Source organism: Myotis daubentonii, chromosome Y, assembly GCF_963259705.1.
Source record: "Myotis daubentonii chromosome Y, mMyoDau2.1, whole genome shotgun sequence".
Taxonomy (NCBI): Eukaryota; Metazoa; Chordata; class Mammalia; order Chiroptera; family Vespertilionidae; genus Myotis; species Myotis daubentonii.
The window spans coordinates 2,341,268-2,629,625 of NC_081862.1; the positions used below are offsets into that span (position 1 = coordinate 2,341,268).

The 288,358-nt window shown below is 48.4% G+C and overlaps 1 protein-coding gene and 9 pseudogenes across 1 annotated transcript; all 10 read right to left on the bottom strand.

Moving 5' to 3' along the window:
• Positions 1-18,157: 18,157 nt before the first annotated feature.
• Positions 18,158-34,320, bottom strand: LOC132225617 (histone-lysine N-methyltransferase PRDM7-like; annotated as a pseudogene).
• Positions 34,321-34,792: 472 nt separating this feature from the next.
• Positions 34,793-64,371, bottom strand: LOC132225618 (histone-lysine N-methyltransferase PRDM7-like; annotated as a pseudogene).
• Positions 64,372-65,993: 1,622 nt separating this feature from the next.
• On the bottom strand, positions 65,994-82,164 carry LOC132225522 (histone-lysine N-methyltransferase PRDM9-like; the record flags this gene model as incomplete). Its single annotated transcript, XM_059680618.1, has 10 exons — positions 82,077-82,164; positions 81,827-81,934; positions 75,693-75,742; positions 73,023-73,179; positions 72,327-72,428; positions 71,857-72,128; positions 71,353-71,420; positions 70,068-70,261; positions 66,811-67,588; positions 65,994-66,561 (listed from the first exon to the last, which is right to left on the bottom strand). Coding segments are annotated over exons 2-10 (2,271 nt in total), but the record flags the coding sequence as incomplete, so codon positions are not given.
• LOC132225620 (histone-lysine N-methyltransferase PRDM7-like) lies at positions 82,096-112,970 on the bottom strand (annotated as a pseudogene).
• Positions 112,971-118,656: 5,686 nt separating this feature from the next.
• LOC132225621 (histone-lysine N-methyltransferase PRDM7-like) lies at positions 118,657-137,293 on the bottom strand (annotated as a pseudogene).
• Positions 137,294-142,966: 5,673 nt separating this feature from the next.
• Positions 142,967-155,418, bottom strand: LOC132225622 (histone-lysine N-methyltransferase PRDM7-like; annotated as a pseudogene).
• Positions 155,419-162,905: 7,487 nt separating this feature from the next.
• Positions 162,906-171,340, bottom strand: LOC132225623 (histone-lysine N-methyltransferase PRDM7-like; annotated as a pseudogene).
• A 16,430-nt stretch (positions 171,341-187,770) lies between these two features.
• Positions 187,771-203,020, bottom strand: LOC132225624 (histone-lysine N-methyltransferase PRDM7-like; annotated as a pseudogene).
• Positions 203,021-210,479: 7,459 nt separating this feature from the next.
• Positions 210,480-233,336, bottom strand: LOC132225625 (histone-lysine N-methyltransferase PRDM9-like; annotated as a pseudogene).
• A 2,049-nt stretch (positions 233,337-235,385) lies between these two features.
• LOC132225626 (histone-lysine N-methyltransferase PRDM7-like) overlaps positions 235,386-288,358 on the bottom strand; it is a 208,242-nt pseudogene continuing 155,269 nt past the window's right edge.

A 288,358-nucleotide genomic window follows, 5' to 3' on the forward strand; every position in this document is an offset into this window, starting at 1 on the left:
CATTTCTCATGTAGGAACCACAACTCTTTTTGGGGTGTGTCCCTTTTGTTTTGGGAACCCTGGTAGCTGTGGGGGAATTGCACATTCCTGTGTACAGATCTCTCTTCCTGTGAGGTTGTCGCACCTGCCTGTGTGGGAAATGCACTTTCCTGTTTGTGGACCTATCTTCCTGTGAGGGCATCGCAACACCCTGTGGGGGAATCTTAACTTCCTGTTGGGCAATGCCTCTTCCTGTTGGGTAACAAACTTGCTGTGAGGGAACCCTCTAACTGTACAGGAAATGTACTATCCTGTATGCTGGCCTATTATGCTGTGAATGAATAGTTCCTTCATGTGGGGAAACAACACTTCCTCGTGGGGAAAAATTCTTCCTCTGGAGGAAATGTCCCTTTATGTATGGACACTTCATTCTTTGTCGGACACTCACGTTCCTGTGTTAAGAACTATCTTCCATTGAAGGAAACGCAAGTTTCTGTGGGGGGAAAAAACTTTCCAATGGTTAACCCACCTTCCTGTGGGGGAAATGTCCGTCCCGTGTAGGAAACCATTTTATATTGGGGAGTGTCACTTTGGTTTAAGGAACCCCTCTTCCTTTTGGGGAAATGCACTTTCCTGTGTGCAGACCTATTAGGCTGTGAATGAATAGTTCCTTCATGTGGGGAAACAACAATTCCTCTGGGGGAAAAATTCTTCATCTGGGGGAAATGTCCCTTCCTGTGTGGACACTACATTCTTTGTCGGACACTCACGATCCTGTGTGAAGAACTATCTTCCATTGATGGAAACGAAACTTTCTGTGTGGAAACAAAATTTGCCAATGATGTAACCTCCTTCCTGTGGGGAAATGTCCATTCCGATGTAGGAACCCCTTTTATATTGGGGAGTGTCACTTTTGTTTTAGGAACCCCTCTACCTTTGTGGAAATGCACTTTCCTGTGTGCTGATCTATTTCCTGTGAGTGTCTCACACCAACTCTGTGGGAAATGCACTTTCCACTGTGTGTATCTATAAACCTGTGAGGGCATTGAACCTTCCTGTGGGGGAATCATAACTTCCTGTTGGGCAAGGACTCTTCCTGTGGGGGCAACAAACTTCCTGTGAGGAAACCTTTTACCTGTGGGGAAACGCACTGTCCTGTATGCGGACCTATTATGCTGTGAATGAATAGTTCCTTCATGTGGGGAAACAATACTTCCCCTGGGGGATAAATTCTACCTCTGGAGGAAATGTCCCTTCCTATGTGGACACTTCATTCTCTGTGAGACATGCACGTTCCTGTGTCAGAACTATCTTCCATTGATGGAAAGGCAACTTCATTCTTGAAAAAAAAAAACTACAGGAAGAGGAACTCTCCAACCTCTGGGGAAAATGTCCCTTCCAGTTTAGGAACCTATTTTCCTACTTGGGAGTGTCCCTTTTGTTTTAGGAACCCTTCTTTCTGTGGGGGAAATGCACTTTCCTGTGTGCTGATATCTCTTCCTGTGAGGGAATCTCAACTTCCTGTGGTGGAATCGAAACTTCCCATTCGAGAATGCCTCTTCCTGTGGGGGAAACACACTTCGTGTGAGGAAACCTTCTAACAGTGGGCAAATGCACGATCCTGTATGCGAATCTACTATGTGTGAATTAATCGCTCCTCCATGTGGGGAAACAATACTTCTTGTGGGGGAACAATTCTTCTTCTGGAGGAAATATCCCTTCCTGTGTGGACACTTCCTTCTTTGGGTGACATGCACGTTCCTCGGTGCAGAACGACCTTCCCTTTCTGAAAAAGCAACTTCCTGTGTAGAAACAAAACTTCTTTACTGTGGACCCTCCTTCCTGTGATGGAAATGTCTTTTCTCGTGTAGGAACCAAAATTCTTTTGGGGTGTGTCCCTTTTGTTTTGGAACCCTGCTTCCTGTGAGGGAATTGCACATCCTGTGTACAGATCTCTCTTCCTGTGAGGTTGTCGCGCCTGCCTGTGTGGGAAATGCACTTTCCTGTTTGTGGACCTATCTTCCTGTGAGGGCATCGCAACTTCCAGTGGGGGAATCGTAAGTTCCTGCTCGGCCACGCCTCTTCCTGTGGAGGAAAAAAACTTGCTGTGAGGAAACCCTCTAACTGTACGGGAAATGTACTATCCTGTATGCTGACCTATTATGATGTGATTGAATAGTTCCTTCATGTGGGGAAACAACACTTCCTCGTGGGGAATAATTCTTCCTCTGGAGGAAATGTCCCTTCCTGTATGGACACTTCATTCTTTGTCAGACACTCACGATCCTGTGTTAAGAACTATCTTCCATTGATGGAAATGCAAGTTTCTGTGTGGGAAAAAACTTGCCAAGGGTTAACCCTCCTTCCTGTGGGGGAAATGTCCGTCCTGTGTAGGAACCCATTTTATATTGGGGAGTGTCACTTTTGTTTTAGGAACCCCTCTTCCTTTGTGGAAATGCACTTTCCTGTGTGCTGATCTATTTTCTGTGTGGGTCTCACACCAACTGTGTGGGAAATGCACTTTCCAGTGTGTGGATCTATTATCCTGTGAGGGCATTGAACCTTCCTGTGGGGGAATCATAACTTCCTGTTGGGCTAGGCCTCTGCCTGTGGGGGCAACAAACTTCCTGTGAGGAAACCTTCTATCTGTGGGGGAAATGCACTAGCCTGTATGCGGACCTATTATGCTGTGAATGAATAGTTCCTTCATGTGGGTAAACAGTACTTCCTCTGGGGCATAATTTCTTCCTCTGGAGGAAATATCCCTTCCTATGTGGACACTTCATTCTTTGTGGGACATGCACGTTCCTGTGTGCAGAACTATCTTCCATTGATGGAAACGCTACTTCCCTCTTGAAAAAAAACTACAGGAAGGTGAACTCTCCTACCTGTGGATAAATGTCCCTTCCGGTTTAGGAACCTACTTTCCTACTTGGGAGTGTCCCTTTTGTTTTAGGAACCCTTCTTCCTGTGGGGGAAATGCACTTTCCTGTGTGCTGATATCTGTACCTGTGAGGGTGTCACGCCTTCCTGTGTGGGAAATGGAATTTCCTGTTTGTGGACCCATCTTCCTGTGAGGGAATCTCAACTTCCTGCGGTGGAATCGAAATTTCCTGTTTGAGAACGCCTCTTCCTGTGGGGGAAACAAACTTCCTGGGATGAAACCTTCTAACAGTGGCCAAATGCAGTATCTTGTATGCGGATCTATTATGTGTGAATTAATCGCTCCTCCATGTGGGGAAACAATAATCCTTCTGGGGGAACAATATTTCCTCTGGAGAAAATATCCCTTCCTGTGTGGACACTTCATTCTTTGGGTGACATGCACGTTCCTCTGTGCAGAACTGCCTTCCCTTTGATGAAAAGGCAACTTCCTGTGTGGAAACAAAACTTCTTTACTGTGGATCCTCCTTCCTGTGATGGAAATGTCATTTCTCTTGTAGGAACAAAAATTCTTTTGGGGTGTGTCCCTTTTGTTTCGGGAACCCTGCTTCCTGTGGGGGAATTGCACTTTCCTGTGTATAGATCTCTCTTCCTGTGAGGTTGTCGCACCTGCCTGTGTGGGAAATGCACTTTCCTGTTGGAGGACCTATCTTCCTGTGAGGGCATCGCAACTTCCTGTGGGTGAATCGTAACTTCCTGTTGGTCAACGCCTCTTCCTGTGGAGGAAACAAACTTGCTGTGAGAGAACTCTCTAACTGTATGGGAAATGTACTATCCTGTATGCTGACCTATTATGCTGTGAATGAATAGTTCCTTCATGTGGGGAAACAACACTTCCTCGTGGGGAAAAATTCTTCCTTTGGAGGAAATGTCCCTTCTGTATGGACACTTCATTCTTTGTCAGACACTCACGTTCCTGTGTTAAGAACTATCTTTCACTGATGGAAACGCAAGTTTCTGTGGGGGAAAAAACTTGCCAAGGGTTAACCCTCCTTCCTGTGGGGGAAATATCCATCCAGTGTAGGAACCCATTTTATATTGGGAGTGTCACTTTTGTTTTAGGAACCCCTCTTCCTGTTGGGGAAATGCATTTTCCTGTGTGCAGACCTATTAGGCTGTGAATGAATAGTTCCTTCATGTGGGGAAACAACAATTCCTTTGGGGGGAAAATTCTTCATCTGGGGGAAATGTCCCTTCCTGTGTGGACACTTCATTCTTTTTGGACACTCACGATCCTGTGTGAAGAACTATCTTCCATTGATGGAAACGCAACTTTCTGTGTGGAAACAAAATTTGCCAATGATGTAACCTCCTTCCTGTGGGGAAATGTCCATTCCGATGTAGGAACCCATTTTATATTGGGGAGTGTCACTTTTGTTTTAGGAACCCTTCTTCCTTTGTGGAAATGCACTTTCCTGTGTGCTGATCTATTTCCTGTGAGGGTCTCGCACCAACTCTGTGGGAAATGCACTTTCCACTGTGTGTATCTATAAACCTGTGAGGGCATTGAACCTTCCTGTGGGGGAATCATAATTTCCTGTTGGGCAAGGACTCTTCCTGTGGGGGCAACAAATTTCCTGTGAGGAACCTTGTACCTGTGGGAGAAATGCACTATCCTGTATGCGGACCTATTATGCTGTGAATGAATAGTTCCTTCATGTGGGGAAACAATACTTCCTCTGGGGGATAAATTCTTCCTCTGGAGGAAATGTCCCTTCCTATGTGGACACTTCATTCTCTGTGAGACATGCACGTTCCTGTGTCAGAACTATCTTCCATTGATGGAAAGGCAACTTCATTCTTGAAAAAAAATCTACAGGAAGAGGAACACTCCTACCTCTGGCGAAAATGTCCCTTCCAGTTTAGGAACCTATTTTCCTACTTGGGAGTGTCCCTTTTGTTTTAGGAACCCTTCTTCCTGTGGGGGAAATGCACGTTCCTGTGTGCTGATATCTCTTCCTGTGAGGGCGTCACGTCTTCCTGTGGGGGAAATGGACATTCCTGTTTGTGGACCCATCTTCCTGTGAGGGAATCTCAACTTCCTGTGGTGGAATCGAAACTTCCCGTTCGTGAATGCCTCTTCCTGTGGGGGAAACACACTTCGTGTGAGGAAACCTTCTAACAGTGGGCAAATGCACGATCCTGTATGCGGACCTATTATGTGTGAATTAATTGCTCCTCCATGTGAGGAAACAATACTTCTTCTGGGGGAACAATTCTTCCTCTGGGGGAAATATCCCTTCCTGTGTGGACACTTCATTCTTTGGGTGACATGCACGTTCCTCGGTGCAGAACAACCTTCCCTTTCTGAAAAAGCAACTTCCTGTGTAGAAACAAAACTTCTTTAATGTGGACCCTCCTTCCTGTGATGGAAATGTCTTTTCTCGTGTAGGAACCAAAATTCTTTTGGGGTGCGTCCCTTTTGTTTTGGAACCCTGCTTCCTGTGAGGGAATTGCACATCCTGTGTACAGATCTCTCTTCCTGTGAGGTTGTCCCACCTGCCTGTGTGGGAAATGCACTTTCCTGTTTGTGGACCTATCTTCCTGTGAGGGCATCGCAACTTCCAGTGGGGGAATCGTAAGTTCCTGCTCGGCCACGCCTCTTCCTGTGGAGGAAAAAAACTTGCTGTGAGGAAACCCTCTAACTGTACGGGAAATGTACTATCCTGTATGCTGACCTATTATGATGTGATTGAATAGTTCCTTCATGTGGGGAAACAACACTTCCTCGTGGGGAATAATTCTTCCTCTGGAGGAAATGTCCCTTCCTGTATGGACACTTCATTCTTTGTCAGACACTCACGATCCTGTGTTAAGAACTATCTTCCATTGATGGAAACGCAAGTTTCTGTGTGGGAAAAAACTTGCCAAGGGTTAACCCTCCTTCCTGTGGGGGAAATGTCCGTCCTGTGTAGGAACCCATTTTATATTGGGGAGTGTCACTTTTGTTTTAGGAACCCCTCTTCCTTTGTGGAAATGCACTTTCCTGTGTGCTGATCTATTTTCTGTGTGGGTCTCACACCAACTGTGTGGGAAATGCACTTTCCAGTGTGTGGATCTATTATCCTGTGAGGGCATTGAACCTTCCTGTGGGGGAATCATAACTTCCTGTTGGGCTAGGCTTCTGCCTGTGTGGGCAACAAACTTCCTGTGAGGAAACCTTCTATCTGTGGGGGAAATGCACTAGCCTGTATGCGGACCTATTATGCTGTGAATGAATAGTTCCTTCATGTGGGTAAACAGTACTTCCTCTGGGGCATAATTTCTTCCTCTGGAGGAAATATCCCTTCCTATGTGGACACTTCATTCTTTGTGGGACATGCACGTTCCTGTGTGCAGAACTATCTTCCATTGATGGAAACGCTACTTCCCTCTTGAAAAAAAACTACAGGAAGGTGAACTCTCCTACCTGTGGATAAATGTCCCTTCTGGTTTAGGAACCTACTTTCCTACTTGGGAGTGTCCCTTTTGTTTTAGGAACCCTTCTTCCTGTGGGGGAAATGCACTTTCCTGTGTGCTGATATCTGTACCTGTGAGGGTGTCACGCCTTCCTGTGTGGGAATTGGAATTTCCTGTTTGTGGACCCATCTTCCTGTGAGGGAATCTCAACTTCCTGCGGTGGAGTCGAAATTTCCTGTTTGAGAACGCCTCTTCCTGTGGGGGAAACAAACTTCCTGGGATGAAACCTTCTAACAGTGGCCAAATGCAGTATCTTGTATGCGGATCTATTATGTGTGAATTAATCGCTCCTCCATGTGGGGAAACAATAATCCTTCTGGGGGAACAATATTTCCTCTGGAGAAAATATCCCTTCCTGTGTGGACACTTCATTCTTTGGGTGACATGCACGTTCCTCTGTGCAGAACTGCCTTCCCTTTGATGAAAAGGCAACTTCCTGTGTGGAAACAAAACTTCTTTACTGTGGATCCTCCTTCCTGTGATGGAAATGTCATTTCTCTTGTAGGAACAAAAATTCTTTTGGGGTGTGTCCCTTTTGTTTCGGGAACCCTGCTTCCTGTGGGGGAATTGCACTTTCCTGTGTATAGATCTCTCTTCCTGTGAGGTTGTCGCACCTGCCTGTGTGGGAAATGCACTTTCCTGTTGGAGGACCTATCTTCCTGTGAGGGCATCGCAACTTCCTGTGGGTGAATCGTAACTTCCTGTTGGTCAACGCCTCTTCCTGTGGAGGAAACAAACTTGCTGTGAGGGAACTCTCTAACTGTATGGGAAATGTACTATCCTGTATGCTGACCTATTATGCTGTGAATGAATAGTTCCTTCATGTGGGGAAACAACACTTCCTCGTGGGGAAAAATTCTTCCTTTGGAGGAAATGTCCCTTCTGTATGGACACTTCATTCTTTGTCAGACACTCACGTTCCTGTGTTAAGAACTATCTTCCATTGATGGAAACGCAAGTTTCTGTGGGGGAAAAAACTTGCCAAGGGTTAACCCTCCTTCCTGTGGGGGAAATATCCATCCAGTGTAGGAACCCATTTTATATTGGGAGTGTCACTTTTGTTTTAGGAACCCCTCTTCCTGTTGGGGAAATGCATTTTCCTGTGTGCAGACCTATTAGGCTGTGAATGAATAGTTCCTTCATGTGGGGAAACAACAATTCCTTTGGGGGGAAAATTCTTCATCTGGGGGAAATGTCCCTTCCTGTGTGGACACTTCATTCTTTTTGGACACTCACGATCCTGTGTGAAGAACTATCTTCCATTGATGGAAACGCAACTTTCTGTGTGGAAACAAAATTTGCCAATGATGTAACCTCCTTCCTGTGGGGAAATGTCCATTCCGATGTAGGAACCCATTTTATATTGGGGAGTGTCACTTTTGTTTTAGGAACCCTTCTTCCTTTGTGGAAATGCACTTTCCTGTGTGCTGATCTATTTCCTGTGAGGGTCTCGCACCAACTCTGTGGGAAATGCACTTTCCACTGTGTGTATCTATAAACCTGTGAGGGCATTGAACCTTCCTGTGGGGGAATCATAATTTCCTGTTGGGCAAGGACTCTTCCTGTGGGGGCAACAAATTTCCTGTGAGGAACCTTGTACCTGTGGGAGAAATGCACTATCCTGTATGCGGACCTATTATGCTGTGAATGAATAGTTCCTTCATGTGGGGAAACAATACTTCCTCTGGGGGATAAATTCTTCCTCTGGAGGAAATGTCCCTTCCTATGTGGACACTTCATTCTCTGTGAGACATGCACGTTCCTGTGTCAGAACTATCTTCCATTGATGGAAAGGCAACTTCATTCTTGAAAAAAAATCTACAGGAAGAGGAACACTCCTACCTCTGGCGAAAATGTCCCTTCCAGTTTAGGAACCTATTTTCCTACTTGGGAGTGTCCCTTTTGTTTTAGGAACCCTTCTTCCTGTGGGGGAAATGCACGTTCCTGTGTGCTGATATCTCTTCCTGTGAGGGCGTCACGTCTTCCTGTGGGGGAAATGGACATTCCTGTTTGTGGACCCATCTTCCTGTGAGGGAATCTCAACTTCCTGTGGTGGAATCGAAACTTCCCGTTCGTGAATGCCTCTTCCTGTGGGGGAAACACACTTCGTGTGAGGAAACCTTCTAACAGTGGGCAAATGCACGATCCTGTATGCGGACCTATTATGTGTGAATTAATTGCTCCTCCATGTGAGGAAACAATACTTCTTCTGGGGGAACAATTCTTCCTCTGGGGGAAATATCCCTTCCTGTGTGGACACTTCATTCTTTGGGTGACATGCACGTTCCTCGGTGCAGAACAACCTTCCCTTTCTGAAAAAGCAACTTCCTGTGTAGAAACAAAACTTCTTTAATGTGGACCCTCCTTCCTGTGATGGAAATGTCTTTTCTCGTGTAGGAACCAAAATTCTTTTGGGGTGCGTCCCTTTTGTTTTGGAACCCTGCTTCCTGTGAGGGAATTGCACATCCTGTGTACAGATCTCTCTTCCTGTGAGGTTGTCCCACCTGCCTGTGTGGGAAATGCACTTTCCTGTTTGTGGACCTATCTTCCTGTGAGGGCATCGCAACTTCCAGTGGGGGAATCGTAAGTTCCTGCTCGGCCACGCCTCTTCCTGTGGAGGAAAAAAACTTGCTGTGAGGAAACCCTCTAACTGTACGGGAAATGTACTATCCTGTATGCTGACCTATTATGATGTGATTGAATAGTTCCTTCATGTGGGGAAACAACACTTCCTCGTGGGGAATAATTCTTCCTCTGGAGGAAATGTCCCTTCCTGTATGGACACTTCATTCTTTGTCAGACACTCACGATCCTGTGTTAAGAACTATCTTCCATTGATGGAAACGCAAGTTTCTGTGTGGGAAAAAACTTGCCAAGGGTTAACCCTCCTTCCTGTGGGGGAAATGTCCGTCCTGTGTAGGAACCCATTTTATATTGGGGAGTGTCACTTTTGTTTTAGGAACCCCTCTTCCTTTGTGGAAATGCACTTTCCTGTGTGCTGATCTATTTTCTGTGTGGGTCTCACACCAACTGTGTGGGAAATGCACTTTCCAGTGTGTGGATCTATTATCCTGTGAGGGCATTGAACCTTCCTGTGGGGGAATCATAACTTCCTGTTGGGCTAGGCCTCTGCCTGTGGGGGCAACAAACTTCCTGTGAGGAAACCTTCTATCTGTGGGGGAAATGCACTAGCCTGTATGCGGACCTATTATGCTGTGAATGAATAGTTCCTTCATGTGGGTAAACAGTACTTCCTCTGGGGCATAATTTCTTCCTCTGGAGGAAATATCCCTTCCTATGTGGACACTTCATTCTTTGTGGGACATGCACGTTCCTGTGTGCAGAACTATCTTCCATTGATGGAAACGCTACTTCCCTCTTGAAAAAAAACTACAGGAAGGTGAACTCTCCTACCTGTGGATAAATGTCCCTTCCGGTTTAGGAACCTACTTTCCTACTTGGGAGTGTCCCTTTTGTTTTAGGAACCCTTCTTCCTGTGGGGGAAATGCACTTTCCTGTGTGCTGATATCTGTACCTGTGAGGGTGTCACGCCTTCCTGTGTGGGAATTGGAATTTCCTGTTTGTGGACCCATCTTCCTGTGAGGGAATCTCAACTTCCTGCGGTGGAGTCGAAATTTCCTGTTTGAGAACGCCTCTTCCTGTGGGGGAAACAAACTTCCTGGGATGAAACCTTCTAACAGTGGCCAAATGCAGTATCTTGTATGCGGATCTATTATGTGTGAATTAATCGCTCCTCCATGTGGGGAAACAATAATCCTTCTGGGGGAACAATATTTCCTCTGGAGAAAATATCCCTTCCTGTGTGGACACTTCATTCTTTGGGTGACATGCACGTTCCTCTGTGCAGAACTGCCTTCCCTTTGATGAAAAGGCAACTTCCTGTGTGGAAACAAAACTTCTTTACTGTGGATCCTCCTTCCTGTGATGGAAATGTCATTTCTCTTGTAGGAACAAAAATTCTTTTGGGGTGTGTCCCTTTTGTTTCGGGAACCCTGCTTCCTGTGGGGGAATTGCACTTTCCTGTGTATAGATCTCTCTTCCTGTGAGGTTGTCGCACCTGCCTGTGTGGGAAATGCACTTTCCTGTTGGAGGACCTATCTTCCTGTGAGGGCATCGCAACTTCCTGTGGGTGAATCGTAACTTCCTGTTGGTCAACGCCTCTTCCTGTGGAGGAAACAAACTTGCTGTGAGGGAACTCTCTAACTGTATGGGAAATGTACTATCCTGTATGCTGACCTATTATGCTGTGAATGAATAGTTCCTTCATGTGGGGAAACAACACTTCCTCGTGGGGAAAAATTCTTCCTTTGGAGGAAATGTCCCTTCTGTATGGACACTTCATTCTTTGTCAGACACTCACGTTCCTGTGTTAAGAACTATCTTCCATTGATGGAAACGCAAGTTTCTGTGGGGGAAAAAACTTGCCAAGGGTTAACCCTCCTTCCTGTGGGGGAAATATCCATCCAGTGTAGGAACCCATTTTATATTGGGAGTGTCACTTTTGTTTTAGGAACCCCTCTTCCTGTTGGGGAAATGCATTTTCCTGTGTGCAGACCTATTAGGCTGTGAATGAATAGTTCCTTCATGTGGGGAAACAACAATTCCTCTGGGGGAAAAATTCTTCATCTGGGGGAAATGTCCCTTCCTGTGTGGACACTTCTTTCTTTTCGGACACTCACGATCCTGTGTGAAGAACTATCTTCCATTGATGGAAACGCAACTTTCTGTGTGGAAACAAAATTTGCCAATGATGTAACCTCCTTCCTGTGGGGAAATGTCCATTCCGATGTAGGAACCCATTTTATATTGGGGAGTGTCACTTTTGTTTTAGGAACCCTTCTTCCTTTGTGGAAATGCACTTTCCTGTGTGCTGATCTATTTCCTGTGAGGGTCTCGCACCAACTCTGTGGGAAATGCACTTTCCACTGTGTGTATCTATAAACCTGTGAGGGCATTGAACCTTCCTGTGGGGGAATCATAATTTCCTGTTGGGCAAGGACTCTTCCTGTGGGGGCAACAAATTTCCTGTGAGGAACCTTGTACCTGTGGGAGAAATGCACTATCCTGTATGCGGACCTATTATGCTGTGAATGAATAGTTCCTTCATGTGGGGAAACAATACTTCCTCTGGGGGATAAATTCTTCCTCTGGAGGAAATGTCCCTTCCTATGTGGACACTTCATTCTCTGTGAGACATGCACGTTCCTGTGTCAGAACTATCTTCCATTGATGGAAAGGCAACTTCATTCTTGAAAAAAAATCTACAGGAAGAGGAACACTCCTACCTCTGGCGAAAATGTCCCTTCCAGTTTAGGAACCTATTTTCCTACTTGGGAGTGTCCCTTTTGTTTTAGGAACCCTTCTTCCTGTGGGGGAAATGCACGTTCCTGTGTGCTGATATCTCTTCCTGTGAGGGCGTCACGTCTTCCTGTGGGGGAAATGGACATTCCTGTTTGTGGACCCATCTTCCTGTGAGGGAATCTCAACTTCCTGTGGTGGAATCGAAACTTCCCGTTCGTGAATGCCTCTTCCTGTGGGGGAAACACACTTCGTGTGAGGAAACCTTCTAACAGTGGGCAAATGCACGATCCTGTATGCGGACCTATTATGTGTGAATTAATTGCTCCTCCATGTGAGGAAACAATACTTCTTCTGGGGGAACAATTCTTCCTCTGGGGGAAATATCCCTTCCTGTGTGGACACTTCATTCTTTGGGTGACATGCACGTTCCTCGGTGCAGAACTACCTTCCCTTGATGAAAAAACAACTTCCTGTGTAGAAACAAAACTTCTTTACTGTGGACCCTCCTTCCTGTGATGGAAATGTCATTTCTCGTGTAGGAACCAAAATTCTTTTGGGGTGTGTCCCATTTGTTTTGGGAACCCTGCTTTCTGTGGGGGAATTGCACATCCTGTGTACAGATCTCTCTTCCTGTGAGGTTGTCCCACCTGCCTGTGTGGGAAATGCACTTTCCTGTTTGTGGACCTATCTTCCTGTGAGGGCATCGCAACTTCCAGTGGGGGAATCGTAAGTTCCTGCTCGGCCACGCCTCTTCCTGTGGAGGAAAAAAACTTGCTGTGAGGAAACCCTCTAACTGTACGGGAAATGTACTATCCTGTATGCTGACCTATTATGATGTGATTGAATAGTTCCTTCATGTGGGGAAACAACACTTCCTCGTGGGGAATAATTCTTCCTCTGGAGGAAATGTCCCTTCCTGTATGGACACTTCATTCTTTGTCAGACACTCACGATCCTGTGTTAAGAACTATCTTCCATTGATGGAAACGCAAGTTTCTGTGTGGGAAAAAACTTGCCAAGGGTTAACCCTCCTTCCTGTGGGGGAAATGTCCGTCCTCTGTAGGAACCCATTTTATATTGGGGAGTGTCACTTTTGTTTTAGGAACCCCTCTTCCTTTGTGGAAATGCACTTTCCTGTGTGCTGATCTATTTTCTGTGTGGGTCTCACACCAACTGTGTGGGAAATGCACTTTCCAGTGTGTGGATCTATTATCCTGTGAGGGCATTGAACCTTCCTGTGGGGGAATCATAACTTCCTGTTGGGCTAGGCCTCTGCCTGTGGGGGCAACAAACTTCCTGTGAGGAAACCTTCTATCTGTGGGGGAAATGCACTAGCCTGTATGCGGACCTATTATGCTGTGAATGAATAGTTCCTTCATGTGGGTAAACAGTACTTCCTCTGGGGCATAATTTCTTCCTCTGGAGGAAATGTCCCTTCCTATGTGGACACTTCATTCTTTGTGGGACATGCACGTTCCTGTGTGCAGAACTATCTTCCATTGATGGAAACGCTACTTCCCTCTTGAAAAAAAACTACAGGAAGGTGAACTCTCCTACCTGTGGATAAATGTCCCTTCCGGTTTAGGAACCTACTTTCCTACTTGGGAGTGTCCCTTTTGTTTTAGGAACCCTTCTTCCTGTGGGGGAAATGCACTTTCCTGTGTGCTGATATCTGTACCTGTGAGGGTGTCATGCCTTCCTGTGTGGGAAATGGAATTTCCTGTTTATGGACCCATCTTCCTGTGAGGGAATCTCAACTTCCTGCGGTGGAATCGAAATTTCCTGTTTGAGAACGCCTCTTCCTGTGGGGGAAACAAACTTCCTGGGATGAAACCTTCTAACAGTGGCCAAATGCAGTATCTTGTATGCGGATCTATTATGTGTGAATTAATCGCTCCTCCATGTGGGGAAACAATACTCCTTCTGGGGGAACAATTTTTCCTCTGGAGAAAATATCCCTTCCTGTGTGGACACTTCATTCTTTGGGTGACATGCACGTTCCTCTGTGCAGAACTGCCTTCCCTTTGATGAAAAGGCAACTTCCTGTGTGGAAACAAAACTTCTTTACTGTGGATCCTCCTTCCTGTGATGGAAATGTCATTTCTCTTGTAGGAACAAAAATTCTTTTGGGGTGTGTCCCTTTTGTTTCGGGAACCCTTCTTCCTGTGGGGGAATTGCACTTTCCTGTGTATAGATCTCTCTTCCTGTGAGGTTGTCGCACCTGCCTGTGTGGGAAATGCACTTTCCTGTTGGAGGACCTATCTTCCTGTGAGGGCATCGCAACTTCCTGTGGGTGAATCGTAACTTCCTGTTGGTCAACGCCTCTCCCTGTGGAGGAAACAAACTTGCTGTGAGAGAACTCTCTAACTGTATGGGAAATGTACTATCCTGTATGCTGACCTATTATGCTGTGAATGAATAGTTCCTTCATGTGGGGAAACAACACTTCCTCGTGGGGAAAAATTCTTCCTTTGGAGGAAATGTCCCTTCTGTATGGACACTTCATTCTTTGTCAGACACTCACGTTCCTGTGTTAAGAACTATCTTCCATTGATGGAAACGCAAGTTTCTGTGGGGGAAAAAACTTGCCAAGGGTTAACCCTCCTTCCTGTGGGGGAAATATCCATCCAGTGTAGGAACCCATTTTATATTGGGAGTGTCACTTTTGTTTTAGGAACCCCTCTTCCTGTTGGGGAAATGCATTTTCCTGTGTGCAGACCTATTAGGCTGTGAATGAATAGTTCCTTCATGTGGGGAAACAACAATTCCTCTGGGGGGAAAATTCTTCATCTGGGGGAAATGTCCCTTCCTGTGTGGACACTTCTTTCTTTTCGGACACTCACGATCCTGTGTGAAGAACTATCTTCCATTGATGGAAACGCAACTTTCTGTGTGGAAACAAAATTTGCCAATGATGTAACCTCCTTCCTGTGGGGAAATGTCCATTCCGATGTAGGAACCCATTTTATATTGGGGAGTGTCACTTTGTTTTAGGAACCCCTCTTCCTTTGTGGAAATGCACTTTCCTGTCTGCTGATCTATTTTCTGTGAGGGTCTCACACCACCTGGTGGGAAATGCACTTTCCAGTTTGTGGATCTATTATCCTGTGAGTGCATTGAACCTTCCTGTGGGGGAATCATAACTTCCTGTTGGGCAAGGACTCTTCCTGTTTGGTCAAAAAACTTCCTGTGAGGAAACCTTCTACCTGTGGGGGAAATGCACTATCCTGTATGCGGACCTATTATGCTGTGAATGAATAGTTCCTTCATGTGAGTAAACAATACTTCCTCTGGGGGATAAATTCTTCCTCTGGAGGAAATGTCCCTTCCTATGTGGACACTTCCTTCTTTGTGGGACATGCACGTTCCTGTGTGCAGAACTATCTTCCATTGATGGAAACGGAACTTCCTTCTTGACAAAAAACTACAGGAAGGTGCACAGTCCTACCTATGGGGAAAATGTCCCTTCCGGTTTAGGAACCTACTTTCCTACTTGGGAGTGTCCCTTTTGTTTTAGGAACCCTTCTTCCTGTGGGGGAAATGCACTTTCCTGTGTGCTGATATCTCTTTTTGTGAGGGCGTGACGCCTTCCTGTGGGGGAAATGGACTTTCCTGTTTGTGGACCCATCTTCCTGTGAGGGATTCTGAACTTCCTGTGGTGGTTCTAAACTTCCTATTCTTGAATGCCTCTTCCCGTGGGGGAAACAAACTTCCTGTGAGGAAACCTTCTAACTGTGGGCAAATGCACTATCCTGTATGCAGATCTATTATGTGCGAATTCATCGCTCCTCCATGTGGGGAAACAATACTTCTTCTATGGGAACAATTCTTCCTCTGGAGGAAATATCCCTTCCTGTGTGGACACTTCATTCTTTGGGTGACATGCATATTCCTCTGTGCAGAACTGCCTTCCCTTTCATAAAAAGTCAACTTCCTGTGTGGAAACAAAACTTCTTTACTGTGGATTCTACTTCCTGTGATGGAAATGTCATTTCTCGTGTAGGAACCAAAATTCTTTTGGGGTGTGTCCCTTTTGTTTTTGGAACCCTGCTTCCTGAGGGGGAATTGCACTTTCCTGTGTACATATCTCTTTTCCTGTGAGGTTGTCGCACCTGCCTGTGTGGGAAATGCACTTTCCTGTTTGTGGACCTATCTTCCTGTGAGGGCATCGCAACTTCCAGTGGGGGAATAGTAACTTCCTGCTGGGCAATGCCTCTTTCCTGTGGAGGAAAAAAACTTGCTGTGAGGAAACCCTCTAACTGTACGGGAAATGTACTATTCTGTATGCTGACCTATTATGATGTGAATGAATAATTCCTTCATGTGGGGAAACAACACTTCCTCGTTGGAAATAATTCTTCCTCTGGAGGAAATGTCCCTTCCTGTATGGACACTTCATTCTTTGTCAGACACTCACGATCCTGTGTTAAGAACTATCTTCCATTGATGGAAACGCAGTTTCTGTGTGGGAAAAAACTTGCCAAGGGTTAACCCTCCTTACTGTGGGGGAAATGTCCGTCCCGTGTAGGAACCCATTTTATATTGGGGAGTGTACTTTTGTTTTAGGAACCCCTCTTCCTTTGTGGAAATGCACTTTCCTGTGTGCTGATCTATTTTCTGTGAGGGTCTCACACCAACTGTGTGGGAAATGCACTTTCCAGTGTGTGGATCTATTATCCTGTGAGGGCATTGAACTTTCCTGTGGGGGAATCACAATTTCCTCTTGGACAAGGCCTCTTCCTGTGGGGGCAACAAACTTCCTGTGAGGAAACCTTCTACCTGTGGGAGGGGGTGGACGGGGGGAGGAGCATGCCTGACCCCACGCCTCCTGCTCCGGCAGCCGAGTCCACGCAGAACAGTGGAGCTGCTTGAGCTCTAAACTGGCTCCTGGGACCCACTCCCTCTGCCTCCCTTGTCCACCTCAAGGCCTGGCAGACGCTGTTCATGGAGAGATGCGTGTTTTAACCACCCTGAGCCAGAGGCACCGGTGCTGACCCCACTCTGAATGACACTCCAAAGCCTGGGTCACCCTCCCGCTTTATAGCTTGGAAAGAGGCACAGAGACTTTGGGGGTCTTGCCTTAGGACACACAGTTGTGAGGGCAGAGCTGAGACTCAAACCCTTGTGCACAGACCTGGCGCCCACATGCTATGCCCCAGGCGAGATGCCAATGCTACAGAGGCAGCAAGAAGAGGGCGACCAGTGCCCAGACTGAGGCAGCACAGGTGTGTGCACAGGCACACGGGCACACACACACACACACACATGCACTCACACACACATGTACACACATGCACACACACACCTGCACACACCCGCTCTGGCTTTCACCTCTGAGGCTACAGAGGTCTAAGGAATCAGGGGAGGAGCCAGGAGAAGCCAAGGGGTTGGTGGGGTCCTATTCATGTTCCTGGTGAGTGTGTCTCAATCCCTCTCCCTGGCGGGAACCTCACTGGACTGACGCCAGATTCCACCTTCCCGGGTTTAGGTCTGTGGCTGAGGGTTCTTTGAGGCCCTCCTGGAACTCTGCTTTCAGTGATGAGGGGGATGAGGCACGTAGGCTTCAGGTTTGACTGGACACAAACTTTATTAAAACGAGGCCAAAAACACCATGAGGGACATTCGTGTTGACATCCCCATAGCACTTACGGAACCGTTTGTCTATTGCCTCTCCTTTTGAAAGCGGAGGATTTGTTGACCAGTTACTTCTGTACTAATTACACTCTTGGGGAGGGAAAAGGGCCAGCAGGCTTCCTCTAAAGCCCCCTCAGAGCTGGGGTATGAGGTATGCGGTGCCTACACTTGCCCTGTGGCTGCTGAGGTGCAATTTAGGACTCATGATGCATCCTCCCTGCAAACACCGGGCTTCTTCCCTGAGTGTGTCGTCTGGTGTCTGATGAGATTGGACTTCTGTGTAAAGCCTCTCCCACACTCCCTGCACACATAGGGTTTCTCCCCTGAGTGTGTCCTCTGGTGTTTGATGAGAACTGACTTATCTCTGAAGCCTCTCCCACACTCCCTGCACACATAGGGTTTCTCCCCTGAGTGTGTCCTCTGGTGTCTGATGAGAACTGACTTCTGTGTAAACCTCTCCCACACTCCCTGCACATATAGGGCTTCTCCCCTGAGTGAGTCCTCTGGTGTCTGATGAGAGATGACTTCTGTGTAAAGCCTCGCCCACACTCCCTGCAAACATATGGCTTCTCCCCTGAGTGTGTCCTCTGGTGTCTGATGAGATGTGACTTATGTGTAAAGCCTTTCCCACACTCCCTGCAAATATATGGCTTCTCCCCTGAGTGTGTCCTCTGGTGTGTGTCGATATGTGACTTATCATTGAAGCCTTGCCCACACCCTCCATGCTTGATTGTTACAATTTTTGACATTCTTACTCCCACTGATAATTTGCCTGTGTTCTTTGGATTCACGTCCTGGCCTGTGCTGGGCTCTTCCTCCATTATTCTCTCACGCTCACTGGAGCTCCCTGTTTGTCTGTTGGGAGGCTTGAAAGAGTCCCTTGAAGGTCTCCTGTGCCTGATCCTTTTAAGCAAAGGTTTGGAAGTTCCTTTGACCTCTTGACCTTCAGCTTTGTCATTCCAGCCATGTGGACCAGGATGTTGCTGCTGCTGTTGATTTTGACGCTCTGGGCTGGGTTCCTCTGACTGGAGGTGTTTTCCTGCAGGTGCTGCTGGCAGAATCTCAGAGGGGTGATTGCGTTTCACATGTTGGCTGAGGAATGTCTGACTGGAGAAGGCCACAGAGCAGGAGGGACTTGGGTGGATCTCTGTCTTTGGTTCTGCTGAAGGAGAAAGTTTTGGTCAGTGCATGTGTGGGCAAGGCTGCCTGTGCCTTACGATCTGTCTCCTGGTAAGACCTGTCTCCAGAATCATTCTAACTGTGTTGACAGTGCAAGCTCTGCCTCCCACAGAGTGTTCCTTCACAGTCTACTTTTCTTTTTCTTTGTCTGCACTGCTCTTCTGCAGAAATCCAGAGACCCCATATCAAAAGTCTTTTATACAGCCCTGGTCAGTGTGGATCAGTGGATAGAGCCTCAGCCTGTGGACAGAAAGGTCCTGGGTTTGATTCCCATCAAGGGCATGTGCCTTGGTTGCAGGCTTCTCCCCGGCACGGGATCTGGTCAGGGATTGTGCAGGAGGCAACAAATCGATGTGTTCCTCTCACATTGATATTTCTCTCTGTCTTTCCCTCTCTCTTTCACTCTCTATAAAAATCAATGGAAAAATATCCTTGGGTAAGGATTGAAAAGAAAAAAGGTCTTACAGATCAAGGACCATCAGAAGCCATTTGACTCCTTATATGGGTTTGACTATCGTGACATTTCCATGTACATGTATCTTCTAAGTCATGTTAAAGAGAAAAACCACAGGCCTGGCCAGGTATCTCAGTGGTTGTGCATCAACTCATGAACCAGGTCGTCACCAGTTTGATTCCTGGTCAGGGCACATGCCCAGGTTTTGTGCTCTATCCCAGCAGGAGGCAGCTGATCCATGTTGATATTTCTATCTCCCTCTTCATTTCCCTTCCTCTCTCTCTCTCTCAAATCACTAAAAATATTTAAAAATAGAGGAACAATAGGCCCCAACTAGCAATTGCTTCTCTCTCAGTTTTCCACAAATCATAAAATGGAAATATGTCTTTCCTCACACAGTATTCCTACTTGATTTCTTTCAGTGTTAGCCTATTTCAAATACACTACAAAGTCCTGTTTCAAAATATCTCCCCAACCATGCCCTAGCCAGTTTGGCTCAGTAGATAGAGCGTCACCTTGGGGACTCCAGGCTCCTGGATTCGATTCTAGTCTAGGGCACGTCCCTTGGTTGCAAGCTCAATCCTCAGTCCTGGTTGGGGTGCCCGTGGGAGACAAGCTATTGATGTTTCTCTCTCTGTCTCTCCCCCTTCTACTCTCTCTCAAAAATAATCAGTGGAAAAATATCCTTGGGTGAGGATTAACAACAACAACAAAAATATTTCCCCAACCTGCTTCTTACACTCCTGACTCCCGTCCCTCTCCAGCCAGTCCGCCTTCCTCTCTCACTTGGAGTTGAAATAATCTCGGAGGGGATTCCCCACTGAAGTTTATTTTCCAAAAAATTTAACAAAGCATAGTTTTAGAACATGCCACTCTGCAGCTGAAAACTGCTCAATTGTCCCGTCTCACTCAAGAAAGTCCCCAGTATCTCAGCTTGGATCATAGGCACTGTATTTCCAGGCTGCTAGGCATCTGTCCAACCTCTGTTCTTACCCTCTGTACTGAGACTGAGACGGGAGTAGCCCTCAGCCAGCTCAACACCCCACCTCTTTCCTTCCCTGCACCAGCCACTCCCTCTGCCTGGGACCTTGTGACACAACTGTTGTAACTGTTGTCTCCTGAGAAAGCCTTCGCTTGATCTTTGCAATCCGACACACCCACCTTCCCCTCACACTGATCCCTAGTCACTTGTCCAGGTCCCGTTTTCTCTAAAGCGCTAACCACTGTGTAAAATTAAGCACATGCACATATGTCTTCCATTGCTTCCCTCCTTCACCAGCCAGCTGCTCAGGAGCAGTGATTCTGATCTTCATGTCATCTGTATTTCCAGCTCCCAGAACCCTGCGTGGCACCGCATAGGAATTCACATGGCAAGTCACAAAATAATGAATGAATGCATGTTAACACACACATTCCATTTAGAAATATGCAGTAAATGAAGAAGAAACAGTTAAAGTGTTAGAAAACAAAAACAACAACCCACAAACAACCACCTTGATGAGAGAGCTGGTTAAGTGCCTGAAAACTTTTATTTTATTTGTTTTGCCTCTAACCCTTTCAGCACTATAGGACGCTGTGTATTTTGTGCATGAAGTATTTTTTAAAATGGAACAATAATAGGCCCTGGCCAGTGTGGCTCAGTTCGTTGAGCATTGTCCCGTTCACCCAGAGGTAGCCAGTTTGATTCCTGGTCAGGGCACATGTCTGGGTGGTGGACTTGATCCCCTTAGGGATAATGCAGGAGGCAGCAGATTGATATTTCTCTCCCTCTCCCTTCATCTCTGTCTCTAAAACCAATAAAAGCATATTTTTAAAAATTAGGACAAAAATAAAAATATTAAAATTATTCCTAAGAATCAAAAACCTATGTGATGAGCCATCAATTTCTGAAGCATCTGATTTGAAGCTTTGCTGACTCTAGAGTGGAGTTTACTCTACTTGAGAGTTGGAGCATGAAAACTTCTAAGAATTCTTTCTTTCCATGTTGAAGAAGAGTGGTGCCCACCTCTCCCGGCCACAAGCTCTGTCTTCCACTTGCTGCCCCACTTGATGCCCAGCTTTTGGCCATACTCTTCTCCATACCGGACCAGCAGCTCACAGCCCGTCCTCACGACCCGGCAGGTTCGGTAGAAAATCTGCCTGTGATATTGAAAGGCCACCAGGTTCTGTTCTTGGTCATCCCGGGCGCAGTTCACATACCTGGCGTTGAGGCAGATGAAAGGAAAGAAAACCACAGGCGATGAGTTGCCACTACCTGTCATATTCGGGTCCAGCTCCTCACTGACGCTTAAGGCCCTCAGCACTGATGGCACCCACACCCATGCTCCTGGGGAAACTTCTGTTCAATGTCCAAGCCTCTGTCACAATGTCATGTGAATTCCTGTCTCTAAGTCCTGCTCACAGTGCTCATCCTGCCTAATGCCATTTCCAAAGCCTCATTCCAGACTTCCCCATCAAACCTGGTGACCTCTAGCTTCTCTAAGCTGTAAGTCAGGTTCTGTGTTACACCACAGAACTCGGGGCTTGATCTAGGACTCACATTATTCAACACTCAGTCCAAGTCTACCTTCTGTTCAGAGGCCTTTGTCGAGTCTCCCCACTCTTTATTGAAGGCATCATTCAGTTGCCTCCCCCAGGTTCCCACAGAAACATGGAGGTCTCTCTGTCTTAGGAAAATAACACAGAACAATAGTAGTTTATTCATAATCTGTCTCCCCTGACACAAGAGAGCCCCTCAGGAAAGGGCCATGAGCACTATTACTCTGCAGGCTCCAACACCCAGTTGTAGTTAGAACTGAGTCTGGGATGATGTGCTGCCCTCACAGGTTTAGACTATCCTTGGTTCAAGGCTATCTGGGCACTGGGCACTTCTTGAAAAATAGGAAAATTAGAGTTAAATGTTTATGAAATAAAATGTTTCATGTCCGTCTGCAGTAAGTCCTCCCTAGGGTCATGGATTGTGTAATCTGTGTAAGTAATGAATTCCTTCCTCTAAACTGGAACATAGTAGGTGTTTAACTAATGTCCATTAGATAAATCACAGAGTAATACAGGGTCCTCAAGGTTTTCCCAGTCAGTGCCCAAACTAGAGACTTCAATTTTGAGGACATATGCTATACTTTTACCTCCTTTTTTCCTAAAAGTCTATAGATGTTAAAGATCACCGTATGGAGAAAAAAGGGGAACAGAGAACTGAGGGAGACCATTAGGGAGGCATGATGGGAAGGACAGACATGTGGGTTGTGAGGCATGAGTATCCTCTCTGGCACCCAGAAGCCTAGTGACCTTACCTCATCCAGTTGGCCTGAGATGTATCCTTTCCATCCACATACTCATAGCAGTTTCTCCCTTTGGTGATCTGCATTTCAGGAAAAGAAGTTAAAGGCCGTGTGTGTGTGTGTGTGTGTGTGTGTGTGTGTGTGTGTGTGTGTGTGTGTTTGTGGTTGTGTGTATATAATAGAATAATTACTTTATTCTACTGTCATCAAATCTCTTTAAGCCTGCATGGTGATTCAACTGCCAATGGTGATCACAGGATATTTTTCTTACTCATCATCTACACGTCGGAGTCGATTTGTCCACTAAGCAGGAGCCCCCAAGGGAGGAGTCTGTACCACTTTGCTCCCATTTACCCTCTGATCCTTAGAGAGGAGCTCCATGTTCATGCAAAGTCCGCCCAGTACACAGAGCTAACTAACCATATGGTCCCCATCCATGTCCTAGCATGTAGAAGGTGGGGGCCCCCCAAGCCACAGGAGGGACGGGGAAGCCAGAGGACAGGGAAGAGGTAAAGTTCTCACCAGCCAGGAGTAGCCGTTGTTGGCTGTGGCTTCATCTTCTGTGATCTGACCCTCATAAGGGCCAAAGTGCAGGCCCTCGGGCAGATCACATTCCTCATTCCACACTCCAAGCCCAGCCTCAGGGATGCCTGATGGTCCGATTCTCAACCCAGGGTGCAGAGTGAGGGCTGAGCGGTTGGCATGCCCCTTGTCCGCGGCACTGTCTTTTACAAACGTAGGAGGCCCATGCACAGCACAGCTGTCAATGAAGAAGTTCTGACACTTCTCACAATCTGGAGGCAAGAGCAACAGGGAAGAGGGAGGGTGCAGTGCATGTTCCTGGACATGAAGAGCTTCGGAAAGAGCTCACATCAGTGAGCCTCAATCCTGTACTCCCGGTCACGAGAGGAAGGGAATGATTTGGGCACCCAAAGACCAAGTGAAATTCTTGCATCAAGACATAACATGCTCCTTGGTGAGGGTGAGCTTACATAGGTAGTCATCGTCCTGGGGCTCGCTGACCTCTTGGTAGACACAACACTTCCTCTCTCGTAGGCTATACATCTTCACTTCGATCTCCTTTCTCCTGAGGTCTACATGGGAGAAGGGCAGGTGACTGAGGGGATGAGGTCTGGAACATTAGTCCCTATCTTATCAGAAAACACACAATGTCCTACCATCAAATGATCGCCTGTTCTATTATATTATGTGGTATTTTCCTCCATTAACTAAAAGACTAGAACTCCACACTGACTATTGGTGGCTGATTCAATTTTAGTTTCTAGATGATCCCATTATGAGGTTCAACCTCCCAAGCTTTGGTAATTCATAAAGTATGTATTGAGGGAACATTATGCGTTAGGCACTGAGTAAAGACCTGGGCACACAACACCAAGAGAATATGGTTGCTATTATCACAGACGGATGTATTGGACAACTTGCATGTGTCAATTGTTTAAGATTTAATTTAATGCTATCAAACTATATGTGACCCATGTTTCCTTATGTTCACTTTACACATTAGCATTCAGGAGCTCAGAGAGTTGGTAAGATTAGCTCAAAGCTTCAGTGCTAACTCCAGTTTCAAATCCAGGCCTATGCAAAGTCCACCCCACATACCTAGGCTACACTGATTACCCTTTCTAGAAGAATTAGTGAAACTTAAATCTCCAAATTATGTAACTTACCCAATTTCGATCTAGGGTGCTGTCCAGAGGGACTTGCTTCTCCAGGAGGGGGCACTGGTTTCTGAGTCTGCTCTGAGCCACTGGTGGTCAACAAATTTGCTGTTCCTGACAATTCCTTCAAAGTAGACTCATTACTTAATGACGTCCTGGACTTTGTCTTCAATGTGGAAGTCCCATATTAAAAGGTAACATGCATTTATTTAATTATGTAGGGTTTATGATATATTTTCACATACATGACTTCAATGAACACTTCAACAACTCTGAAATACCTTGGAAGTATGAATATTAGAGGAAAAAGAAATGGCCAATGTGGGTTGTGAATTGAAGACTAGAACCCATGCCTTAAGGATCTTTTTTTTTATAGAACAGTGAGAGTGAAAGATACTGGGAAGAAAATAAGTCATAGTTGGGCCCTAACCAGTATAGCTCAGTTGATAGTGTGTCAGCCCGCGGATTGAAGGGTCCTTAGTTCGATTCCGATCAAGGGCCAGTGACTTGGTTGCAGGATCCTCCTCCCTGGCCCATGCCCTGGTCTGGACTTATGCAGGAGGCAACCAATCAATGTGTCTCTCACATTGATATTTCTCTCTGTCTCTCCCTCTCTCTTCTATTCTCCCTAAAAATCAATGCGAAAATATCCTTGGGTGAGAATTAAGAATAAAAAAGAAAGAAAGAAAAATAGTTGGCAGAGCCCTGGCTGGTGTAGCTCAGTTGGTTGAACTGAAGGGTTGCCGGTTCCATTCCCGGTCATGGTACATGTCCTGGTTACGGGTTAGATCCCAGGTGAGGGTCTGTGTAGAAGGCAAACGATCCATGTTTTTCTCTCTCACTGATGCTTCTCTCCCTCTCCCTTCCTCTTTCTCTCTAAAATCAATAAAAACATATATTTTTCAAAAGAAATGGCTGGCAGAAACCTATCGTGAAAATAAGGAAAATGATGCTAAAACTAGAGACCCAGTGCACGAATTCATGCACCAGCGGGGTCCCTCATCCTGGCCTGTGGGATCAGGCCAAAACTGGCTCTCCGACATTCCCCGAGAGGTCCTGGATTGCGAGAGGGCACAGGCTAGGCTGAGGGACCCCACTGGGGCACGATCAGGGCTGGAGAGGGACGCGTGAGGTTGGCCAGCTGGGGAGGAACCGCAGGAGGACTCCAGGGTGTGTCCGGCCATCTCGCTCAGTCCTGATCAGCTGGACCCCAGCAGCAAGCTAACCTATAGGTCAGAGCGTCTTCCTCCTGGTGATCAGTGCACGTCATAGCAACTGGTCTACCGGTTGACTGTCTGCCCCTTGGTGGTCAGTGCACATCATAGCGAGCAGTTAGTGGCATTAGCATGTCATCATCATATTATGCTTTGATTGGTTGAACGGGCGACTGGACACTTAGCATATTATATAGGATGTGCAAATTACTATATCACGGAAAGAATATTTGTAATTAGAGTAGTTGGTTCCCACCAATTCTGTTTGAATAAGGTTGTGCTACTAGCTAGTTCTCTTCATTTTTCCTGACCTATAACATGCTAATTCTTAATGTTATAATGAACATGACATATAACGGTGTTCACCAAAGTGTTCTGTGAGCTCTTTGATACAGTGTGAATGTCAAATTACAGTCCTGCTATCAATGTACCTCTCAGTCGTCTCTGTATTTGAAATCACATGTAAATTATCTTCATTATTTTTTGACCCTATTCTAGTTTAATTTGTAAATTTTAAAGCACTCTTTCAGCCAACATTCAGGGGCCCTCAGGGACCCTGAGCTGGGCCTGGGACTTCTGGAAGAGAAAAATCTGGTGTGAACCAAAGAGCTCACAATGCAGACGTAGGCAGGCGGAGCAAATGACTCAAACAAGATGACACTGGCCTAAATAGAGCTCAGAGAAAGAAGCCATGCTTCTTACTGGAATGAGCATTCAAAACCAGTTCCAGATGGATGAGCTTCTATTGAATAGTGTGTCATCTCTATGAAGTTCTTAAGTCACTTTATTTATTGTTTCTCAATTGTCAAACCTGAAGCTCCCCAGAGTTGAGAGATGCTTTCTTTTGTTTGATCAGGAGGCTCTGATGCTGGGGTTCCTATGTCCTTCTTCATGGGGGACCATGCACCGTGCAAACTGCCTATATGTCAGTAAGCTTCCGCGAGTCGGAAGTCTTAGTGCATCTCTCACGGCAGCATAGTGTTTGGAATCATCAGTCAGTGAAAGATGTAATCCTGTATGGATAAGACAGTGGAAACTGCATGAAACTATGGAAATTTTAATGAGCTTGTAAGTGGTTTAGAGCTGAAGCTATGGATTATAGTGCATGCCCACCAATACTGTGATCTCAGACCTATAATCAAACACTTGTATATGTCTGAAACCTCAGTTTCCTCATCAGAAACGGTGATAGTTATAGTACCTACCTCATAGGGTTGTGGTAAGGTTTAAGTGAGTTTATTCACGTAGAATTCTTAGAGTCTGAAGCATTGTGAAGATAAAACCCGTGGCAGCTACTATTGTAGCTGATGTTATTAACGACTGAGATGATATTGGGCATTTTGTTGAAGAGGTCAGGAAAGAAAGGTGGCAGTTTCTAGGCTGCACTCTGATTTTTTCTCCTCTTCCCTGCATTTGCATCCAGGAGGAAGATTTTCTTTTCAACAGGATTTGGGAAATACTCACCTTCTGATGTTTATTCTGTTCCACTCTGAAGGCCACCCAAGAAGGTTTAGCTAAAAGATGGTGAGAAATCAATAATACATATAATTTCAGAGAGGAATGGAGACGGCAAGGGAGAGAGAGAGAAACATCAATGATGATAGAGAATCATGGATTAGCTGTCTCCTGAACACCCCACAGCAGGGATCGAGAGCACAACCTGGGCATGTCCCCTGACTGGGAATCGAACTGCGACTTCGTGGTTCATAGGTCGATGCTCAATCTCTGAGCCACGCCTGCCGGGTGAGAAATCATTTTTGGTTGGTAATTATTTCAAAATCTTGGGATTCTTATTTATTCAGAATTCTGAATCAGAGAGTGATCTAAGGACAGACCAAGGATGATTGGAAAATGTTTTTTGATGTTTCATTTGGCTTATGCTTTTTTTAGGAGCATCAGCTAATTTTCTTAAAATGTTTAAAAGTAGACAAAACCCCATCTGTACTTCATCCTCTGTTCAATATATATATATATATATATATATATATATATATATATATATATTTAAATTGGCCTAGCCCTGGCTGGGCGGCTCAGTTGGTTGGAGTATTGTCTTGTACACCACAAGATTTCAGGTTTGATCTGTATTGGGGTGTACACGGAAGGCAACGGATAAATGTTCCTCTCTCACATTGATGTTTCTGTCTCCCTTTCTGTCTCTCTCCTTTACTCCCTCTAAATTCAATGAATATCCTTGGGTGAGGATTTAAAAAATAAAATTGCCCTAAACAGCAAAAAAATAAAAAAAATTGGCCTTTCATGACACAAATATAATGACAGTCACGTAACTGCAAAGAATCTCTACTCTGCAACCTGGCCCTTTCTCCTCTCTGCCTTCTGTCTTCACACTGGCCTTGTCCAGTCCAATGGCACCAGGACCACCTTGCCTCCTTTCTTTCTTATCCTTCCTCCTTTGCACATGTGGACTGTGCCACCTTTCCTAATCTCTAGATTCTGATCAGCATCACACAGTCTTAGGAACAAAAACTCAGGTCTAGTCACCACAGAAACAGAGTTTTGGGCAAGTTAGAGAAAATGTCGTGACTTCAGCTATGTTCCAACCTCAGACCCATGGAACTACAGAACCTACCAACCCGACTTTCATGAAACCTGGCAGATGATGCCATGGCTGACATGGAACCTGATACAACAGTGAACTACTTCCTACCCTGGCCCACAACCCAACCCTCTAACTACCATGAGTAATAATTTTCCCATATGTCCCCATGCAGGTCTTAGAGCAGTGCTCACCCGTCAGACCTTCCTCCTTCTATGTGATGACAACTCTTCTGAATTAGTTATTTTTTACTCACTTTTATATTTTTGTATACTTGTTTGTTAATGTTCTATATCTATATAATTATTTTGTTATTCTTAATTTTATTTTATTTTATTTTATTTTTTGTTGATCTGTTTCTTATAAGTTTGTAAGTACTCGGTGAATTAGGTTATTATATTTGTTCCTCTTTTTTCCCCCCATAACTCCACTCTTCCCAGTTCCCACCCCACCCTCCGCCCTCACTCCCCACCCACTGTCCTCATCCATAGGTACACATTTTTTGTCCAGTCTCTTCCCGCATCTCCCACACCCCTTTCCCCCCAAGAATAGTCAGTCCATTCCCTTTCTATGTCCCTGATTCTATTGTGATCACCAGATTATTTGTTCACTTGATTCTTAGATTCACTTGTTGATAGATGCATGTTTGTTGTTCATAATTTGTATCGTTACCTTTTTCTTCTTTTTCCTCTTCTTAAAGGATACCTTTCAGCATTTCATATAATACTGGTTTGGTAGTGATGAACTCCTTTAGCTTTTCCTTATCTGTGAATCTCTTTATCTGACCTTCGGTTCTGAATGATAGCTTTGCTGGATAAAGTAATCTTGGTTGTAGGTTCTTGGTATTCATCACTTTGAATATTTCTTGCCATTCCCTTCTGGCCTGCAAAGTTTCTGTTGAGAAATGAGCTGACAGCCATATGGGTATTCCCTTGTAGGTAACTGAGTTTCTTTCTCTTGCTGCTTTTAGGATTTTCTGTTTGTCTTTTGCTCTTGGCATTTTAATTATGATGTGTCTTGGTGTGGCTCTCTTTGGATTCCTTTTGTTTGGGTTCTCTGTGCTTCCTGGACCTGTAAGTCTATTTCTTTCACCAGGTGGGGGAAGTTTTCTGTCATTATTTCTTCAAATAGGTTTTCAATATCTTGCTCTCTCTCATCTTCTGGCACCCCTATAATTCTGATGTTGGTACGCTTGAAGCTGTCCCAGAGGCTCCTTACACTATCTTCATATTTTCAGATTCTTTTTTCATTTTGCTTTTCCAGTTGTGTGTTTTTTGCTTCTTCGCATTTCGAATCTTTGACTTGATTCTTGCGCTCCTCTGGTCTGCTGTGGGGTGTCTGTACAATATTCTTTATTTCAGTCAGTGTATGCTTAATTTCTAGTTGGTTCTTTATCACAATATCGACGATCTCATTCGATTTCTTGAGAATCTCACTACATTTATCGGCGGTCTCACCAGTCTTTTCGAGTGCCTTACTCAGTTTATCGGCAGCTTCTAGACAGTTCTTGAGAGACCTTAAAAGTGTGGTTTTGAGCTCTATATCTTCCATTTCTGACATTTGCATCCTGTTTCTTTGTCTCCGCATTTTTTTATCTTTTCTTGGTGCACCCCCTAGTCGTCTTTGTGCGCAGTCTTGTTGTAGTTAAGCCTTGATTGTTGTCGGTTGGCAATACCCGGGGTGATTTGACCTCCAGGCTAACTGGCTATGAGAGTCAGCTGTGTCTGCAGTGGGAGAGCTTCTGTGCTGGATCTCTAGGGCGGTGCTAATCTAGCTTTTGCCTGAGGCTATGCGGCAAATGGCTCTGTGCAGGGCTTGTGCGGGGCGGGTCCCCGGGGATCTACAGGGCGGGCCGGAGCGAACAGTTATGGCTGCTCTCAGTTCTGTCCCTAGGGGCTCTGCCTCACAGAGTCCCAGCAACTGCTGCAAACCTCGGAGAGAAAGCTGCCTACGAGTTCCGACCGAAGCCAGACAGTCCCGCTTCTCCTGTTTGAATCTGGGTCCCTAGAGACTCGCCGGGATCTGGAGCTCAGAGTCTGAAACTCCCTCCCAATTGAAAACAACAACCGCGCCCTCCGCCGTCAGCCCACTTCGCACGCACTCCGAACCTGAGTATTTCACTTCAGCACTGCGCCTCCTCTGAGTCTGGGTATGATATTCTCTTTCCTCCTAGTTGTAGAATTTCCACTCAGCCAGGCTTCCTGTGGTTCTGGATGATGTCCGATCTTTCTTCTAGGTATACCCTTGAATTGGTTATTCGAGGCAGCAATCTCCTGCGTTAACCTATGCCGCCATCTTGGTTTCCAGCCTTTATTTTATTTTTTTCCATCACCATTTATCGCCCTCTACTATTATTTTTTAATCCTCACGTGAGAATATATGTTTATTGATTTTAGAGAAAGAGGAAGAGAAAGAAAGAGAGGGAAACATAGATGTGAGAGAGAAACATCGATCACTTGTAGCCCATACACACCCTGACGGGGGGTGGGACCCAAAAATTTTCGGTGTATGGGAGGATGCTCCAACCAACTGAGGCACCGTGCCATGGCTATTTATTTATTTTTATTTTGAAAGAATGTTTATTAAAGCTGGGGACAGTGAAACAAGGAAGGACTTAGGATAGAAGCAGCTGCAGGAGAGAGCCTAGGCTGGGCTGCTGTGTTGCTCTAGAAAGGTTAAAGGAAAGAATTCAGCCTAGGCGGGCTGCTTTGGCTCATTGGAAAGTCATAGCAAAGGGGTCTTGGAGCCAGGTTCAGGGGGTTAGCCTGAATGAACTGCCCCTGCCCATACTCCCTGGTGCAAGTCTCCTGGGTCTCTTAGTTTAGGAGATGCACACCTAGTGGGGGGGGGAGTAGAGGGGAAAGGGTGAGGGGTGTGTGTCCTCCCAGAGAGAGAACAGCTTAAAAAATTATATATATATATATATATATATATATATATATATATATATATATATATATATATATCCTATCTAATAAAAGAGAAACATGGTAATTGGCATACGACCACTACCCTTCCCATTGGCTAATCAGGGCAATTTGCAAATTAACTGCCAGCCAAGATGGCGGCTGGCAGCCAGGCAGCTTGAAACTAACATGAGGCTTGCTTGCTTCAGTGACAGAGGACTCCAACGTTCCCCGCCTGCCGCTGCAGGCCTCTGACCTGCAACTCTAAGCAACTAAGTAACAAATATAGAAGCTATACAAAACCCCAGAAACCTGCTTTAGTCCTGGGCTTCAGCCAGCAGGATCACAGCATTGTAAGCAAAGGCCAGAAACCTACTTTCACCAGTGCAGGCCTAAGAGCTGGAGCCAAACCTCAGAGCTAAAGCTGGCCCAGAATAGAAAAAAAAAAAAAAGGAGTGGTTGGGAGCTTCAGTCACCCCCAGCCTGAAAACAGCCCTCAGCCCCTCACCCAGACTGGCCAGGCACCCCAGTGGGGACCCCCACCCTGATCCAGGACACCCTTCAGGGCAAACCAGCCAGCCCCACCCATGCACCAGGCCTCTATCCTATATAGTAAAAGGGTAATATGCCTCCCAGCACCTGGATCAGCGGAGCCGAGAGGCCTCCCGGCACCGGGATCAGTGTGACGGGGGCAGCGCCCAAACCCCCTGATCGCCCTGCTGCTCTGTGTGTGACAGGGGCCGGGGCCACAACCCCCCAGCCGCCACACGGGCCCTGCTCTGTCTGTGACGGGGTAGAGCCATAACCTCCCCATCGGCCCTGCCCTGAGTGTGAGAGTGGCGGCGCCCCAACACCCTGATCAGCCCTGCTCTGTGGGTGATAGAGGGCAGCACCCCAAACCCCTGATGGGCCCTGCTCTTGGAGTGACAGGGGGCAGCGCCCCAACCCCCTGATTGGCCCTGCTCTGTGAGTGACAGGGGGCAGTGCCCCAACCCCTGATTGGCCCTGCTCTGTGCATGACACGGGGCGGCACCCCAACTCCCCAATCAGCCCTGCTCTGAGCCCAACTAGGGGCTGCACCTAGGGATTGGGCCTGCCCTCTGCCACCCGGGAGCAGGCCTAGGCCAGCAGGTCGTTATCTCCCATGGGGTCCCAGACTGTGAGAGGGCACATGCCGGGCTGAGGGACCTCCCCCCGCTCCCCGAGTGCACAAATTTTTGTGCACCGGGCCTCTAGTCCTATATAATAAAAGAGAAAAATGGTAATTGGCGTACGACGATAGCCTTTTCATTGGCTAATCAGGGCTATATGCAAATTAACTGCCAACTAACATTAGCAGTTAACTGCCAACAAGATGGCGGTTAATTTGCATATGTAGGCACAATGCAGGGAGGCGAAAGGGAAAGCAGGAAGAAGCCCCCTGCCACTGACAGTGATCAGAAACCCAGGGGGGAGCTAAGAGCTGGGGGGCAGGGCAAAGGCGGTCCTGGGGCCGCCTTTGCCCTGCCCCCCAGCCATGATCAGAGAATCAGGCACCTTTTCCACCCTGGCCAGTGATAGCAGGAAGTAGGGGTGGAGCCAGCGATGGGAGCCGGGCACTGTTGAAGCTGGCAGTCCCGGGATCTAGGGGTCCCTTGCCTGGGCCTAAAGCAGAGCCCAGGATCACGGGGCCGCTGCCGCTGCGGGTCCCTGCTTCCCCAGGCCGGACGCCTAGGCCAGAGGCGTTAGGCCTGGGCAGGGGTGGAGCCTGCAAGGCAGGGAGCTGGGGGTCCCCTACCCAGGCCTGACACCTCTGCCGGAGGCCTCAGGCCTGGTCAAGGGGCCGATCCGGTGATTGGTGATCGGAGGGTGATGAGGGTCAACTCCTCAGGCCGAGGCATCAGGCCTGGGTGGGGGGCATAGCCGGGGATTGGGGGGATATGATGGTCCCCTTGCCCAGGCCTGAAGCCTGGGTCAGAGGTGTCAGGCTTGGGCGGGGAGTGGAGCAAACGATCAGAGGGAGATGGGGGTCCCCTGCCCAGGCATGATTCCTGGGCCAGAGGCCTCAGGCCTGGGCGGGGGTCAGGGCCAGTGATGGGGGGAGATGGGGGTCCCCTGTCCAAGCCTGACACCTCTGGTGGAGGCGTCAGGCCTGGGCAAGGTGCCAATCAGGCGATCGGAGGGTGATGGGGGTCTACGCCTCTGTCAGAGGCGTCAGGCCTGGGCAAGGGGCCGATCCTGCGATTGGAGGGTGACGGGGATCAACACCTGAGGGCTCCCAGTATGTGAGAGGGGGCAGGCTGGGCTGAGGGACACTCCCCCCCACACACAAACACACACACACAGTGCACCAATTTCGTGCACCGGGCCCCTAGTATATATATACTAGAGCACCATTGCACGGAATTTATAAATTTATGTACCGGGAATGGCATCGGGGGTGGGGGATTCTTCAGCCCGGCCTGTGCCCTCTGTGCCTCTGACAGTCTGGGAGCCCTGCGATCCATCGCCTGCAGAGGGAGGTCCGGTTCAGCAGCCCCAGCTGTGCATTGGTGGCCTGGGCCTCCCTCTTTGGGATGACAGGGAGCCCCCATTAATCACCCAGTGGCTAGTGGCCTGGGCCTTTCTCTGCAGGGCATCATGGGGGATGGTGGGGCCAGACCAATTGTGTTTCACAGGCCTTGGCTGGCCTGACACCAGTGGGTGTCATAGCCTGGTCATCTGGCCGGTCCTTCAGCTGGTCCTCCCTGGATTTGCATATTATGGTTTTATTATGGTAGAATTGGGGGGGGGGGGTCTGTGTGAAGGTGAGAAAAGGGGGAGAAATGGGGGAACCTCTGTGATAGTGTCAACACTAAATCTGTATATAATTATTGTTACACATTGAAAGAGGTTCTATGACCCTGGCCAGTGTGGCTGAGTGGTTGAGCCTCGACCTATGAACCGTGAGGTGGGGGGCCGGCAGGAGGCAGCGATGGAGGTTCTCTCTCTCTCTCTCTCTCTCTCTCTCTCTCTCTCTCTCTCTCTCTCTCTCTCTGTAAAATAAATGATTCATAAAAAGGGTTTATGTGAACAGCCCCTGGTGTGTAACTGCTCTGCCTCTTGCTCCTCCCGGGTAACTCCCGAGAGGCCGCCCGACCGACACCTGGTCGGGGTCAGGCACCTGCGCGCCCTCCGCCCACACCTCGCAGCCTCGGGGTCCAGTCGTCATCCGAGTCCTCGGAGTTCTCCGCCCCGGGCCTGGCCGTCCTCCCGCGGCGACTCATGAAGGCGGGTCGAGGGGCCCTGAGACCTGGAAGGAGAGAAACAAAGAGTCTGTCCTGCGGGCGAAGAGCTGAGGGACGAACAGCAGAGCCAGTGCCGGGCGGGGCGGAGCCGGGGCCCTGGACGGAGCCCCCAAACCCCCCGCGGCCCCGCCACCCCCTCCCGGTCACCGATGCTGAGCAGCGCCTGGTAGTTGCTCTTCACGTTCCGGTGCCGGGCTCGCTCCCAGGCGCCCATCTGCGCCCACTCCTCCCGGGAGAAGTAGAAGGACACGTCCCTGCAGGCGGCCCTGGGCTGGAGGAGAGACCGTCCGTCAGTCCGTCCGCCCGGGCCCGAGGGGGGGCGCCCCGCCTCCACCCCGTCCCCACCTCCGTCCCCACCTCCACCCCCGTGGACCCCCTCACCTTGGGCCTGTGCCCCGCTCTCCCCGCCTCCTCCTCCGGGCGCTCCTGCGGGTCCCTGTCGGGGTTCATGGTGCCGCCAGCCCAGTCCCAGCCGCAGGCCACAGTGCCTGTGTGAGGAGGAGGCGCTGAAGAACCTGCTCCCGCTGCAGGACAGACCAGGACCTGGACCAGGTGGCCAGGGCCGCGGCCATTGAGACACACCAGGGGGCGCCTCCTTCCCTGGGCGGCTGGGGCGGTCTCAGGGGGCGACTGAGGGGCGCGGTCGGGGGACTGGGGGCACGGTGGGGAGTCTGAGGGGCGCGTTGGGGTGGTCTGAGGGGCGCGGTCACGAGTCTGAGGGGCGCGGTCCGGGGGGGACTGAGGGGCGCGGTGGGGGGTGTGAGGGGCGCGGTGGGGGGGGGGGGGGTTGAGGGCCCTGGGGGTGGAGGTGGAGGCGCCCTGACGTTAGGGGGGGCTGTGCCGGGAGGAACCGGGTTCGGGAATGGCACCCGCGATCCCGGAGCAATGCACGCGGGAGGAGGCGCCTCAAGGGGCAGAGACCTCACTGGCTGAAGAGACGGGCCCGCGGGACAGGATCCAGGTCTTTCTGGCCAGGAACCTTGGAGAGCTCCGGTGAGAGGATTTGGGCTCCTGCACAGAGATTTGGGGTCTCAAGGACAGGCTTCAGGGTTTTGGGTCTCGTTGGTGGGGATTTGGTCTTTCTGGGGTGCCGTGGTTAGGGAGCCCGGGCTCGGGGTGTGCTGGGTCTGAGCTTTGGGGGATTGAGCGTTCCTCTGGGCGCGGAGCCCGGGGGTCCTCCGGGTTAGCGGACTTGGGGTGCCTGGAGGCTGACAGAGTGGGAGCCTCTCGGGAGGACACCCCGGGTCTTCGGCTGGGGGTTGAAGGCCGGCGGCAAAGGGGTTACCACGCGAGGCACCCGTTTTCCTGTCCCTCTCCCTGCCGCGCTGCGCACCTGGCTGAGTTCCCCTCAAACCCACGCGCTCCCCGCTGCGCGCTCCTGCCCTCAGGTGGTGTGAGGCGGGGGGAGGGGGAGCTTCCCGCACCCAGAGCATCAGAGGCAGCCGCCAATCAGTGATGCGGTCATAGGGCCCTGCCTGCCAATGGGCGGTCAGAAACGCGGAAAGGGCGGGGCGCAGGGTGCAGCCTTCCTGCCAGTCAAGGGCAGAATCTTGTGGAAAGAACCCTTCTTCCGCCCTCAACCCCTGGTGGTGATTGGCTACCCAGGGTCCTGTGAGTGTCCGTCAAGAAGCTTTCACCTGGGCGCGGCTGGGCGGTGTCCAGGGCTCGGATTCCTGTGGTTTCGTGGAGGGACCCCAGGAGCCCGGAACCCCCCGCCCGGGCACGTGTTGGGGTGACACATCCTTCCTACCGCCTGACCCAGTCTGTGTTCCACCCGACGGTATTTAGGTCCCGGACTGTCTTCCAGGCGCGTGTGTTCGCTTCCTTAGCAAGAGGACCAGGCGGTAGGCGGGGAGTTGCCTTCTGGGAAACAGGGATTCCCACTAGACCAGCGGTTCTCAACCTGTGGGTTGCGACCCCTTTGGGGGTCGAACGACCCTTTCACAGGGGTAGCTTAAGACCATCGAAAAAACACATATATAATTACATATTGTTTTTGTGATGAATCACTATGCTTTAATTATGTTCAGTTTGTCACAATGAAAATACATCCTGCATATCACACATTTACATGACGATTCATAACAGTAGCGACATTACAGTGATGAAGTAGCAACGAAAATAATTTTATGGTTGGGGGCCAGCACAACATGAGGAACTATACTAAAGGGTCGCGGCATTAGGAAGGGTGAGAACCACTGCCTTAAAGGAAGCTGTCAGCCAATTCCTTTGCGAAAACGATCCTCTGGGTCCCTCTTGTGGCCATTCAAAGAATAACACCTTATGCTTCTGTCCGTGGTTCTGAAATGTTAGCTAATGTCCCGTGAATTTGATGGAAAAGTCTACCCCAAAAACCACAAACAAACAAAACCTACAGAAAACCCTACAAAATCATCGAGGCTGTCCAGGGTGCAATTATTCCTTCCCCGGATGGACTGAAGTCACGGGTCTGGCTTTTGCACCCCTTCCTGTCCCAGCCCTGCAGAGGGAGGCCTTGGCTGCTCCACTGACATGGGGAAGCTGTGCATTCAGTAATTCAGTCCGTAACCTAGAGGCTGCCATGATTGGAGCAGTCAGTCCTGGGGCGGCCGCCGTTACCAAGGCAGCCAGTACCGGACAGGTCTCCTTTCCTGAGGCAGCCAGTAACCCGGCGGCCGCTATGATTGCGGCAGCCAGTCCGTACAGCGAGGCGCAAGGGTATCACAAGAACGTGTTATTACCACTAGACTCAGCGGCTTCTGTAGGGCATTACTGAGGCAGCTAGTACTCTGGAGGCTGCAATGATCAATGTAGCCTAGAGGCGGGCATTACTGAGGCAGTCCTTCCCCTGTAGGCTGCCATTATTGATGCAATCAGTACCAGGGAGGCCTGTCATTGTTGATGGCACCTCCAGATGCAGGGTATCATGGGAACATGTTAGTAGCGCGAAAAAATTTCAATTTAAACTTTTGTGTTGAAACCCAGTGTGTTCTTTTTAAAATATAGTTTTATTGATTTCAGAGATGAAGGGAAAGGGATAGAGATGGAAACATCAATGATGAGAGAGAATCCTGGATCAGCTGCCTCCTGTATCACCCCCTCCCTACTGGGGATCCAGCCCGCAACCCGGGCATGTGCCCTGACCGGGAATCGAACCAGGGGCCCTTCAATACATAGGTTGACACTCTCCCCACTGAGGCACACTGGCCAGGGCCACAGTGGTTTTTTTTAGAAATATACATTTCTACTAGTTCAGAAAGGAAGAGAGAAAGATCAATGATGAGTGATCTTCATAGATTGGCCGCCTTCTGCCAGAAGAAAGAGTGACATTTGCTCTCATCTGCTAAGCAGAAGGAATAGGCCTGGCCAGTGTTGTTCACTGGTTAGACCTTCGGGTGCCCAGGGAAGGGTCGCTGGTGGGATTCCTGGTCCAGAGCACATACCTGGGATGCAGGCTTCATTGCCTGCCCCAGTCTGGGCTCTTGTGGGAGCAAAAGAAGCATGTGTCTCTTGAATATTCATGTTTGCTTCTTTGTTTCTTCTCTATCCCCTCCCTCCCTCCCTCCCTCCTTCCCTCTGTCTTTAAAAACATATCCTCTGGTAAGAATTAACCAAAACATAAACAAGAAAAACGTACAAAGAAGGAAAAGCTTTGGAGGGTGTGAAAAAGCAGCATACCCCTAAAGAAAGGCACCATGATGAGCAGAGCATTCAGCCCCGCTGATGTTTTTCCACGGAATGTGTCTATAAGATAAAAATAAAATGTATGAGTGTCTCTCAGCTGGCAAGATCCTGACACAACACGACGAGGCCATTCTAGCGCGGTCCTTGCAGGGTCTCCCAAGCCACCACGTTTGGGCGAGGCCTGGACAAGCAGGGGAAAGAGAGGCGTGAAGGAGGCGGGGAATGGACAGAGGAGGGTCCTGCACGTGCTCCCCTCTACTGCGTTGTGTCGCTGCTCCCAGAGTCCCCCACACTGAGAAGATGGGAGCAGACTCACCCGGTGTCAGTGACCGAGGGACATACAGGCTGAGGGACACACAGACTGAGGGACACATAGACCGAGGGACACAGAGACCGAGGGACACACAGATAATCGAGGATGCAGTGGCCTGGAGAGGTGACATCCGGGAACCTGTGACCACTGTGCTGGTTCCTTTTATCCTCCCAGATGTACCTTCTCAGAGGTTTTTGACTCCAGAACCCTGGATTCCATTTCCACAGACAGCACCTACTTCATGGTGACTCTGCCCAAGACCCAAGACCTCTCTGGACATCCATTCACACATCAGTTGTTTGAAAAGTGATCTCAAACTTATTCTATATAGTTACTGTATGTATGAAAAATAAATCTGAGCCAAGCAGTCATCTGTGTGATGTATTCTACATTTGTATTATACATACATTTTATTTTAGAAAACTACATTTCCCGTACAAAGTTGCCTTCCTAAGTGTAATTAAGTGAGCATGTTAAAAACTTTGTAAGAGTGGCCCTAACCGGTTTGGCTCAGTGGATAGAGCGTCGGCCTGCGGACTGAAGGGTCCCAGGTTCGATTCCGGTCAAGGGCATGTACCTTGGTTGCGGGCACATCCCCAGTAGGGAGTGTGCAGGAGGCAGCTGATTGATGTTTCTCTCTCACCGATGTTTCTAACTCTCTATCCCTCTCCCTTCCTCTCTGTAAAAAACCAATAAAATATTTAAAAAAAAAACTTTGTAAGAGTGAATGTTTTACTTGGCAAATGTTTAGAAACTTGGTAAGTATTACTGTGTATCTCTGCCCAAGGAACTGTTGGCGGTCATGTGTTGTCACCAAAGCAGAATGTTTGCTAAATGACTGGTCCCCTTGTTGAGACAACCTTCATGTTTTTCCCTTCATTCTGTTATGCACCTATAGGCAGAAGGTAGAAGTAGGCTTGTACTGATGCCACAGCTCCCACCTGCTGTGATGATGGAAACAGGCCTGATGCTCCAAGCAGCATGAGAACACCAGCGAGGTAAAGGCTTTCATCCCCCTGGCATGTAATCTACCCAGCCAGGGCCGCATTGTCTTTGTAGAAAGAGGTCATCCAAATAGCAACACACAGCCCAGCAAGCGAGGCTCAATGAGTGAGTGCTGACCTATGAACCAAGAAGTGCCCTTGATTCCTGGTAAGGCCACCCCCATCACCTGATTGTTTCTCTTTGTCTCCCTGTCCCTCTGTGTGTCAGATCAAGAACAACAGATTTAAAATAAAACTGGAAACTGTCAAATCTGCTCCTATCCTCCTCCCAATAGGTATCAGATTTTACCAAAAACACCCACCACTTGTCTTTCCTAGTCATCGTGAGAATTCCAGTTCATGAATGTTCACAGTATCTCAGTTTAAAACGTGTGTGCACATCTACACCCAAACAGCGGAGCATCGCATCCTGGAGAATTTTCCATTTCCTTCCAAAGGAAGTGAGATGTGTCACACTGGACATGGAAACAAATGGTAGAAAAAGCTGGGCATGAAGTTAAAGGCTAATCATTGCAACCTGGGAAAGATGTATTCAACAAATCAAGGCGTGACTAGTCAAACCAGAACCTTCCTGTATGTGGAGGTTTGGGCACGGGGACACCAACATTTTTAATGTGAATGAGGACTTGATTGTGCAAAGCTTTCCTTCACCCCCTGAGAGTTACTCACCAGAGGTGCTGAGCCACTTGGAAATGTGTGGTGTTTCAATGCGATGCTTGGGTGGGGGTTTGCCCCTCCTGACCTGAGCGAGAGAGCCCACCTTCCAATGTGCACAGGGCCCCTGCTTGGGTGTCAACAGCTCCATGACTGTGGGCTGGCTCCTCCCGAGTCCGCTGAGACCCACAGAAAACAATATCCCAACTTGCAGATTTCTCCTGGTCCTGAGGTGTTTCAGGATTGGGTTAATGTGGGAAAACACGAGTATGAAGGTGAGGCTCAATGGTTGCTTCTGAGAGTTTCATGTCAACAACCCAAGCCCTCAGTCATTGTAGGGAATGAGGTTTCCATTCTTCACATAGAAATGCCATCATTTTTTTAAATATATTTTTTATTGATTTCAGATAGAAAGGGAGAAGAAGGGGGGTGGAGAGAGAGAGAGAGAGAGAGAGAGAGAGAGAGAGAGAGAGAGAGAGAGAGAGAGAAACATCCATGATGGCACAGAATCATGGATCTGCTGCCTATTGCAGGCCCCACACTGGGGATCAAGCCCAAAAACCGAGCATGTGCCCTGACCAGGAATTGAACCCTGACCTCCTGGTTCAGAGGTCGATGCTCAAGTGCTGAGCCAAGCCAGCCGGGCGGGAGAGGGAAGGTCATGGTCCCTGGTCCTGGGTTTCGGTACCCCCTTCAGGAGCTCTCCTCCAGAAACGGGTTCTGTGCTAGGTCCCTCGGGCTGAGGGGTGACGGGCCCTCACCGGGTGTGCCTGCTCCCTGCATGGACGTCCGCTCTGTTGTAAGAAAAGCGGGGCCTCTGGTTGCTGGGGCCCCATCGCCTCCACAGGCAGATGCTTACCTGTTCCCTGGAGCCTCGCTGGACTCCCACCCATGGGCCCATGAGGGTCAGTGCTCCTGGCCTCAGTGGACATTACCTGTGAACCGGTGGCCAGGAATGACAGACACGGCCTGCCTGCTCTGCTCACGCGGGTCCATGGCCCATCAGACTCCCCATAAGAAACGTGCAGTTAAGGATTTCAGACAGGTAGGGGAGGGTGAGAACCGCAGACCGAGGTACAAGGCCAGGCACCAGGAGCTGCTGCGAGGTGGGCGTCGCACACACTGTGAGGTGAGGTGCACCCAGCAGCTCTCAGCAGGGTGGTGAGGGCCTTTGTCCTGGTCACTCTCAGTGCCACCTGCCCAGGCTTAGTGGGAGGGGGTGGCCAGGGGGAGGAGCATGCCTGACCCCACGCCTCCTGCTCAGGCAGCCGAGTCCATGCAGAACAGTGGGGCTGCTTGAGCTCTATACTGGCTCCTCGGCCCCACTCCCTCTGCCTCCCTTGTCCACCTCAAGGCCTGTCAGACGCTGTTCACCGAGAGATGCGTGTTTTAACCACCCTGAGCCAGAGGCACCGGTGCTGACCCCACTCTGAATGACACTCCAAAGCCTGGGTCACCCTCCCGCTTTATAGCTTGGAAAGAGGCACCTAGAATTTGGGGGTCTTGCCTTAGGACACACAGTTGTGAGGGCAGAGCTGAGACTCAAACCCTTGTGGACAGACCTGGTGCCCACATGCTATGCCTCAGGCGAGACTGAGGCAGCACAGGGCCCCTGTTTGGGTGTCCAGACTGAGGCAGCACAGGTGTGTGCACAGGCACACGGGCATACACACACACACACACACACACACGCACAAACACATGTACACACTCATGCGCACACACACATGCAAACACCCTCTCTGGCTTTCACCTTTGAGGCTACAGAGGTCTAAGGAATCAAGGGGGGGGCCAGGAGAAGCCAAGGGGTTGGTGGGGTCCTATTCATGTTCCTGGTGTGTGTGTCTCAATCCCTCTCCCTGGCGGGAACCTCACTGGACTGACGCCAGATTCCACCTTCCCGGGTTCTGGTCTGTGGCTGAGGGTTCCTTGAGGCCCTCCTGGAACTCTGCTTTCAGTGATGAGGGGGATGAGGCACGTAGGCTTCAGGTTTGTCTGGACACAAACTTTATTAAAACGAGGCCAAAAACACCATGAGGGACATTCGTGTTGACATCCCCATAGCACTTACGGAACCGTTTGTCTATTGCCTCTCCTTTTGAAAGCGGAGGATTTGTTTGACCAGTTACTTCTGTACTAATTACACTCTTGGGGAGGGAAAGGGGCCAGCAGGCTTCCTCTAAAGCCCCCTCAGAGCTGGGGTATGAGGTATGTGGTGCCTACACTTGCCCTGTAGCTGCTGAGGTGCAATTTAGGGCTCATGATGCATCCTCCCTGCAAACACCGGGCTTCTCCCCTGAGTGTGTTGTCTGGTGTCTCATGAGATTGGACTTCTGTGTAAAGCCTCGCCCACACACCCTGCAAACATAGGGCTTCTCCCCTGAGTGTGTTCTCTGGTGTTTGATGAGAACTGACTTATCTCTAAAGCCTCTGCCACACTCCCTACACACATAGTGTTTCTCCCCTGAGTGTGTTCTCTGGTGTTTGATGAGACCTGACTTATCTCTAAAGCCTCTCCCACACTTCCTGCACACATAGGGCTTCTCCCCTGAGTGTGTCCTCTGGTGTTTGATGAGACCTTACTTATCTCTAAAGCCTCTCCCACACTCCCTGCACACATAGGGCTTCTCCCCCGAGTGTGTCCTCTGGTGTTTGATGAGAGATGACTTCTGTGTAAAGCCTCGCCCACACTCCCTACACACATAGGGCTTCTCCCCTGAGTGTGTTCTCTGGTGTTTGATGAGAACTGACTTACCTCTAAAGCCTCTCCCACACTCCCTGCACAAATAGGGCTTCTCCCCTGAGTGTGTCCTCTGGTGTTTGATGAGAGATGACTTCTGTGTAAAGCCTCGCCCACACTCCCTACACACATAGGGCTTCTCCCCTGAGTGTGTTCTCTGGTGTTTGATGATACCTGACTTATCTCTAAAGCCTCTCCCACACTCCCTGCACACATAGGGCTTATCTCCTGATTATGTGATCTGGTGTTTGATGAGACTTGAATTATCTGTAAAGCCTCGCCCACACTCCCTGCAAACATTGGGCTTCTCCCCTGAGTGTGTTCTCTGGTGTTTGATGAGACCTGACTTATCTCTAAAGCCTCTCCCACACTCCCTGCAAAAATAGGGCTTCTCCCCTGAGTGTGTCCTCTGGTGTCTGATGAGATGTGACTTCCGTGTAAAGCCATTGCCACACTCGCTGCACACATATGGCTTCTCACCTGAGTGTGTCCTCTGGTGTATGATGAGATGTGACTTCCGTGTAAAGCCTTTCCCACACTCCCTGCACACATATGGCTTCTCCCCTGAGTGTGTCCTCTGGTGTGTGTCGATATGTGACTTATCATTGAAGCCTTGCCCACACCCTCCATGATTGATTGTTACAATTTTTGACATTCTTACTCCCACAGATAATTTGCCTCTGTTCTTTGGATTCACGTCCTGGCCTGTGCTGGGCTCTTCCTCCATTATTCTCTCACGCTCACTGGAGCTCCCTGTTTGTCTGTTGGGAGGCTTGAAAGAGTCCCTTGAAGTTCCTCTGTGCCTGATCCTTTTAAGCAAAGGTTTGGAAGTTCCTTTGACCTCTTGACCTTCAGCTTTGTCATTCCACCCATGTGGACCAGGATGTTGCTGCTGCTGTTGATTCTGACGCTCTGGGCCGGGTTCCTCTGACTGGAGGTGTTTTCCTTCAGGTGCTCCTGGCAGAATCTCAGAGGGGTGATTGCGTTTCACATGTTGGCTGAGGAATGTCTGACTGGAGAAGGCCACGGAGCAGGAGGGACATGTGTGGATCTCTGGCTTTGGTTCTGCTGAAGGAGAAAGTTTTGGTCAGGGCATGTGTGGGCAAGGCTGCCTGTGCCTTACGCTCTGTCTCCTGGTAAGACCTGTCTCCAGAATCATTCTGTGTTGACAGTGCAAGCTCTGCCTCCCACAAAGTGTTTCTTCACAGTCTACTTTTCTTTTTCTTTGTCTGCACTACTCTTCTTCAGAAATCCAGAGACCCCATATCAAAGTCTTTTCTACAGCCCTGGTCAGTGTGGATCAGTGGATAGAGCCTCAGCCTGTGGACAGAAAGGTCGTGGGTTTGATTCCCATCAAGGGCATGTGCCTTGGTTGCAGGCTTCTACCGGGCCCGGGACCTGGTCAGGCATTGTGCAGGAGGCAACAAATCGATGTGTTCCTCTCACATTGATATTTCTCTCTGTCTTTCCCTCTATCTTTCACTCTCTATAAAAATCAATGGAAAAATATCCTGGGGTGAGGATTGAAAAGAAAAAAGGTCTTACAGATCAAGGACCATCAGAAGCCATTTGACTCCTTATATGGGTTTGACTATCGTGACATTTCCATATACATGTATCTTCTAAGTCAAGTTAAAGAGAAAAATCACAGGCCTGGCCAGGTATCTCACTGGTTGAGCATCAACCCATGAACCAGGTCGTCACAAGTTTGATTCCTGGTCAGGGCACATGCCCAGGTTTTGTGCTCTATCCCAGCAGGAGGCAGCTGATCCATGTTGATATTTCTATCTCTCTCTTCATTTCCCTTCCTCTCTCTCTCAAATCACTAAAAATATTTAAAAATAGAGGAACAATAGGCCCCAACTAGCAATAGCTTCTCTCTCAGTTTTCCACAAATCATAAAATGGAAATATGTCTTTCCTCACACAGTATTCCTACTTGATTTCTTTCAGTGTTAGCCTATTTCAAATACACTACAAAGTCCTGTTTCAAAATATCTCCCCAACCATGCCCTAGCCAGTTTGGCTCAGTAGATAGAGCGTCACCTTGGGGACTCCAGGCTCCTGGGTTCGATTCTAGTCAAGGGCACGTCCCTTGGTTGCAAGCTCAATCCCCAGCCCTGGTTGGGGTGCCCGTGGGAGACAAGCTATTGATGTTTCTCTCTCTGTCTCTCCCCCTTCTACTCTCTCTCAAAAAATAATCAGTGGAAAAATATCCTTGGGTGAGGATTAACAACAACAACAAAAATATTTCCCCAACCTGCTTCTTACACTCCTGACTCCCGTCCCTCTCCAGCCAGTCTGCCTTCCTCTCTCACTTGGAGTTGAAATAATCTCGGAGGGGATTCCCCACTGAAGTTTATTTTCCAAAAAATTTAACAAAGCATAGTTTTAGAACATGCCACTCTGCAGCTGAAAACTGCTCAATTGTCCCGTCTCACTCAAGAAAGTCCCCAGTATCTCAGCTTGGATCATAGGCACTGTATTTCCAGGCTGCTAGGCATCTGTCCAACCTCTGTTCTTACCCTCTGTACTGAGACTGAGATGGGAGTAGCCCTCAGCTAGCTCTACACCCCACCTCTTTCCTTCCCTTCACCAGCCACTCCTTCTGCCTGGGACATGGTGACACAACTGTTGTAACTGTTGTCTCCTGAGAAAGCCTTCACTTGACCTTTGCAATCCGACACACCCAACTTCCCCTCACAGTGATCCCTAGGCACTTGTCCTGGGCCTGTTTTCTCCAAAGTGCTAACCACTGTGTAATATTAAGCACATGCACATATGTCTGCCAGGGCTTCCCTCCTTCACCAGCCACCTGCTCAGGAGCAGTGATTCTGATCATCCTGTTGATCTGTATTTCCAGCTTCCAGAACTCTGGGTGGCACCGCGTAGGAATTCACATGGCAAGTCACAAAATAATGAATGAATGCATGTTAACACACACATTACATTTAGAAATATGCAGTAAATGAAGAAGAAACAGCTAAAGTGTTAAAAAAAAACAAACAAAACAACAACCCACAAACAACCACCTTGATAAGAGAGCTGGCTAAGTGCCTGAAACCTTTTTTTTTTTTTTGCCTCTAACCCTTTCAGCACTATATGATGCTGTGTATTTTGTGCATGAAGTATTTTTTAAAATGGAACAAATATAGCCCCTGGCCAGTGTGGCTCAGTTCGTTGAGCATTGTCCCATTCACCCAGAGGTAGCCAGTTTGATTCCTGGTCAGGGCACATGTCTGGGTGGTGGATTTGATCCCCAGTAGGGATAATGCAGGAGGCAGCAGATTGATATTTCTCTCCCTCTCCCTTCATCTCTGTCTCTAAAACCAATAAAAGCATATTTTTAAAAATTAGAACAAAAATAAAAATATTAAAATTGTTCCTAAGAATCAAAAACCTATTTGATGAGCCATCAATTTCTGAAGCATCTGATTTGAAGCTTTGCTGACTCTAGAGTGGAGTTTACTCTACTTGAGAGTTGGAGCATGAAAACTTCTAAGAATTCTTTCTTTCCATGTTGAAGAAGAGTGGTGCCCACCTCTCCCGGCCACAAGCTCTGTCTTCCACTTGCTGCCCCTCTTGATGCCCAGCTTTTGGCCATACTCTTCTCCATACCAGACCAGCAGCTCACAGCCCTTCCTCACGACCCGGCAGGTTCGGTAGAAAATCTGCCTGTGATATTGAAAGGCCACCAAGTTCTGTTCTTGGTCATCCCGGGCGCAGTTCACATACCTGGCGTTGAGGCAGATGAAAGGAAAGAAAAGCACAGGCGATAAGTTTCCACTACCTGTCATATTCGTGCCCAGCTCCTCACTGAAGCTTAAGGCCCTCAGCACTGATGGCACCCACACCCATGCTCCTGGGGAAACTTCTGTTCAATGTCCAAGCCTCTGTCACAATGTCATGTGAATTCCTGTCTCTAAGTCCTGCTCACAGTGCTCATCCTGCCTAATGCCATTTCCAAAGCCTCATTGCAGACTTCCCCATCAAACCTGGTGACCTCTAGCTTCTCTAAGCTGTAAGTCAGGTTCTGTGTTACACCACAGAACTCGGGGCTTGATCTAGGACTCACATCATTCAACACTCAGTCCAAGTCTACCTTCTCTTCAGAGGCCTTTGTCGAGTCTCCCCACACTTTATTGAAGGCATCATTCAGTTGCCTCCCCCAGGTTCCCACAGAAACGTGGAGGTCTCTCTGTCTTAGAAAAATAACACAGAACAATAGTAGTTTATTCATAATCTGTCTCCCCTGACACAAGAGAGCCCCTCAGGAAAGAGCCATGAGCACTATTACTCTGCAGGCTCCAACACCCAGTTGTAGTTAGAACTGAGTCTGGGATGATGTGCTGCCCTCACAGGTTTAGACTATCCTTAGTTCAAGGCTATCTGGGCACTGGGCACTTCTTGAAAAATAGGAAAATTAGAGTTAAATGTTTATGAAATAAAATGTTTCATGTCCGTCTGCAGTAAGTCCTCCCTAGGGTCATGGATTGTGTAATCTGTGTAAGTAATGGATTCCTTCCTCTAAACTGGAACATAGTAGGTGTTTAACTAATGTCCATTAGATAAATCACAGAGTAATACAGGGTCCTCAAGGTTTTCCCAGTCAGTGCCCAAACCAGAGACTTCTATTTTGAGGACATATGCTATACTTTTACCTCCTTTTTTCCTAAATGTCTCTAGATGTTAAAGATCACTGTATGGAGAAAAAAGGGGAACAGAGAACTGAGGGAGACCATTAGGGAGGCATGATGGGAAGGACAGACATGTGGGTTGTGAGGCATGAGTATCCTCTCTGGCACCCAGAAGCCTAGTGACCTTACCTCATCCAGTTGGCCTGAGATGTATCCTTTCCATCCACATACTCATAGCAGTTTCTCCCTTTGGTGATCTGCATTTCAGGAAAAGAAGTTAAAGGCCGTGTGTGTGTGTGTGTGTGTGTGTGTGTGTGTGTGTGTGTGTGTGTGTGTGTGGTTGTGTGTATATAATAGAAGAATTACTTTATTCTACTGTCATCAAATCTCTTTCAGCCTGCATGGTGATTCAACTGCCAATGGTGATCACAGGATATTTTTCTTACTCATCATCTACACGTCGGAATTGATTTGTCCACTAAGCAGGAGCCCCCAAGGGAGGAGTCTGTACCACTTTGCTCCCATTTACCCTCTGATCCTTAGAGAGGAGCTCCAGGTTCATGCAAAGTCCGCCCAGTACACAGAGCTAACTAACCATATGGTCCCCACCCATGTCCTAGCATGTAGAAGGTGGGGGCCCCCCAAGCCACAGGAGGGACGGGGAAGCCAGAGGACAGGGAAGAGGTAAAGTTCTCACCAGCCAGGAGTAGCCGTTGTTGGCTGTGGCTTCATCTTCTGTGATCTGACCCTCATAAGGGCCAAAGTGCAGGCCCTCGGGCAGATCACATTCCTCATTCCACACTCCAAGCCCAGCCTCAGGGATGCCTGATGGTCCGATTCTCAACCCAGGGGGCAGAGTGAGGGCTGAGCGGTTGGCATGCCCCTTGTCCGCGGCACTGTCTTTTACAAACGTAGGAGGCCCATGCACAGCACAGCTGTCAATGAAGAAGTTCTGACACTTCTCACAATCTGGAGGCAAGAGCAACAGGGAAGAGGGAGGGTGCAGTGCATGTTCCTGGACATGAAGAGCTTCGGAAAGAGCTCACATCAGTGAGCCTCAATCCTGTACTCCCGGTCACGAGAGGAAGGGAATGATTTGGGCACCCAAAGACCAAGTGAAATTCTTGCATCAAGACATAACATGCTCCTTGGTGAGGGTGAGCTTACATAGGTAGTCATCGTCCTGGGGCTCGCTGACCTCTTGGTAGACACAACACTTCCTCTCTCGTAGGCTATACATCTTCACTTCGATCTCCTTTCTCCTGAGGTCTACATGGGAGAAGGGCAGGTGACTGAGGGGTTGAGGCCTGGAACATTAGTCCCTATCTTATCAGAAAACACACAATGTCCTACCATCAAATGATCGCCTGTTCTATTATAGTATGTGGTATTTTCCTCCATTAACTAAAAGACTAGCACTCCACACTGACTATTGGTGGCTGATTCAATTTTAGTTTCTAGATGATCCCATTCTGAGGTTCAACCTCCCAAGCTTTGGTCATTCATAAAGTATGTATTGAGGGAACATTATGCGTTAGGCACTGAGTAAAGACCTGGGCACACAACACCAAGAGAATATGGTTGCTATTATCACAGATGGATTTATTGGACAACTTGCATGTGTCAATTGTTTAAGGTTTAATTTAATGCTATCAAACTTTATGTGGCCCATGTTTCCTTATGTTCACTTTACACATTAGCATTCAGGAGCTCAGAGAGTTGGTAAGATTAGCTCAAAGCTTCAGCGCTCACTCCAGTTTCAAATCCAGGCCTATGCAAAGTCCACCCCACATACCTAGGCTATACTGATTAGCCTTTCTAGAAGAATTAGTGAAACTGAAATCTCCAAATTATGTAACTTACCCAATTTCGATCTAGGGTGCTGTCCAGAGGGACTTGCTTCTCCAGGAGGGGGCACTGGTTTCTGAGTCTGCTCTGAGCCACTGGTGGTCAACAAATTTGCTGTTCCTGACAATTCCTTCAAAGTAGACTCATTACTTAATGACGTCCTGGACTTTGCCTTCAATGTGGAAGTCCCATATTAAAAGGTAACATGCATTTATTTAATTATGTAGGGTTTATGATATATTTTCACATACATGACTTCAATAAACACTTCAACAACTCTGAAATACCTGGGAAGTATGAATATTAGAGGAAAAAGAAATGGCCAATGTGGGTTGTGAATTGAAGACTAGAACCCGTGCCTTAAGGATCTTTTTTTTTTATAGAACAGTGAGAGTGAAAGATACTGGTAAGAAAATAAGTCATAGTTGGGCCCTAACCAGTGTAGCTCAGTTGATAGAGTGTCAGCCTGCGGATTGAAGGGTCCTTAGTTCTATTCCGATCAAGGGCCAGTGACTTGGTTGCAGGATCCTCCTCCCTGGCCCATGCCCTGGTCTGGACTTATGCAGGAGGCAACCAATCAATGTGTCTCTCACATTGATATTTCTCTCTGTCTCTCCCTCTCTCTTCTATTCTCCCTAAAAATCAATGAGAAAATATCCTTGGGTGAGGATTAAGAATAAAAAAGAAAGAAAGAAAAATAGTTGGCAGAGCCCTGGCTGGTGTAGCTCAGTTGGTTGAACTGAAGGGTTGCCGGTTCCATTCCCGGTCATGGTACATGTCCTGGTTATGGGTTAGATCCCAGGTGGGGGTCTGTGTAGGAGGCAACCGATCCATGTTTTTCTCTCTCACTGATGCTTCTCTCCCTCTCCCTTCCTCTTTCTCTCTAAAATCAATAAAAACATATATTTTTAAAAAGAAATGGCTGGCAGAAACCTATCATGAAAATAAGGAAAATTATGCTAAAACTAGAGACCCAGTGCACGAATTCATGCACCAGCGGGGTCCCTCATCCTGGCCTGTGGGATCAGGCCAAAACTGGCGCTCCGACATTCCCCGAGAGGTCCTGGATTGCGAGAGGGCACAGGCTAGGCTGAGGGACCCCACTGGGGCACGATCGGGGCTGGGGAGGGACGCGGGAGGTTGGCCAGCTGGGGAGGAACCGCAGGAGGACTCCAGGGTGTGTCCGGCCATCTCGCTCAGTCCTGATCAGCTGGACCCCAGCAGCAAGCTAACCTATAGGTCAGAGCGTCTTCCTCCTGGTGATCAGTGCACGTCATAGCAACTGGTCTACCGGTTGACTGTCTGCCCCTTGGTGGTCAGTGCACATCATAGCGAGCAGTTAGTGGCATTAGCATGTCATCATCATATTATGCTTTGATTGGTTGAACGGGCGACTGGACACTTAGCATATTATATAGGATGTGCAAATTAGTATATCACGGAAAGAATATTTGTAATTAGAGTAGTTGGATCCCACCAATTCTGTTTGAATAAGGTTGTGCTACTAGCTAGTTCTCTTCATTTTTCCTGACCTATAACATGCTAATTCTTAATGTTATAATGAACATGACATATAACGGTGTTCACCAAAGTGTTCTGTGAGCTCTTTGATACAGTGTGAATGTCAAATTACAGTCCTGCTATCAATGTACCTCTCAGTCGTCTCTGTATTTGAAATCACATGTAAATTATCTTCATTATTTTTTGACCCTATTCTAGTTTAATTTGTAAATTTTAAAGCACTCTTTCAGCCAACATTCAGGGGCCCTCAGGGACCCTGAGCTGGGCCTGGGACTTCTGGAAGAGAAAAATCTGCTGTGAACCAAAGAGCTCACAATGCAGACGTAGGCAGGCGGAGCAAATGATTCAAACAAGATGACACTGGCCTAATTAGAGCTCAGAGAAAGAAGCCATGCTTCTTACTGGAATGAGCATTCAAAACCAGTTCCAGATGGATGAGCTTCTATTGAATAGTGTGTCATCTCTATGAAGTTCTTAAGTCACTTTATTTATTGTTTCTCAATTGTCAAACCTGAAGCTCCCCAGAGTTGAGAGATGCTTTCTTTTATTTGACCAGGAGGCTCTGATGCTGGGGTTCCTATGTCCTTCTTCATGGGGGACCATTCACTGTGCAAACTGCCTATATGTCAGTAAGCTTCCGCGAGTCAGAAGTCTTAGTGCATCTCTCACGGCAGCATAGTGTTTGGAATCATCAGTCAGTGAAAGATGTAATCATGTATGGATAAGACAGTGGAAACTGCATAAAAGTATGGAAATTTTAATGAGCTTGTAAGTGGTTTAGAGATGAAGCTATGGATTAGAGTGCATGCCCACCAATACTGTGATCTCAGACATATAATCAAACACTTGTATATGTCTGAAACCTCAGTTTCCTCATCAGAAACGGTGATAGTTATAGTACCTACCTCATAGGGTTGTGGTAAGGTTTAAGTGAGTTTATTCACGTAGAATTCTTAGAGTCTGAAGCATTGTGAAGATAAAACCCGTGGCAGCTACTATTGTAGCTGATGTTATTAACGACTGAGATGATATTGGGCATTTTGTTGAAGAGGTCAGGAAAGAAAGGTGGCAGTTTCTAGGCTGCACTCTGATTTTTTCTCCTCTTCCCTGCATTTGCATCCAGGAGGAAGAATTTCTTTTCAACAGGATTTGGGGAATACTCACCTTCTGATGTTTATTCTGTTCCACTCTGAAGGCCACCCAAGAAGGTTTAGCTAAAAGATGGTGAGAAATCAATAATACATATAAGTTCAGAGAGGAAGGGAGAGGGCGAGGGAGAGAGAGAGAAACATCAATGATGATAGAGAATCATGGATTAGCTGTCTCCTGAACACCCCACAGCAGGGATCGAGCGCACAACCTGGGCATGTCCCCTGACTGGGAATCGAACTGAGACTTCGTGGTTCATAGGTCGATGCTCAATCTCTGAGCCACGCCTGCCGGGTCAGAAATCATTTTTGGTTGGTAATTATTTCAAAATCTGGGGATTCTTATTTTTTCAGAATTCTGAATCAGAGAGTGATCTAAGGACAGACCAAGGATGATTGGAAATGTTTTTTGATGTTTCATTAGGCTTATGCTTTTATTAGGAGCATCAGCTAATTTTCTTAAAATGTTTAAAAATAGACAAAACCCCATCTGTACTTCATCCTCTGTTCAAGATATATATATATATATATATATATATATATATATATATATATATATATATATATATATATATATATATATATATATTTAAATTTGCCTAGCCGTGGCTGGGCGGCTCAGTTGGTTGGAGTATTGTCTTGTACACCACAAGGTTTCAGGTTTGATCTGTATTGGGGTGTACACGGGAGGCAACGGATAAATGTTCCTCTCTCACATTGATGTTTCTGTCTCCCTTTCTGTCTCTCTCCTTTCCTCCCTCTAAATTCAATGAATATCCTTGGGTGAGGATTTAAAAAATAAAATTGCCCTAAACAGCAAAAAAAAAAAAAAATTGGCCTTTCATGACACACATATAATGACAGTCACGTAACTGCAAAGAATCTCTACTCTGCAACCTGGCCCTTTCTCCTCTCTGCCTTCTGTCTTCACACTGGCCTTGTCCAGTCCAATGGCACCAGGACCACCTTGCCTCCTTTCTTTCTTATCCTTCCTCCTTTGCACATGTGGACTGTGCCACCTTTCCTAATCACTAGATTCTGATCAGCATCACACAGTCTTAGGAACAAAGACTCAGGTCTAGTCACCACAGAAACAGAGTTTCGGGCAAGTTAGAGATAACGTCGTGACTTCAGCTATGTTCCAACCTCAGACCCATGGAACTACAGACCCTACCAACCCGACTTTCATGAAACCTGGCAGATGATGCCATGGCTGACATGGAACCTGATACAACAGTGAACTACTTCCTACCCTGGCCCACAACCCAACCCCCTAACTACCATGAGTAATAATTTTCCCATATGTCCCCATGCAGGTCTTAGAGCACTGCTCACCCGTCAGACCTTCCTCCTTCTATGTGATGACAACTCTTCTGAATTAGTTATTTTTTACTCACTTTTATATTTTTGTATACTTGTTTGTTAATGTTCTATATCTATATAATTATATTATTATTCTTTATTTTATTTTATCTTATTTTTTGTTGATCTGTTTCTTATCAGTTTGTAAGTACTAGGTGAATTAGGTTAGTACATTTATTCCTCTTTTTTTCCCCCATAACTCCCCTCTTCCCAGTTCCCACCCCACCCTCCGCCCTCACTCCCCACCCACTGTTCTCATCCATAGGTGCACGTTTTTTGTCCAGTTTTTTCCCGCATCTCCTACGCCCCTTTCCCCCCAAGAATAGTCAGTCCCTTCTCTTTCTATGTCCCTGATTCTATTGTGATCACCAGATTATTTGTTCACTTGATTCTTAGATTCACTTGTTGATAGATGCATGTTTGTTGTTCATAATTTGTATCTTTACCTTTTTTCTTCTTCTTCCTCTTCTTAAAGGATACCTTTCAGCATTTCATATAATACTGGTTTGGTGGTGATGAACTCCTTTAGCTTTTCCTTATCTGTGAAGCTCTTTATCTGACCTTCAGTTCTGAATGATAGCTTTGCTGGATAAAGTAATCTTGGTTGTAGGTACTTGGTATACATCACTTTGAATATTTCTTGCCATTCCCTTCTGGCCTGCAAAGTTTCTGTTGAGAAATGAGCTGACAGCCGTATGGGTATTCCCTTGTAGGTAACTGAGTTTCTTTCTCTTGCTGCTTTTAGGATTTTCTCTTTGTCTTTTGCTCTTGGCATTTTAATTATGATGTGTCTTGGTGTGGCGCTCTTTGGATTCCTTTTGTTTGGGTTCTCTGCGCTTCCTGGACGTGTAAGTCTATTTCTTTCACCAGGTGGGGGAAGTTTTCTGTCATTATTTCTTCAAATAGGTTTTCAATATCTTGCTCTCTCTCATCTTCTGGCACCCCTATAATTCTGATGTTGGTACGCTTGAAGCTGTCCCAGAGGCTCCTTACACTATCTTCATATTTTCAGATTCTTTTTTCATTTTGCTTTTCCAGTTGTGTGTTTTTTGCTTCTTCGCATTTCGAATCTTTGACTTGATTCTTGCGCTCCTCTGGTCTGCTGTGGGGTGTCTGTACAATATTCTTTATTTCAGTCAGTGTATGCTTAATTTCTAGTTGGTTCTTTATCACAATATCGACGATCTCATTAGATTTCTTGAGAATCTCACTACATTTATCAGCGGTCTCACCAGTCTTTTCGAGGGCCTTACTCAGTTTATCGGCAGCTTCTAGACAGTTCTTGAGAGACCTTAAAAGTGTGGTTTTGAGCTCTATATCTTCCATTTCTGACATTTGCATCCTGTTTCTTTGTCTCCGCATTTTTTTATCTTTTCTTGGTGCACCCCCTAGTGGTCTTTGTGCGCAGTCTTGTTGTAGTTAAGCCTTGATTGTTGTCGGTTGGCAATACCGGGGGTGATTTGACCTCCAGGCTAACTGGCTATGAGAGTCAGCTGTGTCTGCAGTGGGAGAGCTTCTGTGCTGGATCTCTAGGGCGGTGCTAATCTAGCGTTTGCCTGAGGCTATGCGGCAAATGGCTCTGCGCAGGGCTTGGGCGGGGCGGGTCCCCGGGGATCTACAGGGCGGGCTGCAGCGCGCAGTTATGGCTGCTCTCAGTTCCGTCCCTAGGGGCTCTGCCTCACAGACTCCCAGCAACTGCTGCAAACCTCGGAGAGAAAGCTGCCTTCGAGTTCCGACCGAAGCCAGACAGTCCCGCTTCTCCTGTTTGAATCTGGGTCCCTAGAGACTCGCCTGGATCTGGAGCTCAGAGTCAGAAACTCCCTCCCGATTGAAAACAACAACCGCACACTCCGAACCTGAGTATTTCACTTCAGCACTGCGCCTCCTCTGAGTCTGGGTATGATATTCTCTTTCCTCCTAGTTGTAGAATTTCCACTCAGCTAGCCTTCCTGTGGTTCTGGATGATGTCCGTTCTGTCTTTTAGGTGTACCCTTGAATTGGTTGTTCGAGGCAGCAATCTCCTGCGTTAACCTATGCCGCCATCTTGGTTTCCAGGCTTTATCTTATTTGTTTCCATCACCATTTATCGCCCTCTACTATTATCTTTTAATCCTCACGTGAGAATATATGTTTATTGATTTTAGAGAGAGAGGAAGAGAAAGAAAGAGAGGGAAACATAGATATGAGAGAGAAACATCGATCACTTGTAGCCCATACACACCCCTACTGGGGGTGGAACCCAAAAATTTTTGGTGTATGGGAGGATGCTCCAACCAACTGAGGCACCAAGCAATGGCTATTTATTTATTTTTATTTTGAAAGAATGTTTATTAAAGCTGGGGACAGTGAAACAAGGAAGGACTTAGGATAGAAGCAGCAGCAGGAGAGCGCCTAGGCTGGGCTGCTGTGTTGCTCTAGAAAGGTTAAAGGAAAGAATTCAGCCTAGGCGGGCTGCTTTGGCTCATTGGAAAGTCATAGCAAAGGGGCCTTGGAGCCAGGTTCAGGGGGTTAGCCTGAATGACCTGCCACTGCCCATACTCCCTGGTGCAAGTCTCCTGGGTCTCTTAGTTTAGGAGATGCACACCTAGTGGGGGGGGGAGTAGAGGGGAAAGGGTGAGGGGTGTGTGTGCTCCCAGAGAGAGAACAGCTTAAGAAAATTATATATATATATATATATATATATATATATATATATATATATATCCTATCTAATAAAAGAGAAACATGGTAATTGGCATACGACCACTACCCTTCCCATTGGCTAATCAGGGCAATTTGCAAATTAACTGCCAGCCAAGATGGCGGCCGGCAGCCAGGCAGCTTGAAACTAACATGAGGCTTGCTTGCTTCAGTGACAGAGGACTCCAAAATTCCCTGCCTGCCGCTGCAGGCCTCTGACCTGCAACTCTAAGCAACTATGTAACAAATATAGAAGCTAAACAAAACCCCAGAAACCTGCTTTAGTCCTGGGCTTCAGCCAGCAGGATCACAGCATTGTAAGCAAAGGCCAGAAACCTACTTTCAGCAGTGCAGGCCTAAGAGCTGGAGCCAAACCTCAGAGCTAAAGCTGGCCCAGAATAAAAAAAAAAAGAAAAGAAAAAAAGGAGTGGTTGGGAGCTTCAGTCACCCCCAGCCTGAAAACAGCCCTCAGCCCCTCACCCAGACTGGCCAGGCACCCCAGTGGGGACCCCCACCCTGATCCAGGACACCCTTCAGGGCAAACCAGCCAGCCCCACCCATGCACCAGGCCTCTATCCTATATAGTAAAAGGGTAATATGCCTCCCGGCACCGGGATCAGTGTGACGGGGGCAGCGCCCAAACCCACTGATCGCCCTGCGGCTCTGTGTGTGACAGGGGCCGGGGCCACAACCCCCCAGCCTCCACATGGGCCCTGCTCTGTGTGTGACGGCGTAGAGCCATAACCTCCCCATCGGCCCTGCCCTGAGTGTGAGAGTGGCGGCGCCCCAACACCCTGATCAGCCCTGCTCTGTGGGCGATAGAGGGCCGCACCCCAAACCCCTGATGGGCCCTGCTCTGGGAGTGACAGGGAGCAGCGCCCCAACCCCCTGATTGGCCCTGCTCTGTGAGTGACAGGGGGCAGTGCCCCAACCCCTGATTGGCCCTGCTCTGTGTGTGACAGGGGGTGGTGCCGCAACCTTCCCATCGACCCTGCCTTGAGTGTGACAGGGGGCGGTGCCCCAACCCCCCAATCGGCCCTACCCTGAGCGTGACTGAGGGTGGCATCGCAACCTCCCGATCGCCCTGCTCTGTGCATGACAGGGGGCGGCACCCCAACTCCCCAATCAGCCCTGCTCTGAGCCCAACCAGGGGCTGCACCTAGGGATTGGGACTGCCCTCTGCCACCCGGGAGCAGGCCTAAGCCAGCAGGACGTTATCTCCCAAGGCGTCCCAGACTGTGAGAGGGCACAGGCCGGGCTGAGGGACCCCCCCCCCCAATGCACAAATTTTTGTGCACCGGGCCTCTAGTATATATATACTAGAGCACCATTGCAGGAAATTTATAAATTTATGTACCGGGAATGGCGGCCGGGGGGGGGGAGGGGGATTCCTCACCCTGGCCTGTGCCCTCTGTGCCTCTGACAGTCTGGGAGCCCTGCGATCCATCGCCTTCAGATGGAGGACTGGTTCAGCAGCCCCAGCTGTGCATTGGTGGCCTGGGCCTCCCTCTTTGGGGTGACAGGGAGCCCCCATTGATCACCCAGTGGCTAGTGGCTAGTGGCCTGGGCCTTTCTCTGCAGGGCATCATGGGGGATGGTGGGGCCGGACCAATTGTGTTTTACAGGCCTTGGCTGGCCTGACGCCAGTGGGTGTCAGAGCCTGGTCATCTGGCCAGTCCTTCAGCTGGTCCTCCCTGGATTTGCATATTATGGTTTTATTATTGTAGATTTGGGGGGTGGGTCTGGGTGAAGGTGAGAAAAGGGCGAGAAATGGGGGAACTTCTGTGATAGTGTCAACACTAAATCTGTATATAATTATTGTTACACATTGAAAGAGGTTCTCTGACCCTGGCCAGTGTGGCTAAGTGGTTGAGCCTCGACCTATGAACCGTGAGGTGGGGGGCCGGCAGGAGGCAGCGATGGAGGTTCCTCTCTCTCTCACTCTCTCTCTCTCTGTAAAATAAATGATTCATAAAAAGGGGTTTATGTGAACAGCCCCTGGTGTGTAACTGCTCTGCCTCTTGCTCCTCCCCGGTAACTCCTGAGAGCCCGCCCGACCAACACCTGGTCGGGGTCAGGCACCTGCACGCCCTCCGCCCGCACCTCGCGGCCTCGGGGTCCACTCTTCATCCGAGTCCTCGGAGTCCTCCGCCCCGTGCCTGGCTGTTCTGCCGCGGCGACTCATGAAGGCGGGTCGAGGGGCCCTGAGACCTGGAAGGAGAGAAAGAAAGAGTCTGTCCTGCGGGCGAAGAGCTGAGGGATGAACAGCAGAGCCAGCGCCGAGCGGGGCGGAGCCGGGGCCCTGGACGGAGCCCCCCAACCCCCCGCGGCCCCGCCACCCCCTCCCGGTCACCAATGCTGAGGAGCGCCTCCTAGTTGCTCTTCACGTTCCGGTGCCGGGCTCGCTCCCAGGCGCCCATCTGCGCCCACTCCTCCCGGGAGAAGTAGTGGGCCCACTCCTCCCGGGAGAAGTAGATGGACACGTCCCTGCAGGCGGCCCTGGGCTGGAGGAGAGACCGTCCGTCCGTCCGCCCCGGCCCGAGGGGGGGCGCCCCGCCTCCACCCCGTCCCCACCCCCGTCCCCACCTCCACCCCCGTGGACCCCCTCACCTTGGTTCTGTGCCCTGCTCTCCCCGCCTCCTCTCGGGCCGCTCCTGGGGGTCCCTGTCGGGGTTTATGGTGCCGCCAGCCCAGTCCCAGCAGGAGGCCGCAGTGCCTGTGTGAGGAGGAGGCGCTGACGAACCCGCTCCCGCCTCAGGACAGACTGGGACCGGGACCAGGTGGCCAGGGCCACAGCCATTAAGACCCACCAGGGGGCGCCTCCTTCCCTGGGAGGCTGGGGCGGTCTCAGGGGGCGACTGAGGGGCGCGGTCAGGAGTCTGAGGGGCGGGGTCGGGGGGGGACTGAGGGGCGAGGTGGGGGGTGTGAGGGGCGCGGTGTGGGGGTCTGAGGGGCTTGGTCGGAGAGGACTGTGGGCACGGTGGGGGGTGTGAGGGGCGCGGTGGGGGGTGTGAGGGGCGCGGTCAGGAGTCTGAGGGGCGTGGTGGGGGGGGACTGAGGGGCGCGGTGGGGGGTTGAGGGCCCTGGGGGTGGAGGTGGAGGCGCCCTGACATTGGGGGTGCTGTGCCGGGAGGAACCGGGTTCGGGAATGGCACCCGCGATCCCGGAGCAATGCACGCGGGAGGAGGCGCCTCAAGGGGCAGAGACGTCACGGGCTGAGGAGATGGGCCCGCGGGACACAATCCGGGTCTTTCTGGCCAGGAAACTTGGGGAGCTCGGGTGAGAGGATTTGGGCTCCTGCACAGAGATTTGGGGTCTCAAGGACAGGCTTCAGGGTTTCGGGTCTCGGAGGTGGGGATTTGGTCTTTCTGGGGTGCCGTGGTTAGGGAGCCCGGGCTCGGGGTGTGCTGGGTCTGAGCTTTGGGGGATTGAGCGTTCCTCTGGGCGCGGAGCCCGGGGGTCCTCCGGGTTAGCGGACTTGGGGTGCGTGGAGGCTGACAGAGTGGGAGCCTCTCGGGAGGACACCCCGGGTCTTCGGCTGGGGGTTGAAGGCCGGCGGCAAAGGGGTTCCCACGCGAGGCACCCGTTTAACTGTGGGTCTCCCTGCGGCGCTGCGCACCTGGCCGAGGTCCCCTCAAACCCACGCGCTGCCCGCCGCGCGCTCCCGCCCTCAGGCTTGTGAGGCGGCGGGAGGGGGAGCTTCCCGCACCCAGAGCGTCAGAGGCAGCCGCCAATCAGTGATGCGGTCACAGGGCCCTGCCTGCCAATGGGCGGTCAGAAACGCGGAAAGGGCGGGGCGCAGGGTGCAGCCTTCCTGCCAGTCAATGGCAGAATCTTGTCGAAAGAGCCCGCCTTCCGCCCTCAACCCCTGGTGGTGATTGGCTACCCAGGGTCCTGCGAGTGTCCGTCAAGAAGCTTTCAGCCAGGCACGGCTGGGCGGTGTCCAGGGCTCGGATTCCTGTGGTTTCGCGGAGGGACTCCAGGAGCCCGGAGCCCCCCGCCCGGGCAGGTGTTGGGGTGACACATCCTTCCTGCCGCCTGACCCAGTCTGTGTTCCACCCGACGGTATTTAGGTCCCGGACTGTCTTCCAGGCGCGTGTGTTCGCTTCCTTAGCGAGAGGACCAGGCGGTAGGCCGGGAGTTGCCTTCTGGGAAACAGGGATTCCCACTAGAACAGCGGTTCTCAACCTGTGGGTTGCGACCCCTTTGGGGGTCGAACGACCCTTTCACAGGGGTAGCTTAAGACCATCGAAAAAACACATATATAATTACATATTGTTTTTGTGATGAATCACTATGCTTTAATTATGTTCAGTTTGTCACAATGAAAATACATCCTGCATATCACACATTTACATGACGATTCATAACAGTAGCGACATTACAGTGATGAAGTAGCAACGAAAATAATTTTATGGTTGGGGGCCAGCACAACATGAGGAACTGTACTAAAGGGTCGCGGCATTAGGAAGGTTGAGAACCACTGCCTTAAAGGAAGCTGTCAGCCAATTCCTTTGCGAAAACGATCCTCTGGGTCCCTCTTGTGGCCATTCAAAGAATAACACCTTATGCTTCTGTCCGTGGTTCTGAAATGTTAGCTAATGTCCCGTGAATTTGATGGAAAAGTCTACCCAACAAATCACAAACAAACAAAACCTACAGAAAACCCTACAAAATCATCGAGGCTGTCCAGGGTGCAATTATTCCTTCCCCGGATGGACTGAAGTCACGGGTCTGGCTTTTGCACCCCTTCCTGTCCCAGCCCTGCAGAGGGAGGCCTTGGCTGCTGCACTGACATGGGGAAGCTGTGCGTTCAGTAATTCAGTCCGTAACCTAGAGGCTGCCATGATTGGAGCAGTCAGTCCTGGGGCGGCCGCCGTCACCAAGGCAGCCAGTACAGGACAGGTCTCCTTTCCTGAGGCAGCCAGTAACCCGGCGGCCGCTATGATTGCAGCAGCCAGTCCGTACAGCGAGGCGCAAGGGTATCGCAAGAACGTGTTATTACCACTAGACTCAGCGGCTTCTGTAGGGCATTACTGAGGCAGCTAGTACTCTGGAGGCTGCAATGATCAATGTAGCCTAGAGGCGGGCATTACTGAGGCAGTCCTTCCCCTGTAGGCTGCCATTATTGATGCAATCAGTACCAGGGAGGCTGTCATTGTTGATGGCACCTCCAGATGCAGGGTATCATGGGAACATGTTAGTAGCGCGAAAAAATTTCAATTTAAACTTTTGTGTTGAAACCCAGTATGTTTTTTTTTTTAAATATAGTTTTATTGATTTCAGAGATGAAGGGAAAGGGATAGAGATGGAAACATCAATGATGAGAGAGAATCATGGATCAGCTGCCTCCTGTATCACCCCCTCCCTACTGCGGATCCAGCCCGCAACCGGGGCATGTGCCCTGACCGGGAATCAAACCAGGGGCCCTTCAATACATAGGTTGACACTCTCCCCACTGAGGCACACTGGCCAGGGCCACAGTGGTTTTTTTTAGAAATATACATTTCTACTAGTTCAGAAAGGAAGAGAGAAAGATCAATGATGAGTGATCATCATAGATTGGCCGCCTTCTGCCAGAAGAAAGAGTGACATTTGCTCTCATCTGCTAAGCAGAAGGAATAGGCCTGGCCAGTGTTGTTCACTGGTTAGACCTTCGGGTGCCCAGGGAAGGGTCGCTGGTGGGATTCCTGGTCCAGAGCACATACCTGGGATGCAGGCTTCATTGCCTGCCCCAGTCTGGGCTCTTGTGGGAGCCAAAGATGCATGTGTCTCTTGCATATTCATGTTTGCGTTTTTGTTTCTTCTCTATCCCCTCCCTCCCTCCCCCCCCCTCCCTCTGTCAGTAAAAACATATCCTCTGGTAAGAATTAACCAAAACATAAACAAGAAAAACGTACAAAGAAGGAAAAGCTTTGGAGGGTGTGAAAAAGCAGCATACCCCTAAAGAAAGGCACCTTGATGAGCAGAGCATTCAGCTCCGCTGATGTTTTTCCAAGGAATGTGTCTATAAGATAAAAATAAAATGTATGAGTGTCTCTCAGCTGGCAAGATCCTGACACAACACGACGAGGCCATTCTAGCGCGGTCCTTGCAGGGTCTCCCAAGCCACCACGTTTGGGCGAGGCTCTGAGGGGGGGGGGCGAGGCCTGGACAAGCAGGGGAAAGCGAGGCGTGAAGGAGGCGGGGAATGGACAGAGGAGGGTCCTGCACGTGCTCTCCTCTACTGCGTTGTGTCGCTGCTCCCAGAGTCCCCCACACTGAGAAGATGGGAGCAGACTCACCCGGTGTCAGTGACCGAGGGACATACAGGCTGAGGGACACACAGACTGAGGGACACATAGACGGAGGGACACAGAGACCGAGGGACACACAGATAATCGAGGATGCAGTGGCCTGGAGAGGTGACATCCGGGAACCTGTGACCACTGTGCTGGTTCCTTTTATCCTCCCAGATGTACCTTCTCAGAGGTTTTTGACTCCAGAACCCTGGATTCCATTTCCACAGACAGCACCTACTTCATGGTGACTCTGCCCAAGACCCAAGACCTCTCTGGACATCCATTCACACATCAGTTGTTTGAAAAGTGATCTCAAACTTATTCTATATAGTTACTGTATGTATGAAAAATAAATCCGAGCCAAGCAGTCATCTGTGTGATGTATTCTACATTTGTATTATACATACATTTTATTTTAGAAAACGACATTTCCCGTACAAAGTTGCCTTCCTAAGTGTAATTAAGTGAGCATGTTAAAAACTTTGTAAGAGTGGCCCTAACCGGTTTGGCTCAGTGGATAGAGCGTCGGCCTGCGGACTGAAGGGTCCCAGGTTCGATTCCGGTCAAGGGCATGTACCTTGGTTGCGGGCACATCCCCAGTAGGGAGTGTGCAGGAGGCAGCTGATTGATGTTTCTCTCTCACCGATGTTTCTAACTCTCTATCCCTCTCCCTTCCTCTCTGTAAAAAACCAATAAAATATTAAAAAAAAAACTTTGTAAGAGTGAATGTTTTACTTGGCAAATGTTTAGAAACTTGGTAAGTATTACTGTGTATCGCTGCCCAAGGAACTGTTGGGGGTCATGTGTTGTCACCAAAGCAGAATGTTTGCTAAATGACTGGTCCCCTTGTTGAGACAACCTTCATGGTTTTCCCTTCATTCTGTTATGAACCTATAGGCAGAAGGTAGAAGTAGGCTTGTACTGATGCCACAGCTCCCACCTGCTGTGATGATGGAAACAGGCCTGATGCTCCAAGCAGCATGAGAACACCAGCAAGGTAAAGGCTCTCATCCCCCTGGCATGTAATCTACCCAGCCAGGGCCGCACTGTCTTTGTAGAAAGAGGTCATCCAAATAGCAACACACAGCCCAGCAAGCGAGGCTCAATGAGTGAGTGCTGACCTATGAACCAAGAAGTGCCCTTGATTCCTGGTAAGGCCACCCCCATCACCTGATTGTTTCTCTTTGTCTCCCTGTCCCTCTGTGTGTCAGATCAAGAACAACAGATTTAAAATAAAACTGGAAACTGTCAAATCTGCTCCTATCCTCCTCCCAATAGGTATCAGATTTTACCGAAAACACCCACCACTTGTCTTTCCTAGTCATTGTGAGAATTCCAGTTCATGAATGTTCACAGTATCTCAGTTTAAAACGTGTGTGCACATCTACACCCAAACAGCGGAGCATCGCATCCTGGAGAATTTTCCATTTCCTTCCAAAGGAAGTGAGATGTGTCACACTGGACATGGAAACAAATGGTAGAAAAAGCTGTGCATGAAGTTAAAGGCTAATCATTGCAACCTGGGAAAGATGTATTCAACAAATCAAGGCGTGACTAGTCAAACCAGAACCTTCCTGTATGTGGAGGTTTGGGCACGGGTACACCAACATTTTTAATGTGAATGAGGACTTGATTGTGCAAAGCTTTCCTTCACCCCCTGAGAGATACTCACCGGAGGTGCTGAGCCACTTGGAAATGTGTGGTGTTTCAATGCGATGCTGGGGGTGGGGGTTTGCCCCTCCTGACCTGAGCGAGAGAGCCCACCTTCCAATGTGCACAGGGCCCCTGCTTGGGTGTCAACAGCTCCATGACTGTGGGCTGGCTCCTCCCGAGTCTGCTGAGACCCACAGAAAACAATATCCCAACTGGCAGATTTCTCCTGGTCCTGAGGTGTTTCAGGATTGGGTTAATGTGGGAAAACACGAGTATGAAGGTGAGGCTCAATGGTTGCTTCTGAGAGTTTCAGGTCACCAACCCAAGCCCTCAGTCATTGTAGGGAATGAGGTTTCCATTCTTCACATAGAAATGCCATCATTTTTTTAAATGTATTTTTTATTGATTTCAGATAGAAAGGGAGAAGAAGGGGGGTGGAGAGAGAGAGAGAGAGAGAGAGAGAGAGAGAGAGAGAGAGAGAGAGAGAGAGAAACATCCATGATGGCAGAGAATCATGGATCTGCTGCCTCTTGCAGGCCCCACACTGGGGATCAAACCCACAACCCGAGCATGTGCCCTGACCAGGAATTGAACCCTGACCTCCTGGTTCATAGGTCGATACTCAAGTGCTGAGCCACGCCAGCCGGGCGGGAGAGGGAAGGTTATGGTCCCAGGTCGTGGGTTTGGGTACCCCCTTCAGGAGCTCTCCTCCAGAAACAGGTTCTGTGCTAGGTCCCTCGGGCTGAGGGGTGACGGGCCCTCACCGCGTGTGCCTGCTCCCTGCATGGACGTCCGCTCTGTTGTAAGAAAAGCGGGGCCTCTGGTTGCTGGGGCCCCATCGCCTCCACAGGCAGATGCTTACCTGTTCCCTGGAGCCTCGCTGGACTCCCACACATGGGCCCATGAGGGTCGGTGCTCCTGGCCTCAGTGGACATTACCTGTGAACCGGTGGCCAGGAATGACCGACACGGCCTGCCTGCTCTGCTCACGCGGGTCCATGGCCCATCAGACTCCCCATAAGAAACGTGCAGTTAAGGATTTCAGACAGGTCAGGGGAGGGTGAGAACCGCAGACCCAGGTACAAGGCCAGGCACCAGGAGCTGCTGCGAGGTGGGCGTCGCACACACTGTGAGGTGAGGTGCACCCAGCAGCTCTCAGCAGGGTGGTGAGGGCCTTTGTCCTGGTCAATCTCAGTGCCACCTGCCCAGGCTTAGTGGGAGGGGGTGGCCGGGGGAGGAGCATGCCTGACCCCACGCCTCCTGCTCAGGCAGCCGAGTCCACGCAGAACAGTGGGGCTGCTTGAGCTCTATACTGGCTCCTCGGCCCCACTCCCTCTGCCGCCCTTGTCCACCTCAAGGCCTGTCAGACGCTGTTCACCGAGAGATGCGTGTTTTAACCACCCTGAGCCAGAGGCACCGGTGCTGACCCCACTCTGAATGACACTCCAAAGCCTGGGTCACCCTCCCGCTTTATAGTTTGGAAAGAGGCACAGAGAATTTGGGGGTCTTGCCTTAGGACACACAGTTGTGAGGGCAGAGCTGAGACTCAAACCCTTGTGGACAGACCTGGTGCCCACATGCTATGCCCCAGGCGAGACTGAGGCAGCACAGGGCCCCTGCTTGGGTGTCCAGACTGAGGCAGCACAGGTGTGTGCACAGGCACACAGGCACACACACACACACACGCACACATATGTACACACACATGCACACACACACCTGCACACACCCTCTCTGACTTTCACCTTTGAGGCTACAGAGGTCTAAGGAATCAGGGGAGGAGCCAGGAGAAGCCAAGGGGTTGGTGGGGTCCTATTCATGTTCCTGGTGAGTGTGTCTCAATCCCTCTCCCTGACGGGGAACTCACTGGACTGACGCCAGATTCCGCCTTCCCGGGTTCAGGTCTGTGGCTGAGGGTTCTTTGAGGCCCTCCTGGAACTCTGCTTTCAGTGATGAGGGGGATCAGGCACGTAGGCTTCAGGTTTGTCTGGACACAAACTTTATTAAAACGAGGCCAAAAGCACCATGAGGGACATTCGTGTTGACATCCCCATAGCACTTACGGAACTGTTTGTCTATTGCCTCTCCTTTTGAAAGCGGAGGATTTGTTTGACCAGTTACTTCTGTACTAATTACACTCTTGGGGAGGGAAAGGGGCCAGCAGGCTTCCTCTAAAGCCCCCTCAGAGCTGGGGTATGAGGTATGCGGTGCCTACACTTGCCCTGTAGCTGCTGAGGTGCAATTTAGGGCTCATGATGCATCCTCCCTGCAAACACCGGGCTTCTCCCCTGAGTGTGTTGTCTGGTGTCTCATGAGATTGGACTTCTGTGTAAAGCCTCGCCCACACTCCCTGCAAACATAGGGCTTCTCCCCTGAGTGTGTTCTCTGGTGTTTGATGAGACTTGACTTATCTCTAAAGCCTCTCCCACACTCCCTACACACATAGGGCTTCTCCCCTGAATGTGTTCTCTGGTGTTTGATGAGAACTGACTTATCTCTAAAGCCTCTCCCACACTCCCTACACACATAGGGTTTCTCCCCTGAGTGTGTTCTCTGGTGTTTGATGAGACCTGACTTATCTCTAAAGCCTCTCCCACACTCCCTGCACACATAGGGCTTCTCCCCTGAGTGTGTCCTCTGGTGTTTGATGAGACATGACTTATCTCTAAAGCCTCTCCCACACTCCCTGCACACATAGGGCTTCTCCCTCGAGTGTGTCCTCTGGTGTTTGATGAGAGATGACTTCTGTGTAAAGCCTCGCCCACACTCCCTACACACATAGGGCTTCTCCCCTGAGTGTGTTCTCTGGTGTTTGATGAGAACTGACTTATCTCTAAAGCCTCTCCCACACTCCCTGCACACATAGGGCTTCTCCCCCGAGTGTGTCCTCTGGTGTTTGATGAGAGATGACTTCTGTGTAAAGCCTCGCCCACACTCCCTACACACATAGGGCTTCTCCCCTGAGTGTGTTCTCTGGTGTTTGATGAGACCTGACTTATCTCTAAAGCCTCTCCCACACTCCCTACACACATAGGGCTTCTCCCCTGAGTGTGTTCTCTGGTGTTTGATGATACCTGACTTATCTCTAAAGCCTCTCCCACACTCCCTGCACACATAGGGCTTATCTCCTGAGTGTGTCCTCTGGTGTTTGATGAGACTTGAATTATCTGTAAAGCCTCGCCCACACTCCCTGCAAACATTGGGCTTCTCCCCTGAGTGTGTTCTCTGGTGTTTGATGAGACCTGACTTATCTCTAAAGCCTCTCCCACACTCCCTGCAAACATAGGGCTTCTCCCCTGAGTGTGTTCTCTGGTGCTTGATGAGACCTGACTTATCTCTAAAGCCTCTGCCACACTCCCTGCACACATATGGCTGATCCCCTGAGTGTGTCCTCTGGTGTTTGATGAGACTTGACTTATCTTTAAAGCCTCACCCACACTCCCTACACACATAGGGCTTCTCCCCTGAGTGTGTCCTCTGGTGTGTGATGATAGATGACTTCTGTGTAAATCCTCGCCCACACTCCCTGCACACATATGGCTTCTCCCCTGAGTGTGTCCTCTGGTGTCTGATGAGATGTGACTTCCGTGTAAAGCCTTTCCCACACTCGCTGCACACATATGGCTTCTCCCCTGAGTGTGTCCTCTGGTGTCTGATGAGATGTAACTTCCGTGTAAAGCCTTTCCCACACTCCCTGCACACATATGGCTTCTCCCCTGAGTGTGTCCTCTGGTGTGTGTCGATATGTGACTTATCATTGAAGCCTTGCCCACACCCTCCATGATTGATTGTTACAATTTTTGACATTCTTACTCCCAAAGATAATTTGCCTCTGTTCTTTGGATTCACGTCCTGGCCTGTGCTGGGCTCTTCCTCCATTATTCTCTCACGCTCACTGGAGCTCCCTATTTGTCTGTTGGGAGGCTTGAAAGAGTCCCTTGAAGTTCCTCTGTGCCTGATCCTTTTAAGCAAAGGTTTGGAAGTTCCTTTGACCTCTTGACCTTCAGCTTTGTCATTCCACCCATGTGGACCAGGATGTTGCTGCTGCTGTTGATTTTGACGCTCTGGGCCGGGTTCCTCTGACTGGAGGTTTTTTCCTGCAGGTGCTCCTGGCAGAATCTCAGAGGGGTGATTGCGTTTCACATGTTGGCTGAGGAATGTCTGACTGGAGAAGGCCACAGAGCAGGAGGGACATGTGTGGATCTCTGGCTTTGGTTCTGCTGAAGGAGAAAGTTTTGGTCAGGGCATGTGTGGGCAAGGCTGCCTGTGCCTTACGCTCTGTCTCCTGGTAAGACCTGTCTCCAGAATCATTCTGTGTTGACAGTGCAAGCTCTGCCTCCCACAAAGTGTTCCTTCACAGTCTACTTTTCTTTTTCTTTGTCTGCACTACTCTTCTTCAGAAATCCAGAGACCCCATATCAAAGTCTTTTCTACAGCCCTGGTCAGTGTGGAACAGTGGATAGAGCCTCAGCCTGTGGACAGAAAGGTCGTGGGTTTGATTCCCATCAAGGGCATGTGCCTTGGTTGCAGGCTTCTACCCGGCCCAGGACCTGGTCAGGGATTGTGCAGGAGGCAACAAATCGATGTGTTCCTCTCACATTGATATTTATCTCTGTCTTTCCCTCTGTCTTTCACTCTCTATAAAAATCAATGGAAAAATATCCTTGGGTGAGGATTGAAAAGAAAAAAGGTCTTACAGATCAAGGACCATCAGAAGCCATTTGACTCCTTATATGGGTTTGACTATCGTGACATTTCCATATACATGTATCTTCTAAGTCATGTTAAAGAGAAAAACCACAGGCCTGGCCAGGTATCTCACTGGTTGAGCACCAACCCATGAACCAGGTCGTCACCAGTTTGATTCCTGGTCAGGGCACATGCCCAGGTTTTGTGCTCTATCCCATCAGGAGGCAGCTGATCCATGTTGATATTTCTATCTCTCTCTTCATTTCCCTTCCTCTCTCTCTCAAATCAATAAAAATATTTAAAAATAGAGGAACAATACGCCCCAACTAGCAATTGCTTCTCTCAGTTTTCCACAAATCTTAAAATGGAAATATGTCTTTCCTCACACAGTATTCCTACTTGATTTCTTTCAGTGTTAGCCTATTTCAAATACACTACAAAGTCCTGTTTCAAAATATCTCCCCAACCATGCCCTAGCCAGTTTGGCTCAGTGATAGAGCGTCACCTTGGGGACTCCAGGCTCCTGGGTTCGATTCTAGTCAAGGGCACGTCCCTTGGTTGCAAGCTCAATCCCCAGCCCTGGTTGGGGTGCCCGTGGGAGACAAGCTATTGATGTTTCTCTCTCTGTCTCTCCCCCTTCTACCCTCTCTCAAAAAATAATCAGTGGAAAAATATCCTTGGGTGAGGATTAACAACAACAACAAAAATATTTCCCCAACCTGCTTCTTACACTCCTGACTCCCGTCCCTCTCCAGCCAGTCTGCCTTCCTCTCTCACTTGGAGTTGAAATAATCTCGGAGGGGATTCCCCACTGAAGTTTATTTTCCAAAAAATTTAACAAAGCATAGTTTTAGAACATGCCACTCTGCAGCTGAAAACTGCTCAATTGTCCCGTCTCACTCAAGAAAGTCCCCAGTATCTCAGCTTGGATCATAGGCACTGTATTTCCAGGCTGCTAGGCATCTGTCCAACCTCTGTTCTTACCCTCTGTACCGAGACTGAGACGGGAGTAGCCCTCAGCCAGCTCTACACCCCACCTCTTTCCTTCCCTGCACCAGCCACTCCTTCTGCCTGGGACCTTGTGACACAACTGTTGTAACTGTTGTCTCCTGAGAAAGCCTTCCCTTGACCTTTGCAATCCGACACACCCACCTTCCCCTCACAGTGATCCCTAGGCACTTGTCCTGGGCCCGTTTTCTCCAAAGTGCTAACCACTGTGTAATATTAAGCACATGCACATATGTCTGCCAGGGCTTCCCTCCTTCACCAGCCACCTGCTCAGGAGCAGTGATTCTGATCATCCTGTTGATCTGTATTTCCAGCTCCCAGAACTCTGGGTGGCACCGCGTAGGAATTCACATGGCAAGTCACAAAATAATGAATGAATGCATGTTAACACACACATTTCATTTAGAAATATGCAGTAAATGAAGAAGAAACAGCTAAAGTGTTAAAAAAAACAAACAAAACAGCAACCCACAAACAACCACCTTGATAAGAGAGCTGGCTAAGTGCCTGAAACCTTTTTTTTTTTTTTTTTTTTTTGCCTCTAACCCTTTCAGCACTATATGATGCTGTGTATTTTGTGCATGAAGAATTTTTTAAAATGGAACAAATATAGCCCCTGGCCAGTGTGGCTCAGTTCGTTGAGCATTGTCCCATTCACCCAGAGGTAGCCAGTTTGATTCCTGGTCAGGGCACATGTCTGGGTGGTGGACTTGATCCCCAGTAGGGATAATGAAGGAGGCAGCAGATTAATATTTCTCTCCCTCTCCCTTCATCTCTGTCTCTAAAACCAATAAAAGCATATTTTTAAAAATTAGAACAAAAATAAAAATATTAAAATTGTTCCTAAGAATCAAAAACCTATGTGATGAGCCATCAATTTCTGCAGCATCTGATTTGAAGCTTTGCTGACTCTAGAGTGGAGTTTACTCTACTTGAGAGTTGGAGCATGAAAACTTCTAAGAATTCTTTCTTTCCATGTTGAAGAAGAGTGGTGCCCACCTCTCCCGGCCACAAGCTCTGTCTTCCACTTGCTGCCCCTCTTGATGCCCAGCTTTTGGCCATACTCTTCTCCATACCAGACCAGCAGCTCACAGCCCTTCCTCACGACCCGGCAGGTTCGGTAGAAAATCTGCCTGTGATATTGAAAGGCCACCAGGTTCTGTTCTTGGTCATCCCGGGCGCAGTTCACATACCTGGCGTTGAGGCAGATGAAAGGAAAGAAAAGCACAGGCGATGAGTTTCCACTACCTGTCATATTTGTGCCCAGCTCCTCACTGAAGCTTAAGGCCCTCAGCACTGATGGCACCCACACCCATGCTCCTGGGGAAACTTCTGTTCAATGTCCAAGCCTCTGTCACAATGTCATGTGAATTCCTGTCTCTAAGTCCTGCTCACAGTGCTCATCCTGCCTAATGCCATTTCCAAAGCCTCATTGCAGACTTCCCCATCAAACCTGGTGACCTCTAGCTTCTCTAAGCTGTAAGTCAGGTTCTGTGTTACACCACAGAACTCGGGGCTTGATCTAGGACTCACATCATTCAACACTCAGTCCAAGTCTACCTTCTCTTCAGAGGCCTTTGTCGAGTCTCCCCACACTTTATTGAAGGCATCATTCAGTTGCCTCCCCCAGGTTCCCACAGAAACGTGGAGGTCTCTCTGTCTTAGAAAAATAACACAGAACAATAGTAGTTTATTCATAATCTGTCTCCCCTGACACAAGAGAGCCCCTCAGGAAAGGGCCATGAGCACTATTACTCTGCAGGCTCCAACACCCAGTTGTAGTTAGAACTGAGTCTGGGATGATGTGCTGCCCTCACAGGTTTAGACTATCCTTAGTTCAAGGCTATCTGGGCACTGGGCACTTCTTGAAAAATAGGAAAATTAGAGTTAAATGTTTATGAAATAAAATGTTTCATGTCCGTCTGCAGTAAGTCCTCCCTAGGGTCATGGATTGTGTAATCTGTGTAAGTAATGGATTCCTTCCTCTAAACTGGAACATAGTAGGTGTTTAACTAATGTCCATTAGATAAATCACAGAGTAATACAGGGTCCTCAAGGTTTTCCCAGTCAGTGCCCAAACCAGAGACTTCTATTTTGAGGACATATGCTATACTTTTACCTCCTTTTTTCCTAAATGTCTCTAGATGTTAAAGATCACTGTATGGAGAAAAAAGGGGAACAGAGAACTGAGGGAGACCATTAGGGAGGCATGATGGGAAGGACAGACATGTGGGTTGTGAGGCATGAGTATCCTCTCTGGCACCCAGAAGCCTAGTGACCTTACCTCATCCAGTTGGCCTGAGATGTATCCTTTCCATCCACATACTCATAGCAGTTTCTCCCTTTGGTGATCTGCATTTCAGGAAAAGAAGTTAAAGGCCGTGTGTGTGTGTGTGTGTGTGTGTGTGTGTGTGTGTGTGTGTGTGTGTGGTTGTGTGTATATAATAGAAGAATTACTTTATTCTACTGTCATCAAATCTCTTTCAGCCTGCATGGTGATTCAACTGCCAATGGTGATCACAGGATATTTTTCTTACTCATCATCTACACGTCGGAATTGATTTGTCCACTAAGCAGGAGCCCCCAAGGGAGGAGTCTGTACCACTTTGCTCCCATTTACCCTCTGATCCTTAGAGAGGAGCTCCATGTTCATGCAAAGTCCGCCCAGTACACAGAGCTAACTAACCATATGGTCCCCATCCATGTCCTAGCATGTAGAAGGTGGGGGCCCCCCAAGCCACAGGAGGGACGGGGAAGCCAGAGGACAGGGAAGAGGTAAAGTTCTCACCAGCCAGGAGTAGCCGTTGTTGGCTGTGGCTTCATCTTCTGTGATCTGACCCTCATAAGGGCCAAAGTGCAGGCCCTCGGGCAGATCACATTCCTCATTCCACACTCCAAGCCCAGCCTCAGGGATGCCTGATGGTCCGATTCTCAACCCAGGGGGCAGAGTGAGGGCTGAGCGGTTGGCATGCCCCTTGTCCGCGGCACTGTCTTTTACAAACGTAGGAGGCCCATGCACAGCACAGCTGTCAATGAAGAAGTTCTGACACTTCTCACAATCTGGAGGCAAGAGCAACAGGGAAGAGGGAGGGTGCAGTGCATGTTCCTGGACATGAAGAGCTTCGGAAAGAGCTCACATCAGTGAGCCTCAATCCTGTACTCCCGGTCACGAGAGGAAGGGAATGATTTGGGCACCCAAAGACCAAGTGAAATTCTTGCATCAAGACATAACATGCTCCTTGGTGAGGGTGAGCTTACATAGGTAGTCATCGTCCTGGGGCTCGCTGACCTCTTGGTAGACACAACACTTCCTCTCTCGTAGGCTATACATCTTCACTTCGATCTCCTTTCTCCTGAGGTCTACATGGGAGAAGGGCAGGTGACTGAGGGGATGAGGCCTGGAACATTAGTCCCTATCTTATCAGAAAACACACAATGTCCTACCATCAAATGATCGCCTGTTCTATTATAGTATGTGGTATTTTCCTCCATTAACTAAAAGACTAGCACTCCACACTGACTATTGGTGGCTGATTCAATTTTAGTTTCTAGATGATCCCATTATGAGGTTCATCCTCCCAAGCTTTGGTCATTCATAAGGTATGTATTGAGGGAACATTATGCGTTAGGCACTGAGTAAAGACCTGGGCACACAACACCAAGAGAATATGGTTGCTATTATCACAGATGGATTTATTGGACAACTTGCATGTGTCAATTGTTTAAGGTTTAATTTAATGCTATCAAACTTTATGTGGCCCATGTTTCCTTATGTTCACTTTACACATTAGCATTCAGGAGCTCAGAGAGTTGGTAAGATTAGCTCAAAGCTTCAGCGCTCACTCCAGTTTCAAATCCAGGCCTATGCAAAGTCCACCCCACATACCTAGGCTATACTGATTAGCCTTTCTAGAAGAATTAGTGAAACTGAAATCTCCAAATTATGTAACTTACCCAATTTCGATCTAGGGTGCTGTCCAGAGGGACTTACTTCTCCAGGAGGGGGCACTGGTTTCTGAGTCTGCTCTGAGCCACTGGTGGTCAACAAATTTGCTGTTCCTGACAATTCCTTCAAAGTAGACTCATTACTTAATGACGTCCTGGACTTTGCCTTCAATGTGGAAGTCCCATATTAAAAGGTAACATGCATTTATTTAATTATGTAGGGTTTATGATATATTTTCACATACATGACTTCAATAAACACTTCAACAACTCTGAAATACCTGGGAAGTATGAATATTAGAGGAAAAAGAAATGGCCAATGTGGGTTGTGAATTGAAGACTAGAACCCGTGCCTTAAGGATCTTTTTTTTTTATAGAACAGTGAGAGTGAAAGATACTGGTAAGAAAATAAGTCATAGTTGGGCCCTAACCAGTGTAGCTCAGTTGATAGAGTGTCAGCCTGCGGATTGAAGGGTCCTTAGTTCTATTCCGATCAAGGGCCAGTGACTTGGTTGCAGGATCCTCCTCCCTGGCCCATGCCCTGGTCTGGACTTATGCAGGAGGCAACCAATCAATGTGTCTCTCACATTGATATTTCTCTCTGTCTCTCCCTCTCTCTTCTATTCTCCCTAAAAATCAATGAGAAAATATCCTTGGGTGAGGATTAAGAATAAAAAAGAAAGAAAGGAAAATAGTTGGCAGAGCCCTGGCTGGTGTAGCTCAGTTGGTTGAACTGAAGGGTTGCCGGTTCCATTCCCGGTCATGGTACATGTCCTGGTTATGGGTTAGATCCCAGGTGGGGGTCTGTGTAGGAGGCAACCGATCCATGTTTTTCTCTCTCACTGATGCTTCTCTCCCTCTCCCTTCCTCTTTCTCTCTAAAATCAATAAAAACATATATTTTTAAAAAGAAATGGCTGGCAGAAACCTATCATGAAAATAAGGAAAATTATGCTAAAACTAGAGACCCAGTGCACGAATTCATGCACCAGCGGGGTCCCTCATCCTGGCCTGTGGGATCAGGCCAAAACTGGCGCTCCGACATTCCCCGAGAGGTCCTGGATTGCGAGAGGGCACAGGCTAGGCTGAGGGACCCCACTGGGGCACGATCGGGGCTGGGGAGGGACGCGGGAGGTTGGCCAGCTGGGGAGGAACCGCAGGAGGACTCCAGGGTGTGTCCGGCCATCTCGCTCAGTCCTGATCAGCTGGACCCCAGCAGCAAGCTAACCTATAGGTCAGAGCGTCTTCCTCCTGGTGATCAGTGCACGTCATAGCAACTGGTCTACCGGTTGACTGTCTGCCCCTTGGTGGTCAGTGCACATCATAGCGAGCAGTTAGTGGCATTAGCATGTCATCATCATATTATGCTTTGATTGGTTGAACGGGCGACTGGACACTTAGCATATTATATAGGATGTGCAAATTAGTATATCACGGAAAGAATATTTGTAATTAGAGTAGTTGGATCCCACCAATTCTGTTTGAATAAGGTTGTGCTACTAGCTAGTTCTCTTCATTTTTCCTGACCTATAACATGCTAATTCTTAATGTTATAATGAACATGACATATAACGGTGTTCACCAAAGTGTTCTGTGAGCTCTTTGATACAGTGTGAATGTCAAATTACAGTCCTGCTATCAATGTACCTCTCAGTCGTCTCTGTATTTGAAATCACATGTAAATTATCTTCATTATTTTTTGACCCTATTCTAGTTTAATTTGTAAATTTTAAAGCACTCTTTCAGCCAACATTCAGGGGCCCTCAGGGACCCTGAGCTGGGCCTGGGACTTCTGGAAGAGAAAAATCTGCTGTGAACCAAAGAGCTCACAATGCAGACGTAGGCAGGCGGAGCAAATGATTCAAACAAGATGACACTGGCCTAATTAGAGCTCAGAGAAAGAAGCCATGCTTCTTACTGGAATGAGCATTCAAAACCAGTTCCAGATGGATGAGCTTCTATTGAATAGTGTGTCATCTCTATGAAGTTCTTAAGTCACTTTATTTATTGTTTCTCAATTGTCAAACCTGAAGCTCCCCAGAGTTGAGAGGTGCTTTCTTTTATTTGACCAGGAGGCTCTGATGCTGGGGTTCCTATGTCCTTCTTCATGGGGGACCATTCACTGTGCAAACTGCCTATATGTCAGTAAGCTTCCGCGAGTCGGAAGTCTTGTTGCATCTCTCACGGCAGCATAGTGTTTGGAATCATCAGTCAGTGAAAGATGTAATCATGTATGGATAAGACAGTGGAAACTGCATAAAAGTATGGAAATTTTAATGAGCTTGTAAGTGGTTTAGAGATGAAGCTATGGATTAGAGTGCATGCCCACCAATACTGTGATCTCAGACATATAATCAAACACTTGTATATGTCTGAAACCTCAGTTTCCTCATCAGAAACGGTGATAGTTATAGTACCTACCTCATAGGGTTGTGGTAAGGTTTAAGTGAGTTTATTCACGTAGAATTCTTAGAGTCTGAAGCATTGTGAAGATAAAACCCGTGGCAGCTACTATTGTAGCTGATGTTATTAACGACTGAGATGATATTGGGCATTTTGTTGAAGAGGTCAGGAAAGAAAGGTGGCAGTTTCTAGGCTGCACTCTGATTTTTTCTCCTCTTCCCTGCATTTGCATCCAGGAGGAAGAATTTCTTTTCAACAGGATTTGGGGAATACTCACCTTCTGATGTTTATTCTGTTCCACTCTGAAGGCCACCCAAGAAGGTTTAGCTAAAAGATGGTGAGAAATCAATAATACATATAAGTTCAGAGAGGAAGGGAGAGGGCGAGGGAGAGAGAGAGAAACATCAATGATGATAGAGAATCATGGATTAGCTGTCTCCTGAACACCCCACAGCAGGGATCGAGCGCACAACCTGGGCATGTCCCCTGACTGGGAATCGAACTGCGACTTCGTGGTTCATAGGTCGATGCTCAATCTCTGAGCCACGCCTGCCGGGTCAGAAATCATTTTTGGTTGGTAATTATTTCAAAATCTGGGGATTCTTATTTTTTCAGAATTCTGAATCAGAGAGTGATCTAAGGACAGACCAAGGATGATTGGAAATGTTTTTTGATGTTTCATTAGGCTTATGCTTTTATTAGGAGCATCAGCTAATTTTCTTAAAATGTTTAAAAATAGACAAAACCCCATCTGTACTTCATCCTCTGTTCAAGATATATATATATATATATATATATATATATATATATATATATATATATATATATATATATATATATATATTTAAATTTGCCTAGCCGTGGCTGGGCGGCTCAGTTGGTTGGAGTATTGTCTTGTACACCACAAGGTTTCAGGTTTGATCTGTATTGGGGTGTACACGGGAGGCAACGGATAAATGTTCCTCTCTCACATTGATGTTTCTGTCTCCCTTTCTGTCTCTCTCCTTTCCTCCCTCTAAATTCAATGAATATCCTTGGGTGAGGATTTAAAAAATAAAATTGCCCTAAACAGCAAAAAAAAAAAAAAATTGGCCTTTCATGACACACATATAATGACAGTCACGTAACTGCAAAGAATCTCTACTCTGCAACCTGGCCCTTTCTCCTCTCTGCCTTCTGTCTTCACACTGGCCTTGTCCAGTCCAATGGCACCAGGACCACCTTGCCTCCTTTCTTTCTTATCCTTCCTCCTTTGCACATGTGGACTGTGCCACCTTTCCTAATCACTAGATTCTGATCAGCATCACACAGTCTTAGGAACAAAGACTCAGGTCTAGTCACCACAGAAACAGAGTTTCGGGCAAGTTAGAGATAACGTCGTGACTTCAGCTATGTTCCAACCTCAGACCCATGGAACTACAGACCCTACCAACCCGACTTTCATGAAACCTGGCAGATGATGCCATGGCTGACATGGAACCTGATACAACAGTGAACTACTTCCTACCCTGGCCCACAACCCAACCCCCTAACTACCATGAGTAATAATTTTCCCATATGTCCCCATGCAGGTCTTAGAGCACTGCTCACCCGTCAGACCTTCCTCCTTCTATGTGATGACAACTCTTCTGAATTAGTTATTTTTTACTCACTTTTATATTTTTGTATACTTGTTTGTTAATGTTCTATATCTATATAATTATATTATTATTCTTTATTTTATTTTATCTTATTTTTTGTTGATCTGTTTCTTATCAGTTTGTAAGTACTAGGTGAATTAGGTTAGTACATTTATTCCTCTTTTTTTCCCCCATAACTCCCCTCTTCCCAGTTCCCACCCCACCCTCCGCCCTCACTCCCCACCCACTGTTCTCATCCATAGGTGCACGTTTTTTGTCCAGTTTTTTCCCGCATCTCCTACGCCCCTTTCCCCCCAAGAATAGTCAGTCCCTTCTCTTTCTATGTCCCTGATTCTATTGTGATCACCAGATTATTTGTTCACTTGATTCTTAGATTCACTTGTTGATAGATGCATGTTTGTTGTTCATAATTTGTATCTTTACCTTTTTTCTTCTTCTTCCTCTTCTTAAAGGATACCTTTCAGCATTTCATATAATACTGGTTTGGTGGTGATGAACTCCTTTAGCTTTTCCTTATCTGTGAAGCTCTTTATCTGACCTTCAGTTCTGAATGATAGCTTTGCTGGATAAAGTAATCTTGGTTGTAGGTACTTGGTATTCATCACTTTGAATATTTCTTGCCATTCCCTTCTGGCCTGCAAAGTTTCTGTTGAGAAATGAGCTGACAGCCGTATGGGTATTCCCTTGTAGGTAACTGAGTTTCTTTCTCTTGCTGCTTTTAGGATTTTCTCTTTGTCTTTTGCTCTTGGCATTTTAATTATGATGTGTCTTGGTGTGGCGCTCTTTGGATTCCTTTTGTTTGGGTTCTCTGCGCTTCCTGGATGTGTAAGTCTATTTCTTTCACCAGGTGGGGGAAGTTTTCTGTCATTATTTCTTCAAATAGGTTTTCAATATCTTGCTCTCTCTCATCTTCTGGCACCCCTATAATTCTGATGTTGGTACGCTTGAAGCTGTCCCAGAGGCTCCTTACACTATCTTCATATTTTCAGATTCTTTTTTCATTTTGCTTTTCCAGTTGTGTGTTTTTTGCTTCTTCGCATTTCGAATCTTTGACTTGATTCTTGCGCTCCTCTGGTCTGCTGTGGGGTGTCTGTACAATATTCTTTATTTCAGTCAGTGTATGCTTAATTTCTAGTTGGTTCTTTATCACAATATCGACGATCTCATTAGATTTCTTGAGAATCTCACTACATTTATCAGCGGTCTCACCAGTCTTTTCGAGGGCCTTACTCAGTTTATCGGCAGCTTCTAGACAGTTCTTGAGAGACCTTAAAAGTGTGGTTTTGAGCTCTATATCTTCCATTTCTGACATTTGCATCCTGTTTCTTTGTCTCCGCATTTTTTTATCTTTTCTTGGTGCACCCCCTAGTGGTCTTTGTGCGCAGTCTTGTTGTAGTTAAGCCTTGATTGTTGTCGGTTGGCAATACCGGGGGTGATTTGACCTCCAGGCTAACTGGCTATGAGAGTCAGCTGTGTCTGCAGTGGGAGAGCTTCTGTGCTGGATCTCTAGGGCGGTGCTAATCTAGCGTTTGCCTGAGGCTATGCGGCAAGTGGCTCTGCGCAGGGCTTGGGCGGGGCGGGTCCCCGGGGATCTACAGGGCGGGCTGCAGCGCGCAGTTATGGCTGCTCTCAGTTCCATCCCTAGGGGCTCTGCCTCACAGACTCCCAGCAACTGCTGCAAACCTCGGAGAGAAAGCTGCCTTCGAGTTCCGACCGAAGCCAGACAGTCCCGCTTCTCCTGTTTGAATCTGGGTCCCTAGAGACTCGCCCGGATCTGGAGCTCAGAGTCAGAAACTCCCTCCCGATTGAAAACAACAACCGCACACTCCGAACCTGAGTATTTCACTTCAGCACTGCGCCTCCTCTGAGTCTGGGTATGATATTCTCTTTCCTCCTAGTTGTAGAATTTCCACTCAGCTAGCCTTCCTGTGGTTCTGGATGATGTCCGTTCTGTCTTTTAGGTGTACCCTTGAATTGGTTGTTCGAGGCAGCAATCTCCTGCGTTAACCTATGCCGCCATCTTGGTTTCCAGGCTTTATCTTATTTGTTTCCATCACCATTTATCGCCCTCTACTATTATCTTTTAATCCTCACGTGAGAATATATGTTTATTGATTTTAGAGAGAGAGGAAGAGAAAGAAAGAGAGGGAAACATAGATATGAGAGAGAAACATCGATCACTTGTAGCCCATACACACCCCTACTGGGGGTGGAACCCAAAAATTTTTGGTGTATGGGAGGATGCTCCAACCAACTGAGGCACCAAGCAATGGCTATTTATTTATTTTTATTTTGAAAGAATGTTTATTAAAGCTGGGGACAGTGAAACAAGGAAGGACTTAGGATAGAAGCAGCAGCAGGAGAGCGCCTAGGCTGGGCTGCTGTGTTGCTCTAGAAAGGTTAAAGGAAAGAATTCAGCCTAGGCGGGCTGCTTTGGCTCATTGGAAAGTCATAGCAAAGGGGCCTTGGAGCCAGGTTCAGGGGGTTAGCCTGAATGACCTGCCACTACCCATACTCCCTGGTGCAAGTCTCCTGGGTCTCTTAGTTTAGGAGATGCACACCTAGTGGGGGGGGGAGTAGAGGGGAAAGGGTGAGGGGTGTGTGTGCTCCCAGAGAGAGAACAGCTTAAGAAAATTATATATATATATATATATATATATATATATATATATATATATATATATCCTATCTAATAAAAGAGAAACATGGTAATTGGCATACGACCACTACCCTTCCCATTGGCTAATCAGGGCAATTTGCAAATTAACTGCCAGCCAAGATGGCGGCCGGCAGCCAGGCAGCTTGAAACTAACATGAGGCTTGCTTGCTTCAGTGACAGAGGACTCCAAAATTCCCTGCCTGCGGCTGCAGGCCTCTGACCTGCAACTCTAAGCAACTATGTAACAAATATAGAAGCTAAACAAAACCCCAGAAACCTGCTTTAGTCCTGGGCTTCAGCCAGCAGGATCACAGCATTGTAAGCAAAGGCCAGAAACCTACTTTCACCAGTGGAGGCCTAAGAGCTGGAGCCAAACCTCAGAGCTAAAGCTGGCCCAGAATAAAAAAAAAAAAGAAAAGAAAAAAAGGAGTGGTTGGGAGCTTCAGTCACCCCCAGCCTGAAAACAGCCCTCAGCCCCTCACCCAGACTGGCCAGGCACCCCAGTGGGGACCCCCACCCTGATCCAGGACACCCTTCAGGGCAAACCAGCCAGCCCCACCCATGCACCAGGCCTCTATCCTATATAGTAAAAGGGTAATATGCCTCCCGGCACCGGGATCAGTGTGACGGGGGCAGCGCCCAAACCCACTGATCGCCCTGCGGCTCTGTGTGTGACAGGGGCCGGGGCCACAACCCCCCAGCCTCCACATGGGCCCTGCTCTGTGTGTGACGGCGTAGAGCCATAACCTCCCCATCGGCCCTGCCCTGAGTGTGAGAGTGGCGGCGCCCCAACACCCTGATCAGCCCTGCTCTGTGGGCGATAGAGGGCCGCACCCCAAACCCCTGATGGGCCCTGCTCTGGGAGTGACAGGGAGCAGCGCCCCAACCCCCTGATTGGCCCTGCTCTGTGAGTGACAGGGGGCAGTGCCCCAACCCCTGATTGGCCCTGCTCTGTGTGTGACAGGGGGTGGTGCCGCAACCTTCCCATCGACCCTGCCTTGAGTGTGACAGGGGGCGGTGCCCCAACCCCCCAATCGGCCCTACCCTGAGCGTGACTGAGGGTGGCATCGCAACCTCCCGATCGCCCTGCTCTGTGCATGACAGGGGGCGGCACCCCAACTCCCCAATCAGCCCTGCTCTGAGCCCAACCAGGGGCTGCACCTAGGGATTGGGACTGCCCTCTGCCACCCGGGAGCAGGCCTAAGCCAGCAGGACGTTATCTCCCAAGGCGTCCCAGACTGTGAGAGGGCACAGGCCGGGCTGAGGGACCCCCCCCCCCAATGCACAAATTTTTGTGCACCGGGCCTCTAGTATATATATACTAGAGCACCATTGCAGGAAATTTATAAATTTATGTACCGGGAATGGCGGCCGGGGGGGGGGGGGGGGGAGGGGGATTCCTCACCCCGACCTGTGCCCTCTGTGCCTCTGACAGTCTGGGAGCCCTGCGATCCATCGCCTTCAGATGGAGGACTGGTTCAGCAGCCCCAGCTGTGCATTGGTGGCCTGGGCCTCCCTCTTTGGGGTGACGGGGAGCCCCCATTGATCACCCAGTGGCTAGTGGCTAGTGGCCTGGGCCTTTCTCTGCAGGGCATCATGGGGGATGGTGGGGCCGGACCAATTGTGTTTTACAGGCCTTGGCTGGCCTGACGCCAGTGGGTGTCAGAGCCTGGTCATCTGGCCAGTCCTTCAGCTGGTCCTCCCTGGATTTGCATATTATGGTTTTATTATTGTAGATTTGGGGGGTGGGTCTGGGTGAAGGTGAGAAAAGGGCGAGAAATGGGGGAACTTCTGTGATAGTGTCAACACTAAATCTGTATATAATTATTGTTACACATTGAAAGAGGTTCTCTGACCCTGGCCAGTGTGGCTAAGTGGTTGAGCCTCGACCTATGAACCGTGAGGTGGGGGGCCGGCAGGAGGCAGCGATGGAGGTTCCTCTCTCTCTCACTCTCTCTCTCTCTGTAAAATAAATGATTCATAAAAAGGGGTTTATGTGAACAGCCCCTGGTGTGTAACTGCTCTGCCTCTTGCTCCTCCCCGGTAACTCCTGAGAGCCCGCCCGACCAACACCTGGTCGGGGTCAGGCACCTGCACGCCCTCCGCCCGCACCTCGCGGCCTCGGGGTCCACTCTTCATCCGAGTCCTCGGAGTCCTCCGCCCCGTGCCTGGCTGTTCTGCCGCGGCGACTCATGAAGGCGGGTCGAGGGGCCCTGAGACCTGGAAGGAGAGAAAGAAAGAGTCTGTCCTGCGGGCGAAGAGCTGAGGGATGAACAGCAGAGCCAGCGCCGAGCGGGGCGGAGCCGGGGCCCTGGACGGAGCCCCCCAACCCCCCGCGGCCCCGCCACCCCCTCCCGGTCACCAATGCTGAGGAGCGCCTCCTAGTTGCTCTTCACGTTCCGGTGCCGGGCTCGCTCCCAGGCGCCCATCTGCGCCCACTCCTCCCGGGAGAAGTAGTGGGCCCACTCCTCCCGGGAGAAGTAGATGGACACGTCCCTGCAGGCGGCCCTGGGCTGGAGGAGAGACCGTCCGTCCGTCCGCCCCGGCCCGAGGGGGGGCGCCCCGCCTCCACCCCGTCCCCACCCCCGTCCCCACCTCCACCCCCGTGGACCCCCTCACCTTGGTTCTGTGCCCTGCTCTCCCCGCCTCCTCTCGGGCCGCTCCTGGGGGTCCCTGTCGGGGTTTATGGTGCCGCCAGCCCAGTCCCAGCAGGAGGCCGCAGTGCCTGTGTGAGGAGGAGGCGCTGACGAACCCGCTCCCGCCTCAGGACAGACTGGGACCGGGACCAGGTGGCCAGGGCCACAGCCATTAAGACCCACCAGGGGGCGCCTCCTTCCCTGGGAGGCTGGGGCGGTCTCAGGGGGCGACTGAGGGGCGCGGTCAGGAGTCTGAGGGGCGGGGTCGGGGGGGGACTGAGGGGCGAGGTGGGGGGTGTGAGGGGCGCGGTGTGGGGGTCTGAGGGGCTTGGTCGGAGAGGACTGTGGGCACGGTGGGGGGTGTGAGGGGCGCGGTGGGGGGTGTGAGGGGCGCGGTCAGGAGTCTGAGGGGCGTGGTGGGGGGGGACTGAGGGGCGCGGTGGGGGGTTGAGGGCCCTGGGGGTGGAGGTGGAGGCGCCCTGACATTGGGGGTGCTGTGCCGGGAGGAACCGGGTTCGGGAATGGCACCCGCGATCCCGGAGCAATGCACGCGGGAGGAGGCGCCTCAAGGGGCAGAGACGTCACGGGCTGAGGAGATGGGCCCGCGGGACACAATCCGGGTCTTTCTGGCCAGGAAACTTGGGGAGCTCGGGTGAGAGGATTTGGGCTCCTGCACAGAGATTTGGGGTCTCAAGGACAGGCTTCAGGGTTTCGGGTCTCGGAGGTGGGGATTTGGTCTTTCTGGGGTGCCGTGGTTAGGGAGCCCGGGCTCGGGGTGTGCTGGGTCTGAGCTTTGGGGGATTGAGCGTTCCTCTGGGCGCGGAGCCCGGGGGTCCTCCGGGTTAGCGGACTTGGGGTGCGTGGAGGCTGACAGAGTGGGAGCCTCTCGGGAGGACACCCCGGGTCTTCGGCTGGGGGTTGAAGGCCGGCGGCAAAGGGGTTCCCACGCGAGGCACCCGTTTAACTGTGGGTCTCCCTGCGGCGCTGCGCACCTGGCCGAGGTCCCCTCAAACCCACGCGCTGCCCGCCGCGCGCTCCCGCCCTCAGGCTTGTGAGGCGGCGGGAGGGGGAGCTTCCCGCACCCAGAGCGTCAGAGGCAGCCGCCAATCAGTGATGCGGTCACAGGGCCCTGCCTGCCAATGGGCGGTCAGAAACGCGGAAAGGGCGGGGCGCAGGGTGCAGCCTTCCTGCCAGTCAATGGCAGAATCTTGTCGAAAGAGCCCGCCTTCCGCCCTCAACCCCTGGTGGTGATTGGCTACCCAGGGTCCTGCGAGTGTCCGTCAAGAAGCTTTCAGCCAGGCACGGCTGGGCGGTGTCCAGGGCTCGGATTCCTGTGGTTTCGCGGAGGGACTCCAGGAGCCCGGAGCCCCCCGCCCGGGCAGGTGTTGGGGTGACACATCCTTCCTGCCGCCTGACCCAGTCTGTGTTCCACCCGACGGTATTTAGGTCCCGGACTGTCTTCCAGGCGCGTGTGTTCGCTTCCTTAGCGAGAGGACCAGGCGGTAGGCCGGGAGTTGCCTTCTGGGAAACAGGGATTCCCACTAGAACAGCGGTTCTCAACCTGTGGGTTGCGACCCCTTTGGGGGTCGAACGACCCTTTCACAGGGGTAGCTTAAGACCATCGAAAAAACACATATATAATTACATATTGTTTTTGTGATGAATCACTATGCTTTAATTATGTTCAGTTTGTCACAATGAAAATACATCCTGCATATCACACATTTACATGACGATTCATAACAGTAGCGACATTACAGTGATGAAGTAGCAACGAAAATAATTTTATGGTTGGGGGCCAGCACAACATGAGGAACTGTACTAAAGGGTCGCGGCATTAGGAAGGTTGAGAACCACTGCCTTAAAGGAAGCTGTCAGCCAATTCCTTTGCGAAAACGATCCTCTGGGTCCCTCTTGTGGCCATTCAAAGAATAACACCTTATGCTTCTGTCCGTGGTTCTGAAATGTTAGCTAATGTCCCGTGAATTTGATGGAAAAGTCTACCCAACAAATCACAAACAAACAAAACCTACAGAAAACCCTACAAAATCATCGAGGCTGTCCAGGGTGCAATTATTCCTTCCCCGGATGGACTGAAGTCACGGGTCTGGCTTTTGCACCCCTTCCTGTCCCAGCCCTGCAGAGGGAGGCCTTGGCTGCTGCACTGACATGGGGAAGCTGTGCGTTCAGTAATTCAGTCCGTAACCTAGAGGCTGCCATGATTGGAGCAGTCAGTCCTGGGGCGGCCGCCGTCACCAAGGCAGCCAGTACAGGACAGGTCTCCTTTCCTGAGGCAGCCAGTAACCCGGCGGCCGCTATGATTGCAGCAGCCAGTCCGTACAGCGAGGCGCAAGGGTATCGCAAGAACGTGTTATTACCACTAGACTCAGCGGCTTCTGTAGGGCATTACTGAGGCAGCTAGTACTCTGGAGGCTGCAATGATCAATGTAGCCTAGAGGCGGGCATTACTGAGGCAGTCCTTCCCCTGTAGGCTGCCATTATTGATGCAATCAGTACCAGGGAGGCTGTCATTGTTGATGGCACCTCCAGATGCAGGGTATCATGGGAACATGTTAGTAGCGCGAAAAAATTTCAATTTAAACTTTTGTGTTGAAACCCAGTATGTTTTTTTTTTAAATATAGTTTTATTGATTTCAGAGATGAAGGGAAAGGGATAGAGATGGAAACATCAATGATGAGAGAGAATCATGGATCAGCTGCCTCCTGTATCACCCCCTCCCTACTGCGGATCCAGCCCGCAACCGGGGCATGTGCCCTGACCGGGAATCAAACCAGGGGCCCTTCAATACATAGGTTGACACTCTCCCCACTGAGGCACACTGGCCAGGGCCACAGTGGTTTTTTTTAGAAATATACATTTCTACTAGTTCAGAAAGGAAGAGAGAAAGATCAATGATGAGTGATCATCATAGATTGGCCGCCTTCTGCCAGAAGAAAGAGTGACATTTGCTCTCATCTGCTAAGCAGAAGGAATAGGCCTGGCCAGTGTTGTTCACTGGTTAGACCTTCGGGTGCCCAGGGAAGGGTCGCTGGTGGGATTCCTGGTCCAGAGCACATACCTGGGATGCAGGCTTCATTGCCTGCCCCAGTCTGGGCTCTTGTGGGAGCCAAAGATGCATGTGTCTCTTGCATATTCATGTTTGCGTTTTTGTTTCTTCTCTATCCCCTCCCTCCCTCTCCCCCCTCCCTCTGTCAGTAAAAACATATCCTCTGGTAAGAATTAACCAAAACATAAACAAGAAAAACGTACAAAGAAGGAAAAGCTTTGGAGGGTGTGAAAAAGCAGCATACCCCTAAAGAAAGGCACCTTGATGAGCAGAGCATTCAGCTCCGCTGATGTTTTTCCAAGGAATGTGTCTATAAGATAAAAATAAAATGTATGAGTGTCTCTCAGCTGGCAAGATCCTGACACAACACGACGAGGCCATTCTAGCGCGGTCCTTGCAGGGTCTCCCAAGCCACCACGTTTGGGCGAGGCTCTGAGGGGGGGGGGCGAGGCCTGGACAAGCAGGGGAAAGCGAGGCGTGAAGGAGGCGGGGAATGGACAGAGGAGGGTCCTGCACGTGCTCTCCTCTACTGCGTTGTGTCGCTGCTCCCAGAGTCCCCCAAACTGAGAAGATGGGAGCAGACTCACCCGGTGTCAGTGACCGAGGGACATACAGGCTGAGGGACACACAGACTGAGGGACACATAGACCGAGGGACACAGAGACCGAGGGACACACAGATAATCGAGGATGCAGTGGCCTGGAGAGGTGACATCCGGGAACCTGTGACCACTGTGCTGGTTCCTTTTATCCTCCCAGATGTACCTTCTCAGAGGTTTTTGACTCCAGAACCCTGGATTCCATTTCCACAGACAGCACCTACTTCATGGTGACTCTGCCCAAGACCCAAGACCTCTCTGGACATCCATTCACACATCAGTTGTTTGAAAAGTGATCTCAAACTTATTCTATATAGTTACTGTATGTATGAAAAATAAATCCGAGCCAAGCAGTCATCTGTGTGATGTATTCTACATTTGTATTATACATACATTTTATTTTAGAAAACGACATTTCCCGTACAAAGTTGCCTTCCTAAGTGTAATTAAGTGAGCATGTTAAAAACTTTGTAAGAGTGGCCCTAACCGGTTTGGCTCAGTGGATAGAGCGTCGGCCTGCGGACTGAAGGGTCCCAGGTTCGATTCCGGACAAGGGCATGTACCTTGGTTGCGGGCACATCCCCAGTAGGGAGTGTGCAGGAGGCAGCTGATTGATGTTTCTCTCTCACCGATGTTTCTAACTCTCTATCCCTCTCCCTTCCTCTCTGTAAAAAACCAATAAAATATTAAAAAAAAAACTTTGTAAGAGTGAATGTTTTACTTGGCAAATGTTTAGAAACTTGGTAAGTATTACTGTGTATCGCTGCCCAAGGAACTGTTGGGGGTCATGTGTTGTCACCAAAGCAGAATGTTTGCTAAATGACTGGTCCCCTTGTTGAGACAACCTTCATGGTTTTCCCTTCATTCTGTTATGAACCTATAGGCAGAAGGTAGAAGTAGGCTTGTACTGATGCCACAGCTCCCACCTGCTGTGATGATGGAAACAGGCCTGATGCTCCAAGCAGCATGAGAACACCAGCAAGGTAAAGGCTCTCATCCCCCTGGCATGTAATCTACCCAGCCAGGGCCGCACTGTCTTTGTAGAAAGAGGTCATCCAAATAGCAACACACAGCCCAGCAAGCGAGGCTCAATGAGTGAGTGCTGACCTATGAACCAAGAAGTGCCCTTGATTCCTGGTAAGGCCACCCCCATCACCTGATTGTTTCTCTTTGTCTCCCTGTCCCTCTGTGTGTCAGATCAAGAACAACAGATTTAAAATAAAACTGGAAACTGTCAAATCTGCTCCTATCCTCCTCCCAATAGGTATCAGATTTTACCGAAAACACCCACCACTTGTCTTTCCTAGTCATTGTGAGAATTCCAGTTCATGAATGTTCACAGTATCTCAGTTTAAAACGTGTGTGCACATCTACACCCAAACAGCGGAGCATCGCATCCTGGAGAATTTTCCATTTCCTTCCAAAGGAAGTGAGATGTGTCACACTGGACATGGAAACAAATGGTAGAAAAAGCTGTGCATGAAGTTAAAGGCTAATCATTGCAACCTGGGAAAGATGTATTCAACAAATCAAGGCGTGACTAGTCAAACCAGAACCTTCCTGTATGTGGAGGTTTGGGCACGGGTACACCAACATTTTTAATGTGAATGAGGACTTGATTGTGCAAAGCTTTCCTTCACCCCCTGAGAGATACTCACCGGAGGTGCTGAGCCACTTGGAAATGTGTGGTGTTTCAATGCGATGCTGGGGGTGGGGGTTTGCCCCTCCTGACCTGAGCGAGAGAGCCCACCTTCCAATGTGCACAGGGCCCCTGCTTGGGTGTCAACAGCTCCATGACTGTGGGCTGGCTCCTCCCGAGTCTGCTGAGACCCACAGAAAACAATATCCCAACTGGCAGATTTCTCCTGGTCCTGAGGTGTTTCAGGATTGGGTTAATGTGGGAAAACACGAGTATGAAGGTGAGGCTCAATGGTTGCTTCTGAGAGTTTCAGGTCACCAACCCAAGCCCTCAGTCATTGTAGGGAATGAGGTTTCCATTCTTCACATAGAAATGCCATCATTTTTTTAAATGTATTTTTTATTGATTTCAGATAGAAAGGGAGAAGAAGGGGGGTGGAGAGAGAGAGAGAGAGAGAGAGAGAGAGAGAGAGAGAGAGAGAGAGAGAGAGAGAGAACATCCATGATGGCAGAGAATCATGGATCTGCTGCCTCTTGCAGGCTCCACACTGGGGATCAAGCCCACAACCCGAGCATGTGCCCTGACCAGGAATTGAACTCTGACCTCCTGGTTCATAGGTCGATACTCAAGTGCTGAGCCATGCCAGCCGGGCGGGAGAGGGAAGGTTATGGTCCCAGGTCATGGGTTTGGGTACCCCCTGCAGGAGCTCTCCTCCAGAAACAGGTTCTGTGCTAGGTCCCTCGGGCTGAGGGGTGACGGGCCCTCACCACGTGTGCCTGCTCCCTGCATGGACGTCCGCTCTGTTTTAAGAAAAGCGGGGCCTCTGGTTGCTGGGGCCCCATCGCCTCCACAGGCAGATGCTTACCTGTTCCCTGGAGCCTCGCTGGACTCCCACACATGGGCCCATGAGGGTCGGTGCTCCTGGCCTCAGTGGACATTACCTGTGAACCGGTGGCCAGGAATGACCGACACGGCCTGCCTGCTCTGCTCACGCGGGTCCATGGCCCATCAGACTCCCCATAAGAAACGTGCAGTTAAGGATTTCAGACAGGTCAGGGGAGGGTGAGAACCGCAGACCCAGGTACAAGGCCAGGCACCAGGAGCTGCTGCGAGGTGGGCGTCGCACACACTGTGAGGTGAGGTGCACCCAGCAGCTCTCAGCAGGGTGGTGAGGGCCTTTGTCCTGGTCAATCTCAGTGCCACCTGCCCAGGCTCAGTGGGAGGGGGTGGCCGGGGGAGGAGCATGCCTGACCCCACGCCTCCTGCTCAGGCAGCCGAGTCCACGCAGAACAGTGGGGCTGCTTGAGCTCTATACTGGCTCCTCGGCCCCACTCCCTCTGCCGCCCTTGTCCACCTCAAGGCCTGTCAGACGCTGTTCACCGAGAGATGCGTGTTTTAACCACCCTGAGCCAGAGGCACCGGTGCTGACCCCACTCTGAATGACACTCCAAAGCCTGGGTCACCCTCCCGCTTTATAGTTTGGAAAGAGGCACAGAGAATTTGGGGGTCTTGCCTTAGGACACACAGTTGTGAGGGCAGAGCTGAGACTCAAACCCTTGTGGACAGACCTGGTGCCCACATGCTATGCCCCAGGCGAGACTGAGGCAGCACAGGGCCCCTGCTTGGGTGTCCAGACTGAGGCAGCACAGGTGTGTGCACAGGCACACAGGCACACACACACACACACACGCACACACATGTACACACACATGCACACACACACCTGCACACACCCTCTCTGACTTTCACCTTTGAGGCTACAGAGGTCTAAGGAATCAGGGGAGGAGCCAGGAGAAGCCAAGGGGTTGGTGGGGTCCTATTCATGTTCCTGGTGAGTGTGTCTCAATCCCTCTCCCTGACGGGGAACTCACTGGACTGACGCCAGATTCCGCCTTCCCGGGTTCAGGTCTGTGGCTGAGGGTTCTTTGAGGCCCTCCTGGAACTCTGCTTTCAGTGATGAGGGGGATCAGGCACGTAGGCTTCAGGTTTGTCTGGACACAAACTTTATTAAAACGAGGCCAAAAGCACCATGAGGGACATTCGTGTTGACATCCCCATAGCACTTACGGAACTGTTTGTCTATTGCCTCTCCTTTTGAAAGCGGAGGATTTGTTTGACCAGTTACTTCTGTACTAATTACACTCTTGGGGAGGGAAAGGGGCCAGCAGGCTTCCTCTAAAGCCCCCTCAGAGCTGGGGTATGAGGTATGCGGTGCCTACACTTGCCCTGTAGCTGCTGAGGTGCAATTTAGGGCTCATGATGCATCCTCCCTGCAAACACCGGGCTTCTCCCCTGAGTGTGTTGTCTGGTGTCTCATGAGATTGGACTTCTGTGTAAAGCCTCGCCCACACTCCCTGCAAACATAGGGCTTCTCCCCTGAGTGTGTTCTCTGGTGTTTGATGAGACTTGACTTATCTCTAAAGCCTCTCCCACACTCCCTACACACATAGGGCTTCTCCCCTGAATGTGTTCTCTGGTGTTTGATGAGAACTGACTTATCTCTAAAGCCTCTCCCACACTCCCTACACACATAGGGTTTCTCCCCTGAGTGTGTTCTCTGGTGTTTGATGAGACCTGACTTATCTCTAAAGCCTCTCCCACACTCCCTGCACACATAGGGCTTCTCCCCTGAGTGTGTCCTCTGGTGTTTGATGAGACATGACTTATCTCTAAAGCCTCTCCCACACTCCCTGCACACATAGGGCTTCTCCCCCGAGTGTGTCCTCTGGTGTTTGATGAGAGATGACTTCTGTGTAAAGCCTCGCCCACACTCCCTACACACATAGGGCTTCTCCCCTGAGTGTGTTCTCTGGTGTTTGATGAGAACTGACTTATCTCTAAAGCCTCTCTCCCACACTCCCTGCACACATAGGGCTTCTCCCCCGAGTGTGTCCTCTGGTGTTTGATGAGAGATGACTTCTGTGTAAAGCCTCGCCCACACTCCCTACACACATAGGGCTTCTCCCCTGAGTGTGTTCTCTGGTGTTTGATGAGACCTGACTTATCTCTAAAGCCTCTCCCACACTCCCTACACACATAGGGCTTCTCCCCTGAGTGTGTTCTCTGGTGTTTGATGATACCTGACTTATCTCTAAAGCCTCTCCCACACTCCCTGCACACATAGGGCTTATCTCCTGAGTGTGTCCTCTGGTGTTTGATGAGACTTGAATTATCTGTAAAGCCTCGCCCACACTCCCTGCAAACATTGGGCTTCTCCCCTGAGTGTGTTCTCTGGTGTTTGATGAGACCTGACTTATCTCTAAAGCCTCTCCCACACTCCCTGCAAACATAGGGCTTCTCCCCTGAGTGTGTTCTCTGGTGCTTGATGAGACCTGACTTATCTCTAAAGCCTCTGCCACACTCCCTGCACACATATGGCTTCTCCCCTGAGTGTGTCCTCTGGTGTTTGATGAGACTTGACTTATCTTTAAAGCCTCGCCCACACTCCCTACACACATAGGGCTTCTCCCCTGAGTGTGTCCTCTGGTGTGTGATGAGAGATGACTTCTGTGTAAATCCTCGCCCACACTCCCTGCACACATATGGCTTCTCCCCTGAGTGTGTCCTCTGGTGTCTGATGAGATGTGACTTCCGTGTAAAGCCTTTCCCACACTCGCTGCACACATATGGCTTCTCCCCTGAGTGTGTCCTCTGGTGTCTGATGAGATGTGACTTCCGTGTAAAGCCTTTCCCACACTCCCTGCACACATATGGCTTCTCCCCTGAGTGTGTCCTCTGGTGTGTGTCGATATGTGACTTATCATTGAAGCCTTGCCCACACCCTCCATGATTGATTGTTACAATTTTTGACATTCTTACTCCCACAGATAATTTGCCTCTGTTCTTTGGATTCACGTCCTGGCCTGTGCTGGGCTCTTCCTCCATTATTCTCTCACGCTCACTGGAGCTCCCTATTTGTCTGTTGGGAGGCTTGAAAGAGTCCCTTGAAGTTCCTCTGTGCCTGATCCTTTTAAGCAAATGTTTGGAAGTTCCTTTGACCTCTTGACCTTCAGCTTTGTCATTCCACCCATGTGGACCAGGATGTTGCTGCTGCTGTTGATTTTGACGCTCTGGGCCGGGTTCCTCTGACTGGAGGTGTTTTCCTGCAGGTGCTCCTGGCAGAATCTCAGAGGGGTGATTGCGTTTCACATGTTGGCTGAGGAATGTCTGACTGGAGAAGGCCACAGAGCAGGAGGGACATGTGTGGATCTCTGGCTTTGGTTCTGCTGAAGGAGAAAGTTTTGGTCAGGGCATGTGTGGGCAAGGCTGCCTGTGCCTTACGCTCTGTCTCCTGGTAAGACCTGTCTCCAGAATCATTCTGTGTTGACAGTGCAAGCTCTGCCTCCCACAAAGTGTTCCTTCACAGTCTACTTTTCTTTTTCTTTGTCTGCACTACTCTTCTTCAGAAATTCAGAGACCCCATATCAAAGTCTTTTCTACAGCCCTGGTCAGTGTGGAACAGTGGATAGAGCCTCAGCCTGTGGACAGAAAGGTCGTGAGTTTGATTCCCATCAAGGGCATGTGCCTTGGTTGCAGGCTTCTACCCGGCCCAGGACCTGGTCAGGGATTGTGCAGGAGGCAACAAATCGATGTGTTCCTCTCACATTGATATTTCTCTCTGTCTTTCCCTCTGTCTTTCACTCTCTATAAAAATCAATGGAAAAATATCCTTGGGTGAGGATTGAAAAGAAAAAAGGTCTTACAGATCAAGGACCATCAGAAGCCATTTGACTCCTTATATGGGTTTGACTATCGTGACATTTCCATATACATGTATCTTCTAAGTCATGTTAAAGAGAAAAACCACAGGCCTGGCCAGGTATCTCACTGGTTGAGCACCAACCCATGAACCAGGTCGTCACCAGTTTGATTCCTGGTCAGGGCACATGCCCAGGTTTTGTGCTCTATCCCAGCAGGAGGCAGCTGATCCATGTTGATATTTCTATCTCTCTCTTCATTTCCCTTCCTCTCTCTCTCAAATCAATAAAAATATTTAAAAATAGAGGAACAATACGCCCCAACTAGCAATTGCTTCTCTCAGTTTTCCACAAATCTTAAAATGGAAATATGTCTTTCCTCACACAGTATTCCTACTTGATTTCTTTCAGTGTTAGCCTATTTCAAATACACTACAAAGTCCTGTTTCAAAATATCTCCCCAACCATGCCCTAGCCAGTTTGGCTCAGTGATAGAGCATCACCTTGGGGACTCCAGGCTCCTGGGTTCGATTCTAGTCAAGGGCACGTCCCTTGGTTGCAAGCTCAATCCCCAGCCCTGGTTGGGGTGCCCGTGGGAGACAAGCTATTGATGTTTCTCTCTCTGTCTCTCCCCCTTCTACTCTCTCTCAAAAAATAATCAGTGGAAAAATATCCTTGGGTGAGGATTAACAACAACAACAAAAATATTTCCCCAACCTGCTTCTTACACTCCTGACTCCCGTCCCTCTCCAGCCAGTCTGCCTTCCTCTCTCACTTGGAGTTGAAATAATCTCGGAGGGGATTCCCCACTGAAGTTTATTTTCCAAAAAATTTAACAAAGCATAGTTTTAGAACATGCCACTCTGCAGCTGAAAACTGCTCAATTGTCCCATCTCACTCAAGAAAGTCCCCAGTATCTCAGCTTGGATCATAGGCACTGTATTTCCAGGCTGCTAGGCATCTGTCCAACCTCTGTTCTTACCCTCTGTACCGAGACTGAGACGGGAGTAGCCCTCAGCCAGCTCTACACCCCACCTCTTTCCTTCCCTGCACCAGCCACTCCTTCTGCCTGGGACCTTGTGACACAACTGTTGTAACTGTTGTCTCCTGAGAAAGCCTTCCCTTGACCTTTGCAATCCGACACACCCACCTTCCCCTCACAGTGATCCCTAGGCACTTGTCCTGGGCCCGTTTTTTCCAAAGTGCTAACCACTGTGTAATATTAAGCACATGCACATATGTCTGCCAGGGCTTCCCTCCTTCACCAGCCACCTGCTCAGGAGCAGTGATTCTGATCATCCTGTTGATCTGTATTTCCAGCTCCCAGAACTCTGGGTGGCACCGCGTAGGAATTCACATGGCAAGTCACAAAATAATGAATGAATGCATGTTAACACACACATTTCATTTAGAAATATGCAGTAAATGAAGAAGAAACAGCTAAAGTGTTAAAAAAAACAAACAAAACAGCAACCCACAAACAACCACCTTGATAAGAGAGCTGGCTAAGTGCCTGAAACCTTTTTTTTTTTTTTTTTTTTTTTGCCTCTAACCCTTTCAGCACTATATGATGCTGTGTATTTTGTGCATGAAGAATTTTTTAAAATGGAACAAATATAGCCCCTGGCCAGTGTGGCTCAGTTCGTTGAGCATTGTCCCATTCACCCAGAGGTAGCCAGTTTGATTCCTGGTCAGGGCACATGTCTGGGTGGTGGACTTGATCCCCAGTAGGGATAATGAAGGAGGCAGCAGATTAATATTTCTCTCCCTCTCCCTTCATCTCTGTCTCTAAAACCAATAAAAGCATATTTTTAAAAATTAGAACAAAAAATATTAAAATTGTTCCTAAGAATCAAAAACCTATGTGATGAGCCATCAATTTCTGCAGCATCTGATTTGAAGCTTTGCTGACTCTAGAGTGGAGTTTACTCTACTTGAGAGTTGGAGCATGAAAACTTCTAAGAATTCTTTCTTTCCATGTTGAAGAAGAGTGGTGCCCACCTCTCCCGGCCACAAGCTCTGTCTTCCACTTGCTGCCCCTCTTGATGCCCAGCTTTTGGCCATACTCTTCTCCATACCAGACCAGCAGCTCACAGCCCTTCCTCACGACCCGGCAGGTTCGGTAGAAAATCTGCCTGTGATATTGAAAGGCCACCAGGTTCTGTTCTTGGTCATCCCGGGCGCAGTTCACATACCTGGCGTTGAGGCAGATGAAAGGAAAGAAAAGCACAGGCGATGAGTTTCCACTACCTGTCATATTCGTGCCCAGCTCCTCACTGAAGCTTAAGGCCCTCAGCACTGATGGCACCCACACCCATGCTCCTGGGGAAACTTCTGTTCAATGTCCAAGCCTCTGTCACAATGTCATGTGAATTCCTGTCTCTAAGTCCTGCTCACAGTGCTCATCCTGCCTAATGCCATTTCCAAAGCCTCATTGCAGACTTCCCCATCAAACCTGGTGACCTCTAGCTTCTCTAAGCTGTAAGTCAGGTTCTGTGTTACACCACAGAACTCGGGGCTTGATCTAGGACTCACATCATTCAACACTCAGTCCAAGTCTACCTTCTCTTCAGAGGCCTTTGTCGAGTCTCCCCACACTTTATTGAAGGCATCATTCAGTTGCCTCCCCCAGGTTCCCACAGAAACGTGGAGGTCTCTCTGTCTTAGAAAAATAACACAGAACAATAGTAGTTTATTCATAATCTGTCTCCCCTGACACAAGAGAGCCCCTCAGGAAAGGGCCATGAGCACTATTACTCTGCAGGCTCCAACACCCAGTTGTAGTTAGAACTGAGTCTGGGATGATGTGCTGCCCTCACAGGTTTAGACTATCCTTAGTTCAAGGCTATCTGGGCACTGGGCACTTCTTGAAAAATAGGAAAATTAGAGTTAAATGTTTATGAAATAAAATGTTTCATGTCCGTCTGCAGTAAGTCCTCCCTAGGGTCATGGATTGTGTAATCTGTGTAAGTAATGGATTCCTTCCTCTAAACTGGAACATAGTAGGTGTTTAACTAATGTCCATTAGATAAATCACAGAGTAATACAGGGTCCTCAAGGTTTTCCCAGTCAGTGCCCAAACCAGAGACTTCTATTTTGAGGACATATGCTATACTTTTACCTCCTTTTTTCCTAAATGTCTCTAGATGTTAAAGATCACTGTATGGAGAAAAAAGGGGAACAGAGAACTGAGGGAGACCATTAGGGAGGCATGATGGGAAGGACAGACATGTGGGTTGTGAGGCATGAGTATCCTCTCTGGCACCCAGAAGCCTAGTGACCTTACCTCATCCAGTTGGCCTGAGATGTATCCTTTCCATCCACATACTCATAGCAGTTTCTCCCTTTGGTGATCTGCATTTCAGGAAAAGAAGTTAAAGGCCGTGTGTGTGTGTGTGTGTGTGTGTGTGTGTGTGTGTGTGTGTGTGTGTGGTTGTGTGTATATAATAGAAGAATTACTTTATTCTACTGTCATCAAATCTCTTTCAGCCTGCATGGTGATTCAACTGCCAATGGTGATCACAGGATATTTTTCTTACTCATCATCTACACGTCGGAATTGATTTGTCCACTAAGCAGGAGCCCCCAAGGGAGGAGTCTGTACCACTTTGCTCCCATTTACCCTCTGATCCTTAGAGAGGAGCTCCATGTTCATGCAAAGTCCGCCCAGTACACAGAGCTAACTAACCATATGGTCCCCATCCATGTCCTAGCATGTAGAAGGTGGGGGCCCCCCAAGCCACAGGAGGGACGGGGAAGCCAGAGGACAGGGAAGAGGTAAAGTTCTCACCAGCCAGGAGTAGCCGTTGTTGGCTGTGGCTTCATCTTCTGTGATCTGACCCTCATAAGGGCCAAAGTGCAGGCCCTCGGGCAGATCACATTCCTCATTCCACACTCCAAGCCCAGCCTCAGGGATGCCTGATGGTCCGATTCTCAACCCAGGGGGCAGAGTGAGGGCTGAGCGGTTGGCATGCCCCTTGTCCGCGGCACTGTCTTTTACAAACGTAGGAGGCCCATGCACAGCACAGCTGTCAATGAAGAAGTTCTGACACTTCTCACAATCTGGAGGCAAGAGCAACAGGGAAGAGGGAGGGTGCAGTGCATGTTCCTGGACATGAAGAGCTTCGGAAAGAGCTCACATCAGTGAGCCTCAATCCTGTACTCCCGGTCACGAGAGGAAGGGAATGATTTGGGCACCCAAAGACCAAGTGAAATTCTTGCATCAAGACATAACATGCTCCTTGGTGAGGGTGAGCTTACATAGGTAGTCATCGTCCTGGGGCTCGCTGACCTCTTGGTAGACACAACACTTCCTCTCTCGTAGGCTATACATCTTCACTTCGATCTCCTTTCTCCTGAGGTCTACATGGGAGAAGGGCAGGTGACTGAGGGGATGAGGCCTGGAACATTAGTCCCTATCTTATCAGAAAACACACAATGTCCTACCATCAAATGATCGCCTGTTCTATTATAGTATGTGGTATTTTCCTCCATTAACTAAAAGACTAGCACTCCACACTGACTATTGGTGGCTGATTCAATTTTAGTTTCTAGATGATCCCATTCTGAGGTTCAACCTCCCAAGCTTTGGTCATTCATAAGGTATGTATTGAGGGAACATTATGCGTTAGGCACTGAGTAAAGACCTGGGCACACAACACCAAGAGAATATGGTTGCTATTATCACAGATGGATTTATTGGACAACTTGCATGTGTCAATTGTTTAAGGTTTAATTTAATGCTATCAAACTTTATGTGGCCCATGTTTCCTTATGTTCACTTTACACATTAGCATTCAGGAGCTCAGAGAGTTGGTAAGATTAGCTCAAAGCTTCAGCGCTCACTCCAGTTTCAAATCCAGGCCTATGCAAAGTCCACCCCACATACCTAGGCTATACTGATTAGCCTTTCTAGAAGAATTGGTGAAACTGAAATCTCCAAATTATGTAACTTACCCAATTTCGATCTAGGGTGCTGTCCAGAGGGACTTGCTTCTCCAGGAGGGGGCACTGGTTTCTGAGTCTGCTCTGAGCCACTGGTGGTCAACAAATTTGCTGTTCCTGACAATTCCTTCAAAGTAGACTCATTACTTAATGACGTCCTGGACTTTGCCTTCAATGTGGAAGTCCCATATTAAAAGGTAACATGCATTTATTTAATTATGTAGGGTTTATGATATATTTTCACATACATGACTTCAATAAACACTTCAACAACTCTGAAATACCTGGGAAGTATGAATATTAGAGGAAAAAGAAATGGCCAATGTGGGTTGTGAATTGAAGACTAGAACCCGTGCCTTAAGGATCTTTTTTTTTTATAGAACAGTGAGAGTGAAAGATACTGGTAAGAAAATAAGTCATAGTTGGGCCCTAACCAGTGTAGATCAGTTGATAGAGTGTCAGCCTGCGGATTGAAGGGTCCTTAGTTCTATTCCGATCAAGGGCCAGTGACTTGGTTGCAGGATCCTCCTCCCTGGCCCATGCCCTGGTCTGGACTTATGCAGGAGGCAACCAATCAATGTGTCTCTCACATTGATATTTCTCTCTGTCTCTCCCTCTCTCTTCTATTCTCCCTAAAAATCAATGAGAAAATATCCTTGGGTGAGGATTAAGAATAAAAAAGAAAGAAAGAAAAATAGTTGGCAGAGCCCTGGCTGGTGTAGCTCAGTTGGTTGAACTGAAGGGTTGCCGGTTCCATTCCCGGTCATGGTACATGTCCTGGTTATGGGTTAGATCCCAGGTGGGGGTCTGTGTAGGAGGCAACCGATCCATGTTTTTCTCTCTCACTGATGCTTCTCTCCCTCTCCCTTCCTCTTTCTCTCTAAAATCAATAAAAACATATATTTTTAAAAAGAAATGGCTGGCAGAAACCTATCATGAAAATAAGGAAAATTATGCTAAAACTAGAGACCCAGTGCACGAATTCATGCACCAGCGGGGTCCCTCATCCTGGCCTGTGGGATCAGGCCAAAACTGGCGCTCCGACATTCCCCGAGAGGTCCTGGATTGCGAGAGGGCACAGGCTAGGCTGAGGGACCCCACTGGGGCACGATCGGGGCTGGGGAGGGACGCGGGAGGTTGGCCAGCTGGGGAGGAACCGCAGGAGGACTCCAGGGTGTGTCCGGCCACCTCGCTCAGTCCTGATCAGCTGGACCCCAGCAGCAAGCTAACCTATAGGTCAGAGCGTCTTCCTCCTGGTGATCAGTGCACGTCATAGCAACTGGTCTACCGGTTGACTGTCTGCCCCTTGGTGGTCAGTGCACATCATAGCGAGCAGTTAGTGGCATTAGCATGTCATCATCATATTATGCTTTGATTGGTTGAACGGGCGACTGGACACTTAGCATATTATATAGGATGTGCAAATTAGTATATCACGGAAAGAATATTTGTAATTAGAGTAGTTGGATCCCACCAATTCTGTTTGAATAAGGTTGTGCTACTAGCTAGTTCTCTTCATTTTTCCTGACCTATAACATGCTAATTCTTAATGTTATAATGAACATGACATATAACGGTGTTCACCAAAGTGTTCTGTGAGCTCTTTGATACAGTGTGAATGTCAAATTACAGTCCTGCTATCAATGTACCTCTCAGTCGTCTCTGTATTTGAAATCACATGTAAATTATCTTCATTATTTTTTGACCCTATTCTAGTTTAATTTGTAAATTTTAAAGCACTCTTTCAGCCAACATTCAGGGGCCCTCAGGGACCCTGAGCTGGGCCTGGGACTTCTGGAAGAGAAAAATCTGCTGTGAACCAAAGAGCTCACAATGCAGACGTAGGCAGGCGGAGCAAATGATTCAAACAAGATGACACTGGCCTAATTAGAGCTCAGAGAAAGAAGCCATGCTTCTTACTGGAATGAGCATTCAAAACCAGTTCCAGATGGATGAGCTTCTATTGAATAGTGTGTCATCTCTATGAAGTTCTTAAGTCACTTTATTTATTGTTTCTCAATTGTCAAACCTGAAGCTCCCCAGAGTTGAGAGATGCTTTCTTTTATTTGACCAGGAGGCTCTGATGCTGGGGTTCCTATGTCCTTCTTCATGGGGGACCATTCACTGTGCAAACTGCCTATATGTCAGTAAGCTTCCGCGAGTCGGAAGTCTTGTTGCATCTCTCACGGCAGCATAGTGTTTGGAATCATCAGTCAGTGAAAGATGTAATCATGTATGGATAAGACAGTGGAAACTGCATAAAAGTATGGAAATTTTAATGAGCTTGTAAGTGGTTTAGAGATGAAGCTATGGATTAGAGTGCATGCCCACCAATACTGTGATCTCAGACATATAATCAAACACTTGTATATGTCTGAAACCTCAGTTTCCTCATCAGAAACGGTGATAGTTATAGTACCTACCTCATAGGGTTGTGGTAAGGTTTAAGTGAGTTTATTCACGTAGAATTCTTAGAGTCTGAAGCATTGTGAAGATAAAACCCGTGGCAGCTACTATTGTAGCTGATGTTATTAACGACTGAGATGATATTGGGCATTTTGTTGAAGAGGTCAGGAAAGAAAGGTGGCAGTTTCTAGGCTGCACTCTGATTTTTTCTCCTCTTCCCTGCATTTGCATCCAGGAGGAAGAATTTCTTTTCAACAGGATTTGGGGAATACTCACCTTCTGATGTTTATTCTGTTCCACTCTGAAGGCCACCCAAGAAGGTTTAGCTAAAAGATGGTGAGAAATCAATAATACATATAAGTTCAGAGAGGAAGGGAGAGGGCGAGGGAGAGAGAGAGAAACATCAATGATGATAGAGAATCATGGATTAGCTGTCTCCTGAACACCCCACAGCAGGGATCGAGCGCACAACCTGGGCATGTCCCCTGACTGGGAATCGAACTGAGACTTCGTGGTTCATAGGTCGATGCTCAATCTCTGAGCCACGCCTGCCGGGTCAGAAATCATTTTTGGTTGGTAATTATTTCAAAATCTGGGGATTCTTATTTTTTCAGAATTCTGAATCAGAGAGTGATCTAAGGACAGACCAAGGATGATTGGAAATGTTTTTTGATGTTTCATTAGGCTTATGCTTTTATTAGGAGCATCAGCTAATTTTCTTAAAATGTTTAAAAATAGACAAAACCCCATCTGTACTTCATCCTCTGTTCAATATATATATATATATATATATATATATATATATATATATTTAAATTTGCCTAGCCGTGGCTGGGCGGCTCAGTTGGTTGGAGTATTGTCTTGTACACCACAAGGTTTCAGGTTTGATCTGTATTGGGGTGTACACGGGAGGCAACGGATAAATGTTCCTCTCTCACATTGATGTTTCTGTCTCCCTTTCTGTCTCTCTCCTTTCCTCCCTCTAAATTCAATGAATATCCTTGGGTGAGGATTTAAAAAATAAAATTGCCCTAAACAGCAAAAAAAAAAAAAAAATTGGCCTTTCATGACACACATATAATGACAGTCACGTAACTGCAAAGAATCTCTACTCTGCAACCTGGCCCTTTCTCCTCTCTGCCTTCTGTCTTCACACTGGCCTTGTCCAGTCCAATGGCACCAGGACCACCTTGCCTCCTTTCTTTCTTATCCTTCCTCCTTTGCACATGTGGACTGTGCCACCTTTCCTAATCACTAGATTCTGATCAGCATCACACAGTCTTAGGAACAAAGACTCAGGTCTAGTCACCACAGAAACAGAGTTTCGGGCAAGTTAGAGATAACGTCGTGACTTCAGCTATGTTCCAACCTCAGACCCATGGAGCTACAGACCCTACCAACCCGACTTTCATGAAACCTGGCAGATGATGCCATGGCTGACATGGAACCTGATACAACAGTGAACTACTTCCTACCCTGGCCCACAACCCAACCCCCTAACTACCATGAGTAATAATTTTCCCATATGTCCCCATGCAGGTCTTAGAGCACTGCTCACCCGTCAGACCTTCCTCCTTCTATGTGATGACAACTCTTCTGAATTAGTTATTTTTTACTCACTTTTATATTTTTGTATACTTGTTTGTTAATGTTCTATATCTATGTAATTATATTATTATTCTTTATTTTATTTTATTTTATTTTATTTTTTGTTGATCTGTTTCTTATCAGTTTGTAAGTACTAGGTGAATTAGGTTAGTACATTTATTCCTCTTTTTTTCCCCCATAACTCCCCTCTTCCCAGTTCCCACCCCACCCTCCGCCCTCACTCCCCACCCACTGTTCTCATCCATAGGTGCACGTTTTTTGTCCAGTTTTTTCCCGCATCTCCCACGCCCCTTTCCCCCAAGAATAGTCAGTCCCTTCTCTTTCTATGTCCCTGATTCTATTGTGATCACCAGATTATTTGTTCACTTGATTCTTAGATTCACTTGTTGATAGATGCATGTTTGTTGTTCATAATTTGTATCTTTACCTTTTTTCTTCTTCTTCCTCTTCTTAAAGGATACCTTTCAGCATTTCATATAATACTGGTTTGGTGGTGATGAACTCCTTTAGCTTTCCCTTATCTGTGAAGCTCTTTATCTGACCTTCAGTTCTGAATGATAGCTTTGCTGGATAAAGTAATCTTGGTTGTAGGTACTTGGTATTCATCACTTTGAATATTTCTTGCCATTCCCTTCTGGCCTGCAAAGTTTCTGTTGAGAAATGAGCTGACAGCCGTATGGGTATTCCCTTGTAGGTAACTGAGTTTCTTTCTCTTGCTGCTTTTAGGATTTTCTCTTTGTCTTTTGCTCTTGGCATTTTAATTATGATGTGTCTTGGTGTGGCGCTCTTTGGATTCCTTTTGTTTGGGTTCTCTGCGCTTCCTGGACGTGTAAGTCTATTTCTTTCACCAGGTGGGGGAAGTTTTCTGTCATTATTTCTTCAAATAGGTTTTCAATATCTTGCTCTCTCTCATCTTCTGGCACCCCTATAATTCTGATGTTGGTACGCTTGAAGCTGCCCCAGAGGCTCCTTACACTATCTTCATATTTTCAGATTCTTTTTTCATTTTGCTTTTCCAGTTGTGTGTTTTTTGCTTCTTCGCATTTCGAATCTTTGACTTGATTCTTGCGCTCCTCTGGTCTGCTGTGGGGTGTCTGTACAATATTCTTTATTTCAGTCAGTGTATGCTTAATTTCTAGTTGGTTCTTTATCACAATATCGACGATCTCATTAGATTTCTTGAGAATCTCACTACATTTATCAGCGGTCTCACCAGTCTTTTCGAGGGCCTTACTCAGTTTATCGGCAGCTTCTAGACAGTTCTTGAGAGACCTTAAAAGTGTGGTTTTGAGCTCTATATCTTCCATTTCTGACATTTGCATCCTGTTTCTTTGTCTCCGCATTTTTTTATCTTTTCTTGGTGCACCCCCTAGTGGTCTTTGTGCGCAGTCTTGTTGTAGTTAAGCCTTGATTGTTGTCGGTTGGCAATACCGGGGGTGATTTGACCTCCAGGCTAACTGGCTATGAGAGTCAGCTGTGTCTGCAGTGGGAGAGCTTCTGTGCTGGATCTCTAGGGCGGTGCTAATCTAGCGTTTGCCTGAGGCTATGCGGCAAATGGCTCTGCGCAGGGCTTGGGCGGGGCGGGTCCCCGGGGATCTACAGGGCGGGCTGCAGCGCGCAGTTATGGCTGCTCTCAGTTCCATCCCTAGGGGCTCTGCCTCACAGACTCCCAGCAACTGCTGCAAACCTCGGAGAGAAAGCTGCCTTCGAGTTCCGACCGAAGCCAGACAGTCCCGCTTCTCCTGTTTGAATCTGGGTCCCTAGAGACTCGCCCGGATCTGGAGCTCAGAGTCAGAAACTCCCTCCCGATTGAAAACAACAACCGCACACTCCGAACCTGAGTATTTCACTTCAGCACTGCGCCTCCTCTGAGTCTGGGTATGATATTCTCTTTCCTCCTAGTTGTAGAATTTCCACTCAGCTAGCCTTCCTGTGGTTCTGGATGATGTCCGTTCTGTCTTTTAGGTGTACCCTTGAATTGGTTGTTCGAGGCAGCAATCTCCTGCGTTAACCTATGCCGCCATCTTGGTTTCCAGGCTTTATCTTATTTGTTTCCATCACCATTTATCGCCCTCTACTATTATCTTTTAATCCTCACGTGAGAATATATGTTTATTGATTTTAGAGAGAGAGGAAGAGAAAGAAAGAGAGGGAAACATAGATATGAGAGAGAAACATCGATCACTTGTAGCCCATACACACCCCTACTGGGGGTGGAACCCAAAAATTTTTGGTGTATGGGAGGATGCTCCAACCAACTGAGGCACCAAGCAATGGCTATTTATTTATTTTTATTTTGAAAGAATGTTTATTAAAGCTGGGGACAGTGAAACAAGGAAGGACTTAGGATAGAAGCAGCAGCAGGAGAGCGCCTAGGCTGGGCTGCTGTGTTGCTCTAGAAAGGTTAAAGGAAAGAATTCAGCCTAGGCGGGCTGCTTTGGCTCATTGGAAAGTCATAGCAAAGGGGCCTTGGAGCCAGGTTCAGGGGGTTAGCCTGAATGACCTGCCACTACCCATACTCCCTGGTGCAAGTCTCCTGGGTCTCTTAGTTTAGGAGATGCACACCTAGTGGGGGGGGGAGTAGAGGGGAAAGGGTGAGGGGTGTGTGTGCTCCCAGAGAGAGAACAGCTTAAGAAAATTATATATATATATATATATATATATATATATATATATATATATATCCTATCTAATAAAAGAGAAACATGGTAATTGGCATACGACCACTACCCTTCCCATTGGCTAATCAGGGCAATTTGCAAATTAACTGCCAGCCAAGATGGCGGCCGGCAGCCAGGCAGCTTGAAACTAACATGAGGCTTGCTTGCTTCAGTGACAGAGGACTCCAAAATTCCCCGCCTGCCGCTGCAGGCCTCTGACCTGCAACTGTAAGCAACTATGTAACAAATATAGAAGCTAAACAAAACCCCAGAAACCTGCTTTAGTCCTGGGCTTCAGCCAGCAGGATCACAGCATTGTAAGCAAAGGCCAGAAACCTACTTTCACCAGTGGAGGCCTAAGAGCTGGAGCCAAACCTCAGAGCTAAAGCTGGCCCAGAATAAAAAAAAAAAAGAAAAGAAAAAAAGGAGTGGTTGGGAGCTTCAGTCACCCCCAGCCTGAAAACAGCCCTCAGCCCCTCACCCAGACTGGCCAGGCACCCCAGTGGGGACCCCCACCCTGATCCAGGACACCCTTCAGGGCAAACCAGCCAGCCCCACCCATGCACCAGGCCTCTATCCTATATAGTAAAAGGGTAATATGCCTCCCGGCACCGGGATCAGTGTGACGGGGGCAGCGCCCAAACCCACTGATCGCCCTGCGGCTCTGTGTGTGACAGGGGCCGGGGCCACAACCCCCCAGCCTCCACATGGGCCCTGCTCTGTGTGTGACGGCGTAGAGCCATAACCTCCCCATCGGCCCTGCCCTGAGTGTGAGAGTGGCGGCGCCCCAACACCCTGATCAGCCCTGCTCTGTGGGTGATAGAGGGCCGCACCCCAAACCCCTGATGGGCCCTGCTCTGGGAGTGACAGGGAGCAGCGCCCCAACCCCCTGATTGGCCCTGCTCTGTGCGTAACAGGGTACAGAGCCCCAACCCCCCTGATAGGCCCTGCTCTGTGAGTGACAGGGGGCAGTGCCCCAACCCCTGATTGGCCCTGCTCTGTGTGTGACAGGGGGTGGTGCCGCAACCTTCCCATCGACCCTGCCTTGAGTGTGACAGGGGGCGGTGCCCCAACCCCCCAATCGGCCCTACCCTGAGCGTGACTGAGGGTGGCATCGCAACCTCCCGATCGCCCTGCTCTGTGCATGACAGGGGGCGGCACCCCAACTCCCCAATCAGCCCTGCTCTGAGCCCAACCAGGGGCTGCACCTAGGGATTGGGACTGCCCTCTGCCACCCGGGAGCAGGCCTAAGCCAGCAGGACGTTATCTCCCAAGGCGTCCCAGACTGTGAGAGGGCACAGGCCGGGCTGAGGGACCCCCCCCCCCAATGCACAAATTTTTGTGCACCGGGCCTCTAGTATATATATACTAGAGCACCATTGCAGGAAATTTATAAATTTATGTACCGGGAATGGCGGCCGGGGGGGGGGGGGGGGAGGGGGATTCCTCACCCCGGCCTGTGCCCTCTGTGCCTCTGACAGTCTGGGAGCCCTGCGATCCATCGCCTTCAGATGGAGGACTGGTTCAGCAGCCCCAGCTGTGCATTGGTGGCCTGGGCCTCCCTCTTTGGGGTGACGGGGAGCCCCCATTGATCACCCAGTGGCTAGTGGCTAGTGGCCTGGGCCTTTCTCTGCAGGGCATCATGGGGGATGGTGGGGCCGGACCAATTGTGTTTTACAGGCCTTGGCTGGCCTGACGCCAGTGGGTGTCAGAGCCTGGTCATCTGGCCAGTCCTTCAGCTGGTCCTCCCTGGATTTGCATATTATGGTTTTATTATTGTAGATTTGGGGGGTGGGTCTGGGTGAAGGTGAGAAAAGGGCGAGAAATGGGGGAACTTCTGTGATAGTGTCAACACTAAATCTGTATATAATTATTGTTACACATTGAAAGAGGTTCTCTGACCCTGGCCAGTGTGGCTAAGTGGTTGAGCCTCGACCTATGAACCGTGAGGTGGGGGGCCGGCAGGAGGCAGCGATGGAGGTTCCTCTCTCTCTCACTCTCTCTCTCTCTGTAAAATAAATGATTCATAAAAAGGGGTTTATGTGAACAGCCCCTGGTGTGTAACTGCTCTGCCTCTTGCTCCTCCCCGGTAACTCCTGAGAGCCCGCCCGACCAACACCTGGTCGGGGTCAGGCACCTGCACGCCCTCCGCCCGCACCTCGCGGCCTCGGGGTCCACTCTTCATCCGAGTCCTCGGAGTCCTCCGCCCCGTGCCTGGCTGTTCTGCCGCGGCGACTCATGAAGGCGGGTCGAGGGGCCCTGAGACCTGGAAGGAGAGAAAGAAAGAGTCTGTCCTGCGGGCGAAAGAGCTGAGGGATGAACAGCAGAGCCAGCGCCGAGCGGGGCGGAGCCGGGGCCCTGGACGGAGCCCCCCAACCCCCCGCGGCCCCGCCCCCCCCTCCCGGTCACCAATGCTGAGGAGCGCCTCCTAGTTGCTCTTCACGTTCCGGTGCCGGGCTCGCTCCCAGGCGCCCATCTGCGCCCACTCCTCCCGGGAGAAGTAGTGGGCCCACTCCTCCCGGGAGAAGTAGATGGACACGTCCCTGCAGGCGGCCCTGGGCTGGAGGAGAGACCGTCCGTCCGTCCGCCCCGGCCCGAGGGGGGGCGCCCCGCCTCCACCCCGTCCCCACCCCCGTCCCCACCTCCACCCCCGTGGACCCCCTCACCTTGGTTCTGTGCCCTGCTCTCCCCGCCTCCTCTCGGGCCGCTCCTGGGGGTCCCTGTCGGGGTTTATGGTGCCGCCAGCCCAGTCCCAGCAGGAGGCCGCAGTGCCTGTGTGAGGAGGAGGCGCTGACGAACCCGCTCCCGCCTCAGGACAGACTGGGACCGGGACCAGGTGGCCAGGGCCACAGCCATTAAGACCCACCAGGGGGCGCCTCCTTCCCTGGGAGGCTGGGGCGGTCTCAGGGGGCGACTGAGGGGCGCGGTCAGGAGTCTGAGGGGCGGGGTCGGGGGGGGACTGAGGGGCGAGGTGGGGGGTGTGAGGGGCGCGGTGTGGGGGTCTGAGGGGCTTGGTCGGAGAGGACTGTGGGCACGGTGGGGGGTGTGAGGGGCGCGGTGGGGGGTGTGAGGGGCGCGGTCAGGAGTCTGAGGGGCGTGGTGGGGGGGGACTGAGGGGCGCGGTGGGGGGTTGAGGGCCCTGGGGGTGGAGGTGGAGGCGCCCTGACATTGGGGGTGCTGTGCCGGGAGGAACCGGGTTCGTGAATGGCACCCGCGATCCCGGAGCAATGCACGCGGGAGGAGGCGCCTCAAGGGGCAGAGACGTCACGGGCTGAGGAGATGGGCCCGCGGGACACAATCCGGGTCTTTCTGGCCAGGAAACTTGGGGAGCTCGGGTGAGAGGATTTGGGCTCCTGCACAGAGATTTGGGGTCTCAAGGACAGGCTTCAGGGTTTCGGGTCTCGGAGGTGGGGATTTGGTCTTTCTGGGGTGCCGTGGTTAGGGAGCCCGGGCTCGGGGTGTGCTGGGTCTGAGCTTTGGGGGATTGAGCGTTCCTCTGGGCGCGGAGCCCGGGGGTCCTCCGGGTTAGCGGACTTGGGGTGCGTGGAGGCTGACAGAGTGGGAGCCTCTCGGGAGGACACCCCGGGTCTTCGGCTGGGGGTTGAAGGCCGGCGGCAAAGGGGTTCCCACGCGAGGCACCCGTTTAACTGTGGGTCTCCCTGCGGCGCTGCGCACCTGGCCGAGGTCCCCTCAAACCCACGCGCTGCCCGCCGCGCGCTCCCGCCCTCAGGCTTGTGAGGCGGGGGGAGGGGGAGCTTCCCGCACCCAGAGCGTCAGAGGCAGCCGCCAATCAGTGATGCGGTCACAGGGCCCTGCCTGCCAATGGGCGGTCAGAAACGCGGAAAGGGCGGGGCGCAGGGTGCAGCCTTCCTGCCAGTCAATGGCAGAATCTTGTCGAAAGAGCCCGCCTTCCGCCCTCAACCCCTGGTGGTGATTGGCTACCCAGGGTCCTGCGAGTGTCCGTCAAGAAGCTTTCAGCCAGGCACGGCTGGGCGGTGTCCAGGGCTCGGATTCCTGTGGTTTCGCGGAGGGACTCCAGGAGCCCGGAGCCCCCCGCCCGGGCAGGTGTTGGGGTGACACATCCTTCCTGCCGCCTGACCCAGTCTGTGTTCCACCCGACGGTATTTAGGTCCCGGACTGTCTTCCAGGCGCGTGTGTTCGCTTCCTTAGCGAGAGGACCAGGCGGTAGGCCGGGAGTTGCCTTCTGGGAAACAGGGATTCCCACTAGAACAGCGGTTCTCAACCTGTGGGTTGCGACCCCTTTGGGGGTCGAACGACCCTTTCACAGGGGTAGCTTAAGACCATCGAAAAAACACATATATAATTACATATTGTTTTTGTGATGAATCACTATGCTTTAATTATGTTCAGTTTGTCACAATGAAAATACATCCTGCATATCACACATTTACATGACGATTCATAACAGTAGCGACATTACAGTGATGAAGTAGCAACGAAAATAATTTTATGGTTGGGGGCCAGCACAACATGAGGAACTGTACTAAAGGGTCGCGGCATTAGGAAGGTTGAGAACCACTGCCTTAAAGGAAGCTGTCAGCCAATTCCTTTGCGAAAACGATCCTCTGGGTCCCTCTTGTGGCCATTCAAAGAATAACACCTTATGCTTCTGTCCGTGGTTCTGAAATGTTAGCTAATGTCCCGTGAATTTGATGGAAAAGTCTACCCAACAAATCACAAACAAACAAAACCTACAGAAAACCCTACAAAATCATCGAGGCTGTCCAGGGTGCAATTATTCCTTCCCCGGATGGACTGAAGTCACGGGTCTGGCTTTTGCACCCCTTCCTGTCCCAGCCCTGCAGAGGGAGGCCTTGGCTGCTGCACTGACATGGGGAAGCTGTGCGTTCAGTAATTCAGTCCGTAACCTAGAGGCTGCCATGATTGGAGCAGTCAGTCCTGGGGCGGCCGCCGTCACCAAGGCAGCCAGTACAGGACAGGTCTCCTTTCCTGAGGCAGCCAGTAACCCGGCGGCCGCTATGATTGCAGCAGCCAGTCCGTACAGCGAGGCGCAAGGGTATCGCAAGAACGTGTTATTACCACTAGACTCAGCGGCTTCTGTAGGGCATTACTGAGGCAGCTAGTACTCTGGAGGCTGCAATGATCAATGTAGCCTAGAGGCGGGCATTACTGAGGCAGTCCTTCCCCTGTAGGCTGCCATTATTGATGCAATCAGTACCAGGGAGGCTGTCATTGTTGATGGCACCTCCAGATGCAGGGTATCATGGGAACATGTTAGTAGCGCGAAAAAATTTCAATTTAAACTTTTGTGTTGAAACCCAGTATGTTTTTTTTTTAAATATAGTTTTATTGATTTCAGAGATGAAGGGAAAGGGATAGAGATGGAAACATCAATGATGAGAGAGAATCATGGATCAGCTGCCTCCTGTATCACCCCCTCCCTACTGCGGATCCAGCCCGCAACCGGGGCATGTGCCCTGACCGGGAATCAAACCAGGGGCCCTTCAATACATAGGTTGACACTCTCCCCACTGAGGCACACTGGCCAGGGCCACAGTGGTTTTTTTTAGAAATATACATTTCTACTAGTTCAGAAAGGAAGAGAGAAAGATCAATGATGAGTGATCATCATAGATTGGCCGCCTTCTGCCAGAAGAAAGAGTGACATTTGCTCTCATCTGCTAAGCAGAAGGAATAGGCCTGGCCAGTGTTGTTCACTGGTTAGACCTTCGGGTGCCCAGGGAAGGGTCGCTGGTGGGATTCCTGGTCCAGAGCACATACCTGGGATGCAGGCTTCATTGCCTGCCCCAGTCTGGGCTCTTGTGGGAGCCAAAGATGCATGTGTCTCTTGCATATTCATGTTTGCGTTTTTGTTTCTTCTCTATCCCCTCCCTCCCTCCCCCCCCTCCCTCTGTCAGTAAAAACATATCCTCTGGTAAGAATTAACCAAAACATAAAAAAGAAAAACGTACAAAGAAGGAAAAGCTTTGGAGGGTGTGAAAAAGCAGCATACCCCTAAAGAAAGGCACCTTGATGAGCAGAGCATTCAGCTCCGCTGATGTTTTTCCAAGGAATGTGTCTATAAGATAAAAATAAAATGTATGAGTGTCTCTCAGCTGGCAAGATCCTGACACAACACGACGAGGCCATTCTAGCGCGGTCCTTGCAGGGTCTCCCAAGCCACCACGTTTGGGCGAGGCTCTGAGGGGGGGGGGGGGCGAGGCCTGGACAAGCAGGGGAAAGCGAGGCGTGAAGGAGGCGGGGAATGGACAGAGGAGGGTCCTGCACGTGCTCTCCTCTACTGCGTTGTGTCGCTGCTCCCAGAGTCCCCCACACTGAGAAGATGGGAGCAGACTCACCCGGTGTCAGTGACCGAGGGACATACAGGCTGAGGGACACACAGACTGAGGGACACATAGACGGAGGGACACAGAGACCGAGGGACACACAGATAATCGAGGATGCAGTGGCCTGGAGAGGTGACATCCGGGAACCTGTGACCACTGTGCTGGTTCCTTTTATCCTCCCAGATGTACCTTCTCAGAGGTTTTTGACTCCAGAACCCTGGATTCCATTTCCACAGACAGCACCTACTTCATGGTGACTCTGCCCAAGACCCAAGACCTCTCTGGACATCCATTCACACATCAGTTGTTTGAAAAGTGATCTCAAACTTATTCTATATAGTTACTGTATGTATGAAAAATAAATCCGAGCCAAGCAGTCATCTGTGTGATGTATTCTACATTTGTATTATACATACATTTTATTTTAGAAAACGACATTTCCCGTACAAAGTTGCCTTCCTAAGTGTAATTAAGTGAGCATGTTAAAAACTTTGTAAGAGTGGCCCTAACCGGTTTGGCTCAGTGGATAGAGCGTCGGCCTGCGGACTGAAGGGTCCCAGGTTCGATTCCGGACAAGGGCATGTACCTTGGTTGCGGGCACATCCCCAGTAGGGAGTGTGCAGGAGGCAGCTGATTGATGTTTCTCTCTCACCGATGTTTCTAACTCTCTATCCCTCTCCCTTCCTCTCTGTAAAAAACCAATAAAATATTAAAAAAAAAAAACTTTGTAAGAGTGAATGTTTTACTTGGCAAATGTTTAGAAACTTGGTAAGTATTACTGTGTATCGCTGCCCAAGGAACTGTTGGGGGTCATGTGTTGTCACCAAAGCAGAATGTTTGCTAAATGACTGGTCCCCTTGTTGAGACAACCTTCATGGTTTTCCCTTCATTCTGTTATGAACCTATAGGCAGAAGGTAGAAGTAGGCTTGTACTGATGCCACAGCTCCCACCTGCTGTGATGATGGAAACAGGCCTGATGCTCCAAGCAGCATGAGAACACCAGCAAGGTAAAGGCTCTCATCCCCCTGGCATGTAATCTACCCAGCCAGGGCCGCACTGTCTTTGTAGAAAGAGGTCATCCAAATAGCAACACACAGCCCAGCAAGCGAGGCTCAATGAGTGAGTGCTGACCTATGAACCAAGAAGTGCCCTTGATTCCTGGTAAGGCCACCCCCATCACCTGATTGTTTCTCTTTGTCTCCCTGTCCCTCTGTGTGTCAGATCAAGAACAACAGATTTAAAATAAAACTGGAAACTGTCAAATCTGCTCCTATCCTCCTCCCAATAGGTATCAGATTTTACCGAAAACACCCACCACTTGTCTTTCCTAGTCATTGTGAGAATTCCAGTTCATGAATGTTCACAGTATCTCAGTTTAAAACGTGTGTGCACATCTACACCCAAACAGCGGAGCATCGCATCCTGGAGAATTTTCCATTTCCTTCCAAAGGAAGTGAGATGTGTCACACTGGACATGGAAACAAATGGTAGAAAAAGCTGGGCATGAAGTTAAAGGCTAATCATTGCAACCTGGGAAAGATGTATTCAACAAATCAAGGCGTGACTAGTCAAACCAGAACCTTCCTGTATGTGGAGGTTTGGGCACGGGTACACCAACATTTTTAATGTGAATGAGGACTTGATTGTGCAAAGCTTTCCTTCACCCCCTGAGAGATACTCACCGGAGGTGCTGAGCCACTTGGAAATGTGTGGTGTTTCAATGCGATGCTGGGGGTGGGGGTTTGCCCCTCCTGACCTGAGCGAGAGAGCCCACCTTCCAATGTGCACAGGGCCCCTGCTTGGGTGTCAACAGCTCCATGACTGTGGGCTGGCTCCTCCCGAGTCTGCTGAGACCCACAGAAAACAATATCCCAACTGGCAGATTTCTCCTGGTCCTGAGGTGTTTCAGGATTGGGTTAATGTGGGAAAACACGAGTATGAAGGTGAGGCTCAATGGTTGCTTCTGAGAGTTTCAGGTCACCAACCCAAGCCCTCAGTCATTGTAGGGAATGAGGTTTCCATTCTTCACATAGAAATGCCATCATTTTTTTAAATGTATTTTTTATTGATTTCAGATAGAAAGGGAGAAGAAGGGGGGTGGAGAGAGAGAGAGAGAGAGAGAGAGAGAGAGAGAGAGAGAGAGAGAGAGAGAGAGAGAGAGAAACATCCATGATGGCAGAGAATCATGGATCTGCTGCCTCTTGCAGGCCCCACACTGGGGATCAAGCCCACAACCTGAGCATGTGCCCTGACCAGGAATTGAACCCTGACCTCCTGGTTCATAGGTCGATACTCAAGTGCTGAGCCACGCCAGCCGGGCGGGAGAGGGAAGGTTATGGTCCCAGGTCGTGGGTTTGGGTACCCCCTTCAGGAGCTCTCCTCCAGAAACAGGTTCTGTGCTAGGTCCCTCGGGCTGAGGGGTGACGGGCCCTCACCGCGTGTGCCTGCTCCCTGCATGGACGTCCGCTCTGTTGTAAGAAAAGCGGGGCCTCTGGTTGCTGGGGCCCCATCGCCTCCACAGGCAGATGCTTACCTGTTCCCTGGAGCCTCGCTGGACTCCCACACATGGGCCCATGAGGGTCGGTGCTCCTGGCCTCAGTGGACATTACCTGTGAACCGGTGGCCAGGAATGACCGACACGGCCTGCCTGCTCTGCTCACGCGGGTCCATGGCCCATCAGACTCCCCATAAGAAACGTGCAGTTAAGGATTTCAGACAGGTCAGGGGAGGGTGAGAACCGCAGACCCAGGTACAAGGCCAGGCACCAGGAGCTGCTGCGAGGTGGGCGTCGCACACACTGTGAGGTGAGGTGCACCCAGCAGCTCTCAGCAGGGTGGTGAGGGCCTTTGTCCTGGTCAATCTCAGTGCCACCTGCCCAGGCTTAGTGGGAGGGGGTGGCCGGGGGACGAGCATGCCTGACCCCACGCCTCCTGCTCAGGCAGCCGAGTCCACGCAGAACAGTGGGGCTGCTTGAGCTCTATACTGGCTCCTCGGCCCCACTCCCTCTGCCGCCCTTGTCCACCTCAAGGCCTGTCAGACGCTGTTCACCGAGAGATGCGTGTTTTAACCACCCTGAGCCAGAGGCACCGGTGCTGACCCCACTCTGAATGACACTCCAAAGCCTGGGTCACCCTCCCGCTTTATAGTTTGGAAAGAGGCACAGAGAATTTGGGGGTCTTGCCTTAGGACACACAGTTGTGAGGGCAGAGCTGAGACTCAAACCCTTGTGGACAGACCTGGTGCCCACATGCTATGCCCCAGGCGAGACTGAGGCAGCACAGGGCCCCTGCTTGGGTGTCCAGACTGAGGCAGCACAGGTGTGTGCACAGGCACACAGGCACACACACACACACACGCACACATATGTACACACACATGCACACACACACCTGCACACACCCTCTCTGACTTTCACCTTTGAGGCTACAGAGGTCTAAGGAATCAGGGGAGGAGCCAGGAGAAGCCAAGGGGTTGGTGGGGTCCTATTCATGTTCCTGGTGAGTGTGTCTCAATCCCTCTCCCTGACGGGGAACTCACTGGACTGACGCCAGATTCCGCCTTCCCGGGTTCAGGTCTGTGGCTGAGGGTTCTTTGAGGCCCTCCTGGAACTCTGCTTTCAGTGATGAGGGGGATCAGGCACGTAGGCTTCAGGTTTGTCTGGACACAAACTTTATTAAAACGAGGCCAAAAGCACCATGAGGGACATTCGTGTTGACATCCCCATAGCACTTACGGAACTGTTTGTCTATTGCCTCTCCTTTTGAAAGCGGAGGATTTGTTTGACCAGTTACTTCTGTACTAATTACACTCTTGGGGAGGGAAAGGGGCCAGCAGGCTTCCTCTAAAGCCCCCTCAGAGCTGGGGTATGAGGTATGCGGTGCCTACACTTGCCCTGTAGCTGCTGAGGTGCAATTTAGGGCTCATGATGCATCCTCCCTGCAAACACCGGGCTTCTCCCCTGAGTGTGTTGTCTGGTGTCTCATGAGATTGGACTTCTGTGTAAAGCCTCGCCCACACTCCCTGCAAACATAGGGCTTCTCCCCTGAGTGTGTTCTCTGGTGTTTGATGAGACTTGACTTATCTCTAAAGCCTCTCCCACACTCCCTACACACATAGGGCTTCTCCCCTGAATGTGTTCTCTGGTGTTTGATGAGAACTGACTTATCTCTAAAGCCTCTCCCACACTCCCTACACACATAGGGTTTCTCCCCTGAGTGTGTTCTCTGGTGTTTGATGAGACCTGACTTATCTCTAAAGCCTCTCCCACACTCCCTGCACACATAGGGCTTCTCCCCTGAGTGTGTCCTCTGGTGTTTGATGAGACATGACTTATCTCTAAAGCCTCTCCCACACTCCCTGCACACATAGGGCTTCTCCCCCGAGTGTGTCCTCTGGTGTTTGATGAGAGATGACTTCTGTGTAAAGCCTCGCCCACACTCCCTACACACATAGGGCTTCTCCCCTGAGTGTGTTCTCTGGTGTTTGATGAGAACTGACTTATCTCTAAAGCCTCTCCCACACTCCCTGCACACATAGGGCTTCTCCCCCGAGTGTGTCCTCTGGTGTTTGATGAGAGATGACTTCTGTGTAAAGCCTCGCCCACACTCCCTACACACATAGGGCTTCTCCCCTGAGTGTGTTCTCTGGTGTTTGATGAGACCTGACTTATCTCTAAAGCCTCTCCCACACTCCCTACACACATAGGGCTTCTCCCCTGAGTGTGTTCTCTGGTGTTTGATGATACCTGACTTATCTCTAAAGCCTCTCCCACACTCCCTGCACACATAGGGCTTATCTCCTGAGTGTGTCCTCTGGTGTTTGATGAGACTTGAATTATCTGTAAAGCCTCGCCCACACTCCCTGCAAACATTGGGCTTCTCCCCTGAGTGTGTTCTCTGGTGTTTGACGAGACCTGACTTATCTCTAAAGCCTCTCCCACACTCCCTGCAAACATAGGGCTTCTCCCCTGAGTGTGTTCTCTGGTGCTTGATGAGACCTGACTTATCTCTAAAGCCTCTGCCACACTCCCTGCACACATATGGCTGATCCCCTGAGTGTGTCCTCTGGTGTTTGATGAGACTTGACTTATCTTTAAAGCCTCGCCCACACTCCCTACACACATAGGGCTTCTCCCCTGAGTGTGTCCTCTGGTGTGTGATGAGAGATGACTTCTGTGTAAATCCTCGCCCACACTCCCTGCACACATATGGCTTCTCCCCTGAGTGTGTCCTCTGGTGTCTGATGAGATGTGACTTCCGTGTAAAGCCTTTCCCACACTCGCTGCACACATATGGCTTCTCCCCTGAGTGTGTCCTCTGGTGTCTGATGAGATGTAACTTCCGTGTAAAGCCTTTCCCACACTCCCTGCACACATATGGCTTCTCCCCTGAGTGTGTCCTCTGGTGTGTGTCGATATGTGACTTATCATTGAAGCCTTGCCCACACCCTCCATGATTGATTGTTACAATTTTTGACATTCTTACTCCCACAGATAATTTGCCTCTGTTCTTTGGATTCACGTCCTGGCCTGTGCTGGGCTCTTCCTCCATTATTCTCTCACGCTCACTGGAGCTCCCTATTTGTCTGTTGGGAGGCTTGAAAGAGTCCCTTGAAGTTCCTCTGTGCCTGATCCTTTTAAGCAAAGGTTTGGAAGTTCCTTTGACCTCTTGACCTTCAGCTTTGTCATTCCACCCATGTGGACCAGGATGTTGCTGCTGCTGTTGATTTTGACGCTCTGGGCCGGGTTCCTCTGACTGGAGGTTTTTTCCTGCAGGTGCTCCTGGCAGAATCTCAGAGGGGTGATTGCGTTTCACATGTTGGCTGAGGAATGTCTGACTGGAGAAGGCCACAGAGCCGGAGGGACATGTGTGGATCTCTGGCTTTGGTTCTGCTGAAGGAGAAAGTTTTGGTCAGGGCATGTGTGGGCAAGGCTGCCTGTGCCTTACGCTCTGTCTCCTGGTAAGACCTGTCTCCAGAATCATTCTGTGTTGACAGTGCAAGCTCTGCCTCCCACAAAGTGTTCCTTCACAGTCTACTTTTCTTTTTCTTTGTCTGCACTACTCTTCTTCAGAAATCCAGAGACCCCATATCAAAGTCTTTTCTACAGCCCTGGTCAGTGTGGAACAGTGGATAGAGCCTCAGCCTGTGGACAGAAAGTTCGTGGGTTTGATTCCCATCAAGGGCATGTGCCTTGGTTGCAGGCTTCTACCCGGCCCAGGACCTGGTCAGGGATTGTGCAAGAGGCAACAAATCGATGTGTTCCTCTCACATTGATATTTCTCTCTGTCTTTCCCTCTCTCTTTCACTCTCTATAAAAATCAATGGAAAAATATCCTTGGGTGAGGATTGAAAAGAAAAAAGGTCTTACAGATCAAGGACCATCAGAAGCCATTTGACTCCTTATATGGGTTTGACTATCGTGACATTTCCATATACATGTATCTTCTAAGTCATGTTAAAGAGAAAAACCACAGGCCTGGCCAGGTATCTCACTGGTTGAGCACCAACCCATGAACCAGGTCGTCACCAGTTTGATTCCTGGTCAGGGCACATGCCCAGGTTTTGTGCTCTATCCCAGCAGGAGGCAGCTGATCCATGTTGATATTTCTATCTCTCTCTTCATTTCCCTTCCTCTCTCTCTCAAATCAATAAAAATATTTAAAAATAGAGGAACAATACGCCCCAACTAGCAATTGCTTCTCTCAGTTTTCCACAAATCTTAAAATGGAAATATGTCTTTCCTCACACAGTATTCCTACTTGATTTCTTTCAGTGTTAGCCTATTTCAAATACACTACAAAGTCCTGTTTCAAAATATCTCCCCAACCATGCCCTAGCCAGTTTGGCTCAGTGATAGAGCGTCACCTTGGGGACTCCAGGCTCCTGGGTTCGATTCTAGTCAAGGGCACGTCCCTTGGTTGCAAGCTCAATCCCCAGCCCTGGTTGGGGTGCCCGTGGGAGACAAGCTATTGATGTTTCTCTCTCTGTCTCTCCCCCTTCTACTCTCTCTCAAAAAATAATCAGTGGAAAAATATCCTTGGGTGAGGATTAACAACAACAACAAAAATATTTCCCCAACCTGCTTCTTACACTCCTGACTCCCGTCCCTCTCCAGCCAGTCTGCCTTCCTCTCTCACTTGGAGTTGAAATAATCTCGGAGGGGATTCCCCACTGAAGTTTATTTTCCAAAAAATTTAACAAAGCATAGTTTTAGAACATGCCACTCTGCAGCTGAAAACTGCTCAATTGTCCCGTCTCACTCAAGAAAGTCCCCAGTATCTCAGCTTGGATCATAGGCACTGTATTTCCAGGCTGCTAGGCATCTGTCCAACCTCTGTTCTTACCCTCTGTACCGAGACTGAGACGGGAGTAGCCCTCAGCCAGCTCTACACCCCACCTCTTTCCTTCCCTGCACCAGCCACTCCTTCTGCCTGGGACCTTGTGACACAACTGTTGTAACTGTTGTCTCCTGAGAAAGCCTTCCCTTGACCTTTGCAATCCGACACACCCACCTTCCCCTCACAGTGATCCCTAGGCACTTGTCCTGGGCCCGTTTTCTCCAAAGTGCTAACCACTGTGTAATATTAAGCACATGCACATATGTCTGCCAGGGCTTCCCTCCTTCACCAGCCACCTGCTCAGGAGCAGTGATTCTGATCATCCTGTTGATCTGTATTTCCAGCTCCCAGAACTCTGGGTGGCACCGCGTAGGAATTCACATGGCAAGTCACAAAATAATGAATGAATGCATGTTAACACACACATTTCATTTAGAAATATGCAGTAAATGAAGAAGAAACAGCTAAAGTGTTAAAAAAAAACAAACAAAACAGCAACCCACAAACAACCACCTTGATAAGAGAGCTGGCTAAGTGCCTGAAACCTTTTTTTTTTTTTTTTGCCTCTAACCCTTTCAGCACTATATGATGCTGTGTATTTTGTGCATGAAGAATTTTTTAAAATGGAACAAATATAGCCCCTGGCCAGTGTGGCTCAGTTCATTGAGCATTGTCCCATTCACCCAGAGGTAGCCAGTTTGATTCCTGGTCAGGGCACATGTCTGGGTGGTGGACTTGATCCCCAGTAGGGATAATGAAGGAGGCAGCAGATTAATATTTCTCTCCCTCTCCCTTCATCTCTGTCTCTAAAACCAATAAAAGCATATTTTTAAAAATTAGAACAAAAATAAAAATATTAAAATTGTTCCTAAGAATCAAAAACCTATGTGATGAGCCATCAATTTCTGCAGCATCTGATTTGAAGCTTTGCTGACTCTAGAGTGGAGTTTACTCTACTTGAGAGTTGGAGCATGAAAACTTCTAAGAATTCTTTCTTTCCATGTTGAAGAAGAGTGGTGCCCACCTCTCCCGGCCACAAGCTCTGTCTTCCACTTGCTGCCCCTCTTGATGCCCAGCTTTTGGCCATACTCTTCTCCATACCAGACCAGCAGCTCACAGCCCTTCCTCACGACCCGGCAGGTTCGGTAGAAAATCTGCCTGTGATATTGAAAGGCCACCAGGTTCTGTTCTTGGTCATCCCGGGCGCAGTTCACATACCTGGCGTTGAGGCAGATGAAAGGAAAGAAAAGCACAGGCGATGAGTTTCCACTACCTGTCATATTTGTGCCCAGCTCCTCACTGAAGCTTAAGGCCCTCAGCACTGATGGCACCCACACCCATGCTCCTGGGGAAACTTCTGTTCAATGTCCAAGCCTCTGTCACAATGTCATGTGAATTCCTGTCTCTAAGTCCTGCTCACAGTGCTCATCCTGCCTAATGCCATTTCCAAAGCCTCATTGCAGACTTCCCCATCAAACCTGGTGACCTCTAGCTTCTCTAAGCTGTAAGTCAGGTTCTGTGTTACACCACAGAACTCGGGGCTTGATCTAGGACTCACATCATTCAACACTCAGTCCAAGTCTACCTTCTCTTCAGAGGCCTTTGTCGAGTCTCCCCACACTTTATTGAAGGCATCATTCAGTTGCCTCCCCCAGGTTCCCACAGAAACGTGGAGGTCTCTCTGTCTTAGAAAAATAACACAGAACAATAGTAGTTTATTCATAATCTGTCTCCCCTGACACAAGAGAGCCCCTCAGGAAAGGGCCATGAGCACTATTACTCTGCAGGCTCCAACACCCAGTTGTAGTTAGAACTGAGTCTGGGATGATGTGCTGCCCTCACAGGTTTAGACTATCCTTAGTTCAAGGCTATCTGGGCACTGGGCACTTCTTGAAAAATAGGAAAATTAGAGTTAAATGTTTATGAAATAAAATGTTTCATGTCCGTCTGCAGTAAGTCCTCCCTAGGGTCATGGATTGTGTAATCTGTGTAAGTAATGGATTCCTTCCTCTAAACTGGAACATAGTAGGTGTTTAACTAATGTCCATTAGATAAATCACAGAGTAATACAGGGTCCTCAAGGTTTTCCCAGTCAGTGCCCAAACCAGAGACTTCTATTTTGAGGACATATGCTATACTTTTACCTCCTTTTTTCCTAAATGTCTCTAGATGTTAAAGATCACTGTATGGAGAAAAAAGGGGAACAGAGAACTGAGGGAGACCATTAGGGAGGCATGATGGGAAGGACAGACATGTGGGTTGTGAGGCATGAGTATCCTCTCTGGCACCCAGAAGCCTAGTGACCTTACCTCATCCAGTTGGCCTGAGATGTATCCTTTCCATCCACATACTCATAGCAGTTTCTCCCTTTGGTGATCTGCATTTCAGGAAAAGAAGTTAAAGGCCGTGTGTGTGTGTGTGTGTGTGTGTGTGTGTGTGTGTGTGTGTGTGTGTGTGGTTGTGTGTATATAATAGAAGAATTACTTTATTCTACTGTCATCAAATCTCTTTCAGCCTGCATGGTGATTCAACTGCCAATGGTGATCACAGGATATTTTTCTTACTCATCATCTACACGTCGGAATTGATTTGTCCACTAAGCAGGAGCCCCCAAGGGAGGAGTCTGTACCACTTTGCTCCCATTTACCCTCTGATCCTTAGAGAGGAGCTCCATGTTCATGCAAAGTCCGCCCAGTACACAGAGCTAACTAACCATATGGTCCCCATCCATGTCCTAGCATGTAGAAGGTGGGGGCCCCCCAAGCCACAGGAGGGACGGGGAAGCCAGAGGACAGGGAAGAGGTAAAGTTCTCACCAGCCAGGAGTAGCCGTTGTTGGCTGTGGCTTCATCTTCTGTGATCTGACCCTCATAAGGGCCAAAGTGCAGGCCCTCGGGCAGATCACATTCCTCATTCCACACTCCAAGCCCAGCCTCAGGGATGCCTGATGGTCCGATTCTCAACCCAGGGGGCAGAGTGAGGGCTGAGCGGTTGGCATGCCCCTTGTCCGCGGCACTGTCTTTTACAAACGTAGGAGGCCCATGCACAGCACAGCTGTCAATGAAGAAGTTCTGACACTTCTCACAATCTGGAGGCAAGAGCAACAGGGAAGAGGGAGGGTGCAGTGCATGTTCCTGGACATGAAGAGCTTCGGAAAGAGCTCACATCAGTGAGCCTCAATCCTGTACTCCCGGTCACGAGAGGAAGGGAATGATTTGGGCACCCAAAGACCAAGTGAAATTCTTGCATCAAGACATAACATGCTCCTTGGTGAGGGTGAGCTTACATAGGTAGTCATCGTCCTGGGGCTCGCTGACCTCTTGGTAGACACAACACTTCCTCTCTCGTAGGCTATACATCTTCACTTCGATCTCCTTTCTCCTGAGGTCTACATGGGAGAAGGGCAGGTGACTGAGGGGATGAGGCCTGGAACATTAGTCCCTATCTTATCAGAAAACACACAATGTCCTACCATCAAATGATCGCCTGTTCTATTATAGTATGTGGTATTTTCCTCCATTAACTAAAAGACTAGCACTCCACACTGACTATTGGTGGCTGATTCAATTTTAGTTTCTAGATGATCCCATTCTGAGGTTCAACCTCCCAAGCTTTGGTCATTCATAAAGTATGTATTGAGGGAACATTATGCGTTAGGCACTGAGTAAAGACCTGGGCACACAACACCAAGAGAATATGGTTGCTATTATCACAGATGGATTTATTGGACAACTTGCATGTGTCAATTGTTTAAGGTTTAATTTAATGCTATCAAACTTTATGTGGCCCATGTTTCCTTATGTTCACTTTACACATTAGCATTCAGGAGCTCAGAGAGTTGGTAAGATTAGCTCAAAGCTTCAGCGCTCACTCCAGTTTCAAATCCAGGCCTATGCAAAGTCCACCCCACATACCTAGGCTATACTGATTAGCCTTTCTAGAAGAATTGGTGAAACTGAAATCTCCAAATTATGTAACTTACCCAATTTCGATCTAGGGTGCTGTCCAGAGGGACTTGCTTCTCCAGGAGGGGGCACTGGTTTCTGAGTCTGCTCTGAGCCACTGGTGGTCAACAAATTTGCTGTTCCTGACAATTCCTTCAAAGTAGACTCATTACTTAATGACGTCCTGGACTTTGCCTTCAATGTGGAAGTCCCATATTAAAAGGTAACATGCATTTATTTAATTATGTAGGGTTTATGATATATTTTCACATACATGACTTCAATAAACACTTCAACAACTCTGAAATACCTGGGAAGTATGAATATTAGAGGAAAAAGAAATGGCCAATGTGGGTTGTGAATTGAAGACTAGAACCCGTGCCTTAAGGATCTTTTTTTTTTATAGAACAGTGAGAGTGAAAGATACTGGTAAGAAAATAAGTCATAGTTGGGCCCTAACCAGTGTAGATCAGTTGATAGAGTGTCAGCCTGCGGATTGAAGGGTCCTTAGTTCTATTCCGATCAAGGGCCAGTGACTTGGTTGCAGGATCCTCCTCCCTGGCCCATGCCCTGGTCTGGACTTATGCAGGAGGCAACCAATCAATGTGTCTCTCACATTGATATTTCTCTCTGTCTCTCCCTCTCTCTTCTATTCTCCCTAAAAATCAATGAGAAAATATCCTTGGGTGAGGATTAAGAATAAAAAAGAAAGAAAGAAAAATAGTTGGCAGAGCCCTGGCTGGTGTAGCTCAGTTGGTTGAACTGAAGGGTTGCCGGTTCCATTCCCGGTCATGGTACATGTCCTGGTTATGGGTTAGATCCCAGGTGGGGGTCTGTGTAGGAGGCAACCGATCCATGTTTTTCTCTCTCACTGATGCTTCTCTCCCTCTCCCTTCCTCTTTCTCTCTAAAATCAATAAAAACATATATTTTTAAAAAGAAATGGCTGGCAGAAACCTATCATGAAAATAAGGAAAATTATGCTAAAACTAGAGACCCAGTGCACGAATTCATGCACCAGCGGGGTCCCTCATCCTGGCCTGTGGGATCAGGCCAAAACTGGCGCTCCGACATTCCCCGAGAGGTCCTGGATTGCGAGAGGGCACAGGCTAGGCTGAGGGACCCCACTGGGGCACGATCGGGGCTGGGGAGGGACGCGGGAGGTTGGCCAGCTGGGGAGGAACCGCAGGAGGACTCCAGGGTGTGTCCGGCCATCTCGCTCAGTCCTGATCAGCTGGACCCCAGCAGCAAGCTAACCTATAGGTCAGAGCGTCTTCCTCCTGGTGATCAGTGCACGTCATAGCAACTGGTCTACCGGTTGACTGTCTGCCCCTTGGTGGTCAGTGCACATCATAGCGAGCAGTTAGTGGCATTAGCATGTCATCATCATATTATGCTTTGATTGGTTGAACGGGCGACTGGACACTTAGCATATTATATAGGATGTGCAAATTAGTATATCACGGAAAGAATATTTGTAATTAGAGTAGTTGGATCCCACCAATTCTGTTTGAGTAAGGTTGTGCTACTAGCTAGTTCTCTTCATTTTTCCTGACCTATAACATGCTAATTCTTAATGTTATAATGAACATGACATATAACGGTGTTCACCAAAGTGTTCTGTGAGCTCTTTGATACAGTGTGAATGTCAAATTACAGTCCTGCTATCAATGTACCTCTCAGTCGTCTCTGTATTTGAAATCACATGTAAATTATCTTCATTATTTTTTGACCCTATTCTAGTTTAATTTGTAAATTTTAAAGCACTCTTTCAGCCAACATTCAGGGGCCCTCAGGGACCCTGAGCTGGGCCTGGGACTTCTGGAAGAGAAAAATCTGCTGTGAACCAAAGAGCTCACAATGCAGACGTAGGCAGGCGGAGCAAATGATTCAAACAAGATGACACTGGCCTAATTAGAGCTCAGAGAAAGAAGCCATGCTTCTTACTGGAATGAGCATTCAAAACCAGTTCCAGATGGATGAGCTTCTATTGAATAGTGTGTCATCTCTATGAAGTTCTTAAGTCACTTTATTTATTGTTTCTCAATTGTCAAACCTGAAGCTCCCCAGAGTTGAGAGATGCTTTCTTTTATTTGACCAGGAGGCTCTGATGCTGGGGTTCCTATGTCCTTCTTCATGGGGGACCATTCACTGTGCAAACTGCCTATATGTCAGTAAGCTTCCGCGAGTCAGAAGTCTTAGTGCATCTCTCACGGCAGCATAGTGTTTGGAATCATCAGTCAGTGAAAGATGTAATCATGTATGGATAAGACAGTGGAAACTGCATAAAAGTATGGAAATTTTAATGAGCTTGTAAGTGGTTTAGAGATGAAGCTATGGATTAGAGTGCATGCCCACCAATACTGTGATCTCAGACATATAATCAAACACTTGTATATGTCTGAAACCTCAGTTTCCTCATCAGAAACGGTGATAGTTATAGTACCTACCTCATAGGGTTGTGGTAAGGTTTAAGTGAGTTTATTCACGTAGAATTCTTAGAGTCTGAAGCATTGTGAAGATAAAACCCGTGGCAGCTACTATTGTAGCTGATGTTATTAACGACTGAGATGATATTGGGCATTTTGTTGAAGAGGTCAGGAAAGAAAGGTGGCAGTTTCTAGGCTGCACTCTGATTTTTTCTCCTCTTCCCTGCATTTGCATCCAGGAGGAAGAATTTCTTTTCAACAGGATTTGGGGAATACTCACCTTCTGATGTTTATTCTGTTCCACTCTGAAGGCCACCCAAGAAGGTTTAGCTAAAAGATGGTGAGAAATCAATAATACATATAAGTTCAGAGAGGAAGGGAGAGGGCGAGGGAGAGAGAGAGAAACATCAATGATGATAGAGAATCATGGATTAGCTGTCTCCTGAACACCCCACAGCAGGGATCGAGCGCACAACCTGGGCATGTCCCCTGACTGGGAATCGAACTGAGACTTCGTGGTTCATAGGTCGATGCTCAATCTCTGAGCCACGCCTGCCGGGTCAGAAATCATTTTTGGTTGGTAATTATTTCAAAATCTGGGGATTCTTATTTTTTCAGAATTCTGAATCAGAGAGTGATCTAAGGACAGACCAAGGATGATTGGAAATGTTTTTTGATGTTTCATTAGGCTTATGCTTTTATTAGGAGCATCAGCTAATTTTCTTAAAATGTTTAAAAATAGACAAAACCCCATCTGTACTTCATCCTCTGTTCAAGATATATATATATATATATATATATATATATATATATATATATATATATATATATATATATATATATATATATATTTAAATTTGCCTAGCCGTGGCTGGGCGGCTCAGTTGGTTGGAGTATTGTCTTGTACACCACAAGGTTTCAGGTTTGATCTGTATTGGGGTGTACACGGGAGGCAACGGATAAATGTTCCTCTCTCACATTGATGTTTCTGTCTCCCTTTCTGTCTCTCTCCTTTCCTCCCTCTAAATTCAATGAATATCCTTGGGTGAGGATTTAAAAAATAAAATTGCCCTAAACAGCAAAAAAAAAAAAAAATTGGCCTTTCATGACACACATATAATGACAGTCACGTAACTGCAAAGAATCTCTACTCTGCAACCTGGCCCTTTCTCCTCTCTGCCTTCTGTCTTCACACTGGCCTTGTCCAGTCCAATGGCACCAGGACCACCTTGCCTCCTTTCTTTCTTATCCTTCCTCCTTTGCACATGTGGACTGTGCCACCTTTCCTAATCACTAGATTCTGATCAGCATCACACAGTCTTAGGAACAAAGACTCAGGTCTAGTCACCACAGAAACAGAGTTTCGGGCAAGTTAGAGATAACGTCGTGACTTCAGCTATGTTCCAACCTCAGACCCATGGAGCTACAGACCCTACCAACCCGACTTTCATGAAACCTGGCAGATGATGCCATGGCTGACATGGAACCTGATACAACAGTGAACTACTTCCTACCCTGGCCCACAACCCAACCCCCTAACTACCATGAGTAATAATTTTCCCATATGTCCCCATGCAGGTCTTAGAGCACTGCTCACCCATCAGACCTTCCTCCTTCTATGTGATGACAACTCTTCTGAATTAGTTATTTTTTACTCACTTTTATATTTTTGTATACTTGTTTGTTAATGTTCTATATCTATATAATTATATTATTATTCTTTATTTTATTTTATCTTATTTTTTGTTGATCTGTTTCTTATCAGTTTGTAAGTACTAGGTGAATTAGGTTAGTACATTTATTCCTCTTTTTTTCCCCCATAACTCCCCTCTTCCCAGTTCCCACCCCACCCTCCGCCCTCACTCCCCACCCACTGTTCTCATCCATAGGTGCACGTTTTTTGTCCAGTTTTTTCCCGCATCTCCCACGCCCCTTTCCCCCAAGAATAGTCAGTCCCTTCTCTTTCTATGTCCCTGATTCTATTGTGATCACCAGATTATTTGTTCACTTGATTCTTAGATTCACTTGTTGATAGATGCATGTTTGTTGTTCATAATTTGTATCTTTACCTTTTTTCTTCTTCTTCCTCTTCTTAAAGGATACCTTTCAGCATTTCATATAATACTGGTTTGGTGGTGATGAACTCCTTTAGCTTTTCCTTATCTGTGAAGCTCTTTATCTGACCTTCAGTTCTGAATGATAGCTTTGCTGGATAAAGTAATCTTGGTTGTAGGTACTTGGTATTCATCACTTTGAATATTTCTTGCCATTCCCTTCTGGCCTGCAAAGTTTCTGTTGAGAAATGAGCTGACAGCCGTATGGGTATTCCCTTGTAGGTAACTGAGTTTCTTTCTCTTGCTGCTTTTAGGATTTTCTCTTTGTCTTTTGCTCTTGGCATTTTAATTATGATGTGTCTTGGTGTGGCGCTCTTTGGATTCCTTTTGTTTGGGTTCTCTGCGCTTCCTGGACGTGTAAGTCTATTTCTTTCACCAGGTGGGGGAAGTTTTCTGTCATTATTTCTTCAAATAGGTTTTCAATATCTTGCTCTCTCTCATCTTCTGGCACCCCTATAATTCTGATGTTGGTACGCTTGAAGCTGTCCTAGAGGCTCCTTACACTATCTTCATATTTTCAGATTCTTTTTTCATTTTGCTTTTCCAGTTGTGTGTTTTTTGCTTCTTCGCATTTCGAATCTTTGACTTGATTCTTGCGCTCCTCTGGTCTGCTGTGGGGTGTCTGTACAATATTCTTTATTTCAGTCAGTGTATGCTTAATTTCTAGTTGGTTCTTTATCACAATATCGACGATCTCATTAGATTTCTTGAGAATCTCACTACATTTATCAGCGGTCTCACCAGTCTTTTCGAGGGCCTTACTCAGTTTATCGGCAGCTTCTAGACAGTTCTTGAGAGACCTTAAAAGTGTGGTTTTGAGCTCTATATCTTCCATTTCTGACATTTGCATCCTGTTTCTTTGTCTCCGCATTTTTTTATCTTTTCTTGGTGCACCCCCTAGTGGTCTTTGTGCGCAGTCTTGTTGTAGTTAAGCCTTGATTGTTGTCGGTTGGCAATACCGGGGGTGATTTGACCTCCAGGATAACTGGCTATGAGACTCAGCTGTGTCTGCAGTGGGAGAGCTTCTGTGCTGGATCTCTAGGGCGGTGCTAATCTAGCGTTTGCCTGAGGCTATGCGGCAAATGGCTCTGCGCAGGGCTTGGGCGGGGCGGGTCCCCAGGGATCTACAGGGCGGGCTGCAGCTCGCAGTTATGGCTGCTCTCAGTTCCATCCCTAGGGGCTCTGCCTCACAGACTCCCAGCAACTGCTGCAAACCTCGGAGAGAAAGCTGCCTTCGAGTTCCGACCGAAGCCAGACAGTCCCGCTTCTCCTGTTTGAATCTGGGTCCCTAGAGACTCGCCTGGATCTGGAGCTCAGAGTCAGAAACTCCCTCCCGATTGAAAACAACAACCGCACACTCCGAACCTGAGTATTTCACTTCAGCACTGCGCCTCCTCTGAGTCTGGGTATGATATTCTCTTTCCTCCTAGTTGTAGAATTTCCACTCAGCTAGCCTTCCTGTGGTTCTGGATGATGTCCGTTCTGTCTTTTAGGTGTACCCTTGAATTGGTTGTTCGAGGCAGCAATCTCCTGCGTTAACCTATGCCGCCATCTTGGTTTCCAGGCTTTATCTTATTTGTTTCCATCACCATTTATCGCCCTCTACTATTATCTTTTAATCCTCACGTGAGAATATATGTTTATTGATTTTAGAGAGAGAGGAAGAGAAAGAAAGAGAGGGAAACATAGATATGAGAGAGAAACATCGATCACTTGTAGCCCATACACACCCCTACTGGGGGTGGAACCCAAAAATGTTTGGTGTATGGGAGGATGCTCCAACCAACTGAGGCACCAAGCAATGGCTATTTATTTATTTTTATTTTGAAAGAATGTTTATTAAAGCTGGGGACAGTGAAACAAGGAAGGACTTAGGATAGAAGCAGCAGCAGGAGAGCGCCTAGGCTGGGCTGCTGTGTTGCTCTAGAAAGGTTAAAGGAAAGAATTCAGCCTAGGCGGGCTGCTTTGGCTCATTGGAAAGTCATAGCAAAGGGGCCTTGGAGCCAGGTTCAGGGGGTTAGCCTGAATGACCTGCCACTGCCCATACTCCCTGGTGCAAGTCTCCTGGGTCTCTTAGTTTAGGAGATGCACACCTAGTGGGGGGGGGAGTAGAGGGGAAAGGGTGAGGGGTGTGTGTGCTCCCAGAGAGAGAACAGCTTAAGAAAATTATATATATATATATATATATATATATATATATATATATATATCCTATCTAATAAAAGAGAAACATGGTAATTGGCATACGACCACTACCCTTCCCATTGGCTAATCAGGGCAATTTGCAAATTAACTGCCAGCCAAGATGGCGGCCGGCAGCCAGGCAGCTTGAAACTAACATGAGGCTTGCTTGCTTCAGTGACAGAGGACTCCAAAATTCCCTGCCTGCGGCTGCAGGCCTCTGACCTGCAACTCTAAGCAACTATGTAACAAATATAGAAGCTAAACAAAACCCCAGAAACCTGCTTTAGTCCTGGGCTTCAGCCAGCAGGATCACAGCATTGTAAGCAAAGGCCAGAAACCTACTTTCAGCAGTGGAGGCCTAAGAGCTGGAGCCAAACCTCAGAGCTAAAGCTGGCCCAGAATAAAAAAAAAAAAAGAAAAGAAAAAAAGGAGTGGTTGGGAGCTTCAGTCACCCCCAGCCTGAAAACAGCCCTCAGCCCCTCACCCAGACTGGCCAGGCACCCCAGTGGGGACCCCCACCCTGATCCAGGACACCCTTCAGGGCAAACCAGCCAGCCCCACCCATGCACCAGGCCTCTATCCTATATAGTAAAAGGGTAATATGCCTCCCGGCACCGGGATCAGTGTGACGGGGGCAGCGCCCAAACCCACTGATCGCCCTGCGGCTCTGTGTGTGACAGGGGCCGGGGCCACAACCCCCCAGCCTCCACATGGGCCCTGCTCTGTGTGTGACGGCGTAGAGCCATAACCTCCCCATCGGCCCTGCCCTGAGTGTGAGAGTGGCGGCGCCCCAACACCCTGATCAGCCCTGCTCTGTGGGTGATAGAGGGCCGCACCCCAAACCCCTGATGGGCCCTGCTCTGGGAGTGACAGGGAGCAGCGCCCCAACCCCCTGATTGGCCCTGCTCTGTGCGTAACAGGGTACAGAGCCCCAACCCCCCTGATAGGCCCTGCTCTGTGAGTGACAGGGGGCAGTGCCCCAACCCCTGATTGGCCCTGCTCTGTGTGTGACAGGGGGTGGTGCCGCAACCTTCCCATCGACCCTGCCTTGAGTGTGACAGGGGGCGGTGCCCCAACCCCCCAATCGGCCCTACCCTGAGCGTGACTGAGGGTGGCATCGCAACCTCCCGATCGCCCTGCTCTGTGCATGACAGGGGGCGGCACCCCAACTCCCAATCAGCCCTGCTCTGAGCCCAACCAGGGGCTGCACCTAGGGATTGGGACTGCCCTCTGCCACCCGGGAGCAGGCCTAAGCCAGCAGGACGTTATCTCCCAAGGCGTCCCAGACTGTGAGAGGGCACAGGCCGGGCTGAGGGACCCCCCCCCCCCCAATGCACAAATTTTTGTGCACCGGGCCTCTAGTATATATATACTAGAGCACCATTGCAGGAAATTTATAAATTTATGTGCCGGGAATGGCGGCCGGGGGGGGGGGGAGGGGGATTCCTCACCCCGGCCTGTGCCCTCTGTGCCTCTGACAGTCTGGGAGCCCTGCGATCCATCGCCTTCAGATGGAGGACTGGTTCAGCAGCCCCAGCTGTGCATTGGTGGCCTGGGCCTCCCTCTTTGGGGTGACGGGGAGCCCCCATTGATCACCCAGTGGCTAGTGGCTAGTGGCCTGGGCCTTTCTCTGCAGGGCATCATGGGGGATGGTGGGGCCGGACCAATTGTGTTTTACAGGCCTTGGCTGGCCTGACGCCAGTGGGTGTCAGAGCCTGGTCATCTGGCCAGTCCTTCAGCTGGTCCTCCCTGGATTTGCATATTATGGTTTTATTATTGTAGATTTGGGGGGTGGGTCTGGGTGAAGGTGAGAAAAGGGCGAGAAATGGGGGAACTTCTGTGATAGTGTCAACACTAAATCTGTATATAATTATTGTTACACATTGAAAGAGGTTCTCTGACCCTGGCCAGTGTGGCTAAGTGGTTGAGCCTCGACCTATGAACCGTGAGGTGGGGGGCCGGCAGGAGGCAGCGATGGAGGTTCCTCTCTCTCTCACTCTCTCTCTCTCTGTAAAATAAATGATTCATAAAAAGGGGTTTATGTGAACAGCCCCTGGTGTGTAACTGCTCTGCCTCTTGCTCCTCCCCGGTAACTCCTGAGAGCCCGCCCGACCAACACCTGGTCGGGGTCAGGCACCTGCACGCCCTCCGCCCGCACCTCGCGGCCTCGGGGTCCACTCTTCATCCGAGTCCTCGGAGTCCTCCGCCCCGTGCCTGGCTGTTCTGCCGCGGCGACTCATGAAGGCGGGTCGAGGGGCCCTGAGACCTGGAAGGAGAGAAAGAAAGAGTCTGTCCTGCGGGCGAAGAGCTGAGGGATGAACAGCAGAGCCAGCGCCGAGCGGGGCGGAGCCGGGGCCCTGGACGGAGCCCCCCAACCCCCCGCGGCCCCGCCACCCCCTCCCGGTCACCAATGCTGAGGAGCGCCTCCTAGTTGCTCTTCACGTTCCGGTGCCGGGCTCGCTCCCAGGCGCCCATCTGCGCCCACTCCTCCCGGGAGAAGAAGTGGGCCCACTCCTCCCGGGAGAAGTAGATGGACACGTCCCTGCAGGCGGCCCTGGGCTGGAGGAGAGACCGTCCGTCCGTCCGCCCCGGCCCGAGGGGGGGCGCCCCGCCTCCACCCCGTCCCCACCCCCGTCCCCACCTCCACCCCCGTGGACCCCCTCACCTTGGTTCTGTGCCCTGCTCTCCCCGCCTCCTCTCGGGCCGCTCCTGGGGGTCCCTGTCGGGGTTTATGGTGCCGCCAGCCCAGTCCCAGCAGGAGGCCGCAGTGCCTGTGTGAGGAGGAGGCGCTGACGAACCCGCTCCCGCCTCAGGACAGACTGGGACCGGGACCAGGTGGCCAGGGCCACAGCCATTAAGACCCACCAGGGGGCGCCTCCTTCCCTGGGAGGCTGGGGCGGTCTCAGGGGGCGACTGAGGGGCGCGGTCAGGAGTCTGAGGGGCGGGGTCGGGGGGGGGACTGAGGGGCGAGGTGGGGGGTGTGAGGGGCGCGGTGTGGGGGTCTGAGGGGCTTGGTCGGAGAGGACTGTGGGCACGGTGGGGGGTGTGAGGGGCGCGGTGGGGGGTGTGAGGGGCGCGGTCAGGAGTCTGAGGGGCGTGGTGGGGGGGGACTGAGGGGCGCGGTGGGGGGTTGAGGGCCCTGGGGGTGGAGGTGGAGGCGCCCTGACATTGGGGGTGCTGTGCCGGGAGGAACCGGGTTCGGGAATGGCACCCGCGATCCCGGAGCAATGCACGCGGGAGGAGGCGCCTCAAGGGGCAGAGACGTCACGGGCTGAGGAGATGGGCCCGCGGGACACAATCCGGGTCTTTCTGGCCAGGAAACTTGGGGAGCTCGGGTGAGAGGATTTGGGCTCCTGCACAGAGATTTGGGGTCTCAAGGACAGGCTTCAGGGTTTCGGGTCTCGGAGGTGGGGATTTGGTCTTTCTGGGGTGCCGTGGTTAGGGAGCCCGGGCTCGGGGTGTGCTGGGTCTGAGCTTTGGGGGATTGAGCGTTCCTCTGGGCGCAGAGCCCGGGGGTCCTCCGGGTTAGCGGACTTGGGGTGCGTGGAGGCTGACAGAGTGGGAGCCTCTCGGGAGGACACCCCGGGTCTTCGGCTGGGGGTTGAAGGCCGGCGGCAAAGGGGTTCCCACGCGAGGCACCCGTTTAACTGTGGGTCTCCCTGCGGCGCTGCGCACCTGGCCGAGGTCCCCTCAAACCCACGCGCTGCCCGCCGCGCGCTCCCGCCCTCAGGCCTGTGAGGCGGCGGGAGGGGGAGCTTCCCGCACCCAGAGCGTCAGAGGCAGCCGCCAATCAGTGATGCGGTCACAGGGCCCTGCCTGCCAATGGGCGGTCAGAAACGCGGAAAGGGCGGGGCGCAGGGTGCAGCCTTCCTGCCAGTCAATGGCAGAATCTTGTCGAAAGAGCCCGCCTTCCGCCCTCAACCCCTGGTGGTGATTGGCTACCCAGGGTCCTGCGAGTGTCCGTCAAGAAGCTTTCAGCCAGGCACGGCTGGGCGGTGTCCAGGGCTCGGATTCCTGTGGTTTCGCGGAGGGACTCCAGGAGCCCGGAGCCCCCCGCCCGGGCAGGTGTTGGGGTGACACATCCTTCCTGCCGCCTGACCCAGTCTGTGTTCCACCCGACGGTATTTAGGTCCCGGACTGTCTTCCAGGCGCGTGTGTTCGCTTCCTTAGCGAGAGGACCAGGCGGTAGGCCGGGAGTTGCCTTCTGGGAAACAGGGATTCCCACTAGAACAGCGGTTCTCAACCTGTGGGTTGCGACCCCTTTGGGGGTCGAACGACCCTTTCACAGGGGTAGCTTAAGACCATCGAAAAAACACATATATAATTACATATTGTTTTTGTGATGAATCACTATGCTTTAATTATGTTCAGTTTGTCACAATGAAAATACATCCTGCATATCACACATTTACATGACGATTCATAACAGTAGCGACATTACAGTGATGAAGTAGCAACGAAAATAATTTTATGGTTGGGGGCCAGCACAACATGAGGAACTGTACTAAAGGGTCGCGGCATTAGGAAGGTTGAGAACCACTGCCTTAAAGGAAGCTGTCAGCCAATTCCTTTGCGAAAACGATCCTCTGGGTCCCTCTTGTGGCCATTCAAAGAATAACACCTTATGCTTCTGTCCGTGGTTCTGAAATGTTAACTAATGTCCCGTGAATTTGATGGAAAAGTCTACCCAACAAATCACAAACAAACAAAACCTACAGAAAACCCTACAAAATCATCGAGGCTGTCCAGGGTGCAATTATTCCTTCCCCGGATGGACTGAAGTCACGGGTCTGGCTTTTGCACCCCTTCCTGTCCCAGCCCTGCAGAGGGAGGCCTTGGCTGCTGCACTGACATGGGGAAGCTGTGCGTTCAGTAATTCAGTCCGTAACCTAGAGGCTGCCATGATTGGAGCAGTCAGTCCTGGGGCGGCCGCCGTCACCAAGGCAGCCAGTACAGGACAGGTCTCCTTTCCTGAGGGAGCCAGTAACCCGGCGGCCGCTATGATTGCAGCAGCCAGTCCGTACAGCGAGGCGCAAGGGTATCGCAAGAACGTGTTATTACCACTAGACTCAGCGGCTTCTGTAGGGCATTACTGAGGCAGCTAGTACTCTGGAGGCTGCAATGATCAATGTAGCCTAGAGGCGGGCATTACTGAGGCAGTCCTTCCCCTGTAGGCTGCCATTATTGATGCAATCAGTACCAGGGAGGCTGTCATTGTTGATGGCACCTCCAGATGCAGGGTATCATGGGAACATGTTAGTAGCGCGAAAAAATTTCAATTTAAACTTTTGTGTTGAAACCCAGTATGTTTTTTTTTTTAAATATAGTTTTATTGATTTCAGAGATGAAGGGAAAGGGATAGAGATGGAAACATCAATGATGAGAGAGAATCATGGATCAGCTGCCTCCTGTATCACCCCCTCCCTACTGCGGATCCAGCCCGCAACCGGGGCATGTGCCCTGACCGGGAATCAAACCAGGGGCCCTTCAATACATAGGTTGACACTCTCCCCACTGAGGCACACTGGCCAGGGCCACAGTGGTTTTTTTTAGAAATATACATTTCTACTAGTTCAGAAAGGAAGAGAGAAAGATCAATGATGAGTGATCATCATAGATTGGCCGCCTTCTGCCAGAAGAAAGAGTGACATTTGCTCTCATCTGCTAAGCAGAAGGAATAGGCCTGGCCAGTGTTGTTCACTGGTTAGACCTTCGGGTGCCCAGGGAAGGGTCGCTGGTGGGATTCCTGGTCCAGAGCACATACCTGGGATGCAGGCTTCATTGCCTGCCCCAGTCTGGGCTCTTGTGGGAGCCAAAGATCCATGTGTCTCTTGCATATTCATGTTTGCGTTTTTGTTTCTTCTCTATCCCCTCCCTCCCTCCCCCCCCTCCCTCTGTCTGTAAAAACATATCCTCTGGTAAGAATTAACCAAAACATAAACAAGAAAAACGTACAAAGAAGGAAAAGCTTTGGAGGGTGTGAAAAAGCAGCATACCCCTAAAGAAAGGCACCTTGATGAGCAGAGCATTCAGCTCCGCTGATGTTTTTCCAAGGAATGTGTCTATAAGATAAAAATAAAATGTATGAGTGTCTCTCAGCTGGCAAGATCCTGACACAACACGACGAGGCCATTCTAGCGCGGTCCTTGCAGGGTCTCCCAAGCCACCACGTTTGGGCGAGGCTCTGAGGGGGGGGGGGCGAGGCCTGGACAAGCAGGGGAAAGCGAGGCGTGAAGGAGGCGGGGAATGGACAGAGGAGGGTCCTGCACGTGATCTCCTCTACTGCGTTGTGTCGCTGCTCCCAGAGTCCCCCACACTGAGAAGATGGGAGCAGACTCACCCGGTGTCAGTGACCGAGGGACATACAGGCTGAGGGACACACAGACTGAGGGACACATAGACGGAGGGACACAGAGACCGAGGGACACACAGATAATCGAGGATGCAGTGGCCTGGAGAGGTGACATCCGGGAACCTGTGACCACTGTGCTGGTTCCTTTTATCCTCCCAGATGTACCTTCTCAGAGGTTTTTGACTCCAGAACCCTGGATTCCATTTCCACAGACAGCACCTACTTCATGGTGCCTCTGCCCAAGACCCAAGACCTCTCTGGACATCCATTCACACATCAGTTGTTTGAAAAGTGATCTCAAACTTATTCTATATAGTTACTGTATGTATGAAAAATAAATCCGAGCCAAGCAGTCATCTGTGTGATGTATTCTACATTTGTATTATACATACATTTTATTTTAGAAAACGACATTTCCCGTACAAAGTTGCCTTCCTAAGTGTAATTAAGTGAGCATGTTAAAAACTTTGTAAGAGTGGCCCTGACCGGTTTGGCTCAGTGGATAGAGCGTCGGCCTGCGGACTGAAGGGTCCCAGGTTCGATTCCGGACAAGGGCATGTACCTTGGTTGCGGGCACATCCCCAGTAGGGAGTGTGCAGGAGGCAGCTGATTGATGTTTCTCTCTCACCGATGTTTCTAACTCTCTATCCCTCTCCCTTCCTCTCTGTAAAAAACCAATAAAATATAAAAAAAAAAAAACTTTGTAAGAGTGAATGTTTTACTTGGCAAATGTTTAGAAACTTGGTAAGTATTACTGTGTATCGCTGCCCAAGGAACTGTTGGGGGTCATGTGTTGTCACCAAAGCAGAATGTTTGCTAAATGACTGGTCCCCTTGTTGAGACAACCTTCATGGTTTTCCCTTCATTCTGTTATGAACCTATAGGCAGAAGGTAGAAGTAGGCTTGTACTGATGCCACAGCTCCCACCTGCTGTGATGATGGAAACAGGCCTGATGCTCCAAGCAGCATGAGAACACCAGCAAGGTAAAGGCTCTCATCCCCCTGGCATGTAATCTACCCAGCCAGGGCCGCACTGTCTTTGTAGAAAGAGGTCATCCAAATAGCAACACACAGCCCAGCAAGCGAGGCTCAATGAGTGAGTGCTGACCTATGAACCAAGAAGTGCCCTTGATTCCTGGTAAGGCCACCCCCATCACCTGATTGTTTCTCTTTGTCTCCCTGTCCCTCTGTGTGTCAGATCAAGAACAACAGATTTAAAATAAAACTGGAAACTGTCAAATCTGCTCCTATCCTCCTCCCAATAGGTATCAGATTTTACCGAAAACACCCACCACTTGTCTTTCCTAGTCATTGTGAGAATTCCAGTTCATGAATGTTCACAGTATCTCAGTTTAAAACGTGTGTGCACATCTACACCCAAACAGCGGAGCATCGCATCCTGGAGAATTTTCCATTTCCTTCCAAAGGAAGTGAGATGTGTCACACTGGACATGGAAACAAATGGTAGAAAAAGCTGTGCATGAAGTTAAAGGCTAATCATTGCAACCTGGGAAAGATGTATTCAACAAATCAAGGCGTGACTAGTCAAACCAGAACCTTCCTGTATGTGGAGGTTTGGGCACGGGTACACCAACATTTTTAATGTGAATGAGGACTTGATTGTGCAAAGCTTTCCTTCACCCCCTGAGAGATACTCACCGGAGGTGCTGAGCCACTTGGAAATGTGTGGTGTTTCAATGCGATGCTGGGGGTGGGGGTTTGCCCCTCCTGACCTGAGCGAGAGAGCCCACCTTCCAATGTGCACAGGGCCCCTGCTTGGGTGTCAACAGCTCCATGACTGTGGGCTGGCTCCTCTCGAGTCCGCTGAGACCCACAGAAAACAATATCCCAACTGGCAGATTTCTCCTGGTCCTGAGGTGTTTCAGGATTGGGTTAATGTGGGAAAACACGAGTATGAAGGTGAGGCTCAATGGTTGCTTCTGAGAGTTTCAGGTCACCAACCCAAGCCCTCAGTCATTGTAGGGAATGAGGTTTCCATTCTTCACATAGAAATGCCATCATTTTTTTAAATGTATTTTTTGTTGATTTCAGATAGAAAGGGAGAAGAAGGGGGGTGGAGAGAGAGAGAGAGAGAGAGAGAGAGAGAGAGAGAGAGAGAGAGAGAGAAACATCCATGATGGCAGAGAATCATGGATCTGCTGCCTCTTGCAGGCCCCACACTGGGGATCAAGCCCACAACCTGAGCATGTGCCCTGACCAGGAATTGAACCCTGACCTCCTGGTTCATAGGTCGATACTCAAGTGCTGAGCCACGCCAGCCGGGCGGGAGAGGGAAGGTTATGGTCCCAGGTCGTGGGTTTGGGTACCCCCTTCAGGAGCTCTCCTCCAGAAACAGGTTCTGTGCTAGGTCCCTCGGGCTGAGGGGTGACGGGCCCTCACCGCGTGTGCCTGCTCCCTGCATGGACGTCCGCTCTGTTGTAAGAAAAGCGGGGCCTCTGGTTGCTGGGGCCCCATCGCCTCCACAGGCAGATGCTTACCTGTTCCCTGGAGCCTCGCTGGACTCCCACACATGGGCCCATGAGGGTCGGTGCTCCTGGCCTCAGTGGACATTACCTGTGAACCGGTGGCCAGGAATGACCGACACGGCCTGCCTGCTCTGCTCACGCGGGTCCATGGCCCATCAGACTCCCCATAAGAAATGTGCAGTTAAGGATTTCAGACAGGTCAGGGGAGGGTGAGAACCACAGACCCAGGTACAAGGCCAGGCACCAGGAGCTGCTGCGAGGTGGGCGTCGCACACACTGTGAGGTGAGGTGCACCCAGCAGCTCTCAGCAGGGTGGTGAGGGCCTTTGTCCTGGTCAATCTCAGTGCCACCTGCCCAGGCTTAGTGGGAGGGGGTGGCCGGGGGAGGAGCATGCCTGACCCCACGCCTCCTGCTCAGGCACCCGAGTCCACGCAGAACAGTGGGGCTGCTTGAGCTCTATACTGGCTCCTCGGCCCCACTCCCTCTGCCGCCCTTGTCCACCTCAAGGCCTGTCAGACGCTGTTCACCGAGAGATGCGTGTTTTAACCACCCTGAGCCAGAGGCACCGGTGCTGACCCCACTCTGAATGACACTCCAAAGCCTGGGTCACCCTCCCGCTTTATAGTTTGGAAAGAGGCACAGAGAATTTGGGGGTCTTGCCTTAGGACACACAGTTGTGAGGGCAGAGCTGAGACTCAAACCCTTGTGGACAGACCTGGTGCCCACATGCTATGCCCCAGGCGAGACTGAGGCAGCACAGGGCCCCTGCTTGGGTGTCCAGACTGAGGCAGCACAGGTGTGTGCACAGGCACACACACACACACACGCACACACATGTACACACACATGCACACACACACCTGCACACACCCTCTCTGACTTTCACCTTTGAGGCTACAGAGGTCTAAGGAATCAGGGGAGGAGCCAGGAGAAGCCAAGGGGTTGGTGGGGTCCTATTCATGTTCCTGGTGAGTGTGTCTCAATCCCTCTCCCTGACGGGGAACTCACTGGACTGACGCCAGATTCCGCCTTCCCGGGTTCAGGTCTGTGGCTGAGGGTTCTTTGAGGCCCTCCTGGAACTCTGCTTTCAGTGATGAGGGGGATCAGGCACGTAGGCTTCAGGTTTGTCTGGACACAAACTTTATTAAAACGAGGCCAAAAGCACCATGAGGGACATTCGTGTTGACATCCCCATAGCACTTACGGAACTGTTTGTCTATTGCCTCTCCTTTTGAAAGCGGAGGATTTGTTTGACCAGTTACTTCTGTACTAATTACACTCTTGGGGAGGGAAAGGGGCCAGCAGGCTTCCTCTAAAGCCCCCTCAGAGCTGGGGTATGAGGTATGCGGTGCCTACACTTGCCCTGTAGCTGCTGAGGTGCAATTTAGGGCTCATGATGCATCCTCCCTGCAAACACCGGGCTTCTCCCCTGAGTGTGTTGTCTGGTGTCTCATGAGATTGGACTTCTGTGTAAAGCCTCGCCCACACTCCCTGCAAACATAGGGCTTCTCCCCTGAGTGTGTTCTCTGGTGTTTGATGAGACTTGACTTATCTCTAAAGCCTCTCCCACACTCCCTACACACATAGGGCTTCTCCCCTGAATGTGTTCTCTGGTGTTTGATGAGAACTGACTTATCTCTAAAGCCTCTCCCACACTCCCTACACACATAGGGTTTCTCCCCTGAGTGTGTTCTCTGGTGTTTGATGAGACCTGACTTATCTCTAAAGCCTCTCCCACACTCCCTGCACACATAGGGCTTCTCCCCTGAGTGTGTCCTCTGGTGTTTGATGAGACATGACTTATCTCTAAAGCCTCTCCCACACTCCCTGCACACATAGGGCTTCTCCCCCGAGTGTGTCCTCTGGTGTTTGATGAGATATGACTTCTGTGTAAAGCCTCGCCCACACTCCCTACACACATAGGGCTTCTCCCCTGTGTGTGTTCTCTGGTGTTTGATGAGAACTGACTTATCTCTAAAGCCTCTCCCGCACTCCCTGCACACATAGGGCTTCTCCCCCGAGTGTGTCCTCTGGTGTTTGATGAGAGATGACTTCTGTGTAAAGCCTCGCCCACACTCCCTACACACATAGGGCTTCTCCCCTGAGTGTGTTCTCTGGTGTTTGATGAGACCTGACTTATCTCTAAAGCCTCTCCCACACTCCCTACACACATAGGGCTTCTCCCCTGAGTGTGTTCTCTGGTGTTTGATGATACCTGACTTATCTCTAAAGCTTCTCCCACACTCCCTGCACACATAGGGCTTATCTCCTGAGTGTGTCCTCTGGTGTTTGATGAGACTTGAATTATCTGTAAAGCCTCGCCCACACTCCCTGCAAACATTGGGCTTCTCCCCTGAGTGTGTTCTCTGGTGTTTGATGAGACCTGACTTATCTCTAAAGCCTCTCCCACACTCCCTGCAAACATAGGGCTTCTCCCCTGAGTGTGTTCTCTGGTGCTTGATGAGACCTGACTTATCTCTAAAGCCTCTGCCACACTCCCTGCACACATATGGCTTCTCCCCTGAGTGTGTCCTCTGGTGTTTGATGAGACTTGACTTATCTTTAAAGCCTCGCCCACACTCCCTACACACATAGGGCTTCTCCCCTGAGTGTGTCCTCTGGTGTGTGATGAGAGATGACTTCTGTGTAAATCCTCGCCCACACTCCCTGCACACATATGGCTTCTCCCCTGAGTGTGTCCTCTGGTGTCTGATGAGATGTGACTTCCGTGTAAAGCCTTTCCCACACTCGCTGCACACATATGGCTTCTCCCCTGAGTGTGTCCTCTGGTGTCTGATGAGATGTGACTTCCGTGTAAAGCCTTTCCCACACTCCCTGCACACATATGGCTTCTCCCCTGAGTGTGTCCTCTGGTGTGTGTCGATATGTGACTTATCATTGAAGCCTTGCCCACACCCTCCATGATTGATTGTTACAATTTTTGACATTCTTACTCCCACAGATAATTTGCCTCTGTTCTTTGGATTCACGTCCTGGCCTGTGCTGGGCTCTTCCTCCATTATTCTCTCACGCTCACTGGAGCTCCCTATTTGTCTGTTGGGAGGCTTGAAAGAGTCCCTTGAAGTTCCTCTGTGCCTGATCCTTTTAAGCAAAGGTTTGGAAGTTCCTTTGACCTCTTGACCTTCAGCTTTGTCATTCCACCCATGTGGACCAGGATGTTGCTGCTGCTGTTGATTTTGACGCTCTGGGCCGGGTTCCTCTGACTGGAGGTGTTTTCCTGCAGGTGCTCCTGGCAGAATCTCAGAGGGGTGATTGCGTTTCACATGTTGGCTGAGGAATGTCTGACTGGAGAAGGCCACAGAGCAGGAGGGACATGTGTGGATCTCTGGCTTTGGTTCTGCTGAAGGAGAAAGTTTTGGTCAGGGCATGTGTGGGCAAGGCTGCCTGTGCCTTACGCTCTGTCTCCTGGTAAGACCTGTCTCCAGAATCATTCTGTGTTGACAGTGCAAGCTCTGCCTCCCACAAAGTGTTCCTTCACAGTCTACTTTTCTTTTTCTTTGTCTGCACTACTCTTCTTCAGAAATCCAGAGACCCCATATCAAAGTCTTTTCTACAGCCCTGGTCAGTGTGGAACAGTGGATAGAGCCTCAGCCTGTGGACAGAAAGGTCGTGGGTTTGATTCCCATCAAGGGCATGTGCCTTGGTTGCAGGCTTCTACCCGGCCCAGGACCTGGTCAGGGATTGTGCAGGAGGCAACAAATCGATGTGTTCCTCTCACATTGATATTTCTCTCTGTCTTTCCCTCTGTCTTTCACTCTCTATAAAAATCAATGGAAAAATATCCTTGGGTGAGGATTGAAAAGAAAAAAGGTCTTACAGATCAAGGACCATCAGAAGCCATTTGACTCCTTATATGGGTTTGACTATCGTGACATTTCCATATACATGTATCTTCTAAGTCATGTTAAAGAGAAAAACCACAGGCCTGGCCAGGTATCTCACTGGTTGAGCACCAACCCATGAACCAGGTCGTCACCAGTTTGATTCCTGGTCAGGGCACATGCCCAGGTTTTGTGCTCTATCCCAGCAGGAGGCAGCTGATCCATGTTGATATTTCTATCTCTCTCTTCATTTCCCTTCCTCTCTCTCTCAAATCAATAAAAATATTTAAAAATAGAGGAACAATACGCCCCAACTAGCAATTGCTTCTCTCAGTTTTCCACAAATCTTAAAATGGAAATATGTCTTTCCTCACACAGTATTCCTACTTGATTTCTTTCAGTGTTAGCCTATTTCAAATACACTACAAAGTCCTGTTTCAAAATATCTCCCCAACCATGCCCTAGCCAGTTTGGCTCAGTGATAGAGCGTCACCTTGGGGACTCCAGGCTCCTGGGTTCGATTCTAGTCAAGGGCACGTCCCTTGGTTGCAAGCTCAATCCCCAGCCCTGGTTAGGGTGCCCGTGGGAGACAAGCTATTGATGTTTCTCTCTCTGTCTCTCCCCCTTCTACTCTCTCTCAAAAAATAATCAGTGGAAAAATATCCTTGGGTGAGGATTAACAACAACAACAAAAATATTTCCCCAACCTGCTTCTTACACTCCTGACTCCCGTCCCTCTCCAGCCAGTCTGCCTTCCTCTCTCACTTGGAGTTGAAATAATCTCGGAGGGGATTCCCCACTGAAGTTTATTTTCCAAAAAATTTAACAAAGCATAGTTTTAGAACATGCCACTCTGCAGCTGAAAACTGCTCAATTGTCCCGTCTCACTCAAGAAAGTCCCCAGTATCTCAGCTTGGATCATAGGCACTGTATTTCCAGGCTGCTAGGCATCTGTCCAACCTCTGTTCTTACCCTCTGTACCGAGACTGAGACGGGAGTAGCCCTCAGCCAGCTCTACACCCCACCTCTTTCCTTCCCTGCACCAGCCACTCCTTCTGCCTGGGACCTTGTGACACAACTGTTGTAACTGTTGTCTCCTGAGAAAGCCTTCCCTTGACCTTTGCAATCCGACACACCCACCTTCCCCTCACAGTGATCCCTAGGCACTTGTCCTGGGCCCGTTTTCTCCAAAGTGCTAACCACTGTGTAATATTAAGCACATGCACATATGTCTGCCAGGGCTTCCCTCCTTCACCAGCCACCTGCTCAGGAGCAGTGATTCTGATCATCCTGTTGATCTGTATTTCCAGCTCCCAGAACTCTGGGTGGCACCGCGTAGGAATTCACATGGCAAGTCACAAAATAATGAATGAATGCATGTTAACACACACATTTCATTTAGAAATATGCAGTAAATGAAGAAGAAACAGCTAAAGTGTTAAAAAAAACAAACAAAACAGCAACCCACAAACAACCACCTTGATAAGAGAGCTGGCTAAGTGCCTGAAACCTTTTTTTTTTTTTTTTTGCCTCTAACCCTTTCAGCACTATATGATGCTGTGTATTTTGTGCATGAAGAATTTTTTAAAATGGAACAAATATAGCCCCTGGCCAGTGTGGCTCAGTTCGTTGAGCATTGTCCCATTCACCCAGAGGTAGCCAGTTTGATTCCTGGTCAGGGCACATGTCTGGGTGGTGGACTTGATCCCCAGTAGGGATAATGAAGGAGGCAGCAGATTAATATTTCTCTCCCTCTCCCTTCATCTCTGTCTCTAAAACCAATAAAAGCATATTTTTAAAAATTAGAACAAAAAATATTAAAATTGTTCCTAAGAATCAAAAACCTATGTGATGAGCCATCAATTTCTGCAGCATCTGATTTGAAGCTTTGCTGACTCTAGAGTGGAGTTTACTCTACTTGAGAGTTGGAGCATGAAAACTTCTAAGAATTCTTTCTTTCCATGTTGAAGAAGAGTGGTGCCCACCTCTCCCGGCCACAAGCTCTGTCTTCCACTTGCTGCCCCTCTTGATGCCCAGCTTTTGGCCATACTCTTCTCCATACCAGACCAGCAGCTCACAGCCCTTCCTCACGACCCGGCAGGTTCGGTAGAAAATCTGCCTGTGATATTGAAAGGCCACCAGGTTCTGTTCTTGGTCATCCCGGGCGCAGTTCACATACCTGGCGTTGAGGCAGATGAAAGGAAAGAAAAGCACAGGCGATGAGTTTCCACTACCTGTCATATTCGTGCCCAGCTCCTCACTGAAGCTTAAGGCCCTCAGCACTGATGGCACCCACACCCATGCTCCTGGGGAAACTTCTGTTCAATGTCCAAGCCTCTGTCACAATGTCATGTGAATTCCTGTCTCTAAGTCCTGCTCACAGTGCTCATCCTGCCTAATGCCATTTCCAAAGCCTCATTGCAGACTTCCCCATCAAACCTGGTGACCTCTAGCTTCTCTAAGCTGTAAGTCAGGTTCTGTGTTACACCACAGAACTCGGGGCTTGATCTAGGACTCACATCATTCAACACTCAGTCCAAGTCTACCTTCTCTTCAGAGGCCTTTGTCGAGTCTCCCCACACTTTATTGAAGGCATCATTCAGTTGCCTCCCCCAGGTTCCAACAGAAACGTGGAGGTCTCTCTGTCTTAGAAAAATAACACAGAACAATAGTAGTTTATTCATAATCTGTCTCCCCTGACACAAGAGAGCCCCTCAGGAAAGGGCCATGAGCACTATTACTCTGCAGGCTCCAACACCCAGTTGTAGTTAGAACTGAGTCTGGGATGATGTGCTGCCCTCACAGGTTTAGACTATCCTTAGTTCAAGGCTATCTGGGCACTGGGCACTTCTTGAAAAATAGGAAAATTAGAGTTAAATGTTTATGAAATAAAATGTTTCATGTCCGTCTGCAGTAAGTCCTCCCTAGGGTCATGGATTGTGTAATCTGTGTAAGTAATGGATTCCTTCCTCTAAACTGGAACATAGTAGGTGTTTAACTAATGTCCATTAGATAAATCACAGAGTAATACAGGGTCCTCAAGGTTTTCCCAGTCAGTGCCCAAACCAGAGACTTCTATTTTGAGGACATATGCTATACTTTTACCTCCTTTTTTCCTAAATGTCTCTAGATGTTAAAGATCACTGTATGGAGAAAAAAGGGGAACAGAGAACTGAGGGAGACCATTAGGGAGGCATGATGGGAAGGACAGACATGTGGGTTGTGAGGCATGAGTATCCACTCTGGCACCCAGAAGCCTAGTGACCTTACCTCATCCAGTTGGCCTGAGATGTATCCTTTCCATCCACATACTCATAGCAGTTTCTCCCTTTGGTGATCTGCATTTCAGGAAAAGAAGTTAAAGGCCGTGTGTGTGTGTGTGTGTGTGTGTGTGTGTGTGTGTGTGTGTGTGTGTGTGGTTGTGTGTATATAATAGAAGAATTACTTTATTCTACTGTCATCAAATCTCTTTCAGCCTGCATGGTGATTCAACTGCCAATGGTGATCACAGGATATTTTTCTTACTCATCATCTACACGTCGGAATTGATTTGTCCACTAAGCAGGAGCCCCCAAGGGAGGAGTCTGTACCACTTTGCTCCCATTTACCCTCTGATCCTTAGAGAGGAGCTCCATGTTCATGCAAAGTCCGCCCAGTACACAGAGCTAACTAACCATATGGTCCCCATCCATGTCCTAGCATGTAGAAGGTGGGGGCCCCCCAAGCCACAGGAGGGACGGGGAAGCCAGAGGACAGGGAAGAGGTAAAGTTCTCACCAGCCAGGAGTAGCCGTTGTTGGCTGTGGCTTCATCTTCTGTGATCTGACCCTCATAAGGGCCAAAGTGCAGGCCCTCGGGCAGATCACATTCCTCATTCCACACTCCAAGCCCAGCCTCAGGGATGCCTGATGGTCCGATTCTCAACCCAGGGGGCAGAGTGAGGGCTGAGCGGTTGGCATGCCCCTTGTCCGCGGCACTGTCTTTTACAAACGTAGGAGGCCCATGCACAGCACAGCTGTCAATGAAGAAGTTCTGACACTTCTCACAATCTGGAGGCAAGAGCAACAGGGAAGAGGGAGGGTGCAGTGCATGTTCCTGGACATGAAGAGCTTCGGAAAGAGCTCACATCAGTGAGCCTCAATCCTGTACTCCCGGTCACGAGAGGAAGGGAATGATTTGGGCACCCAAAGACCAAGTGAAATTCTTGCATCAAGACATAACATGCTCCTTGGTGAGGGTGAGCTTACATAGGTAGTCATCGTCCTGGGGCTCGCTGACCTCTTGGTAGACACAACACTTCCTCTCTCGTAGGCTATACATCTTCACTTCGATCTCCTTTCTCCTGAGGTCTACATGGGAGAAGGGCAGGTGACTGAGGGGATGAGGCCTGGAACATTAGTCCCTATCTTATCAGAAAACACACAATGTCCTACCATCAAATGATCGCCTGTTCTATTATAGTATGTGGTATTTTCCTCCATTAACTAAAAGACTAGCACTCCACACTGACTATTGGTGGCTGATTCAATTTTAGTTTCTAGATGATCCAATTCTGAGGTTCAACCTCCCAAGCTTTGGTCATTCATAAAGTATGTATTGAGGGAACATTATGCGTTAGGCACTGAGTAAAGACCTGGGCACACAACACCAAGAGAATATGGTTGCTATTATCACAGATGGATTTATTGGACAACTTGCATGTGTCAATTGTTTAAGGTTTAATTTAATGCTATCAAACTTTATGTGGCCCATGTTTCCTTATGTTCACTTTACACATTAGCATTCAGGAGCTCAGAGAGTTGGTAAGATTAGCTCAAAGCTTCAGCGCTCACTCCAGTTTCAAATCCAGGCCTATGCAAAGTCCACCCCACATACCTAGGCTATACTGATTAGCCTTTCTAGAAGAATTAGTGAAACTGAAATCTCCAAATTATGTAACTTACCCAATTTCGATCTAGGGTGCTGTCCAGAGGGACTTGCTTCTCCAGGAGGGGGCACTGGTTTCTGAGTCTGCTCTGAGCCACTGGTGGTCAACAAATTTGCTGTTCCTGACAATTCCTTCAAAGTAGACTCATTACTTAATGACGTCCTGGACTTTGCCTTCAATGTGGAAGTCCCATATTAAAAGGTAACATGCATTTATTTAATTATGTAGGGTTTATGATATATTTTCACATACATGACTTCAATAAACACTTCAACAACTCTGAAATACCTGGGAAGTATGAATATTAGAGGAAAAAGAAATGGCCAATGTGGGTTGTGAATTGAAGACTAGAACCCGTGCCTTAAGGATCTTTTTTTTTTATAGAACAGTGAGAGTGAAAGATACTGGTAAGAAAATAAGTCATAGTTGGGCCCTAACCAGTGTAGATCAGTTGATAGAGTGTCAGCCTGCGGATTGAAGGGTCCTTAGTTCTATTCCGATCAAGGGCCAGTGACTTGGTTGCAGGATCCTCCTCCCTGGCCCATGCCCTGGTCTGGACTTATGCAGGAGGCAACCAATCAATGTGTCTCTCACATTGATATTTCTCTCTGTCTCTCCCTCTCTCTTCTATTCTCCCTAAAAATCAATGAGAAAATATCCTTGGGTGAGGATTAAGAATAAAAAAGAAAGAAAGAAAAATAGTTGGCAGAGCCCTGGCTGGTGTAGCTCAGTTGGTTGAACTGAAGGGTTGCCGGTTCCATTCCCGGTCATGGTACATGTCCTGGTTATGGGTTAGATCCCAGGTGGGGGTCTGTGTAGGAGGCAACCGATCCATGTTTTTCTCTCTCACTGATGCTTCTCTCCCTCTCCCTTCCTCTTTCTCTCTAAAATCAATAAAAACATATATTTTTAAAAAGAAATGGCTGGCAGAAACCTATCATGAAAATAAGGAAAATTATGCTAAAACTAGAGACCCAGTGCACGAATTCATGCACCAGCGGGGTCCCTCATCCTGGCCTGTGGGATCAGGCCAAAACTGGCGCTCCGACATTCCCCGAGAGGTCCTGGATTGCGAGAGGGCACAGGCTAGGCTGAGGGACCCCACTGGGGCACGATCGGGGCTGGGGAGGGACGCGGGAGGTTGGCCAGCTGGGGAGGAACCGCAGGAGGACTCCAGGGTGTGTCCGGCCATCTCGCTCAGTCCTGATCAGCTGGACCCCAGCAGCAAGCTAACCTATAGGTCAGAGCGTCTTCCTCCTGGTGATCAGTGCACGTCATAGCAACTGGTCTACCGGTTGACTGTCTGCCCCTTGGTGGTCAGTGCACATCATAGCGAGCAGTTAGTGGCATTAGCATGTCATCATCATATTATGCTTTGATTGGTTGAACGGGCGACTGGACACTTAGCATATTATATAGGATGTGCAAATTAGTATATCACGGAAAGAATATTTGTAATTAGAGTAGTTGGATCCCACCAATTCTGTTTGAATAAGGTTGTGCTACTAGCTAGTTCTCTTCATTTTTCCTGACCTATAACATGCTAATTCTTAATGTTATAATGAACATGACATATAACGGTGTTCACCAAAGTGTTCTGTGAGCTCTTTGATACAGTGTGAATGTCAAATTACAGTCCTGCTATCAATGTACCTCTCAGTCGTCTCTGTATTTGAAATCACATGTAAATTATCTTCATTATTTTTTGACCCTATTCTAGTTTAATTTGTAAATTTTAAAGCACTCTTTCAGCCAACATTCAGGGGCCCTCAGGGACCCTGAGCTGGGCCTGGGACTTCTGGAAGAGAAAAATCTGCTGTGAACCAAAGAGCTCACAATGCAGACGTAGGCAGGCGGAGCAAATGATTCAAACAAGATGACACTGGCCTAATTAGAGCTCAGAGAAAGAAGCCATGCTTCTTACTGGAATGAGCATTCAAAACCAGTTCCAGATGGATGAGCTTCTATTGAATAGTGTGTCATCTCTATGAAGTTCTTAAGTCACTTTATTTATTGTTTCTCAATTGTCAAACCTGAAGCTCCCCAGAGTTGAGAGATGCTTTCTTTTATTTGACCAGGAGGCTCTGATGCTGGGGTTCCTATGTCCTTCTTCATGGGGGACCATTCACTGTGCAAACTGCCTATATGTCAGTAAGCTTCCGCGAGTCAGAAGTCTTAGTGCATCTCTCACGGCAGCATAGTGTTTGGAATCATCAGTCAGTGAAAGATGTAATCATGTATGGATAAGACAGTGGAAACTGCATAAAAGTATGGAAATTTTAATGAGCTTGTAAGTGGTTTAGAGATGAAGCTATGGATTAGAGTGCATGCCCACCAATACTGTGATCTCAGACATATAATCAAACACTTGTATATGTCTGAAACCTCAGTTTCCTCATCAGAAACGGTGATAGTTATAGTACCTACCTCATAGGGTTGTGGTAAGGTTTAAGTGAGTTTATTCACGTAGAATTCTTAGAGTCTGAAGCATTGTGAAGATAAAACCCGTGGCAGCTACTATTGTAGCTGATGTTATTAACGACTGAGATGATATTGGGCATTTTGTTGAAGAGGTCAGGAAAGAAAGGTGGCAGTTTCTAGGCTGCACTCTGATTTTTTCTCCTCTTCCCTGCATTTGCATCCAGGAGGAAGAATTTCTTTTCAACAGGATTTGGGGAATACTCACCTTCTGATGTTTATTCTGTTCCACTCTGAAGGCCACCCAAGAAGGTTTAGCTAAAAGATGGTGAGAAATCAATAATACATATAAGTTCAGAGAGGAAGGGAGAGGGCGAGGGAGAGAGAGAGAAACATCAATGATGATAGAGAATCATGGATTAGCTGTCTCCTGAACACCCCACAGCAGGGATCGAGCGCACAACCTGGGCATGTCCCCTGACTGGGAATCGAACTGCGACTTCGTGGTTCATAGGTCGATGCTCAATCTCTGAGCCACGCCTGCCGGGTCAGAAATCATGTTTGGTTGGTAATTATTTCAAAATCTGGGGATTCTTATTTTTTCAGAATTCTGAATCAGAGAGTGATCTAAGGACAGACCAAGGATGATTGGAAATGTTTTTTGATGTTTCATTAGGCTTATGCTTTTATTAGGAGCATCCGCTAATTTTCTTAAAATGTTTAAAAATAGACAAAACCCCATCTGTACTTCATCCTCTGTTCAATATATATATATATTTAAATTGGCCTAGCCGTGGCTGGGCGGCTCAGTTGGTTGGAGTATTGTCTTGTACACCACAAGGTTTCAGGTTTGATCTGTATTGGGGTGTACACGGGAGGCAACGGATAAATGTTCCTCTCTCACATTGATGTTTCTGTCTCCCTTTCTGTCTCTCTCCTTTCCTCTCTCTAAATTCAATGAATATCCTTGGGTGAGGATTTAAAAAATAAAATTGCCCTGAAAAGCAAAAAAAAAAAAAAATTGGCCTTTCATGACACACATATAATGACAGTCACGTAACTGCAAAGAATCTCTACTCTGCAACCTGGCCCTTTCTCCTCTCTGCCTTCTGTCTTCACACTGGCCTTGTCCAGTCCAATGGCACCAGGACCACCTTGCCTCCTTTCTTTCTTATCCTTCCTCCTTTGCACATGTGGACTGTGCCACCTTTCCTAATCACTAGATTCTGATCAGCATCACACAGTCTTAGGAACAAAGACTCAGGTCTAGTCACCACAGAAACAGAGTTTCGGGCAAGTTAGAGATAACGTCGTGACTTCAGCTATGTTCCAACCTCAGACCCATGGAACTACAGACCCTACCAACCCGACTTTCATGAAACCTGGCAGATGATGCCATGGCTGACATGGAACCTGATACAACAGTGAACTACTTCCTACCCTGGCCCACAACCCAACCCCCTAACTACCATGAGTAATAATTTTCCCATATGTCCCCATGCAGGTCTTAGAGCACTGCTCACCCGTCAGACCTTCCTCCTTCTATGTGATGACAACTCTTCTGAATTAGTTATTTTTTACTCACTTTTATATTTTTGTATACTTGTTTGTTAATGTTCTATATCTATGTAATTATATTATTATTCTTTATTTTATTTTATTTTTTGTTGATCTGTTTCTTATCAGTTTGTAAGTACTAGGTGAATTAGGTTATTACATTTGTTCCTCTTTTTTTCCCCCATAACTCCCCTCTTCCCAGTTCCCACCCCACCCTCCGCCCTCACTCCCCACCCACTGTCCTCATCCATAGGTGCACAGTTTTTGTCCAGTTTCTTCCCGCATCTCCCACGCCCCTTTCCCCCCAAGAATAGTCAGTCCCTTCTCTTTCTATGTCCCTGATTCTATTGTGATCACCAGATTATTTGTTCACTTGATTCTTAGATTCACTTGTTGATAGATGCATGTTTGTTGTTCATAATTTGTATCTTTACCTTTTTTCTTCTTCTTCCTCTTCTTAAAGGATACCTTTCAGCATTTCATATAATACTGGTTTGGTGGTGATGAACTCCTTTAGCTTTTCCTTATCTGTGAAGCTCTTTATCTGACCTTGAGTTCTTAATGATAGCTTTGCTGGATAAAGTAATCTTGGTTGTAGGTACTTGGTATTCATCACTTTGAATATTTCTTGCCATTCCCTTCTGGCCTGCAAATTTTCTGTTGAGAAATGAGCTGACAGCCGTATGGGTATTCCCTTGTAGGTAACTGAGTTTCTTTCTCTTGCTGCTTTTAGGATTTTCTCTTTGTCTTTTGCTCTTGGCATTTTAATTATGATGTGTCTTGGTGTGGCTCTCTTTGGATTCCTTTTGTTTGGGTTCTCTGCGCTTCCTGGACCTGTAAGTCTATTTCTTTCACCAGGTGGGGGAAGTTTTCTGTCATTATTTCTTCAAATAGGTTTTCAATATCTTGCTCTCTCTCATCTTCTGGCACCCCTATAATTCTGATGTTGGTACGCTTGAAGCTGTCCCAGAGGCTCCTTACACTATCTTCATATTTTCAGATTCTTTTTTCATTTTGCTTTTCCAGTTGTGTGTTTTTTGCTTCTTCGCATTTCGAATCTTTGACTTGATTCTTGCGCTCCTCTGGTCTGCTGTGGGGTGTCTGTACAATATTCTTTATTTCAGTCAGTGTATGCTTAATTTCTCGTTGGTTCTTTATCACAATATCGACGATCTCATTAGATTTCTTGAGAATCTCACTACATTTATCGGTGGTCTCACCAGTCTTTTCGAGGGCCTTACTCAGTTTATCGGCAGCTTCTAGACAGTTCTTGAGAGACCTTAAAAGTGTGGTTTTGAGCTCTATATCTTCCATTTCTGACATTTGCATCCTGTTTCTTTGTCTCCGCATTTTTTTATCTTTTCTTGGTGCACCCCCTAGTGGTCTTTGTGCACAGTCTTGTTGTAGTTAAGCCTTGATTGTTGTCGGTTGGCAATAACGGGGGTGATTTGACCTCCAGGCTAACTGGCTATGAGAGTCAGCTGTGTCTGCAGTGGGAGAGCTTCTGTGCTGGATCTCTAGGGCGGTGCTAATCTAGCGTTTGCCTGAGGCTATGCGGCAAATGGCGCTGCGCAGGGCTTGGGCGGGGCGGGTCCCCGGGGATCTACAGGGCGGGCTGCAGCGCGCAGTTATGGCTGCTCTCAGTTCCGTCCCTAGGGGCTCTGCCTCACAGACTCCCAGCAACTGCTGCAAACCTCGGAGAGAAAGCTGCCTTCGAGTTCCGACCGAAGCCAGACAGTCCCGCTTCTCCTGTTTGAATCTGGGTCCCTAGAGACTCGCCCGGATCTGGAGCTCAGAGTCAGAAACTCCCTCCCGATTGAAAACAACAACCGCACACTCCGAACCTGAGTATTTCACTTCAGCACTGCGCCTCCTCTGAGTCTGGGTATGATATTCTCTTTCCTCCTAGTTGTAGAATTTCCACTCAGCTAGCCTTCCTGTGGTTCTGGATGATGTCCGTTCTGTCTTTTAGGTGTACCCTTGAATTGGTTGTTCAAGGCAGCAATCTCCTGCGTTAACCTATGCCGCCATCTTGGTTTCCAGGCTTTATTTTATTTTTTTCCATCACCATTTATCGCCCTCTACTATTATTTTTTAATCCTCACGTGAGAATATATGTTTATTGATTTTAGAGAGAGAGGAAGAGAAAGAAAGAGAGGGAAACATAGATATGTGAGAGAAACATCGATCACTTGTAGCCCATACACACCCCTACTGGGGGTGGAACCCAAAAATTTTTGGTGTATGGGAGGATGCTCCAACCAACTGAGGCACCAAGCAATGGCTATTTATTTATTTTTATTTTGAAAGAATGTTTATTAAAGCTGGGGACAGTGAAACAAGGAAGGACTTAGGATAGAAGCAGCTGCAGGAGAGCGCCTAGGCTGGGCTGCTGTGTTGCTCTAGAAAGGTTAAAGGAAAGAATTCAGCCTAGGCGGGCTGCTTTGGCTCATTGGAAAGTCATAGCAAAGGGGCCTTGGAGCCAGGTTCAGGGGGTTAGCCTGAATGACCTGCCACTGCCCATACTCCCTGGTGCAAGTCTCCTGGGTCTCTTAGTTTAGGAGATGCACACCTAGTGGGGGGGGAGTAGAGGGGAAAGGGTGAGGGGTGTGTGTGCTCCCAGAGAGAGAACAGCTTAAGAAAATTATATATATATATATATATATATATATATATATATATATATATATATATATCCTATCTAATGAAAGAGAAACATGGTAATTGGCATACGACCACTACCCTTCCCATTGGCTAATCAGGGCAATTTGCAAATTAACTGCCAGCCAAGATGGCGGCCGGCAGCCAGGCAGCTTGAAACTAACATGAGGCTTGCTTGCTTCAGTGACAGAGGACTCCAAAATTCCCCGCCTGCCGCTGCAGGCCTCTGACCTGCAACTGTAAGCAACTATGTAACAAATATAGAAGCTAAACAAAACCCCAGAAACCTGCTTTAGTCCTGGGCTTCAGCCAGCAGGATCACAGCATTGTAAGCAAAGGCCAGAAACCTACTTTCACCAGTGGAGGCCTAAGAGCTGGAGCCAAACCTCAGAGCTAAAGCTGGCCCAGAATAAAAAAAAAGAAAGAAAGAAAGGAGTGGTTGGGAGCTTCAGTCACCCCCAGCCTGAAAACAGCCCTCAGCCCCTCACCCAGACTGGCCAGGCACCCCAGTGGGGACCCCCACCCTGATCCAGGACACCCTTCAGGGCAAACCAGCCAGCCCCACCCATGCACCAGGCCTCTATCCTATATAGTAAAAGGGTAATATGCCTCCCGGCACCGGGATCAGTGTGACGGGGGCAGTGCCCAAACCCACGGATCGCCCTGCGGCTCTGTGTGTGACAGGGGCCGGGGCCACAACCCCCCAGCCTCCACATTGGCACTGCTCTGTGTGTGACGGTGTAGAGCCATAACCTCCCCATCGGCCCTGCCCTGAGTGTGAGAGTGGCGGCGCCACAACACCCTGATCAGCCCTGCTCTGTGGGTGATAGAGGGCCGCACCCCAAACCCCTGATGGGCCCTGCTCTGGGAGTGACAGGGGGCAGCGCCCCAAACCCCTAATTAACCCTGCTCTGTGTGTGACAGGGTACAGAGCCCCAACCCCCCTGATAGGCCCTGCTCTGTGAGTGACAGGGGGCAGTGCCCCAACCCCTGATTGGCCCTGCTCTGTGTGTGACAGGGGGTGGTGCCGCAACCTTCCCATCGACCCTGCCTTGATGTGACAGGGGGCAGTGCCCCAACCCCCCAATTGGCCCTACCCTGAGCGTGACTGAGGGTGGCATCGCAACCTCCCGATCGCCCTGCTCTGTGCATGACAGGGGGCGGCACCCCAACTCCCCAATCAGCCCTGCTCTGAGCCCAACCAGGGGCTGCACCTAGGGATTGGGCCTGCCCTCTGCCACCCGGGACCAGGCTAAGCCAGCAGGACGATATCTCCCAAGGCGTCCCAGACTGTGAGAGGGCACAGGCCGGGCTGAGGGACCCCCCCCCCCATGCACAAATTTTTGTTCACCGGGCCTCTAGTATATATATACTAGAGCACCATTGCAGGAAATTTATAAATTTATGTACCGGGAATGGCGGCGGGGGGGCGGGGGGGGGGGTGGGAGGGGGATTCCTCAGCCCGGCCTGTGCCCTCTGAGCCTCTGACAGTCTGGGAGCCCTGCGATCCATCGCCTTCAGAGGGAGGACTGGTTCAGCAGCCCCAGCTGTGCATTGGTGGCCTGGGCCTCCCTCTTTGGGGTGACGGGGAGCCCCCATTGATCACCCAGTGGCTAGTGGCTAGTGGCCTGGGCCTTTCTCTGCAGGGCATCATGGGGGATGGTGGGGCCGGACCAATTGTGTTTTACAGGCCTTGGCTGGCCTGACGCCAGTGGGTGTCAGAGCCTGGTCATCTGGCCAGTCCTTCAGCTGGTCCTCCCTGGATTTGCATATTATGGTTTTATTATTGTAGATTTGGGGGGTGGGTCTGGGTGAAGGTGAGAAAAGGGCGAGAAATGGGGGAACCTCTGTGATAGTGTCAACACTAAATCTGTATATAATTATTGTTACACATTGAAAGAGGTTCTCTGACCCTGGCCAGTGTGGCTAAGTGGTTGAGCCTCGACCTATGAACCGTGAGGTGGGGGGCCGGCAGGAGGCAGCGATGGAGGTTCCTCTCTCTCACACTCTCTCTCTCTCTCTCTCTCTGTAAAATAAATGATTCATAAAAAGGGGTTTATGTGAACAGCCCCTGGTGTGTAACTGCTCTGCCTCTTGCTCCTCCCCGGTAACTCCTGAGAGCCCGCCCGACCAACACCTGGTCGGGGTCAGGCATCTGCACGCCCTCCGCCCGCACCTCGCGGCCTCGGGGTCCACTCTTCATCCGAGTCCTCGGAGTCCTCCGCCCCGTGCCTGGCTGTTCTGCCGCGGCGACTCATGAAGGCGGGTCGAGGGGCCCTGAGACCTGGAAGGAGAGAAAGAAAGAGTCTGTCCTGCGGGCGAAGAGCTGAGGGATGAACAGCAGAGCCAGCGCCGAGCGGGGCGGAGCCGGGGCCCTGGACGGAGCCCCCCAACCCCCCGCGGCCCCGCCCCCCCCTCCCGGTCACCAATGCTGAGCAGCGCCTCCTAGTTGCTCTTCACGTTCCTGTGCCGGGCTCGCTCCCAGGCGCCCATCTGCGCCCACTCCTCCCGGGAGAAGTAGTGCGCCCACTCCTCCCGGGAGAAGTAGATGGACACGTCCCTGCAGGCGGCCCTGGGCTGGAGGAGAGACCGTCCGTCCGCCCCGGCCCGAGGGGGGGCGCCCCGCCTCCACCCCGTCCCCACCTCCGTCCCCACCTCCACCCCCGTGGACCCCCTCACCTTGGTTCTGTGCCCAGCTCTCCCCGCCTCCTCTGGGGCCGCTCCTGGGGGTCCCTGTCGGGGTTTATGGTGCCGCCAGCCCAGTCCCAGCAGGAGGCCGCAGTGCCTTTGTGAGGAGGAGGCGCTGATGAACCCGCTCCCCGCCTCAGGACAGACTGGGACCAGGACCACGTGGCCAGGGCCACAGCCATTAAGACCCACCAGGGGGCGCCTCCTTCCCTTGGAGGCTCGCGCGGTCTCAGAGGGCGACTGAGGGGCGCGGTCAGGAGTCTGAGGGGCGGGGGGGGGACTGAGGGGCGAGGTGGGGGTTGTGAGGGGCGCGGTGTGGGGGTCTGAGGGGCTTGGTCGGTGAGGACTGTGGGTCTCCCTGCGGCGCTGCGCACCTGGCCGAGGTCCCCTCAAATCCACGCGCTGCCCGCTGCGCTCCCGCCCTCAGGCTTGTGAGGCGGGGGGAGGGGGAGCTTCCGGCACCCAGAGTGTCAGAGGCAGCCGCCAATCAGTGATGCGGTCACAGGGCCCTGCCTGCCAATGGGCGGTTAGAAACGCGGAAAGGGCGGGGCGCAGGGTGAAGCCTTCCTGCCAGTCAATGGCAGAATCTTGTCGAAAGAGCCCGCCTTCCGCCCTCAACCCCTGGTGGTGATTGGCTACCCAGGGTCCTGCGAGTGTCCATCAAGAAGCTTTCAGCCAGGCACGGATGGGCGGTGTCCAGTGCTCGGATTCCTGTGGTTTCGCGGAGGGACCCCAGGAGCCCGGAGCCCCCCGCCCGGACAGGTGTTGGGGTGACACATCCTTCCTGCCGCCTGACCCAGTCTGTGTTCCACCCAACGGTGTTTAAGTCCCGGACTGTCTTCCAGGCGCGTGTGTTCGCTTCCTTAGCGAGAGGACCAGGCGGTAGGCCGGGAGTTGCCTTCTGGGAAACAGGGATTCCCACTAGAACAGCGGTTCTCAACCTGTGGGTTGCGACCCCTTTGGGGGTCGAACGACCCTTTCACAGGGGTAGCTTAAGACCATCGAAAAAACACATATATAATTACATATTGTTTTTGTGATGAATCACTATGCTTTAATTATGTTCAGTTTGTCACAATGAAAATACATCCTGCATATCACACATTTACATGACGATTCATAACAGTAGCGACATTACAGTGATGAAGTAGCAACGAAAATAATTTTATGGTTGGGGGGCAGCACAACATGAGGAACTGTACTAAAGGGTCGCGGCATTAGGAAGGTTGAGAACCACTGCCTTAAAGGAAGCTGTCAGCCAATTCCTTTGCGAAAACGATCCTCTGGGTCCCTCTTGTGGCCATTCAAAGAATAACACCTTATGCTTCTGTCTGTGGTTCTGAAATGTTAGCTAATATCCCGTGAATTTGATGGAAAAGTCTACCCAAAAAACCACAAACAAACAAAACCTACAGAAAACCCTACAAAATCATCGAGGCTGTCCAGGGTGCAATTATTCCTTCCCCGGATGGACTGAAGTCACGGGTCTGGCTTTTGCACCCCTTCCTGTCCCAGCCCTGCAGAGGGAGGCCTTGGCTGCTGCACTGACATGGGGAAGCTGTGCGTTCAGTAATTCAGTCCGTAACCTAGAGGCTGCCATGATTGGAGCAGTCAGTCCTGGGGCGGCCGCCGTTACCAAGGCAGCCAGTACAGGACAGGTCTCCTTTCCTGAGGCAGCCAGTAACCCGGCGGCCGCTATGATTGCAGCAGCCAGTCCGTACAGCGAGGTGCAAGGGTATCGCAAGAACGTGTTATTACCACTAGACTCAGCGGCTTCTGTAGGGCATTACTGAGGCAGCTAGTACTCTGGAGGCTGCAATGATCAATGTAGCCTAGAGGCGGGCATTACTGAGGCAGTCCTTCCCCTGTAGGCTGCCATTATTGATGCAATCAGTACCAGGGAGGCTGTCATTGTTGATGGCACCTCCAGATGCAGGGTATTATGGGAACATGTTAGTAGCGTGAAAAAATTTGAATTTAAACTTTTGTGTTGAAACCCAGTGTGTTTTTTTAAAAAATATATTTTTATTGATTTCAGAGATGAAGGGAAAGGGATAGAGATGGAAACATCAATGATGAGAGAGAATCATGGATCAGCTGCCTCCTGTATCACCCCCTCCCTACTGGGGATCCAGCCCGCAACCCGGACATGTGCCCTGACCGGGAATCGAACCAGGGGCCCTTCAATACATAGGTTGTCACTCTCCCCACTGAAGCACACTGGCCAGGGCCACAGTGGTTTTTTTTAGAAATATACATTTCTACTAGTTCAGAAAGGAAGAGAGAAAGATCAATGATGAGTGATCATCATAGATTGGCCGCCTTCTCCCAGAAGAAAGAGTGACATTTGCTCTCATCTGCTAAGCAGAAGGAATAGTCCTGGCCAGTGTTGTTCACTAGTTAGACCTTCGGGTGCCCAGGGAAGGGTCGCTGGTGGGATTCCTGGTCCAGAGCACATACCTGGGATGCAGGCTTCATTGCCTGCCCCGGTCTGGGCTCTTGTGGGAGCCAAAGATCCATGTGTCTCTTGCATATTCATGTTTGCTTTTTTGTTTCTTCTCTATCCCCTCCCTCCCTCCCTCCTTCCCTCTGTCTGTAAAAACATATCCTCTGGTAAGAATTAACCAAAACATAAACAAGAAAAACGTACAAAGAAGGAAAAACTTTGGAGGGTGTGAAAAAGAAGCATACCCCTAAAGAAAAGCACCATGATGAGCAGAGCATTCAGCTCCGCTGATGTTTTTCCAAGGAATGTGTCTATAAGATAAAAATAAAATGTATGAGTGTCTCTCAGCTGGCAAGATCCTGACACAACACGACGAGGCCATTCTAGCGCGGTCCTTGCAGGGTCTCCCAAGCCACCACGTTGGGGCGAGGCTCTGGGGGTGGGGGGGCGAGGCCGGGACAAGCAGAGGAAAGCGAGGCGTGAAGGAGGCGGGGAATGGACAGAGGAGGGTCCTGCACGTGCTCCCCTCTACTGCGTTGTGTCGCTGCTCCCAGAGTCCCCCACACTGAGAAGATGGGAGCAGACTCACCCGGTGTCAGTGACCAAGGGACATACAGGCTGAGGGACACACAGACTGAGGGACACATAGGCCGAGGGACACAGAGACCGAGGGACACACAGATAATCGAGGACGCAGTGGCCTGGAGAGGTGACATCCGGGAACCTGTGACCACTGTGCTGGTTCCTCTTATCCTCCCAGATGTACCTTCTCAGAGGTTTTTGACTCCAGAACCCTGGATTCCATTTCCACAGACAGCACCTACTTCATGGTGACTCTGCCCAAGACCCAAGACCTCTCTGGACATCATTCACACATCAGTTGTTTGAAAAGTGATCTCAAACTTATTCTATATAGTTATTGTATGTATGAAAAATAAATCCGAGCCAAGCAGTCATCTGTGTGATGTATTCTACATTTGTATTATACATACATTTTATTTTAGAAAACGACATTTCCCGTACAAAGTTGCCTTCCTAAGTGTAATTAAGTGAGCATGTTAAAAACTTTGTAAGAGTGGCCCTAACCGGTTTGGCTCAGTGGATAGAGCGTCGGCCTGCGGACTGAAGGGTCCCAGGTTCGATTCCGGACAAGGGCATGTACCTTGGTTGCGGGCACATCCCCAGTAGGGAGTGTGCAGGAGACAGCTGATTGATGTTTCTCTCTCACCGATGTTTCTACCTCTCTATCCCTCTCCCTTCCTCTCTGTAAAAAACCAATAAAATATTAAAAAAAAAACTTTGTAAGAGTGAATGTTTTACTTGGCAAATGTTTAGAAACTTGGTAAGTATTACTGTGTATCGCTGCCCAAGGAACTGTTGGGGGTCATGTGTTGTCACCAAAGCAGAATGTTTGCTAAATGACTGGTCCCCTTGTTGAGACAACCTTCATGGTTTTCCCTTCATTCTGTTATGAACCTATAGGCAGAAGGTAGAAGTAGGCTTGTACTGATGCCACAGCTCCCACCTGCTGTGATGATGGAAACAGGCCTGATGCTCCAAGCAGCATGAGAACACCAGCAAGGTAAAGGCTCTCATCCCCCTGGCATGTAATCTACCCAGCCAGGGCCGCATTGTCTTTGTAGAAAGAGGTCATCCAAATAGAACACACAGCCCAGCAAGCGAGGCTCAATGAGTGAGTGCTGACCTATGAACCAAGAAGTGCCCTTGATTCCTGGTAAGGCCACCCCCATCACCTGATTGTTTCTCTTTGTCTCCCTGTCCCTCTGTGTGTCAGATCAAGAACAACAGATTTAAAATAAAACTGGAAACTGTCAAATCTGCTCCTATCCTCCTCCCAATAGGTATCAGATTTTACCGAAAACACCCACCACTTGTCTTTCCTAGTCATCGTGAGCATTCCAGTTCATGAATGTTCACAGTATCTCAGTTTAAAACGTGTGTGCACATCTACACCCAAACAGTGGAGCATCGCATCCTGGAGAATTTTCCATTTCCTTCCAAAGGAAGTGAGATGTGTCACACTGGACATGGAAACAAATGGTAGAAAAAGCTGGGCATGAAGTTAAAGGCTAATCCTTGCAACCTGGGAAAGATGTATTCAACAAATCAAGGCGTGACTAGTCAAACCAGAACCTTCCTGTATGTGGAGGTTTGGGCACAGGGACACCAACATTTTTAATGTGAAAGAGGACTTGATTGTGCAAAGCTTTCCTTCACCCCCTGAGAGATACTCACCGGAGGTGCTGAGCCACTTGGAAATGTGTGGTGTTTCAATGCGATGCTGGGGTGGGGGTTTGCCCCTCCTGACCTGAGCGAGAGAGCCCACCTTCCAATGTGCACAGGGCCCCTGCTTGGGTGTCAACAGACCCATGATTGTGGGCTGGCTCCTCCAGAGTCCGCTGAGACCCACAGAAAACAATATCCCAACTGGCAGATTTCTCCTGGTCCTGAGGTGTTTCAGGATTGGGTTAATGTGGGAAAACATGAGTATGAAGGTGTGGCTCAATGGTTGCTTCTGAGAGTTTCAGGTCACCAACCCAAGCCCTCAGTCATTGTAAGGAATGAGGTTTCCATTCTTCACATAGAAATGCCATCATTTTTTAAAATATATTTTTTATTGATTTCAGATAGAAAGGGAGAAGAAGGGGGGGTGGAGAGAGACAGAGAGAGAGAGAGAGAGAGAGAGAGAGAGAGAGAGAGAGAGAGAGAAATAGAGAGAGAGAAAGAGAGAGAGAGAGAGAAACATCCATGATGACAGAGAATCATGGATCTGCTGCCTCTTGCAGGCCCCACACTGGGGATCAAGCCCACAACCCGAGCATGTGCCCTGACCAGGAATTGAACCCTGACCTCCTGGTTCATAGGTTGATGCTCAAGCGCTGAGCCACGCCAGCCGGGCGGGAGAGGGAAGGTCATGGTCCCAGGTCGTGGGTTTGGGTACCCCCTTCAGGAGCTCTCCTCCAGAAACAGGTGCGATGCTAGGTCCCTCGGGCTGAGGGGTGAAGGGCCCTCACCGCGTGTGCCTGCTCCCTGCATGGATGTCCGCTCTGTTGTAAGAAAAGCAGGGCCTCTGGTTGCTGGGGCCCCATCGCCTCCCCAGGCAGACGCTTACCTATTCCCTGGAGCCTTGCTGGACTCCCACCCATGGGCCCATGAGGGTCGGTGCTCCTGGCCTCAGTGGACATTACCTGTGAACCGGTGGCCAGGAATGACCGACACGGCCTGCCTGCTCTTCTCACGCGTGTCCATGTCCCATGACTCCCCATAAGAAATGTGCAGGTAAGGATTTCAGACGGGTCCGGGGAGGGTGAGACCCGCAGACCCAGGTACAAGGCCAGGCACCAGGAGCTGTTGCAAGGTGGGCGTCGCACACACTGTGAGGTGAGGTGCACCCAGCAGCTCTCAGCAGGGTTGTGAGGGCCTTTGTCCTGGTCACTCTTAGAAACCAAGGTCACTCTTGTCCTGCCAAGGCTCAGTGGGAGGGGGTGGCCGGGGGGAGGAGCATGCCTGACCCCATGACTCCTGCACAGGCAGCCGAGTCCACGCAGAGCAGTGAGGCTGCTTGAGCTCTAAACTGGCTCCTGGGCCCCACTCCCTCTGCCTCCCTTGTCCACCTCAAGGCCTGGCAGACGCTGTTCACAGAGAGTTGCGTGTTTTAACCACCGGTGCTGACCCCACTCTGAATGACACTCCAAAGCCTGGGTCACCCTCCCGCTTTATAGCTTGGAAAGACGCACAGAGACTTTGGGGGTCTTGCCTTAGGACACACAGTTTTGAGGGAAAAGCTGAGACTCAAAACCTTGTTGACAGACCTGGTGCCGACATGCTATGCCCCAGGCAAGATGCCAATGCTACAGAGGCAGCAAGAAGAGGGCGACCAGTGCCCAGACTGAGGCAGCACAGGTGTGTGCACAGGCACACGGGCACACACACACACAGACACGCGCACACACACACATGTACACACACATGCACAAACACACCTGCACACACCCTCTCTGGCTTTCACCTCTGAGGCTACAGAGGTCTAAGGAATCAGGGGAGGAGCCAGGAGAAGCCAAGGGGTTGGTGGGGTCCTATTCATGTTCCTGGTGAGTGTGCCTCAATCCCTCTCCCTGGCGGGAACCTCACTGGACTGACGCCAGATTCCGCCTTCCCGGGTTCAGGTCTGTGGCTGAGGGTTCTTTGAGGCCCTCCTGGAACTCTGCTTTCAGTGATGAGGGGGATGAGGCACGTAGGCTTCAGGTTAGTCTGGACACAAACTTTATTAAAACTAGGCCAAAAACACCATGAGGGACATTCGTGTTGACATCCCCATAGCACTTACGGAACTGTTTGTCTATAGCCTCTCCTTTTGAAAGCGGAGGATTTGTTTGACCAGATACTTCTGTACTAATTACACTCTTGGGGAGGGAAAGGGGCCAGCAGGCTTCCTCTAAAGCCCCCTCAGAGCTGGGGTATGAGGTATGCGGTGCCTACACTTGCCCTATGGCTGCTGAGGTGCAATTTAGGGCTCATGATGCATCCTCCCTGCAAAGACCGGGCTTCTCCCATGAGTGTGTCGTCTGGTGTCTCATGAGATTGGACTTCTGTGTAAAGCCTTGCCCACACTCCCTGCAAACATAGGGCTTCTCTCCTGAGTGTGTCCTCTGGTATATGATTAGAGTTGACTTATCTGTAAAGCTTCTCCCACACTCCCTGCACACATAGGGCTTCTCCCCTGAGTGTGTCCTCTGGTGTGTGATGATAGATGACTTCTGTGTAAAGCCTCGCCCACACTCCCTGCACACATAGGGCTTCTCCCCTGAGTGTGTTCTCCGGTGTTTGATGAGATTGACTTATCTGTAAAGCCTCGCCCACACTTCCTGCACACATATGGCTTCTACCCTGAGTGTGTCCTCTGGTGTCTGATGAGATGTTACTTCCGTGTAAAGCCTTTCTCACACTCCCTGCACACATATGGCTTTTTCCCTGAGTGTGTCCTCTGGTGTGTTTCGATATGTGACTTATCATTGAAGCCTTGCCCACACCCTCCATGATTGATTGTTACAATTTTTGACATTCTTACTCCCACAGATAATTTGCCTGTGTTCTTTGGATTCACGTCCTGGCCTGTGCTGGGCTCTTCCTCCATTATTCTCTCACGCTCACTGGAGCTCCCTGTTTGTCTGTTGGGAGGCTTGAAAGAGTCCCGTGAAGTTCTCATGTGCCTGATCCTTTTAAGCAAAGGTTTGGACGTTCCTTTGACCTCTTGACCTTCAGCTTTGTCATTCCACCCATGTGGACCAGGATGTTGCTGCTGCTGTTGATTTTGATGCTCTGGGCCGGGTTCCTCTGACTGGAGGTGTTTTCCTGCAGGTGCTGCTGGCAGAATCTCAGAGGGGTGATTGCGTTTCACATGTTGGCTGAGGAATGTCTGACTGGAGAAGGCCACAGAGCAGGAGGGACATGTGTGGATCTCTGGCTTTGGTTCTGCTGAAAGAGAAAGTTTTGGTCAGGGCATGTGTGGGCAAGGCTGCCTGTGCCTTACGCTCTGTCTCCTGGTAAATCCTGTCTCCGGAATCATTCTAACTGTGTTGACAGTGCAAGCTCTGCCTCCCACAGAGTGTTCCTTCACAGTCTACTTTTCTTTTTCTTTGTCTGCACTACTCTTCTTCAGAAATCCAGAGACCCCATATCAAAAGTCTTTTGTACAGCCCTGGTCAGTGTGGATCAGTGGATAGAGCCTCAGCCTGTGGACAGAAAGGTCGTGGGTTTGATTCCCATCAAGGGCATGTGCCTTGGTTGCAGGCTGCTCCCCGGCCCGGACCTGGTCTGGGATTGTGCAGGAGGCAACAAATCGATGTGTTCCTCTCACATGGATATTTCTCTCTGTCTTTCCCTCTGTCTTTCACTCTCTATAAAAATCAATGGAAAAAATATCCTTGGGTAAGGATTGAAAAGAAAAAAGGTCTTACAGATCAAGGACCATCAGAAGCCATTTGACTCCTTATATGGGTTTGACTATCGTGACCTTTCCATATACATGTATCTTCTAAGTCATGTTAAAGAGAAAAACCACAGGCCTGGCCAGGTACCTCAGTGGTTGAGCATCAACCCATGAACCAGGTCGTCACCAGTTTGATTCCTGGTCAGGGCACATGCCCAGGTTTTGTGCTCTATCCCAGCAGGAGGCAGCTGATCCATGCTGATATTTCTATCTCTCTCTTCATTTCCCTTCCTCTCTCTCAAATCAATAAAAATATTTAAAAATAGAGGAACAATAGGCCCCAACTAGCAATTGCTGCTCTCTCAGTTTTCCACAAATCATAAAATGGAAATATGTCTTTCATCACACAGTATTCCTACTTGATTTCTTTCAGTGTTAGCCTATTTCAAATACACTACAAAGTCCTGTTTCAAAATATCTCCCCAACCATGCCCTAGCCAGTTTGGCTCAGTAGATAGAGTGTCACCTTGGGGACTCCAGGCTCCTGGGTTCGATTCTAGTCAAGGGCACGTCCCTTGGTTGCAAGCTCAATCCCCAGCCCTGGTTTGGGTGTCCCTGGGAGACAAGCTATTGATGTTTCTCTCTCTGTCTCTCCCCCTTCTACTCTCTCTCAAAAAATAATCAGTGGAAAAATATCCTTGGGTGAGGATTAACAACAACAACAAAAATATTTCCCCAACCTGCTTCTTACACTCCTGACTCCCGTCCCTCTCCAGCCAGTCTGCCTTCCTCTCTCACTTGGAGTTGAAATAATCTCAGAGGGGATTCCCCACTGAAATTTATTTTCCAAAAAATTTAACAAAGCATAGTTTTAGAACATGCCACTCTGCAGCTGAAAACTGCTCAATTGTCCCGTCTCACTCAAGAAAGTCCCCAGTATCTCAGCTTGGATCATAGGCACTGTATTTCCAGGCTGCTAGGCATCTGTCCAACCTCTGTTCTTACCCTCCGTACTGAGACTGAGACGGGAGAAGCCCTCAGCCAGCTCAACACCCCACCTCTTCCCTTCCCTGCACCAGCCACTCCCTCTGCCTGGGACCTTGTGACACAACTGTTGTAATTGTTGTCTCCTGAGAAAGCCTTCCCTTGACCTTTGCAATCCGACACACCCACCTTCCCCTCACACTGATCCCTAGTCACTTGTCCTGGTCCCGTTTTCTCTAAAGCACTAACCACTATGTAATATTAAGCACATGCACATAGGTCTGCCAGGGCTTCCCTCCTTCACCAGCCAGCTGCTCAGGAGCAGTGATTCTGATCATCGTGTTCATCTGTATTTCCAGCTCCCAGAACCCTGCGTGGCACCGCGTAGGAATTCACATGGCAAGTCACAAAATAATGAATGAATGCATGTTAACACACACATTTCATTTAGAAATATGCAGTAAATGAAGAAGAAACAGCTAAAGTGTTAGAAAACAAAAACAACAACCCACAAACAACCACCTTTATGAGAGAGCTGGTTAAGTTCCTGAAACCTTTTTTTTTTATTATTATTTGTTTTGCCTCTAACCCTTTCAGCACTATATGACGCTGTGTATTTTGTGCATGAAGTATTTTTTAAAATGGAACAAAAAAAGCCCCTGGCCAGTGTGGCTCAGTTCGTTGAGCATGGTCCCGTTCACCCAGAGGTAGCCAGTTTGATTCCTGGTCAGGGCACATGTCTGGGTGGTGGACTTGATCCCCAGTAGGGATAATGCAGGAGGCAGCAGATTGATATTTCTCTCCCTCTCCCTTCATTTCTGTCTCTAAAACCAATAAAAGCATATTTTTAAAAATTAGAACAAAAATAAAAATATTAAAATTGTTCCTAAGTATCAAAAACCTATGTGATGAGCCATCAATTTCTGAAGCATCTGATTTGAAGCTTTGCTGACTCTAGAGTGGAGTTTACTCTACTTGAGAGTTGGAGCATGAAAACTTCTAAGAATTCTTTCTTTCCATGTTGAAGAAGAGTGGTGCCCACCTCTCCCGGCCACAAGCTCTGTCTTCCACTTGCTGCCCCACTTGATGCCCAGCTTTTGGCCATACTCTTCTCCATACCAGACCAGCAGCTCACAGCCCGTCCTCACGACCCGGCAGGTTCGGTAGAAAATCTGCCTGTGATATTGAAAGGCCACCAGGTTCTATTCTTGGTCATCCCGGGCGCAGTTCACATACCTGGCGTTGAGGCAGATGAAAGGAAAGAAAACCACAGGCGATGAGTTTCCACTACCTGTCATATTCGTGTCCAGCTCCTCACTGACGCTTAAGGCCCTCAGCACTGATTGCACCCACACCCATGCTCCTGGGGAAACTTCTGTTCAATGTCCAAGCCTCTGTCACAATGTCATGTGAATTCCTGTCTCTAAGTCCTGCTCACAGTGCTCATCCTGCCTAATGCCATTTCCAAAGCCTCATTCCAGACTTCCCCATCAAACCTGGTGACCTCTAGCTTCTCTAAGCTGTAAGTCAGGTTCGGTGTTACACCACAGAACTCGGGGCTTGATCTAGGACTCACATCATTCAACACTCAGTCCAAGTCTACCTTCTCTTCAGAGGCCTTTGTCGAGTCTCCCCACACTTTATTGAAGGCATCATTCAGTTGCCTCCCCCAGGTTCCCACAGAAACGTGGAGGTCTCTCTGTCTTAGAAAAATAACACAGAACAATAGTAGTTTATTCATAATCTGTCTCCCCTGACACAAGAGAGCCCCTCAGGAAAGGGCCATGAGCACTATTACTCTGCAGGCTCCAACACCCAGTTGTAGTTAGAACTGAGTCTGGGATGATGTGCTGCCCTCACAGGTTTAGACTATCCTTGGTTCAAGGCTACCTGGGCACTGGGCACTTCTTGAAAAATAGGAAAAATAGAGTTAAATGTTTATGAAATAAAATGTTTCATGTCCGTCTGCAGTAAGTCCTCCCTAGGGTCATGGATTGTGTAATCTGTGTAAGTAATGAATTCCTTCCTCTAAACTGGAACATAGTAGGTGTTTAACTAATGTCCATTAGATAAATCACAGAGTAATACAGGGTCCTCAAGGTTTTCCCAGTCAGAGCCCAAACTAGAGACTTCTATTTTGAGGTCAAATGCTATACTTTTACATCCTTTTTTCCTAAATGTCTCTAGATGTTAAAGATCACTGTATGGAGAAAAAAGGGGAACAGAGAACTGAGGGAGACCATTAGGGAGGCATGATGGGAAGGACAGACATGTGGGTTGTGAGGCATGAGTATCCTCTCTGGCACCCAGAAGCCTAGTGACCTTACCTCATCCAGTTGGCCTGAGATGTATCCTTTCCATCCACATACTCATAGCAGTTTCTCCCTTTGGTGATCTGCATTTCAGGAAAAGAAGTTAAAGGCCGTGTGTGTGTGTGTGTGTGTGTGTGTGTGTGTGTGTGTGTGTATGTGTGTGTGTGTGTGGTTGTGTGTATATAATAGAAGAATTACTTTATTCTACTGTCATCAAATCTCTTTCAGCCTGCATGGTGATTCAACTGCCAATGGTGATCACAGGATATTTTTCTTACTCATCATCTACACGTCGGAATTGATTTGTCCACTAAGCAGGAGCCCCCAAGGGAGGAGTCTGTACCACTTTGCTCCCATTTACCCTCTGATCCTTAGAGAGGAGCTCCATGTTCATGCAAAGTCCGCCCAGTACACAGAGCTAACTAACCATATGGTCCCCATCCATGTCCTAGCATGTAGAAGGTGGGGGCCCCCCAAGCCACAGGAGGGATGGGGAAGCCAGAGGACAGGGAAGAGGTAAAGTTCTCACCAGCCAGGAGTAGCCGCTGTTGGCTGTGGCTTCATCTTCTGTGATCTGACCCTCATAAGGGCCAAAGTGCAGGCCCTCGGGCAGATCACATTCCTCATTCCACACTCCAAGCCCAGCCTCAGGGATGCCTGATGGTCCGATTCTCAACCCAGGGGGCAGAGTGAGGGCTGAGCGGTTGGCATGCCCCTTGTCCGCGGCACTGTCTTTTACAAACGTAGGAGGCCCATGCACAGCACAGCTGTCAATGAAGAAGTTCTGACACTTCTCACAATCTGGAGGCAAGAGCAACAGGGAAGAGGGAGGGTGCAGTGCATGTTCCTGGACATGAAGAGCTTCGGAAAGAGCTCACATCAGTGAGCCTCAATCCTGTACTCCCGGTCACGAGAGGAAGGGAATGATTTGGGCACCCAAAGACCAAGTGAAATTCTTGCATCAAGACATAACATGCTCCTTGGTGAGGGTGAGCTTACATAGGTAGTCATCGTCCTGGGGCTCGCTGACCTCTTGGTAGACACAACACTTCCTCTCTCGTAGGCTATACATCTTCACTTCGATCTCCTTTCTCCTGAGATCTAGATGGGAGAAGGGCAGGTGACTGAGGGGATGAGGTCTGGAACATTAGTACCTATCTTATCAGAAAACACACAATGTCCTACCATGAAATGATTGCCTGTTCTATTATAGTATGTGGTATTTTCCTCCATTAACTAAAAGACTAGCACTCCACACTGACTATTGGTGGCTGATTCAATTTTAGTTTCTAGATGATCCCATTCTGAGGTTCAACCTCCCAAGCTTTGGTCATTCATAAAGTATGTATTGAGGGAACATTATGCGTTAGGCACTGAGTAAAGACCTGGGCACACAACACCAAGAGAATATGGTTGCTATTATCACAGATGGATTTATTGGACAACTTGCATGTGTCAATTGTTTAAGGTTTAATTTAATGCTATCAAACAATATGTGGCCCATGTTTCCTTATGTTCACTTTACACATTAGCATTCAGGAGCTCAGAGAGTTGGTAAGATTAGCTCAAAGCTTCAGTGCTAACTCCAGTTTCAAATCCAGGCCTATGCAAAGTCCACCCCACATACCTAGGCTACACTGATTAGCCTTTCTAGAAGAATTAGTGGAACTGAAATCTCCAAATTATGTAACTTACCCAATTTCGATCTAGGGTGCTGTCCAGAGGGACTTGCTTCTCCAGGAGGGGGCACTGGTTTCTGAGTCTGCTCTGAGCCACTGGTGGTCAACAAATTTGCTGTTCCTGACAATTCCTTCAAAGTAGACTCATTACTTAATGACGTCCTGGACTTTGCCTTCAATGTGGAAGTCCCATATTAAAAGGTAACATGCATTTATTTAATTATGTAGGGTTTATGATATATTTTCACATACATGACTTCAATGAACACTTCAACAACTCTGAAATACCCGGGAAGTATGAATATTAGAGGAAAAAGAAATGGCCAATGTGGGTTGTGAATTGAAGACTAGAACCCACGCCTTAAGGATCTTTTTTTTTTTTTTTTTATAGAACAGTGAGAGTGAAAGATACTGGTAAGAAAATAAGTCATAGTTGGGCCCTAACCAGTGTAGATCAGTTGATAGAGTGTCAGCCTGCGGATTGAAGGGTCCTTAGTTCTATTCCGATCAAGGGCCAGTGACTTGGTTGCAGGATCCTCCTCCCTGGCCCATGCCCTGGTCTGGGCTTATGCAGGAGGCAACCAATCAATGTGTCTCTCACATTGATATTTCTCTCCGTCTCTCCCTCTCTCTTCTATTCTCCCTAAAAATCAATGAGAAAATATCCTTGGGTGAGGATTAAGAATAAAAAAGAAAGAAAGAAAAATAGTTGGCAGAGCCCTGGCTGGTGTAGCTCAGTTGGTTGAACTGAAGGGTTGCCGGTTCCATTCCCGGTCATGGTACATGTCCTAGTTACGGGTTAGATCCCAGGTGGGGGTCTGTGTAGGAGGCAACCTATCCATGTTTTTCTCTCTCACTGATGCTTCTCTCCCTCTCCCTTCCTCTTTCTCTCTAAAATCAATAAAAACATATATTTTTCAAAAGAAATGGCTGGCAGAAACCTATCATGAAAATAAGGAAAATGATGCTAAAACTAGAGACCCAGTGCACGAATTCATGCACCAGCGGGGTCCCTCATCCTGGCCTGTGGGATCAGGCCAAAACTGGCTCTCCGACATTCCCTGAGAGGTCCTGGATTGCGAGAGGGCACAGGCTAGGCTGAGGGACCCCACTGGGGCACGATCGGGGCTGGGGAGGGACGCGGGAGGTTGGCCAGCTGGGGAGGAACCGCAGGAGGACTCCAGGGTGTGTCCGGCCATCTCGCTCAGTCCTGATCAGCTGGACCCCAGCAGCAAGCTAACCTATAGGTCAGAGCGTCTTCCTCCTAGTGATCAGTGTACGTCATAGCAACTGGTCTACTGGTTGACTGTCTGCCCCTTGGTGGTCAGTGCACATCATAGCTAGCAGTTAGTGGCATTAGCATGTCATCATCATATTATGCTTTGATTGGTTGAACGGGCGACTGGACACTTAGCATATTATATAGGATGTGCAAATTACTATATCACGGAAAGAATATTTGTAATTAGAGTAGTTTGTTCCCACCAATTCTGTTTGAATAAGTTTGTGCTACTAGCTAGTTCTCTTCATTTTTCCTGACCTATAACATGCTAATTCTTAATGTTATAATGAACATGACATATAACGGTGTTCACCAAAGTGTTCTGTGAGCTCTTTGATACAGTGTGAATGTCAAATTACAGTCCTGCTATCAATGTACCTCTCAGTCATCTCTGTATTTGAAATCACATGTAAATTATCTTCATTATTTTTTGACCCTATTCTAGTTTAATTTGTAAATTTTAAAGCACTCTTTCAGCCAACATTCAGGGGCCCTCAGGGACCCTGAGCTGGGCCTGGGACTTCTGGAAGAGAAAAATCTGCTGTGAACCAAAGAGCTCACAATGCAGACGTAGGCAGGCGGAGCAAATGATTCAAACAAGATGACACTGGCCTAATTAGAGCTCAGAGAAAGAAGCCATGCTTCTTACTGGAATGAGCATTCAAAACCAGTTCCAGATGGATGAGCTTCTATTGAATAGTGTGTCATCTCTATGAAGTTCTTAAGTCACTTTATTTATTGTTTCTCAATTGTCAAACCTGAAGCTCCCCAGAGTTGAGAGATGCTTTCTTTTATTTGACCAGGAGGCTCTGATGCTGGGGTTCCTATGTCCTTCTTCATGGGGGACCATGCACCGTGCAAACTGCCTATATGTCAGTAAGCTTCCGCGAGTCGGAAGTCTTAGTGCATCTCTCACGGCAGCATAGTGTTTGGAATCATCAGTCAGTGAAAGATGTAATCATGTATGGATAAGACAGTGGAAACTGCATAAAAGTATGGAAATTTTAATGAGCTTGTAAGTGGTTTAGAGATGAAGCTATGGATTAGAGTGCATGCCCACCAATACTGTGATCTCAGACATATAATCAAACACTTGTATATGTCTGAAACCTGTTTCCTCATCAGAAACGGTGATAGTTATAGTACCTACCTCATAGGGTTGTGGTAAGGTTTAAGTGAGTTTATTCACGTAGAATTCTTAGAGTCTGAAGCATTGTGAAGATAAAACCCGTGGCAGCTACTATTGTAGCTGATGTTATTAACGACTGAGATGATATTGGGCATTTTGTTGAAGAGGTCAGGAAAGAAAGGTGGCAGTTTCTAGGATGCACTCTGATTTTTTCTCCTCTTCCCTGCATTTGCATCCAGGAGGAAGATTTTCTTTTCAACAGGATTTGGGAAATACTCACCTTCTGATGTTTATTCTGTTCCACTCTGAAGGCCACCCAAGAAGGTTTAGCTAAAAGATGGTGAGAAATCAATAATACTATAATTTCAGAGAGGAAGGGAGAGAGCGAGGGAGAGAGAGAGAAACATCAATGATGATAGAGAATCATGGATTAGCTGTCTCCTGAACACCCCACAGCAGGGATCGAGCGCACAACCTGGGCATGTCCCCTGACTGGGAATCGAACTGCGACTTCTTGGTTCATAGGTCGATGCTCAATCTCTGAGCCACGCCTGCCGGGTCAGAAATCATTTTTGGTTGGTAATTATTTCAAAATCTGGAGATTCTTATTTTTTCAGAATTCTGAATCAGAGAGTGATCTAAGGACAGACCAAGGATGATTGGAAAATGTTTTTTGATGTTTCATTAGGCTTATGCTTTTATTAGGAGCATCAGCTAATTTTCTTAAAATGTTTAAAAATAGACAAAACCCCATCTGTACTTCATCCTCTGTTCAATATATATATATTTAAATTGGCCTAGCCGTGGCTGGGCGGCTCAGTTGGTTGGAGTATTGTCTTGTACACCACAAGGTTTCAGGTTTGATCTGTATTGGGGTGTACACGGAAGGCAACGGATAAATGTTCCTCTCTCACATTGATGTTTCTGTCTCCCTTTCTGTCTCTCTCCTTTCCTCCCTCTAAATTCAATGAATATCCTTGGGTGAGGATTTAAAAAATAAAATTGCCCTAAACAGCAAAAAATAAAAAAATTGGCCTTTCATGACACACATATAATGACAGTCACGTACTGCAAAGAATCTCTACTCTGCAACCTGGCCCTTTCTCCTCTCTGCCTTCTGTCTTCACACTGGCCTTGTCCAGTCCAATGGCACCAGGACCACCTTGCCTCCTTTCTTTCTTATCCTTCCTCCTTTGCACATGTGGACTGTGCCACCTTTCCTAATCACTAGATTCTGATCAGCATCACACGGTCTTAGGAACAAAGACTCAGGTCTAGTCACCACAGAAACAGAGTTTCGGGTAAGTTAGAGATAACGTCGTGACTTCAGCTATGTTCCAACCTCAGACCCATGGAACTACAGACCCTACCAACCAGACTTTCATGAAACCTGGCAGATGATGCCATGGCTGACATGGAACCTGATACAACAGTGAACTACTTCCTACCCTGGCCCACAACCCAACCCCCTAACTACCATGAGTTATAATTTTCCCATATGTCCCCATGCAGGTCTTAGAGCACTGCTCACCCGTCAGACCTTCCTCCTTCTATGTGATGACAACTCTTCTGAATTAGTTATTTTTTACTCACTTTTATATTTTTGTATACTTGTTTGTTAATGTTCTATATCTATATAATTATAGTATTATTCTTTATTTTATTTTATATTATTTTTTGTTGATCTGTTTCTTATCAGTTTGTAAGTACTCGGTGAATTAGGTTATTACATTTGTTCCTCTTTTTTCCCCCCATAACTCCACTCTTCCCAGTTCCCACCCCACCCTCCGCCCTCACTCCCCACCCACTGTCCTCATCCATAGGTGCACGTTTTTTGTCCAGTCTCTTCCCGCATCTCCCACACCCCTTTCCCCCCAAGAATAGTCAGTCCATTCTCTTTCTATGTCCCTGATTCTATTGTGATCACCAGATTATTTGTTCACTTGATTCTTAGATTCACTTGTTGATAATGCATGTTTGTTGTTCATAATTTGTATCTTTACCTTTTTTCTTCTTCTTCCTCTTCTTAAAGGACACCTTTCAGCATTTCATATAATACTGGTTTGGTGGTGATGAACTCCTTTAGCTTTTCCTTATCTGTGAAGCTCTTTATCTGACCTTCAGTTCTGAATGATAGCTTTGCTGGATAAAGTAATCTTGGTTGTAGGTTCTTGGTATTCATCACTTTGAATATTTCTTGCCATTCCCTTCTGGCCTGCAAAGTTCCTGTTGAGAAATGAGCTGACCGCCGTATGGGTATTCCCTTGTAGGTAACTGAGTTTCTTTCTCTTGCTGCTTTTAGGATTTTCTCTTTGTCTTTTGCTCTTGGCATTTTAATTATGATGTGTCTTGGTGTGGCTCTCTTTGGATTCCTTTTGTTTGGGTTCTCTGCGCTTCCTGGACCTGTAAGTCTATTTCTTTCACCAGGTGGGGGAAGTTTTCTGTCATTAATTCTTCAAATAGGTTTTCAATATCTTGCTCTCTCTCATCTTCTGGCACCTGCCTGTGTGGGTAATGCACTTTCCTGTTTGTGGACCTATTTTCCTGTGAGGGCATCGCAACTTCCTGTGGGGGAATCTTAATTTCCTGTTGGGCAACGGCTCTTCCCTTGGAGGAAACAAACTTGCTGTGAGGGAACCCTCAAACTGTATGGGAAATGTACTATCCTGTATGCTGACCTATTATGCTGTGAATGAATAGTTCCTTCATGTGGGGAAACAACACTTCCTGATGGGGAAAAATTCTTCCTCTGGAGGAAATGTCCCTTCCTGTATGGACACTTCATTCTTTGTCAGACACTCACGTTCCTGTGTTAAGAACTTTCTTCCATTGAAGGAAACGCAAGTTTCTATGGGGGGAAAAACTTTCCAAGGGTTAACCCTCCTTCCTGTGGGGGAAATGTCCGTCCCGTGTAGGAACCCATTTTATACTGGGGAGTGTAACTTTTGTTTTAGGAACCCCTCTTCCCGTTGGGGAAATGCACTTTCCTGTGTGCAATCTTATTAGGCTGTGAATGAATAGTTCCTTCATGTAGGGAAACAAAAATTCCTCTGGGGGAAAAATTCTTCATCAGCGAGAAATTTCCCTTCCTGTGTGGACACTTCATTCTTTGCCGGACACTCACGATCCTGTGTGAAGAACTATCTTCCATTGATGGAAACAGAACTTTCTGTGTGGAAACAAAATTTGCCAATTATGTAACCTTCTTCCTGTGGGGGAAATGTCCATTCCGATGGAGAAACCCATTTTATATTGGGGAGTGTCACTTTTGTTTTAGGAACCCCTCTTCCTGTTGGGGAAATGCACTTTCCTGTGTGCAGACCTATTAGGCTGTGAATGAATAGCTCCTTCATGTAGGGAAACAACCATTCCTCTGGAGGAAAAATTCTTCATCAGGAGGAAATGTCTCTTCCTGTGTGGACACTTCATTCTTTGTCAGACACTCACGATCCTGTGTGAAGAACTATCTTCCATTGATTGAAACACAACTTTCTGTGTGGAAACAAAATTTGCCAATGATGTAACCTTCTTCCTGTGGGGGAAATGCCCATTCCGATGTAGGAACCCATTTTATATTGGGATGTGTCACTTTTGTTTTAGGAACCCCTCTTCCTTTGTGGAAATGCACTTTCCTGTGTGCTGATCTATTTTCTGTGAGGGTCTCACACCAACTGTGTGGGAAATGCACTTTCCAGTTTGTGGATCTATTATCCTGTGAGGGCATTGAACCTTCCTGTGGGGGAATCATAACTTCCTGTTGGGCAATGCCTCTTCCTATGGAGGAAACAACCTTGCTGTGAGGAAACCCTCTCACTGTACGGGAAATGTACTATCCTATATGCTGACCTATTATGCTGTGAATGAATAGTTCCTTCATGTGGGGAAACAACACTTCCTCTTGGGGAAAAATGCTTCCTCTGGAGGAAATGTCCCTTCCTGTATGGACACTTGATTCTTTGTTGGACACTCACGTTCCTGTGTTAAGAACATTCTTCCATTGATGGAAATGCAAGTTTCTGAGGGGTAAAAAATATTGCCAAGGGTTAACCCTCGTTCCTGTGGGGGAAATATCCGTCCCGTGTAGGAACCCATTTTATACTGGGGAGTGTCAGTTTTGTTTTAGGAACCCCTCTTCCCTTGTGGAAATGCAGTTTCCTGTGTGCTGATCTATTTTCTGTGAGGGTCTCACACCTACTGTGTGGGAAATGCACTTTCCAGTTTGTGGATCTATTATCCTGTGAGGGCATTGAACCTTCCTGTGGGGGAATCATAACTTCGTGATGGGCAAGGCCTCTTCTTGTGGGGGCAACAAACTTTCTGTGAGTAAACCTTCTACCTGTGGGGGAAATGCACTATCCTGTATGCGGACCTATTATGCTGTGAATGAATACTTCCTTCATGTGGGGAAACAATACTTCCTCTGGGGGATAAATTCTTCCTCTGGAGGAAATGTCCCTTCCTATGTGGACACTTCATTCTTTGTGGGAATTGCACATTCCTGTGTGCAGAACTATCTTCCATTGATGGAAATACAACTTCCTTCTTGAAAAAAACTACAGAAATGTGAACACTCCTACCTGTGGGGAAAAAGTCCCTTCCTGCTTAGTAACCTATTTTCCTTCTTGGGAGTGTCACTTTTGTTTTGGGAACCCTTCTTCCTGTGGGGGAAATGCACTTTCCTGTTTTTGGGCCTATCTTCCTGTGAGGGCATGTCAACTTCCTGTGCGGGAATCATAACTTCCTGTTGGGCAATGCCTCTTCCTGTGGGGGAAACAAACTTCCTTGAGGAAACCTTCTAAATGTGGGCAAAGGCACTATCCTTTATGCGGATCTATTATGTTGTGAATGAATCGCTCCTGAATGTGGGGAAACAATACTACTTCTGGGGGAACAATTCTTCCTCTGGAGGAAATGTCCCTTCCTGTTTGACACTTCATTCTTTGGGTGACATGCACGTTCCTCTGTGCAGAACTATCTTCCATTGATGGAAAGGCAACTTCCTCTGTGGAAACAAAACTTCTGGACGGTGGACCCTCCTTCCTGTATTGGAAATTTCAATTCTGTTGTAGGAACCCATATTCTTTTAGTGGAGTGTCCCTTTGTTTTAGGAACTCTTCTTCCTGTGGGGGAAATGCACTTTCCTGTGTGAGGATCTCTCTTCCTGTGAGGGTGTCGCACCTACCCGTCTTGGAAATGCACTTTCTTGTATGTGGACCTATCTTCCTGTAAGGGTATCGCACCTTCCTGTGGGGGTATCATAACTTCCTGTTGGGCAACACCTCTTCCTGTGGGGGAAACAAACTTCCTGTGAGCAAACCTTCTAACTGTGGGGGAAATGCCCCATCCTGTATTCGGACCTATTATGCTGTTAATGAATAGTTCCTTCAAGTTCTCAACAACACTTCCTCTGGGGAAAAAAATCTTCCTCTGGAGGAAATGTCCCTTTCTTTGTGGACACTTCATTCTTTGTAGGACACTCACGTTCCTGTGTGAAGAACTATCTTCCATTGATGGAAATGCAACTTTCTGTGTGGAAACAAAACTTGCCAAGGGTGACCCCTTCTTCCTATGGGGGTAATGTCCCTTCCCCTGTAGGAACCCATTTTTTATTCGGGAGTGTCACTTTTGTTTTAGGAACCCCACTTCCTTTGGGGGAAATGCACTTTCCTGTGTGTGGATCTCTTTTCTTGTGAGGGTGTCTCATCTACCTGTGTGGGAAATGTACTTTCCTGTTTGTGGACCTTTCTTCCTGTGAGAGAATCGCACCTTCCTGAGGGGAATCATAACTTGTTGTTGGAGAATGCATCTAACTATAGGGGAAACAAACTTCTTTTGAGGAAACCTTCTTCCTGTGGGGGAAATGCACTTACATCTATGTGGAACTATTATGCTGCTAATAAATTGCTCATTCATGTGGGGAAACAACATTTCCCCAGGGGGAAACTATTCTTCCTCTGGAAGAAATGTCCCTTCAGTGTGGACACTTCATTCTTTGTGGGACATGCATGTTCCTTTGTGAAGAACTATCTTCCATTGATGCAAACGAACATCCTGTGTGGAAACAAAACATCCCAAGGAAGAACCCTCCTTCCGGTGGGAGAAATGTCCATTCCGGTGTAGGAACAAATTTTATATTCAGGAGTGTCACTTTTGTCTTAGGAACCACTCTTCCTTTTGGGGAAATGCATTTTCCTGTGTGCTCATCTCTATTCGGTGAAGGTGTCCCACCTACCTGTGTGGGTAATGCACTTTCCTGTTTGTGGACCTCTCTTCCTGTGAGAGAATCTCACCTTCCTTAAGGGAATCATAACTTGTTGTTGGAGAATGGCTCTACCTATAGGGGATACAAACTTCTTTTGAGGAAACCTTCTTCCTGTGGAGAAAATGCACTTACCTTTATGTGGAACTATTTTGCTGCTAATCAATTGCACATTCATGTGGGGAAACAACATTTCCTCTGGGAGGAACAATTCTTCCTCAGGAGGAAATGTCCCTTCCTATGTGGACACTTCATTCTTTGTGGGACATGCACGTTCCTGTTTGCAGAACTATCTTCCATTGATGGAAACACAACTTCGTTGTTGAAAAAACACTTCAGGTTGGTAAACGCTCCTTTGTGTTGGGGAAATGTCCCTTCCCGTTTAGGAATCTAGTTTCCTATGTGTGAGTGTCCCTTTTGTTTAAGGAACCCTTCTTCCTGTGGGGGAAATGAACTTTCCTGTGTGCGGATATCTCTTCCTGTGAGGGCGTCACACCTTCCTGTAGGGGAAATGGACTTTCCCGTTTGTGGACCCATCTTCCTGTGAGGGAATCTCAACTTCCTGTGGTTGAATCGAAACTTCCTGTTCGAGAACGCCTCTTCCTGTGGGGGATTAAACCTTCCTGTGTGGGAACTTTCTAATAGTGGGCAAATGCACTATCCTGTATGCAGATCTATTATGTGTGAATTAATCACTCCTCCATGTGGGGAAACAATACTTCTTCTGGGGGAACAATTTTTCCTTGGACGAAATATCCCTTCCTGTGTGGACACTTCATTCTTTGGGTGACAGGCACGTTCCTCTGTGTAGAACTATGTTCCATTGATGGATAGTCAAATGCCTGTGTGGAAACAAAAATTCTGGACTGTGTACACTCCTTCCCGTGATGGAAATGTCAATTCTGGTGTAGGAAAACATATTCTTTTGGGGGAGGGTCCCTTTGGTTTTAGGAGCCCTTCTTCCTGCTAGGGAAATGCACTTTCCTGTGTGCTGATTTCTTTTCTGTGAGGGTGTCACACCTACCTGTGTGGGAAATGCATTTTCCTGTTTGTGGACCTATCATCCTATGAGGGCATCACACCTTCCTGTGGGGGAGTCATAACATCCTGTTGGGCAACACCTCTTCCTGTGGGGGAAGCAAACTTCCTGTGAGGAAACCTTCTAAATGTGTGCAAAGGCAATATGCTGTATGCGGATCTATTATTCTGTGAATGAATCACTCCTCCATGTGGGGAAACAATACTTCTTCTGGGGGCACAATTCTTCCTCTGGAGGAAATGTCCCTTTCTATGTGGACACTTCTTTATTTGTGGGACATGGAAGTTCCTGTGTGCAGAACATTCCTCCATTGATCGAAACGCAACTTCCTTCTTGAAAAAAACCTACAGGACAGTGAACACTCCTTCCTGTGGGGAAAATGTCCCTTATGGTTTTGGAACCTATTTTCCTAAATGGGAGTGTCCCTTTTGTTTAGGAACCCTTCTTCCTGTGGGGGAGATGCACTTTCCTGTGTGCTTATCTCTCTTCCTGTGAGGATGTCACTCCTGCCTGTGTGGGAGATGCAGTTTCCTGTTTGTTGACCTATCTTCCTGTGAGGGCATCTCACCTTCCTGTGGGGGAATCGTAACTTTCTGTTGAGCAAGGCCTCTTCCTGTGGGGGCAACAAACTTCCTGTGAGGAAACTTTCTAACTGTGGGGGAAATGCACTGTCCTATATGCGGATCTATAATACTGTGAATAAATCACTCCTTCGTGTGCGGAAACAATACTTCCAGTGAGGGATAAATTCTTCCTCTAGAGGAAATGTCACTTCTTATGTAGACACTTCATTCTTTGTGGGACATGCACGTTCCTGGGTGCAGAACAATCCTCCATTGCTGGAAATGCAAGTTCCTTCTTGAAAAAAAACTACAGGACAGTGAACACTTCTACCTGTGGGGAAAATGTCCCTTCCGGTTTAGGAACCTATTTTCCTATATGGAAGTGTGCCTCTTGTTTAAGGAACCCTTCTTCCTGTGGGGGAAATACACTTACCTGTGTGCGGATATCTCTTCCTGTGAGGGTGTCGCACCAACATGTGTGGGGAATGCACTTTCCTGTTTGTGCACCCATCTTCCTGTGAGGGAATCTCAACAACTGAGGCTGAATTTAAACTTCCTGTTCCAGAAGGCCTCTTCTTGTGGGCGAAATAAACTTCCTGTGAGGAAACCTTCTAACTGTGGGGGAAATGCACTATCCTGTATGCAGATCTATTATCCTGTGAATAAATCGCTCCTCCATGTGTGGAAACAATACTTCTTCTGGGCTAACAATTTTTCCTCTGGAGGAAATATCCCTTCCTGTGTGGACACTTCATTCTTTGGGTTACAGGCACGTTCCTCTGTGCAGAACGATTTTCCATTGATGGAAAGGCAACTTCCTATGTGGAAACAAAAATTCTGGATGGTGTACCCTCCTTCCTGTGATGGAAATGTCAATTCTGGTGTAGGAAACCATATTCTTTTGGGGAGTGGCCCTTATGTTTCAGGAGCCCTTCTTCCTGTAGGGGAAATGCACTTTCCTGTGTGCTGATTTCTTTTCTGTGAGGGTGTCACACCTATCTGTGTGGGAAATTCACTTTCCTGTTTGTGGACCTATCATCCTATGAGGGCATCGCAGCTTCCTGTGGGGGAATAATAACTTCCTGTTGGGCAACGCCTCTTCCTGTGGGGGAAACAAACTTCCTGTGAGGAAACCTTCTAAATGTGGGCAAAGGCACTATCCTGTATGCGGATCTATTATGCTGTGAATGAATCGCTCCTCCATGTGGGGAAACAGTACTACTTCTGGGGGAACAATTCTTCCTCTGGTGGAAATGTCCCTTCCTGTTTTGACACTTCATTCTTTGGGTGACATGCACGTTCCTCTGTGCAGAACTATCTTCCATTGATGGAAAGGCAACTTCCTGTGTGGAAACCAAACTTCTGGATGGTGGACCCTCTTTCCTGTGACTGAAATGTCAATTCAGATGTAGGAACCCATAATCTTTTAGGGGAGTGTCCCTTTGTTTTAGGAACTCTTCTTCCTGTGGGGGAAATGCCCTTTCCTGTGTGAGGATCTCTCTTCCTGTGAGGGTGTAGCACCTACCTTGTGGGAAATGTACTTTCCTGTATGTGGACCCATCATCCTATGAGGGCATGGCACCTTCCTGTGGGGGAGTCATAACATCCTGTTGGGCAACGCCTCTTCCTGTGGGGGAAACAAACTTCCTGTGAGGAAACCTTCTAAATGTGTGCAAAGGCAATATGCTGTATGCGGATCTATTATTCTGTGAATGAATCGCTCCTCCATGTGGGGAAACAATACTTCTTCTGGGGGCACAATTCTTCCTCTGGAGGAAATGTCCCTTTCTATGTGGACATTTCTTTGTTTGTGGGACATGGAAGTTCCTGTGTGCAGAACTATCTTCCATTGATCGAACCACAACTTCCTTCTTGAAAAAAACCTACAGGACAGTGAACACTCCTTCCTGTGGGGAAAATGTCCCTTATGGTTTTGGAACCTATTTTCCTAAATGGGAGTGTCCCTTTTGTTTAGGAACCCTTCTTCCTGTGGGGGAGATGCACTTTCCTGTGTGCTTATCTCTCTTCCTGTGAGGATGTCACTCCTGCCTGTGTGGGAGATGCAGTTTCCTGTTTGTGGACCTATCTTCGTGTGAGGGCATCGCACCTTCCTGTGGGGGAATCGTAACTTCCTGTTGGGCAACACCTCTTTCTGTGGGAGATACAAATGTCGTGTGAAGTAACCTTCTAACTGTGGGGGAAATGCACTATACTGTATGTGGACATATTATGTTGTGAATGAATAGTTTGTTCATGTGGGGAAACAAGACTTCCTCGTGGAGAAAAATTCTTCCTCTGGAGAAAATGTCCTTCCTTTGTGGACACTTCATTCATTGTCGGACACTCACGTTCCTGTGTGAAGAACGATCTTCCATTGATGGAAACGCAACTTTCTTTGTGGAAATAAAACTTGCCAAGGGTAAACCCTCCTTCCTGTGGGGGAAATGTCCCTTCACGTGTAGGAACCCATTTTATATTAGGGAGTGTCACTTTTGTTTTAGGAAGCCCTCTTCCTGTTGAGGATATGCACTTTCCTGTGTGTGGATCTCTTTTCCTGTGAGGGCATCCCACCTTCCTGTGGGGGAATTGAAACATCCTGTTGGGCAACGCCTCTTCCTGTGGGGGAGACAAACTTCCTGTGAGGAAACCTTCTAAATGTGGGCAAAGGCAATATCCTGTATGCGGATCTATTATTCTGTGAATGAATCGCTCCTTCGTGTGCGGAAACAATACTTCCAGTGAGGGATAAATTCTTCCTCTAGAGGAAATGTCACTTCTTATGTAGACACTTCATTCTTTGTGGGACATGCACGTTCCTGGGAGCAGAACAATCCTCCATTGCTGGAAATGCAAGTTCCTTCTTGAAAAAAAAACTACAGGACAGTGAACACTTCTACCTGTGGGGGAAATGTCCCTTCCGGTTTAGGAACCTATTTTCCTATATGGAAGTGTCCCTTTTGTTTAAGGAACCCTTCTTCCTGTGGGGGAAATACACTTACCTGTGTGCGGATATCTCTTCCTGTGAGGGTGTCACACCAACATGTGTGGGGAATGCACTTTCCTGTTTGTGCACCCATCTTCCTGTGAGGGAATCTCAACAACTGAGGCTGAATTTAAACTTCCTGTTCCAGAAGGCCTCTTCTTGTGGGCGAAACAAACTTCCTGTGAGGAAACCTTCTAACAGTGGGCAAATGCACTATCCTGTATGCAGATCTATTATCTTGTGAATAAATCGCTCCTCCATGTGTGCAAACAATACTTCTTCTGGGCTAACAATTTTTCCTCTGGAGGAAATATCCCTTCCTGTGTGGACACTTCATTCTTTGGGTTACAGGCACGTTCCTCTGTGCAGAACAATTTTCCATTGATGGAAAGGCAACTTCCTATGTGGAAACAAAAATTCTGGATGGTGTACCCTCCTTCCTGTGATGGAAATGTCAATTCTGGAGTAGGAAACCATATTCTTTTGGGGGAGTTGCCCTTTTGTTTCAGGAGCCCTTCTTCCTGTAGGGGAAATGCACTTTCCTGTGTGCTGATTTCTTTTCTGTGAGGGTGTCCCACCTATCTGTGTGGGAAATTCATTTTCCTGTTTGTGGACCTATCATCCTATGAGGGCATCGCAGCTTCCTGTGGGGGAATCAAAACTTCTTGTTGGGCAACGCCTCTTCCTGTGGGAGAAACAAACTTCCTTTGAGGAAACCTTCAAAATGTGGGCAAAGGCACTATCCTGTATGCGGATCTATTACGCTGTGAATGAATCGCTCCTCCATGTGGGGAAACAATACTACTTCTGGGGGAACAATTCTTCCTCTGGTGGAAATGTCCCTTCCTGTTTTGACACTTCATTCTTTGGGTGACATGCACGTTCCTCTGTGCAGAACTATCTATAAATTGATGGAAAGGCAACTTCCTGTGTGGAAACCAAACTTCTGGATGGTGGACCCTCCTTCCTGTGACTGAAATGTCAATTCTGGTGTAGGAACACATAATCTTTTAGGGGAGTGTCCCTTTGTTTTAGGAACTCTTCTGCCTGTGGGGGAAATGCACTTTCCTGTGTGAGGATCTCTCTTCCTGTGAGGGTGTAGCACCTACCTTGTGGGAAATGTACTTTCCTTATGTGGACCTATCTTCCTGTGAGGGAATCGCACCTTCCTGTGGGGGGATCATAACTTCCTGTTGGGCAACACCTCTTTCTGTGGGGGAAATAAACGTCCTGTGAGGAAACCCTCTAACTGTGGGGGAAATGCACTATCCTGTATGCAGATCTATTATCCTGTGAATAAATCGCTCCTCCATGTGGGGAAACAATACTTCTTCTGGGCGAACAATTTTTCCTCTGGAGGAAATATCCCTTCCTGTGTGGACACTTCATTCTTTGGGGTACAGGCACGTTCCTCTGTGCAGAACTATTTTCCATTGATGGAAAGGCAACTGCCTATGTGGAAACAAAAATTCAGGACGGTGTACCCTCCTTCCTGTGATGGAAATGTCAATTCTGGAGTAGGAAACCATATACTTTTGGGGGAGTTGCCCTTCCTGTGGTGGAATCGAAACTTCCTGTTGGACAACGCCTCTTCCTGTGGAGGAAAAAACTTGCTGTGAGGAAACCCTCTAACTGTACGGGAAACGTACTATCCTGTATGCTGACCTATTATGATGTGAATGAGTAGTTCCTTCATGTGGGGAAACAACACTTCCTCGTGGGAAAAAATTCTTCCTCTGGAGGATGTGTCCCTTAGTGTATGGACACTTCATTCTTTGTCGGACACTCACGTTCTGTGTTAAGAACTATCTTCCATTGATGGAAACGCAAGTTTTTGTGGGGGGAAAAACTTGCCAAGGGTTAACCCTCCATCCTGTGGGCAAATGCCCATCCCTTGTAGGAACCCATTTTATATTGGGGAGTGTCAGTTTTGTTTTAGGAACCTCTCTTCCTGTTGGGGAAATGCACTTTCCTGTGTGCAGACCTATTAGGCTGTGAATGAATAGTTCCTTCATGTGGGGAAACAACAATTCCTCTGGGGGGAAAATTCTTCATCTGGGGGAAATGTCCCTTCCTGTGTGGACACTTCTTTATTTGTCGGACACTCACCATCCTGTGTGAAGAACTATCTTCCATTGATGGAAACGCAACTTTCTGTGTGGAAACAAAATTTGCCAAGGACGTAACCTCCTTCCTGTGGAGGAAATGTTCATTCCGATGTAGGAACCCCTTTTATATTGGGGAGTGTCACTTTTGTATTAGGAACCCCTCTTCCTTTGTGGAATGCAGTTTCCTGTGTGCTGATCTATTTTCTGTGAGGGTCTCACACCAACTGTGTGGGAAATGCACTTTCCAGTTTGTAGATCTATTATCCTGTGAGGGCATTGAACCATCCTGTGGGGGAATCATAACTTCCTGTTGGGCAAGGCCTCTTCCTGTGTGGGCAACAAACTTTCTGTGAGGAAACCTTATACCTGTGGGGGAAATGCACTATCCTGTATGCGGACCTATGATGCTGTGAATGAATAGTTCCTTCATGTGGGGAAACAATACTCCCTCCAGGGGAAAAATTCTTCCTCTGGAAGAAGTGTCCCTTCCTATGTGGACACTTCATTCTTTGTGGGAAATGCACGTTCCTGTATGCAGAGCTATCTTCCATTGATGGAAATGCAACTTCCTTCTTGAAAAAAAGCTACAGGAATGTGAACACTCCTACCTGTGGGGAAAATGTCCCTTCTGGTTTAGGAACCTATTTTCCAACTTGGGAGTGTCCCTTTTTTTTTAGGAACCCTTCTTCCTGTGGGGGACATGCACTTTCCTGTATGCTGATATCTCTTCCTGTGAGGGCGTCAGGCCTTCCTCTGGGGGAAATGGACTTTCCTGTTTGTGGACCCATCTTCCTGTGAGGGAATCTTAACTTCCTGTGGTGGAATCAAAACTTCCTGTTAGAGAACGCCTCTTCCTGTGGGGGAAAAAAACTTCCTGGGAGGAAACCTTCTAACAGTGGGCAAATGCACTATCCTGTATGCGGATGTATTATGTGCGAATTCATCGCTCCTTCATGTGGGGAAACAATACCTCTTCTGGGGGAACAATTCTTCCTCTGGAGGAAATATCCCTTCCTGTGTGGACACTTCATTCTTTGGGTGACATGCACGTTCCTCTGTGCAGAACTACCTTCCTTTGATGAAAAGGCAACTTCCTGTGTGGAAACAAAACTTCTTTATTGTGGACCCTCCTTCCTGTGATGGAAATGTCTCTTCTCATTTAGGAACCAAAATTCTTTTCGTGGTGTGTCCCTTTCACTTAGGGAACCCTGCTTCCTGTGGGGGAATTGCACTTTCCTGTGTACAGATCTTTCTTCCTCTTGCAGGCCCCACACTGGGGATCAAGCCCACAACCCGAGCACGTGCCCTGACCAGGAATTGAACCCTGATGTCCTGGTTCATAGGTCGATGCTCAAGCACTGAGCCACCACTGAAGGGCGGGAGAGGGAAGGTCATGGTCCCAGGTCGTGTGTTTGGGTACCAGCTTCAGGAGCTCTCCTCCAGAAACAGGTGCTGTGCTAGGTACCTCGGGCTGAGGTGTGACGGGCCCTCACTGCTTGTGCCTGCTCCCTGCATGGACGTCCGCTCTGTTGTAAGAAAAGCGGGGCCTCTGGTTGCTGGGACCCCAACGCCTCCTCAGGCAGACGCTTACCTGTTCCCAGGAGCCTAGCTGGACTCCCACACATGGGCACATGAGGGTCGGTGCTCCTGGCCTCAGTGGACATTACCTGTGAACCAGTGGCCAGGAATGACCGACATTGCCTGCCTGCTCTGCTCATGCGGGTCCATGGCCCATCAGTCTCCCCATAAGAAACGTGCAGTTAAGGATTTCAGACAGGTCAGGGGAGGGTGAGACCCGCAGAGCCAGGTACAAGGCCAGGCACCAGAAGCTGCTGCAAGGTGGGCGTCGCACACACTGTGAGGTGAGGTGCACCCAGCAGCTCTCAGCTGGGTGGTGAGGGCCTTTGTCCTGGTCACTCTCAGTGCCACCTGCCCAGGTTCAGTGGGAGGGGGTGCTCGGGGGAGGAGCATGCCTGACCCCATGCCCCCTGCTCCGGCAGCCGAGTCCACGCAGAACAGTGGAGCTGCTTGAGCTCTAAACTGGCCCCTGGGCCCCACTCCCTCTAACTCCCTTGTCCACCTCAAGGCCTGGCAGACCCTGTTCACTGAGAGATGCGTGTTTTAACAACCCTGAGCCAGAGGCCCCGGTGCTGACCACACTCTGAATGACACTCCAAAGCCTGGGTCACCCTCCCGCTTTATAGCTTGCAAAGAGGCACAGAGACTTTGGGGGTCTTGCCTTAGGACACACAGTTGTGAGGGCAGAGCTGAGACTCAAACCCTTGTGGACAGACCTGGCGCCCACATGGTATGCCCCAGGCGAGATGCCAATGCTACAGAGGCAGCAAGAAGAGGGCGACCAGTGCCCGGACTGCGGCAGCACAGGTGTGTGCACAGGCACACGGGCACAGACACACACACACACACACACACACACACACACACAAACACACATATATACACACACACATGCAAACACACACCTGCACACACACTCTGGCTTTCACCTCTGAGGCTACAGAGGTCTAAAGAATCAGGGGAGGAGCCAGGAGAAGCCAAGGGGTGGGTGGGGTCCTATTCATGTTCCTGGTGAGTGTGTCTCAATCCCTCTCCTTGGCGGGAACCTCACTGGGCTGAAGCCAGATTCCGCCTTCCCGGGTTCAGGTCTGTGGCTGAGGGTTCTTTGAGACCCTCCTGGAACTCTGCTTTCAGTGATGAGGGGGATGAGGCACGTAGGCTTCAGGTTTGTCTGGACACAAACTTTATTAAAACGAGGCCAAAAGGACCATGAGGGACATTCGTGTTGACATCCCCATAGCACTTACGGAACGGTTCGTCTATTGCCTCTCCTTTTGAAAGCAGAGGATTTGTTTGACCAGTTACTTCTGTACTAATTACACACTTGGGGAGGGAAAGGGGCCAGCAGCCTTCCTCAAAAGCACCCTCAGAGCCTGGGGTATGAGGTATGCGGTGCTTACACTTGCCCTGTGGCTGCTGAGGTGCAATTTAGGGCTCATGATGCATCCTCCCTGCAAAGACAGGGCATCTCCCCTGAGTGTGTCGTCTGGTGTCTCATGAGATTGGACTTCTGTGTAAAGCCTCGACCACACTCTCTGCAAACATAGGGCTTCTCCCCTAAGTGTGTTCTCTGGTGTTTGATGAGACTTGACTTATCTATAAAGCCTCGCCCACACTCCCTACACACATAGGGCTTCTCTCCTGAGTCTGTCCTCCGGTGAATGATTAGAGTTGACTTATCTGTAAAGCCTCTCCCACACTCCCTGCACACATAGGGCTTCTCTCCTGAGTGTTTCTCTGGTGTGTGATGAGAGATGACTTCTGTGTAAAGCCTCGCCCACACTCCCTGCACACATAGGGCTTTTCCCCTGAGTGTGTTCTCTGGTGTTTGATGAGACTTGACTTATCTGTAACGCCTCGCCCACACTCCCTGCACAAATAGGGATTCTCCCCTGAGTGAGTCCTCTGGTGTCTGATGAGAGATGACTTCTGTGTAAAGCCTCGCCCACACTCCCTGCACACATATGGCTTCTCCCCTGAGTGTGTCCTCTGGTGTCTGATGAGATGTGACTTCCGTGTAAAGCCTTTCCCACACTCCCTGCAAATATATGGCTTCTCCCCTGAGTGTGTTCTCTGGTGTGTGTCGATATGTGACTTATCATTGAAGCCTTGCCCACACCCTCCATGATTGATTGTTACAATTTTTGACATTCTTACTCCCATAGATAATTTGCCTGTGTTCTTTGGATTTACGTCCTGGCCTGTGCTGGGCTCTTCCTCCATTATTCTCTCACGCTCACTGGAGCTCCCTGTTTGTCTGTTGGGAGGTTTGAAAGAGTCCCCTGAAGGTCTCCTGTGCCTGATCCTTTTAAGCAAAGGTTTGGACGTTCCTTTGACCTCTTGACCTTCAGCTTTGTCATTCCACCCATGTGGACCAGGATGTTGCTGCTGCTGTTGATTCTGATGCTCTGGGCCGGGTTCCCCTGACTGGAAGTGTTTTCCTGCAGGTGCTGCTGGCAGAATCTCAGAGGGGTGATTGAGTTTCACATGTTGGCTGAGGAATGTCTGACTGGAGAAGGCCACAGAGCAGGAGGGACATGTGTGGATCTCTGGCTTTGGTTCTGCTGAAGGAGAAAGTTTTGGTCAGGGCATGTGTGGGCAAGGCTGCCTGTGCCTTACGCTCTGTCTCCTGGTAAGACCTGTCTCCGGAATCATTCTAACTGTGTTGACAGTGCAAGATCTGCCTCCCACAGAGTGTTCCTTCACAGTCTACTTTTATTTTTCTTTGTCTGCACTGCTCTTCTGCAGAAATCCAGAGACCCCATATCAAAAGTCTTTTCTACAGCCCTGGTCAGTTTGGATCAGTGGATAGAGCTTCAGCCTGTGGACAGAAAGGTCGTGGGTTTGATTCCCATCCAGGGCATGTGCCTTGGTTGCAGGCTTCTACCCGGCCCGGGACCTGGTCAGGGATTGTGCAGGAGGCAACAAATCGATGTGTTCCTCTCACATTGATATTTCTCTCTGTCTTTCCCTCTGTCTTTCACTCTCTATAAAAAATAATTGGAAAAATATCCTTGGTAAGGATTGAAAAGAAAAAAGGTCTTACAGATCAAGGACCATCAGAAGCCATTTGACTCCTTATATGGGTTTGACTATCGTGACATTTCCATATACATGTATCTTCTAAGTCATGTTAAAGAGAAAAACCACAGGCCTGGCCAGGTATCTCAGTGGTTGAGCATCAACCCATGAACCAGGTCGTCACCATTTTGATTCCTGGTCAGGGCACATGCCCAGGTTTTGTGCTCTATCCCAGCAGGAGGCAGCTGATACATATTGATATTTCTATCTCTCTGTTCATTTCCCTTCCTCTCTCTCTCAAATCACTAAACATATTTAAAAATAGAGGAACAATAGGCCCCAACTAGCAATTGCTTCTCTCTCAGTTTTCCACAAATCATAAAATGGAAATATGTCTTTCCTCACACAGTATTCCTACTTGATTTCTTTCAGTGTTAGCCTATTTCAAATACACTACAAAGTCCTGTTTCAAAATATCTCCCCAACCATGCCCTAGCCAGTTTGGCTCAGTGATAGAGCGTCACTTTGGCGACTCCAGGTTCCTGGGTTCGATTCTAGTCAAGGGCACGTCCCTTGGTTGCAAGCTCAATCCCCAGCCCTGGTTGGGGTGCCCGTGGGAGACAAGCTATTGATGTTTCTCTCTCTGTCTCTCCCCCTTCTACTCTCTCTCAAAAAATAATCAGTGGAAAAATATCCTTGGGTGAGGATTAACAACAACAACAAAAATATTTCCCCAACCTGCTTCTTACACTCCTGACTCCCGTCCCTCTCCAGCCAGTCCGCCTTCCTCTCTCACTTGGAGTTGAAATAATCTCGGAGGGGATTCCCCACTGAAGTTTATTTTCCAAAAAATTTAACAAAGCATAGTTTTAGAACATGCCACTCTGCAGCTGAAAACTGCTCAATTGTCCCGTCTCACTCAAGAAAGTCCCCAGTATCTCAGCTTGGATCATAGGCACTGTATTTCCAGGCTGCTAGGCATCTGTCCAACCTTTGTTCTTACCTTCTGTACTGAGACTGAGACGGGAGTAGCCCTCAGTCAGCTCAACACCCCACCTCTTTCCTTCCCTGAACCAGCCCCTCCCTCTGCCTGGGACCTTGTGACACAACTGTTGTAACTGTTGTCTCCTGAGAAAGCCTTCCCTTGACCTCTGCAATCCCACACACCCACCTTCCCCTCACACTGATCCCTAGGCACTTGTCCAGGTCCCGTTTTCTCCAAAGCGCTAACCACTGTGTAATATTAAGCACATGCACATATGTCTGCCATTGCTTCCCTCCTTCACCAGCCAGCTGCTCAGGAGCAGTGATTCTGATCATGGTGTTCATCTGTATTTCCAGCTCCCAGAACCCTGCGTGGCACCGCGTAGGAATTCACATGACAAGTCACAAAATAATGAATGAATGCATGTTAACACACACATTTCATTTAGAAATATGCAGTAAATGAAGCAGAAACAGCTAAAGTGTTAGAAAACAAAAACAACAACCCAAAAACAACCACCTTGATGAGAGAGCTGGTTAAGTGCCTGAAACCTTTTTTTTTTTATTTGTTTTGCCTCTAACCCTTTCAGCACTGTATGATGCTGTGTATTTTGTGCATGAAGTATTTTTTAAAATGGAACAAAAATAGGCCCTGGCCAGTGTGGCTCAGTTCGTTGAGCATTGTCCCATTCACCCAGAGGTAGCCAGTTTGATTCCTGGTCAGGGCACATGTCTGGGTGGTGGACTTGATCCCCAGTAGGGATAATGCAGGAGGCAGCAGATTGATATTTCTCTCCCTCTCCCTTCATCTCTGTCTCTAAAACCAATAAAAGCATATCTTTAAAAATTAGAACAAAAATAAAAATATTAAAATTGTTCCTAAGAATCAAAAACCTATGTGATGAGCCATCCATTTCTGAAGCATCTGATTTGAAGCTTTGCTGACTCAAGAGTGGAGTTTACTCTACTTGAGAGTTGGAGCATGAAAACTTCTAAGAATTCTTTCTTTCCATGTTGAAGAAGAGTGGTGCCCACCTCTCCCGGCCACAAGCTCTGTCTTCCACTTGCTGCCCCACTTGATGCCCAGCTTTTGGCCATACTCTTCTCCATACCAGACCAGCAGCTCACAGCCCGTCCTCACGACCCGGCAGGTTCAGTAGAAAATCTGCCTGTGATATTGAAAGGCCACCAGGTTCTGTTCTTGGTCATCCCGGGCGCAGTTCACATACCTGGCGTTGAGGCAGATGAAAGGAAAGAAAACCACAGGCGATGAGTTTCCACTACCTGTCATATTCGTGTCCAGCTCCTCACTGACGCTTAAGGCCCTCAGCACTGATGGCTCCCACACCCATGCTCCTGGGGAAACTTCTGTTCAATGTCCAAGCCACTGTCACAATGTCATGTGAATTCCTGTCTCTAAGTCCTGCTCACAGTGCTCATCCTGCCTAATGCCATTTCCAAAGCCTCATTCCAGACTTCCCCATCAAACCTGGTGACCTCTAGCTTCTCTAAGCTGTAAGTCAGGTTCTGTGTTACACCACAGAACTCGGGGCTTGATCTAGGACTCACATCATTCAACACTCAGTCCAAGTCTACCTTCTCTTCAGAGGCCTTTGTCGAGTCTCCCCACACTTTATTGAAGGCATCATTCAGTTGCCTCCCCCAGGTTCCCACAGAAATGTGGAGGTCTCTCTGTCTAAGAAAAATAACACAGAACAATAGTAGTTTATTCATAATCTGTCTCCCCTGACACAAGGGAGCCCCTCAGGAAAGGGCCATGAGCACTATTACTCTGCAGGCTCCAACACCCAGTTGTAGTTAGAATGAGTTTGGGATGATGTGCTGCCCTCACAGGTTGAGACTATCCTTGGTTCAAGGCTATCTGGGCACTGGGCACTTCTTGAAAAATAGGAAAATTAGAGTTAAATGTTTATGAAATAAAATGTTTCATGTCCGTCTGCAGTAAGTCCTCCCTAGGGTCATGGATTGTGTAATCTGTGTAAGTAATGAATTCCTTCCTCCAAACTGGAACATAGTAGGTGTTTAACTAATGTCCATTAGATAAATCACAGAGTAATACAGGATCCTCAAGGATTTCCCAGTCAGTGCCTAAACCAGAGACTTCTATTTTGAGGACATATGCTATACTTTTACATCCTTTTTTCCTAAATGTCTCTAGATGTTAAAGATCACTGTATGGAGAAAAAAGGGGAACAGAGAACTGAGGGAGACCATTAGGGAGGCATGATGGGAAGGACAGACATGTGGGTTGTGAGGCATGAGTATCCTCTTTAGCACCCAGAAGCCTAGTGACCTTACCTCATCCAGTTGGCCTGAGATGTATCCTTTCCATCCACATACTCATAGCAGTTTCTCCCTTTGGTGATCTGCATTTCAGGAAAAGAAGTTAAAGGCCGTGTGTGTGTGTGTGTGTGGTTGTGTGTATATAATAGAAGAATTACTTTAATCTACTGTCATCAAATCTCTTTCAGCCTGCATGGTGATTCAACTGCCAATGGTGATCACAGGATATTTTTCTTACTCATCATCTACACGTCGGAGTCGATTTGTCCACTAAGCAGGAGCCCCACAAGGGAGGAGTCTGTACCACTTTGCTCCCATTTACCCTCTGATCCTTAGAGAGGAGCTCCATGTTCATGCAAAGTCCGCCCAGTACACAGAGCTAACTAACCATATGGTCCCCATCCATGTCCTAGCATGTAGAAGGTGGGGGCCCCCCAAGCCACAGGAGGGACGGGGAAGCCAGAGGACAGAGAAGAGGTAAACTTCTCACCAGCCAGGAGTAGCCGCTGTTGGCTGTGGCTTCATCTTCTGTGACCTGACCCTCATAAGGGCCAAAGTGCAGGCCCTCGGGCAGATCACATTCCTCATTCCACACTCCAAGCCCAGCCTCAGGGATGCCTGATGGTCCGATTCTCAACCCAGGGGGCAGAGTGAGGGCTGAGCGGTTGGCATGCCCCTTGTCCGCGGCACTGTCTTTTACAAACGTAGGAGGCCCATGCACAGCACAGCTGTCAATGAAGAAGTTCTGACACTTCTCACAATCTGGAGGCAAGAGCAACAGGGAAGAGGGAGGGTGCAGTGCATGTTCCTGGACATGAAGGGCTTTGGAAGGAGCTCACATCTTTGAGCCTCAATCCTGTACTCCTGGTCATGAGAGGAAGGGAATGATTTGGGCACCCAAAGACCAAGTGAAATTCTTGCATCAAGACATAACATGTTCCTTGGTGAGGGTGAGCTTACATAGGTAGTCATCGTCCTGGGGCTCGCTGACCTCTTGGTAGACACAACACTTCCTCTCTCGTAGGCTATACATCTTCACTTCGATCTCCTTTCTCCTGAGGTCTACATGGGAGAAGGGCAGGTGACTGAGGGGATGAGGTCTGGAACATTAGTCCCTATCTTATCAGAAAACACACAATGTCCAACCATGAAATGATTGCCTGTTCTATTATAGTATGTGGTATTTTCCTCCATTAACTAAAAGACTAGCACTCCACACTGACTATTGGTGGCTGATTCAATTTTAGTTTCTAGATGATCCCATTATGAGGTTCAACCTCCCAAGCTTTGGTCATTCATAAAGTATGTATTGAGGGAACATTATGTGTTAGGCACTGAGTAAAGACCTGGGCACACAACACCAAGAGAATATGGTTGCTATTATCACAGATGGATTTATTGGACAACTTGCATGTGTCGATTGTTTAAGATTTAATTTAATGCTATCAAACTATATGTGACCCATGTTTCCTTATGTTCACTTTACACATTAGCATTCAGGAGCTCAGAGAGTTGGTAAGATTAGCTCAAAGCTTCAGTGCTAACTCCAGTTTCAAATCCAGGCCTATGCAAAGTCCACCCCACATACCTAGGCTATACTGATTAGCCTTTCTAGAAGAATTAGTGGAACTGAAATCTCCAAATTATGTAACTTACCCAATTTCGATCTAGGGTGCTGTCCAGAGGGACTTGCTTCTCCAGGAGGGGGCACTGGTTTCTGAGTCTGCTCTGAGCCACTTGTGGTCAACAAATTTGCTGTTCCTGACAATTCCTTCAAAGTAGACTCATTACTTAATGACGTCCTGGACTTTGCGTTCAATGTGGAAGTCCCATATTAAAAGGTAACATGCATTTATTTAATTATGTAGGGTTTATGATATATTTTCACATACATGACTTCAATGAACACTTCAACAACTCTGAAATACCTGGGAAGTATGAATATTAGAGGAAAAAGAAATGGCCAATGTGGGTTGTGAATTGAAGACTAGAAACCATGCCTTAAGGACCTTTTTTTTTAATAGAACAGTGAGAGTGAAAGATACTGGTAAGAAAATAAGTCATAGTTGGGCCCTAACCAGTGTAGCTCAGTTGATAGAGTGTCAGCCTGCGGATTGAAGGGTCCTTAGTTCGATTCTGATCAAGGGCCAGTGACTTGGTTGCAGGATCCTCCTCCCTGGCCCATGCCCTGGTCTGGACTTATGCAGGAGGCAACCAATCAATGTGTCTCTCACATTGATATTTCTCTCTGTCTCTCCCTCTCTCTTCTATTCTCCCTAAAAATCAATGAGAAAATATCCTTGGGTGAGGATTAAGAATAAAAAAGAAAGAAAGAAAAATAGTTGGCAGAGCCCTGGCTGGTGTAGCTCAGTTGGTTGAACTGAAGGGTTGCCGGTTCCATTCCCAGTCATGGTACATGTCCTGGTTACGGGTTAGATCCCAGGTGGGGGTCTGTGTAGGAGGCAACCGATCCATGTTTTTCTCTCTCACTGATGCTTCTCTCCCTCTCCCTTCCTCTTTCTCTCTAAAATCAATAAAAACTTATATTTTGCAAAAGAAATGGCTGGCAGAAACCTATCGGGAAAATAAGGAAAATTATGCTAAAACTAGAGACCCAGTGCACGAATTCATGCACCAGCGGGGTCCCTCATCTTGGCCTGTGGGATCAGGCCAAAACTGGCTCTCCGACATTCCCCGAGAGGTCCTGGATTGCGAGAGGGCACAGGCTAGGCTGAGGGACCCCACTTGGGCACGATCCGGACTGGGGAGGCACGCGGGAGGTTGGCCAGCTGGGGAGGAACCGCAGGAGGACTCCAGGGTGTGTCCGGCCATCTCCCTCAGTCCAGATCAGCTGGACCCCAGCAGCAAGCTAACCTATAGGTCAGAGCGTCTTCCTCCTGGTGATCAGTGCACGTCATAGCAACTGGTCTACCGGTTGACTGTCTGCCCCTTGGTGGTCTGTGCACATCATAGCGAGCATTTAGTGGCATTAGCATGTCATCATCATATTATGCTTTGATTGGTTGAACGGGCGACTGGACACTTAGCATATTATATAGGATGTGCAAATTACTATATCACGGGAAGAATACTTGTAATTAGAGTAGTTGGATCCCACCAATTCTGTTTGAATAAGGTTGTGCTACTAGCTAGTTCTCTTCATTTTTCCCGACCTATAACATGCTAATTCTTAATGTTATAATGAACATGACATATAACGGTGTTCACCAAAGTGTTCTGTGAGCTCTTTGGTACAGTGTGAAAATCAAATTACAGTCCTGCTATCAATGTACCTCTCAGTCGTCTCTGTATTTGAAATCACATGTAAATTATCTTCATTATTTTTTGACCCTATTCTAGTTTAATTTGTAAATTTTAAAGCACTCTTTCAGCCAACATTCAGGGGCCCTCAGGGACCCTGAGCTGGGCCTGGGACTTCTGGAAGAGAAAAACCTGCTGTGAACCAAAGAGCTCACAATACAGATGTAGGCAGGGGGAGCAAATGATTCAAACAAGATGACACTGTCCTAATTAGAGCTCAGAGAAAGAAGCCATGCTTCTTACTGGAATGAGCATTCAAAACCAGTTCCAGATGGATGAGCTTCTATTGAATAGTGTGTCATCTCTATGAAGTTCTTAAGTCACTTTATTTATTGTTTCTCAATTGTCAAACCTGAAGCTCCCCAGAGTTGAGAGATGCTTTCTTTTATTTGACCAGGAGGCTCTGATGCTGGGGTTCCTATGTCCTTCTTCATGGGGGAACATGCACCATGCAAACTGGCTATATGTCAGTAAGCTTCCGCGAGTCGGAAGTCTTAGTGCATCTCTCACGGCAGCATAGTGTTTGGAATCATCAGTCAGTGAAAGACGTAATCATGTATGGATAAGACAGTGGAAACTGCATGAAACTATGGACATTTTAATGAGCTTGTAAGTGTTTTAGAGATGAAGCTATGGATTAGAGTGCATGCCCACCAATACTGTGATCTCAGACATATAATCAAACACTTGTATATGTCTGAAACCTCAGTTTCCTCATCAGAAATGGTGGTAGTTATAGTACCTACCTCATAGGGTTGTGGTAAGGTTTAAGTTAGTTTATTCACGTAGAATTCTTAGAGTCTGAAGCATTGTGAATATAAAACCCGTGGCAGCTACTATTGTAGCTGATGTTATTAACGACTGAGATGATATTGGGCATTTTGTTGAAGAGGTCAGGAAAGAAAGGTGGCAGTTTCTAGGATGCACTCTGAGTTTTTCTCCTCTTCCCTGCATTTGCATCCAGGAGGAAGAATTTCTTTTCAACAGGATTTGGGGAATACTCACCTTCTGATGTTTATTCTGTTCCACTCTGAAGGCCACCCAAGAAGGTTTAGCTAAAAGATGGTGAGAAATCAATAATACATATAATTTCAGAGAGGAAGGGAGAGGGAGAGGGAGAGAGAGAGAAACATCAAAGATGATAGAGAATCATGGATTAGCTGTCTCCTGAACACCCCACAGCAGGGATCGAGCGCACAACCTGGGCATGTCCCCTTACTGGGAATCGAACTGCGACTTCGTGGTTCATAGGTCGATGCTCAATCTCTGAGCCACGCCTGCCAGGTGAGAAATCATTTTTGGTTGGTAATTATTTCAAAATCTGGGGATTATTATTTTTTCAGAGTCTGAATCAGAGAGTGATCTAAGGACAGAACAAGGATGATTGGAAAATGTTTTTTGATGTTTCATTAGGCTTATGCTTTTATTAGGAGCATCAGCTAATTTTCTTAAAATGTTTAAAAATAGACAAAACCCCATCTGTACTTCATCCTCTGTTCAATATATATATATTTAAATTGGCCTAGCCGTGGATGGGCGGCTCAGTTGGTTGGAGTATTGTCTTGTACACCACAAGGTTTCAGGTTTGATCTGTATTGGGGTGTACACGGGAGGCAACGGATAACGGATAAATGTTCCTCTCTCACATTGATGTTTCTGTCTCCCTTTCTGTCTCTCTCCTTTCCTCCCTCTAAATTCAATGAATATCCTTGGGTGAGGATTTAAAAATAAAATTGCCCTAAACAGCAAAAAATAAAAAAAATTGGCCTTTCATGACACAAATATAATGACAGTCAAGTAATTGCAAAGAATCTCTACTCTGCTACCTGGCCCTTTCTCCTCTCAGCCTTCTGTCTTCACACTGGCCTTGTCCAGTCCAATGGCACCAGGACCACCTTGCCTCCTTTCTTTCTTATCCTTCCTCCTTTGCACATGTAGACTGTGCCACCTTTCCTAATCACTAGATTCTGATCAGCATCACAAGGTCTTAGGAACAAAGACTCAGGTCTAGTCACCACAGAAACAGAGTTTCGGGCAAGTTAGAGATAACGTCGTGACTTCAGCTATGTTCCAACCTCAGACCCTACCAACCAGACTTTCATGAAACCTGGCAGATGATGCCATGGCTGACATGAAACCTGATACAATAGTGAACTACTTCCTACCCTGGCCCACAACCCAACCCCCTAACTACCATGAGTAATACTTTTCCCATATGTCCCCATGCAGGTCTTAGAGCACTGCTCACCCGTCAGACCTTCCTCCTTCTATGTGATGACAACTCTTCTGAATTAGTTATTTTTTACTCACTTTTATATTTTTGTATACTTGTTTGTTAATGTTCTATATCTATATAATTATATTATTATTCTTTATTTTATTTTATATTTTGTTGATCTGTTTCTTACCAGTTTGTAAGTACTCGATGAATTAGGTTATTACATTTGTTCCTCTTTTTTCCCCCCATAACTCCCCTCTTCCCAGTTCCCACCCCACCCTCCACCCTCACTCGCCACCCACTGACCTCATCCATAGGTGCACGTTTTTTGTCCAGTTTCTTCCCGCATCTCCCATACCCCTTTCCCCCCAAGAATAGTCAGTCCATTCCCTTTCTATGTCCCTGATTCTATTGTGATCACCAGATTATTTGTTCACTTGATTCTTAGATTCACTTGTTGATAGATGCATGTTTGTTGTTCATAATTTGTATCTTTACCTTTTTTCTTCTTCTTCCTCTTCTTAAAGGATACCTTTCAGCATTTCATATAATACTGGTTTGGTGGTGATGAACTCCTTTAGTTTTCCTTATCAGTGAAGCTCGTTATCTGACCTTTAGTTCTGAATGATAGCTTTGCTGGATAAAGTAATCTTGGTTGTAGGTTCTTGGTATTCATCACTTTGAATATTTCTTGCCATTCCCTTCTGGCCTGCAAAGTTTCTGTTGAGAAATCAGCTGACAGCCGTATGGGTATTCCCTTGTAGGTAACTGAGTTTCTTTCTCTTGCTGCTTTTAGGATTTTCTCTTTGTCTTTTGCTCTTGGCATTTTAATTATGATGTGTCTTGGTGTGGTTCTCTTTGGATTCCTTTTGTTTGGGTTCTCTGCGCTTCCTGGACCTGTAAGTCTATTTCTTTCACCAGGTGGGGGAAGTTTTCTGTCATTATTTCTTCAAATAGGTTGTCAATATCTTGCTCTCTCTCATCTTCTGGCACCCCTATAATTCTGATGTTGGTACGCTTGAAGCTGTCCCAGAGGCTCCTTACACTATCTTCATATTTTCAGATTCTTTTTTCATTTTGCTTTTCCAGTTGTGTGTCTTTGGCTTCTTCGCATTTTGAATCTTTGACTTGATTCTTGTGCTCCTCTGGTCTGCTGTGGGGTGTCTGTACAATATTCTTTATTTCAGTCAGTGTATGCTTAATTTCTAGTTGGTTCTTTATCACAATATCGAGGATCTCATTAGATTTCTTGAGAATCTCACTACATTTATCGGCGGTCTAACCAGTCTTTTCGAGGGCCTTACTCAGTTTATCGGCAGCTTCTAGACAGTTCTTGAGAGACCTTAAAAGTGTGGTTTTGAGCTCTATATCTTCCATTTCTGACATTTGCATCCTGTTTCTTTGTCTCCGCATTTTTTTATCTTTTCTTGGTGCACCCCCTAGTGGTCTTTGTGCGTAGTCTTGTTGTAGTTAAGCCTTGATTGTTGTTGGTTGGCAATACCAGGGGTGATTTGACCTCCAGGCTAACTGGCCATGAGAGTGAGCTGTGTCTGCAGTGGGAGAGCTTCTGTGCTGGATCTCTAGGGCGGTGCTAATCTAGCGTTTGCCTGAGGCTATGCGGCAAACGGCTCTGCGCAGGGCTTGGGCGGGGCGGGTCCCCGGGGATCTACAGGGCGGGCCGGAGTGAACAGTTATGGCTGCTCTCAGTTCCGTCCCTAGGGGCTCTGCCTCACAGAGTCCCAGCAACCGCTGCAAACCTCGGAGAGAAAGCTGCCTTCGAGTTCCGACCGAAGCCAGACAGTCCTGCTTCTCCCGTTTGAATCTGGGTCCCTAGAGACTCGCCCGGATCTGGAGCTCCAAGTCAGAAACTCCCTCCCGATTGAAAACAACAACCGCGCCCTCCGCCGTTAGCCCGCTCCGCCCGCACTCCATACCTGAGTATTTCACTTCAGCTCTGCGCCTCCTCTGAGTCTGGGTATGATATTCTCTTTCCTCCTAGTTGTAGAATTTCCACTCAGCCAGCCTTCCTGTGGTTCTGGATGATGTCCGTACTGTCTTTTAGGTGTACCCTTGAATTGGTTGTTCGAGGCAGCAATCTCCTGCTTTTAACCTATGCCTCCATCTTGGTTTCCAGCCTTTATTTTATTTTATTTTTCCATCACCATTTATCGCCTTCTACTATTATTTTTTAATCCTCACGTGAGAATATATGTTTATTGATTTTAGAGAGAGAGGAAGAGAAAGAAAGAGAGGGAAACATAGATGTGAGAGAGAAACATCGATCACTTGTAGCCCATACACACCCCGGCTGGGGGTGGAACCCAAAACCTTTTTGGTGTATGGGAGGATGCTCCAACCAACTGAGGCACCGAGCCATGGCTATTTATTTATTTTTATTTTGAAAGAATGTTTATTAAAGCTGGGGACAGTGAAACAAGGAAGGACTTAGGATAGAAGCAGCAGCAGGAGAGAGCCTAGGCTGGGCTGCTGTGTTGCTCTAGAAAGGTTAAAGGAAAGAATTCAGCCTAGGCGGGCTGCTTTGGCTCATTGGAAAGTCATAGCAAAGGGGCCTTGGAGCCAGGTTCAGGGGGTTAGCCTGAATGACCTGCCACTGCCCATACTCTCTGGTGCAAGTCTCCTGGGTCTCTTAGTTTAGGAGATGCACACCTAGTGGGGGGGGAGTAGAGGGGAAAGGGTGAGGGGTGTGTGTGCTCCCAGAGAGAGAACAGCTTAAAAAAATTATATATATATATATATATATATATATATATATATATATATATATATCCTATCTAATAAAAGAGAAACATGGTAATTGGCATACGACCACTACCCTTCCCATTGGCTAATCAGGGCATTATGCAAATTAACTGCCAGCCAAGATGGCGGCCGGCAGCCAGGCAGCTTGAAACTAACATGAGGCTTGCTTGCTTCAGTGACAGAGGACTCCAACGTTCCCCGCCTGCCGCTGCAGGCCTCTGACCTGCAACTCTAAGCAACTATGTAACAAATATAGAAGCTAAACAAAACCCCAGAAACCTGCTTTAGTCCTGGGCTTCAGCCAGCAGGATCACAGCATTGTAAGCAAAGGCCAGAAACCTACTTTCAGCAGTGGAGGCCTAAGAGCTGGAGCCAAACCTCAGAGCTAAAGCTGGCCCAGAATAGAAAAAAAAAGAAAAAAAGGAGTGGTTGGGAGCTTCAGTCACCCCCAGCCTGAAAACAGCCCTCAGCCCCTCACCCAGACTGGCCAGGCACCCCAGTGGGGTCCCCCACCCTGATCCAGGACACCCTTCAGGGCAAACCAGCCAGCCCCACCCATGCACCAGGCCTCTATCCTATATAGTAAAAGGGTAATATGCCTCCCAGCACCAGGATCAGCGGAGCCGAGAGTCCTCCCGGCACCGGGATCAGTGTGACGGGGGCAGCGCCCAAACCCCCTGATCGCCCTGCGGCTCTGTGTGTGACAGGGGCCGGGGCAACAACCCCCCAGCCTCCACACGGGCCCTGCTCTGTGTGTGACGGGGTAGAGCCATAACCTCCCCATCGGCCCTGCCCTGAGTGTCAGATTGGCTGCGCCCCAACACCCTGATCAGCCTTGCTCTGTGGTGATAGAGGGCAGCACCCCAACCCCCTGATGGGCCCTGCTCTGTGCATGACAGGGGGCAGCGCCCCAACCCCCTGATTGTCCCTGCTCTGTGCGTGACAGGGTACAGAGGCCCAACCCCCCTGATAGGCCCTGCTCTGTGAGTGACAGGGGGTGTTGCCGCAGCCTCCCCATCGACCCTGCCTTGAGTGTGACAGGGGGCGGTGCCCCAACCCCCCAATCGGCCATACCCTGAGCGTGACTGAGGGTGGCATCGCAACCTCCCGATCGCCCTGCTCTGTGCATGACAGTGGGCGGCTCCCCAACTCCCCAATCAACCCTGCTCTGAGCCCAACCAGGGGCTGCACCTAGGGATTGGGCCTGCCCTCTGCCACCCGGGAGCAGGCCTAAGCCAGCAGGTCGTTATCTCCCAAGGGGTCCCAGACTGTGAGAGGGCACAGTCTGGGCTGAGGGACCCCGCCCCCCAATGCACAAATTTTTGTGCACTGGGCCTCTAGTATATATATACTAGAGCACTGTTGCAAGAAATTTATAAATTTATGTACCGGGAATGGCGGGGGGGTGGGGGCGGGGGTGGGCGGGGGATTCCTCAGCCCGGCCTGTGCCCTCTGTGCCTCTGACAGTCTGGGAGCCCTGCGATCCATCGCCTTCAGAGGGAGGACTGGTTCAGCAGCCCCAGCTGTGCATTGGTGGCCTGGGCCTCCCTCTTTGGGGTGACGGGGAGCCCCCATTGATCACCCAGTGGCTAGTGGCCTGGGCCTTTCTCTGCAGGGCATCATGGGGGATGGTGGGGCCGGACCAATTGTGTTTCACAGGCCTTGGCTGGCCTGACGCCAGTGTGTGTCATAGCCTGGTCATCTGGCCGGTCCTTCAGCTGGTCCTCCCTGGATTTGCATATTATGGTTTTATTATTGTAGATTTAGGGGGTGGGTCTGGGTGAAGGTGAGAAAAGGGGGAGAAATGGGGGAACCTCTGTGATAGTGTCAACACTAAATCTGTATATAATTATTGTTACACATTGAAAGAGGTTCTATGACCCTGGCTAGTGTGGCTGAGTGGTTGAGCCTCGACCTATGAACCGTGAGGTGGGGGGCCGGCAGGAGGCAGCGATGGAGGTTTCTCTCTCTCTCTCTCTCTCTCTCTCTCTCTCTCTCTCTCTCTCTCTCTCTCTCTCTCTTTCTCTCTATCTCTCTCTGTAAAATAAATGATTCATAGAAAGTGGTTTATGTGAACAGCCTCTGGTGTGTAACTGCTCTGCCTCTTGCTCCTCCCCGGTAACTCCCGAGAGGTCGCCCGACCGACACCGGGTCGGGGTCAGGCACCTGCGCGCCCTCCGCCCGCACCTCGCGGCCTCGGGGTCCACTCGTCATCCGAGTCCTCGGAGTCCTCCGCCCCGTGCCTGGCTGTCCTCCCGCGGCGACTCATGAAGGCGGGTCGAGGGGCCCTGAGACCTGGAAGGAGAGAAAGAAAGTGTCTGTCCTGCGGGCGAAGAGCTGAGGGACGAAGAGCAGAGCCAGCGCCGGGCGGGGCGGAGACCGGGCCCTGGACGGAGCCCCCCAACCCCCCGCGGCCCCGCCACCCCCTCCCGGTAACGGATGCTGAGCAGCACCTCGTAGTTGCTCTCCACGTTCTGGTGCCCGGCTCGCTCCCAGGCGCCCATCTGCGCCCCCTCCTCCTGGGAGAAGTAGACCGACACGTCCCTGCAGGCGACCCTGGGCTGGAGGAGAGACCGTCCGTCCGTCCGTCCGTCCGCCCCGGCCCGAGGGGGGGCGGCCCGCCTCCACCCCGTCCCCACCCCCGTCCCCACCTCCACCCCCGTGGACCCCCTAACCTTGGGCATGTGCCCCGCTCTCCCCGCCTACTCCTCGGGGCGGTCCTGCTGGTCCTTGTCGGGTTCATGGTGCCGACAGCCCAGTCCCAGCTGGAGGCCCAGTGCCTGTGTGGGGAGGAGGCGCTGACGAACCCGCTCCCGCCACAGGACAGACCGGGACCAGGACCAGGTGGCCAGGGCCGCGGCCATTGAGACCAACCAGGGGGGGCCTCCTTCCCGCGGCGGCTGGGGCGGTCTCAGGGGGAGACTGAGGGGCGCGGTCGGGGGACTGGGGAGGCGGAGGGGAGTCTGAGGGGCGCGGTCAGGAGTCTGAGGGGAGGGGTCCGGGTGGGGACTGAGGGACGCGGTGGGGGGTGTGAGGGGCCCGGTGGGGGGGGGGGGTCTTAGGGGCTTGGTCGGGGAGGACTGGGGGCGCGGTGGGGGGTGTGAGGGGCGCGGTCACGAGTTTGAGGGGCGTGGTGGGGGGGACTGAGGGGCGCGGTAGGGGGTGTGAGGGGCGCGGTGGGGAGTTGAGGGCCCTGGGGGTGGAGGTGGAGGCGCCCTGACGTTGGGGGGGCTGTGCCGGGAGGAACCGGTTTCGGGAATGGCACCCGCGATCCCGGAGCAATGCACGCGGGAGGAGGCGCCTCAAGGGGCAGAGACGTCACCGGCTGAGGATACGGGCCCACAGGACAGGATCCGGGTCTTTCTGGCCAGGAACCTTGGGGAGCTCGGGTGAGAGGATTTGGGCTCCTGCACAGAGATTTGGGGTCTCAAGGACAGGCTTCAGGGTTTCGGGTCTCGGAGGTGGGGATTTGGTCTTTCTGGGGTGCCGTGGTTAGGGAGCCCAGGCTCGGGGTGTGCTGGGTCTGAGCTTTGGGGGATTGAGCGTCCCTCTGGGCGCGGAGCCCGGGGGTCCTCCGGGTTAGCGGACTTGGGTTGCCTGGAGGCTGACAGAGTGGGAGCCTCTCGGGAGGACACCCCGGGTCTTCGGCTGGGGGTTGAAGGCCGGCGGCAAAGGGGTTCCCACGCGAGGCACCCGTTTTCCTGTCCGTCTCCCTGCCACGCTGCGCACCTGGCCGAGGTCCCCTCCAACCCACGCGCTCCCTGCCGCGCGCTCCCGCCCTCAGGCGGTGTGAGGCTGGGGGAGGGGGAGCTTCCCGCGCCCAGAGCGTCAGAGGCAGCCGCCAATCAGTGATGCAGTCACAGGGCCCTGCCTGCCCATGGGCGGTCAGAAACGCGGAAAGGGCGGGGCGCAGGGTGCAGCCTTCCTGCCAGTCAAGGGCAGAATCTTGTGGAAAGAGCCCGCCTTCCGCCCTCAACCCCTGGTGGCGATTGACTACCCAGGGTCCTGCGAGTGTCTGTCAAGAAGCTTTCAGCGGGGCGCGGCTGGGCGGTGTCCAGGGCTCGGATTCCTGTGGTTTCGCGGAGGGACCCCAGGAGCCCGGAGCCCCCCTCCCGGGCAGGTGTTGGGGTGACACATCCTTCCTGCCGCCTGACCCAGTCTGTGTTCCACCCGACGGTATTTAGGTCCCGGACTGTCTTCCAGGCGCGTGTGTTTGCTTCCTTATCTAGAGGACCAGGCGGTAGGCGGGGAGTTGCCTTCTGGGAAACAGGGATTCCCACTAGACCAGCGGTTCTCAACCTGTGGGTTGCGACCCCTTTGGGGGTCGAACAACCCTTTCATAGGGGTAGCTTAAGACCATCGAAAAAACACATATATAATTACATATTGTTTTTGTGATGAATCACTATGCTTTAATTATGTTCAGTTTGTCACAATGAAAATACATCCTGCATATCACACATTTACATGACGATTCATAACAGTAGCGACATTACAGTGATGAAGTAGCAACGAAAATAATTTTATGGTTGGGGGCCAGCACAACATGAGGAACTGTACTAAAGGGTCGCAGCATTAGGAAGGGTGAGAACCACTGCCTTAAAGGAAGCTGTCAGCCAATTCCTTTGCGAAAACGATCCTCTGGGTCCCTCTTGTGGCCATTCAAAGAATAACACCTTATGCTTCTGTCCGTGGTTCTGAAATGTTAGCTAATATCCCGTGAATTTGATGGAAAAGTCTACCCAAAAAACCACAAACAAACAAAACCTACAGAAAACCCTACAAAATCATCGAGGCTGTCCAGGGTGCAATTATTCCTTCCCCGGATGGACTGAAGTCACGGGTCTGGCTTTTGCACCCCTTCCTGTCCCAGCCCTGCAGAGGGAGGCCTTGGCTGCTGCACTGACATGGGGAAGCTGTGCGTTCAGTAATTCAGTCCGTAACCTAGAGGCTGCCATGATTGGAGCAGTCAGTCCTGGGGCGGCCGCCGTTACCAAGGCAGCCAGTACCGGACAGGTCTCCTTTCCTGAGGCAGCCAGTAACCTGGCGGCCGCTATGATTGCGGCAGCCAGTCGGTACAGCGAGGCGCAAGGGTATCGCAAAAACGTGTTATTACCACTAGACTCAGCGGCTTCTGTAGGGCATTACTGAGGCAGCTAGTACTCTGGAGGATGCAATGATCAATGTAGCCTAGAGGCGGGCATTACTGAGGCAGTCCTTCCCCTGTAGGCTGCCATTATTGATGCAATCAGTACCAGGGAGGCCTGTCATTGTTGATGGCACCTCCAGATGCAGGGTATCATGGGAACATGTTAGTAGCGCGAAAAAATTTCAATTTAAAGTTTTGTGTTGAAACCCAGTGTGTTTTTTTTTAAATATATTTTTATTGATTTCAGAGATGAAGGGAAAGGGATAGAGATGGAAACATCAATGATGAGAGAGAATCAGGGATCAGCTGGCTCCTGTATAACCCCCTCCCTACTGGGGATCCAGCCCACAACGCGGGCATGTGCCCTGACCGGGAATCGAACCAGGGACCCTTCAATACATAGGTTGACACTCTCCCCACTGAGGCACACCGGCCAGAGCCACAGTGGTTTTTTTTAGAAATATACATTTCCACTAGTTCAGAAAGGAAGAGAGAAAGATCAATGATGAGTGATCATCATAGATTGGCCGCCTTCTGCCAGAAGAAAGAGTGACATTTGCTCTCATCTGCTAAGAAGAAGGAATAGGCCTGGCCAGTTTTGTTCACTGGTTAGACCTTCGGGTGCCCAGGGAAGGGTCGCTGGTGGGATTCCTGGTCCAGAGTACATACCTGGTTTGCAGGCTTCATTGCCTGCCCTGGTCTGGGCTCTTGTGGGAGCCAAAGATCCATGTGTCTCTTGCATATTCATGTTTGCTTTTTTGTTTCTTCTCTATCCCCTCCCTCCCTCCCTCCCTCCCTCCCTCCCTCCCTCTGTCTGTAAAAACATATCCTCTGGTAAGAATTAACCAAAACATAAACAAGAAAAACGTACAAAGAAGGAAAAGCTTTGGAGGGTGTGAAAAAGCAACATACCCCTAAAGAAAGGCACCATGATGAGCAGAGCATTCAGCTCCGCTGATGTTTTTCCAAGGAATGTGTCTATAAGATAAAAATAAAATGTATGAGTGTCTCTCAGCTGGCAAGATACCGACACAACAAAACGAGGCCATTCTAGCGCGGTCCTTGGGGGGTCTCCCACGCCACCACGTTGGGTTGAGCCTCTGCGGGGGGGGGGGGGGGCGAGGCCAGGACAAGCAGGGGAAAGCGAGGCGTGAAGTAGGCGGGGAATGGACAGAGGAGGGTCCTGCACGTGCTCCCTCTACTGCGTTGTGTCGCTGCTCCCAGAGTCCCCCACACTGAGAAGATGGGAGCAGCCTCACCCGGTGTCAGTGACCGGGGGACATACAGGCTGAGGGACACACAGACTGAGGGACACAGAGACCGAGGGACAGACAGATAATCGAGGCCGCAGTGGCCTGGAGAGGTGACATCCGGGAACCTGTGATCACTGTGCTGGTTCCTTTGGTCCTCCCAGATGTACCTTCTCAGAGGTTTTTGATTCCAGAACCCTGGATTCCATTTCCACAGACAGCACCTACTTCATGGTGACTCTCCCCAAGACCCAAGACCACTCTGGACATCCATTCACACATCAATTGTTTGAAAAGTGATCTCAAACTTATTCTATATAGTTATTGTATGTATGAAAAATAAATCCGAGCCAAGCAGTCATCTGTGTGATGTATTCTACATTTGTATTATACATACACTTTATTTTAGAAAACGACATTTCCCGTACAAAGTTGCCTTCCTAAGTGTAATTAAGTGAGCATGTTAAAAACTTTGTAAGAGTGGCCCTGACCGGTTTGGCTCAGTGGATAGAGCGTCGGCCTGCGGAATGAAGGGTCCCAGGTTCGATTCCGGTCAAGGGCATGTACCTTGGTTGCGGGCACATCCCCAGTAGGGAGTGTGCAGGAGGCAGCTGATTGATGTTTCTCTCTCACCGATGTTTCTAACTCTCTATCCCTCTCCCTTCCTCTCTGTAAAAAACCAATAAAATATTTAAAAAAAAAAACTTTGTAAGAGTGATTGTTTTACTTGGCAAATGTTTAGAAACTTCATAAGTATTACTGTGTATCGCTGCCCAAGGAACTGTTGGGGGTCATGTGTTGTCACCAAAGCAGAATGTTTGCTAAATGACTGGTCCCCTTGTTGAGACAACCTTCATGGTTTTCCCTTCATCCTGTTATGAACCTATAGGCAGAAGGTAGAAGTAGGCTTGTACTGTTGCCACAGCTCCCACCTGCTGTGATGATGGAAACAGGCCTGATGCTACAAGCAGCATGAGAAAACCAGCAAGGTAAAGGCTCTCATCCCCCTGGCATGTAATCTACCCAGCCAGGGCCGCATTGTCTTTGTAGAAAGAGGTCATCCAAATAGCAACACACAGCCCAGCAAGCGAGGCTCAATGAGAGAGTGCTGACCTATGAACCAAGAATTGCCCTTGATTCTTGGTAAGGCCACCCCATCACCTGATTGTTTCTCTTTGTCTCCCTGTCCCTCTGTGTGTCAGATCAAGAACAACTGATGTAAAATAAAACTGGAAACTGTCAAATCTGCTCCTATCCTCCTCCCAATAGGTATCAGAATTTACCGAAAACACCCACCACTTGTCTTTCTTAGTCATCGTGAGAATTCCAGTTCATGAATGTTCACAGTATCTCAGTTTAAAACGTGTGTGCACATCTACACCCAAACAGCTGAGCATCGCATCCTGGAGAATTTTCCATTTCCTTCCAAAGGAAGTGAGATGTGTCACACTGGACATGGAAACAAACGGTAGAAAAAGCTGGGCATGAAGTTAAAGGCAAATCATTGCAACCTGGGAAAGATATATTCAACAAATCAAGGCATGACTAGTCAAACCAGAACCTTCCTGTATGTGGAGGTTTGGGCACGGGGACACCAACATTTTTAATGTGAATGAGGACTTGATTGTGCAAAGCTTTCCTTCACCCCCTGAGAGATACTCACCAGAGGTGCTGAGCCACTTGGAAATGTGTGGTGTTTCAATGCGATGCTGGGGGTGGGGGTTTGCCCCTCCTGACCTGAGCGAGAGAGCCCACCTTCCAATGTGCACAGGGCCCCTGCTTGGGTGTCAACAGCTCCATGACTGTGGGCTGGCTCCTCCCGAGTCCGCTGAGACCCACAGAAAACAATATCCCAACTGGCAGATTTCTCCTGGTCCTGAGGTGTTTCAGGATTGGGTTAATGTGGGAAAACACGAATATGAAGGTGTGGCTCAATGGTTGCTTCTGAGAGTTTCAGGTCACCCACCCAAGCCCTCAGTCATTGTATTGAATGAGGTTTCCATTGTCCACATAGAAATGCCATAATTTTTTAAAATATATTTTTTATTGATTTGAGATAGAAAGGGAGAAGAAGGAGGGTTGGAGAGAGAGAGAGAGAGAGAGAGAGAGAGAGAGAGAGAGAGAGAGAGAGAGAGAGAAACATCCATGATGGCAGAGAATCATGGATCTGCTGCCTCTTGCAGGCCCCACACTGGGGATCAAGCCCACAACCTGAGCTTGTGCCCTGAACACGAATTGAACCCTGACCTCCTGGTTCATAGGTCGATGCTCAAGCACTGAGCCACGCCAGCCAGGCAGGAGAGCGAAGGTCATGGTCCCAGGTTGTGGGTTTGGGTACCCCCTTCAGGAGCTCTTCTCCAGAAACAGGTGCTGTGCTAGGTCCCTCGGGCTGAGGGGTGACGGGCCCTCAATGCGTGTGCCTGCTCCCTGCATGAACATCCGCTCTGTTGTAAGAAAAGCGGGGCCTCTGGTTGCTCGGGCCCCATCGGCTCCCCAGGCAGACGCTTACCTGTTCCCTGGAGCCTCGCTGGACTACCACCCATGGGCCCATGAGGGTCGGTGCTCCTGGCCTCAGTGGACATTACCTGTGAACCGGTGGCCAGGAATGACAGACACGGCCTGCCTGCTCTGCTCACGCGGGTCCATGGCCCATCAGACTCCCCATAAGAAATGTGCAGTTAAGGATTTCAGACGGGTCCGGGGAGGGTGAGACCCGCAGACCCAGGTACAAGGCCAGGCACCAGGAGCTGCTGCAAGGTGGGCGTCGCACACACTGTGAGGTGAGGTGCACCCAGCAGCTCTCAGCAGGGTGGTGAGGGCCTTTGTCCTGGTCACTCTCAGTGCCACCTGCCCAGGCTCAGTAAGAGGGGGTGGCCGGGGGGAGGAGCATGCCTGACCCCACGCCTCCTGCTCAGGCAGCCGAGTCCACCCAGAACAGTGGGGCTGCTTGAGCTCTAAACTGGCTCCTGGGCCCCACTCCCTCTGCCTCCCTTGTCCACCTCAAGGCCTGGCAGACGCTGTTCACCGAGAGATGCGTGTTTTAACCACCCTGAGCCAGAGGCACCGGTGCTGACCCCACTCTGAATGACACTCCAAAGCCTGGGTCACCCTCCCGCTTTATAGCTTGGAAAGAGACACAGAGACTTTGGGGGTCTTGCCTTAGAACACACAGTTGTGAGGGCAGAGCTGAGACTCAAACCCTTGTGGACAGACCTGGCGCCCACATGCTATGCCCCAGGCGAGATGCCAATGCTACAGAGGCAGCAAGAAGAGGGCGACCAGTGCCCAGACTGAGGCAGCACATGTGTGTGCACAGGCACACGGGCACAGACACACACACACACACACACACACACACACTCACACAAGTACACACACATGCACAAAACACACCTGCACACACACACTCTGGCTTTCACCTCTGAGGCTACAGAGGTCTAAGGAATCGGGGGAGGAGCCAGGAGAAGCCAAGGGGTTGCTGGGGTCCTATTCATGTTCCTGGTGAGTGTGTCTCAATCCCTCTCCCTGGCGGGAACCTCACTGGACTGATGCCAGATTCCACCTTCCCGGGTTCAGGTCTGTGGCTGAGGGTTCTTTGAGGCCCTCCTGGAACTCTGCTTTCAGTGATGAGGGGGATCAGGCACATAGGCTTCAGGTTTGTCTGGACACAAACTTTATTAAAACGAGGCCAAAAACACCATGAGGGACATTGGTGTTGACATCCCCATAGCACTTAAGGAACTGTTTGTCTATTGCCTCTCCTTTTGAAAGCGGAGGATTTGTTTGACCAGTTACTTCTGTACTAATTACACACTTGGGGAGGGAAAGGGGCCAGCAGCCTTCCTCAAAAGCCCCCTCAGAGCTGTGGTATGAGGTATGCGGTCCCTACACTTGCCCTGTGGCTGCTGAGGTGCAATTTAGTGCTCATGATGCATCCTCCCTGCAAAGACCGGGCTTCTTCCCTGAGTGTGTCGTCTGGTGTCTGATGAGATTGGACTTCTGTGTAAAGCCTCGCCCACACTCCGTGCACACATAGGGCTTCTCCCCTGAGTGTGTTCTCTGGTGTTTGATGAGAACTGACTTATCTCCAAAGCCTCTCCCACACTCCCTGCACACATAGGGTTTCTCCCCTCAGTGTGTCCTCCGGTGTTTGATGAGAACTGACTTATCTCTAAAGCCTCTCCCACACTCCCTGCACACATAGGGCTTCTCCCCTGAATGTGTCCTCTGGTGTTTGATGAGACCTGACTTATCTCTAAAGCCTCTCCCACACTCCCTGCACACATAGGGCTTCTCCCCTGAGTGTGTCCTCTTGTGTTTGATGAGAGATGACTTCTGTGTAAAGCCTCTCCCACACTCCCTGCACACATAGGGCTTCTCCCCTGAGTGTGTTCTCTGGTGTTTGATGAGACCTGACTTATCTCTAAAGCCTCTCCCACACTCCCTGCACACATATGGCTTCACCCCTGAGTGTGTCCTCTTGTGTTTGATGAGAGATGACTTCTGTGTAAAGCCTCTCCCACACTCACTGCACACATAGGGCTTCTCCCCTGAGGGTGTCCTCTGGTGTTGATGAGACTTGACTTATCTGTAAAGCCTCGCCCACACTCCCTGCACACATTGGGCTTCTCCCCTGAGTGTGTCCTCTGGTGTTTGATGAGAACTGACTTATCTCTAAAGCCTCTCCCACACTCCCTGCACAAATATGGCTTCTCCCCTGAGTGTGTCCTCTGGTGTCTGATGAGACTTGACTTATCTGTAAAGCCTTGCCCACACTCGCTGCACACATAGGGCTTCTCCCCTGAGTGTGTCCTCTGGTGTGTGATGAGAGATGACTTCTGTGTAAAGCCTCGCCCACACTCCCTGCACACATAAGACTTCTCGCCTGAGTGTGTCCTATGGTGTGTGATTAGAGTTGACTTATCTCTAAAGCCTCTCCCACACTCCCTGCACACATATGGCTTCTCGCCTGAGTGTGTCCTCTGGTGTGTAATTAGAGTTGACTTATCTCTAAAGCCTCTCCCACACTCCCTGCACACATATGGCTTCTCCCCTGAGTGTGTCCTCTGGTGTCTGATGAGATGTGACTTCTCTGTAAAGCCTTTCCCACACTCCCTGCACACATATGGCTTCTCCCCTGAGTGTGTCCTCTGGTGTCTGATGAGATGTGACTTCCGTGTAAAGCCTCGCCCACACTCCCTGCACACATATGGCTTCTCCCCTGAGTGTGTCCTCTGGTGTGTGTCGATATGTGACTTATCATTGAAGCCTTGCCCACACCCTCCATGCTTGATTGTTACAATTTTTGACATTCTTACTCCCACAGATAATTTGCCTGTGTTCTTTGGATTCACGTCCTGGCCTGTGCTGGGCTCTTCCTCCATTATTCTCTCACGCTCACTGGAGCTCCCTGTTTGTCTGTTGGGAGGCTTGAAAGAGTCCCTTGAAGTTCTCCTGTGCCTGATCCTTTTAAGCAAATGTTTGGATGTTCCTTTGACCTCTTGACCTTCATCTTTGTCATTCCAGCCATGTGGACCAGGATTTTGCTGCTGCTGTTGATTCTGACGCTCTGGGCCGGGTTCCTCTGACTGGAGGTGTTTTCCTGCAGGTGCTGCTGGCAGAATCTCAGAGGGGTGATTGCGTTTCACATGTTTGCTGAGGAATGTCTGACTGGAGAATGCCACAGAGCAGGAGGGACATGGGTGGATCTCTGGCTTTGGTTCTGCTGAAGGAGAAAGTTTTGGTCAGGGCATGTGTGGGCAAGGCTGCCTGTGCCTTACGCTCTGTCTCCTGGTAAGACCTGTCTCCGAAATCATTCTAACTGTGTTGACAGTGCAAGCTCTGCCTCCCACAGAGTGTTCCTTCACAGTCTACTTTTCTTTCTCTTTGTCTGCACTACTCTTCTTCAGAAATCCAGAGACCCCATATCAAAAGTCTTTTCTACAGCCCTGGTCAGTGTGGATCAGTGGATAGAGCCTCAGCCTGTGGACAGAAAGGTCCTGGGTTTGATTCCCATTAAGGGCATGTGCCTTGGTTGCAGGTTTCTCCCCTGCCCGGGACCTTGTCAGGGATTGTGCAGGAGGCAACAAATTGATGTGTTCCTCTCACATTGATATTTCTCTCTGTCTTTCCCGCTCTCTTTCACTCTCTATAAAAATCAATGGAAAAATATCCTGGGGTGAGGTTTGAAAAGAAAAAAGGTCTTACAGATCAAGGACCATCAGAAGCCATTTGACTCCTTATATGGGTTTGACTATCGTGACCTTTCCATATACATGTATCTTCTAAGTCATGATAAAGAGAAAAACCACAGGCCTGGCCAGGTATCTAGGTGGTTGAGCATCAACCCATGAACCAGGTCGTCACCAGTTTGATTCCTGGTCAGGGCACATGCCCAGGTTTTGTGCTCTATCCCCGCAGGAGGCAGCTGATCCATGTTGATATTTCTATCTCTCTCTTCATTTTCCTTCCTCTCTCTCTCTCTCTCAAATCAATAAAAATATTTAAAAATAGAGGAACAATAGGCCCCAACTAGCAATTGCTTCTCTCTCAGTTTTCCACAAATCATAAAATGGAAATATGTCTTTCCTCACACAGTATTCCTACTTGATTTCTTTCAGTGTTAGCCTATTTCAAATACACTACAAAGTCCTGTTTCAAAATATCTCCACAACCATGCCCTAGCCAGTTTGGCTCAGTAGATAGAGCGTCACCTTGGGGACTCCAGGCTCCTGGGTTCGATTCTAGTCAAGGGCACGTCCCTTGGTTGCAAGCTCAATCCCCAGCCCTGGTTGGGGTGCCCGTGGGAGACAAGCTATTGATGTTTCTCTCTCTGTCTCTCCCCCTTCTACTCTCTCTCAAAAAATAATCAGTGGAAAAATATCCTTGGGTGAGGATTAACAACAACAACAAAAATATTTCCCCAACCTGCTTCTTACACTCCTGACTCCTGTCCCTCTCCAGCCAGTCCGCCTTCCTCTCTCACTTGGAGTTGAAATAATCTTGGAGGGGATTCCCCACTGAAGTTTATTTTCCAAAAAATTTAACAAAGCATAGTTTTAGAACATGCCACTCTGTACCTGAAAACAGCTCAATTGTCCCGTCTCACTCAAGAAAGTCCCCAGTATCTCAGCTTGGATCATAGGCACTGTATTTCCAGGCTGCTAGGCATCTGTCCAACCTCTGTTCTTACCCCCTGTACCGAGACTGAGATGGGAGTAGCACTCAGTCAGCTCAACACACCACCTCTTTCCTTCCCTGCACCAGCCACTCCCTCTGCCTGGGACCTTGTGACACAACTGTTGTAACTGTTTTCTCCTGAGAAAGCCTTCCCTTGACCTTTGCAATCCCACACACCCACCTTCCCCTCACACTGATCCCTAGGCACTTGTCCTGGGCCCGTTTTCTCCAAAGCGCTAACCACTGAGTAATATTAAGCACATGCACATATGTCTGCCAGGGCTTCCCTCCTTCACCAGCCAGCTGCTCAGGAGCAGTGATTCTGATCATCATGTTGATCTGTATTTCCAGCTCCCAGAACCCTGCGTGGCACCGCGTAGGAATTCACATGGCAAGTCGCAAAATAATGAATGAATGCATGTTAACACACACATTTCATTTAGAAATATGCAGTAAATGAAGAAGAAAGAGCTAAAGTGTTAAAAAACAAAAAAACAAAACAACAACCCACAAACAACCACCTTGATGAGAGAGCTGGTTAAGTGCCTGAAACCTTTTTTTTTTCTTTTTGCCTCTAACCCTGTCAGCACTATATGATGCTGTGTATTTTGTCCATGAAGTATATTTTAAAATGGAACAATAATAGCCCCTGGCCAGTGTGGCTCAGTTTGTTGAGCATTGTCCCGTTCACCCAGAGGTAGCCAGTTTGATTCCTGGTCAGGGCACATGTCTGGGTGGTGGACTTGATCCCCAGTAGGGATAATGCAGGAGGCAGCAGATTGATATTTCTCTCCCTCTCCCTTCATCTCTGTCTCTAAAACCAATAAAAGCATATTTTTTAAAAATTAGAACAAAAATAAAAATATTAAAATTGTTCCTAAGAATCAAAAACCTATGTGATGAGCCATCCATTTCTGAAGCATCTGATTTGAAGCTTTGCTGACTCTAGAGTGGAGTTTACTCTACTTGAGAGTTGGAGCATGAAAACTTCTAAGAATTCTTTCTTTCCATGTTGAAGAAGAGTGGTGCCCACCTCTCCCGGCCACAAGCTCTGTCTTACACTTGCTGCCCAACTTGATGCCCAGCTTTTGGCCATACTCTTCTCCATACCAGACCAGCAGCTCACAGCCCGTCCTCACGACCCGGCAGGTTCGGTAGAAAATCTGCCTGTGATATTGAAAGGCCACCAGGTTCTGTTCTTGGTCATCCCGGGCGCAGTTCACATACCTGGCGTTGAGGCAGATGAAAGGAAAGAAAACCACAGGCGATGAGTTTCCACTACCTGTCATATTCGTGCCCAGCTCCTCACTGACGCTTAAGGCCCTCAGCACTGATGGCACCCACACCCATGCTCCTGGGGAAACTTCTGTTCAATGTCCAAGCCTCTGTCACAATGTCATGTGAATTCCTGTCTCTAAGTCCTGCTCACAGTGCTCATCCTGCCTAATGCCATTTCCAAAGCCTCATTCCAGACTTCCCCATCAAACCTGGTGACCTCTAGCTTCTCTAAGCTGTAAGTCAGGTTCTGTGTTACACCACAGAACTCGGGGCTTGATCTAGGACTCACATCATTCAACACTCAGTCCAAGTCTACCTTCTCTTCAGAGGCCTTTGTCGAGTCTCCCCACACTTTATTGAAGGCATCATTCAGTTGCCTCCCCCAGGTTCCCACAGAAACGTGGAGGTCTCTCTGTCTTAGAAAAATAACACAGAACAATAGTAGTTTATTCATAATCTGTCTCCCCTGACAAAAGAGAGCCCCTCAGGAAAGGGCCATGAGCACTATTACTCTGCAGGCTCCAACACCCAGTTGTAGTTAGAACTGAGTCTGGGATGATGTGCTGCCCTCACAGGTTTAGACTATCCTTAGTTCAAGGCTATCTGGGCACTGGGCACTTCTTGAAAAATAGGAAAATTAGAGTTAAATGTTTATGAAATAAAATGTTTCATGTCCGTCTGCAGTAAGTCCTCCCTAGGGTCATGGATTGTGTAATCTGTGTAAGTAATGGATTCCTTCCTCTAAACTGGAACATAGTAGGTGTTTAACTAATGTCCATTAGATAAATCACAGAGTAATACAGGGTCCTCAAGGTTTTCCCAGTCAGTGCCCAAACCAGAGACTTCTATTTTGAGGACATATGCTATACTTTTACCTCCTTTTTTCCTAAGTGTCTCTAGATGTTAAAGATCACTGTATGGAGAAAAAAGGGGAACAGAGAACTGAGGGAGACCATTAGGGAGGCATGATGGGAAGGACAGACATGTGGGTTGTGAGGCATGAGTATCCACTCTGGCACCCAGAAGCCTAGTGACCTTACCTCATCCAGTTGGCCTGAGATGTATCCTTTCCATCCACATACTCATAGCAGTTTCTCCCTTTGGTGATCTGCATTTCAGGAAAAGAAGTTAAAGGCCGTGTTGTGTGTGTGTGTGTGTGTGTGTGTGTGTGTGTGTGTGTGTGTGTGTGGTTGTGTGTATATAATAGAAGAATTACTTTATTCTACTGTCATCAAATCTCTTTCAGCCTGCATGGTGATTCAACTGCCAATGGTGATCACAGGATATTTTTCTTACTCATCATCTACACGTCGGAATTGATTTGTCCACTAAGCAGGAGCCCCCAAGGGAGGAGTCTGTACCACTTTGCTCCCATTTACCCTCTGATCCTTAGAGAGGAGCTCCATGTTCATGCAAAGTCCGCCCAGTACACAGAGCTAACTAACCATATGGTCCCCATCCATGTCCTAGCATGTAGAAGGTGGGGGCCCCCCAAGCCACAGGAGGGACGGGGAAGCCTGAGGACAGGGAAGAGGTAAACTTCTCACCAGCCAGGAGTAGCCGTTGTTGGCTGTGGCTTCATCTTCTGTGATCTGACCCTCATAAGGGCCAAAGTGCAGGCCCTCGGGCAGATCACATTCCTCATTCCACACTCCAAGCCCAGCCTCAGGGATGCCTGATGGTCCGATTCTCAACCCAGGGGGCAGAGTGAGGGCTGAGCGGGTGGCATGCCCCTTGTCCGCGGCACTGTCTTTTACAAACGTAGGAGGCCCATGCACAGCACAGCTGTCAATGAAGAAGTTCTGACACTTCTCACAATCTGGAGGCAAGAGCAACAGGGAAGAGGGAGGGTGCAGTGCATGTTCCTGGACATGAAGAGCTTCGGAAAGAGCTCACATCAGTGAGCCTCAATCCTGTACTCACGGTCACGAGAGGAAGGGAATGATTTGGGCACCCAAAGACCAAGTGAAATTCTTGCATCAAGACATAACATGCTCCTTGGTGAGGGTGAGCTTACATAGGTAGTCATCGTCCTGGGGCTCGCTGACCTCTTGGTAGACACAACACTTCCTCTCTCGTAGGCTATACATCTTCACTTCGATCTCCTTTCTCCTGAGGTCTACATGGGAGAAGGGCAGGTGACTGAGGGGATGAGGTTTGGAACATTAGTCCCTATCTTATCAGAAAACACACAATGTCCTACCATCAAATGATCGCCTGTTCTATTATAGTATGTGGTATTTTCCTCCATTAACTAAAAGACTAGCACTCCACACTGACTATTGGTGGCTGATTCAATTTTAGTTTCTAGATGATCCCATTATGAGGTTCAACCTCCCAAGCTTTGGTCACTCATAAAGTATGTATTGAGGGAACATTATGCGTTAGGCACTGAGTAAAGACCTGCGCACACAACACCAAGAGAATATGGTTGCTATTATCACAGATGGATTTATTGGACAACTTGCATGTGTCAATTGTTTAAGGTTTAATTTAATGCTATCAAACTATATGTGGCCCATGTTTCCTTATGTTCACTTTACACATTAGCATTCAGGAGCTCAGAGAGTTGGTAAGATTAGCTCAAAGCTTCAGCGCTAACTCCAGTTTCAAATCCAGGCCTATGCAAAGTCCACCCCACATACCTAGGCTATACTGATTAGCCTTTCTAGAAGAATTAGTGAAACTGAAATCTCCAAATTATGTAACTTACCCAATTTCGATCTAGGGTGCTGTCCAGAGGGACTTGCTTCTCCAGGAGGGGGCACTGGTTTCTGAGTCTGCTCTGAGCCACTGGTGGTCCACAAATTTGCTGTTCCTGACAATTCCTTCAAAGTAGACTCATTACTTAATGACGTCCTGGACTTTGCCTTCAATGTGGAAGTCCCATATTAAAAGGTAACATGCATTTATTTAATTATGTAGGGTTTATGACATATTTTCACATACATGACTTCAATGAACACTTCAACAACTCTGAAATACCTGGGAAGTATGAATATTAGAGGAAAAAGAAATGGCCAATGTGGGTTGTGAATTGAAGACTAGAACCCATGCCTTAAGGATCTTTTTTTTTTTTATAGAACAGTGAGAGTGAAAGATACTGATAAGAAAATAAGTCATAGTTGGGCCCTAACCAGTGTAGCTCAGTTGATAGAGTGTCAGCCTGCGGATTGAAGGGTCCTTAGTTCTATTCCGATCAAGGGCCAGTGACTTGGTTGCAGGATCCTCCTCCCTGGCCCATGCCCTGGTCTGGACTTATGCAGGAGGCAACCAATCAATGTGTCTCTCACATTGATATTTCTCTCTGTCTCTCCCTCTCTCTTCTATTCTCCCTAAAAATCAATGAGAAAATATCCTTGGGTGAGGATTAAGAATAAAAAAGAAAGAAAGAAAAATAGTTGGCAGAGCCCTGGCTGGTGTAGCTCAGTTGGTTGAACTGAAGGGTTGCTGGTTCCATTCCCGGTCATGGTACATGTCCTGGTTATGGGTTAGATCCCAGGTGGGGGTCTGTGTAGGAGGCAACCGATCCATGTTTTTCTCTCTCACTGATGCTTCTCTCCCTCTCCCTTCCTCTTTCTCTCTAAAATCAATAAAAACATATATTTTTCAAAAGAAATGGCTGGCAGAAACCTATCATGAAAATAAGGAAAATTATGCTAAAACTAGAGACCCAGTGCACGAATTCATGCACCAGCGGGGTCCCTCATCCTGGCCTGTGGGATCAGGCCAAAACTGGCGCTCCGACATTCCCCGAGAGGTCCTGGATTGCGAGAGGGCACAGGCTAGGCTGAGGGACCCCACTGGGGCACGATCGGGGCTGGGGAGGCACGCGGGAGGTTGGCCAGCTGGGGAGGAACCGCAGGAGGACTCCAGGGTGTGTCCGGCCATCTCGCTCAGTCCTGATCAGCTGGACCCCAGCAGCAAGCTAACCTATAGGTCAGAGCGTCTTCCTCCTGGTGATCAGTGCACGTCATAGCAACTGGTCTACCGGTTGACTGTCTGCCCCTTGGTGGTCAGTGCACATCATAGCGAGCAGTTAGTGGCTTTAGCATGTCATCATCATATTATGCTTTGATTGGTTGAACGGGCGACTGGACACTTAGCATATTATATAGGAAGTGCAAATTAGTATATCACGGAAAGAATATTTGTAATTAGAGTAGTTGGATCCCACCAATTCTGTTTGAATATGGTTGTGCTACTAGCTAGTTCTCTTCATTTTTCCTGACCTATAACATGCTAATTATTAATGTTATAATGAACATGACATATAACGGTGTTCACCAAAGTGTTCTGTGAGCTCTTTGGTAAAGTGTGAATGTCAAATTACAGTCCTGCTATCAATGTACCTCTCAGTCGTCTCTGTATTTGAAATCACATGTAAATTATCTTCATTATTTTTTGACCCTATTCTAGTTTAATTTGTAAATTTTAAAGCACTCTTTCAGCCAACATTCAGGGGCCCTCAGGGACCCTGAGCTGGGCCTGGGACTTCTGGAAGAGAAAAATCTGGTGTGAACCAAAGAGCTCACAATGCAGACGTAGGCAGGCGGAGCAAATGATTCAAACAAGATGACACTGGCCTAATTAGAGCTCAGAGAAAGAAGCCATGCTTCTTACTGGAATGAGCATTCAAAACCAGTTCCAGATGGATGAGCTTCTATTGAATAGTGTGTCATCTCTATGAAGTTCTTAAGTCACTTTATTTATTGTTTCTCAATTGTCAAACCTGAAGCTCCCCAGAGTTGAGAGATGCTTTCTTTTATTTGACCAGGAGGCTCTGATGCTGGGGTTCCTATGTCCTTCTTCATGGGGGACCATTCACTGTGCAAACTGCCTATATGTCAGTAAGCTTCCGCGAGTCGGAAGTCTTAGTGCATCTCTCACGGCAGCATAGTGTTTGGAATCATCAGTCAGTGAAAGATGTAATCATGTATGGATAAGACAGTGGAAACTGCATAAAAGTATGGAAATTTTAATGAGCTTGTAAGTGGTTTAGAGATGAAGCTATGGATTAGAGTGCATGCCCACCAATACTGTGATCTCAGACATATAATCAAACACTTGTATATGTCTGAAACCTCAGTTTCCTCATCAGAAACGGTGATAGTTATAGTAACTACCTCATAGGGTTGTGGTAAGGTTTAAGTGAGTTTATTCACGTAGAATTCTTAGAGTCTGAAGCATTGTGAAGATAAAACCCGTGGCAGCTACTATTGTAGCTGATGTTATTAACGACTGAGATGATATTGGGCATTTTGTTGAAGAGGTCAGGAAAGAAAGGTGGCAGTTTCTAGGCTGCACTCTGATTTTTTCTCCTCTTCCCTGCATTTGCATCCAGGAGGAAGAATTTCTTTTCAACAGGATTTGGGGAATACTCACCTTCTGATGTTTATTCTGTTCCACTCTGAAGGCCACCCAAGAAGGTTTAGCTAAAAGATGGTGAGAAATCAATAATACATATAAGTTCAGAGAGGAAGGGAGAGGGCGAGGGAGAGAGAGAGAAACATCAATGATGATAGAGAATCATGGATTAGCTGTCTCCTGAACAACCCACAGCAGGGATCGAGCGCACAACCTGGGCATGTCCCCTGACTGGGAATCGAACTGCGACTTCGTGGTTCATAGGTCGATGCTCAATCTCTGAGCCCCGCCTGCCGGGTCAGAAATCATGTTTGGTTGGTAATTATTTCAAAATCTGGAGATTCTTATTTTTTCAGAATTCGGAATCAGAGAGTGATCTAAGGACAGACCAAGGATGATTGGAAATGTTTTTTGATGTTTCATTAGGCTTATGCTTTTATTAGGAGCATCCGCTAATTTTCTTAAAATGTTTAAAAATAGACAAAACCCCATCTGTACTTCATCCTCTGTTCAATATATATATATATTTAAATTGGCCTAGCCGTGGCTGGGCGGCTCAGTTGGTTGGAGTATTGTCTTGTACACCACAAGGTTTCAGGTTTGATCTGTATTGGGGTGTACACGGGAGGCAACGGATAAATGTTCCTCTCTCACATTGATGTTTCTGTCTCCCTTTCTGTCTCTCTCCTTTCCTCTCTCTAAATTCAATGAATATCCTTGGGTGAGGATTTAAAAAATAAAATTGCCCTAAACAGCAAAAAAAAAAAAAAAATTGGCCTTTCATGACACACATATAATGACAGTCACGTAACTGCAAAGAATCTCTACTCTGCAACCTGGCCCTTTCTCCTCTCTGCCTTCTGTCTTCACACTGGCCTTGTCCAGTCCAATGGCACCAGGACCACTTTGCCTCCTTTCTTTCTTATCCTTCCTCCTTTGCACATGTGGACTGTGCCACCTTTCCTAATCACTAGATTCTGATCAGCATCACACAGTCTTAGGAACAAAGACTCAGGTCTAGTCACCACAGAAACAGAGTTTTGGGCAAGTTAGAGATAACGTCGTGACTTCAGCTATGTTCCAACCTCAGACCCATGGAACTACAGACCCTACCAACCCGACTTTCATGAAACCTGGCAGATGATGCCATGGGTGACATGGAACCTGATACAACAGTGAACTACTTCCTACCCTGGCCCACAACCCAACCCCCTAACTACCATGAGTAATAATTTTCCCATATGTCCCCATGCAGGTCTTAGAGCACTGCTCACCCGTCAGACCTTCCTCCTTCTATGTGATGACAACTCTTCTGAATTAGTTATTTTTTACTCACTTTTATATTTTTGTATACTTGTTTGTTAATGTTCTATATCTATATAATTATATTATTATTCTTTATTTTATTTTATTTTATTTTTTGTTGATCTGTTTCTTATCAGTTTGTAAGTACTAGGTGAATTAGGTTATTACATTTGTTCCTCTTTTTTTCCCCCATAACTCCCCTCTTCCCAGTTCCCACCCCACCCTCCGCCCTCACTCCCCACCCACTGTTCTCATCCATAGGTGCACGTTTTTTGTCCAGTTTCTTCCCGCATCTCCCACGCCCCTTTCCCCCCAAGAATAGTCAGTCCCTTCTCTTTCTATGTCCCTGATTCTATTGTGATCACCAGATTATTTTTTCACTTGATTCTTAGATTCACTTGTTGATAGATACATGTTTGTTGTTCATAATTTGTATCTTTACCTTTTTTCTTCTTCTTCCTCTTCTTAAAGGATACCTTTCAGCATTTCATATAATACTGGTTTGGTGGTGATGAACTCCTTTAGCTTTTCCTTATCTGTGAAGCTCTTTATCTGACCTTCAGTTCTGAATGATAGCTTTGCTGGATAAAGTAATCTTGGTTTTAGGTACTTGGTATTCATCACTTTGAATATTTCTTGCCATTCCCTTCTGGCCTGCAAAGTTTCTGTTGAGAAATGAGCTGACAGCCGTATGGGTATTCCCTTGTAGGTAACTGAGTTTCTTTCTCTTGCTGCTTTTAGGATTTTCTCTTTGTCTTTTGCTCTTGGCATTTTAATTATGATGTGTCTTGGTGTGGCTCTCTTTGGATTCCTTTTGTTTGGGTTCTCTGCGCTTCCTGGACCTGTAAGTCTATTTCTTTCACCAGGTGGGGGAAGTTTTCTGTCATTATTTCTTCAAATAGGTTTTCAATATCTTGCTCTCTCTCATCTTCTGGCACCCCTATAATTCTGATGTTGGTACGCTTGAAGCTGTCCCAGAGGCTCCTTACACTATCTTCATATTTTCAGATTCTTTTTTCATTTTGCTTTTCCAGTTGTGTGTTTTTTGCTTCTTCGCATTTCGAATCTTTGACTTGATTCTTGCGCTCCTCTGGTCTGCTGTGGGGTGTCTGTACAATATTCTTTATTTCAGTCAGTGTATGCTTAATTTCTAGTTGGTTCTTTATCACAATATCGACGATCTCATTAGATTTCTTGAGAATCTCACTACATTTGTCAGCGGTCTCACCAGTCTTTTCGAGGGCCTGACTCAGTTTATCGGCAGCTTCTAGACAGTTCTTGAGAGACCTTAAAAGTGTGGTTTTGAGCTCTATATCTTCCATTTCTGACATTTGCATCCTGTTTCTTTGTCTCCGCATTTTTTTATCTTTTCTTGGTGCACCCCCTAGTGGTCTTTGTGCGCAGTCTTGTTGTAGTTAAGCCTTGATTGTTGTCGGTTGGCAATAACGGGGGTGATTTGACCTCCAGGCTAACTGGCTATGAGAGTCAGCTGTGTCTGCACTGGGAGAACTTCTGTGCAGGATCTCTAGGGCGGTGCTAATCTAGCGTTTGCCTGAGGCTATGCGGCAAATGGCTCTGCGCAGGGCTTGGGCGGGGCGGGTCCCCGGGGATCTACAGGGCGGGCTGCAGCGCGCAGTTATGGCTGCTCTCAGTTCCGTCCCTAGGGGCTCTGCCTCACAGACTCCCAGCAACTGCTGCAAACCTCGGAGAGAAAGCTGCCTTCGAGTTCCGACCGAAGCCAGACAGTCCCGCTTCTCCTGTTTGAATCTGGGTCCCTAGAGACTCGCCCGGATCTGGAGCTCAGAGTCAGAAACTCCCTCCCGATTGAAAACAACAACCGCAAACTCCGAACCTGAGTATTTCACTTCAGCACTGCGCCTCCTCTGAGTCTGGGTATGATATTCTCTTTCCTCCTAGTTGTAGAATTTCCACTCAGCTAGCCTTCCTGTGGTTCTGGATGATGTCCGTTCTGTCTTTTAGGTGTACCCTTGAATTGGTTGTTCGAGGCAGCAATCTCCTGCGTTAACCTATGCCGCCATCTTGGTTTCCAGGCTTTATTTTATTTTTTTCCATCACCATTTATCGCCCTCTACTATTATTTTTTAATCCTCACGTGAGAATATATGTTTATTGATTTTAGAGAGAGAGGAAGAGAAAGAAAGAGAGGGAAACATAGATATGAGAGAGAAACATCGATCACTTGTAGCCCATACACACCTCTACTGGGGGTGGAACCCAAAAATGTTTGGTGTATGGGAGGATGCTCCAACCAACTGAGGCACCAAGCAATGGCTATTTATTTATTTTTATTTTGAAAGAATGTTTATTAAAGCTGGGGACAGTGAAACAAGGAAGGACTTAGGATAGAAGCAGCAGCAGGAGAGCGCCTAGGCTGGGCTGCTGTGTTGCTCTAGAAAGGTTAAAGGAAAGAATTCAGCCTAGGCGGGCTGCTTTGGCTCATTGGAAAGTCATAGCAAAGGGGCCTTGGAGCCAGGTTCAGGGGGTTAGCCTGAATGACCTGCCACTGCCCATACTCTCTGGTGCAAGTCTCCTGGGTCTCTTAGTTTAGGAGATGCACACCTAGTGGGGGGGAGTAGAGGGGAAAGGGTGAGGGGTGTGTGTGCTCTCAGAGAGAGAACAGCTTAAGAAAATTATATATATATATATATATATATATATATATATATATATATATATATATATATATATATCTTATCTAATAAAAGAGAAACATGGTAATTGGCATACGACCACTACCCTTCCCATTGGCTAATCAGGGCAATTTGCAAATTAACTGCCAGCCAAGATGGCGGCCGGCAGCCAGGCAGCTTGAAACTAACATGAGGCTTGCTTGCTTCAGTGACAGAGGACTCCAAAATTCCCTGCCTGCCGCTGCAGGCCTCTGACCTGCAACTCTAAGCAACTATGTAACAAATATAGAAGCTAAACAAAACCCCAGAAACCTGCTTTAGTCCTGGGCTTCAGCCAGCAGGATCACAGCATTGTAAGCAAAGGCCAGAAACCTACTTTCAGCAGTGGAGGCCTAAGAGCTGGAGCCAAACCTCAGAGCTAAAGCTGGCCCAGAATAAAAAAAAAAAAAGAAAAGAAAAAAAGGAGTGGTTGGGAGCTTCAGTCACCCCCAGCCTGAAAACAGCCCTCAGCCCCTCACCCAGACTGGCCAGGCACCCCAGTGGGGACCCCCACCCTGATCCAGGACACCCTTCAGGGCAAAGCAGCCAGCCCCACCCATGCACCAGGCCTCTATCCTATATAGTAAAAGGGTAATATGCCTCCCGGCAACCGGGATCAATGAGACGGGGGCAGCGCCCAAACCCACTGATCGCCCTGCGGCTCTGTGTGTGACAGGGGCCGGGGCTACAACCCCCCAGCCTCCACATGGGCCCTGCTCTGTGTGTGACGGCGTAGAGCCATAACCTCCCCATCGGCCCTGCCCTGAGTGTCAGAGTGGCGACGCCCCAACACCCTGATCAGCCCTGCTCTGTGGGTGATAGAGGGCCGCACCCCAAACCCCTGATGGGCCCTGCTCTGGGAGTGACAGGGGGCAGCGCCCCAACCCCCTGATTGGCCCTGCTCTGTGCGTAACAGGGTAAAGAGCCCCAACCCCCCTGATAGGCCCTGCTCTGTGAGTGACAGGGGGTGGTGCCGCAACCTTCCCATCGACCCTGCCTTGAGTGTGACAGGGGGCGGTGCCCCAACCCCCCAATCGGCCCTACCCTGAGCGTGACTGAGGGTGGCATCGCAACCTCCCGATCGCCCTGCTCTGTGCATGACAGGGGGCGGCACCCCTACTCCCCAATCAGCCCTGCTCTGAGCCCAACCAGGGGCTGCACCTAGGGATTGGGACTGTCCTCTGCCACCTGGGAGCAGGCCTAAGCCAGCAGGACGTTATCTCCCAAGGCGTCCCAGACTGTGAGAGGGCACAGGCCGGGCTGAGGGACCCCCCCCCCCAATGCACAAATTTTTGTGCACCGGGCCTCTAGTATATATATACTAGAGCACCATTGCAGGAAATTTATAAATTTATGTACCGGGAATGGCGGCGGGGGGGCGGGGGGGTGGGAGGGGGATTCCTCAGCCCGGCCTGTGCCCTCTGTGCCTCTGACAGTCTGGGAGCCCTGCGATCCACCGCCTTCAGATGGAGGACTGGTTCAGCAGCCCCAGCTGTGCATTGGTGGCCTGGGCCTCCCTCTTTGGGGTGACGGGGAGCCCCCATTGATCACCCAGTGGCTAGTGGCTAGTGGCCTGGGCCTTTCTCTGCAGGGCATCATGGGGGATGTTGGGGCCGGACCAATTGTCTTTTACAGGCCTTGGCTGGCCTGACGCCAGTGAGTGTCAGAGCCTTGTCATCTGGCCAGTCCTTCAGCTGGTCCTCCCTGGATTTGCATATTATGGTTTTATTATTGTAGATTTGGGGGGTGGGTCTGGGTGAAGGTGAGAAAAGGGGGAGAAATGGGGGAACTTCTGTGATAGTGTCAACACTAATTCTGTATATAATTATTGTTACACATTGAAAGAGGTTCTCTGACCCTGGCCAGTGTGGCTAAGTGGTTGAGCCTCGACCTATGAACCGTGAGGTGGGGGGCCGGCAGGAGGCAGCGATGGAGGTTCCTCTCTCTCTCACTCTCTCTCTCTCTCTCTCTCTCTCTGTAAAATAAATGATTCATAAAAAGGGGTTTATGTGAACAGCCCCTGGTGTGTAACTGCTCTGCCTCTTGCTCCTCCCCGGTAACTCCTGAGAGCCCGCCCGACCAACACCTGGTCGGGGTCAGGCACCTGCACGCCCTCCGCCCGCACCTCGCGGCCTCGGGGTCCACTCTTCATCGGAGTCCTCGGAGTCCTCCGCCCCGTGCCTGGCTGTACTGCCGCGGCGACTCATGAAGGCGGGTCGAGGGGCCCTGAGACCTGGAAGGAGAGAAAGAAAGAGTCTGTCCTGCGGGCGAAGAGCTGAGGGATGAACAGCAGAGCCAGCGCCGAGCGGGGCGGAGCCGGGGCCCTGGACGGAGCCCCCCAACCCCCCGCGGCCCCGCCCCCCCCTCCAGGTCACCAATGCTGAGGAGCGCCTCCTAGTTGCTCTTCACGTTCCGGTGCCGGGCTCGCTCCCAGGCGCCCATCTGCGCCCACTCCTCCCGGGAGAAGTAGTGGGCCCACTCCTCCCGGGAGAAGTAGATGGACACGTCCCTGCAGGCGGCCCTGGGCTGGAGGAGAGTCCGTCCGTCCGTCCGCCCCGGCCCGAGGGGGGGCGCCCCGCCTCCACCCCGTCCCCACCCCCGTCCCCACCTCCACCCCCGTGGACCCCCTCACCTTGGGCCTGTGCCCCGCTCTCCCCGCCTCCTCTCGGGGCGCTCCTGCGGGTCCCTGTCGGGGTTTATGTTGCAGCCAGCCCAGTCCCAGCCTGAGGCCACAGTGCCTGTGTGAGGAGGAGGTGCTGACGAACCCGCTCCCGCCGCAGGACAGACAGGGATCAGGACCAGGTGGCCAGGGCCACGGCCATTGAGACCCACCAGGGGGCGCCTCCTTCCCGTGGCGGCTGGGGCGGTCTCAGGGGGCGACTGAGAGGCGTGGTCAGGGGACTGGGGACGCGGTGGGGAGTCTGAGGGGTGCGGTGGGGTGGTCTGAGGGGCGCGGTCAGGAGTCTGAGGGACGCGGTCCAGGGGGGACTGAGGGGCGAGGTGGGGGGTGTGAGGGGCGCGGTGTGGGGGTCTGAGGGGCTTGGTCAGAGAGGACTGTGGGCGCGGTGGGGGTGTGAGGGGCGCGGTGGGGGGTGTGAGGGGCGCGGTGGGGGGTTGAGGGCCCTGGGGGTGGAGGTGGAGGCGCCCTGACGTTTGGGGCGCTGTGCCGGGAGGAACCCGGTTTGGGAATGGCACCCGCGATCCCGGAACAATTCACGCGGGAGGAGGAGCCTCAAGGGGCAGAGACTTCACAGGCTGAGGAGATGGGCCCGCGGGACAGGATCCGGGTCTTTGTGTCCAGGAACCTTGGGGAGCTCGGGAGAGAGGATTTGGGCTCCTGCACAGAGATTTGGGGTCTCAAGGACAGGCTTCAGGGTTTCGGGTCTCGGAGGTGGGGATTTGGTCTTTCTGGGGTGCCGTGGTTAGGGAGCCCGGGCTCGGGGTGTGCTGGGTCTGAGCTTTGGGGGATTGAGCGTTCCTCTGGGCGTGGAGCCCGGGGGTCCTCCGGGTTAGCGAACTTGGGGTGCGCGGAGGCTGACAGAGTGGGTGCCTCTCGGGAGGACACCCCGGGTCTTCGGCTGGGGGTTGAAGCCCGGCGGAAAAGGGGTTCCCACGCCAGGCACCCGTTTTCCTGTCCGTCTCCCTGCCGCGCTGCGCACCTGGCCGAGGTCCCCTCAAACCCACCCGCTCCTCGCTGTGCGCTCCTGCCCTCAGGTGGTGTGAGGCGGGGGGAGGGGGAGCTTCCCGCACCCAGAGTGTCAGAGGCAGCCGCCAATCAGTGATGCGGTCACAGGGCCCTGCCTGCCAATGGGCGGTCAGAAACGCGGAAAGGGCGGGGCGCAGGGTGCAGCCTTCCTGCCAGTCAAGGGCAGAATCTTGTGGAAAGAGCCCGCCTTCCGCCCTCAACCCCTGCTGGTGATTGGCTACCCAGGGTCCTGCGAGTGTCTGTCAAGAAGCTTTCAGCAGGGCGCGGCTGGGCGGTGTCCAGGGCTCGGATTCCTGTGGTTTCGCGGAGGGACCCCAGGAGCCCGGAGCCCCCCTCCCGGGCAGGTGTTGGGGTGACACATCCTTCCTGCCGCCTGACCCAGTCTGTGTTCCACCCGACGGTATTTAGGTCCTGGACTGTCTTCCGGGCGCATGTGTTCCCTTCCTTAGCGAGAGGACCAGATGGTAGGCGGGGAGTTGCCTTCTGGGAAACAGGGATTCCCACGAGACCAGCGGTTCTCAACCTGTGGGTTGCGACCCCTTTGGGGGTCGAACGACCCTTTCACAGGGGTAGCTTAAGACCATCGAAAAAACACATATATAATTACATATTGTTTTTGTGATGAATCACTATGCTTTAATTATGTTCAGTTTGTCACAATGAAAATACATCCTGCATATCACACATTTACATGACGATTCATAACAGTAGCGACATTACAGTGATGAAGTAGCAACGAAAATAATTTTATGTTTGGGGGCCAGCACAACATGAGGAACTGTACTAAAGGGTCGCGGCATTAGGAAGGGTGAGAACCACTGCCTTAAAGGAAGCTGTCAGCCAATTCCTTTGCGAAAACGATCCTCTGGGTCCCTCTTGTGGCCATTCAAAGAATAACACCTTATGCTTCTGTCCGTGGTTCTGAAATGTTAGCTAATGTCCTGTGAATTTGATGGAAAAGTCTACCCAAAAAACCATAAACAAACAAAACCTACAGAAAACCCTACAAAATCATCGAGGCTGTCCAGGGTGCAATTATTCCTTCCCCGGATGGACTGAAGTCACGGGTCTGGCTTTTGCACCCCTTCCTGTCCCAGCCCTGCAGAGGGAGGCCTTGGCTGCTGCACTGACATGGGGAAGCTGTGCGTTCAGTAATTCAGTCCGTAACCTAGAGGCTGCCATGATTGGAGCAGTCAGTCCTGGGGCGGCCGCCGTTACCAAGGCAGCCAGTACCGGACAGGTCTCCTATCCTGAGGCAGCCAGTAACCTGGCGGACGCTATGATTGCGTCAGCCAGTCCGTGCAGCGAGGCGCAAGGGTATCCCAAGAACGTGTTGTTACCACTAGACTCAGCGGCTTCTGTAGGGCATAACTGAGGCAGCTAGTACTCTGGAGGCTGCAATGATCAATGTAGCCTAGAGGCGGGCATTACTGAGGCAGTCCTTCCCCTGTAGGCTGCCCTTATTGATGCAATCAGTACCAGGGAGGCCTGTCATTGTTGATGGCACCTCCAGATCCAGGGTATCATGGGAACATGTTAGTAGCGCGAAAAAATTTCAATTTAAAGTTTTGTGTTGAAACCCAGTGTTTTTTTTAAATATATTTTTATTGATTTCAGAGATGAAGGGAAAGGGATAGAGATGGAAACATCAATGATGAGAGAGAATCATGGATCAGCTGCCTCCTGTATCACCCCCTCCCTACTGGGGATCCAGCCCGCAACCCGGGCATGTGCCTTGAACGGGCATCGAACCAGGGACCCTTCAATACATAGGTTGACACTCTCCCCACTGAGGCACACTGGCCAGGGCCACAGTGGTTTTTTTTAGAAATATACATTTCTACTAGTTCAGAAAGGAAGAGAGAAAGATCAATGATGAGTGATCATCATAGATTAGCCGCCTTCTGCCAGAAGAAAGAGTGACATTTGCTCTCATCTGCTAAGCAGAAGGAATAGGCCTGGCCAGTGATGTTCACTGGTTAGACCTTCGGGTGCCCAGGGAAGGGTTGCTGGTGGGATTCCTGGTCCAGAGCACATACTTGGGATGCAGGCTTCATTGCCTGCCCCGGTCTGGGCTCTTGTGGGAGCCAAAGATCCATGTGTCTCTTGCATATTCATGTTTGCTTTTTTGTTTCTTCTCTATCCCCTCTCTCTCTCCCTCCCTCCCTCCCTCTGTCTGTAAAAACATATCCTCTGGTAAGAATTAACCAAAACATAAACAAGAAAAACGTACAAAGAAGGAAAAGCTTTGGAGGGTGTGAAAAAGCAGCATACCCCTAAAGAAAGGCACCATGATGAGCAGAGCATTCAGCTCCGCTGATGTTTTTCCACGGAATGTGTCTATAAGATAAAAATAAAATGTATGAGTGTCTCTCAGCTGGCAAGATCCTGACACAACATGACGAGGCCATTCTATCGCGGTCCTTGCAGGGTCTCCCAAGCCACCACGTTAGGGCGAGGCTCTGGGTGTGGAGGGGGTGCGAGGCCGGGACAAGCAGGGGAAAGCGAGGCGTGAAGGAGGCAGGGAATGGATAGACGAGGGTCCTGCACGTGCTCTCCTCTACTGCGTTGTGTCGCTGCTCCCAGAGCCCCCCACACTGAGAAGATGGGAGCAGACTCACCCGGTGTCAGTGACCGAGGGACATACAGGCTGAGGGACACACAGACTGAGGGACACATAGACCGAGGGACACAGAGACCGAGGGACAGACAGATAATCGAGGCCGCAGTGGCCTGGAGAGGTGACATCCGGGAACCTGGGACCACTGTGCTGGTTCCTTTATCCTCCCAGATGTACCTTCTCAGAGGTTTTTGACTCCAGAACCCTGGGTTCCATTTCCACAGACAGCACCTACTTCATGGTGACTCTGCCAAAGACCCAAGACCTCTCTGGACATCCATTCACACATCAGTTGTTTGAAAAGTGATCTCAAACTTATTCTATATAGTTATTGTATGTATGAAAAATAAATCCGAGCCAAGCAGTCATCTGTGTGATGTATTCTACATTTGTATTATACATACACTTTATTTTGGAAAACGACATTTCCCGTACAAAGCTGCCTTCCTAAGTGTAATTAAGTGAGCATGTTAAAAACTTTGTAAGAGTGGCCCTAACCGGTTTGGCTCAGTGGATAGAGCGTCGGCCTGTGGACTGAAGGGTCCCAGGTTCGATTCCGGTCAAGGGCATGTACCTTGGTTGCGGGCACATCCCCAGTAGGGAGTGTGCAGGAGGCAGCTGATTGATGTTTCTCTCTCACCGATGTTTCTAACTCTCTATCCCTCTCCCTTCCTCTCTGTAAAAAACCAATAAAATATTAAATAAAAAAACTTTGTAAGAGTGAATGTTTTACTTGGCAAATGTTTAGAAACTTGGTAAGTATTACTGTGTATCGCTGCCCAAGGAACTGTTGGCGGTCATGTGTTGTCACCAAAGCAGAGTGTTTGCTAAATGACTGGTCCCCTTGTTGAGACAACCTTCATGGTTTTCCCTTCATTCTGTTATGAACCTATAGGCAGAAGGTAGAAGTAGGCTTGTACTGATGCCACAGCTCCCACCTGCTGTGATGATGGAAACAGGCCTGATGCTACAAGCAGCATGAGAACACCAGCAAGGTAAAGGCTCTCATCCCCCTGGCATGTAATCTACCCAGCCAGGGCCGCATTGTCTTTGTAGAAAGAGGTCATCCAAATAGCAACACACAGCCCAGCAAGCGAGGCTCAATGAGTGAGTGCTGACCTATGAACCAAGAAGTGCCCTTGATTCCTGGTAAGGCCACCCCCATCACCTGACTGTTTCTCTTTGTCTCCCTGTCCCTCTGTGTGTCAGATCAAGAACAACAGATTTAAAATAAAACTGGAAACTGTCAAATCTGCTCCTATCCTCCTCCCAATAGGTATCAGATTTTACTGAAAACACCCACCACTTGTCTTTCTTAGTCATCGTGAGAATTCCAGTTCATGAATGTTCACAGTGTCTCAGTTTAAAACGTGTGTGCACATCTACACCCAAACAGCTGAGCATCGCATCCTGGACAATTTTCCATTTCCTTCCTAAAGGAAGTGAGATGTGTCACACTGGACATGGAAACAAATGGTAGAAAAACCTGGGCATGAAGTTAAAGGCTAATCATCGCAACCTGGGAAAGATGTATTCAACAAATCAAGGCGTGACTAGTCAAACCAGAACCTCCCTGTATGTGGAGGTTTGGGCACGGGGACACCAACATTTTTAATGTGAATGAGGACTTGATTGTGCAAAGCTTTCCTTCACCCCCTGAGAGATACTCACCAGAGGTGCTTAGCCACTTGGAAATGTGTGGTATTTCAATGCGATGCTGGGGGTGGGGTTTGCCCCTCCTGACCTGAGCGAGAGAGCCCACCTTCCAATGTGCACAGGGGCCCTGCTTGGGTGTCAACAGCTCCATGACTGTGGGCTGGCTCCTCCCGAGTTCGCTGAGACCCACAGAAAACAATATCCCAACTGGCATATTTCTCCTGGTCCTGAGGTGTTTCAGGATTGGGTTAATGTGGGAAAACACGAGTATGAAGGTGTGGCTCAATGGTTGCTTCTGAGAGTTTCAGGTCACCCACCCAAGCCCTCAGTCATTGTATTGAATGAGGTTTCCATTGTCCACATAGAAATGCCATCATTTTTTTAAATATATTTTTTTATTGATTTCAGATAGAAAGGGAGAAGATGGGGGGGTGGAGAGACAGAGAGAGAGAGAGAGAGAGAGAGAGAGAGAGAGAGAGAGAGAGAGAGAGAGAGAAACATCCATCATGACAGAGAATCATGGATCTGCTGCCTCTTGCAGGCCCCACACTGGGGATCAAGCCCACAATCCGAGCATGTGCCCTGACCAGGAATTGAACCCTGACCTCCTGGTTCATAGGTCGATGCTCAAGTGCTGAGCCACGCCAGCCGGGCGGGAGAGGGAAGGTCATGGTTCCAGGTTGTGGGTTTGGGTACCCCCTTCAGGAGCTCTCCTCCAGAAACAGGTGCTGTGACGGGCCCTCACTGCGTGTGCCTGCTCCCTGCATGGACGTCCGCTCTGTTGTAAGAAAAGCGGGGCCTCTGGTTGCTGGGGCCCCATTGCCTCCACAGGCAGATGCTTACCTGTTCCCTGGAGCCTCGCTGGACTCCCACCCATGGGCCCATGAGGGTCGGTGCTCCTGGCCTCAGTGAACATTACCTGTGAACCGGTGGCCAGGAATGACCGACACGGCCTGCCTGCTCTGCTCACGCGGGTCCATGGCCCATCAGAATCCCCATAAGAAACGTGCAGTTAAGGATTTCAGACGGGTCAGGGGAGGGTGAGACACGCAGACCCAGGTACAAGGCCAGGCACCAGGAGCTGCTGCAAGGTGGGCGTCGCACACACTGTGAGGTGAGGTGCACCCAGCAGCTCTCAGCAGGGTGGTGAGGGCCTTTGTCCTGGTCACTCTCAGTGCCACCTGCCCAGGCTCAGTAAGAGGGGGTGGCCGGGGGGAGGAGCATGCCTGACCCCACGCCTCCTGCTCAGGCAGCCGAGTCCACGCAGAACAGTGGGGCTGCTTGAGCTCTAAACTGGCTCCTGGGCCCCACTCCCTCTGCCTCCCTTGTCCACCTCAAGGCCTGGCAGACGCTGTTCACCGAGAGATGCGTGTTTTAACCACCCTGAGCCAGAGGCACCGGTGCTGACCCCACTCTGAATGACACTCCAAAGCCTGGGTCACCCTCCCGCTTTATAGCTTGGAAAGAGGCACAAAGACTTTGGGGGTCTTGCCTTAGGACACACAGTTGTGAGGGCAGAGCTGAGACTCAAACCCTTGTGGACAGACCTGGCGCCCACATGCTATGCCCCAGGCGAGATGCCAATGCTACAGAGGCAGCAAGAAGAGGGCGACCAGTGCCCAGACTGAGGCAGCACAGGTGTGTGCACAGGCACATGGGCACACACACACACACACGACCACACATGTACACACACATGCACACACACACCTGCACACACACACTCTGGCTTTCACCTCTGAGGCTACAGAGGTCTAAGGAATCAGGGGAGGAGCCAGGAGAAGCCAAGGGGTTGCTGGGGTCCTATTCATGTTCCTGGTGAGTGTGTCTCAATCCCTCTCCCTGGCGGGAACCTCACTGGACTGACGCCAGATTCCGACTTCCCGGGTTTAGGTCTGTGGCTGAGGGTTCTTTGAGGCCCTCCTGGAACTCCGCTTTCAGTGATGAGGGGGATGAGGCACGTAGGCTTCAGGTTTGTCTGGACACAAACTTTATTAAAACGAGGCCAAAAGCACCATGAGGGACATTCGTGTTGACATCCCCATAGCACTTACGGAACTGTTTGTCTATTGCCTCTCCTTTTGAAAGCGGAGGATTTGTTTGACCAGTTACTTCTGTACTAATTACACTCTTGGGGAGGGAAAGGGGCCAGCAGGCTTCCTCTAAAGCCCCCTCAGAGCTGGGGTATGAGGTATGCGGTGCCTACACTTGCCCTGTAGCTGCTGAGGTGCAATTTAGGGCTCTTGATGCATCCTCCCTGCAAAGACCAGGCTTCTTCCCTGAGTGTGTCGTCTGGTGTCTGATGAGATTGGACTTCTGTGTAAAGCCTCGCCCTCACTCCGTGCACACATAGGGCTTCTCCCCTGAGTGTGTTCTCTGGTGTTTGATGAGAACTGACTTATCTCTAAAGCCTCTTCCACACTCCCTACACACATAGGGTTTCTCCCCTGAGTGTGTTCTCTGGTGTTTGATGAGACCGGAATTATCTCTAAGGCCTCTCGCACACTCCGTTCACACATAGGGCTTCTCCCCTGAGTGTGTCCTCTGGTGTTTGATGACACCTGACTTATCTCTGAAGCCTCTCCCACACTCCCTGCACACATAGGGCTTCTCCCCTGAGTGTGTCCTCTGGTGTGTGATGAGATGTGACTTCCGTGTAAAGCCTTTCCCACACTCCCTGCACACATATGGCTTCTCGCCTGAGTGTGTCCTCTGGTGTCTGATGAGATGTGACTTCCGTGTAAAGCTTTTCCCACACTCCCTGCACACATATCGCTTCTGCCCTGAGTGTGTCTTCTGGTGTGTGTCGATATGTGACTTCAGTGTAAAGCCTTTCCCTCACTCCCTGCAAATATATGGCTTCTCCCCTGAGTGTGTCCTCTGGTGTGTGTCGATATGTGACTTATCATTGAAGCCTTGCCCACACCCTCCATGATTGATTGTTACAATTTTTGACATTCTTACTCCCACAGATAATTTGCCTGTGTTCTTTGGATTCACGTCCTGGCCTGTGCTGGGCTCTTCCTCCATTATTCTCTCACGCTCACTGGAGCTCCCTGTTTGTCTGTTGGGAGGCTTGAAAGAGTCCTTTGAAGCTCCCCTGTGCCTGATCCTTTTAAGCAAATGTTTGGACGTTCCTTTGACCTCTTGACCTTCAGCTTTGTCATTCCAGCCATGTGGACCAGGATTTTGCTGCTGCTGTTGATTTTGACACTCTGGGCCGGGTTCCTCTGACTGGAGGTGTTTTCCTGCAGGTGCTCCTGGCAGATTCTCAGAGGGGTGATTGCGTTTCACATGTTGTCCGAGGAATGTCTGACTGGAGAAGGCCACAGAGTAGGAGGGACATGTATGGATCTCTGTCTTTGGTTCTGCTGAAGGAGAAAGTTTTGGTCAGGGCATGTGTGGGCAAGGCTGCCTGTGCCTTACGCTCTGTCTCCTGGTAAGACCTGTCTCCGGAATCATTCTGTGTTGACAGTGCAAGCACTGCCTCCCACAAAGTGTTCCTTCACAGTCTACTTTTCTTTGTCTTTATCTGCACTACTCTTCTTCAGAAATCCAGAGACCCCATATCAAAAATCTTTTCTACAGCCCTGGTCAGTGTGGATCAGTGGATAGAGCCTCAGCCTGTGGACCGAAAGGTCCTGGGTTTGATTCCCATCAAGGGCATGTGCCTTGGATGCAGGCTTCTCCCCGGCCCGGGACCTGGTCAGGGATTGTGCAGGAGGCAACAAATCGATGTGTTCCTCTCACATTGATATTTCTCTCTGTCTTTCCCTCTGTCTTTCACTCTCTATAAAAATCAATGGAAAAATATCCTTGGGTGAGGATTGAAAAGAAAAAAGGTCTTACAGATCAAGTACCATCAGAAGCCATTTGACTCCTTATATGGGTTTGACTATCGTGACATTTCCATATACATGTATCTTCTAAGTCATGTTAAAGAGAAAAACCACAGGCCTGGCCAGGTATCTCAGTGGTTGAGCATCAACCCATGAACCAGGTCGTCACCAGTTTGATTCCTGGTCAGGGCACATGCCCAGGTTTTATGCTCTATCCCAGCAAGAGGCAGCTGATCCATGGTGATATTTCTATCTCTCTCTTCATTTCCCTTCCCCCCTCTCTCTCAAATCAATAAAAATATTTAAAAATAGAGGAACAATAGGCCCCAACTAGCAATTGCTTCTCTCTCAGTTTTCCACAAATCATAAAATGGAAATATGTCTTTCCTCACACAGTATTCCTACTTGATTTCTTTCAGTGTTAGCCTATTTCAAATACACTACAAAGTCGTGTTTCAAAATATCTCCCCAACCATGCCCTAGCCAGTTTGGCTCAGTAGATAGAGCGCCACCTTGGGGACTCCAGGCTCCTGGGTTCGATTCTAGTCAAGGGCACGTCCCTTGGTTGCAAGCTCAATCCCCAGCCCTGGTTGGGGTGCCCGTGGGAGACAAGCTATTGATGTTTCTCTCTCTGTCTCTCCCCCTTCTACTCTCTCTCAAAAAATAATCAGTGGAAAAATATCCTTGGGTGAGGATTAACAACAACAACAAAAATATTACCCCAACCTGCTTCTTACACTCCTGACTCCTGTCTCTCTCCAGCCAGTCCGCCTTCCTCCCTCACTTGGAGTTGAAATAATCTCAGAGGGGATTCCCCACTGAAGTTTATTTTCCAAAAAATTTAACAAAGCATAGTTTTAGAACATGCCACTCTGCAGCTGAAAACTGCTCAATTGTCCCGTCTCACTCAAGAAAGTCCCCAGTCTCTCAGCTTGGATCATAGGCACTGTATTTCCAGGCTGCTAGGCATCTGTCCAACCTCTGTTTTTACTCTCTGTACTGAGACTGAGACGGGAGTAGCCCTCAGCCAGCTCAACACCCCACCTCTTTCCTTCCCTGCACCAGCCACTCCCTCTGCCTGGGACCTTGTGACACAACTGTTGTAACTGTTGTCTCCTGAGAAAGCCTTCCCTTGACCTTTGCAATCCGACACACCCACCTTCCCCTCACACTGATCCCTAGGCACTTGTCCTGGGCCCGTTTTCTCCAAAGCGCTAACCACTGTGTAATATTAAGCACATGCACATATGTCTGCCAGGGCTTCCCTCCTTCACCAGCCAGCTGCTCAGGAGCAGTGATTCTGATCATCGTGTTGATCTGTATTTCCAGCTCCCAGAACCCTGCTTGGCACCGCGTAGGAATTCACATGACAAGTCACAAAATAATGAATGAATGCATGTTAACACACACATTTCATTTAGAAATATGCAGTAATTGAAGACGAAACAGCTAAAGTGTTAAAAAAAAAACAAAACAAAACAACAACCCACAAACAACCACCTTGATGAGAGAGCTGGTTAAGTGCCTGAAAACTTTTTTTTTTTATTTGTTTTGCCTCTAGCCCTTTCAGCACTGTATGATGCTGTGTATTTTGTGCATGAAGTATTTTTTAAAATGGAACAAAAATAGGCCCTGGCCAGTGTGGCTCAGTTTGTTGAGCATTGTCCCGTTCACCCAGAGGTAGCCAATTTGATTCCTGGTCAGGGCACATGTCTGGGTGGTGGACTTGATCCCCAGTAGGGATAATGCAGGAGGCAGCAGATTGATATTTCTCTCCCTCTCCCTTCATCTCTGTCTCTAAAACCAATAAAAGCATATTTTTTAAAATTAGAACAAAAATAAAAATATTAAAATTGTTCCTAAGAATCAAAAACCTATGTGATGAGCCATCCATTTCTGAAGCATCTGATTTGAAGCTTTGCTGACTCTAGAGTGGAGTTTACTCTACTTGAGAGTTGGAGCATGAAAACTTCTAAGAATTCTTTCTTTCCATGTTGAAGAAGAGTGGTGCCCACCTCTCCTGGCCACAAGCTCTGTCTTCCACTTGCTGCCCCACTTGATGCCCAGCTTTTGGCCATACTCTTCTCCATACCAGACCAGCAGCTCACAGCCCGTCCTCACGACCCGGCAGGTTCGGTAGAAAATCTGCCTGTGATATGGAAAGGCCACCAGGTTCTGTTCTTGGTCATCCCGGGCGCAGTTCACCTACCTGGCGTTGAGGCAGATGAAAGGAAAGAAAACCACAGGCGATGAGTTGCCACTACCTGTCATATTCGTGTGCAGCTCCTCACTGACGCTTTAGGCCCTCAGCACTGATGGCACCCACACCCATGCTCCTGGGGAAACTTCTGTTCAATGTCCAAGCCTCTGTCACAATGTCATGTGAATTCCTGTCTCTAAGTCCTGCTCACAGTGCTCATCCTTCCTAATGCCATTTCCAAAGCCTCATTCCAGACTTCCCCATCAAACCTGGTGACCTCTAGCTTCTCTAAGCTGTAAGTCAGGTTCTGTGTTACACCACAGAACTCGGGGCTTGATCTAGGACTCACATCATTCAACACTCAGTCCAAGTCTACCTTCTCTTCAGAGGCCTTTGTCGAGTCTCCCCACACTTTATTGAAGGCATCATTCAGTTGCCTCCCCCAGGTTCCCACAGAAACGTGGAGGTCTCTCTGTCTTAGAAAAATAACACAGAACAATAGTAGTTTATTCATAATCTGTCTCCCCTGACACAAGAGAGCCCCTCAGGAAAGGGCCATGAGCACTATTACTCTGCAGGCTCCAACACCCAGTTGTAGTTAGAACTGAGTCTGGGATGATGTGCTGCCCTCACAGATTTAGACTATCCTTGGTTCAAGGCTATCTGGGCACTGGGCACTTCTTGAAAAATAGGAAAATTAGAGTTAAATGTTTATGAAATAAAATGTTTCATGTCCGTCTGCAGTAAGTCCTCCCTAGGGTCATGGATTGTGTAATCTGTGTAAGTAATGAATTCCTTCCTCCAAACTGGAACATAGTAGGTGTTTAACTAATGTCCATTAGATAAATCACAGAGTAATACAGGGTCCTCAAGGTTTTCCCAGTCAGTGCCCAAACTAGAGACTTCTATTTTGAGGACATATGCTATACTTTTACCTCCTTTTTCCCTAAATGTCTCTAGATGTTAAAGATCACTGTATGGAGAAAAAAGGGGAACAGAGAACTGAGGGAGACCATTAGGGAGGCATGATGGGAAGGACAGACATGTGGGTTGTGAGGCATGAGTATCCTCTCTGGCACCCAGAAGCCTAGTGACCTTACCTCATCCAGTTGGCCTGAGATGTATCCTTTCCATCCACATACTCATAGCAGTTTCTCCCTTTGGTGATCTGCATTTCAGGAAAAGAAGTTAAAGGCCGTGTGTGTGTGTGTGTGTGTGTGTGTGTGTGGTTGTGTGTATATAATAGAAGAATTACTTTATTCTACTGTCATCAAATCTCTTTCAGCCTGCATGGTGATTCAACTGCCAATGGTGATCACAGGATATTTTTCTTACTCATCATCTACACGTCGGAGTCGATTTGTCCACTAAGCAGGAGCCCCACAAGGGAGGAGTCTGTACCACTTTGCTCCCATTTACCCTCTGATCCTTAGAGAGGAGCTCCATGTTCATGCAAAGTCCGCCCAGTACACAGAGATAACTAACCATATGGTCCCCATCCATGTCCTAGCATGTAGAAGGTGGGGGCCCCCCAAGCCACAGGAGGGACGGGGAAGCCAGAGGACAGGGAAGAGGTAAATTTTTCACCAGCCAGGAGTAGCCGCTGTTGGCTGTGGCTTCATCTTCTGTGATTGGACCCTCATAAGGGCCAAAGTGCAGGCCCTCGGGCAGATCACATTCCTCATTCCACACTCCAAGCCCAGCCTCAGGGATGCCTGATGGTCCGATTCTCAACCCAGGGGGCAGAGTGAGGGCTGAGCGGTTGGCATGCCCCTTGTCCGCGGCACTGTCTTTTACAAACGTAGGAGGCCCATGCACAGCACAGCTGTCAATGAAGAAGTTCTGACACTTCTCACAATCTGGAGGCAAGAGCAACAGGGAAGAGGGAGGGTGCAGTGCATGTTCCTGGACATGAAGAGCTTCGGAAAGAGCTCACATCAGTGAGCCTCAATCCTGTACTCCCGGTCACGAGAGGAAGGGAATGATTTGGGCACCCAAAGACCAAGTGAAATTCTTGCATCAAGACATAACATGCTCCTTGGTGAGGGTGAGCTTACATAGGTAGTCATCGTCCTGGGGCTCGTTGACCTCTTGGTAGACACAACACTTCCTCTCTCGTAGGCTATACATCTTCACTTCGATCTCCTTTCTCCTGAGGTCTACATGGGAGAAGGGCAGGTGACTGAGGGGATGAGGTCTGGAACATTAGTCCCTATCTTATCAGAAAACACACAATGTCCTACCATCAAATGATCGCCTGTTCTATTATAGTATGTGGTATTTTCCTCCATTAACTAAAAGACTAGCACTCCACACTGACTATTGGTGGCTGATTCAATTTTAGTTTCTAGATGATCCCATTCTGAGGTTCAACCTCCCAAGCTTTGGTCATTCATAAAGTATGTATTGAGGGAACATTATGCGTTAGGCACTGAGTAAAGACCTGGGCACACAACACCAAGAGAATATGGTTGCTATTATCACAGATGGATTTATTGGACAACTTGCATGTGTCAATTGTTTAAGATTTAATTTAATGCTATCAAACTATATGTGGCCCATGTTTCCTTATGTTCACTTTACACATTAGCATTCAGGAGCTCAGAGAGTTGGTAAGATTAGCTCAAAGCTTCAGTGCTAACTCCAGTTTCAAATCCAGGCCTATGCAAAGTCCACCCCACATACCTAGGCTATACTGATTAGCCTTTCTAGAAGAATTAGTGGAACTGAAATCTCCAAATTATGTAACTTACCCAATTTCGATCTAGGGTGCTGTCCAGAGGGACTTGCTTCTCCAGGAGGGGGCACTGGTTTCTGAGTCTGCTCTGAGCCACTGGTGGTCAACAAATTTGCTGTTCCTGACAATTCCTTCAAAGTAGACTCATTACTTAATGACATCCTGGACTTTGCCTTCAATGTGGAAGTCCCATATTAAAAGGTAACATGCATTTATTTAATTATGTAAAGTTTATGATATATTTTCACATACATGACTTCAATGAACACTTCAACAACTCTGAAATACCTGTTAAGTATGAATATTAGAGGAAAAAGAAATGGCCAATGTGGGTTGTGAATTGAAGACTAGAACCCATGCCTTAAGGACCTTTTTTTTTTAATAGAACAGTGAGAGTGAAAGATACTGGTAAGAAAATAAGTCATAGTTGGGCCCTAACCAGTGTAGCTCAGTTGATAGAGTGTCAGCCTGCGGATTGAAGGGTCCTTAGTTCTATTCCGATCAAGGGCCAGTGACTTGGTTGCAGGATCCTCCTCCCTGGCCCATGCCCTGGTCTGGACTTATGCAGGAGGCAACCAATCATTGTGTCTCTCACATTGATATTTCTCTCCGTCTCTCCCTCTCTCTTCTATTCTCCCTAAAAATCAATGAGAAAATATCCTTGGGTGAGGATTAAGAATAAAAAAGAAAGAAAGAAAAATAGTTGGCAGAGCCCTGGATGGTGTAGCTCAGTTGGTTGAACTGAAGGGTTGCCGGTTCCATTCCCGGTCATGGTACATGTCCTGGTTATGGGTTAGATCCCAGGTGGCGGTCTGTGTAGGAGGCAACCGATCCATGTTTTTCTCTCTCACTGATGCTTCTCTCCCTCTCCCTTCCTCTTTCTCTCTAAAATCAATAAAAACGTATATTTTTCAAAAGAAATGGCTGGCAGAAACCTATCGTGAAAATAAGGAAAATTATGCTAAAACTAGAGACCCAGTGCACGAATTCATGCACCAGCGGGGTCCCTCATCCTGGCCTGTGGGATCAGGCCAAAACTGGCTCTCCGACATTCCCCGAGAGGTCCTGGATTGCGAGAGGGCACAGGCTAGGCTGAGGGACCCCACCGGGGCACGATCGGGGCTGGGGAGGAACGCGGGAGGTTGGCCAGCTGGGGAGGAACCTCAGGAGGACTCCAGGGTGTGTCCGGCCATCTCGCTCAGTCCTGATCAGCTGGACCCCAGCAGCAAGCTAACCTATAGGTCAGAGCGTCTTCCTCCTGGTGATCAGTGCACGTCATAGCAACTGGTCTACCGGTTGACTGTCTGCCCCTTGGTGGTCAGTGCACATCATAGCGAGCAGTTAGTGGCATTAGCATGTCATCATCATATTATGCTTTGATTGGTTGAACGGGCGACTGGACACTTAGCATATTATATAGGATGTGCAAATTACTATATCACGGAAAGAATATTTGTAATTAGAGTAGTTGGATCCCACCAATTCTGTTTGAATAAGGTTGTGCTACTATCTAGTTCTCTTCATTTTTCCTGACTTATAACATGCTAATTCTTAATGTTATAATGAACATGACATATAACGGTGTTCACCAAAGTGTTCTGTGAGCTCTTTGATACAGTGTGAATGTCAAATTACAGTCCTGCTATCAATGTACCTCTCAGTCATCTCTGTATTCGAAATCACATGTAAATTATCTTCATTATTTTTTGACCCTATTCTAGTTTAATTTGTAAATTTTAAAGCACTCTTTCAGCCAACATTCAGGGGCCCTCAGGGACCCTGAGCTGGGCCTGGGACTTCTGGAAGAGAAAAATCTGGTGTGAACCAAAGAGCTCACAATGCAGACGTAGGCAGGCAGAGCAAATGATTCAAACAAGATGACACTGGCCTAATTAGAGCTCAGAGAAAGAAGCCATGCTTCTTACTGGAATGAGCATTCAAAACCAGTTCCAGATGGATGAGCTTCTATTGAATAGTGTGTCATCTCTATGAAGTTCTTAAGTCACTTTATTTATTGTTTCTCAATTGTCAAACGGGAAGCTCCCCAGAGTTGAGAGATGCTTTCTTTTGTTTGATCAGGAGGCTCTGATGCTGGGGTTCCTATGTCCTTCTTCATGGGGGACCATGCACAGTGCAAACTGCCTATATGTCAGTAAGCTTCCGCGAGTCGGAAGTCTTAGTGCATCTCTCACGGCAGCATAGTGTTTGGAATCATCAGTCAGTGAAAGATGTAATCATGTATGGATAAGACAGTGGAAACTGCATGAAACTATGGAAATTTTAATGAGCTTGTAAGTGGTTTAGAGATGAAGCTATGGATTAGAGTGCATGCCCACCAATACTGTGATCTCAGACATATAATCAAACACTTGTATATGTCTGAAACCTCAGTTTCCTCATCAGAAATGGTGACAGTTATAGTACCTACCTCATAGGGTTGTGGTAAGGTTTAAGTGAGTTTATTCACGTAGAATTCTTAGAGTCTGAAGCATTGTGAAGTTAAATCCCGTGGCAGCTACTATTGTAGCTGATGTTATTAACGACTGAGATGATATTGGGCATTTTGTTGAAGAGGTCAGGAAAGAAAGGTGGCAGTTTCTAGGCTGCACTCTGATTTTTTCTCCTCTTCCCTGCATTTGCATCCAGGAGGAAGATTTTCTTTTCAACAGGATTTGGGAAATACTCACCTTCTGATGTTTATTCTGTTCCACTCTGAAGGCCACCCAAGAAGGTTTAGCTAAAAGATGGTGAGAAATCAATAATACATATAATTTCAGAGAGGAAGGGAGAGGGCGAGGGAGAGAGAGAGAAACATCAATGATGATAGAGAATCATGGATTAGCTGTCTCCTGAACACCCCACAGCAGGGATCGAGCGCACAACCTGGGCATGTCCCCTGACTGGGAATCGAACTGCGACTTCGTGGTTCATAGGTCGATGCTCAATCTCTGAGCCACGCCTGCCGGGTCAGAAATCATTTTTGGTTGGTAATTATTTCAAAATCTGGGGATTCTTATTTTTTCAGAATTCTGAATCAGAGAGTGATCTAAGGACAGACCAAGGATGATTGGAAAATGTTTTTTGATGTTTCATTAGGCTTATGCTTTTATTAGGAGCATCAGCTAATTTTCTTAAAATGTTTAAAAATAGACAAAACCCCATCTGTACTTCATCCTCTGTTCAATATATATATATTTAAATTGGCCTATCCCTGGCTGGGCGGCTCAGTTGGTTGGAGTATTGTCTTCTACACCACAAGGTTTCAGGTTTGATCTGTATTGGGGTGTACATGGGAGGCAACGGATAAATGTTCCTCTCTCACATTGATGTTTCTGTCTCCCTTTCTGTCTCTCTCCTTTCCTCCCTCTAAATTCAATGAATATCCTTGGGTGAGAATTTAAAAAATAAAATTGCCCTAAACAGCAAAAAATAAAAAAAATTGGCCTTTCATGACACAAATATAATGACAGTCACGTAACTGCAAAGAATCTCTACTCTGCAACCTGACCCTTTCTCCTCTCTGCCTTCTGTCTTCACACTGACCTTGTCCAGTCCAATGGCACCAGGACCACCTTGCCTCCTTTCTTTCTTATCCTTCCTCCTTTGCACATGTGGACTGTGCCACCTTTCCTAATCACTAGATTCTGATCAGCATCACAAGGTCTTAGGAACAAAGACTCAGGTCTAGTCACCACAGAAACAGAGTTTCGGTCAAGTTAGAGATAACGTCGTGACTTCAGCTATGTTCCAACCTCAGACCCATGGAACTACAGACCCTACCAACCCGACTTTTATGAAACCTGGCAGATGATGCCATGGCTGACATGGAACCTGATACAACAGTGAACTACTTCCTACCCTGGCCCACAACCCAACCCTCTAACTACCATGAGTAATAATTTTCCCATATGTCCCCATGCAGGTCTTTGAGCACTGCTCACCCGTCAGACCTTCCTCCTTCTATGTGATGACAACTCTTCTGAATTAGTTATTTTTTACTCACTTTTATGTTTTTGTATACTTGTTTGTTAATGTTCTATATCTATATAATTATATTATTATTCTTTATTTTATTTTATTTTTTTGATCTGTTTCTTATCAGTTTGTAAGTACTCGGTGAATTAGGTTATTACATTTGTTCCTCTTTTTTACCCCCATAATTCCACTCTTCCCAGTTCCCACCCCACCCTCCACCCTTACTCCCCACCCACTGTCCTCATCCATAGGTGCACGTTTTTTGTCCAGTTTCTTCCCGCATCTCCCACACCCCTTTCCCCCCAAGAATAGTCAGTCCATTCCCTTTCTATGTCCCTGATTCTATTGTTATCACCAGGTTATTTGTTCACTTGATTCTTAGATTCACTTGTTGATAGATGCATGTTTCTTGTTCATAATTTGTATCTTTACCTTTTTTCTTCTTCTTCCTCTTCTTAAAGGATACCTTTCAGCATTTCATATAATACTGGTTTGGTAGTGATGAACTCCTTTAGCTTTTCCTTATCTGTGAAGCTCTTTATCTGACCTTTAGTTCTGAATGATAGCTTTGCTGGATAAAGGAATCTTGGTTGTAGGTTCTTGGTATTCATCACTTTGAATATTTCTTGCCATTCCCTTCTGGCCTGCAAAGTTTCTGTTGAGAAATGAGCTGACAGCCGTATGGGTATTCCCTTGTAGGTAACTGAGTTTCTTTCTCTTGCTGCTTTTAGGATTTTCTCTTTGTCTTTTGCTCTTGGCATTTTAATTATGATGTGTCTTGGTGTGGTTCTCTTTGGATTCCTTTTGTTTGGGTTCTCTGCGCTTCCTGGACCTGTAAGTCTATTTCTTTCACCAGGTGGGGGAAGTTTTCTGTCATTATTTCTTCAAATAGGTTTTCAATATCTTGCTCTCTCTCATCTTCTGGCACCCCTATAATTCTGATGTTGGTACGCTTGAAGCTGTCCCAGAGGCTCCTTACACTATCTTCATATTTTCAGATTATTTTTTGGTTTTTCTTTTCCAGTTGTGTGTTTTTTGCTTCTTCGCATTTCGAATCTTTGATTGATTCTTGCGCTCCTCTGGTCTGCTGTGGGGTGTCTGTACAATATTCTTTATTTCAGTCAGTGTATGCTTAATTTCTAGTTGGTTCTTTATCACAATATCGACGATCTCATTAGATTTCTTGAGAATCTCACTACATTTATCGGCGGTCTCACCAGTCTTTTCGAGGGCCTTACTCAGTTTATCGGCAGCTTCTAGACAGTTCTTGAGAGACCTTAAAAGTGTGGTTTTGAGCTCCATATCTTCCATTTCTGATATTTGCATCCTGTTTCTTTGTCTCCGCATTTTTTTATCTTTTCTTGGTGCACCCCCAAGTGGTCTTTGTGCGCGGTCTTATTGTAGTTAAGCCTTGATTGTTGTCGGTTGGCAATACCGAGGGTGATTTGACCTCCAGGCTAACTGGCTATGAGAGTCAGCTGTGTCTGCAGTGGGAGAGCTTCTGTGCTGGATCTCTAGGGCGGTGCTAATCTAGCATTTGCCTGAGGCTATGCGGCAAATGGCTCTGTGCAGGGCTTGGGCAGGGCGGGTCCCTGGGGATCTACAGGGCGGGCCGGAGTGAGCAGTTATGGCTGCTCTCAGTTCCGTCCCAGTGGCTCTGCCTCACAGAGTCCCAGCAACCGCTGAAAACCTCAGAGAGAAAGCTGCCTTCGAGTTCCGACCAAAGCCAGACAGTCCCGCTTCTCCCGTTTGAATCTGGGTCCCTAGAGACTCGCCCGGATCTGGAGCTCAGAGTCTAAAACTCCCTCCCGATTGAAAACAACAACCGCGCCCTCAGCCTTCAGCCTGCTCCTCACGCACTCCGAACCTGAGTATTTCACTTCAGCACTGCGCCTCCTCTGAGTCTGGGTATAATATTCTCTTTCCTCCTAGTTGTAGAATTTCCACTCAGCCAGCCTTCCTGTGGTTCTGGATGATGTCCGTATTGTTTTTTAGGTGTACCCTTGAATTGGTTGTTCGAGGCAGGAATCTCCTGCATTAACCTATGCTGCCATCTTGGTTTCCAGCCTTTATTTTATTTTTTTCCATCACCATTTATCCCCCTCTACTATTATTTTTTAATCCTCACATGAGAATATATGTTTGTTGATTTTAGAGAGAGAGGAAGAGAAAGAAAGAGAGGGAAACATAGTTTCTGTGGGGGAAAAAACTTCCCAATTGTTAACCCTCCTTCCTTTGGGGCAAATGGTCGTCCCGTGTAAGAACCCATTTTATATTGGGGAGTGCAACTTTTGTTTTAGGAACCCCTCTTCCTGTTGGGGAAATGCACTTTCCAGTTTGTGGATCTATTATACTGTTAGGACATTGAACCATCCTTATTATACTGTTAGGACATTGAACCATCCTGTGGGGGAATCATAACTTCCTGTTGGGCAAGGCCTCTTCCTGTGGGGGCAACAAACTTTCTGTGAGGAACCATTCTACCTGTGGGTGAAAGGCACTATCCTGTATGCGGACCTACTATGCTGTAAAGAATACTTCCTTCATGTGGGAAACAAAACTTCCTCTGGGGGATAAATTCTTCCTCCGGAGGAAATGTCCCTTCCTATGTGGACACTTCATTCTTTGTGGGTCATGCACGTTCCTTTGTGCAGAACTATCTTCCATTGATGGAAACGCAACTTCCCTCTTGAAAGAAAAACTACAGGAAGGTGAACAATCCTACCTTTGGGGAAAATGTCCCTTCCGGTTTAGGAACCTATTTTCCTAATTGGGAGTGTCCCTTTTGTTTTAGGAACCCTTCTTCCTGTGGGGGAAATGCACTTTCCTGTCTGCTGATATCTCTTCCTGTGAGGAAGTCACACCTTCCTGTGGGGGAAATGGACTTCCCTGTTAGTGGACCCATTTCCTGTGAGGGAATCTCAACTTGGTGTGGTGGAATCGAAACTTTCTGTTCGAGAACGATTCTTCCTGTTGGGGAAACACACTTCCTGTGAGGAAACCTTTTAATAGTGGGCAAATCCACTATCCAATAGGCGGATCTATTATGTGTGAATTAATCGCTCCTCCATGTGGGGAAACAATACTTCTTCTGGGGGAACAATTCTTCCTCTGGAGGAAATATCCCTTCCTGTGTGGACACTTCATTCTTTGGGTGACATGCACGTTCCTCTGTGTAGAACTGCCTTCCCTTTCATGAAAAGGCAACTTCCTTTGTGGAAACAAAACTTCTTTACTGTGGACCCTTCTTCCTGTGATGGAAATGTCATTTCTCATGTAGGAACCAAAATTATTTTGCAGTGTGTCCCTTTTGTTTTGGGAACCCTGCTTCCTGTGGGGGAATTGCACTTTCCTGTATACAGATCTCTCTTCCTGTGAAGTTGTCGCACCTGCCTGTGTGGGTAATGCACTTTCCAGTTTGGGAATCTATTATCCTGTGATGGCATTGAACCTTCCTGTGGGGGAATCATAACTTCCTGTTGGGCAAGGCCTCTTCCTGTGGAGGAAACAAACTTGCTGTGTGGGAACCCTCTAACTGTCCGGGAAATGTACTATCCTGTATGCTGACCTATTATGCTGTGAATGAATAGTTCCTTCATGTGGGGAAACAACACTTCCTCGTGGGGAAAAATTCTTCCTCTGGAGGAAATGTCCCTTCCTGTATGGACACTTCATTCTTTGTCGGACACTCACGATCCTGTGTTAAGAACTTTCTTCCATTGAAGGAAACGCAAGTTTCTGTGGGGGAAGAAAACTTTCCAAGGGTTAACCCTCCTTCCTGTGGGGGAAAAGTCCGTCCCGTGTATGAACCCATTTTATATTGGGAAGTGTCACTTTGGTGTAAGGAACCCCTCTTCCGTTGGGGAAATGCACTTTCCTGTGTGCAGATCTATTAGGCTGTGAATGAATAGCTCCTTCATGTAGGGAAACAACAGTTCCCCTGGAGGAAAAATTCTTCATCAGGGGGAAATGTCTCTTCCTGTGTGGACACTTCATTTTTTGTGGGACACTCACGATCCTGTGTGAAGAACTATTTTCCATTGATTGAAACACAATTTTCTGTGTGGAAACAAAATTTGCCAATGATGTAAACTTCTTCCTGTGGGGGAAATGTCCATTCTGATGTAGGAACCCATTTTATATTGGGGAGTGTCACTTTTGTTTTAGGATCCCCTCTTCCTTTGTGGAAATGCAATTTCCAGTGTGCTGATCTATTTTCTGTGAGGGTCTCACACCAACTGTGTGGGAAATTCACTTTCCAGTTTGTGGATCTATTATCCTGTGATGGCATTGAACCTTCCTGTGGGGGAATCATAACTTCCTGTTGGGCAATGCCTCTTCCTATGGAGGAAACAACCTTGCTGTGAGGAAACCCTCTAACTGTACGGGAAATGTACTATCCTGTATGCTGACTTATTATGCTGTGAATGAATAGTTCCTTCATGTGGGGAAACAACACTTCCTCTTGGGGAAAAATTCTTCCTCTGGAGGAAATGTCCCTTCCTGTATGGACACTTGATTCTTTGTTGGACACTCACGTTCCTGTGTTAAGAACGATCTTCCATTTATGGAAACGCAAGTTACTGTGGGGTAAAAAATCTTGCCAAGGGTTAACCCTCGTTCCTGTGGGGCAAATATCGGTCCCGTGTAGGAACCCATTTTATACTGGGGAGTGTCAGTTTTGTTTTAGGAACCCCTCTTCCCTTGTGGAAATGCACTTTCCTGTGTGCAGATCTATTTTCTGTGAGGGTCTCACACCAACTGTGTGGGAAATGCACTTTCCATTTTGTGGATCTATTATCCTGTGAGGGCATTGAACCTTCCTGTGGGGGAATCAAAACTACCTGTTGGGCTGGGCCTCTTCCTGTGGGGGCAACAAACTTCCTTTGAGGAAATCTTCTACCTGTGGGGGAAATGCACTATCCTGTATGCGGACCTATTATGCTGTGAATGAATAGTTCCTTCATGTGGGAAACAATACTTCCTCTGGGGGACAAATTCTTCCTCTTTAGGAAATGTCCCTTCCTATGTAGACACTTCATTCTTTGTGGGACATGCACTTTCCTGTGTGCAGAACTATCTTCCATTGATGGAAACGCAACTTCCTTCTTGAAAAAAAACTACAGGAAGGTGAATACTCCTACCTGTGGGGAAAATGTCCCTTCCGGTTTAGGAACCAATTTTCCTACTTGGGAGTGTCCCTTTTGTTTTAGGAACCCTTCTTCTTGTGAGGGAAATGCACTTTCCTGTGTGCTGATAGCTCTTCCTGTGGGGGAACTGGAATTGCCTGTTTGTGGACATATCTTCCTGTGAGGGCATCGCAACTTCCTGTGGTGGAACGTATCTTCCTGTTGGGCAAGGACTCTTCCTGTGGGGGAAGAACTTGCTGTGAGGAAACCCTCTAACTGTATGGGAAATGTACTATCCTGTATGCTGACCTATTTTGCTGTGAATGAATAGTTCCTTCATGTGGGGAAACAATACTTCTTCTGGGGGAACAATTCTTCCTCTGGAGGAAATATCCCTTCCTGTGTGAACACTTCATTCTTTGGGTGACATGCACGTTCCTCTTTCAGAACTGCCTTCCATTTCATGAAAAGGCAACTTCCTTTGTGGAAACAAAACTTCTTTACTGTGGACCCTTCTTCCTGTGATGGAAATGTCATTTCTCATGTAGGAACCAAAATTCTTCTGCGGTGTGTCCCTTTTGTTTTGGGAACCCTGCTTCCTGTGGGGGAATTGCACTTTCCTGTATACAGATCTCTCTTCCTGTGAAGTTGTCGCACCTGCCTGTGTGGGTAATGCACTTTCCAGTTTGGGAATCTATTATCCTGTGATGGCATTGAACCTTCCTGTGGGGGAATCATAACTTCCTGTTGGGCAAGGCCTCTTCCTGTGGAGGAAACAAACTTGCTGTGTGGGAACCCTCTAACTGTCCGGGAAATGTACTATCCTGTATGCTGACCTATTATGCTGTGAATGAATAGTTCCTTCATGTGGGGAAACAACACTTCCTCGTGGGGAAAAATTCTTCCTCTGGAGGAAATGTCCCTTCCTGTATGGACACTTCATTCTTTGTCGGACACTCACGTTCCTGTGTTAAGAACTTTCTTCCCTTGAAGGAAACGCAAGTTTCTGTGGGGGAAAAACACTTTCCAAGGGTTAACCCTCCTTCCTGTGGGGGAAAAGTCCGTCCCGTGTATGAACCCATTTTATATTGGGGAGTGTCACTTTTGTTTTAGGAACCCCCCTTCCTTTGTGGAAATGCACTTTCCTGTGTCCTGATCTATTTTCTGTGAGGGTCTCACACCAACTGTGTGGGAAATGCACTTTCCAGTTTGTGGATCTCTTATCCTCTGAGGGCATTGAACCTTCCTGTGGGGGAAATGTCCGTCCCATGTAGGAACCCATTTTATATTGGGAAGTGTCACTTTGGTTTAAGGAACCCCTCTTCCGTTGGGGAAATGCACTTTCCTGTGTGCAGACCTATTAGGCTGTGAATGAATAGCTCCTTCATGTAGGGAAACAACAATTCCCCTGGAGGAAAAATTCTTCATCAGGGGGAAATATCTCTTCCTGTGTGGACACTTCATTCTTTGTCGGACACTCACGATCCTGTGTGAAGAACTATCTTCCATTGATTGAAACACAACTTTCTGTGTGGAAACAAAATTTGCCAATGATGTAAACTTCTTCCTGTGGGGGAAATGTCCATTCCGATGTAGGAACCCATTTTATATTGGGGAGTGTCACTTTTGTTTTAGGATCCCCTCTTCCGTTGTGGAAATGCACTTTCCAATGTGCTGATCTATTTTCTGTGAGGGTCTCACACCAACTGTGTGGGAAATGCACTTTCCAGGTTGTGGATCTATTATCCTGTGATGGCATTGAACCTTCCTGTGGGGGAATCATAACTTCCTGTTGGGCAATGCCTCTTCCTATGGAGGAAACAACCTTGCTGTGAGGAAACCCTCTAACTGTACGGGAAATGTACTATCCTGTATGCTGACCTATTATGCTGTGAATGAATAGTTCCTTCATGTGGGGAAACAACACTTCCTCTTGGGGAAAAATTCTTCCTCTGGAGGAAATGTCCCTTCCTGTATGGACACTTGATTCTTTGTTGGACACTCACGTTCCTGTGTTAAGAACTATCTTCCATTTATGGAAACGCAAGTTTCTGTGGGGTAAAAATTCTTGCCAATGATTAACCCTCGTTCCTGTGGGGCAAATATGGGTCCCGTGTAGGAACCCATATTATACTGGTGAGTGTCAGTTTTGTTTTAGGAACCACTCTTCCCTTGTGGAAATGCACTTTCCTGTGTGCAGATCTATTTTCTGTGAGGGTCTCACACAAACTGTGTGGGAAATGCACTTTCCAGGTTGTGGATCTATTATCCTGTGAGGGCATTGAACCTTGCTGTGGGGGAATCATAACTTCCTGTTGGGCAAGGCCTCTTCCTGTGGGGGCAACAAACTTCCTGTGAGGAAATCTTCTACCTGTGGGGGAAATGCACTATCCCGTATGCGGACCTATTATGCTGTGAATGAATAGTTCCTTCATGTGGGGAAACAACACTTCCTTGTGGGGAAAAATTCTTCTTCTGGAGGAAATGTCCCTTCCTGTATGGACACTTCATTCTTTGTCGGACACTCACGTTCCTGTGTTAAGAACTTTCTTCCATTGAAGGAAATGCAAGTTTCTGTGGGGGAAAAAAACTTTCCAAGGTTTAACCCTCCTTCCTGTGGGGGAAAAGTCCGTCCCGTGTATGAACCCATTTTATATTGGGGAGTGTCACTTTTGTTTTAGGAACCCCTCTTCCTTTGTGGAAATGCACTTTCCTGTGTCCTGATCTATTTTCTGTGAGGGTCTCACACCAACTGTGTGGGAAATGCACTTTCCAGTTTGTGGATCTATTATCCTGTGAGGGCATTGCATCTTCCTGTGGGGGAAATGTCCGTCCCATGTAGGAACCCATTTTATATTGGGAAGTGTCACTTTGGTTTAAGGAACCCCTCTTCCGTTGGGGAAATGCACTTTCCTGTGTGCAGACCTATTAGGCTGTGAATGAATAGCTCCTTCATGTAGGGAAACAACAATTCCCCTGGAGGAAAAATTCTTCATCAGGGGGAAATGTCTCTTCCTGTGTGGACACTTCATTCTTTGTCGGACACTCACGATCCTGTGTGAAGAACTATCTTCCATTGATTGAAACACAACTTTCTGTGTGGAAACAAAATTTGCCAATGATGTAAACTTCTTCCTGTGGGGGAAATGTCCATTCCGATGTAGGAACCCATTTTATATTAGGGAGTGTCACTTTTGTTTTAGGATCCCCTCTTCCTTTGTGGAAATGCAATTTCCAGTGTGCTGATCTATTTTCTGTGAGGGTCTCACACCAACTGTGTGGGAAATTCACTTTCCAGTTTGTGGATCTATTATCCTGTGATGGCATTGAACCTTCCTGTGGGGGAATCATAACTTCCTGTTGGGCAATGCCTCTTCCTATGGAGGAAACAACCTTGCTGTGAGGAAACCCTCTAACTGTACGGGAAATGTACTATCCTGTATGCTGACCTATTATGCTGTGAATGAATAGTTCCTTCATGTGGGGAAACAACACTTCCTCTTGGGGAAAAATTCTTCCTCTGGAGGAAATGTCCCTTCCTGTATGGACACTTGATTCTTTGTTGGACACTCACGTTCCTGTGTTAAGAACTATCTTCCATTTATGGAAACGCAAGTTTCTGTGGGGTAAAAAATCTTGCCAAGGGTTAACCCTCGTTCCTGTGGGGCAAATATCGGTCCCGTGTAGGAACCCATTTTATACTGGGGAGTGTCAGTTTTGTTTTAGGAACCCCTCTTCCCTTGTGGAAATGCATTTTCCTGTGTGCAGATCTATTTTCTGTGAGGGTCTCACACCAACTGTGTGGGAAATGCACTTTCCAGTTTGTAGATCTATTATCCTGTGATGGCATTGAACCTTCCTCTGGGGGAATCATATCTTCCTGTTGAGCAAGGCCTCTTCCTGTGGGGGCAACAAACTTCCTGTGACGAAATCTTCTACCTGTGGGGGAAATGCACTATCCTGTATGCGGACCTATTATGCTGTGAATGAATAGTTCCTCCATGTGGGAAACAATACTTCCTCTGGGGGACAAATTCTTCCTCTTTAGGAAATGTCCCTTCCTATGTAGACACTTCATTCTTTGTGGGACATGCACCTTCCTGTGTGCAGAACTATCTTCCATTGATGGAAACGCAACTTCCTTCTTGAAAAAAAACTACAGGAAGGTGAATACTCCTACCTGTGGGGAAAATGTCCCTTCCGGTTAAGAACCTATTTTCCTACTTGGGAGTGTCCCTTTTGTTTTAGGAACCCTTCTTATTGTGGGGGAAATGCACTTTCCTGTGTGCTGATAGCTCTTCCTGTGGGGGAACTGGAATTGCCTGTTTGTAGACATATCTTCCTGTGAGGGCATCGCAACTTCCTGTGGTGGAACGTATCTTCCTGTTGGGCAAGGACTCTTCCTGTGGGGGAAGAACTTGCTGTGAGGAAACCCTCTAACTGTATGGAAAATATACTATCATGTATGCTGACCTATTTTGCTGTGAATGAATAGTTCCTTCATGTGGGGAAACAATACTTCTTCTGGGGGAACAATTCTTCCTCTGGAGGAAATATCCCTTCCTGTGTGGACACTTCATTCTTTGGGTGACAAGCACGTTCCTCTGTGCAGAACTGCTTTCCCTTTCATGAAAAGGCAACTTCCTTTGTGGAAACAAAACTGCTTTACTGTGGACCCTTCATCCTGTGATGGAAATGTCATTTCTCATGTAGGAACCAAAATTCTTCTGAGGTGTGTCCCTTTTGTTTTGGGAACCCTGCTTCCTGTGGGGGAATTGCACTTTCCTGTATACAGATCTCTCTTCCTGTGAAGTTGTCGCACCTGCCTGTATGGGTAATGCACTTTCCTCTTTGTGGACCTATCTTCCTGTGAGGGCATCGAAACTTCCTGTGGGGGAATCATAATTTCCTGTTGTGCAACGCCTCTTCCTGTGGGGGAAACAAACTTGCTGAGTGGGAACCCTCTAACTGTACGGGAAATGTACTATCCTGTATGCTGACCTATTATGCTGTGAATGAATAGTTCCTTCATGTGGGGAAACCACACTTTTCGTGGGGAAAAATTCTTCCTCTGGGGGAAATGTCCCTTCCTGTATGGACACTTCATTCCTTCTCAGATAATCACGTTCCTGTGTTAAGAACTATCGTCCATTGGTGGAAACGCAAGTTTCTGTGGGGGGAAAAACTTGCCAAGGGTTAACCCCCCTTCCTCTGGGGGAAATATCCGTCCCGTGTAGGAACCCATTTTATAATGGGGAGTGTCAGTTTAGTTTTAGGAACCCCTCTTCCCTTGTGGAAATGCACTTTCCTGTGTGCTGATCTATTTTTTGTGAGGGTCTCACACCAGCTGTGTGGGAAATGCACTTTCCAGTTTGTGGATCTATTATCCTGTGAGGGCATTGAACCATCCTGTAGGGGAATCATAACTTCCTGTTGGGCAAGGTCTCTTCCTGTGTGGGCAAAAACTTTCTGTGAGGAAACCGTCTACCTGTGGGGGAAATGCACTATCCTGTATGCGGACCTATGATGCTGTGAATGAATAGTTCCTTCATGTGGGGAAACAATACTTCCTGTGGGGGATAAATTCTTCCTCTGGAGGAAATTTCCCTTCCTATGTGGACACATCATTCTTTGTGGGAATTGCACGTTCCTGTGTGCAGAACTATCTTCCATTGATGGAAATGCAACTTCCTTCTTGAAAAAAAACTACAGGAAGGTGAACATTCCTACCTGTGGGGAAAATGTCCCTTCCGGTTTAGGAACCTATTTTCCTACTTGGGAGTGTCCCTTTTGTTTTAGGAACCCTTCTTCCTGTGAGGGAAATGCACTTTCTTTTGTGCTGATATCTCTTCCTGTGAGGGCATCACGCATTCCTGTGGCGGAAATAGACTTTCCTGTTTGTGTACCCATTTCCTGTGAGGGAATCTCAACTTCCTGTGGTGGAATCGAAACTTCCTGTTCGAGAACGCCTCTTCCCGTGGGGGAAACAAACTTCCAGGGAGGAAACCTTTTAACAGTGGGCAAATGCAATATCCTGTATGCGGATCTATTATGTGTGAATTAATCGCTCTTCAATGTGGGGAAACAATACTTCTTCTGGGGGAACAATTCTTCCTCTGGAGGAAATATCCCTTCCTGGGTGGACACTTCATTCTTTGGGTGACATGCACGTTCCTCTGTGCAGAACTATTTTCCCGTTGATGAAAAGGCAACTTCCTGTGTGGAAACAAAACTTCTTAATGTGGATCCTCCTTCCTATGATGGAAATGTCTTTTCTCATTGAGGAACCAAAATTCTTTTGGGCGTGTGCCCCTTTTATTTAGGGAACCCTGCTTCCTGTGGAGGAATTGCACTTTCCTATGTACAGATCTCTCTTCCTGTGAGGGTGTCACACCTTCCTGTGGGGGAAATGGACTTTCCTGTTTGTGGACCCATCTTCCTGTGAGGGCATGTCAACTTCCTGTGGGGGAATCATAATTTCCTGTTGTGCAACGCCTCTTCCTGTGGGGGAAACAAACTTGCTGAGTGGGAACCCTCTAACTGTACGGGAAATGTACTATCCTGTATGCTGACCTATTATGCTGTGAATGAATAGTTCCTTCATGTGGGGAAACAACACTTCCTCGTGGGGAAAAATTCTTCCTCTGGGGGAAATGTCCCTTCCTGTATGGACACTTCATTCCTTCTCAGATAATCACGTTCCTGTGTTAAGAACTATCGTCCATTGGTGGAAACGCAAGTTTCTGTGGGGGGAAAAACTTGCCAAGGGTTAACCCCCCTTCCTCTGGGGGAAATATCCGTCCCGTGTAGGAACCCATTTTATAATGGGGAGTGTCAGTTTAGTTTTAGGAACCCCTCTTCCCTTGTGGAAATGCACTTTCCTGTGTGCTGATCTATTTTTTGTGAGGGTCTCACACCAGCTGTGTGGGAAATGCACTTTCCAGTTTGTGGATCTATTATCCTGTGAGGGCATTGAACCATCCTGTAGGGGAATCATAACTTCCTGTTGGGCAAGGCCTCTTCCTGTGTGGGCAAAAACTTTCTGTGAGGAAACCGTCTACCTGTGGGGGAAATGCACTATCCTGTATGCGGACCTATGATGCTGTGAATGAATAGTTCCTTCATGTGGGGAAACAATACTTCCTGTGGGGGATAAATTCTTCCTCTGGAGGAAATTTCCCTTCCTATGTGGACACATCATTCTTTGTGGGAATTGCACGTTCCTGTGTGCAGAACTATCTTCCATTGATGGAAATGCAACTTCCTTCTTGAAAAAAAACTACAGGAAGGTGAACATTCCTACCTGTGGGGAAAATGTCCCTTCCGGTTTAGGAACCTATTTTCCTACTTGGGAGTGTCCCTTTTGTTTTAGGAACCCTTCTTCCTGTGAGGGAAATGCACTTTCTTTTGTGCTGATATCTCTTCCTGTGAGGGCATCACGCATTCCTGTGGCGGAAATAGACTTTCCTGTTTGTGTACCCATTTCCTGTGAGGGAATCTCAACTTCCTGTGGTGGAATCGAAACTTCCTGTTCGAGAACGCCTCTTCCCGTGGGGGAAACAAACTTCCAGGGAGGAAACCTTTTAACAGTGGGCAAATGCAATATACTGTATGCGGATCTATTATGTGTGAATTAATCGCTCTTCAATGTGGGGAAACAATACTTCTTCTGGGGGAACAATTCTTCCTCTGGAGGAAATATCCCTTCCTGGGTGGACACTTCATTCTTTGGGTGACATGCACGTTCCTCTGTGCAGAACTATTTTCCCGTTGATGAAAAGGCAACTTCCTGTGTGGAAACAAAACTTCTTAATGTGGATCCTCCTTCCTATGATGGAAATGTCTTTTCTCATTGAGGAACCAAAATTCTTTTGGGCGTGTGCCCCTTTTATTTAGGGAACCCTGCTTCCTGTGGAGGAATTGCACTTTCCTATGTACAGATCTCTCTTCCTGTGAGGGTGTCACACCTTCCTGTGGGGGAAATGGACTTTCCTGTTTGTGGACCCATCTTCCTGTGAGGGCATGTCAACTTCCTGTGGGGGAATCATAATTTCCTGTTGTGCAACGCCTCTTCCTGTGGGGGAAACAAACTTGCTGAGTGGGAACCCTCTAACTGTACGGGAAATGTACTATCCTGTATGCTGACCTATTATGCTGTGAATGAATAGTTCCTTCATGTGGGGAAACAACACTTCCTCGTGGGGAAAAATTCTTCCTCTGGGGGACATGTTCCTTCCTGTATGGGCACTTCATTCTTTCTCGGATACTCACTTTCCTGTGTTAAGAACTACCGGCCATTGATGGAAACACAAGTTTCTGTGTGGGGGAAAAACTTGCCAAGTGTTAACCCTCCTTCCTGTGGGGGAAATGTCCGTCCCGTGTAGAAACCCATTTTGTATTGGGGAGTGTCACATTTGTTTTAGGAACCCCTCTTCCTGTTGAGGAAATCCACTTTCCTGTGTGCTGATCTATTTTCTGTGAGGGTCTCACACCAACTGTGTAGGAAATGCACTTTCCAGTTTGTGGATCTATTTTCCTGTGAGGGCATTGAACTTTCATGTGGGGGAATCCTAACTTCCTGTTGGGCAAGGCCTCTTCCTGTGGGGGCAACAAACTTCCTGTGAGGAAAATGTCTACCTGTGAGGGAAATGCACTATCCTGTATGTGGACCTATAATGCTGTGAATGAATAGTTCCTTCATGTGGGTAAACAATACTTCCTCTGGGGGATAAATTCTACCTCTGGAGGAAATGTCCCTTCCTATGTGGACACTTGATTTTTTGTGGGAATTGCACGTTCCTGTGTGCGGAACTATCTTCCATTGATGGAAATGCAACTTCCTTCTAGAAAAAAACAACTACAGGAGGGTGAACATTCCTACCTGTGGGGAAAATGTCCCTTCCGGTTTAGGAACCTATTTTCCTACTTGGGAGTGTCCCTTTTGATTTAGGAACCCTTCTTCCTGTGGGGGAAATGAACTTTCCTGCGTGCTGATATCTCTTCCTGTGAGGGCGTCACGCATTCCTGTGGGGAAAATGGACTTTCATGTTTGTGGACCCATCTTCCTGTGAGGGAATCTCAACTTCCTGTGGTGGAATCGAAACTTCCTGTTTGAGAATGTCTCTTCCTGTGGGGGAAACACACTTCGTGTGATTAAACCTTCTAACAGTGGGCAAATGCCCGATCCTGTATGCGGATCTATTATGTGTGAATAAATCGCTTCTCCATGTGGGGAAACAATACTTCTTCTGGGGGAACAATTCTTCCTCTGGAGGAAATATCCCTTCCTGTGTGGACACTTCATTCTTTGGGTGACATGCACGTTCCTCTGTGCAGAACTACATTCCCTTTGTTGAAAAGGCAACTTCCTGTGTGGAAACAAAACTTCTTTATTGTGGACCCTCCTTCCTGTGATGGAAATGTCTTTTCTCATTGAGGAACCAAAATTCTTTTCGGGGTGTGCCCCTTTTATTGAGGGAACCCTGCTTCCTGTGGGGGAATTGCACTTTCCTATGTACAGATCTCTCTACCTCTGAGGGTGTCACACCTGCCTGTGTGGGAAATGCTCTTTCCTGTTAGTGGACCTATCTACCTGTGAGGGCTTCGCTACTTCCTGTGGGAAAATCGTAACTACCTGTTGGGCAATGCCTCTTCCTGTGGGGGAAACAAACTTGCTGTGAGGAAAACCTCTAACTCTACAGGAAGGGAAATGTACTATCCTGTATGCTGACCTATTATGCTGTGAATGAATAGTACCTTCCTGTGGGGAAACAACATTTCCTCGTGGGGAAATATGCTTCCTCTGGGGGAAATGTCCCTTCCTGTATGGACACTTCATTTCTTCTCGGATAATCACGTTCCTGTGTTAAGAACTATCGTCCATTGGTGGAAACGCAAGTTTCTGTGGGGGGAAAAACTTGCCAAGGGTTAACCCCCCTTCCTCTGGGGGAAATATCCGTCCCGTGTAGGAACCCATTTTATAATGGGGAGTGTCAGTTTAGTTTTAGGAACCCCGCTTCCCTTGTGGAAATGCACTTTCCTGTGTGCTCATCTATTTTTGTGAGGGTCTCACACCAGCTGTGTGGGAAATGCACTTTCCAGTTTGTGGATCTATTATCCTGTGAGGGCATTGAACCATCCTGTGGGGGAATCATAACTTCCTGTTGGGCAAGGCCTCTTCCTGTGTGGGCAACAAACTTTCTGTGAGGAAACCGTCTACCTGTGGGGGAAATGCACTATCCTGTATGCGGACCTATGATGCTGTGAATGAATAGTTCCTTCATGTGGGGAAACAATACTTCCTCTGGGGGATAAATTCTTCCTCTGGAGAAAATGTCCCTTCCTATGTGGACACTTCATTCTTTGTGGGACATGCACATTCCTGTGTGCAGAGCTATCTTCCATTGATGGAAACGCAACTTCCTTCTTGAAAAAAATCTACAGGAAGGTAAACACTACTACCTGTGGGGAAAATGTCCCTTCTGGTTTAGGAACCTATTTTCCAACTTGGGAGTGTCCCTTTTGTTTTATGAACCCTTCTTCCTGTGGGGGAGATGCACTTTCCTGTATGCTGATATCTCTTCCTGTGAGGGCGTCAGGCCTTCCTGTGGAGGAAATATACTTTCCTGTTTGTGGACCCATCTTCCTGTGAGGGAATCTCAATTTCCTGTGGTTGAATCCAAACTTCCTGTGTGAGAACGCCTCTTCCTGTGGGGGAAAAAAACTTCCTGGGGGGGAACCTTCTAACAGTGGGCAAAGGCACTATCCTGTATGCGGATCTATTATGTGTGAATAAATCGCTCCTCCATGTGGGGAAACAATACTTCTTCTGGGGGAACAATTCTTCCTCTGGAGGAAATATCCCTTCCTGGGTGGACACTTCATTCTTTGGGTGACATGCACGTTCCTCTGTGCAGAACTACATTCCCTTTGTTGAAAAGGCAACTTCCTGTGTGGAAACAAAACTTCTTTATTGTGGACCCTCCTTCCTGTGATGGAAATGTCTTTTCTCATTGAGGAACCAAAATTCTTTTCGGGGTGTGCCCCTTTTATTGAGGGAACCCTGCTTCCTGTGGGGGAATTGCACTTTCCTATGTACAGATCTCTCTACCTCTGAGGGTGTCACACCTGCCTGTGTGGGAAAAGCAATTTCCTGTTAGTGGACCTATCTTCCTGTGAGGGCTTCGCTACTTCCTGTGGGAGAATCGTAACTGCCTGTTGGGCAATGCCTCTTCCTGTGGGGGAAACAAACTTGCTGTGAGGAAAACCTCTAACTGTACAAGTAGGGAAATGTACTATCCTGAATGCTGACCTATTATGCTGTGAATGAATAGTACCTTCCTGTGGGGAAACAACATTTCCTCGTGGGGAAATATGCTTCCTCTGGGGGAAATGTCCCTTCCTGTATGGACACTTCATTCCTTCTCAGATAATCACGTTCCTGTGTTAAGAACTATTGTCCATTGGTGGAAACGCAAGTTTCTGTGGGGGGAAAAACTTGCCAAGGGTTAACCCCCCTTCCTCTGGGGGAAATATCCGTCCCGTGTAGGAACCCATTTTATAATGGGGAGTGTCAGTTTAGTTTTAGGAACCCCTCTTCCCTTGTGGAAATGCACTTTCCTGTGTGCTGATCTATTTTTTGTGAGGGTCTCACACCAGCTGTGTGGGAAATGCACTTTCCAGTTTGTGGATCTATTATCCTGTGAGGGCATTGAACCATCCTGTAGGGGAATCATAACTTCCTGTTGGGCAAGGCCTCATCCTGTGTGGGCAAAAACTTTCTGTGAGGAAACCTTCTACCTGTGGGGGAAATGCACTATCCTGTATGCGGACCTATGATGCTGTGAATGAATAGTTCCTTCATGTGGGGAAACAATACTTCCTGTGGGGGATAAATTCTTCCTCTGGAGAAAATGTCCCTTCCTATGTGGACACATCATTCTTTGTGGGAATCGCACGTTCCTGTGTGCAGAACTTTCTTCCATTGATGGAAATGCAACTTCCTTCTTGAAAAAAAACTACAGGAAGGTGAACATTCCTACCTGTGGGGAAAATGTCCCTTCTGTTTAGGAACCTATTTTCCTACTTGGGAGTGTCCCTTTTGTTTTAGGAACCCTTCTTCCTGTGAGGGAAATGCACTTTCTTTTGTGCTGATATCTCTTCCTGTGAGGGCATCACGCATTCCTGTGGGGGAAATAGACTTTCCTGTTTGTGTACCCATTTCCTGTGAGGGAATCTCAACTTCCTGTGGTGGAATCGAAACTTACTGTTCGAGAACGCATCTTCCCGTGGGGGAAACAAACTTCCAGGGAGGAAACCTTCTAACAGTGGGCAAATGCAATATCCTGTATGCGGATCTATTATGTGTGAATTAATCACTCTTCCATGTGGGGAAACAATACTTCTTCTGGGGGAACAATTCTTCCTCTGGAGGAAATATCCCTTCCTGGGTGGACACTTCATTCTTTGGGTGACATGCACGTTCCTCTGTGCAGAACTATTTTCCCGTTGATGAAAAGGCAACATCCTGTGTGGACACAAAACTTCTTAATGTGGACCCTCCGTCCTGTGATGGAAATGTCTCTTCTCATTGAGGAACCAAAATTCTTTTGGGCATGTGCCCCTTTTATTTAGGGAACCCTGCTGCCTGTGGAGGTATTGCACTTTCCTGTGTACAGATCTCTCTTCCTGTGAGGGCGTCACGCCTTCCTGTGGGGGAAATGGACTTTCCTGTTTGTGGACCCATCTTCCTGTGAGGGCATGTCAACTTCCTGTGCGGGAATCATAACTTCCTGTTGGGCAATGCCTCTTCCTTTGGGGGAAACAAACTTGCTGTGAGGAAACACTCTAACTGTATGGGAAATGTACTATCCTGTATGCTGACTTATTATGCTGTGAATGAATAGTTCCTTCCTGTGGGGAAACAACACTTCCTTGGGGAAAAATTCTTCCTCTGGGGGACATGTTCCTTCCTGTATGGGCACTTCATTCTTTCTCGGATACTCACTTTCCTGTGTTAAGAACTACCATCCATTGATGGAAACACAAGTTTCTGTGTGGGGGAAAAACTTGCCAAGTGTTAACCCTCCTTCCTGTGGGGGAAATGTCCGTCCCGTGTAGAAACCCATTTTGTATTGGGGAGTGTCACATTTGTTTTAGGAACCCCTCTTCCTGTTGAGGAAATGCACTTTCCTGTGTGCTGATCTATTTTCTGTGAGGGTCTCACACCAACTGTGTGGGAAATGCACTTTCCAGTTTGTGGATCTATTTTCCTGTGAGGGCATTGAACTTTCATGTGGGGGAATCCTAACTTCCTGTTGGGCAAGGCCTCTTCCTGTGGGGGCAACAAACTTCCTGTGAGGAAAATGTCTACCTGTGAGGGAAATGCACTATCCTGTATGTGGACCTATAATGCTGTGAATGAATAGTTCCTTCATGTGGGTAAACAATACTTCCTCTGGGGGATAAATTCTACCTCTGGAGGAAATGTCCCTTCCTATGTGGACACTTGATTTTTTGTGGGAATTGCACGTTCCTGTGTGCGGAACTATCTTCCATTGATGGAAATGCAACTTCCTTCTTGAAAAAAACAACTACAGGAGGGTGAACATTCCTACCTGTGGGGAAAATGTCCCTTCCGTTTTAGGAACCTATTTTCCTACTTGGGAGTGTCCCTTTTGATTTAGGAACCCTTCTTCCTGTGGGGGAAATGAACTTTCCTGCGTGCTGATATCTCTTCCTGTGAGGGCGTCACGCATTCCTGTGGGGAAAATGGACTTTCATGTTTGTGGACCCATCTTCCTGTGAGGGAATCTCAACTTCCTGTGGTGGTATCGAACCTTCCCATTCGAGAAGGTATCTTCCTGTGGGGGAAACACACTTCGTGTGAGTAAACCTTCTAACAGTGGGCAAATGCCCGATCCTGTATGCGGATCTATTATGTGTGAATAAATCGCTCCTCCATGTGGGGAAACAATACTTCTTCTGGGGGAACAATTCTTCCTCTGGAGGAAATATCCCTTCCTGGGTGGACACTTCATTCTTTGGGTGACATGCACGTTCCTCTGTGCAGAACTATTTTCCCGTTGATGAAAAGGCAACTTCCTGTGTGGAAACAAAACTTCTTAATGTGGATCCTCCTTCCTATGATGGAAATGTCTTTTCTCATTGAGGAACCAAAATTCTTTTGGGCATGTGCCCCTTTTATTTAGGGAACCCTGCTTCCTGTGGAGGAATTGCACTTTCCTGTGTACAGATCTCTCTTCCTGTGAGGGCGTCACACCTTCCTGTGGGGGAAATGGACTTTCCTGTTTGTGGACCCATCTTCCTGTGAGGGCATGTCAACTTCCTGTGCGGGAATCATAACTTCCTGTTGGGCAATGCCTCTTCCTTTGGGGGAAACAAACTTGCTGTGAGGAAACACTCTAACTGTATGGGAAATGTACTATCCTGTATGCTGACTTATTATGCTGTGAATGAATAGTTCCTTCCTGTGGGGAAACAACACTTCCTCGTGGGGAAAAATTCTTCCTCTGGGGGACATGTTCCTTCCTGTATGGGCACTTCATTCTTTCTCGGATACTCACTTTCCTGTGTTAAGAACTACCATCCATTGATGGAAACACAAGTTTCTGTGTGGGGGAAAAACTTGCCAAGTGTTAACCCTCCTTCCTGTGGGGGAAATGTCCGTCCCGTGTAGAAACCCATTTTGTATTGGGGAGTGTCACATTTGTTTTAGGAACCCCTCTTCCTGTTGAGGAAATGCACTTTCCTGTGTGCTGATCTATTTTCTGTGAGGGTCTCACACCAACTGTGTGGGAAATGCACTTTCCAGTTTGTGGATCTATTTTCCTGTGAGGGCATTGAATTTTCATGTGGGGGAATCCTAACTTCCTGTTGGGCAAGGCCTCTTCCTGTGGGGGCAACAAACTTCCTGTGAGGAAAATGTCTACCTGTGAGGGAAATGCACTATCCTGTATGTGGACCTATAATGCTGTGAATGAATAGTTCCTTCATGTGGGTAAACAATACTTCCTCTGGGGGATAAATTCTACCTCTGGAGGAAATGTCCCTTCCTATGTGGACACTTGATTTTTTGTGGGAATTGCACGTTCCTGTGTGCGGAACTATCTTCCATTGATGGAAATGCAACTTCCTTCTTGAAAAAAAAACTACAGGAAGGTGAACATTCCTACCTGTGGGGAAAATGTCCCTTCCGGTTTAGGAACCTATTTTCCTACTTGGGAGTGTCCCTTTTGATTTAGGAACCCTTCTTCCTGCGGGGGAAATGAACTTTCCTGCGTGCTGATATCTCTTCCTGTGAGGGCGTCACGCATTCCTGTGGGGAAAATGGACTTTCATGTTTGTGGACCCATCTTCCTGTGAGGGAATCTCAACTTCCTGTGGTGGTATCGAACCTTCCCATTCGAGAAGGTATCTTCCTGTGGGGGAAACACACTTCGTGTGAGTAAACCTTCTAACAGTGGGCAAATGCCCGATCCTGTATGCGGATCTATTATGTGTGAATAAATCGCTCCTCCATGTGGGGAAACAATACTTCTTCTGGGGGAACAATTCTTCCTCTGGAGGAAATATCCCTTCCTGGGTGGACACTTCATTCTTTGGGTGACATGCAAGTTCCTCTGTGCAGAACTACCTTCCCTTTGTTGAAAAGGCAACTTCCTGTGTGGAAACAAAACTTCTTTATTGTGGACCCTCCTTCCTGTGATGGAAATGTCTTTTCTCATTGAGGAACCAAAATTCTTTTGGGGGTGTGCCCCTTTTATTTGGGGAACCCTCCTTCCTGTGGGGAAATTGCACTTTCCTGTGTACAGATCTCTCTTCCTCTGAGGGTGTCACACCTGCCAGTGTGGGAAATGCACTTTCCTGTTAGTGGACCTATCTTCCTGTGAGGGCATCGCTACTTCCTGTGGGAGAATCGTAACTACCTGTTGGGCAATGCCTCTTCCTGTGGGGGAAACAAACTTGCTGTGAGGAAAACCTCTAACTGTACAGGAAGGGAAATGTACTATCCTGTATGCTGACCTATTATGCTGTGAATGAATAGTTCCTTCCTGTGGGGAAACAACATTTCCTCGTGGGGAAATATTCTTCCTCTGGGGGAAATGTCCCTTCCTGTATGGACACTTCATTCCTTCTCAGATAATCACGTTCCTGTGTTAAGAACTATCGTCCATTGGTGGAAACGCAAGTTTCTGTGGGGGGAAAAACTTGCCAAGGGTTAACCCCCCTTCCTCTGGGGGAAATATCCGTCCCGTGTAGGAACCCATTTTATAATGGGGAGTGTCAGTTTAGTTTTAGGAACCCCTCTTCCCTTGTGGAAATGCACTTTCCTGTGTGCTGATCTATTTTTTGTGAGGGTCTCACACCAGCTGTGTGGGAAATGCACTTTCCATTTTGTGGATCTATTATCCTGTGAGGGCATTGAACCATCCTGTGGGGGAATCATAACTTCCTGTTGGGCAAGGCCTCTTCCTGTGTGGGCAAAAACTTTCTGTGAGGAAACCTTCTACCTGTGGGGGAAATGCACTATCCTGTATGCGGACCTATGATGCTGTGAATGAATAGTTCCATCATGTGGGGAAACAATACTTCCTCTGGGGGATAAGTTCTTCCTCTGGAGGAAATGTCCCTTCCTATGTGGACACATCATTGTTTGTGGGAATTGCACGTTCCTGTGTGCAGAACTATCTTCCATTGATGGAAATGCAACTTCCTTCTTGAAAAAAAACTACAGGAAGGTGAACATTCCTACCTGTGGGGAAAATGTCCCTTCCGGTTTAGGAACCTATTTTCCTACTTGGGAGTGTCCTTTTTGTTTTAGGAACCCTTCTTCCTGTGGGGGAAATGCACTTTCTTGTGTGCTGATATCTCTTCCTGTGAGGGCATCACGCATTCCTGTGGGGGAAATAGACTTTCCTGTTTGTGTACCCATTTCCTGTGAGGGAATCTCAACTTCCTGTGGTGGATTCGAAACTTCCTGTTCAAGACCGCCTCTTCCCGTGGGGGAAACAAACTTCCTGGGAGGAAATCTTCTAACAGTGGGCAAATGCCCGATCCTGTATGCGGATCTATTATGTGTGAATTAATCGCTCTTCCATGTGGGGAAACAATACTTCTTCTGGGGGAACAATTCTTCCTCTGGAGGAAATATCCCTTCCTGTGTGGACACTTCATTCTTTGGGTGACATGCACGTTCCTCTGTGCAGAACTATTTTCCCGTTGATGAAAAGGCAACTTCCTGTGTGGAAACAAAACTTCTTAATGTGGACCCTCCTTCCTGTGATGGAAATGTCTTTTCTCATTGAGGAACCAAAATTCTTTTGGGGGTGTGCCCCTTTTATTTAGGGAACCCTGCTTCCTGTGGGGGAATTGCACTTTCCTGTGTACAGATCTCTCTTCCTGTGAGGGCGTCACGCCTTCCTGTGGGGGAAATGGACTTTCCTGTTTGTGGACCCATCTTCCTGTGAGGGCATGTCAACTTCCTGTGCGGGAATCATAACTTCCTGTTGGGCAATGTCTCTTCCTTTGGGGGAAACAAACTTGCTGTGAGGAAACGCTCTAACTGTACGGGAAATGTACTATCCTGTATGCTGACCTATTATGCTGTGAATGAATAGTTCCTTCCTGTGGGGAAACAACACTTCCTCGTGGGGAAAAATTCTTCCTCTGGGGGAAATGTCCCTTCCTGTATGGACACTTCATTCTTTCTCGGATACTCACTTTCCTGTGTTAAGAACTACCGTCCATTGATGGAAACACAAGTTTCTGTGTGGGGGAAAAACTTGCCAAGTGTTAACCCGCCTTCCTGTGGGGGAAATGTCCGTCCCGTGTAGAAACCCATTTTATATTGGGGAGTGTCACATTTGTTTTAGGAACCCCTCTTCCTGTTGAGGAAATGCACTTTCCTGTGTGCTGATCTATTTTCTGTGAGGGTCTCACACCAACTGTGTGGGAAATGCACTTTCCAGTTTGTGGATCTATTTTCCTGTGAGGGCATTGAACTTTCATGTGGGGGAATCCTAACTTCCTGTTAAGCAAGGCCTCTTCCTGTGGGGGAAAAATTTTTCTCCCAGAAGAAGTATTGTTTCCCCACATGGCGGAGCGATTTATTCACAGGATAATAGATCTGCATACAGGATAGTGCATTTGCCCACTGTTAGAAGGTTTCCTCACAGGAAGTTTGTTTCACCCAGAAGAAGAGGCCTTCTGGAACAGGAAGTTTCAATTCAGCCTCAGTTGTTGAGATTCCCTCACAGGAAGATGGGTGCACAAAGAGGAAAGTGCATTCCCCACACATGTTGGTGCGACACCCTCACAGGAAGAGATATCCACACACAGGTAAGTGTATTTCCCCCACAGGAAGAAGGGTTCCTTAAACAAAAGGGACACTTCCATATACGAAAATAGATTTCTAAACCGGAAGGGACATTTTCCCCACAGGTAGGAGTGTTCACTGTCCTGTAGTTTTTTTTTTTTCAAGAAGGAACTTGCATTTCCATAAACGGAGGATTGTTCTGCACCCAGGAACGTGCATGTCCCACAAAGAATGAAGTGTCTACATAAGAAGTGACATTTCCTCTAGAGGAAGAATTTATCCCTCAGTGGAAGTATTGTTTCCTCTCACGAAGGAGTGATTCATTCACAGCATTATAGATCCGCATATAGGACAGTGCATTTCCCCCACAGTTAGAAAGTTTCCTCACAGGAAGTTTGTTGCCCCGACAGGAAGAGGCATTGCTCAACAGAAAGTTACGATTCCCCCACAGGAAGGTGTGATGCCCTCACAGGAAAAGAGATCCACACACAGAAAAGTGCATATCCCCAACAGGAAGAGAGCTTCCTAAAACAAACGTGACATTCCCCAATATAAAATGGGTTCCTACACGTGAAGGGACATTTCCCCCACAGGAAGGAGGGTTTACCCTTGGCAAGTTTTATTTCCACACAGAAAGTTGCGTTTCAATCAATGGAAGATCGTTCTTCACACAGGAACGTGAGTGTCCGAAAATGAATGAAGTGTCCACAAAGGAAGGACATTTTCACCAGAGGAAGAATTTTTCTCCAGGAGGAAGACTGGTTTCCCCACTTGAACAAACTATTCATTCACAACATAATATGTCCGCATACAGAAGAGTGCATTTCCCCCACAGTTGGAAGGTTTCTTCACAGGACGTTTGTATCCCCCACAGGAAGAGGCGATGCCCAACAGGAAGTTATGACGCCCCCACAGGAAGGTGCGATGCCCTCACATGAAGATAGGTGCACAAACAGGAAACTGCAACTCCCACTCTGGTAGGTGGGACATCCTCGCAGGAAGAGAGATAAGCACACAGGAAAGTGCATTTCCCCCACAGGAAGAAGGGTTCCTAAACAAAAGGGACACTCCCATATAGGAAAATAGGTTCCAAAACCATAAGGGACATTTTCCCCACAGGAAGGTGGGTTCACTGTCCTGTAGGTTTTTTTCAATAAGGAAGTTGCGTTTCCATCAATGGAAGATAGTTCTGCACACAGGAACTTCTATGTCCCACAAATAAAGAAGTGACCACATAGGAAGGGACATTTCCTCCAGAGGAAGAATTGTGCCCCCAGAAGAAGTATTGTTTCCCCACATGGAGGAGCGATTCATTCACAGAATAATAGATCCGCATACAGCATATTGCCTTTGCCCACATTTAGAAGGTGTCCTCACAGGAAGTTTGTCTCCCTCACAGGAAGAGGCATTGCCCAACAGGAAGTTACGATTCCCCCACAGGAAGGTGCGATGCTCTCACACGAAGATAGGTCCACAAACAGGAAACTGCATCTCCCACACAGGCAGGAGTGACATCCTCACAGGAAGAGAGATAAGCACACAGGAAAGTGCATTTCCCCCACAGGAAGAAGGGTGCCTAAGCAAAAGGGACACTCCCATATAGGAAAATAGGTTCCAAAACCATAAGGGACATTTTCCCCACAGGAAGGAGTTTTCATTGTCCTGTAGGTTTTTTTAAAGAAGGAAGTTGCATTTCGATCAATTGAACATAGTTCTGCACACAGGAACTTCCATGTCCCACAAATAAAGAAGTGTCCACATAGGAAGGTACATTTCCTCCAGAGGAAGAATTGTGCCCCCAGATGAAGTATTGTTTCCCCACATGGAGGAGCGATTCATTCACAGAATAATAGATCCGCATACAGCATATTGCCTTTGCACACATTTAGAAGGTGTCCTCACAGGAAGTTTGTCTCCCCCACAGGAAGAGGCGTTGCCCAACAGGATGTTATGACTCCCCCACAGGAAGGTGCGAAGCCCTCATAGGATGATAGGTCCACAAACAGGAAAATGCATTTCCCACACAGGTAGGTGTGACACCCTCACACAAAAGAAATCAGCACACAGGAAAGTGCATTTCCCCCTGGAAGAAGGGCTGCTAAAACCAAAGGGACCCTCCCCCAAAAGAATATGGTTTACTACACCAGAATTGATTTTCCATCACAGGAAGGAGTGTACACAGTCCAGAATTTTTATTTCCACACAGGCATTTGACTATCCATCAATGGAACATAGTTCTACACAAAGGAACGTGTCTGTCACCCGAAGAATGAAGTGTCCACACAGGAAGGGATATTTTGTCCAAGGAAAAATTTTTCCCCCAGAAGAAATATTGTTTCCCCACATGGAGGAGTGATTAATTCACACATAATAGATCTGCATACAGGATAGTTCATTTGCCCACTGTTAGAAGGTTCCCTCACAGGAAGGTTTAATCCCCCACAGGAAGAGATGTTCTTGAACCGGAAGTTTCGATTCCACCACAGGAAGTTGAGATTCCCTCACAGGAAGATGGGTCCACAAACAGGAAAGTCCATTTCCCCTACCGGATCGCGTGACGCCCTCAAAGGCAGAGATATCCGCACACAGGAAAGTGCACTTCCCCAACAGGAAGAAGTGTTCCTAAAACAAAAGGGACACTCCCATATAGGAAAATAGATTCCTAAACCGGAAGGGACATTTCCCCAAAATGGTGTGTTTACTGTCCTGTATTTATTTTTCAACTATGAAGTTGCGTTTCCATCAATGGAGGATAGTTCTGCACACAGGAACGTGCATGTCCCACAAAGAATGAAGTGTCCACATAGGAAGGGACATTTCCTCCAGAGGAAGAATTTATCCCCCATAGGAAGTATCGTTCCCCACATGAAGGAACTATTCAGTCACAGCATAATAAGTCCACATACAGGATATTGCATTTCCCCCAGAGTTAGAAGGTTTCCTCACAGGAAGTTTGTTTCCCCTACAGGAAAGTGTGGTGCCCTCACATGGTGATAGGTCCACAAACAGGAAAATGCAATTCCCACAGAGGTAGGTGTGAAACCCCCACAGAAAAGAAATCAGCACACAGGAAAATGGATTTCAAGAGAAGGAAGAGTGGTTCCTAAAAGAAAAGTGACACTCTCCAATATAAAATGTGTTCCTACAAGGGAAGGGACATTTCCCACACGGGAAGGAGGATTCACCCATGGCAAGTTTTGTTTCCACACAGAAAGTTGTGTTTCCATTATTGGAAGATAGTTCTTCACACAGTAACGAGAGTGTCCGACAAAGAATGAAGTGTCCACACAGTAAGGGACATTTCTTTGAGAGGAATAATTTTTCCCAGAGAGGAAGTGTTGTTTCCCTAATGAAGGAACTATTCATTCACAGCCTAATAGGTCCACACACAGGAAAGTGCATTTCCCCTACAGGAAGAAGGGCTCCTGAAACAAAAGGGACACTCCCCCAAAAGAATATGGTTTCCTACACCAGAATTGACATTTCCATCACAGGAAGGAGGGTCAACTGCCCAGAAGATTTGTTTCCACATAGGAAGTTGCCTTTCCATCAATGGAAGATAGTTCTGCACAGAGGAACATGCCTGTCACCCAAAGAATGAAGTGTCCACACAGGAAGGTTTATTTCCTCCAGAGGAAAAATTGTCCACCCAGAAGAAGTATTGTTTCCCCACATGGAGGAGCGATTCATTCACAGGATAATAGATCTGCATACAGGATAGTGCATTTGCCCACTGTTAGAAGGTTTCCTCACAGGAAGTTTGTTTCGCACACAGGAAGGGGCGTTCTTGAACAGGATGTTTCGATTCAGCCACAGGAAGATGAGATTCCCTCACAGGAAGATGGGTGCACAAACAGGAATGTGCATTTCCCACACACGAAGTCGTGACGACCTCACAGGAAGAGATATCAGCACAAAGGAAAGTGCATTTCCCCCACAGTAAGAAGAGTTCCTTAAACAAAAGGGACACTCACATATAGAAAAATAGGTTTCTAAACCGGAAGGGACATTTCCCCAACAGGAATAAGCCTTTACCTTCCTGCAGTTTTTTTTCAACAACGAAGATGTGTTTCCATCAATGGAAGATAGTTTTGAACAGAGGAACGTGCACTTCCCACAATGAATGAAATGTCCTCATAGGAAGGGACATTTCCTCGAGAAGAAGAATTGTTCCCCACAGAGGAAATGTTGTTTCCCAACATGAATGAGCAATTCATTAGCAGGAAAATAGTTCCACATAAAGGTAAGTGCTTTCTCCACACAGGAAGAAGGTCTCCTCAAAAGAAGTTTGTTTCCCCTATAGGTAGAGGCATTCGCCAACAACAAGTTATGATTCCCTTAAGGTAGGTGAGATTCTCTCAGAGATAGAAAGGTCCACAAACAGGAAAGTGCATTTCCCACACAGGTAGGTGCGACACCTTCACAGGAAAAGAGATCCGCACACAGGAAAGTGCATTTCCCCCACAGGAAGAGGGGTGCCTAAAAAAAAGGAACACTCCCCAAAAAGAATATGGGTTCCTACACCAGAATTGACATTTACATCACAGGAAGGAGGGTCCAACGTCCAGAAGGTTTGTTTCCACAGAGGAAGTTGCCTTTCCATCAATGGAAGGTAGTTCTGCATAGAGGAACGTGCATGTCACCCAAAGAATGAAGTTTCAAAACAGGAAGGTATATTTGCTCCATAGGAAGAATTGTTCCCCCAAAAGAAGTATTGTTTCCCAACATGGAGGAGCGAGTCATTCACAGCATAATAGATCTTCATACAGGATAGTGCCTTTGCCCACAGTGAGAAGGATTCCTCACAGGAAGTTGGTTTTCCCCACAGGAAGAGGCGTTGCCCAAATGGAAGTTTCTAATCCCACACAGGAAGGCGTGACTCCCTCACAGAAAAGAAAGCAGCACACAGGAAAGTGCATTTCCCCCGCAGTAAGAAGGGCTCCTAAAACAAAAGGGACACTCCCCCAAAAGAATATGGTTACTCCACCAGAATTGACATTTCCATCACAGGAAGGAGGGTACACCGTCCAGAATTTTTGTTTCCCCATAGCAAGTTGCCTTTCTATCAAGGGAAGATATTTCTGCACAGAGGAACGTGCCTGTCACCCAAAGAATGAAGTGTCCACACAGAAAGGGATATTTACTCCGAAGAAAGATTGTTCGCCCATAAGAAGTATTGTTTTCCCACATGGAGGAGCAATTCATTCACAGGATAATAGATCTGCATACAGGATAGTGCATTTGCCCACTGTTAGAAGGTTTCCTCACAGGAAGTTTGTTTCGCACACAGGAAGGGGCGTTCTTGAACAGGATGTTTCGATTCAGCCAAAGGAGGTTGAGATTCCATCACATGAAGATGGGTGCACAAACAGGAATGTGCATTTCCCACACACGAAGGCGTGACGACATCACAGGAAGAGATATCCGCACAAAGGGAATTGCATTTCCACCACAGGAAGAAGAGTTCCTTAAACAAAAGGGACACTCACATATAGGAAAATAGGTTTCTAAATTGGAAGGGACATTTCCCCAACAGGAAGAAGCCTTTACCTTCCTGCAGTTTTTTTTTCAACAAGGAAGATTTGTTTCCATCAATGGAAGATAGTTTTGCACAGAGGAACATGCATTTCCCACAACGAATGAGTGTCCTCATTGGAAGGGACATTTCCTCGAGAAGAAGAATTGTTCCCCACAGAGGAAATGTTGTTTCCCAACATGAATGAGCAATTCATTAGCAGCAAAATAGTTCCACATAAAGGTAAGTGCATTGTCCGCACAGGAAGAAGGTCTCCTCAAAAGAAGTTTGTTTCCCCTAGAGGTAGAGGCATTCTCCAACAACAAGTGATGATTCCCTTAAGGAAGGTGAGATTCTCTCAGAGATGGAAAGGTCCACAAACAGGAAAGTGCATTTCCCACACAAGTAGGTGCGACACCCTCACAGGAAAAGAGATCGGCACACAGGAAAGTGCATTTCCCCAACAGGAAGAGGGGTTCCTAAAACAAAAGTGACACTCCCCAATATAAAATGGGTTCCTACATGGGACGGACATTTCCCCCACAGGAAGGAGGGTTAACCCCTGGCAAGTTTTTTCCCCCCACAGAAACTTGCATTTCCATCAAGGGAAGATAGTTCTTAACACAAGAACGTGAGTGTCCGACAAAGAATGAAGTGTCCATACAGGAAGGGACGTTTACTCCAGAGAAAGAATTGTTCCCCACGAGGATGTGTTGTTTCCCCACATGAACGGACTATTCATTCACAGCATAATAGGTCAGCATACAGGATAGTACATTTCCCGTACAGTTAGAGGGTTTCCTCACAGGGAGTTGTTGCCTCAACAGGAAGAGGCGTTGCCCTAAAGTAAGATAGGATTCCACCACATGAAGGTGAGATGTCCTGGAACGAGATAGGTCCAGGAACAGGAAAGTGCATTTCCCAAATAGGTAGGTGCGACACCCTCACAGGAAAAGAGATCCGCACACAGGAAAGTGCATTTCCCCTACAGGAAGAGGGGTTCCTTAAAAAAAGGGACACTCCCCCAAAAGAATATGGGTTTCTACACCAGAATTGACATTTCCATCACAGGAAGGAGGGAACACTGCCCAGAGGAATGTGCCTGGCACCCAAAGAATGAAGTGTCCACTCAGGAAGGGATATTTCCTCCAGAGGAAAAATTGTTCCCAGAGAAGAAGTATTGTTTCCCCACATGGAGGAGCGATTCATTCACAGGATAATAGTAGATCCGCATACAGGATAATGAATTTGCACACTGTTAGAAGATTTCCTCACAGGAAGTTTGTTTCGCCCACAAGAAGAGGCGTTCTGGAACAGGAAGTTTAAATTCAGCCTCCGTTGTTGAGATTCCCTCACAGGAAGATGGGTGCACAAACAGGAAAGTGCATTCCCCACACATGTTGGTGCGACACCCTCACAGGAAGAGATATCCGCACACAGGAAAGTGCATTTCCCCCACAGGAAGAAGGGTTCCTTAAACAAAAGGGACACTCACACATAGGAAACTAGATTCCTAAACGGGAAGGGACATTTACCCAACACAAAGGAGCGTTTACCGACCTGAAGTGTTTTATCAACAACGCTGTTGTGTTTCCATCAATGGAAGACAGTTCTGCAAACAGGAACGTGCATGTCCCACAAAGAATGAAGTGTCCACATAGGAAGGGACATTTCCTCCAGACGAAGAATTGTTCCTCCCAGAGGAAATGTTGTTTCCCCACATGAATGAGCAATTCATTAGCAGCAAAATAGTTCCACATAAAGGTAAGTGCATTTTCTCCACAGGAAGAAGGTTTCCTCAAAAGAAGTTTGTATCCCCTATAGGTAGAGCCATTCTCCAACAACAAGTTATGATTCGCCTAAGGAAGGTGAGATTCTCTCACAGCAAGAAAGGTCCACAAACAGGAAAGTGCATTACCCACACAGGTAGGTGGGACACCTTCACCGAATAGAGATGAGCACACAGGAAAATGCATTTCCCCAAAAGGAAGAGTGGTTCCTAAAACAAAAGTGACACTCCTGAATATAAAATTTGTTCCTACACTGGAACGGCCATTTCTCCCACCGGAAGGAGGGTTCTTCCTTGGGATGTTTTGTTTCCACACAGGATGTTCGTTTGCATCAATGGAAGATAGTTCTTCACAAAGGAACATGCATGTCCCACAAAGAATGAAGTGCCCCTCTGAAGGGACATTTCTTCCAGAGGAAGAATAGTTTCCCCCTGGGGAAATGTTGTTTCCCCACATGAATGAGCAATTCATTAGCAGCATAATAGTTCCACATAGATGTAAGTGCATTTCCCCCACAGGAAGAAGGTTTCCTCAAAAGAAGTTTGTTTCCCCTATAGTTAGATGCATTCTCCAACAACAAGTTATGATTCCCCTCAGGAAGGTGCAATTCTCTCACAGGAAGAAAGGTCCACAAACAGGAAAGTGCATTTCCCACACAGGTAGATGAGACACCCTCACAAGAAAAGAGATCCGCACACAGGAAAGTGAGTTTCCCCCAAAGGAAGTGGGGTTCCTAAAACAAAAGTGACACTCCCGAATAAAAAATGGGTTCCTACAGGGGAAGGGACATTACCCCAATAGGAAGAAGGGTTCACCCTTGGCAAGTTTTGTTTCCACACAGAAAGTTGAATTTCCATCAATGGAAGATAGTTCTTCACACAGAAAGTTAGTGTCCTACAAAGAATGAAGTGTCCACAAAGAAAGGGACATTTCCTCCAGAGGAAGAATTTTTTCCCCAGAGGAAGTGTTGTTGAGAACTTGAAGGAACTATTCATTAACAGCATAATAGGTCCGCATACAGGATGGGGCATTTCCCCCACAGTTAGAAGGTTTCCTCACAGGAAGTTTGTTTCCCCCACAGAAAGAGGTGTTGCCCAACATGAAGTTATGATACCCCCACAGGAAGGTGCGATGCCCTTACAGGAAGATAGGTCCACATACAGGAAAGTGCATTTCCCAGACGGGTACGTGCGACACCCTCACAGGAAGAGAGATCCTCACACAAGAAAGTGCATTTCCCCCACAGGAAGAAGAGTTCCTAAAACAAAGCGACACTCCACTAAAAGAATATGGGTTCCTACAACAGAATTGACATTTCCAATACAGGAAGGAGGGTCCACCGTCCAGAAGTTTTGTTTCCACAGAGGAAGTTGCCTTTCCATCAATGGAAGATAGTTCTGCACAGAGGAACGTGCATGTCACCCAAAGAATGAAGTGTCAAACAGGAAGGGACATTTCCTCCAGAGGAAGAATTGTTCCCCCAGAAGTAGTATTGTTTCCCCACATTCAGGAGTGATTCATTCACAACATAATAGATCCGCATAAAGGATAGTACCTTTGCCCACATTTAGAAGGTTTCCTCAAGGAAGTTTGTTTCCCCCACAGGAGGAGGCATTGCCCAACAGGAAGTTATGATTCCCCCACAGGAAGTTGACATGCCCTCACAGGAAGAGAGGTCCAAAAACAGGAAAGTGCATTTCCCCCACAGGAAAAAGTGACGCTCTCACAGGAAGAGATATCAGCACACAGGAAAGTGCATTTCACCCACAGGAAGAAGGGTTCCCAAAACAAAAGTGACACTCCCAAGTAGGAAAATAGGTTACTAAACAGGAAGGGACTTTTTCCCCACAGGTAGGAGTGTTCACATTTCTGTAGTTTTTTTCAAGAAGGAAGTTGCATTTCCATCAATGGAAGATAGTTCTGCACACAGGAATGTGCAATTCCCACAAAGAATGAAGTGTCCACATAGGAAGGGACATTTCCTCCAGAGGAAGAATTTATCCCCCAGAGGAAGTATTGTTTCCCCACATGAAGGAAGTATTCATTCACAGCATAATAGTTCCGCATACAGGATAGTGCATTTCCCCCACAGGTAGAAGGTTTACTCACAGAAAGTTTGTTGCCCCCACAAGAAGAGGCCTTGCCCAACAGGAAGTTACGATTCCCCCACAGGATGGTTCAATGCCTGCCGGGGTCCTGCCCGGTCCCGTGAAACAGCAAGGAAGGACCGGCTCCCGGCACATTCCCCCTTTTTTATTTTTTAAAAGCAAGCATTAAAAAGAAAAACCTGAAACGCTCTCTTGTATCCATTTTAAGAGTAGGTTTGGCGCTTTCTGCTATTACCTGAGTCCTGATCTATCACCCCAGGGAGAGCTTGCCAATCCTGCCCTTTCCCAGGGTGGAACGGCTGCAGTGGGGTTAAGGATAAGGATCCTTGGGCCTACCTTCTCCCATGCCTCTACATTTACCTTTCCGGCACCTTTCCTTCCTCATAAAAGCATGGACGTATTTCTTGTACAAAACGTTCTGAATGACTGGGAGTAACCTTAATTCTTCTGATAGCAAGCATATATGTTAAAAGATCAATACAGAGTCTTTTTTCTTTAGACTCAGTATGGCACATCTTCTTAATCTAAAAATCAATACAGAGTCTTCTTTCTTTGGACTCAGTATGGCACATCTTCTCAATCTAAGTTCTGTACTATCCACCTTCTTACCCTACTTATCTTCTATAAGGAGGTCTGCAGTACGCTGATGGAGTCCTATCCGTCCCGAGCATGGGGGTTCTCAATGAGGGGGGGCGGCTTACCTATGGGATCCTGTTCCAGGCGTTCCCAAAGGTGTGGACGGAGTCAGCGAAGACTATGGAAGAGGCCTTTCCCAACAGAAAGTTATGATTCCCCCACAGGAAGGTTCAATGCCCTCACAGGATAATAGATCCACAAACTGGAAAGTGCATTTCCCACACACTTGCTGTGAGTCCCTCACAGAAAATAGATCAGCACACAGGAAAGTGCATTTCCACAAAGGAAGAGGGGTTCCTAAAACAAAAGTGACACTCCCCAATATAAAATGGTTTCCTACATCGGAATGGACATTTCCCGCACAGGAAGGAGGTTACATCCTTGGCAAATTTTGTTTCCACACAGAAAGTTGCATTTCCATCAATGGAAGATAGTTCTTCACACAGGATCGTGAGAGTCCGACAAAGAATGAAGTGTCCACACAGGAAGGGACATTTCCCCCTGATGAAGAATTTTTCCTCCAGAGGAATTGTTGTTTCCCTACATGAAGGAACTATTCATTCACAGCCTAATAGATCTGCACACAGGAAAGTGCATTTCCCCAACAGGAAGAGGGGTTCCTTAAACCAAAGTGACACTCCCCAATATAAAATGGGTTCCTACACGGGACGGCCCTTTCCCCAACAGGAAGGAGGGTTCACCCTTGGCAAGTTTTTCCCCCCACAGAAACTTGCGTTTCCTTCAATGGAAGATAGTTCTTAACACAGGAACGTGCGTGTCCGACAAAGAATGAAGTGTCCATACAGGAAGGGACCTTTCCTCCAGAGGAAGAATTTTTCCCCGCGAGGAAGTGTTGTTTCCCCACAGTAAGGAACTATTCATTCACAGCAAAATAGGTCAGCATACAAGATACTACATTTCCCATACAGTTAGAGGATTTCCTCACAGCAAGTACTTCCCCCACAGGAAGAGCCGTTGCCCAACAGGAAGTTACGTTCCACCACAGGAAGTTGCGATGCCCTCACAGGAAGATAGGTCCACAAAGAGGAAAGTACATTACCCACACAGGCAGGTCGGACAACTTCACAGGAAGAGAGATCTGTACACAGGAAACTGCAATTCCCCCACAGGAAGCAGGGTTCCCAAAACAAAAGGGACTCACCCCAGAAGAATTTTGGTTCCTACATGAGAAATGACATTTCCATCTCAGGAAGAAGGGTCCACAGTAAAGAAGTTTTGTTTCCACAAAGGAAGTTGCCTTTTCATCAAAGGGAAGGCAGTTCTGCACAGAGGAACGTGCATGTCACCTAAAGAATGAAGTGTCCACACAGGAAGGGACATTTCCCCCAGATGAAGAATTTTTCCCCTAGAGTAATTGTTGTTTCCCCACATGAAGGAACTATTCATTCACAGCCTAATAGGTCTGCACACAGGACAGTGCATTTCCCCAACAGGAAGAGGGGTTCCTAAAACAAAAGTGACACTCCCCAATATAAAATGGGTTCCTATACTGGACGGACATTTACCCCACAGGAAGGAGGGTTAACCCTTGGCAAGTTTTTCCCCCACAGAAATTTGCGATTCCATCAATGGAAGATAGTTCTTAACACAGGAACGTGCGTGTCCGACAACGAATGAAGTGTCCATACAGGAAGGGACCTTTCCTCCAGAGGAAGAATTTTTCCCCACGAGGAAGTGTTGTTTCCCCACATGAAGGAACTATTCATTCACAGCAAAATAGGTCAGCATACAAGATACTACATTTCCCATACAGTTAGAGGATTTCCTCACAGCAAGTACTTCCCCCACAGGAAGAGCCGTTGCCCAACAGGAAGTTACGTTCCACCACAGGAATATGAGATGCCCTCACAGGAAGATATGTCCAGAAACAGGCAATTCCATTTCCCCCACAGGAAGAGCTATCAGCACACAGGAAAGTGCATTTCCCCGACAAGAAGAAGGGTTCCTAAAACAAAAGGGACACTCCCAAGTAGGAAAATAGGTTCCTAAACTGGAAGGGACATTTTCCCCACAGGTAGGATTGTTCACCTTCCTGTAGTTTTTTTTCAAGAAGGAAGTTGCGTTTCCATCAATGGAAGATAGTTCTGCACACAGGAACGTGCATGTCCCACAAAGAATGAAGTGTCTACATAGGAAGGGACATTTCCTAAAGAGGAAGAATTTGTCCCCTAGAGGAAGTATTGTTTCCCCAGATGAAGGAACTATTCATTCACAGCATAATAGGTCCTCATACAGAATAGTGCATTTCCCTCACAGGTAGAAGATTTCGTCACAGGAAGTTTGTTGCCCCCACAGGAAGAGGCCTTGCCCAACAGGAAGTTATGATTCCCCCACAGGAAGGTTCAATGCCCTCACAGGATAATAGATCCACAACCTGGAAAGTGCATTTCCCACACAGTTGGTGTGAGACCCTCACAGAAAATAGATCAGCACACAGGAAAGTGTATTTCCACAAGGGAAGAAGGGTTCCTAAAACAAAACTGACACTCCCCAGTATAAAATGGGTTCCTACACGGGACGGATATTTCCCCCATAGGAAGGAGGGTTAACCCTTGGCAAGATTTTTTACCCCACAGAAACTTGCGTTTCTATCAATGGAAGATAGTACTTAACACAGGAATGTGAGTGTCCAACAAAGAATCAAGTGTCCATACATGAAGGGACATTTCCTCCAGAGGAAGAATTTTCCCCCACGAGGAAGTGTTGTTTCCCCACATGAAGGAACTATTCATTCACAGCATAATAGGTCAGCATACAGGATAGTACTTTTCCCGTACAGTTAGAGGGTTTCCTCACAGCAAGTTTGTTTCCTCCATAGGAAGATTCGTTGCCCAACAGGAAGTTACGATTCCCCCACAGGAAATTGCGATGCCCTCACAGGAAGATAGGTCCACAAAGAGGAAAGTGCATTTCCCACACAGGCAGGTGCGACAACCTCACAGGAAGAGAGATCTGTACACAGGAAAGTGCAATTCCCCCACAGGAAGCAGGGTTCCCTAAATAAATGGGACACACACCCAAAAGAATTTTGGTCCCTAAATGAGAAAAGACATTTTCATCACAGGAAGGAGGGTCCACAATAAAGAAGTTTTGTTTCTACACAGGAAGTTGCCTTTTCATCAAAGGGAAGGTAGTCCTGCACAGAGGAACGTGCATGTCACCCAAAGAATGAAGTGTCCACACAGGAAGGGATATTTCCTCCAGAGGAAGAATTGTTCCCCCAGAAGAAGCATTGTTTCCCCTCATGGAGGAGCGATTAATTCACACATAATAGATCCGCATACGTGATAGTGCATTTGGCCGCTGTTAGAAGGTTTCCTCACAGGAAGTTTGTTTCCCCCACAGGAAGAGGCGTTCTCGTACAGCAAGTTTCGATTCCACCACAGGAAGTTGAGATTCCCTCACAGGAAGATGGGTCCAAAAACAGGAAAGTACATTTCCCCCACAGGAAGGCATGACGCCCTCACAGGAAGAGATATCAGCACACAGGAAAGTGCATTTCACCCACAGGAAGAAGGGTTCCCAAAAAAAAGGGACACTCCCAAGAAGGAAAATAGGTTACTAAACAGGAAGGGACATTTTCCCCACAAGTAGGAATGTTCACCTTCCTGTATTTTTTTTTCAAGAAGGAAGTTGCATTTCCATTAATGGAAGATAGTTCTGCACACAGGAATGTGCAATTCCCACAAAGAATGAAGTGTCCACATAAGAAGGGACATTTCCTCCAGAGGAAGAATTTATCCCCCAGAGGAAGTATTGTTTCCCCACATGAAAGAAGTATTCATTCACAGCATAATAGGTCCGCATACAGGATAGTGCATTTCCCCCACAGGTAGAAGGTTTACTCACAGAAAGTTTGTTGCCCCCACAAGAAGAGGCCTTGCCCAACAGGAAGTTATGATTCCCCCACAGGATGGTTCAATGCCTGCCAGGGTCCTGCCCCGTCCCTTGAAACAGCAAGGAAGGACCGGCTCCCGGGAAATTCCCCGTTTTTTATTTTTTAAAAGCAAGCATTAAAAAGAAAAACCTGAAATGCTCTCTTGTATCCATTTTAAGAGTAGGTTTGGCGCTTTCTGCTATTACCTGAGTCCTGATTTATCACCCCAGAGAGAGCTTGCCAATCCTGCACTTTCCCAGGGTGGAAAGGCTGCAGTGGGGTTAAGGATAAGGCTCCTTGGGCCTACCTTCTCCCATGCCTCTACATTTACCGTTCTGGCACCTTTCCTTCCTCAGAAAAGCATGGACGTATTTCTTGTATAAAAGGTTCTGTCTGACTGGGAGTAACCTTAATTCCTCTGCTAGCAAGCACATATGTTAAAAGATCAATACAGAGTCTTTTTTCTTTAGACTCAGTATGGCACATGTTCTTAATCTAAAAATCAATATGGAGTCTTTTTTCTTTAGACTCAGTATGGCACATCTTCTTAATCTAAAGATCAATACAGAGTCTTCTTTCTTTGGACTCAGTATGGCACATCTTCTCAATCTATGGATCAATACAGAGTCTTCTTTCTTTGGACTCAGTATGGCACATCTTCTCAATCTAAGTTCTGTACTATCCACCTTCTTACCCTACTTATCTTCTATAAGGAGGTCTGCAGTACGCTGGTGGAGTCCTATCCGTCCCGAGCATGGGGGTTCTCAATGGGGGGGGGGGGACTTACCTATGGGAATCCTGTTCCAGGGGTCCCAAAGGTGTGGACAGAGTCAGTCAAGACTATGGAAGAGGCCTTTCCAAACAGGAAGTTATGATTCCCCCACAGGAAGGTTCAATGCCCTCACAGGATAATAGATCCACAAACTGGAAAGTGCATTTCCCACACAGTTGGTGTGAGACCCTCACAGAATATAGATCAGCACACAGGAAAGTGCATTTCCACAAAAGAAGAGGGGTTCCTAAAGCAAAAGTGACACTCCCCAATATAAAATGGGTTCCTACATTGGAATGGACATTTCCCGCACAGGAAGGAGGTTACATCCTTGGCAAATTTTGTTTCCACACAGAAAGTTGCGTTTCCATCAATGGAAGATAGTTCTTCACACAGGATCGTGAGAGTCCGACAAAGAATGAAGTGTCCACACAGGAAGGGACATTTCCTCCTGATGAAGAATTTTTCCTCCAGAGGAATTGTTGTTTCCCTACATGAAGGAGCTATTCATTCACAGCCTAATAGGTCTGCACACAGGAAAGTGCATTTCCCCAACAGGAAGAGGGTTTCCTTAAACCAAAGTGACACTTCCCAATATAAAATGGGTTCCTTCATGGGACGGACATTTCCCCCACAGGAAGGTTCAAGGCCCTCACAGGATAATAGATCCACAAACTGGAAAGTCCATTTCCCACACAGTTGGTGTGAGACCCTCACAGAAAATAAATCAGCACACAGGAAAGTGCATTTCCACAGAGGAAGAGGGGTTCCTAAAACAAAAGTGACACTCCCCAATATAAAATGGGTTCCTTCACGGGACAGACATTTCCCCCACAGGAAGGAGGGTTAACCCATGGAAAGTTTTTTTCCCCCACAGAAACTTGCGTTTCCTTCAATGGAAGAAAGTTCTTAACACCGGAACGTGAGTGTCCGACAAAGAATGAAGTGTCCATACAGGAAGGGACATTTCCTCCAAAGGAAGAATTTTTCCCCATGCGGAAGTGTTGTTTCCCCACATGAAGGAACTATTCATTTACAGCATAATAGGTCAGCATACAGGATCGTACATTTCCCGTACAGTTAGAGGGTTCCCTCAGAGCAAGTTTGTTTCCTCCACAGGAAGAGCCGTTGCCCAACAGGAAATTAAGATTCCCCCACAGGAAGTTGCGATGCCCTCACATGAAGATAGGTCCACAAACAGGAAAGTGCATTACCCACACAGGCTGGTGCGACAACCTCACAGGAAGAGAGATCTGTACACAGGAAAGTGCAATTCCCCCACAGGTTTCAGGGTTCCCAAAACAAAAGGGACACACCCCAGAAGAATTTTGGTTCCTACATGAGAAATGACATTTCCATCACAGGAAGAAGGTCCACAGTAAAGAAGTTTTGTTTCCACAAAGGAAGTTGCCTTTTCATGAAAGGGAAGCAGTTCTGCACAGAGGAACGTGCACGTCACCCAAAGAATGAAGTGTCCACACAGGAAGGGATATTTCCTCCAGAAGAAGAATTGTTCCCCCAGAAGAAGTATTGTTTCCCCACATGGAGGAGAGATTAATTCACACATAATAGATCCGCCTACTGGATAGTGGATTCACCCACTGTTAGAAGGTTTCCTCACAGGAAGTTTGTTTACCCCACAGGAAGATGCGTTCTTGAACAGGAAGTTTCGATTCCACCACAGGAAGTTGAGATTCCCTCACAGGAAGATGGGTCCACAAACAGGGAATTCCATTTCCCCCACAGGAAGGCGTGACTTCCTCAGAGGAAGAGATATCAGCACGCAGGAAAGTGCATTTCCCCCACAAGAAGAAGGGTTCCTAAAACAAAAGGGACACTCACAAGTAGGAAAATAGGTTCCTAAACCAGAAGGGACATTTTCCCCAAAGGTAGGATTGTTCACCTTCCTGTAGTTTTTTTTCAAGAAGGAAGTTGCGTTTCCATCAATGGAAGATAGTTCTGCACAAAGGAACATGCATGTCCCACAAAGAATGAAGTGTCCACATAGGAAGGGACATTTCCTCCAGAGGAACAATTTATCCCCCAGAGGAAGTTTTGTTTCCCACATGAAGGAAGTATTCATTCACAGCATAATAGGTCCGCATACAGGATAGTGCATTTCCCCCACAGGTAGAATGGTTCCTCACAGAAAGTTTGTTGCCCCCACAGGAAGAGGCCTTGCCCAACAGGAAGTTATGATTCCCCCACAGGAAGGTTCAATGCCCTAACAGGATAATAGATCCACAAACTGGAAAGTGCATTTCCCACACAGTTGGTGTGAGACCTTCCCAGAAAATAGATCAGCACACAGGAAAGTGCATTTCCCGAACAGGAAGAGGGGTTCCTAAAACAAAAGTTGCACTCCCCAATATAAAATGGGTTCCTACACGGGACGATCATTTTCCCCAAGGAAGGAGGGTTAACAATTGGCAAGTTTTTCCCCCCACAGAATCTATGTTTCCCTCTCTTTCTTTCTCTTCCTCTCTCTCTAAAATCAATAAACATATATTCTCAAGTGAGGATTATAAAATAATAGTAGATGGCGATAAATGGTGATGGAAAAAAATAAAATAAAGGCTGGAAACCAAGATGGCGGCATAGGTTAACGCAGGACATTGCTGCCTCGAACAACCAATTCAAGGGTACACCTAAAAGACAGAACGGACATCATCCAGAACCACAGGAAAGCTGGCTGAGTGGAAATTCTACAACTAGGAGAAAAGAGAATATCATACCCAGACTCAGAGGAGGCGCAGTGCTGAAGTGAAATACTCAGGTTCGGAGTGCGTGTGGAGCGGGCTGACAGCACATGCCCTTGATGGGAATCAAACCCACGACCTTTCTGTCCACAGGCTGAGGCTCTATCCACTGTTCCACACTGACCAGGGCTGTAGAAAAGACTTTGATATGGGGTCTCTGGATTTCTGAAGAAGAGTAGTGCAGACAAAGAAAAAGAAAAGTAGACTGTGAAGGAACACTTTGTGGGAGGCAGAGCTTGCACTGTCAACACAGAATGATTCTGGAGACAGGTCTTACCAGGAGACAGAGCGTAAGGCACAGGCAGCCTTGCCCACACATGCCCTGACCAAAATTTTCTCCTTCAACAGAACCAAAGCCAGAGATCCACACATGTCCCTCCTGCTCTGTGGCATTCTCCAGTCAGACATTCCTCAGCAAACATGTGAAACGCAATCACCCCTCTGAGATTCTGCCAGGAGCACCTGCAGGAAAACACCTCCAGTCAGAGGAACCCGGCCCAGAGCGTCAAAATCAACAGCAGCAGCAACATCCTGGTCCACATGGGTGGAATGACAAAGCTGAAGGTCAAGAGGTCAAAGGAACTTCCAAACCTTTGCTTAAAAGGATCAGGCACAGGGGAACTTCAAGGGACTCTTTCAAGCCTCCCAACAGACAAATAGGGAGCTCCAGTGAGCGTGAGAGAATAATGGAGGAAGAGCCCAGCACAGGCCAGGACGTGAATCCAAAGAACAGAGGCAAATTATCTGTGGGAGTAAGAATGTCAAAAATTGTAACAATCAATCATGGACGGTGTGGGCAAGGCTTCAATGATAAGTCACATATCGACACACACCAGAGGACACACTCAGGGGAGAAGCCATATGTGTGCAGGGAGTGTGGGAAAGGCTTTACACGGAAGTCACATCTCATCAGACACCAGAGGACACACTCAGGGGAGAAGCGATATGTGTGCAGCGAGTGTGGGAAAGGCTTTACACGGAAGTCACATCTCATCAGACACCAGAGGACACACTCAGGGGAGAAGCCCTATGTGTGTAGGGAGTGTGGGAGAGGCTTTAGAGATAAGTCAAGTCTCATCACACACCAGAGAACACACTCAGGGGAGAAGCCCTATGTGTATAGGGAGTGTGGGAGAGGCTTTAGAGATAAGTCAAGTCTCATCAAACACCAGAGAACACACTCAGGCAGAAGCCCTATGTTTGCAGGGAGTGTGGGCGAGGCTTTACACAGAAGTCCAATCTCATGAGACACCAGACAACACACTCAGGGGAGAAGCCCGGTGTTTTTGCAGGGAGGATGCATCATGAGCCCTAAATTGCACCTCAGCAGCTACAGGGCAAGTGTAGGAGCAGCATACCTCATACCCCAGCTCTGAGGGGGCTTTAGAGGAAGCCTGCTGGCCCCTTTCCCTCCCCAAGAGTGTAATTAGTACAGAAGTAACTGGTCAAACAAATCCTCCGCTTTCAAAAGGAGAGGCAATAGACAAACAGTTCCGTAAGTGCTATGGGGATGTCAACACGAATGTCCCTCATGGTGCTTTTGGCCTCGTTTTAATAAAGTTTGTGTCCAGACAAACCTGAAGCCTACGTGCCTCATCCCCCTCATCACTGAAAGCAGAGTTCCAGGAGGGCCTCAAAGAACCCTCAGCCACAGACCTAAACCCGGGAAGGCGGAATCTGGCGTCAGTCCAGTGAGGTCCCCGTCAGGGAGAGGGATTGAGACACACTCACCAGGAACATGAATAGGACCCCACCAACCCCTTGGCTTCTCCTGGCTCCTCCCCTGATTCCTTAGACCTCTGTAGCCTCAAAGGTGAAAGTCAGAGAGGGTGTGTGCAGGTGTGTGTGCATGTGTGTGTACATGTGTGTGCGTGTGTGTGTGTGTGTGTGTGCCCGTGTGCCTGTGCACACACCTGTGCTGCCTCAGCCTGGACACCCAAGCAGGGGCCCTGTGCTGCCTCAGTCTCGCCTGGGGCATAGCATGTGGGCACCAGGTCTGTCCACAAGGGTTTGAGTCTCAGCTCTGCCCTCACAACTGTGTGTCCTAAGGCAAGACCCCCAAATTCTCTGTGCCTCTTTCCAAACTATAAAGCGGGAGGGTGACCCAGGCTTTGGAGTGTCATTCAGAGTGGGGTCAGCACCGGTGCCTCTGGCTCAGGGTGGTTAAAACACGCATCTCTCGGTGAACAGCGTCTGCCAGGCCTTGAGGTGGACAAGGGCGGCAGAGGGAGTGGGGCCGAGGAGCCAGTATAGAGCTCAAGCAGCCCCACTGTTCTGCGTGGACTCGGCTGCCTGAGCAGGAGGCGT